This window comes from Ammospiza nelsoni, chromosome 4, assembly GCF_027579445.1.
Source record: "Ammospiza nelsoni isolate bAmmNel1 chromosome 4, bAmmNel1.pri, whole genome shotgun sequence".
Classification (NCBI taxonomy): domain Eukaryota; kingdom Metazoa; phylum Chordata; class Aves; order Passeriformes; family Passerellidae; genus Ammospiza; species Ammospiza nelsoni.
The window spans coordinates 66,963,193-67,216,649 of NC_080636.1; the positions used below are offsets into that span (position 1 = coordinate 66,963,193).

General features: G+C 40.0%; 5 protein-coding genes and 1 long non-coding RNA gene across 31 annotated transcripts; 4 read left to right on the forward strand and 2 right to left on the reverse strand.

Annotated features, from left to right (window-relative positions):
- The first annotated feature begins 415 nt into the window (after positions 1–415).
- On the forward strand, positions 416–6,291 carry LOC132072425 (uncharacterized). Its single transcript, XR_009418313.1, has 2 exons — positions 416–3,318; positions 6,146–6,291. It is a non-coding gene; the product is annotated as an uncharacterized LOC132072425 (long non-coding RNA).
- Positions 4,188–11,515, reverse strand: CISD2 (CDGSH iron sulfur domain 2). The gene is made up of 3 exons (XM_059470733.1): positions 11,413–11,515; positions 5,566–5,777; positions 4,188–4,547 (listed from the first exon to the last, which is right to left on the reverse strand). The coding sequence occupies exons 1-3, from the start codon at positions 11,513–11,515 to the stop codon at positions 4,458–4,460; spliced, it is 405 nt and encodes a 134-aa protein (XP_059326716.1). The 3' UTR covers positions 4,188–4,457.
- Positions 11,516–25,029: 13,514 nt separating this feature from the next.
- On the forward strand, positions 25,030–47,618 carry UBE2D3 (ubiquitin conjugating enzyme E2 D3). Of its 3 annotated transcripts, XM_059471428.1 has the most exons (8): positions 25,971–26,221; positions 39,466–39,529; positions 39,614–39,645; positions 42,083–42,160; positions 42,987–43,092; positions 44,430–44,523; positions 45,028–45,077; positions 46,104–47,618. In XM_059471428.1, coding segments are annotated over exons 2-7 (360 nt in total). In that variant the 5' UTR covers positions 25,971–26,221; positions 39,466–39,528; the 3' UTR covers position 45,077; positions 46,104–47,618. The 3 variants fall into 3 exon arrangements, with proteins under 3 accessions (XP_059327409.1, XP_059327411.1, XP_059327410.1); XM_059471426.1 differs by lacking the exons at positions 25,971–26,221; positions 45,028–45,077 and adding an exon at positions 25,030–25,434; XM_059471427.1 differs by lacking the exons at positions 25,971–26,221; positions 39,466–39,529 and having other exon boundaries at positions 39,596–39,645.
- A 3,958-nt stretch (positions 47,619–51,576) lies between these two features.
- Positions 51,577–115,992, forward strand: MANBA (mannosidase beta). 20 transcript variants are annotated; one of them, XM_059471409.1, is made up of 24 exons: positions 59,924–60,100; positions 69,188–69,282; positions 69,770–69,875; positions 71,777–71,947; positions 74,572–74,695; positions 77,111–77,286; positions 79,899–80,009; positions 85,019–85,170; positions 86,274–86,391; positions 88,498–88,584; positions 89,084–89,251; positions 91,201–91,419; positions 92,648–92,812; positions 94,505–94,649; positions 100,972–101,114; positions 102,832–103,089; positions 105,286–108,091; positions 108,784–108,882; positions 109,005–109,043; positions 110,125–110,211; positions 111,019–111,193; positions 111,915–112,031; positions 112,951–113,141; positions 115,756–115,992. In XM_059471409.1, exons 1-17 carry the CDS (start codon positions 59,924–59,926, stop codon positions 105,508–105,510), a joined length of 2,640 nt encoding a protein of 879 aa, XP_059327392.1. In that variant the 3' UTR covers positions 105,511–108,091; positions 108,784–108,882; positions 109,005–109,043; positions 110,125–110,211; positions 111,019–111,193; positions 111,915–112,031; positions 112,951–113,141; positions 115,756–115,992. The 20 variants fall into 20 exon arrangements, with proteins under 20 accessions (XP_059327404.1, XP_059327408.1, XP_059327406.1 ...); XM_059471414.1 differs by having other exon boundaries at positions 105,286–105,704; XM_059471408.1 differs by having other exon boundaries at positions 105,286–108,882.
- NFKB1 (nuclear factor kappa B subunit 1) lies at positions 110,630–170,103 on the reverse strand. 4 transcript variants are annotated; one of them, XM_059471400.1, is made up of 24 exons: positions 170,065–170,103; positions 156,907–156,959; positions 155,732–155,816; positions 148,534–148,574; positions 146,106–146,204; positions 138,841–138,989; positions 137,170–137,333; positions 136,247–136,405; positions 134,534–134,638; positions 132,608–132,699; positions 131,909–132,047; positions 129,327–129,449; positions 128,297–128,383; positions 127,212–127,409; positions 124,003–124,144; positions 120,773–120,887; positions 118,593–118,794; positions 116,758–116,927; positions 115,816–115,918; positions 114,805–114,929; positions 113,913–113,979; positions 113,434–113,606; positions 113,122–113,299; positions 110,630–111,500 (listed from the first exon to the last, which is right to left on the reverse strand). In XM_059471400.1, exons 2-24 carry the CDS (start codon positions 156,949–156,951, stop codon positions 111,313–111,315), a joined length of 2,949 nt encoding a protein of 982 aa, XP_059327383.1. In that variant the 5' UTR covers positions 156,952–156,959; positions 170,065–170,103; the 3' UTR covers positions 110,630–111,312. The 4 variants fall into 4 exon arrangements, with proteins under 4 accessions (XP_059327383.1, XP_059327385.1, XP_059327382.1 ...); XM_059471402.1 differs by lacking the exon at positions 170,065–170,103 and adding an exon at positions 168,174–168,302 and having other exon boundaries at positions 127,212–127,406; XM_059471399.1 differs by lacking the exon at positions 170,065–170,103 and adding an exon at positions 168,174–168,302.
- Positions 170,104–203,133: 33,030 nt separating this feature from the next.
- On the forward strand, positions 203,134–227,209 carry SLC39A8 (solute carrier family 39 member 8). 2 transcript variants are annotated; one of them, XM_059470253.1, is made up of 8 exons: positions 203,134–203,351; positions 210,140–210,308; positions 214,320–214,489; positions 214,907–215,029; positions 216,070–216,237; positions 222,542–222,749; positions 223,257–223,441; positions 226,103–227,209. In XM_059470253.1, exons 1-8 carry the CDS (start codon positions 203,166–203,168, stop codon positions 226,247–226,249), a joined length of 1,356 nt encoding a protein of 451 aa, XP_059326236.1. In that variant the 5' UTR covers positions 203,134–203,165; the 3' UTR covers positions 226,250–227,209. The 2 variants fall into 2 exon arrangements, with proteins under 2 accessions (XP_059326236.1, XP_059326237.1); XM_059470254.1 differs by lacking the exon at positions 226,103–227,209 and adding an exon at positions 224,739–224,853.
- The last annotated feature ends 26,248 nt before the right edge of the window (positions 227,210–253,457 follow it).

The window sequence follows — 253,457 nt, forward strand, 5'->3', positions numbered from 1 at the left end:
CATGGGCCAGGGTGTGCCCAGGGGACCAAGAGGGCCAAGGGCATCCTGGCCTGTGTCAGCAGTGGTGTGGCCAGCAGGAGCAGTGACTGTCCCCCTGTACTGGGCACTGGTGAGGCCACAGCCCAAGAGCTGTGTCCAGTTCTGGGCCCCTCACCGCAAGGACATTGAGGTGCTGGAGCGTGTCCAGAGAAGGGCAATGGAGCTGGGGAAGGGTCTGGAGCACAGGTCCTGTGAGGAGTGGCTGAGGGAGCTGGGGGTGTTTAGCCTGGAGGAGAGGCAGCTCAGGGGGCACCTGACTGCTCTGCAGTGCCCTGACAGGAGGGGGTAGCCGGGGGGGGCCGGACTCTTCTGGCATGCTGCCAGTGACAGGATGAGATGAAGAGTCTAAGCTTTACTAGGGAAGTTTTAAGTTGGACATTAGGAGGAATTTCTTCACAGAAGAGGTTGTTAAACAGTGGAATGGTTGCCCAGGAAGGTGGAATCATCTTCCCTGAAGTGTTTAAGCAAAGACTGCACATGGCACTGAGAGTCATGGTCTGGTTGACATGGTGGTCATAAGTTGGATTCAGTGATCTCAGAGGTCTTTTCCAACCTCATTGATTCTATTTTGTGACATGCATGTAGTTTTAATAGGAGGTTAAGTAATTGAAAATTGTAATGTTCGTAAAGTTAACTGACAAGGTGAGGAAATACAGTGTGCATCAGTAGCTGTCTATAAAATAGTTCTACTTCAGTAAAACTTAAAGGAGTTCACTTTTTTTGTAAAGCTTTATAAAAAGTAGAATCCTCACAGAGGGATCACTATGCCAAATTTGCAATGTGTTCAATAAGAGAAGTGTGATGTTGGAAGGATTACAGCCCTTTAAATTTGGACACAACCGTAAGTACAAAAGCAAACCTCTGATGAAGAGCTCTTGTTTGTGATAGCCTCTAATACTTCCTTCCCCAGCAAAACAGCATGTCATAAATGGGATTTGCCTGTTCCTGTAACCTCAGTGTGCTCTCAGTTATACATTAGATCACTTCCACAATTCTCAGTGCCTGAATAAGCTATACCAATGAAAACTTCCCATCTTTTTTTGTTAATCTAAGTGAGATTGAATAGATTTTTCTTTCCCTGCCATTTTATGTCCATATTTCTCATGAGACCCCTTTCCCCCAGCTTTTATTAAATCTTCAAAAAGTATCAGGTTGGAGCTATTATAGGGACCTGCAGATCTAAAATTAAAAGCTTTAATGCTTTATAATGTTCCCTCTCCTTATCTTCCAGAAAGAAAACACTTGCATCTTTTCATTAAATGATATGTCAGGATTAAGAACTTAAGAGACTGGGGTTTTTTAGTAAGTATCACAACAGTTTCAGCTGTTTTTGCATAGCAACTAACTTTGAGATTAGATTTCAGTTTTTATCAGAGTACTAGTGAAGCCTGACATTAAAGAACACCTCCTTTTTAACAAAAAGCCTTGAAAATCGTTACTGAATAAGGCATAAATTCAAGCCAATTAAATAATTATGCCATGGTATTCTCTTATTTGCAGGAAATAAAATAAGAGCACAATGTGCAGTAACTGGTAAGCAGAGTCCCGCTGTCATGCAGACATAATCACAGGCATAGTGTGGGGGAAGTCTGAGTGTGCTGTTCCAGAAGGTTCACAAGAACCTCTGCAGCAGAAAGGTCTGACAGCAGAAAGTGTTCCCAGCAGCCAGCATCCAGCAGCTACAGCAGGCAGCATATGGGAAAAGACAGAAATTGTCCATCTGCAAGCAGCGAGTCCAACAGGCCAGGGGATGTGATTATAATCATTGCTTACTCTCTCTTTTTCAGCCAAACTGAGCTTTTTATGGAATTTAAACTGAAGTCTAAAATTAACTGTGAAAGAGTCATGGTGTAATACAGCCACAAAATGGATGATAGTTTCTGTATCTTGATTTTTAAATAAAGAGTGCAAGAGACCAAATTTTTGGTCAATTGCACTTCAATTACATTTGTCTAGTAGTTGCCCCAAGTCAGACACCTTTCTCCAAACCTATTTTACAAGTTTATTTGTATTCTATTATAACCATGTTCAAATTAATTACGAAAAGAAAGGAAAACATTGCTGTTCTTGTAAATAGGTGTCACAAAATGCCGATTTCAATTTCCCCAGATTTTCCATTGACACTGAAGACCTGGTCCTATGACCTCCGTTCCAGTCTTTATTGGTATTTAGGGCAAATTTATTCCTGTGTATGGAGCTTCCAAATTAGATTAGAAAAGTCAGGTAATTAGTTCAGCTTCTCACTTGTTGGTGAGACACAAAACTGTACAGGCACTTCAGCTTTTAGCTATCTATCTCTGACTTCAGATGGAAAAGATTAGTAAATTCTTTGAGATTTTCTATAGGAAGTTCTGTGGACATGAGAGAGTATTACCTTGACAGATTTTGAAATCCAAGGAAATTATGATTTATCTTGCTTGTGATTCTCATTAAATTATCTTGTGGAAATTATAAAATGTGCTTTCTACAGAACTGTGACTTGCTCTTGCAACACTACAAATTTGTTCCATGCCCTTACAAATATAAGCACAGACAAAAAAACTGTCCCTGTTTATCCTATAGCCATGTCTGTAGATTGCTGTTAAACTATCTCATCTAAGAGCAAGTAGGGAGAAAAAAAATAATTCCATCTCTAACACAGCTTGATTAAGTAATGAAGAGGTTAAACCTTACATTGTTCTTCTCTTCAAGGAGTTTTTTGGGAGAAACAAAACCATGTTGCTGTATTACTCACTTTAACCAGGTTTCCCTTAATTTAACAGGTTTGGTTGTGATTTCAGAGGAAACCAATCTGTTTGAATATAGAAGTATCCTGATAAAAGCTGGAAGCACATACAGCCTGTGTCTAATAAGTCTGCTACAGTAGACTGTGGTTTTTAAACCCTGAAAAAATTGTCAGAGACAGGGCTTTACATTTCACAGTAATTTCTTCACCAAACCCAAGAACTGGGGATTGATATTCTATATACATCTATAAGTGAAAACAGTATAAGACACTTACCTTTATATATTTTTCCATGTTATAAATGTTTATATCCTAATACATTTATGGTTTGCTCATCCATTAAGGCAAGACCACCATGAAGCATTTGAACAATAAACATTATACCATGGTTCTGTTCCACACTTTATAAAAGCAGGAATTTAACACACAGTCACATCCTGATCTGCCATCTTTTGCTGCAAAGCAAGAGGTTTTGGAACCTAGAACTACAACTGTCACAAATGGAGGAGGAATGATCTACCTTAACTCTGCTGCTGCTGCAAGAGCCCTTATGGGTGAGAACAGCTTTCTGACTTGCTTTCTGTTTCAGCACTCTGGTGATCAGCTTTGGCAACAGCTCTGGGGCTTCCCACCTAACAAAGGGTCAAATAAAATGCTGTTAAGGAATGGGTGAAAATCTGTCATGGTACCATTGTCTGATGGAGCATGGACCAAATTTTTATTTTTAAACTAATGGATACACTATTTCGTGGGAGAATTAAGCACTTTAGAATAATTAATTAGAAATCCAGCTGTTAGGTAAGTAGTAATTACCTGCATCTGAATTTAAGCCTCAGCACAGCAATGTTCTGACTTGCCTAAATAATAATTCTGAATGAGTAACAAGCCAAGAGAACAGCTCAGCTCTGCATCCTCACTTCTGTCTCTTAACCCATTCATCCCTTGAAAATTCCCAATGCAAAAAGTAGTGACTGTAATGCAAGGGAACTTGCAGGAGACAAATTTGTGTTTCCTTACCACCAAAACAGGGCCCAAAATACAGGGTTAATGGTGGTGGGTGACCTGCTCAATAATTTGGTTTATATACGGCCTGGAACTGCCAGCACTCCACCTGGGATGCTGTGTGAAACTTTCCAGCAGTGTGGGGTTTGTCTGAGCTGGGCTGCTTTGTGTAAGACCAACAAACTGCCCACTTAGACACCATGCAGGCCAGACCTTCAGCTAGCATGACTTAACACTGATCTGCTGCCTGAAAATACATTCACAAAGGACAAAGTTGGTATCTTTTTCTCCCCCACTTAAGTACACTTAAATTTGTTCCTGAAAAGCTGAGTAACACGATTTCTCAGTAGAACAAATTCAACAGAAATGTGCACTTGAAATAGTGACAGTTTTATAATTGTATGTTCATACAAAAAAAGGCTTAGTTGTAGAAAGTCAATTTATTATTGAAATAAACGACTTATTTACAGAGATAGGTACTTTACAGTTTTACAAAGCAGGCAAAATTCTTCTCAGAATAAGGTACCAAAACAGTGACAAATTCATCACTGTCTAAATGCAATTTATTCCAAAAAGAAATCTACAGCAATCATGAAACTAAATCATGCCAGTCACATAACAAAACGCTGTCCCTTGCAACTACAACAGTATAAAATACTTTTTATCAGTCATGATCTAGATTAAGCATCTGCTATACTTCTTTCTTCTTGAGTATTAGTGGACCTACATTATCTCCTGTTAACTCATTGTGCTTGTTGTGGGAGCCATCACAGACAGGGAACTGAAAAATAAAAACCAAAAACAAGGAATTAGCATAATTCTGTACAGCAGTTGCATGGTGATTTCTGTATTTCTTCCTGAGCCCCGAGTGCTCTGATAATGTTGCTGTTTCCTCCTGTGATGTCCTGGTTCAACATCAAACTCCCTGTCTCCTATCAGACACAGGATACTAAGGGCAACAAACACAGTTAATGGGTAACTAAGTTTGGGAGATCCTAAAATAGCTGTTCTTAGACACAGGGTCAGGGACAAAGCCTTTTCCATGAAAGAACAGCAAACAAAACAGACATCACAGCTACAAATGGATTTACTGTACAACTATTAAGAGTGCTCTTAATAGATTTAGTAATTTGCAACTAGACAGTACTTTTTTAAGAGAAGCTGAAATACTTGGCTGAAGTGATTAGTCCAAAGTGAGAATAGCTGAGTTAAGCTTCTTCAGTTCAGGGCAGACTTTATTGTTTTTATTAAAAAAGGAAAGCATTTGGTTCAGGGAAAACAAAACCGGACTGTGGTCAGGACATTCAAAATTGAATCAGGAAATGAAAATTGAGGCAAAATGAAATACACTCGTTTACATCTGGCTGATTTGGGGGATATGGAATATCCCAACCAGTCATCTCACTGCTCTGGACCAGACAGGAATCACCAACACAGGCCTAGCCTAATTTTCATTCTAATATCAACAACTTTCTAAGCATTGTTCTTTGCAAAATAAGAGTAGTTTTCTCTTAATTAGTTGCAATGTATTTTCAAATGGTAAAACAGGTTTGCTTGGTTTTATTCTTACTCACATGTGGTCACTCTCTAAACATTTTTAGAGAAACCCTACTGTGTTTCTTTCAAGTTTCCACAGTTACTTTCTTCATGTAGTCAGGTTTGTGCCATTCTGCAAAGTTCAGGAGCATGTTCCAATTCCAGACAAAGGCAACAGCTCAACACAGAGCAATCCACCACCAAAGCTCTGCCAAAAATATGCAAGTTTCAATCTCTAACCCTAGAGCAGCACAATGTCTTACCGTCTTCGAACGCCAACACCTGCAGTAAGCTTTAGTGAGGCACAGATCTTCAATGTTGATCTCATTCACTACTTTGGGATTTTCCTTCTGGATCTTGAGGTTAATCAAGCTATCCTTCTGCTGTTTCTTCTTGGGGAGGAAGGGACGAACAGCCAGGTAGCCAAGCAGGGCCAGCACGCCCAGGAAGGGCAGTAACCGCAGCCATTCTGAAACTAGAGACAAGGTGGGATTTAGGCTGGCTTTTGGCACCGCCCCAGGATGCTGCAGCAGCTACTTGCACATGGCTTAGGCTGAGGGTATGAAATGGGGCTCAGAAGGGCCCTCAGGGAAAACAAGATTCCATTGGTGAGTCTCAGGGAAAAAAAAAGAAGACATAGATTAAGTCTTAGGATTGACTCCAGCCAAAGTAAAAATCTGACTCCTAGAATTTATTGAATTGAAATTAATTGATGAAATTGAATTTTATCACCCTAGAAGATGATTCAATGGAAGAATATAAAACATACAGAAGATTTATTAAAATGGGCAACACTAAGGTACTGGTAAAACCTTCACCGATCCCTTTGGTTTTATTTTTCAGACCTCTGCTCAGGGATCTGCAATCAGTTTCTACAACACGGAGAAAGGCAGACACCTAAGACCAGGAGGTGAAGTCACAGAAAATTATTTTTACCAAGATAAGGAACTTCTCTCAAGTACAGTTAAAAAATAAAAGTATCCACTGCAGATCTGGCTGCCCTGCTGCTACATCATTATAAATCTTCTAGGCATACTGGTGAGAGAAGGCTTACTGGACTTTTTAAGAAATGCATCACTAATTGGCATTTATGTAAATAAGGTGGATCTACTTTTCCAGCAGAACATACTGTGAAGAACATGCACCCCAGTGCAATTTAAATACCACGGTGCACTAAAGATTGAGAGCGTTTTTCTAAATTTCTGGAGAATAATTAAGCACTCATACAGAAGGGAGTTTAAAAATATTTTAGAAGAGAAAGAAAAAAGTATAACAAGCTGGACCACAAGCAGTTGCATAAGCACTTTTTAAGACAAGACACTAATTTATTGAAGATTAGAATATAGCAAGATTCTGCTCTAAAAATTGTTTTTTGAAAATAAAATGTACAAGAAAGAAAACACAACAGAGCAGGCTAAGTCTGCCAGGTGGGTTGTAGCCCTGAAAAAGTACAATATTCTGTATAGCTTGATTTAATTTGTACTAATAAAACACAAGTTTGCTAATACTTCTCCATTTAGAATCCAATGGATTTTTCTTAAGGATTTGAATTTTCTGGAACCAGATCATGTAATGAAAATAATTTGTGGGATTAATATTTTGTTCTTTGTTGCCTTTGATGTGACAGCCACATTTAGTGCATTTATCTGGCAATGCATCACAGCTGCATAAATGCTAAAGGCACTGCAAGAAGTCTCAGCAGTCATTCCCCAACTGCACCTGCAGCAGTCCCTACAAACCACAACTCACCACATTCACCAGGACTCACTGCAATGCATTAATTTCTGGTGCTCTTTACTTAGTTCCTCCAGTGAGCTGCAAGCCCTAAATAATAATTAACACTGAGATACTTAAATGTTTTCAGCTGCACAGAATCCTGAGTTCCTGGACAGCAGTGCCTGTTTGCCTTCTCTATCATTACTTTTCCAGAACACTCCATCAATTCCATCAGGAATCCAAACACACTTTCCTACCTTACCTGAAGGACTGACTTGGAATGTATTTCAAAAGAGAGGTAAAATATTTGGTCACTGAAAAAAATTCCAAATTTTGTATTTAACCTGACTGTTGACAAAAATGTCGATCTCTACAAAGCTACTCCTCTGAACTCCAAGACAGAACAGCCATTCCAAGAGGCACACCAGGACCAGAGCATCTGTCAAGTGTGTGGTGAATGTAACTGGGCTAAGATTGACACACAAGAAGGACAGGTCTCACACTCTGATACAGCATCAAAATGAGAACAGGGGTCATGTCTCTGAATGGCTCACAGCCAGCTGGGTTCATACAAGTGAAAGAGGAACGTGATAGCTGTAACCTCTGAGAAAGGAAATTAGAAATAAACATGAATAGGATGTACAAGGCTGTTGTTTAGGATGGTTATTATTTAATATTTGTACCAAGATAACTGCTGATAAATAGTTTTGTCCTCACTAGCCAGTAAATTCTGTGCTTCCTTCTAATGTGGGAGTCTCTGGAAAGCCCCCAGTTACATTCATGTGTACACTAACCATAAACTGGCTTGTTATTGCCAAAAGACTGCCTGAAGCTCCTGTGTTTAAACTGAAAAATCAATGTGATCGTGTTCTAAGGCATGGACACAAGACACTGTCAGAGATTTTTAGGCTGGGTGAGCAGGGATGGTAAAAACCCTTCATCCACACTAATGCAATGCCTTCCTATAAGTGTAGACTGCTCTGGTTTTGAAGCCATGCATACCTTTCTGAAGCACATGTAGGGCAATTCACAAGACTTTATTTTCACAGCTGACAACTCAGAATTCAGCCATTACACTGATTCTGGAGATTCTTTATCGGTTCTGCTGCATGGGGACAGGCAGATTTTGGAGACAGAAATGAAGAGTAGTGTATGGAACAGGTCAGTCTTCAGACTTGTGTTAGATAGAGACTAATCCCAAAGATAAGTCCTGGAAAATATCAGAAACCAGAGAATTCCAAGAAGCTGAGGCAATGGATATTTTCAAGGAGAGGTGGTCTTAATTTTTAGTCCAACAGTAACATGTCCAAAAACAAAAAATCAAGGTACAGACCAGCCACTGAGAGGAAAATCAAAGCAGGCATTCCCTCCTTATCTTCCATCAACTACTCCTTTGGTATCTTTGATTTATGTTTCAGCTACTTTTTGTGGAAATAACCCTATGCAGACCCAAAAGCAGCTTCTTACAGTAACAGCTCAACTACAAATCAAAATTTTAACAAGTATTAACTACCAGTCAAAGGGAATATGGGAACTGTGCTTGTATGTCCTCTAAAGTGATGACATTCTTCATGCAAATTCGAAGTACCTACTAATTACATTCTCTTCAGAACTAACAAGCAGATCTATCCTGGTTTTGGTTGTTTGCTATTTTGAGGTGAATCTCTATGCCATTTTAATGACACCTTCCAGGGCAAAAAGCAATGCTGGCATGAGACAACACTGTTCATTTCACTGAACTTGAGAAGACTAACAATGCAATTGCAAGAACCTGGAAGCGGCTTCTGAGCAGCACAGCATGATAATTTAGATATCCACTTTCAAACTCAAGGTCAAACATTCTTTCCTTCCTCCCTCACTGCTTTTACCTTCAGGAGGTATGCACTGGATGTTAACAGTTTTCTTCTTCGAACAAGCAGTTTTTCATTCTGGTTTTATAAGGTTACACCAGATAACAGACACCCACATCTTTAACCAGCACCCTATACAACATCCTATAAAAAAACCAAAATGCTCCATTTACTTTTGTTCTGTTGTTTCTACAACTGATGCACTACAGGAACTGAAATTGCCTACAAGCTAATGAGAGTTTAGAAGCAATAAAAGAGTTAAGACTGCACTGTTGCAAATCTGGATTCTGGCCTGCATTTGCAAACAAGGTCTATGTTATCCAGTGTTTCATAGTGCTGGTCCCTCACTAAGTTCAATAGATGCCACCAAAGGGCAAATATTAATGCACTTTAAATATTTTTAGACCAACGTTACTTCTCACTTTCCAAAAAGGAGCAAAGTATGCCGTTTGCCAAAGAATATACTTTGTAATTACAGTAGCAAACACAAAAGGTCACATTAATTTTCTTTATTGTCTAATAGTCTTTCCTAATGATAATTCACTGCAAAATAACCCCAGGATTGGGAATCCCCTGCTCTTAGAGGCTTTAGGACAGGACAAAGACCACAACAACACAGAAGAGGCAGCACTTGCTCCAGCAATCATTTTCTCAAATGAAACTTAAGACTGACAGCAGCTCTGCGTGCAAGCAAGCACACAGCTCTTCAGTGAGCCATGACGTTTCAATGACTTTCAATAACCTTTATGCCCTAAGAGATGATAATTTTCTACTGTAGGTGCCCAGGATGCAGTGTCCTACAACATCCTTCTCAAAAGTCTCACTGTGTTGCATTTATCCCATGCCATAACTTGAAGCACCTGTAGAGTTTTGCTTTTTTCCCCCCTTTTCATTCCTATTCACCCTGGCAGGAAGAGGTATAAGCATGGTGGCAGATACTAGTCTAGTTTACTATTGAATAAGAATTTTAAATGTAAAAATGTTCTCTCTGTAGCCATCTATTTTTAAATATACCTTTGTCTCCCGTTTTTAGAGTCCATTCAAAAAAATCACTAAGAACTAGAAGCAGTGGATTTTTCAGGTATGCTCATTAAATCCTGCCAGTTCTCAAAAGCAGTTTCTGACTCAGCTCCTTCTTTTACTTTTGTTTAGTATTTTTGGGACTGACATTTCACATGTTTGATCTACACTTAAGAAAGCAGTTATTTGCTTCTTGTCCTCTCTCCAAATTTGAGGAAGTACCTTGAAGTCAGTGGGGTAAACAATGTGACAACAAAACAGTTCTCCCATGCTGATCACACTAGGTAAAAACCCCAAAGCCCTGATTCTGGTCTACAGACCAAACCTTCCAGAGGTTTTTCAGAATAAATCATATTACTACTACACATTATAAGTACAGAAGACTGCACAAATAAAATCCTGTTACAAACACATGTAGTTAGACGAGTGAAGCAGTAAGATAATAAAATATTACTAAGCTTAACAAATTTTAAGTCAAGTTGTGGTTACAAGGGCAATTGGCTTCATTAATAAACTGACAAATACTAGAAACAGCAGAAGTTGCATTGTTCTGTAGTTTGTTCTATCCTCCCTTAAAACCCAACTCTGCAGCAGCTGAATTTCTCTATTTGGTAAATATAATTAACAGCTTTTTCATATGAGAGAGTACTTGTGGAAGAAGAACAGTTAATTTAAAAGAGATCTGCTTGTTTCTGAAGAAGATAATGTGACTTGCAGGTCACAAGCAGCATAAATATGCTGGAAAAAAGAAGTGCTCAAAGCTGGCTTTAAATAAACCGTGCCTGTTCTAAATTTAACATTTTTCCAACACTTTTACAGTCTGGGTGTTAGTGCTGCAAGATATAAGGTTGATTCTGCACTTTGATAACTTTTTCTACTTCTACTTTCTGTGGAGAGCGTTCCTTCCTTCTTGTCACCGGACTAATGCTGTCACTTGACCGTGCCTGAGGGCCCGCGTGTGTCACACGGCCGAGCCTGCCCCCAGAGCCCGGTGTGCGGAGCACGGAGCGCCCACAGAAGCCGCCACCGCTCACTCTTCGTTCTTGTTCACTCTGGCACAGAGTTACAATCAATGAACTGCTGCTTCCACTCCCTCACGCAGAAAATACTTACAACAATTACTACATTTAAAAACTATCCTAACTTTATGTATGTGGCAGGTTCCTAGAAAGAGGTTTTTTTGCTTTAACTCAGTTCAGATGCTGCCTTTGACCTGCGAGGAAGAGGCCGTGCTCCAGGCCTCCGGCTAAATCCCGATCCATCCCGGCGCACGGCCTCTGGCCCAGCGGCCTTGGTTCCCGGAGGAATTTCAGAGGCGAACGTTTCACTCTGTCCCTGCACTTCATCCCGACACCTCCTGCCGGGTCATCCTCCTGCTGCAACAGTTCAGGGTTCGGCGTTCCCCGTTCTGTGCCGCGGGCGGCAGACAGCGAGCGATGCCCGGAACGAGGGGGGAGAGCCAGATCCCAGGCAGGACCGACCGCGCCGCCGGGGCGGGAAGGGGGTCCCGCTGCCCCCGCCTACCTGTGAGGCGGATGAAGCCGCCGACGCTCTCGGGCAGCGGCAGGCGCTTGAGGTACGCGGGCAGCTGGACCTTGACGATGCGGGCCAGAGTCTCCAGCACCATCGCCGCGCGCCGACCCGGGGTGCGCCCGCCGCGCACGCGCCGCGGGGCGGGGCCGCGCACGCGCCCGGCCGGCCGGGCCCGTGCCCCCCGCGCGCCGCCCGGGCCGCGCTGCCCGCCGGCGCCGCTAGGGGGCGCTGCCACGGGACCGGGGATCGGAGCGCTCCCGCCGCCAGGGGGCGCGCGGGCGGGGAAGGGAAGGGAAGGGAAGGGAAGGGAAGGGAAGGGAAGGGAAGGGAAGGGAAGGGAAGGGAAGGGAAGGGAAGGGAAGGGAAGGGAAGGGAAGGGAAGGGAAGGGAAGGGAAGGGAAGGGAAGGGAAGGGAAGGGAAGGGAAGGGAAGGGAAGGGAACATGAGGGACTGTATTTAATAATATGTGGCTTATGCTTACAGGTTTTATGTAATTATCTGTCATTACCCTGCTGCACTCAAGTTGTATTCCATGTTGATGGTCTTATAAATATTGAAGTAAAAAGTTTGAAGGTTTTTCTTCATGTGAATGAGGTAAGATAATGGGAGTGCTGAGAGGTTCAAATTTACAGGAAGAGGCCCATCTGCCTCATGTTTGGCAATAATTTGCACAGAATAAGACCTATCACATGTGTTTGTTTCTTTCTTATTTTGTTTTCACTTAATTTTATTGTTATGTCTAGGAGACTGGACATAGACAATCCTCCCTGTATAGGCGGATGAAAAAGTGGGAAGCATGTAGCCGTTCTGGGTCAGTTTAGACAATCCATCCAGACCTGGAGACTCTAATGTTAATCCCTTGGACATGACAACACCATTTGGTTCAAGGTGCTTTACTACCATAAGTGAATCTATCAAGTGCTAATAGCATATAGCACAAGAGTATGAGCAGGAAAGCTGAAGCAGCACAATCCTACAAGACCTGTCTCCTTCCTTACATGATCCTGACTGAAGCACAGTTCTCTCTCCTCCCTCAGTGTACTGAAATCCCACCATATCTACCCAAATCAACTGTGTGCTTCTCCTGCTGGAAAATACTGGGAGCTAAGTTTAGGATAAATCAAATTTATTTGCACTTCTGGCCTATTACTTTTCTACCTGTGGCCCTACATGAACATTTCCTGATGAATCATCATCTTAAGCTAGTGGGAATATTCCTGTGTTCTCAGAGTATCTAAGTTCCCTACCTCACCTAAATTTATTCACCTAATGACTGTGTCTGATGTCCTAAGATGATTCCTTCTTGTCCAGGCAGATGCCAGCTATTAGACAAGATAATGAAAGAGTAAAACACTTGGTTATTCCTGTAAAAATTATACATCAGATGTCGTGATGTGACCTCCTTTGTGAGACTTTCTGAGGGAAGAATACATAAGGTAAATACTCCAGCCCTAAATCAAGCAACTTCACACTGAGGTTGAGAATCTCTGTCCTGCCCTCCTCCTCTGGATGCTGGGAGCACAGCTGACATTGTGGGGAAGCTCCTGAGCCCTGCTGTGCTGCCTTTGATCAGTGCTGCACTCAGCACACTGCAAGTCCATCTGCACATGTTGCTCTCCCTGTGTCCCTCCTGTTGTGTAGGGATCAGCTGACACGAGTCACACATGGGTTTGGTTTATCAGAGTCTAAAAGTCACAGATTAGGGCAAACCTATAAAGAAAGTGAAACCTGGATGAGATCTTTAACCAAAGCAGAAGTGAAAAGTGTCTTTAGAAACCCAGTTTGAACTGGAGCACAGGAGATGCATGTTCACCCTGCCATTTGGCTGCAGACTTCTGTTAGCTTTAAGGGGAAATGTAAGCTTCAGGCTTGCTCAGCCCTGCAGGAAAGAACAGGCTTTTACAAAGTAATCCATCTTTAGAGACAACATTATGGGTTCAGAACTTAGTCAACATCAGGAGGTTTAACAGGCAGGTGTGACATCTTCCCTCTGTTACACATGTTTAACACCCTATGTGGACATTCTTATTCCAGAGGCAGATTGCTTCTTCAGGATTTTATCACTGTATTTTTCAACTCAAATATCAGATATTGTTTGCTATCTGGAAAATGTTCTCATTTTTTTGTGGGGAGAGTAACATGCAACAATTCATTCTTGTATATTTAGTCTCAGTCTGTGAGCTGTTAAAAAGTAGAGATTGCCTCTGCTTGTGTGTTTCATGCTAAATTTGGCCACTGAAACTCTGGTATTGGGAGGATATGTGGAAGTTGCTGTAATAAAAGAGCAGCACAAAAAGCTCAGACATAGACACTTGAACACGACCTAGGTCACCTGTGTGGAAAGATGAATATTGCTTTTCAGCACTAGGTATCCTCTATCACTGGGATTTTTCATCTAGCAAGAACATTACAGATAAAATGTAGAGGTCTCCATCCATAGGGCTAGCTCAGGTCTTTGACATGGAATTCCCCAAGCATTGCCCAAATGAGAACCAGCCCATGCTTTGATAAGAATGGGAGAAAAGTTAGTGGTGCAGATGATATTTGGCAGAATTTGTTCTTGTCACTATAACATAGCTGCACTGGCTCTGCTCACAGCAGAAATAAGAGATGTCTTCAGCATCCACAAGCTGGTTGGTCCTGGTCCAACAGACTGAGGATAGATGAAAAGAATCTGTTTGTGTTCCTCCTTATGTTACCCTTTGAAAATTGCTCTGTTTCCCTCTGCCCTTAATTCAGCTGTAAAATGAGATAATATTTACTGGTCTGTCTAGAACATGTGAGATTTGCAAAGGAGAAGAACATTTATAAATTCCATACATTTATTTTATTTCACCAAGTACACAACAGTAAGGATAAAAGATGAAAGGTTCTGAGGCAGCAGACACACAGTTCTTACATCAGTAAAACAAGCCTAAGTAGTATTTTGCTCAGTACTCTTTCATGGTAATGAGCTTTTCTATCAAGAGGATGTCTGGTGTTGTTTCAACCATTTTCTTGGAATTGGTATTGCCATTTTCCAAACTGACCACCTGGAATAATGTCTGCAGCAGGCTGAAGTACTACTGGCAACTAAAAGGGCTGGCTTCTGTGATCAGCAAACACAAGTCTCCTAAGAGGAGGAAGCTAGATCTGTCCTTTTGTATTTGAATCATTTCACAATGGGGTGTGATTAGCTGCTGTTCCTGCTGTATGCAAAGATCTCTCTCTCTTCCACTTCCCCAAAAGCAAGCGAAATCATTACACCCCAAAAGAGCTGTAGGAACTGTGGTTCACTTCATGCAATATCTCCATCAGCTAATTATGCAGCACTGTCAACATCCAACTATTAAACACCTGAATCTCAAAAACTAAGCAGACTGCCTTAAAATTGGATATAAGACCACGTAGATACAATTACTTTTCTGTATTTTATGCATAATGACATTGTAAGCAAGTTGCAATTGCACTGCACATAGGTTGGGTTTTTATTTCATATTTTTACATCCAGAGGTTCAGTTGCCCAGAGAAGAAAGCTGAGAGTGTTGTGCTTTCACTTGACTCTGAGACCTGGCACCTTAAGTGGCTTCTGCTGGTGTTTACTGAAAATAGCTACCTGTCCATGGTGGGCAAAGTGTTCAAGAGAAAAATAAGTTAAGGAAACAAATCACATTTATAACAAAATCAGTGGTCTAATCATGTGATACCATAATGTTCATATTATAAAATTACTACTAAATGAGCATGGCATTACTTTCTAATCTAGCTAATGTCCAAGAATTTTACAATGTAACCATTGTGTTTTGAAGGGAGGTACTGTCATAATTGCCTAACTGCAGTGTCCCACTAACAGCATGTATTATTGTTGAATTTTAAAAATCCCTGTAGCTTAGAATGGCACTTATTGTTGGAGATTGTAGGGAATTAATTTTGAAGAGAATGAAAACAAACATGTAAAGAAAAATTGCAAGATTTCTAAGAATTGCATCAGGTTCCAACATGGCAACTTTGTACATGAGAGAACAGAAGAGTAGACACTGTTTTTATTTATTTGAGAAAAATGCCATGCTTTGATCTCTCAGTCGTGGGTTTAACACTTTGATTCCTTTCTCTGATTGCTACTGCTGGGGAGTGGGAAATGTTACCCATGAGTTGGGTATAAAACAAAGTTGAATAAATCCCCTGCTCAAGAAAAAAGAAGTGTATTCAGTGCTAACTTCCCAGATATCCCCAGCCAAAGTTCAGTTACTTTCTATTTAAATTGTATGGGTTTTTCCGAGCTGGAGCTGTCTTTTTATGAAGTGGTTATCACTGGTAGTAGTTTCTACAGCTACTCTAAACCCTGCAAAAATAGCACAAGATGAAACTAAGAATACCCACTCTATTACCCTGAGTTGAAATTGCATTTATTTAAAGCACAGAAAGGAATAAGTTGTATGACACAAAACTGTTGTAAAAAACATCAGCCAAGTAATACTAAAAATGCACAAGAATACTAAAAATGCACAAGAAAGTACACAGTAAATTTAATATTACAATCACTTTTAAATTTTGACCCATTACAAATCACCCAGTTTTTCCATCTGCACTAGGTAGCTGATCCAGAATGTACTGCTCATGAGGATCCAGAATGATCTTATTGTTGGTCACATACAGACTTGCATAGATTTGGAACTTCATTGGCTTCCAGGGAGCTGCTATTTCCCAAGTCTTACTCAAATCAGAATAAGTATCTTTAGGATTCACTAATATGTTCATAAGAGACCAGATATGTTATTGATTTGTAGCAAGTTCTGCCTGGTTTGTTGCAATAAACCAGACTGCAAAATCCCTGATTGTCCCCTGGGAGGAAGCTGCAGTGATGGAAAACAGATACATCCTCCCCTTCACTAAAGGACCTACAGAGGACAAAGCTGACATAATCTGGGAAGTGCACACTGGTAAATGAACAGATGTGAAATAAAACCACTATCAAAACACTGCAAGCTGTGATCATGATGGGAATTGTGGGGACAAGAAGATATAGGTAGATATAGATATAGATATAGATATAGATATAGATATAGATATAGATATAGATATAGATATAGATATAGATATAGATATAGATATAGATATAGATATAGATATAGATGTAGATGTAGATGTAGATGTGTGTGTGTCAGTATATTCTCAGCAGCAGACCACTCACCTTTCCTTTTTAAACTGCATTGATGAGTGAAGATTGTCTATTCTTGACCAGATATCCGAGGATGTATTTTTCCCCTAGTGCTTTGCTCCCTTGGCATAAGAGCTGTCACTGAAAGATATTTCCTTTATTTTGGAAGGCAAAGGTGAGAATGCCACAAGACTAATTCCTGTGACGCCATGTGCATTCTTTGGCACTGGCTAATTATAGCACAGAAAAACTACCAGATCCCTGCTGAGGACAGAGTAGATGATCTCTGCTGTAGGACTGCACTCTGCTCTTGGGTTCTTCCTGTGTCACAATGCCAATGACACTGCAGTGAAAGGGCAGTTTGTCATCCCTTCTCAGACAGCTGTGCAACAGCAGCGCTGAGGAACTTTCTGAACCTGGCTCCCCTTTTCAAGGTTAGCCAGGTCTGGCACTGACAGTAACCCATACTCATTCTCTGTCATCTTACAAGAGTAAAGAGGAGCAAAAGAAAAACCTCAGCCCCCAAACACCATGCCTCTTTAGTTTAGACAAGTGTATGTCCAACAGATGGAGATGAAAGCCAGAAAAAGGTGGCTATCTTGATTCCAAGGCAATGACATGGAACAGTTTTACAGCTGGTAAATAGGATTAATACAGCCTCACTTATGCCTATCTTACTAATGTTTTTTCTTTTCTATTTTTTTCCAGACATTCCCCATCCTCTGGACCATCATTCAGTTATAGCACAGTGCACTTCTAGATCTACACAATTAGCTATTCCCTAGATCTTTAAGTTACTTCATTAACTTTTAAAGATATTGCCAGAAATTTATATAAATTCTGTACTCCAGCACAGTGCACAGAGCTGTAAGATCTGTAAATATTTTTTAATAAGATGCTTTCTCTGCTGAATCAAAGGGGAAAAAAAGTAGCGAAAACAAAATGTAGGATATAAACATATCACCCCCAAATTTACAGAACTTACTTGACAGGAAATGTAATCCTAATGGCTGTGAAAGGTACATGATAATTGAGAGGCATTCATTTGAACAACATGCTAGGAGAGTGCTTTTGGAAACTAGGAAAAGATCCTAGTGTCCCTTTTTATTAGAACAGAAAGGCTTTTATTGAAAGCTAATGTTGTGAGAGTGTCTAGTTAATTTATTAAAACACTTGAGAATGTTTTAAACTGTTTTCCCGAGAGGAATTAAATTATTTTTTGTTAGGGTTTTTGGTTTTTTTTTACTTTTGTGTGAGTTACTTTGACAGTTTCAGGGGCAGAAATGTTTTGATTATTCAGGAAACAAGTATAGTAAAAACCACTGATGCACATAGTCCCTCAAATTGCCTGTCCATCGCGATTTGATACTGTCAAATATACTGAATGATGAATGGGTAAGGGTATAATTTAGTCTCCAAGTACTTGAGTCCTCCATTTCTATTGTAGCAGTGCTTTCCTTATATGGGAGCTAAATGGAGATCATAAAATCATTTACAATAAGCCACCAAGTAGTCAGGAAGGAAATTATCTTTTTTGCTGTTATTTTGAATTTAAATCGCTATGACTGAGAAAATTAGTATCTTGGATTCCACTACCAACTCCTTAAATGAGTATTTTTCAGGGGGTATTTTTTTTACAAGATGATATCCTATTTTTCAAAGCAAAACAAACCAGAATATTTTCAGTCATTATTGTCTTTATAAAAACAGATTCATATTTATTGCTTGGAAAAGTGACAAATCCATGCAGTATTTCTTGACGAACTGAAAAGCATGCTTGACCTTGAAGAATAAAAGTCAGCAGGAGTACAGAAGTCAGGTTGCCTTTGCTTTATGATTTGCAAAATTTTCAGCAACTTGCCAAAACCTGGCCATATTTCATTACTACCACGTCTGTCACAAACCCACCTCCCCAGAAATACTGCCCTAGTCCATCCTCCTAACCATAATGATGAAATAACTGGCTAATTTCAGTATTGGTGACTTAGAGTCATCTACAGTATTTGCCAAATTACAATAGGACATCAAACAAGAACAATATGCCATCCTTCTAAGAGATATATTTGGCTGTAATTACCTGGATATTTGAGGTCTAAGTAAGCTCTTGAATACCCTGTGGTTAACTGGAACATAGCAAAGAAAAGAGCAGGCAAATCTTTAAAGATGAGATTGCTCAAAAAGACAGAAAGAAAGTAAAATGACTCCTCATTCCAATGATACTTGGCTAGTTAAATCCCTTGTCTAAATAAACAGCATATACTCCTGACAGTTCAAAGACAAACCAACCAACCAAAAAACCAGAAGTATTTCTGTGGAGTTTCCTATTTTCCTAAATCATTAAATTAAGTCAATACACCATCAAACAATTAAAACACAGCACTCTACAAGACACTAATAATTTCCCCAGAGAAACACACCATTTTTCTGTATAAAACACAATGACGGGAAAAAAAGAGAGAGAAAGAATTTTCAAGGAAAAATACCTCTAAATGAAGAGTGACAGCAAATCAACCTGCTGCCTCTGCTGAAGTGTAGTGTTTATTTAGTTACAAATATATGAACAATTCACTAGCAGGACTGCCTCAGAAGAAGGAGACATGGCCAGGAGAAGTACTTTGCTGCAGGCCATTTGTGACATCAATGGTACCAGGGCTTCTAGCTCAGTGAGGGTCTCTGCCCCAAGTCTTCTGGAAACACTTCCCTGCTACAAGTCTGCAGGGAAACCTACTGAGATAAAAGATGGTTTCTACTTCAGTGTATGAAGTACACCATCAATGTCCTGATTAGCTCAGGCTAACTCATTCCCTGTACCTCTAGTCAAACAGTGAAAACTGTATTTTGCACATAGCTGGACAGGTGAATGGAAGCTGCACCTCAATCAACAGAGCCTGCTGTGACCCCTGAACAGCCGTGCCCATACCAGGGAGCCAGTGAAACACCTTAACTGGCCTGTTTGAGTAATTACCTTTAAGCATTAACATTTTATCTGAACTAGCAACTTTTAAAGCCCATTAGGCACACTGCTCAAATCCTTTCTTAAACCGAAACACCCCTCAAAGGTTGTGGTTTGCTTAGTACACTTGCATCCTGGAACAAGCACTGGAGTGGCAACCGAATTAGGTCCAAATCTGGCTAGTAATCAATTACATCAAAGTAATAAAAATAGATATATCTTGAAAGCTCTCCAGAGAATCCTTTGATGTCTCCTTTAGTAAACACAATAGGTCAAATTACCTACTGCTGAAAACTGCTGTTAAGAGCTTGGTCATTTTCAGTAACAGTGTAACCCACACAGAACTAGTTTGCAGTCTGAAGGCAGCCTGAGGGGACAAAAAACAGGTATAACAAGGAGAAGCAACCACCTCCAAAGGGATAGGGTAAAGTAGGTCACCATTAAACACCCTTTTGACAAGGTCTGCAACCGATGTACCCTGGCCTCCTGAAACTGATAAAATTCCTGAGTTGCTCCAGAGAGGGGTTTTGCCCACTGAACTCAGCCTGTGTTACCTTATTTTAGCAACAGTGGATAATTGCTTAGCCCTTCACACCCCTCCTATTTTGCCATGTATGTTTATGTTATCTATGTTTATTCAGGCATGTAAAGAATTCATACAAAAGAAGGAAACAGAGGTAGTTAGTAATTGCACGACAACAAAAAATATCAGTTTTCAAATTTGGCATCATAATTACACCACGCACATGCTCATCTGACTTTCATGCCTCAATGTCCATAGAGCTGAATCAGCAAAGAAAATGAACATTCTTGTTGACAAAAACTGCTGGTGACTTGACAGGGATATATTTTTCATCTAGATCAAATGGTAGTTTTGCTGGGGGAAAAAAGAGTGATACTCTGTATGCATACTAATAAATAACCTGTAGTGATTTTTAGAGATTCTCTTGCTTAGGTCTGTAAAAAAAGCATAAAGAATTTTATGTTTTCATATGTTTATTCTTGTAAAATAGCTCTTATTTTCTGGAAGGATTTCAAGAGACGAAAGAGAAGAGAAAAATCTGTAACTGAAAAAAACTGTGTTGTTGCTATGAAGATAAAAAAGTGCCAAACAATGAAGTGCTACACAAAATCCTGAAGACCAGATTTTGTGGGGGACTTAAGTCTATTTATCTTGGTGTAAGTTACTGAAGTGTTCTATGCTCTTGTGAATCCCACATGATTGTGCAAACTATGAAAGCTTAGCAGACATTCAACAAAGCACTCCAGGTTTTCTCTGGGAGTCATATGTAGACTTAATCTCAGTGTTTTGCACTTCTAATTCAAAGGAAATATGGATTAGCTTGGGAATTGCTTCAGTGAAAATGTCAGAGAAGCTGTTGAAGAATTGGCCAAGTTGGAATACCAAAGAAGTTACCTTTTATCTGGTATTTCTTGAAAACTAACTGCTGCCTAACACACTGACCTTGGGCTTCATTCCAGATGTGAAAGGGGGTTGCCTACCTCTTCTTCCTAAGAGAAGGAGACAGAATGGTCACAGATGCAACAGCCAGGGAACTAAGCATGCACCGACAACTGTGACCTAGGACCTTCATCCTCATTGAAGGGGAGGTACCCCAGCTACACAGAAAGGCTTGCTGATCTATGGAATTTGAAACAGATCAAGTGGAACACAATGGCATCCCCAAACCTGTTTTTTTCCACTGTCTTGTCATGGTGCTTGGAAAATACACCCTTTTTGTTGTTGTTTTGTTAAAAAAAAAACAACAATGGAACAATCTTATTTTATCAGCTTTCTCCTGTGATCTTATTCTTTGTGGTATCCACTGAATCAAAAGGGTCCTCAATAAGGTGAGTTTTGCTCAGATTAAAGAAGGATTTGGCTGCAAGCTTGATTTACAGTAATTAAAGGAAAAACAAGTTGGACGGGATGCTGAAGAGAAAATTGAGGCCTGGTAATACATGCAAACAGGGAGAAGCTGTTGTTGTTGTTGTTGTTGATCTTAGTTCTTTGTTTTCCAGCAGCATAAGCTGAAGTGTTCTGAACAGGAACTAATAGTAGTCTATTGGATGGTTTAGATGGAAATCTTGCTTTTGTTGAAGTAATTTTTTTTTTGTCTCCTAAAATGGAAAATCTTTTTGGAAAATATTTGCATCTTGTTTCCCCCTTTCCCCTCAGATATATGAAGCACCCTGTATGGAATGCTGCTTAGTGTCCAGGATGCTTGGTTGCTCCACCTGTTTTGAAGGCAGGTAGAATAGCATTCTCCAAATATAAAACTGGCTGGTCTCAGGCCAGCAGAAGTGAAAAACCAGCACTGATGTACAAGTAACCTATGTTAACCTTTACACTAAAAGGCTGGGCTGCTTTTCCCTCCAGGGCTGAGGGGTAGTGCTGTAACAGCCAAACAAGGCAACCTCCATTCATAGCTGGACCTTCCATTCCTCTGCTGGACCATCAGGAAGCAGCTGAAATGCACTGCTGAATCCAGCCTTTGGAAGCTGTGGATCACTTGGCCACACAGGGCTCTGGAACACCATACTCGAAAAAACAAAATTTAAAGGCAGGGTTCAAGAGAGCTGGTTTGCTCTCAGTATTTTTGTGCAAACTGTTTATTAGCAGGCCACATCTACTGAGATATTTTACATAATAAACCTCTAAAAGTCTAACCTGACTCCACTACTGTGGAGGATTAGACATGGTAATACCTCTCTACAGCCACTTCTGAGGATTAGCTTCAAAAATCAAATTAAAATGAAGCAAACACAAATAGTTCCACAATAAGTTGCAACACCCTTATTCAGTAACCATCATCTGCACCTCTTGCATTTTATATTACTGTATGAGGATTCTATGCAAAAGAATATACATGCTGTGTGTGGTAAAGCTGAAAAACTCTGCATGGGCACTTCACCATATTCAGGTTTTGAGGCCTTGCTTGCCCAAATATTCCTAGTGAAGTAAAAAAATGAATTGGTTTTATTTATTTCCAAATACTGAGGAGAAAATACATGATTTTTACATCACAATTTGAGGAAAAGGAGGTGAGAGTGGAAAGGATAATGTTCTCCAAGAGGAACTGTGTGCTGTGACTTGCAGAACTGGTCACAGAACTGTGACTGCATGTCTTGTTTTTCATTCCTACACAAGCCATAATTTTTTATTATTTTTCTCAAAGGTCAGTATTTAAATGGGCAGATTTGTTTTTCAAAAATGACCAGCAAGTGCAATGAAGTGTTTGCCTAAACAAGTATACTAAACTAAAATTTGCAAATCTGTTTCTGAGCAATGACTATAAACAAGAGCTATCCAATAAATTTTAAATTCTCTTAGGGGTCAAATGCTAATAGACATATTTAAATTAACATGTAACAAAACTTGATTTACCAGATTAACAATTCCAATTGTCTTAAATTAGCAGGGAGAATTACACACTGTCAACAGTATGTTTGGGCTGTTCTTAATTTCTTTCATTATACAGAAAATGTGAATCACAAGTCTGATCAAAAATGTTAATATAAAGTCATATTAGAGGTCATTAATCTCAAATAATAATTACAAAATGTAGAACTGGAATGCTGCCAAGTACCTAAATCTCCTGAGATGACAAACCATAATGAAGCTCAGAAAGTTTGTGAGCAATTTACAAGGCAGAGGATCATGTCTGTGGTACAAAGATAGACACGCTGGTGATTTGGAGCAGTTTAATAGCATCCATAATCCAAAGCTGGAACAGCAAGGTGTTCTTCAGCAATATTCTTGACTATGATGATAAGAATGAAAATCAAATAGTTTGTAATTACACTTCCTGAACATGCTGTTCAGTACAATTAAAAGAATAAGCAGAAAATGAAGACTACATAAGGAAGTTGCTAGGATTGGTTTAGGAGATCATAGCAAGATAACTAGACTTTACAAGTACAATGCATTGTTTACTCTTTCGCTTGTAAATATCAGTGTCAAAAAACTATGGCAGTCCTACTACTGTGCTATTTTTTAAAGTAATAAAAAAACCCCACTGCTCTCCTAATTCACTGCTGCCTATTGTCAAGCTTCATACTGAAAATGTTACATTACAGTAAGCTTTTCTGAATATTCTGCCTTCTCCAGACCAATAATAATTAGTATCCTAGACAGCAAAACAACTAAGACTACAGCACTATAACAAACACAAACGGAGTTCAATTATGGGGACATCCCTCCTGGACAGCAAATGCCATGTTTGTCACTCTGATACATCCCATCATTACAGCAGAGGGGCAGTCAGGCAATCTTTCTCTTCTTGTTTCACCGAAATGGATTAGGAATTTTTCCACACGTAGAGAACTGTGCATAAACCTGCACAATTTATTACTGTGAGAAAAAAACCCACCTGCCTGAGAGTGATCTGTTGGCCCATGCTGCACAAAATAAAAACCTTCCAAGGAGCTGGAAGCGCCACAGATGGTATCGCTGTAAATAAAATAATCATTCCTTATTCTCTAGAACTACCTAAAAGGTTGTCGTGAGGTGGGGGTCAGTCTTCTAGACTGCCTGCTGTGAGGGGATTAGAGGAAATGGCGTTAAGGTGAGACAGGGTAGCTTCAAATTAGATATTAGAATAATTCTTTTCAGGGTTTAGGTGATCAAGCATTGGAATAGGTTACCCGGGAAGGTGGTAGAGCCACCATTCCTGGAGATGCCTAAGAGGTGTCTGTAACTGGCGCTGGATGATATGGTTTGGGGGCAATGCCCTGTGACAGCTCGACTTTATGATTTTAAAGGTCACTTCCAATTCTGATGATTATATGACTCTCTTTGATGCGTCTGGCCCTTGCACTGACATTCCACGTCACCATATTTTCCTTTTGGAGATGTTTTTTCCCCTATACCGAGACACTTGGTTTGGTACCCTCGTGTGTGCCGATACGCCAGTAAAAGGAAGCGCCCGGGCCCGTTACCCTCAGACCAGGCCCGCGCTCTTCCTGGGAAAGAGCAGCGCTTTAGCTTCGTCATTCGCACCGAATGCGGCGAACGCTGCAAACCCCATCTCTCTGGGGCTCCCGCCTTGCTCCGTGCCCAGGCGCTCCCGGCACGGCCGGGTCCGTGGGAGCGCCGTTCCTTCCCAGGCTCCAGGCGGGCCGAGCCCCGCTCCAGCCGTTGGGGCACGGGACGGTGGAGACCCCTCCGCGGCGCTGACAGCCAGCTGACGCGCGGAGGAACACCGCGCCGCCGCGTCAGCAGGCGGGCCTAGATCCGGCCGCTGCCGCCATTTCGCGGGGAGGCGGGCGGGGCGGGACGGGATCCGCCGTCAGCGGTGCGCGCCCGCGGCCGAGCCCCGGGAACCGCCGAGCTCCGGAGCCGCCGCGACCCCCAGGAGCCGCGGGCGGGAAGAGCCGCACAGCGGTCCCGAGGCGCCGGCGCCCGCGGGCGGCCCCAGAACCTTCCTTCCCCTGCCCCGCCCGTTCGCCCTCGGCCCCGCCCCCGGAGCCGTTGGCGGCGGCGTGCCGGGCCCGGCCCCGCCTCCCTCCCTCCCGCGGCGTCCGGGCCTGGCCAGCGGCGGCAGCGCGGGGCTCTCTCGCCCTTCCTCTCTCGCTCTTCCCTGGGCGGGTGACGCCTCTCGGCTCTCCCGGCACTTCGCACCCTCTCCCGGCCGTGACGGGCGGCGGCGGGCGGAGCGCTCCCCCGGCAGCCTCACGGCCCCGCTGCCCGCAGGCAGGCAGGACTTCGGGCGGCCGGCCGGTCGGGCGCCCCCCCGGCTGTTTCCGGAGGAAGGAGAAGAGCAGCTGCCCCCTCCCCCCTCTCCGCCTTCCTCCCCGTTCTCCTCCTCCTCCTTCTCCTCCTCCTCCCTCCCGGCCCCCCGAGCGGAGCGCGGAGTCACCGCGGCGCGTAGACGGGCCCGGCACTCGCACACACACAATGGCGCTGAAACGCATCAACAAGGTGAGTGAGCACCGCGGCTCCTCCTCCTCCACCGTCCCCCCCTCCTCCTTCACCGCTTCGCCCTTCTTTTTATTGTTATTTTTTGGGTGTTTTTTCCTCCCCTTCCCCCATCGCCTTCCTCCCCCCCTCGCCCCTGGAGGAGACGGGCGGGGGGGGAGAGGCGGAGGCTGAAGAGGCCGGGAAGCGGCGGCTCCTTCCGGCGGGGCAGCGGCCCGGCTGGGGCTGCGAGGCCGCTCTCTCCGGGCCTGAGCTCGGCCCCGGCCCCTTCCTGAGGGCGGGGGCCGGGGGGGTGTCGGAGAGAGGCAGCTCCCGGGGCCGCTCGGATGTCAGCTTGGCCCGGGGTCGCTGCCGCTGCCCTTCCGCCGAAGCCGGCCCGGATGGCGCCGGCCCGTGTGTGGCTGCCGAGGGCTTTCGGCGCGATGGAGGCGCTGCCCGGGGCAGCAGCCGGGCCCCCAGGCCGGGTTCTCTCCTCTGCTGTGCAACTTCTCTCCCGCATTGTAAGATGGCGGCGGGTCCGCCTGGCCCGGGCGCTTTCCGGGATCCCTCGCGTTCCGCAATAACGCGGCACGGACACACGGAGCAGCCACCGCGGCGCTGCCCTCGCCCCGCAGTCGCCCCTCTCCGCCGGCCCGGGGCCCTCTGGACACCCGGGAATCCATCGCCCGTCCGGTAATAGCTTCCCCCCGCGCCCGGCGGGAGCGCGCTGCGCGCCGCCGCCTCCCCCCCGTTGCACAATCGGAGCCGGGTGGAGCAACTTCGCGGCGGCTAACTCGGAAAAAATGCCGAGGTGATGAAAGTTTGTTGGTTTGGGTTTTTTTCCTTTTTTTTCTTTATTTTTTTCTCTTTTTTTTTTCTTTATTTGTTTGTTTGTTTGTGGCGGTGGTTGTTTTTTATTAAACCGCTCCCAGAAGGCTCCCGGCGTGAAGTAGCCCCTAAGTAGGTCTCGGTTTTCTCGGCAGGTTTGAGAATTGCTGGGATGTAATGGCAAAACGCGATGGGGAGCGCAGCGGCGTAACCGGGAAGTCGCTGTTGGTCTGTGCTCCTTCTTACGCGAGCTACGTGGAGCATTTACGTGTTTCAAGAGCTCAGAGGAGTTTCTTGGTCATCTCATAGCCTGCCAAGATGGCAGAACGTCAGTGTGTCCTGAAATCGGTGAATTTCAGTGCACAAAACACCTTTTGTAGACACTGTGTAAACTTCATGCCGCCTGTTAGTCTCGCTTTAATTTCACGCAGTGCCTGTGGTCATATTTTCGACAAAAAAAGCGGGTTTTGTAATATTTTTAGTGAATGGATAGTACTGTTTTCCTCTAAAATTTCAATTCCATTCTGGGTAGCTAGCTGAATGGATTGTCTTTGAATTATGGCTGTGCTCTGGCAAGAATTTCAAAACAATTCCTTTTGAATCTGCCATCAAAACTTCTTCCCTGTATTAGTGGATGATATCACTTGAGTTGAAACACAGCTAGGATACTCCCCGGTATGCTTTGTCATCAGCTCATGCTTATGAAACATGTTCAGGCGCTGCAGGTAAGAATTTATTGTCAAATGTAAACCAAGACAAACCCCCACTTATGTAGTAATCTGGTGGTCAGAACCTGGAAACGATTCAGCGTGACTCTTGAACCAGTAAGTCATCTCTGACTTCAGTGTCTTGGCCTGCTGTGTACAGTCTTGTCCTGTATTGGTCTTGACGCTCTGTGGCACTGTGTGGTAGGAAGGCTCTTCCTTTACTCTTACAGGAGTTTAGGATTGGGAAGATAGTTGAGTTAGGGGTTTTTCTTTTTGCCTTTTTCTGGGGTTTTTTTGTGTGTGTGTTTGGTTTTTTTTATCAGCTTAGTCACCCCACACTACGTGATACACTTCAAAATTCACATGGAGTTTTTAGTTTTGATTTTTGTGTTTGCAAGCCTGGAAGGTGAACTTTATTTGTGAAATGAAACCATTCTTTGCACGTTGGTTTCTTTCCTTTACTGCTTTCCAGTACAAATGTTTACAGGGGCTGATGGTGACATAAAAAAACAGCAGGGCCAGTTCTGTAACGAAATGGTTGTGAGTGTAATTTTAATCCTGTCAACCAGTAAGGCCCCGAGAGAACGGCATTGTCACTGATAAGCTGGGATTCCCTGTCTTCCAGCTGTAAGATCACAGATCAGACCTTGGAACTCTCTGCTTCCTTGCAGTAGGTCTTTGGCAGTAGATGAGAACAGGCTAAAGAGAAACTAGGACCTCAGAACGTCGTAATCATCATAGCTGATTTAGTTTGTGTTATTACTTGTCAGGACTAGAATTCATTGTCTCCTGCAGCGGATGACATCCTCAATGTCCCCGTGAAGATATTTTCAGTCTGTTTATTTGGCTCCCTGTTTGTGGGCTTGACATATCAAGTGAAATAACATTCTTCATTCTACTGAGAAAACTAGACTGCGAGACTCTGTTAGTGTGTGTGTATATCTTTAATTTGAAGTCTGTTGCACATTCAGAATGCAACCACTCTTAAGGCATAACTGGCAAGTTCTACTTCTGATTTGAAAACGAAAGTAAATGAGTATTTATGTATTGGGTTGTCTGCTTCTGGAACACCCTGTATAAAGCACTCCCCAAACTGAAGTAGTTGTCAGGTACACAGCCAATCCCAGAAAAATTATTGTTATGCTGGAGTTTGTCATGGCATCAGTGCCATCTGCTCTGGGGGCAGCTTGTGTTCAGTTGGCAAAACTCTGTCCTTGATATGGCTTGCTTTGCAGTTATTTTATGATAACAAGCAAGTTCTTTTACCATAAAATTAAATGCTTTCTTTCCTGAGGATGAAATCCCCCCTCCCCTCCCAGAATTATCAAGAAATTCACAATGATTTATGAGCATGTGTGTAAATGCTTGCTGCATGCTGTGGCACATTGTCTTGGTCTGAAGTGTCAGTGGTGCCTGCTAAAAACACATGCTGTAATTGCTGCAGCATCCTGGAGCTTCCGCTTCGAATGATGATGATCTGGTAGCAGGGAAGCGTTTATGTACGAGTAGGGAATCAGGAATGCATAGAATTTGGAAAATTTGGAAATGGTTCATCATTGGTACACGTCCATTTTATCACTGCTGTGCGCACCCATTAAAGTGAGGTAATGTAAGTGGCCTAAGTGATCTTGATAGGCTAAAAATAGAATTAATACAGGAGATGTATGCATGAAATGTCTCGTCCGTGTAATCCTTAAGAAAGCTTGTGCCTGCTGTGTTTTATGGCCATTTGATTAAGCATAGCGCAAGCCAGCATCATTATATTGGAATAATTTATTAGAAAATCTTAAGTGGAGTTGGCATCCTGGAAGCTAAAGGCTGAAGGTGGCAAAACCATTTATTGCTATTTAAGTACAGATAGGCTTCCATTGACACTGGTGGAGTGGAGACTGAATTAACTTTTTTCCTCAGGCTATAGCCTCCAGCACTGTTCCTAGATGTATAATTAATTGCAGTTCTAACTCCCCTTCTCCAGATGCTCATAGTAAGAAATGCTGCTAACCCTGGAAATACAATATTTTCAGAGATGAGGTTTAATGTGCATCAGTGAGGACTGCATTGAAATCTGCATTAGTTTAACCAAGGTCAAAGAGTTTGAAAGCCTGCTTTTTACTTTATTCAATAATAAAGCTGGTTGGAATCAAGTTTTCTTTTCTGGATGAAACCCACAACACTTCTGTGGGCAGTCTTGGGTTTTGTTTACTGGGCTTTCTCAAAGTTGGAGTTATGTGATGGATGTCATGCTTTGAATGAAGGTGTAGAAATAAGTCTGGATTTGTGTGTTTAGGGGCTCAGGAAGTTAAGATTAGCTAGCTAATGAAGTTCAGTTGATGGAAGCTTAGTTGAAATGCTTTAAACCTTTGTAAATGCTCTCTCTATGTATTGAATTACCTTTTTTACTGTAATTTCACTTAACTATTGTGAATGTCCAGGGCTAGACCAAGGCCCTGCCTTGAGTGTGTAATTCAGCATAACTGTTGCACTCGGTGGTAAGAGGGTCACATTGAGCCAGAAGGCAGTGGTTGGTTTTTAAATCATGATACTGCAGTAATGGAGTTTGGGAGGCCCTAGTATTGAAGAACTTAAATTATTTTTAAAGTCAGAATAAAATACTTAGCATTAGATGAAAGCTGTCATCACTTAAATTCTCTTTAAGATTTAGCTTAAACAAAAAGTGACAGTTCTACTATGAAATTAATATCATTAAAATGGAAATAATGTTTCTTAATTGGGTAGGTTTGGTATTGAAGGCCAGCATTTATTAATAAGGTATTGGGTGTGTTTTAAGAACTGGCCATTTTTTAATGGGAGAGGAAAACCTATGCTTCCTTAGCTGGAAAGTTTGGACTGTGATAACTTAAAGATTGCTCTTGTTAATGAACCCAATGCTTGTGAAACAAGTTCCCAGTCAGCATAGAACTTTAAATGTGTGCATTGGAGTGGGAAGAGAATGGGGATTATCTCACTTAAGTGATTTACAGAACTTCAGAGATCAATATGCCATTAGATGGGTACTTCTTGCATACTTTAAAAAGAGTCCTCCAGTATATCAAGCATTTAGGTGGGATAATGTATACAGAGTAAAAAGGGTGGCCAGCTCTTATGATCTTTATGATCATTCCAGCTTTTAGAGATCTAGTTTAGAAAATAAGTGTGCTTTTGCTGTTATTCCTAGTGTGGGTTTCTTCTACAGAAGGCCTGATGTGGAACTCTACAGAACGAACTCCCTTTGACGTCCTGCCCAGTCTGTAACCAGTTCTGAGGCTTTTCTGTGAGCTCACAAATAGTGGATAAGGGAGTGGAGAAGGATGGAAACAGCTGTAAGCAGCAGCTGTTGGGTACTGAGCAGTGAACTGCCTCTTACCAAAGGCATCTCTCTGTTCCTTGTGGAGCCCAGTTCCAGCCTGGTGTTACACCCTCCCTAGCCGTGGATGTGTTCTCTGCATCCACTGGAGAGGATTGAGGTCTTAACCTTCTCTGAGATATCAAGTGACAGCTGGTAAAGGTGGAGTGGGAAACGGTTGAGCTTTTGTGTCATTTGTATTAGGACATTGATACACCATCCCTTAGAAGTCATTCTGTGGTAAATATGAAGGTTTTGCCACTTTAACTGTCTGCTCTGTGCTCTTGTGTAGGTCCCTCCCCTTTGCATCAGAGCTGGCAGATGGGAACTTGTGGTTTGCACTTCAGCCTTAGGTCTGATCTCTCAGAATAAACTGACTTCTGTTGATGCTTTTAGGCTGAGATGCCATAGCTTATGTTGGAAGGGCTGAGTTACAAGCATTCTTTGCTGTGATTGATTTGATGTAGTAACCTGCTGGTAGAATATGCAGAAAAAAAATTAAGAAATGAAAGCAGCGCTGTGAATGTGTGTATATATAACTGCAGTCAGTAGTGCGTTTTTAAATGTGGTTGCTTTTTGCCAAGTTGGTCTTAAAATCTTAAATTGTGTAGAGTTGCACATGCTTGACAAAGTTCTGTAAACTTCGGAATATAAATTTAATGTCTTAAACTCCAAATTAAAAATGCAGAAGATTTAAAAAAACCCACAACAAAACCAGTTTCTCTTCACTGGTTTTCTATGGGACACAGATCTGAATAAATTTGTGTTGGGGAAGCTTTGCAAAAAAAAAAAAGTTAAAATTACATTCACAAGTTTAAACTGGTGTTTATACCTTTAGCAGCTCTTTGTAAAACACTTGAATGTAGAACAAGATTTAATACTGGAAAATAGAGCATTGCAAGATTCAGGACTGAAAGCTAAATAGATAGGGGGATTGTTACCAACAGTAAACTTCAGTATTAAATTTTTGTGTAAAGGAAGCCTTTGTTCTGAACTCAGCCCTTTGAGACGTGTGATATACTAGACGTCTTCAAGATCTGCAGTTTTTTCCACTGTAATTGTGATAGGTTTTTATTATGGTCTTAAGAAAGCAAGATGAGAGGATTGTAGACTGCTTTGCAAAAGTCACAGCCCAGTAGACAAAGGTGACCAACATTTAAACCTTTCCACAAGCATCTGGACACCAGAGTTGCCAGTTGAACTGAGTGCAGATACTGAAGTGCTTTAGGTCTTTCTGATGGGGAAGGTAAGAAGATTGTATTAAATGTTCAGTTACCTTTATAGTGAGCAGCTTTCTCTGTAACCTGGAGTTAGGTTGGCCAGGTGTTCATCACCTCTTTGAGCTCTTCTGAGTGTCTAATAAATAAGTGCACTGCTCACAGGCAGTACTTCTCAACCTTTGTTGGCCTATTTGAGTAGTAATGCCAAAAAAAAAATCTCTTAAATCAGATAAAATGAAAAAAATGTTTTTCCTTTTAGCCTTACTTATAATTTTTTCTTGCCTTGAATAATATAGATAGGAAGATCTCCTAAATTACTGTTTGCCACATGAGCAAGCCCCCACTTCTACTCCTTTACTTCAGGATGCAGTCTGCTCATAAAGATGCTTTGAAACTTAAAACTTCCCTCATTTATTTTTTAAGATCTTTCTGTACATCACTGTTCTCTGGATAGCTGAGGTGGAACTCAACTGTAAGAGCAGTTGTACTCCAGATAGTTTTGTGTTTTGTTTTGGTAGTGGTTGGTTAGTTGTGTTGCTGTGAGTTGATTTTGTGTGTAACTGTACCTAATCCTATAGACAGGCCTTTAGAATGATTATGAAGGGTAGTGTCAGAAATAGCATAATATGATATAGGATGGGTAATGGACAGTGTAACTAAGGCAGTATAGTCAGTCCCACATAGTTGTGTCCATAGGCTGCACCCCTGTGGTATATTGTAATAACTTTCACATGTATCTTTGTATTCATAAAAAATATGGACCAGTGAAAGTTAAGCCAGTTTTTTAAAAGGAGAGCTGATTTTCAGAGTTTATTAGGTTAATTAATAAATTTCAGAATAACATCTCAAGCTATTGCTAAACAGTGAATTCACCATGCTGATTGCAGACATGGTATTGTTAGAATACTAATTTGATAACTCTGTTACAGCGTCCTCATTTTTTTTAGAATATGGATAATTGTTGTAGCTTTTCAGAAAGCGCAGACTGACTGATGTTGTGCCCCATTGAGGCCGCTTGTCATTTCTACAAAAACTTGTCCTGCACACTGCCAGTCTCCAAACTTGTTTGTGTAGTTTTGGCAAACTCTGGGACTCTTCTGTCCCATGGAGCGCAGGGTGTACAGGTGCCACTTCTGGTTATGTGTCAAACACTGCTCTGAGTTACTGTGCCCTCAACAAGCTGAAGGACAGCATGTAGGGAACCTCTTGCTCAATGCTGCCAAACTCCAGTATCTAAGGAATAATGAGCCAGCGTTGGTCTGAAAATGTCTAGCATGATGCCCAAATTGCATTTCTGAGAGGTAGCCATCAGGAAAGAGTGCCTTACTTCGAGTATAAACTTCTTTGCACCTGCATCAGTTTACATTTGTCGGTACTGAATTTCAGCCTTCCCTTTGTTTCCCAGCCATTCTGTTTCATTTAGCAAGGCGCATCTTGGTGTTTCTTGTGTGGCCTTTGTTTATACCAGTTACCCTCTTCTTTGAGGGCTGCATTGTAGTCCTGGGTTACAGAACCAAAGATTACTGTGGTTCTTGCAGAAAAAACTCCCAAGGGAAGAGCCATGCTAAGTGTCGGTGTCTGATATTCAAAAGCTTGAAGATGGCAGAATTAAAATACTCAACTGTCACCGAATGACTCAGTAGTTAACCAGTGCTTCACTTCAGCCTTGCCCCTTCAATGTACTTGAGCCAATGTGTACAGTCCTCATTCTTCACTGAGCCCAGGAGCGTTTTCATAAGCTCTGCTGTTTTCAGGGTATGGTAATTGTTATAATAACTCAGAATTTGTGTGTTAAGCAGTCAGATTTTCTTCATCTTGAGTAAGGCAGCTTCTGTGGTTTTGGTTACTTTAGGGGAAACAAACTGTACTTTTGGGTTCAAAGCACAGCTACAGGTGTGTAGTTGCCACCTTTTTTAAAGTTTGTTCTGAAAGCCTTTAGGGAATGACCAGGAAAGCAAAGTCTGTAACTGCATTCCTTTTCCATTTGGATCTTTCCAGCTACTCTGCAAAACATTGGAATAGAGAGCCATTTTAGTTGCAGTAACTCTGAAATTTCCCAAAAACCATTGCCTGCATTGTACACCTTCCAGATTCCAGAACAGATGAGAACAGCTGTAGACAATACTCTCATTCACAAAGGCCTTGTGTACTGAAAGGTAGGTTCTTAGGTTCTTTGAAGCGATAGTAGGGAGTCACCTGAGTAGTTTATATCACAGTCCAAGTACACCAAGTGCTTTAATTACAGTGGCACAGCACTCTGGCATTTCCTTCCTTGAGTGTGAGGCTTAAAACATGAATATTTCAATGTTTGTCTTTTCTTATACCATGATGGTATTACTGCTAGACACTGTACAAACAGTATGTGAGGTGTAGGCTGAAAAATCCGGTACCAAGGACTGAAGGGAGAACCATGAAAAATAGAAGCAGAATAACCAAAATAGGGAGAATTACAACTGTTACATTGGTAGGTTTTTTTTTTTTGATTTCTTAAAAACATTTCTGTGCTCATTGTCTTTGCTGTTTTTTGTGCTTGTTTTTCATGTGTTTTCTCTGCATGGTTGTCCTTTTTTAATCAAGAGGAACCTATGTCTTTCTGTATCTTGCACTGCCATTACACGTTGCTTTTATCTATTTATTTTTCACCAGAAGGCCAGCTTGTTTGAAACAGATAATTTTCTGCTGGTTACATTTGTTTTGTGATGTCTATTATGCCATTGCTTTCTTACTCAGCTTAGAAATCCACATTCAGTGTCCTTACAAACTGTTATTTTCTGCTTCCAGGTGTAATTAATTTCCATGCCGAAACGAGTGTTTCAAATGCAGGTGTGTGGGATGAGGCAGTAGTTCTTTGCTGCTTGACACTTCTTAATCTTCAAACAGGCTTAAATGTTCTTCCCCTCCCTTTATAGCTGCTTCCAATCCTTCCTTCTTTTTTAAAGCTGTTTTCAGCTGTGAGCTAATGAGTAAGACTAGTGCAGTGATGAATTTTTGGTTGCCTAGAGTTTGAAATATCCTGTTTGACACATCATTAGACAAGCAGTCAAGTTAATGAATGCTGATTTTTTGATTGGCCTAAGTGTTCATTTTTCTCTTTGTCCTTTTTTGGTTGGATTGGGTTTCTTTGGGTTGGGGGGTGGGGTTTTTTGGGTGTGTGAGCATAGTGGGTTGTTTGGGTTTTTTGTGTTGTGGTTTGTTGATTTATTTTTTCTTAACTTCTGATTTAACTGCATCACCTTTGATGTCCTCCAAGTTATTTTCTGGAAATTTAAGGCAAACCCTTCTAAAATAGCCCCTCTATGCTTTCTTGAGTGCAAACCAGAAAACTGCAGTATGTAATTTTAACAAATACCTGTGTTATGAACCAATATTAAATGTAACTGTGAATTAAGGCCTGTGGAGGACAGTCTTCAGTCATTCTGGTTGGAGTGATCTTCTGTCACTGTGCTTAAGTCAGCTGTTACTATCATTAAAAGGAATGGCTGGCTATTTCCAGCCTAAACTAAAACAATGTAGTAGTGCCACAGGGAGTATGGAGTCTGACAAATGGGAAGAAACTGGTGCAGATGCTGCATTATTTGGTACCTTGCAAAAAGGCAGCTTGCTGGGCACTAGGCTGTCATCTCTTACAGAATTTTCTGGGACCTGGAAACTTCTGTTTTCTTGTTCATGCATATTTGGTTGAGATAGCCTTTGTTAATCTTTAAAGTTTCTTCATTCTTTAAATGGCTTCTGTAATCTTTTAAATAGCTGGTAGAGGGGAGTTGTTTGAGGGATTTTTTTAGCAGCTTTTCTGTCAAAAAAAGAAAGGTACTTCTGGTTTTATTATATAGGATCATAGTCCTGCATTTGCTCTCAAGTGTCAAAGTTTTGAATCCTTACTTGAAGCTTAAGCCATATTTTCTATGTTAGTTGTGATTATATTGCTGCAACACAAGCAGGTTAGTTAGCTTTTTTATGAGCATTTTTTCTTGAAAGTACTGGTTTGTGGGTTTTTTGTTAGCTTTCTGATAAATGTATAGTGAAAGAGAAGGGAGGAGATAAAAAACGGGACTGTTTCGCCAGTGAAACTGAATCTTGCTAGCAGCCTAATGTGAAACTGGCAGAGAACAACGTGCTGAATTTGTGTTAAAACAGATCTGTCTGTTGCAGTGATGGGTGCTGCTGTTTTATTTCTATTGATCCCTGTTTTCCAAAACTCTTGCAGAGTTGTACACATATTGCTCCTTGTCTGTGGTACTTTGCTGTTGTCCTCTAACAGAAGCATTGGTGCTTACTCTTTTAACAGTGTTCTAGCTGTAAAATGCTGAGTGACTAATCATCCTTGAGGAGAAGTAGGAACTATCACACTTTATATTTGGAAACTGGGACACAGAAAGGGTGACATGCTGGAGCTGCACCGGAAACCTCTGGCAGTGACAGAGACTGCTGGTCACGGTTTTAATTCAAGACTAATCTGTCCCGATAGGTGCATGGTGTGACACTCCTCACCAAATTTGGGTTATTGTTTCTGTAGTCTTTCACATTTGCTGCTTGGGAGTTTTGGTTTGGTTTTTCTTTAAAGTACCTCTACAGTGAAAAAGTGTAACAACCGATTCCAGGAAAATGTGGGTTCTGTTTTAAGGATTTTTAAGAAAATTTGGGATGTAGCTTAATAGCCCTTGAGAAAGGGAAAGCATTACTGAAACCATGTTAAAAAAAGAAGCAAAGTTGGAGAAGTAGGTACTAGAGAAGGAATAGGAGAAGCAGAAAGCTCTTATATGTAAAAATACTAGATTCAATATTTTTTTTGTTACAGAATTGTTACTTTTGGTTGCTAAGCTGAGAAAGTAGATTTGTATTTATATTGCTGAGTGGGAAGCTTTTTTTAAAAAAAGCCCCTTCCTTTCCTTGAATAAAATCCTTCACCTGCACTCCAAATCTCACAGCCCACGTGTCTCTGCTTGTTCAGTTTCCAGTTATTCCAGTTTGCTTGTTGTGTTTGGTAGAGTTGTAGCTTTCAGAAGGAGGTGCTTTTTAAAGTTACTCAGAACTCTCCACTCCCTTGTGTAAAAAGCCTCCCCTTTTTATGTAGATGTGAAGTGTCACTCAAGAGAGAGATGAAGTAGGTCTGGTGTTACTGTGAACCAGGGTTTGCTTCATGTTTGCCCAAGTTCTCCACAGCCCTTTGCGCTCTGCTGAAGCAAACAGCTTTACTACAGACTGCTCTGAGCATAGTACCCCAGAGAAGCAAATACAAGAGTGTGTGACACCTCAGCTTCTTCCCCTCCAAATTTAGTGGGTGAATTACTTGCTTTGTGGGTGAAATGCCAATTGGTATATCATTTGTTCCCAGAATTATCTGTATATTGAACTGCTTTGATTAGCACAGTTAGGGTGGTTTTTTTTTTTTTTTACTGAGCTGTTCTAGACCAGACAAAACTTCAGTCCTTTTGTTAATGAAGGTCACTGATACCTTGTTATCTTGAGCAGTTCAAGTAGTTAAAAGGAGTACAGATGTAAGTTTTGAAATGATTGGAGCCTGGAATATTGAAACTCATTTGTTTTAGCTTTTAAATTTTTTTTGTATTTCCAAAGGGTTTTTTTCACAAATGTATCACTGGAACTTACTAAATTTAATTTATGTCTTACATCTGCAATTACTTTTCCTGGTTGAATTATTCATGTTGAATTACTAATTTTCCTGCTGTGGTAAAGTACCTATTTTTATCTTGAGTATACTGAATTCTTGTTTCTCTGAAGATAGTAGTACCTTTTGAAGACCTCTCTAGTCTAATGCACATATCTCTGACAGTCCACTTTATGCTAATCTTGTCTCATCCTTGTCTTCATGCTACTTAATTTTGTAATTTTCATATATGGCGTGAAGAGTCTTCATAGTTCTTAGTCCCTGTGAGAGTTTAAAAAAAAACCTTGAGGATCTAAATGTACTTCTACTATTAAATCCAGTAATAACTGTACAACTGCATTAAAATAATAACATTTGTGTCTTTCTGCTTATTTTTTTGCTACAGCTTACTTCAAGGGACATGATATCTTTTTTCCTCTCAGATTTTTGGAAATGATTGATCACTCTTAGAATTGGAAAATACATTTTGATGAGAAATAAATCTGATTAACAAAACCTGCTGTATTTGTTAAACAGCAAAAAAATGCCCTGAAAATGAAACCTTTCTATCAGAAACTTCTTTTACATTTATTGTTTGCCTTTACCTGAATAACATAAATCTAAGTTAGCAAATTTTTCTGGAGGATAATGAACAACATATGGAACTAAGAAGTGATATTAAATGGCAGAAAGAAGTCTGTGATCAGGCCTCCCAGTAATATTTGGAGAGTGAAGCAAAATGCATTCTAAATGCGTGTACTATGATGATCTGGAAAGAGCTGTTTGCCTTCTACAAACAGCCGCAGTGAAATGTGCTGCACTATTATTAACTTTATTGTGCCATTGCTTATCCAAACTGATACGGTTTCATTTTGTAAAACAGTGTGATGCCAGTGCAAAATGGAAATATTATTAACTGGAAAATTCATCAGAATTAACGTGTGTAGGGAGAGGAAACCTGGGACTAAATTTTCTTGGTGTTTGGAAGGAAGGGGATTGTTTTGGGCTTTGGGTGATGCGATTTTGTTGTTTGGTGTGGAATGGTTGGTTGGTTGTGATTGGGGTTTTTTTTTTAGTGTATGGGCTTGCACATGTTGAAGTGGTGTTATTCTTTCTGTGTTTGCAGGAGCTATCATCTTACCAAAGAACAATGTGTTTTATGTTACAAGAAACATAAATTGGGGTTCTTTCCTCATTTTCTGTTGGCTTATACTTAGTAAATTTTTATGGATTGCAGAATTTGTGAAACTTTAAGGATGTCCATTAGGATCTCCCCAGGCAAGAGTTAGCTGTCTGGTCCAAATATGCATATGTTTCCAGCATAGTAGATATGCCTGGCTTTCTTAAATGTCTGACAAAGTTCTTGGTTGAATGGCATGTATGGACTTCCAGGGGAAAAAAACCAACTTGTGTGAAACTGTTAATGTATGAAAGAGGGGCCGAATAGTTTGCCTTTTCTTAAGATTCTAGATATGTTGACAAGTGCAGATTAATCTGTAAAAGCTCTTGAAGCCCTTTTTAGAGTCAAGGGAGAGCAGGGGAGAAAGAAGGTGGTTGTTATATGCTTTAACTGAAAGTGTAAATTTAATTTTAAGACACTGTCCAAACAAATGAGTTGTGTGCCATTAAAACAATTTAATGGAGAGCTTCTTTGTTTCCTCACAACAGTATTGTTACTGCCCAAGGAATGCTCCATCTGAACTGTCTGTTTCCATTCCTCTGTAGTGGGGGAGGGAGAAAACTATTCCTGCAGTTCAGTAATTTTTAATTTTAAAGGCATAATTGTCTGAAATGCAAAGTTTAAAATAAAAAATACATATATTTTGCCTGATTACAGCACTTGTGAGCCTCTTGAATTTTCCTGTTTCAATCTCTGTGAGGTACATCCCTAATGCAGGTAGTGGGTGAAGTGAAACCAAGTTTCTGTGGGGTTTTTTCTTCTTTTCTTAGTTCTAATGTCAGATGTTACATACAGAGTTTTTCCTGTTTCATGAAGACTTATCAGCTGATTTCTCTGGTTCCACTTCAGGCTTCTCTAGACTTGAATCTTTGTAACTCTCATCAAAAAGTGATTAGATTTTGCCAGTTTAAGGCTTTGTGTCCTGCTTTTTTTTTCAGCAGGAGTGTTTCCACAGTAGTGATATACATGTATTTGGAAAGGCATAGTCACTGTAGTTACAGGTGGTTTTGGTGCTTCTTTGTCTGTTATAAACATTTTTGATACTGATCTAGTGGTTCTTAGAGTTGTTAATTGCACTTTTTTCTGTGTTTGTATATGGAAAAACTGTTGAAGGGTTTTGCTAGACATGAAGTGAGAATTAAGTATTTTCGTTTGTTTTTGTTTTCCTAAAGGAACTTAGTGACTTAGCCCGTGATCCTCCAGCACAGTGTTCAGCAGGTCCTGTTGGAGATGACAGTAAGTGACTTTAAATTTAATGTTTTGTTTGCTGACTCAAAGCATATCATGCCTAGATAATAATGCGGAGTTTTTCTTTTGTAGTGTTTCATTGGCAAGCCACAATTATGGGACCTGTAAGTATTCTGATTCTTGTGATGTAATATTAAATGAGTAGTTTCTACTGAGGAGAAAACTCTGGGGGTTTTGGTTTACTTTTGTTAGCTCCTCTTATCCAAGTTCTAGAGATCTTCATTACAATAAAGGAAAATGAGGGAGGGGAAAAAACCCACCAGTTATTTTGTTGTTGTGGTGTTTTTACAAGGACATGTATTTCAGCTGAAATAATCTCTAGAGCAATGTTATGTATTATTACTAAATATCTGGAAATTTTGTTTGCATTTAACTTTTTCTAAAGTTTTAATCTAGCATGAACTTTGTACCAGGACCTGGTTCTACTGTCAGGAATTAGTTAGGGTCTTTTTGTGTGGATCTTAAAAGGGAATCCATATTTGGTCTGGTGTAATACTGAGATCTTGAATATTGGAAAGAATAGAAGAGGGAATAATCACTGAAATGTGAGATTTTAGTTATGACTGGAGAAGAATGTCAGTGTTGAATATTCAGTAAGCATCTGAAACCTGAATGGGACTTTTTCCTCATTAAGGAAGCCAAATGTTTGCTTTTGTTGAAAACAACCTGGAAGCAGTTCACATCTGGAGTTTTCTGGTTACCTGTATTTAAAAGACAAAACCTGTAACCTGTGAGGACAAGCCTTTGGTGAGGCTACAGAGTAGGCATTAAATATCAGTGATGCTGAATTACCGTGGCTTTATATATAGCTACAAGTGTGTTATTAGGAGGTGGCTATTAGAGGTTCACTGGATTGAAAGATGTTTCTTCATCCCAAAGTACCTGCTCATCATTACCTCAAGAAGATAGAATTGTTCAATAGCTATATTTGTGCTTAAGTAGCAAGGAGTGTTGTGCACTCCACTGGATATGATGATTCTACGTGGCTGGTGTGTGCATGGTCATGAGGTATTAAGCACTGGTTGAATTTAATTTTGGATTATTATTTTTAGTTTTCCCTGGTGGTGTAATAATGTACAGCTCCTTTTTCCCCCCATGTGGTTTTCGTGGTGTCAGAAGGTCTGCGTTCCTGTTTCCAGATTGGGCAGTACCCTGACAGAAGTGTGTCAGTGTGGTGTTAGTAGTTCTAGTGCTGCTGCCTTTAATAACAGACAGGGATTGTGGAACCAATCATCTGATCTTCACCTCTGCAATAGGATATTTTGATCTTCCTGGGTGTATGAGAGTTTGGTTTAACACATTTTAGAGAGGAGTTTCTGTAATTGATAAAATGTATCCCCACAATATGTCCAGTGAAAGGGCTTGTATTTTTTGGCTCCTTAAGGCCTCATATGGTATCTGTTGACCAAATACAAGAGGTTCTATCTTGATCACTAGATTTCATCAGAGATAGCAGAGGGTATAATCTGCATGTTGAGGGTCTGAGTCCCCTGTCTTGTGGTGCAGATTTTCATTCTTTGGTATTTAAGTAATACGTAGTTACTTCCTTACATTGGTGAACTGTTTTTGCAATTAAGATGAGAATTATATTAACAAATAATGTAGAAGTGTACTGTGTATGCCTTAAATTCATTTTCCCTAGCCCTGAGTCCAGAATTAACAGCAAAGTATTCTTCAGGTTCAACAATGATATTTGTTAGCTCTATTTCAGAAATTTAGTTGTAATTTTGAGTTAAAAGCCTTTTGCTTCTTTCTTCTTGTAACTGCTAACTTAATCCCTATTTAGTCACTCCAGTTTGTTCTTCTTCTTACTATCATCTTTTTTACTTCCACATGTTGCTTTACTGCTTATAGTTTAACACCTGAATGAATTATCCCAGTAATTCTTCCCTTGAAGCAGGGAAATGTGAAATACTCTCTCATATTAGATTACAGTTAATTTCTAATACAGAAAGAGAGGAAAAATTCACTTGAATTATGATTATTCTTTTGTCTGTTTGGTTGTGCTGGTGGAATGGGTGAGATTTTTTGTTGGGGTCTTTCTGTTTTGTTTTTTTTTCAAGGAACAGGGGCCTAGCTGTGTACTCACAGGTTTTCTGCAGGGCTGAAGCTAAGGACAGAATTTAGGAGAGAATGGGAGTCTGCAGCCACTCTGAACTTGGGTGGTCACAACAAATAAGCTCCAAACAAAGAACTGGAGGTTTTTTAATCTGATGGGACCCCTACTCTGTTAACATTACTTCTTGGAGCTATCTTAGAAGCATTTGAATGCTTCTGCCCTCTGGTCCTGAGTGGATTGTCAGAGCTGCTGGGTTTTATGATGCGTTAGCTTGGAGAGGTCCACATGGTAAATTATGTGTGTGTGTTCTGTATCACTTAGCTTAGGAAGTAGGAATTGAGTTTTAATTATGTCTCACTTGTATTGGTGGGTTAAACATTTTGGTTTAAACAAATTGGCTCTCCATTTATTTAAAAACAAGATCTTTAGTGATATTTAGTCCTAAAGATGATAATAGGAGAATTATTTGTTTGCTTTGACAGAACGACAGTCCATATCAGGGTGGTGTATTCTTCTTGACAATTCACTTTCCCACAGACTACCCATTCAAACCACCTAAGGTAAGTATTGCCATGTCATTTGTGAAATTAGTGCTTTTTAAAGAACTGAGTAGAGGAAAGAAATTACCAGCCTCTGTATTGTAGTATTGTCAAGTTCTCACTTCTTTTCAGGCATTCTTACCATCTATTAGATGTGTGCATCCCATTCTGATTACCACAGAACTGGGTGTGTTAGCATATTCTTTTTGAGCAAATCCATGTGTGTGAATTCCAAATGTCTTAAAATATTTGGGTTCATTTCTGGTTTTCTGAGTTGATAGGAAAACTTCATCAGCTTTGTGTTACTATAATAGAATTCTTGCCAAGGAGACTGTCAAGTATTATTGTGGCTGTTTGGATTGGTCTGTAGGAATGTGACACCGTGGGTAGGGATTTACTTGCTGCCTAAAATTGAGAGAAGGGGTTATTTGCTAAGAGTTTGGCAGTAATTGCAAAATGTGCTCTTTTTTGGTTGCTTTATCAGCCACTAGCTTTGTCTTCCAATTTTCAGTCAATATGACCCCCTTGGGGTCACTGCAGTGTTGGAAGATCCTTAGCTCTGTGACAGAAGTGTTTCTGTGGTTTAGGCACTGCTCTTGGGTGTCTTCATCAGAGGCAGCTGGGATTAAAACTCATCCTTGCCCTCTCTCTGTTGGAAACAATGTCTGGTAGTGGGAGACTCAGAGCTTGTGGTTTGGGTGCGTTTCCCTGAATTTCATGCAGTTTAACTGCTTAATCCTTTTCTTTTAGAGTAAATGGAATTGACTGAGGGCTTGACTGAGCAAAACAGGTGCAGTTACTGTCATAGACCCAAACACATTCTTCGTTTCTTTGTTTTTTGTTGCAGGTTGCATTTACAACAAGAATCTATCATCCAAATATTAACAGTAATGGCAGCATTTGTCTTGATATTCTAAGATCACAGTGGTCTCCTGCTTTAACTATTTCTAAAGGTAACTTCTGTGAAGGAGAATTTTTTCCATCTTGTGCTGAATACTGTGCTTTTAGCTTTGATTGTGTTAAGTTCTTACCCATCTCTTTGATTTTCCCTTAACTTACCTTCCTCATTCAAGCCTGTGTTTTGCCAGTTTGATGATACTGCATTTTTAATGGATTTTTTTTTTTCTAACACTTTCTCATATGTGGCTGTGTAAGGCCTTGTCTGGCCATTTACTTGCTTCAGTATTTCTAGCAGAGTTTGCCAGCTTGGACCCAAAGGAATTTGCTGGTATTTGGATTGAACTAAGCCTCTGTTGGGGTGTTCAAGCCAAGGCTAAGAAACTGCTTGTTTGGAGCTGCCCATGTACATACGCATATTAAATGAAAGATTAATTTCAAGTCAGTTTTTAATACTGAAATTTGCGTAATTTTTTCATCCTGTCTAGAGTTACATGCATAGTTCTATTGGCATATCTGTGCTAGATGAATAAATCTGTTATTGATACATACTGCTTTCTACCACAGTGCACTGGCATTGCATTGCATTACTTAATGAACTAAGTTTACTGATCATACTTCATGATAAATTGATGTTGTGTTGCAAGAGAAGATTTGTGGCTTTCCTCATTTTACTACAGTAAATAACAGATAATAAATATTTGCATGATGGTTTAATTCTTTTGCCTCAAAGCCACTGGTCACTGTGGCTTCAAAAGATCCCTCAAAGTGCCCTTTTGTCTATAGAACTTGTAATTTCTGTCTGTCCAAACAGTCAGTTTGTTTTTTGAATGTGGATTCCCTACATTTTAATGCTTCACTGTTTTCTTCTAAAGTATCTGTGAGAGTAGAAGATGAAGTCCTCATAGTTGCCTGCAACAGTGTTACTGAGATTTTTACAACATGTGTGTAGTTTTTGTCAGTCCAGACCAGAATATTCTTGCCTGAAGTGCAACAAATAAAAAATTCAGTCTGATTTAAAAACGATAAACTTAAATCTGAGGATTTTCTACTTTTAGTGATAAGAACCATGGATATGCTGTTCATCAGAGTACATAATGTGCTTTTGTGTTGGCTATGTTACATCATAGTGCAGGGCACAACAGCGCTGTTCTCGTGTATGTGCTGACAGCTGTAAGTATGGGGATATAGGAAGCAAATAGTTCTTACAAACCTTTAAGTTAGTCTGGGCTTTTTACTTAAGAGTTATGAATTCATATTGGCTGTTTTTCAGGAAAATACTTCTAGGTTCTGTCCTGTGACAACGTTGTGCTGATGTAAAGATCTGTGCTCCATTGTTTCTGAGATTGCCATTCCTCTTTCACTATTGAGATTGCTTTTTTTTTTTTTTCAGTTCTCTTATCCATTTGTTCACTGTTATGTGATCCAAATCCAGATGACCCACTAGTGCCAGAGATTGCACGTATCTATAAAACAGACAGAGACAAGTAAGTACAGAATTGTGCAAGACTGGTATTTTTACAGACTGTAAGAGTTCATTGTCAGACAGCAGTTGTGTTCAGTGAACCTTTTGTGAAGATCTGTGATGGAGAAAACTTGTGTGTCAAAGTGAGTAGTGCATAATTTAAAAACAAAGGAGCTTGGCATCTTCGAAGTTTATGGGTGAAAGAGACGTATCTTTTTCTCATGTGCATGGAAGTATTTTTTACAGTATATATATTGACTTTTTTTTTGCTTACCATGCATAAATCTAGTTAGATCTTCATAATGCTTTTTGACCAGCTTTTTGTTGTTTTGATGCCTTCATTTGGCAGCAGCTTGGCCTTAAATTTTGGTTCTTCCCTTGAAAATGGCCAGCAGATTTTTTTTCCCCATCTGTGTTGCAACAACTTTATTTTCCTTAGGTTTCCTTATTTTGCACAGATAGAATTGTATGAAGTAGATTTGGGGGGTTTTATATATATTAATGCTAAATATATTTGTCCTATTAGGTACAATAGGTTAGCAAGAGAGTGGACAGAGAAATACGCTATGCTGTAGGGTAAGAATATTTGCAAATTATGGTGCATTTAACAAAATGGAAATCTGTCAGCACTTGGGTGCTGCATGCTCTAAGGCACTGGATTAACTAACAGATAATGGATGCACCATGTTACTGAACGTGGAAATTTAACAGCTTGATCTGTGGTTAGTGTGTAATGTATTGGCTAGTCACTATTTCTCACAGATACTACTCTTGCATGGTCAAAAAAAAAGTTAGTATGAAGTAATTACTGACTTCTGAGCTACGTTGTCAATTTGTTCTGGTAAGTATTTTACCCAGATTTTGTCAGAATTTGGTTCAAAATGATGCCCTGTAGTGAGACCTCATATATAGACATGAGTGAATTCAGACAATCCCGATTTCAATTATCTTTAATCAGCAGTGTCTGTCTTCCACATATAAACTTGGAAATATATGGGAATTATATTCTGCTTGTATAGTTAATAATTAACTTACTGACAAGCATGGAGTTAAGTGTTAACTAATTGTCAGCTCAGTTCCTGTGAAAGGAGTGTACTTTAAATAGTCTTAAAATTTTGAGCAGTATATTTGTAAGAAAAGAATATTCAGTGCAGTGAAATGCTTAGTGTTGTTTTTCTTTAAAATTGGAAATTTGACATTTTGTATCCACTGCGTTATTAACCAAATAATTGTTTCTTATGGCATGGGATAGATACTGTAATCTTAACCTAAGAACAATATGCAAATGAAGTATTTGCCTTTATTCCATCCTAGATAGTCTCTGTTTCTTCTCTTTCAGTAATTTTTTTCATAACAGACTTCTTGCAAATTTGCTTGTCTTGACTTTAAGGCTTTCCTAAAAACTAGAGAATATCTATCCTAATTGGAGTAGGGAGGAAATTGTTCAATTTTTTGAGTTCAGGTATGTCTCGGTACAGAAAGAGACTTCTCACAGTGTAAAGAGAACAGAGAGATGGGATTAAAATCATATTTAATGATAAACTGCTTAGGAAATTGTCATTTTCATGCTGATGTTAATTCAGTTCCTGGTTTTGTCTGCAGGTACAACAGAATATCTCGGGAATGGACTCAGAAGTATGCCATGTGATGCTACCTTAAAGTCAGAATAACCTGCATTATAGCTGGAATAAACTTTAAATTACTGTTCCTTTTTTGATTTTCTTATCCGGCTGCTCCCCTATCAGACCTCATCTTTTTTATTTTTTTGTTTACCTCCTTCCATTCATGCACATGCTCATCTGAGAAGACTTTAGTTCTTCCAGCTTTGGACAATAACTGCTTTTAGAATCTGTAAAGTAGTTACACAAGAACAATTGCCCAAGATTCAGAATTTTTTTTAATGGAGCATGTGTATTATGTGGCCAATGTCTTCATTCTAACTTGGTTATGAGATTAAAAACAAACAAACATTCCTCACTGCTCTAACAGATACTGAAGGTACCACCTGAAGGGGGGAGGGGAGATGGATGTTCAGTTTTCTCCCATCAGAGAAGTAATATTGCTGTAGCAACATCCATCTTGTTCCAAACCTTCCAGTGTTAGAGAACTGAGGTTTTATTATATGCTTTTGCTCATAACTGATGTGTCTGGAGAATTGGTACTGACTCTATAGCATCAGCAGAACAGAAAATGTGATGTATCTTATGCATGTCAATAAAGGAATGACCAGTTCTTGTTTTACAGAGAATGGAAATTGGAAGTCAAACATCCCTTGTATTCCAGAATAGGGTTTAAGAACATTTTTGTAATTCATTTAAATTTTGTTAGGAGGCTTGGAGCTATTAGTTAATCTGTCTTCCAAAACACTGTTTAATATAGCACTGAATAAATGATGCAAGTTGTCAATGGATGAGTGATCAACTAATAGCTCTACTAGTAATTGATTTATTTTCTTCAATAAAGTTGCATAAACCAATGAGTTAGCTGCCTGGATTAATCAATATGGGAAACAAAATCTTTTGTAAAAGCAAAGCTGGTTTTTGTATATACTGTTGGCATTTGCCTCGTTGTTTAACATCAAATAATGATGTAAAGTTCAATAGAGTGACTCTTCTGCCATTTTCAGTTCTAATGCTCAGTCTGTTGCAGGTTGGCACATTGCTCGGCCTGGTGGATGCAGAATTAATAAGCTAACATAGTCGTGTAGCCGTAGTAGGGGGCTGCACTTGGTGCTGGGAGCCCAGCGTTCACGGATGGACTTGGGACCCAGCAGATCTGAAGCGGTGTGTTGTGGAGATACTTCCTGATGCACCTGTGTTTGCTGACTGAGAACCTTTTTCTTCACCTTGTACACTTGACAACTGAAAGATCTTAATGTGGGGGTAATGATGAGGCAAAAAATTATAAAATAAAGTACTGTTTTGATGTGGGAATTGTCATGAGGCTGTGTTGAAGTGACTTTACTATGTGGGATGTTCGTTGCCATTGAAAAGGACTTGTTCAGCCATGCTGCCATTTACATTGATGACTATTTTAATGCAACAGACACTTTCTTCATGTCAGGTGACTAAACGTGAATAAAGACTCATTGCTATTGGATTTTTGTTCTACAAGAAACATTGTCTTGTGCCATTGGTTTATCTTTCAGCAACAAGGGCATTATTAAACATCCGACTCTTTCCTCCCCTCTTCCTTCATATTTTTCCTTGTTTAATCTTTTTGGTCTCCATTCTTAACATCCATGGCTTCATTTTCTCTGGTCTTGTACTATCACTTTATTGTGCATCTGTGACTTCTCACTGGCACCACTTTTGCACTGCTTATAGTTATGTACATTCTGATTCCTTGTCCCCACATGGATGTGGAAAGCTAGATGTAAAATAAATGTTAAACCTTAATTTTTATAAAAATTTGAACATGTAGTTTGGACATGGTTTGTTCTGGTTCTAAATTATGAGAGTGAACTTGAAATGTTCAAGTTCAGTTGACCTGGAATTTAGAAACCTGGATTCTCTTTAGCAATACATGCTTCAATGATTACTTTCTGAAACCTGTTGGTGAAGTTGCCGTTCGTTTCTGCTTTGCTAACCAGCTTACACTGTTTTGCTGGAAAATTGGAATACAGCTGCCAGTAGCATTACAACTGAGGTAAAAGTTGATTTTTTAGGCTTAAAAATGTGCTGGTCTCAATTGTTTTTTATACTTGTGTTAATTTGATGCTTATTACTGTGTCCTGGGAGTCACAGCCACTGAAATTACTTATATGATCAACTAGGAAGATGTTTTGTGAGGTGTAAGACCGCGGGTGTTAGAGAACACAAGGAAGTGTGCATGATGAAGGGTCAGGGAAGAGGAAAAAATAGTAAAATATTTTATGGAAGACGGAAGTCTTGGACCAGTACCTGTTTCTTTTTTGTATCTGTCATGTTCCCAAGGTAATAATTTTTTGTAATTAGCAAGTGTAAACTTTGATGAAAGAATGGGGATGGATTGTAGAGGTTCTAGAAGCATGCTGAAGGTCCAAGGTGGGAAATGGGAGGTGTTTTGTCCTTGAAGCAGACTCAGTCCTCTCAGGTACAGGCTTCTTGTACTAAAATTGCATTTGGGCTTCCTCTTCAAGCAGGGGGCACGGGGAGGAGCTGGTAGACAGGAGCTAATATGGGGGGAAAAAAAGCTTAATTGGTGATTACCTCAGTGAGTACCTACCAAAACCACTGGTAGTCTAAAAACTACATCATGGATCTTGGTTCCTTTGAAACATAGGGAGGGTGCAAAATTTTCCATTTGAACTTCATCTAAAAAGTGAAGGGTTTGGAAATGTGAGTTTTCCTGTTCTGCTGTGGTAAAATATTATTTTCTCACGATAAATGCTGTAATAGCTTCAGTGGGGTCAACTTCATGCTAGAAAATTTGGATTAAACAAAATTATTTCAAAGACTTATTTGAGATCGAGTACAGAGAACAAAAAGTCAAGCCAGGACATATAACAGGGAAAGAAACTACAGTGTTCTTTCTGCAGTATTTTTTTTAAGATTGCCTGCTATGTTTAATTGGGGTTTGAATTTAACAACATGATTTTAATCTCTTTTTTACGTTTCCCTTGGAAAAACCTTGAGTGGTTTTAAGCACAAAGAAGTCTTTTCAGGATGCAGGAAAAACTTGATCTGTGGCATTGGCTAGGGATTTTTGTGGTTTTTGTGTCTTCTGATGCACACAGCATCTGTATTTGTTACAAAATGAATATACACATGTTTTTGCATGCTTGAGTAAAAACATTCTACTCAGTTGCACTGTGCCATAGTTTTATATGAAGATAGCAGATTATAATTTTTTCTGAAAAACCTGGCTTTAAGCAGACCACAGCAACAAGCTTTTGTTGCTGTGGAGGCATAGAACTAAAGTCTAGCAAATGATTAAAAGACAACCATGGATATGCAGATGTACAGTACCAGTCCTGTTAGATTGGATAGTTGTTTATGCAGAAGTTTGCATTAATCAGCAGATAACATGAGGGTTTAAATACAGCCAGAAATGTTCTAAACAACTCCTTTATAATTTTTTTTATGCCCTCTCCTTCAATTTTTCTCTCTAGTAATTTTATTTCAAACTCTTCATTGCTTTAAAAAATAGTGTTATAACAGGCATTATCATCTGAAGCAGATACCTTGGGTCCATCAGATGTGGCTGACGATTCAGAAGTCTTTACTCTGCATATCCTTGGTAAAACTCAGAGCATAATTGGAATTTAGCTGAAGATTTCTTGCTGTGTTTATAGCTGTCCAAAAAAACATTAAGATAGTTGTTTTACTCTGATTTGTTTGTAGTTTCATACATGAAAATGAGACTAATACAGAACTCTTTAGTTAAATTAAACTAATTAGCACTGGAAGAATGGAATGAGATAATAAATGATCAGTAAAAGATCTTAAGGTATGAAGGTTATTTTACTAGAACACAGACTATACTAATTTCTTCAAATGTGAAAAAAAATAAGGTACTGATTGGATTTAGCTGCTTTCTGGTTTTTGGTGTCATTGAATGGATGGTATTTTTCCCCAGCACCTTCAATATAAATATTAAGTAGGTATAAATATGAATCAGATCAACATCAGCAACTGTATATTTTAAAAGGCAGATTGAATTGTGGCTAAAATACTTCATGCGGAAGGCTGAGGGCTTGTATTTTGGCAACAGTGCAGGAAGGACTAATGCAGAGAAAGCATGGGAACACAGGGAAAATGCATAAATACATGATGTCAAGGGAAGATACAGAAGGTAAAGTAAGAGCTGCTTGTATTACTGTGAAGTGAAAAGCGTCTGCTCTCAATTCATGCATTCTAGTATAAAAGCAGCTGGTTTCAAAATAATCTGGAATATGACAGTTGATAAATTACAATTTTAAGTGTCCATCTTTGTCTAACAGAGAATAGTAATTCAGGATAACCTTTACCTGGAAAACCAGTTCAGAGTGCAGACAGAGTTCTTAGAGGTGTGTGTAGCGTAGAACAGTTCCTAAACTGATGTTTGTGAAGGTTAGCTGATGCCTGTAAACTGACTTGGCATTCTTGGTTAATGCAGCAGTAAATTCTGCAGTAACTTTGGTCTGCAGTGCATTTAGCACTCAGTCGTCTGCAGGGATAGTTCAAAGTTGTCAGTGTCTTTTTTTCTGTACTGCAGGGGTTGGTTTAATGTCAACCAGTTGTGGGGGAAGAGTTCAGTAGCTTCCAGATAAGCAGGAGTAAGGGATGTAACTATTTCTAGAGCATCTGTGTGCCTTGAGTAGGTTAGAAGAGGTGACAGGCATAATCTTCACAGTGATAGGTGTCAGAAGTGAGACAGTGAATTTGATAAGACAGCCCTGTGTAAAGTTATACTTGAAAATTTCTCTGGTAAACATCCCTGTTTGCCCAAAATATTTTTTGTTTGGGGTATTTTTGCCTATGCATTAGAAGTATTGGTGAGACTTCAGTATCTCCTTTAAACAGTGAAGGATTTTAATTCATGATGGGACAAAGCTTTATCAGGACACACAGTTGAACAGAATATTTTGGTTTTCAACAGCTTTTAATACTGATCTTTGGTTTCTGGGGTTGTTCCTGTGCTCTGGAAGAGCAGGCTCCTCTCTTTAGATGGTTTCTGCTGAGATGGGTTCCCCTTCAGGAACTTCAAGCAGAAATACTCAAGCTCTGAATACTTAGGAGTCCTAGGTTTGGCAGATCAGGTAATTTTGGCTTTTGCCTAAGCTTCATTAATCTTCACATTAACTGTGCATTGTCCCATCACAGACTTAACCTGGAAAGTAAGAACAGTTGCTTAGAAGATGGTGATACAAGGTTATCCTCATGGGAGGAATGCTAGCTGTAGAGCTGGGCAGCTGGCTTTGCTTCAACTGCTTTGGCAGACCAGGGTTATGGAGACAGAATTTCAAAATGCCTCTAGTTTTATCAGGGATGGAAATCTGACTCAAGTTTAGTCTCAGATATGATCTCATGTTTCATTAGAGGGAATGCAAAAATTAAGCTGTTACTTGTGTTTTGAAGAGCTGCCTAAGAGGTGATGTTCTCTTAGAAAGCATTTGCAGACACTGAGTATGGCAGTTTCACGTATGCTGAGGAGAAGCTGTGCTTGTGTATAAGTTTTTTTTCCCCCTCTGGCCAGGTAAGCCTCAGCACTTCTTATCTTACGGTCTTTGATTCAAGTCAAAAATGAAACTGTTCAGTCATGAGTCATGCAGGGAAGGTGGGGGGGATGGTTTGGTTTAATTTGTTTTGGTTTTGCTTTACTTTGTGGGGTTTTCCAGAGAATGTTCTAGAACAGAACTTTGTACTAAATGTGCAGCTCTAATCCTCTTAAGATCTAAAGGAGGAACTGCAGTTTGGAACCTTACATAGAGAACTTAATGTGAGTCTGTAGTCCCTTCTTCCTGGCAAATTTATGAAGGTAAATAGTGAAGATCTGTCATAGCTCTGGCAAAGATCACTGTTCAGTGTGAAGCTGTTAATTCTTTGGGGAAGGATACTCTTGCTAAAACAGGCTTTGCACATTACTTGCCATAGTGTTAATCCTGCTCTGACAGTGAATGTTGAAAATTAATTCACAGATACCCCAGTAATTGAAGGATCTATTCAATATAACAATTTTTAAATTCTTTTTCCTGTTGAAAGGTTTGGAATGCTTTTGTTGGAGTAAGAGGTCCAGATCTCTTCATAAGGTTCTAGATTTTGTCTACTCAAAACAACATTGAGGAGAGGATCACTGTTAGTGACTGTAGGAGTTCTCAGGTAACAAACCTAGTGGAACATGGCAGTGACATTTTTCTAGAAGGGATTAGTGCTGGCTGAAGAATTGAATAAAGTATTTGGGACTGGTGGTGTTCAGTCTCTGTGTTGGCTAAAGTACTGCACCTCTCAAGCATGTCTGTCTGGTCTAAGCTCAGTAACAAGCTGCCAGAGCACAAGTGCAGATGATGAGTCTAACCAGCATTAAGAGGTAGAACTTTCTTTTGTAAACGAACCGTGATCCCCTGGTTTTATTGGTCGGTGGTACTAACTGCTGTTTTTACAGTTTGAATTGTATTTCATAAGGATATCTCTTAAGTTCTTGTTTACAGCATGATTTATGTTTCCTGAGAATCCATTCAAAATTCACTGAAAGCAGCACTTTAAGGTATCATCCCACAATCACAAGCAACTGAATTAGAGGAGGTAGGTAGATGGTTGCTACTTAAATTAGCTCTTTTTGTCCTCTCCTATCTCGTATGTGCTGCACTTCACACTCAAAGTTACCATTTGGTGCAAAGGATGTGAATTTTCATAGCCTTAACTATTTTTTTTAAACTGAGAAAGAAGTAAAAAAACATTCTTTTTGGCTTAACTATAAATGATATAAGAAAAGCTTTGAAAAAATGCAGGTAACCCTGAATCATATCTTCACACATAATATTCTTTCCAATACTAGTAAAACTGATGTACAAAAACATTCAAAATTTTCAGAGTGGAAACATGAAAAGACAGGTTTGTGGAGAAGCATTGAGCAGTTACCTTGAAATTTTTGGATGCAAAATTTCACTTGAAACAGCTTTTTTCTTTCCCCTTTTTTGTTTAACGTGACTGGTGTGACATCTTAATATCTTAAACATGCATTATGCTGTGCTTTATGAGGGGTGGGAGGGGAGGAGAAAAGGGAGGTGAGAAGTTGCACTTTGCTGTTCAACTGAAGCTACATCTCTAGTTCCCAGTGCAGAGACCAGATTCAGAAATAGGTTATAGTTGACCAATAAGCCCTCCTAGACTAAGAAACTTCCTTAGGTTTTTAAGTACTGTGAATCCAGGTAAAACAAGGACCATGTATGTATTAAGATTAGGAGTCTAGAGTGCAAATGTACAGAGACAGAGTGAAGGGTGAAATCTCAGTGTTGTGAGCCTCAATGAGGTTTTAAAAAGAAGTTCCCATGAAGCATATGCTGACACACACATCATTAATAATTTAGGGTGTGGACAGAGGAGAGGGCAGCCAGCTGTACTTGGTGAGCCAGCTGCAGCACACTGATAAGCTGTTCTCGGAGTTCTGCTAGGCGGAAGTAGCAGTAATAGCTGGTGGTTACAAGATTATGGGTCATTGACGGGAAGCTGCAAGGATAAACAGTGGATCAGCATGTTTGGTAATGAGAGAACACAACAAAAGAGGTCTTGAAAAACCTCCAAGTTGAAGCTACCACCAAGATGTTCACTAAGCAATGAGTGACTTTCTTATGTCAGCATTAAACTGTCCACTGCTAACTGAGAGCTGGAGGTGGCAGGAGAAGCTTAGCTGCACCCTTCTGTCCTCCAAGTAAATCTTCATGTGTCTGACCAGGTATGGAGGACTCCAAAGGGATTATTGTGGAAAAATTGTTACTTGTCAACTTGCTAGGCATAGTGAAATACTTCATTAAACTGGATTTCCTGAAATATGTGTTTAAAATAGTTTTAAGTATCTTTTTGATGTGATTGAAATTCCTCAGGGCATTTCCAGGCCTTTAAAACTATTTCTCAGTATGACCACTGTTGATAAACTGTACTGAAAATATGCTGAGAGAATCAACATAATGGAACCTTTATTGACAGATAAGTACTCAAGATAATTTTGCATCTTGAACCTTCTAAGTGCTTAATAACATTCTGGAGTCATGATAGCTTCCTGTGATGAAGAAACCCTTTCCTGAGAAAGCCATAGCTTTGGAAATGTTTGTTTGCTGAATGCTGTTTATTATGCTAATAGGTAAAAAGTGTCAAAAGCTTAGGTGGCTGTTCACTCTTCAACACACTAATTAAAACTTTAAATACCTTCAGAATATTGTGGCACTTATGTGAAATGTTCTGTTAACATCCAAATGTATGCTGAGTGTTTAATACAAGATTTAATTGAAGTTATATTGCATCTTTTGACCTTTCATTAGATCTATACTAGTTCAGACTAGCTGAAGATCTTTGCTCTTGCTGAAACAATCTGGGAGGAGATTGGTTCCAAGCAGTGATCTCCTGTGGTTTTTAGAACCTCTCTATGGGCTGTTATTACCTTTGTGCTTATCTATAGTCCTTGTGGTGAGAAGAGTTCTTCAATGGAACAGTGACATTTGTAGCAGCAATCAAAAGTATAGGGACTAATTTGAGCACAAGATTATTTGGATCCACTGAGCTGAGAATTTTGCTGTAAACAAAATGTGTGAGTAGTATTTTAGCATGGCCACTCCTTGAAAGGGTCCTTCTCTCACCAAGGACTTAGCTGAAGAGACAAGGTTCTTTTCATATCTCTAAGGCTCTTTTTTAATGTTTCTAGACATAAAACTACTGCCTCCCTTCCCTTCTTCCAGTGCAAATATCAGAATGTTAAAATTCTGACTATTACCAAAACAAGAGATCTAGTCAGACACTGTGAGAGGACACAAAGAAATGGAATGAAGGTGTGTCAGAGAAGTTCCAGTTGGACATTAGGGAAAGATTCTTTACTGAGAGGGTGGTTGGGCACTGGAACAGGCTCCCCTGGGAAAGGGTCACAGCATCAAACCTAACAGAGTTCAAAAAACATGTAGATGTTGCTCTTAGTCATATGGTTTAGTTTTATTCAGTCGTCCAAGGAGATGGGAGTTGGACTTTTGATGATCCTTATGAGTCCTTTCCAATTTGAGATATTCTCTGATCCTTCCAGTACTCTTTGTATACTGCAGTAGTCTTTTCCTTTTTGTTGCCATGAGAATCAAGCACATAATGCTTTTTTTTAACAGATGGGTGTATATATAAAGTAGTATTTGTAGTGCTGTTTGTGCATGAAGTCATTTGGAAAAAAAAATAGAGCCCATATTAAAGTAGGCCTGTTTCATGAATGTGCAAGAGTCAGTTTCTGTAAATGTTACTTCTGAGACATTTGTACCAGTGCAGCAAGTGACACGGCATGCAGCATTACATACAAGGGTTTTCACTGGAATAATTCAGACAAGTGGATATTTTTGCCTGTGTAGCCATGCTCTTGGCTTATGCTGTTGTCTAAACAGGGCTTGAATTGATTCAGTGAGAACTTTGTTGATAAGGAATTCGAAAAATTACAGGTGATGAAATAATCATTAATATTTCAAGAGGGAAAAATAGTGTCTCTCAAGTACCCACAGTATTCAGTAAAGTTATTTTGAATATTCTCTGGTGTTTGCATTAGAGTAATTTTGGTAGAAATAAAGGGATAGGATTTGTCCTAGGGCTGAAGCCAGGAGCATTAGCCACACTGAAGGCCTAAGAAACAGAGGTCCTGACCTGCCCCAGTGGTTGGTTGGAGGCACTTAAGTTAGAAAAAGAAATGAAGCTCCCAGCTGTTTCAGCCACTCCAAATCCATTTACATTTACTCATCCAATTTATCAGCTAGAAACCTTTGTTGATATTCTCTTCATACTCACCTGCACAGAAAACATTCATTAAAACAGTAGGCTGCATGTGCGCTTCATATGTAGTGTGATCTATCTGGTATGCCCTGCTCTCAGCTGGTCAAGTGCCACACACATGGGCTCAGTGAAGCCTCTCAAACTTCCATCATGGGGGAAAGTTTGCTACCTACAGATCCCCATGTGTTGAGTGATTTCATTTTAGGCATTCAGGGATAAGTTGTACATTGTACTGTGGTTACAGATGACTCTAGTTTTAAGCCTCTAAGAAAGGCTAAGCAACCTGTTCCATAATGTCTGCATTTGTGGTACTTCTTTTCTGTAAGTGCCAGAGAATCTGTTTGCTTTAAGTACGTTTTAATGAGAATTGAAGGGGAGCTTGGACAGCACTGTGCAAGACAATGATTTTGCTGCTTATGAAACAAAGGGTAAATAGCAATGATCAGTGTTACATAATTTACACATAGACTAGGATTGATTCAAAATTGTTTATAAAATGAAGAGAATAAAAGCTGTGGGAATGCCACCTTCTAAATAACATGACTTTAGAAATCTGGCCATGCTGGCTTTGAAGATCCTCAGGCTTTTTTGTGCCTGTTCTATGGAAGGTGGTGACCTGTCACCTAAATCTTTGGTTTAAGTGCATCTCAAAGCAAGATGTTTTATATAGAGATACAAATACAGGCTTTTGCCCCAGCATGCCTGATGAAGTTGACGATTGTACTGAAGGCATCACCTGTCTTTCTGCTTCTGAAATTTTAAAGTTATTACATATTTTTCGCTTTTCCCCTTCCATTACAGCATTTGCCTGGAGCAGTAGCTTCCCTTCTACATACTTATTTTTAATTACTTGTGATTGTTAGTGTTGGGTAATTTTGTTTACTAAGGAAATCCCCTTGCAGTGGCCTACAGACTTTGCTGTAATTATGAAAGAAACTCCAGGCCTACCATTTATATTGTCACTTTGTATTTTGCTCATAATAACCTACTACAACATTCTCTTCTAGTGATGTATTAATAATATTCTCATCTAAAAGCAATCTTATTTCCTCATTTTATTTTTAACATCCTTTTGGATGGAGTGCAACATAAGTACAGAATAATGTCCTTTAGAAATCCATGGCTGGAGAACTCCCTGCATCATATTGTCTTTACTCCAGGGCAGAGGGTAACTGTTCTGCACAGTAGTTGTGTTCTGCAGATGCAGTCAGAAAAGAGAGGTCTGGTGTTATGTTGAGGAACTGTGGGGCTTTATTATGAATATTCTGTACTGCCTGAAGGTATTTACACTCATACAAACATTCATACAGTGATATTGCTGCATCTGTAGGAAATTCCCTGAGGTAGATGATCCTTTAGTTCCTTTGCATCTTTGACAAATGGTCTGTGGTGGTGGTGGTGGTATCCTCAGCAGCACACAGTTACCAAAAAAGAGAGCATGCCCTGCCACAGACTGCTGTGAGCACAAGTCCTGTTTGGCTTCAGAGGTGTCTACCTTCACTAGAAGAATGGTACAGGGTGGACAGGTGGGGGCAGTAATACCTTGAAGCACTGCATCCAAATCTGTGAGAACCTTTTTGTTTAAAACCTTTACATGAGCTCATTGAACATGAATTTGAAAGAGAAAATAGCAGCAGCCTGTTGTAATGATAGAGATTGCATAGCATTTGGAAACAAAGGACTTCTGGTTTAACATGGCAGAATTTGGGCAGCTACAGTGGAATTGGCTCTGAATTTATGCTAATAAAGCCAAAGGCATGGTTTTGCCTTCAGCTTTTTGTCTTAGTTGATAAAGAATATCTGCTTGCAGTATCACAAAATAAGAATTGTAATAACCTCCTAAATTTGTGGTATTTCAGAAAGAGGGTTAATATAGTACACAGTAAAAGAAAGTACTTGGGTTTATCTTGTTTTGTGTCTTAAGATTTAAAAAGATTAAACCACAGGCTTTAAAATTCATATCTTGAAACAGCAAAAATGTAATTTGTTTAAAAACACCCTCAAACAAACAAAAAAAAACACCCCTAAAACTGGGACATGAAAATGAGACATGATTTAACTTAATTATAAACCTTGAACAAGGAAACAGCATGTTCTCAGAATACTTAATTACAGCATTGTTTTTAGGTTGAGATTTTTTGGTGTGTGTGTTGCTCCAGTCAGTCTTAAGCAGAAAGAATAAAAGGCAAAGCACGGAAGTACAGTAAACATCTTGAAATGCAGTTTCCTTCTTACTGGGAACCTATCATGTGACTTGCTGGAAAAGATTTACTAAAAAAAAAAAAAAAAAGGTAGTTTCTTTTTTGACAGCTGTAAATCTGCTTCTTGAGAAATTATATCCTGTAAGATCTCTCAAGCAGCACTATAAGGCTTAAATGGTTTTAGTGCTGTATCAGTGAATTTAAGGAAAGAACACAGAAATGTTTGATTGCCCTGAAAACATTACTCATTGACAGATGAGGACAGAAACAGAGTAAGGCTTTATACTATTAATGTATAATTATTTTATAGTTTGGACTCTTAAAGGTGAGAAGATGCTAATTTTGATTGAATTCTACAGCATGCAATGCCAGTTGGGGTAACTCAATCTAGGATGATAGCCTATTTTGGCAATCTCACTAAAAGACAGCTGGGAGTTGAACTGAAATGGGACCAGCATTTCAGTTAGTCAGTAAATTGAATGTGGCTTACTCTGTCTGAAAATTACACACATGGAAACTCTTCTATCAGCTAAGTTTCCGCATGGCCTTCTGCTGCCTAAAAGTGTGGGTCCCAGCTATCCCTTTTTGAAGTTGGCAGCAGATATTTTTTAAGAAAAAAAAAATCAGTTACTGTCTTTCTCTTTTAGTCAGTATTTCTCAGAATTGCACCCCCTCTTGTGCTTCCACAGGTGAAAAAAATTACCTGTGGCTGGATTGTGTACTTTTTATTGAAGGTGAATGGAAGGACTGACATTTTTATATTGCATTGAAACAAAGGGTTGTCAGCTTGAAAGGATTTGCATCAAAAATATATAGGCATGTTGACCATGTTCAGTCATGCCTTAAAGAAAAATTTTAGGGTGGATTCCTACAGATGCTGAAATAGGTGTGTGAAAGCCAGGAGCTAAAACAAAACTCGGGTGTTCCTGTCAGTCTGGGGGGGGCTGGTGTGAAACATTCCCAGTTCATGGAGGTGAGCTAGAAGCTCCTGCACGCCCTGGTGCAGTGGGAACAGAGCATGAAGCACCATGGATGCTACACCGGGAGAGTAGCTAAGGCCTTCTACGGAGCTATTTAAAAACTTGTTAATTCCTGCTTTTAGGCTGTGAATGAAGGGAATTAACCTAGCAAGAGCACACAGGTAAGCTACGGTGTGATTTGAAAACGATACTTCTTGTATGTTCTTTCTTAGGAGCTGATGCTTCTGTCCTTTTGCAGAGGAATTTACTGTATTTTTATACACTAAATCCACAGCCCTGCTTTATGAGGAAACCACAGTACTTGGAGATGTCCATGACGTTTGTTACAGTTTTATATGCCTCTGTAATTTTATGGAAAAAAGGATGTGGAAGTCTGAGGCCATATAAAAGCCTCACGACTCGAGCGAACCAATATTGAGAGAATCCACTGCGGTGTTGCCACAGCTCTTCCTCACCCCTTCCCTGCCTCCCTGCCGTTTTCTAGAGCTCCCAGTGCATTTGCTGCATCTGAGCGATTCGGAACCGTACTAGAGCTCCTGTTATCGTTTGTTATCCCTTGGAGGAAAAAAGAAAACCAACCGGCCTCTTGGCCGCCGTGCCGGGGCAGGGCTGTGCGTTGGGGCCGCCGCAGCCGGGGCGGGAGCGCGGCCCGGCCGTTGTCCCTCGCGCTCGGGGCTCAGCCCCGGGGCAGCGCCGCCCCGGCCGCCCGCAGGCCCCGCGCGCAGCCGCGCTGCACCGCCCTCAGCAGCGCCGCCGTCCTGCCTTCCCTTCCCTTCGCTCCCTTCCTTCCTTGGGAGCACCGCCCCCACTCGCCGCTCCTGGCGGCTGTAGTCATGGGTGCTGCCGCGCTGCTGGTGCTGCTGCTGCCGCTGGCAGTGGCCACGGGCGGCCCGGAGGTGCACAGCCTGCGGGGGAGCTGGCAGCTCCGCAGCGGGAACGGCTCGGTGTCGCTCCCAGCGGAGGTGCCGGGCTGCGTTCACACCGCGCTGCTCTGCCAGGGCCTCATCCAGGTACGGTACCCCGAGAGCCGGGCCCTGGAGCAGCCCTTCCCGCCGAGGGCAGCCCGCCTCGGAGGGGAGAACCCAGCCCTCCGGAACACAGCCCTCTCCCGGCGGCTGCCCGGCCACTGCAGGCTTGCTTGGCATCGCCGGGGCAGCAGCCCGGCTTCCTTTGGTGGCCGCAGTGTGCTCAGTCCCGCATAAGGCCGAGGATACAGATGGAAGCTTTGCAGCATGTGAGATTGTGGTTTTGACACGCAGCCAAGGGGCTGACACCAGATACCCGCAATACCCTCACAGCGTGTAAGTCATGCGTACCTATAGTGGTACCTGAAAAAAATGGAAAGGTAATGCAGTTGATGCAGTAAGTTTAGGGAATTCAGGCCATTAAAAAGCCCTTGTAAAACTTGTAGGGACTATCAGAACAGTTGAGGTCATATACACCCATTCTGCCTAAGGAAAGTATAGTCTGAAACAAGTTAAATTTAAAGGACTAGCTCCTGTTTTAACACTTTGAAGAAGCTTTTCTGCTTCTGTTTATACTTGTCTCTATTAGATTTTTTAATTTATAGAAACACAGCAACCACTTCCTTGGGAAAATTTTCAAAACTATAGTTGCAGATAAGGTGGCGAAGTAATCTGATACTAGCATAAGGTGCCTGTGAGTCAGACCTAACAAGAAACGTGGCACTAACTGCATCATTGTTGAAATAAGATGCCTTTTTAAAAGGAAACAAGGAAAATGAAACATGTACCTGGAACAAAGAAATAAAACACAGTGAAGTTAACAAAGTCATCTATAAAGATGATAAATACAGTTCTATGCTGGAAAATGTACTGTTGTATGGTGTGAGTATATCATATTGCCCCTCCTTTATTGTGGGCCTGATTGTGCAGTTCTTGTGCATCATTTATTTAAAAACCACATTCTGGATGTATGCATTTTGTATTTTTTATTTCTTGGGTTTTATCCTTCAGTTTATTATACTTTGATTAAAGTTAGCGAGGTAAAAGGAGAAAGTGACACCATTTGGGCAGGATAATTTTAGCATTTTCTGTGTTGGCAGAGGTTGGGAATCCCAGCACTAATAATAGATTCCAAAGAGTGTCACTGCCAGATACAGAGCATCAACATTGGAAAAAGAACTGTGCTATGAAGGGATAGGCAGAGCTATGATGATTTGTTGTTTTAACATCTGTGTGCTAAGTGATGTGACATCTTGGACCTTGAGAATTAAGGTTTCAGAAGGGCTCTTTTATAGTTGTCAAATGTGCAGGGGGCAGGGCGACTTTATGTGGAGGATCCATGAAGGGAACTGTGCTGGTTTCTCTGATGCAGAAGTGCTCGAGGTGAACTGGACATTTGGGATGTCATGTTTGGCTGTGCTGGGAGGTGTTCCTGCAAGAAGTGTGAATAATCATCAGGAGAAACTGTGACCAATGCACTGACTCAGGCACACAAGACAGTGATGTAATGAAAGACTCACATTTAATTACTCATACTAAGTACACTTACAAAGTGAGAAGATGTGATTGCTAATTTAAATGCATTGCTGCAAACTGACCTGTAATTTAGCAGTATATTTGGAAATGAGGATCATGAACTCTCATGTGCCTGGGCAGAATCCAAGCCTGCACAGAGGCATGAGAGCTTAGTCAGCCAGCTGAGCAGCAGTGGGTGCTTGGCTAATTAAATCCATGATGGTTGGTCGTGGTCACTTAGAATCACAACTTAGGTTGTGGTTTACTTGAATACAAGTAAGAACTTGCTCCAAACACGTGCTGGTACAGCTGGTGGACTGGAAGCTGTTGCCAAGTTGGTGATGCTGCTGTTGAAGTGCTGAGTTAATCAAAATGGTTCACTAATGTGGTTGCTTGATCTCTGGACTGGACCCAGCTGGTGTCTGGCTAGTTCCAAGCTCAGAATAATGAGGTAGCCTGTTTCTATGTATAGGTGTGTACAGGTAACTCAAGGCCAGCTTAAACCCATTCTTATTTTAGCAAAGCTCATTTTACAGAAAGAAGCATTCATGCAAATTTGCACTTGGATAACTAAATTGTTTTAAAAATCTCATTTTTGTTTAAAAGATAGAATGCAGATCAATGCTTCCCAAAACAGCAGAGCAACCTTAGCAGATTTGAAATCTATTTCAGGTGGTGTTAAATGCTTTGCATTCTACAAAGCAGCAAGCCTGGGTTGTTTGACTCTTGGAGGGAGTCAGTGACATCATTCATTATTGCAGTGTGAGGCTTCATGCTCCAGAGGGGGACTCAGCTGTTTGTCCTGGGGTTTCTTCACTGCAGTGAACGTGACCCAAGGTTTTCAAGTGCAGCTGCCTAAAATCATGTTCCTATATTCCTATTTATATAAAAGCATGCACGCTGCCCTAATTGTAGAGGCATAGAGCACTATTTGTTTCACTTTTTCAGAGTTCATTATCTCTGGAAATCAGCCCTTTTTGGTGTTGTGTCAAGTATAGAAGCAGGAGATTTATTATAGATGCCTAAATACAAGTTTTGGTCTTAGGTATTTTTTTCATTTGCTCTTTTTGCTCTTTGCAATAGAATATAGGATATTTATTCATCTTACAGAAGATGTCACTAGATCAGTAACCCAGCTTGTAATCAAAAGTGGAGATTCATCTGAAAAGCTGTACCAGGAAATAGGAGAACAAAATCATTCTAGATAGCAGGACCCCTATGTTCAGCGACCTGGTGAAATCTACATGCTGTTTTTCTGTGTCACTTGCAAGTGGCAAATCTCACTGCATCCTTTGCTTTTGTACCTGTGAGATTTTCAATGGGTTAGCACCCGGAACAGAAATTCAAAGCAGAATTTGGAAGGGCCTACTCCAGCAATGTAGCTTAGTGGGCCCCTCACAACGAGGGGAAGGAGGGCAGCAGGGGTAAGCTGATGAATATTAAGCCTTCAGAACGTGGCTTAGATTGCAAGACTAGGCTGCAAGCAATTTATTTATCACTGTGTGGTTCATTTCAAATTTAGGTCGACACACAAACTGTTTTTGCACAGGGATGCTCTAGCTGATTGCATGTCTTTAGCCTTACTTTAATCTGCTGTGCAAGCCATACACTTGAATTGAAAAACATCTCTCTGATGCTGAGGGTTCATTACTCATCTCTCTGGATCCCCTTAGCATTTGTTCTAGAGATATCTTTATTCTGGCTCATAAAATATACATTGGACAAACACGTCTTTCTGAATGCACCAAATGCACGTGGCTCAAAAAATGCTCTTGGGGAAGACTCTTGAGTTTCTTACCAAAGTATTATTTTCTTTCATATTCAATCAGTGTAGTTCAAATGCTGGATTAACTATGATAAAAGCTCCAGGGCCAGGAGATTGCATCAGAGTATGTGTTTGGCTGGATTGTTTTAATAGCATTTTATTAAGACACTGTAGCTCTTACTACTATTTACATGTAAAATTAAAAAACACATGAGAAATGCACATGAGAATAGTCACTTGCATAAAGTTAGAGCAAGGCTTTGTTTTGAATGCAGACATTTTACAAACTTGCAGTGAATCTTTTACTAACCCTGCAGCTCCAGGAAAAGATTTGCCAAAACCATTTTGTCTGGAAGTTTTGCTTTCGACCACCATCAGTGTAGTATTTTCTTTCAGGCACTGTTCTGGTGAGCCATATGTACCCACAGGTAAATTGCTTATTGAGTCTGTGTGCTGGAAATAAGCCTCCTCTACCACATACTGTCCAGGTTCTGCACGATGCCATTTCTTGCTGGCAGGTGACTCCTGTAGATTTCCAGTTCTGAGGAACATGGCTGTTGTTGCTGGATTTTCTCATATGACAGCCATTTGCATTTATACATAAGGCTGTTCTGTCTTATTAGTTGTCACTAAGACTTGTATGGAGTATGAGAAGTCTGCAAGTGTGATACTGATATAGGGGCTGGGTAACACTGCATGTTCTGGCCTGTTAGACAAGGGCATACACTTGATAGAGAAGCTAACAGTGTTCTTGTTCATACTTGGATATCAAAACTTACTAGAAGAGACAGAAGTTTATGTACTAATAGCTGGTAGCTCTACATTTCTGGAAAGTGGTGTGGTTTCTGCATTTGTAGAAAATACGCTGTTGTGTATTTTCTGACACTTCATCACAACTTAGATTTTTTTTTTTTTGGAACAAGCCAGGTAACAATTCCATTTGGTATCCCTTGGTTCTGTTCAGGTTAGGTGGCATTCATTGTTGGCATAGTTGATGATTATATTATTTTTCAGTGAAATACAGGTGCTCTGCTGAACTGTGAGAACACGTGTGCAAACATTCAAAACCCTTAGTAAAACTTAGCATAAATATTAAAGAACATTTTTTTTTTTCTTTCAAAAGCTTGTGATTTTAAGAGGCAAGATTTATAGTGGTCTGTTAAATACATCCAAGTATTCAAGTAATATTAAGCAGTGGGTATTACTGTATTAACTCTTTAGTCATATTTGGCCTAGTGGTCTGCTGTGACACATCTTGAACATTGGCAGTGACATTCAGTTTATTGCTTTCTGAGAGCAGCTGCTGAAATGTAGTTACTTTAGGAGGAACTTCCAAACTCACGCTCCGAGAGTACGATCCATTCATCACTGCTGTTAGTTCAGCCTGACTTCAAGCTGTGAAAATTATATAAATGTCCTGACTGCTGTCACTTGTGATGTCAAGGAGCACATGGGTATAGATAAGTAAATATTAACTACTTAGCTTTCATCTGAAGTTGCCCAGAGCAGAATCATTAAACTGAAAATCATGAAACATCACTTAGAAATTTTATTCTGGTAGTTACACCATCAGAATTTTCTTATGGTGTACTTGATAAAATACCACCAGAGTTGATTTATGAGAGAAGAGCATGTAAGGTGACTTCAAATTAGACCATAACAAAAGCAGGGTAAGGCAAAGGAATCTGTTTTTTTTCCTCTTTATTAAATTTGGTTTTACTTCATGCAGATCTTCCACCTGGGTACAGCTGACTCTGGTGTCATTCAGGTGTTTGTGCCATGCCCCTCAGAACTCCTGGGTCCTGGGTGACCAGGAGATGTCCTTTCTTTGAGCCAGGGTATGCCCACTCGCTCGCTCCCTTGGGCTTGGAGCCTCACTTCTCATATTTTCATATCTCATCCATTTCCTGCTTAACAGGAGAAGCTCTTGGCTTATATCGCCGTGGCTTTTCAATATCCCCTGAAAATCATTGCAAGGAGAAGCTTCCATCTGGGCACTGGCAGGTCCTTCACTGTAGTGCTGCCAGTGCCTTTGAAGTCCTGCTGATGTCCTGCTAGCCGACCTGGAAATTGCTTCCTTTTGATGATCTGTAGCAGAGCTTTTAACCTCCTCTTAGGAGGTGATTTCCTGCTTGCTTGCAGCCTTGAGTCTGGGAGCAAGGAACAAACAGGCAGGCAGCTTGAGTACTTCAGATTTTTCCCCCAAATTGCAGGGAGCGGGAAAATGCAAGGCTGTTATGTTTGGTGGGATCTAAAAATAGCTATAGTTGACTCCACCCCTCTATGAATTGCTTCCAGGAACATACTGAGTTGGTGAGCTATTGAATGTGAAGTGTATTTAATAGATGTGCAGCCTATTTCCTACCATCTTTCAATTTCTTCCTGTGCCTTTAAGTGGTTTAAATTTGGTTGTTTTTTTTTTTTTTTTTTTTTTTGCATGCACTTTTCTGAACTAAGCCTTTCATTTTGATGTGAAATGATTTAATGTGGGATGAAATTCTGTTTCAGAGAAATCCAAATAATTTGACTTACATGATTACATCTTCCAGCACTCAGAACAGTTGTATTTAATAATGGAAAAGTCAATAACCTCACAAGTGTATTGGCAAAGTAATTCTGCTTTCTTAGAGGACTTTGTTTTGATCATGCATTTCTCCTGAACCTTGAGAATTGTCTTAAAAGCATTGCTTGAACGTTGCCACAACTGATTTTACAACACTCAACATCTGTCATGGTTAAAATGGCTGACCAGCTATTAGCATTTAACAGCTTTTATGTGATATATGAGCTGTCCTACTGGTTAGGTAGCAATGATATCAGTAAACTGTTAACTTGTTCATGAAGGTACACGGAACTGTGAGCTTTCCATCTAAAAGGGCCTGTGAGTCAGAAGGGCTAATTTGCAGTTCTATGACACCTATTTTAGCAGTCAGTGCATTTCTTGAAGTTTGAAGGCTGTAGACTAGTAAAGAAGAAAGCTCCTTCAGGAAAAAGGATCTGTAGTATATTCTGAGATTTAATCATGTCACTCTGTAAGCTCCTGTAGGAGCCCATTTGGCAATGATTTCTGCCTCTGATAAAATATTCCTGCATTTCTCCTGCTGGACAGCCAGTTTTGTATTTTCCAGAAGTCAGGACTTTGTTCGTTAGCATCTTGGTATCTGTGCTTTTGTGGGAGAAATGGTGCAGGTTTCTTTTGTGCATCTTTGCCGAGGTGCTGATGTTGATTGTTTGACCATTAATCAAATGGCTTTACAGTCTGCTCTTGGTAGTGCATTTGCAACTTTCCTCTCGCTTTTGTTAAATATTTCACACATACAAGTGGCAAATATTGAAATTTCACATGCACATTTTTCCAAGCATAATGTGAAATAAAATAGTATGTAATGTTAAATACGAATATGTATGCATATGTAAATATATATAAGATTGTATATAATGTTAAAGCAAGACCGTTGTTAAAAAATGTGCTTTTTAAAGTACATATTGTGGGGTTTCATGGTCTCTGACATTCTATGCTAGCCTCTCATTATCTCAGTACCATGATCTCAGTGAAGTTTCTTTTGTGAGCCTAAATTTTGCATATTAATATGCATTTCTTTAACTTTTGCATCTCAATGAAAGTCTGAGATATATTCACCAAAAGTAATGGAATAAATGTCTTAAAATTCAGTGATAGTCCTGTAACCTCATGATGACTCAACTTTTAGAGAATACACTGTATTATCAATACAGAAGCCACAGTTTTACTCAGGTGACAAGGCTTTTCCTTTTTGACCCTTCCCTTGTAGTAAGAAATTTGGTAGAGCATGGCATGTAGAAGCAGGGTGACACCTTTCTCTCTGTATAAACTCAAGGAATGATGTTTGTATTCCTGTAGGACTCCAGAAGGGTCTGTGCTGCTGAGGAGAGTCACTTAGATGTTATGATTTTGTTCTGCTATGAAAATAGGTTCATGTGTTTATTATGGAGCCTGACCCTGTTAGTTGTAAAACAAATATGAGGTACAAGACCATTTTTTTTCAGAAGACTTCAAATTCCAAATGTTTTAACTATGCATACCGACTCCTGAAATCGGGAGAAAAATTAAGTTCCAGCAAGTAGGAAAGAAAAAAAAAGCTGGGCAGATTTTCTTCAGTGTGACTGAGAATATCCAGGGTGGGTAGTTAAGTGTGTTGGTGCTGTTAGAACACTCCTGTCAAAGCAAACCCTAACACAGCTCCCCTCTCTCTGAGCTGGGTTGAGTCATGCAGGCCAGAAGAGATTGGCCTTTGTTTGGGGCAGCAGCTCAGCCCTGCAGGGGCTGGGACCGGGTACTGGCACTGTGACAGGGATGGGACACTGCCTGTGTGCTCTGACAGGGGATGGGACACTGCCTGTGTGCTCTGTGACAGGGATGGGACACTGCCTGTGTGCTCTGTGACACAGCATGGGACATTGCCTGTGTGCTCTGTGACAGGGATGGGACACTGCCTGTGTGCTCTGTGACAGGGGATGGGACACTGCCTGTGTGCTCTGTGACAGGGATGGGACACTGCCTGTGTGCTCTGTGACAGGGATGGGACACTGCCTGTGTGCTCTGTGACAGGGATGGGACACTGCCTGTGTGCTCTGTGACAGGGATGGGACACTGCCTGTGTGCTCTGTGACAGGGATGGGACACTGCCTGTGTGCTCTGTGACAGGGATGGGACATTGCCTGTGTGCTCTGTGACAGGGATGGGACACTGCCTGTGTGCTCTGTGACAGGGATGGGACACTGTCTGTGTGCTCTGTGACAGGGGATGGGACACTGCCTGTGTGCTCTGACAGGGGATGGGACATTGCCTGTGTGCTCTGTGACAGGGATGGGACACTGCCTGTGTGCTCTGTGACAGGGATGGGACACTGCCTGTGTGCTCTGTGACACAGCATGGGACACTGCCTGTGTGCTCTGTGACACAGCATGGGACACTGCCTGTGTGCTCTGTGACAGGGATGGGACACTGCCTGTGTGCTCTGTGACACAGCATGGGACACTGCCTGTGTGCTCTGTGACAGGGGATGGGACCTTTTTGCTGCCTTTGTGTGAGGTGTGAGGCTGTGGGGTGTCAGGTCCTTTAAGCTGGGTGAGGGACATGGTGACCCACTGTAAGGTAATAAATACAGCATGAAACCAGAAAGGCTGCGGACGTAGCTCAGACCAACTCTGCTTCTGTTGTTACTAGGTAGTGTGGTTAAAGGGAGGAGGACACCTTTGGTGTAAATGCAATACTATTCTCAAAAGTATTAATTTAGTTTTTTTACCAAAATCAGAATGGTGTTGCTTCTTCTCCTTCTCTTTCTCCACCCCTCTACACACAACAATTTAATTTATCCTTACCACAGCAAGTCCAGCTGACAAGGAACAACTGCATTATTTGCAATAACTTTAAACTAGAGATTTGTTCACTGCTGTCCCTAGAGGCCTAAAATGCTGTTTCTCTGCCTTTTAAAATCCTATTAGTCTTGCTTTCTCCATAATTATGAGGGTGATCATATTTCTTCTCCTCTCATTAAGTCACGGGCTCTCTGGATTTATTGGTTAATTTCCATACCAGTAATTTCTTCTGTAAAAACAAATCCTGCTACTTGTAGTTTGAGTGATTATAGCAGACAGGGTTTTGAGCTATATAAATAAAGTCAAATATTACTAAAGCTTTGCTTTCACAGTAAATTTTAAGGGTGAAAAGGAATATCAGGACTAATTGAGGTCCTGATTTTGCATTTGCAGACTGACTGAAATAAGTGTTCATCTAATGGATATTGTGATGCTTTTAATGTAGTAACACTATAACTAAATAAATAATTTTCTTTTTGTTGGTCTGCTATTAGGATCCATACTACAGATTTAATGATGTGATGTACAGATGGATCTCACTAGATAACTGGACTTACAGCAGGACGTTCAAAACTCCTTTTGACATCAGGTATGCAGTAAAGATATGTCTAAAATAGTTCTGTGCCATCTTTCATGCAGAATTGCAAGTTAATCCATCCACTCAAAATCTGCTTAATACTTTTGTATCTGATAAATTATGCAATCATGTGCAGCTGCAAAGCTGTTGCTACAGAACATTTCAATTGTTGCTTTTTTCTTTTTTTTTAATTGATTGTTAAAATTTACTTATCAATTGTCAGCTGAAAAAAATATAGTACTTAGGCTAATTGAAAGCTATCCCATCTCATATCTGGTGGGTGTGTGAACCTGATGTGTTCTTGAACATGCTGACTTGAGCTACTTCAGCTATCATCTTCGTTTGACTATTTAAAGGTACAGTGTAGCTACACTGAGTCAAAAGTAGCTGAAGCAACTGCTGGTATAATAGTGATACACATTTTTACATTGTCTGTGCCCTGTTTGTTTTTAACTCTAGGTACTCTGACAGTTTTTCACATGTATGTTTTCTTTTGTAGAAAGTGGCAGAAAGTGAATTTGGTTTTTGAGGGAGTAGATACAGTAGCACAGATCCTGCTCAACAATGTCACTCTCGGGAGAACAGACAACATGTTCACCAGATACGTAAGTAATGTGTTTGTTTCTGTTTATTTCTGCTTCTCTGCTTTCTTCAAAGCCCTTTTGTTCTGAGCACTTCCAGTGCATTCACCTACCCATAAAAGTAGGTGCTTGGATGCAGAAACTGTTGACTTGAGGACTGCATGTGTAATCAGGTAAATGTTAGGAAGGGAAGTGTACTTACCTTTTCACTAGCAACTGGGTCATATCTAGAGGTGAATGTGCCTTGTCCTAAATGAGAGGACCAATGCAAGAGGATCAATTCAGCTAATAATATAGTATGTCTTGCTTCTTGGGATCTGTCCCAGCTTCAAGAAAACATAATCTTAAATCTGTTTTATTAGCTGTAAATCTGCTTACTAATTGGTATTAGAATGGTTTACATGTCAATACTGCAATGAAAATGCATGTGCTGTAAAGCCTGTGTATATGTTTCATGCTTTTGGCTTTTAAAGAGGGTGGTTTATTTTGAATATGGTACTTTGGGTAACCTTGTCTTGCGTTTTTGAGCTTTGCTTATGTCAGCATGAGAGTATTCAGTATGGAATGATCTTGAGAGTGGCAAAAACATTCAAACTAATTTTATAGCTTTAAAATACAAAATTATTCTGGTAATAACAAAAGGAACATTTCTTGCTTTTATCTTAATCAAAAAATCTGAAGAGTTAAAGGAAGATTGATAGTGGAATAACTGAATTACAAATGAAATCTGGTGTCTCCATATCTCAGCATTTACCATTCTGGCAAGTTTTATTGCAGAAGCACTGAACTGAGACATAAGGCATTCTGCCACCTGGGTCTATGTAACCTAGGACAAACCACTTAGTTTCTCTTTGTCTTACTTTTACCATCAGTGAAATCAAAAATTTCATACAGTTTTTATGAAATTGTAATTATTTACTGTTTGGAGAGTATCTAAAGGCTTGTCAGTAGCAGGCTCTGAAAGTCAGAAAAGTGGTATTATTTTGTCCATATTTCTGCAACTTCATTTTGTATCAGATTGTAACAATTCATGGAATGGCCTTCACTGTAAAACCAGCATATACTGCATTAAATTGAGTCCGGGGTTACTGTGACCCAGGCTTGTGCCTTGTTCACCTGTTCCACATGGCAACAACATCTTCAGGAAGGACTCTCTGAAGGCTCTGGACTGGGGAATGCTATTTGCTTTCTAATGTCCTGCTGTATGCTACAGGAATAAGTGATTCTAGCTGGATTGCTCCCAAATTAAAGAAAAATAGCCAAGACTTGGCTTTTCACAAATGTGCACTCTGAGGAATAAATGGGTATTAGCCATTGGAACCACATTGTCGTGAGAGCAGAGGATAATTCTGAAATGGAACATTTCTTCTGTTCTCCAGCCACACTGAAGGGGATTTTGTGACCTGGCGAGGAAGCCCCCAAATGCTTCATTTGGTGCTGATGTAGAACGTGTGTCTTACATTTGGGGGATTAGAATGCAACTCATTCCATTTTGGGGAATGAGCTACAGCTTTGCAGCATTCATGGACTAGGCAGGTCAGTGCCTTGTGGTGGTTGAGCTGGCAGCACAGTATGAGCTGGAAGCACTCCTGTATGGAGCAGCTCTCTGAGTTGGAATAAGGTGTCTTTCCAAAGATGCAGATGGGTTCTGGATGAGGAATGAGGGTAAAGATTCTCTTGCTGTCCTTGTCCTTCAAGTACTTCTCTGTGCAAGCAAAGTGCTGCAGCTTGCAATGAGAGCTTGATGTGAAGAAAGCAGTTTGCCCAGAAACATCTTTTCTTTCAAAACCAGAGCACGCTGAGACTGTATTTCAAAAGCTTTTGAATAATATATGTATGGTATTAAAATCCCCATGTAATAGTGATTATAAATCTCATAGATAAATGTCAGCACTGTAATGGTTTTGTTCTGTGTTTTGTCCTAGAGCTTTGATATTAGCAGTGTGATCCAGGAGGTCAATTGCGTTGAGGTCCGTTTCTTGTCAGCTGTTTTGTACGCAGCGGAGCAGAGCAGATGTCACAAAGGACACAGCATCCCCCCGGCGTGCCCTCCACCTGTGCAGAAAGGAGAGTGCCACGTTAATTTCATCAGAAAGGTATGGGCAGAATTGTCTGTCTCTGGCTTCAGGCTGGGAAAGAGGAATGCACCACAAGCTGTCCTTACAGTTGTATTCTGAAACCTGCAATGTTGTTTTATAAGCAGGGCATATTTTTCATTGCAGCTTCCTTCTCCCATCCCCCCTAGAAACCTGTGCTTTTGTATGTTGACAATACAGGAGGTGTGAGAAGGCCAGGCTTCATATCTAAGTCATAAGAATGTTTAAAAGGCTGTTTTCATCAAAGAGTCAGCAAGGAGACTTGCTGCTAAGAGGGCGGGATAGCATTGGGAAATGTGTAGTCATTCCATTTTGATCCACTGGGTGGGTTTAGCAATGTATGCTGACAGTAGAATTCACTGTTGCAAATACCAGTGTGTTATAGCCAAGGCTGTAAAAATCTCATCCAAGTAGCTTTTTGAATGTTTGCTGTTGCTCATGTGCTGTGCTATTTATCCTGGGCAGCTCTGGCATGTCCCAAGAAGTGTTACCTAACAGGGAATCTGTTCTCATCTTATTAGTGTTGTCAAGTGTGACTTATATGTACATATTCAATGGAAACAACAGTGTAATATAAATGAATGAGACTTAGAAACTTTGATTTAAGATATGGCTTCTTTGTGTTAAAACAACTCAGGGCAAACTATCATTTGAGTAGCATCTCATGTATTTCTGATAACTTTGCAGCAGATAGAGGCAACGTCTAGATGATCTTATTTTCTAATTTCTCTTTTTGGGTGTTTTTGCGTATTTGTTTTCTCTTAAATACCTTTCTTGATAATTATTTTCAAACTTTCTAATAAAGTCCTTCTAGAGTGTCCTCAAAAATGACTAGAATTCTGTAAATCTGGTATTTAAACTTGGATATAATTTCCTTTAAAATTTATTAATGTAAACATGGACTCCATGTTGTCCTGGAAAGATCCTTTAGGATTAAGATGCTGTATTTATTTCTGCTTGCTGCTACTTTAATTTTCTTTACATTTTAGAAAATTTAATAGTTCTTCTGAGTCCACTGTGTTTCTCCGAAATCAGTGCAAGGAGAGCGTTGGAAGGAATAGTGCACTTACATAACTGTAGTCTTATTTATAGAGCAAAAGAGACCTGGAATGATTTTATGCCTCACTGAACTATACCTTTAAATTTGCTAGAAAGTACCCTAGTGCTTTTTCCTCAAATGAATTTTTTGATTGTACTTGGAATTCAAAATGTTTCTGGAAATTTCTGGAGCAGTTTCCAAGTATTGGCAACAACAGCAGCTATGTCACATCTAAAACTAAACAAACATACCAGGACATTGCTATAAGCTGGTTGCTTCCCATCTGAAAGTAATGGAGAGCTATTTACACATTTCAGGTGCAGTATTAAGTGCAGTAAACTTATCTAAATCTGAGTAGGAATTTGTGGCAGAACACAAACCTGTCACTGCTAATGTACCCCAGTGATACAGGCATATTGTTCTTGTGACATACTGTTTTTGATAGCAGTCTCTGCAGTGTTTTTAGTGAAACCTGTGAGTGATTAATTTGTTTATTTTTTTAAATGAGAAAATTATTTCCAATTGGACATATTTTCTAAGAATATGTTATCCCTGGTTTTCTGTTTGAAGTAGGTGGAGTGTTTGCTTCCTGGAAGGCTGTTTTGCAGTTTGATAGACAGGGAGGCTGACTGGCAGTGCAAGGGATAGGCCAGGCTTGTGCAATGTGGTTTGCCCAAATTAGTATGCCTTGGATGTAAGTTATTAGTCTCTAAATTTAGAACTGTGTGTCACTGTACAAGACTTTAGGAGATCTATTGTATTTGCTTTGGGGGCTGGGGCTGTGTGAAACTTGGAGGGCAGCTGAATAGATGTTGTCAAGGGATTTGTTAAGTAGAGGTCTGACCAGGTTTGAAAACAGCTAAATGGAAATTAGTGTACGTACTTCTCTGCCTGAGCAGCATTTTATAATTCTGACAGTTATTCTGATGTTAGTACCAGAACTAAGCTACTTCTCAACCGTGTTTTTGTTCCCTTTGTTTTTGTATAAGAGAACTATAAAAAGGGGAGAAACAGTGAACATGACTGAACTACACAAATACTCCAGACATATCCATTTCTTTCCTTGTGTTACTCCGTGGTGTTAAAACTAAAAATAGGAGATAAACTATTTCATGTATGGTTTTTAATTTGATACTTTTCTTCTAGAATACTGTAACATTTCTAATTGTCAGTTTTCTGCTTTTAGGTATACAATTAAATACTGACATTACAAACAAAGATAATTCACAACGGAATTGAGAATAATCTCCTGGATTTTTTTTTGATCTTTACTGTTTGGGGTTTTGTTGGTGTTTTTTTAGCCATGCACTAAGTGTTGTTTTGCTCTTTTGGTAATACAAAATTTCTCCATACTTGGACATTTAATACAAAATTTAATTTTTTGTATAATACAGGTAGTAGCAGCAAAGTTCTGGTTATGAAGTAAGAAAAAATACTGTAGGATCTTCTGGATTTATGGAAACTGGAAAAATTCTTTCAGTGCATGTCAATATTTTATTCCCAGATAGCAAATGTCTATTTCTGGCAGGGCATCAATGTCTATGTGAACAACAGGCATGTGTAACATAATCATTCTGTTTTCCAGGAGCAATGCTCATTTAGTTGGGATTGGGGCCCTTCTTTTCCCACTCAAGGAATCTGGAAAGATGTTAGGATTGAGGCCTATAACCATTATCACCTGATTTATTTTTCTATAACTCCTCTCTTTGGTAAGTCTCTTATTTTGTCTTGTTATTGGTTTCACCTTTAGAATACAAACCATTTTATTGGTAAGCCAAATGAACTGTCAGGAAGGAAATGTTCTATGGGTTTTTATGACTTTGTGTGTAGTTCTTTCCAGAACACACCTTTATTAGGTATTGAAACAGTACTTCAGTACAAACAATAACTGTTAAAAATGTTAGAATTCAGAATCTTTTTTTGCTTAAAATCCTGAATAACTGCAGAAATAAATGTAGTATAATTGAGATTAGCACCTCTTCTTTGATTTTGAAAAATTTCCTTTCTAATGGCATGTGTTTTCACCAAGACTCCCTGTAAATACGTGTCATTTTATTTATTTCATCTCACTTTCATTTCAAACAAAGGCAGAGCTGCTATGGGAATTTGGTTTTGTGTTGGAAGGACAAATGCACAGTGAGCAGAGTTCGAAGAGTGCCGAGTTTTCAGGACACAACATGAAGTCTGAGAGAAAAAAGCAAGTTGTGCTAGGCAAGGATAATTGTTAAAGCTGCAATTGGAAAGGATAACCTCCTGCATTCTTGTACCTAACTTACCAAACCGGTTTCCTCTCTTGCAGTGGTCTCTGATTTTCCTCTCCTTTGTCCTGAAGATCATTGCAGCTGTGCAGAAGTAGTTAATTTTCCCTTGAAACTTTCTGCAAATGGTGATATGCCTGGTTGAGACCACCCACATGCTTTTTTCACTGCCTGTTGACCCAGTGGAGTATAGGCTAGCCCGTGGGTCCTCTGCAGTGGGTTGAATTTTGGCTCTTGGGAATAGATTTGTTGTGTATGAATAAAAGAGGAAGACATCACTCCATGGCTGTTTTTAAAGCATCCTGAAATAGCTGCAGGTCCTAAATAGAGTTGACGTGATTGGAATTTCCATGGAAAGCCCCAGCACAGACTGTGTGTTTTCTGAAATTTAATTACAGTAAAAATCTTTTCTGGTCCCTCCCACATTCCGACAACTCCCCCTTCTGGTAGGTAAAGTCTTGCTCTCTGGGTAAGTGAAGAGAGCAAACCTCTTTCCTTCAGCAGAGAGTGGCTTGGAACCAGAGCAAGAGCTTATTAGTATTCAAACATAATAACGTTTGAAAAAGAAAGAGTAAATGAACAACCTGAATTTAAGCTGCATACGTACTTTTATTGTTCATCAGATTTAGTGTCATAGCCTTTTGACCACTGAGTCTGTGAAAGATTCATTGTTCTTGGTTTCTCTGTCTAGACCCCGCAGTTCAGGCAGTTAGGAGTGGGTTGGAATTTCTATATGCTTTTGTAAGGGAGGAAGAATGCACTGTAATGTCTGACCTTTGTGGGGTGGGTACTTTTAAACCTTTTCCACATTTCAGAGAATTGGTCTTCACTGAGTAATGCTGGGTGTAATATAAACTTGGGAACTCAATCATTGCTCTTCATTCTGTGAAAAACAGTGAAAATCACACCAGGGCTGAATGCAATTCTTTGTTTTTTGGAGTGAGCTCTCTTTCTCTTGTGAAGCAAGGAGAGCTAGACTATATAAATGAAAAGAGAAAGCAAGTTATTAGTAATTTGAGTATACAAAATGTGTCTTAGTTCTAGTTCTCCTTGTTTTCTGTTTTGTTTGCTTTTGCTTTTATGTTAATCTGCAATATTTGAAGTATAGGATTAGCCAGGCTATGTTAGTAGCTAGGCAATTCAACTGTTGAAGTTACTGGGAAATTTACACATAGATCTTGAGTACCCTTGACCCTGCCTCTCCTTATTCAGTAAGGTCTGTAAAAGAGAGGATGCTCTGTGGTAACTTCAGAGAGATCTCAGGGAAGTCATTAACTTGTTTCTTTCACAACACATGGGTGGGAGAACGGACGTAAAGATATAGCCTGTCAAGTCTAGACACAGTGGGCCCAATTCATCCCCAGTGTAGCTCCATTCATTTTGTCCCGTGAGTCTGGGATGAATTCAGCTCGTTTTCTGTTAATACTGTTTTTGTTTCATTGACAAAAGTGATTGTACTGGCTTGTGATTACAATCTTTCCCAAAGAGTGCCATGTTCATATGAGTGCTGACTAAAAGCAAATACAATGTCTATGGGAATTGGTGGGAAAAAATTCCTTCCTAATGAAGTGACTGGTGTCAAGGTCTCTGACTTTTGTACAGAGCTCTGAAAAAAGCCTGGATGGCTTTTGAATTAAAAGAAGAGTTAAAAAATATAAATCATATTGCATTGTTCTGTTCCATTGGACTCGGATGTCAAATACACTAAATAAGCAGATTAACCATGTAAGCTGGTTCAGACACAGCCTGAAAATTGTTAAATTTAATCTTAGTTTTTGAATTTTTTCTTTAATGAAAGATCATGTTAACTAATAGGCATATAAACATAATTCTTAAATTCCCATTTTTTTCTCCCTCTTCTCTTAGTAAAGAGTGCTCAGCAGTGGTGTCTTGAAGTCGAGTCTATTTTTGATGTAGTCAGCTCCAAGCCAATCGCAGGTCTTGTGACTGTGAACATTCCCAAGTTACAAACGCAGCAATCGTTCAGTGTGAAGCTTCAACCTGGAGAAGGCAGCATTGTGCTGCATGTAAACATCAACAAGGTAAAGAGGGGTGTGTGTGGAGAGCTAGTTCAGCTGCAGAATGTTCCCCCTGGTTTCCAGTGACTTTCTGCCTCCATGCCAGTTTTAGGCCTCCTTCCCATTCCTTAGTGTCTTCCTGACTTTTAACAACAGTTCTGTATCCCTTACAGGGTAGGAGAAGAGTTCTTTTCCTTTCTAAAATCTGATGTCTGTGAAGCTATGTAGCTCACTGCCAAAAGGTGATGATGCCTTAGAAAAAGGTCACATAATCACTGGCCACTGTTAAATGACCTTTGTTGAGTTATTTAGGTAAATAACCTTTGGGTACCCTGTGTCACTTCACTTCAACTGACAGCAAGTATCTCACATGCTACTGTTTACTGGACTGATTGGGACCAGAATATACTACAATATATAGGATTCTCCCGGGAGAGAGAGGAAGCATTCCTCAAGCCTCTTAGTAGATATTTATTTACTTTCAGGTAAATAAAAACAAAAGAAATTTTTGTGGAGTAATACCCCTTACATTTGCTTATAGTCCTTTCGATAGGCAAATCTCAGGAGGAATTTTTGACTGGTAGAAGGTGCTCTAATGAGGAGCAAACTCAATTTAAAAATCAGGCTCCAGCCAGTGGGCAGAGTGGGAGCCTTGGCAGGTGCAGCAGGAGCCACACCTGATGAAGTTCTCCACGGGAGCTTCAGTGCTGCAGGACACACATTTGTGGGTGGGTGATGTGCTGTGAGCAGGAATTTGGGGCTTTTGACCATACTGGCAGTTAGTAGCACTAAAGGGTCTGCCCTCAAGCTCTTCTATATTTTACTGGCTCTGCTGTTTTTCTGCACTGCTGTGTAATGCTGCATCTGTTTTGCCTGTTGGACTGCATTGTCTGTGTGTGTTCTTGAGTTCACTTGTCAGCTGTTTGCATGGAGAGAGAGCAAGCAGGGTATTTATGTTTCAGTGTGCACACTCTGTGACTTGTGTGCTTATGTGCTTTGTTTTATTTTGACACAGAAGTACAGAAACATACAGTTTTTTTACTGTTGTCATCTGATATGCAAGTTACATGAGCAATTACCAATACCCAGTTTCATTTAAAGCAACCATGAGTCTCTGCTTAGTCTTTTTAATGGATTACATTAAACAGGCACTGCAAAGTGAAACTTCAAAAATTATTTTTGCCTATTTAGTTGTCCCAGCCTCAGAAGAAATTTGTTAGTATAGTGCAACTGCAAGTCTGGAAGGAAGCACTTCCTTCAGAGCAGAGGCAGCAGTGTTTCATTATTCTTTGTGCACAAAAGGCTTTGCTGCATGAATTCACATCAGCTGATTTTATGAAAAGCCCTGAAATGTATTGATGAGGCTAACAGAGCACTTACTCTGTACACAGACTTGTGTGGTGCATGTTAGATACTGAGACCTCACCAGAAATGTATTTTTACTGAAGAGCTTATTGCAGATTACGTTGTGGAGTCAGTAGGTGTTCGAGTGGTGCATATCGCAGAGATGTGTATCAGCCTTCCTGCGGTTGCCACGCAGAGTGCTGTGCTGCCAACGTGACAGCATTTTGCTTATCAGCTAGTGGCGAGCAGAGGGGTGACATCATCAGTGGCCAATGAGACATCCAGTCGTTCCAGGCAGCTGCGAACACTCCCTTGTTGTCGAGGCTCTCTCTGAGTCTGTGCTTCCGTTTGTATCCATGCAGCACAGAGATCAGAACTTCCTCACCAGCGCTTGTGAGAATTCTCTATCAGAGAAGCTGAAAGATATATTCATGATATATTCGTGGTTGTGTCCAAGTATAGCCACAGCAAAACATATTGCTGGGCTGTTTTCTGGCCTCAATTTATTTGAAAAGATTGAGATACTCCTTTCATGACTAAATTCAGTGCTGATCCCTCCATTGTTTGGTTGCATGCATTATTGCTTTCTTTCCACAATTTTTGTGTTATGCACTTAACTGGCAAATGCTGACAATAGGAATGAGTAGCAGAAGAAGGCTGCTAGAGTGAAGATAAATATTCTGTCATCTTGGAGATTGTATTTCATGTTTGTAAAAATTATGGAGTACTAATGATGTGATTAGGAAACATATAGAGACAAATCAGAAAATTACTGAATTAATGAAAGAATTTGACTTAAAAGCTTGACATAAGTGAAGCAGTCATTATGGTCATATAATACCAGAATCACAGTTGAAAAGTGTTACTGTTGTATATTGAATATTGCATGGGATAGGTAAAAGGATCAATGAGAGGAGGTGTATGATACAGAGCTCAGTGAACAATGGCTGCTGCTGACACAGATATTTGGGGTTTGGAGGAATAGTGTGTCAGTGTACCTCAGCTGAGGAGTGCTAGATGTGTGCCTGCATGTCCAGGTGTGCTCATGGCCTGTTGTGAACACAAAATGAAGTGATAGCCTGGACTTGAGCAGAAGAAATCACACAATCACACTTTTCTCTTTACATGATTTTTACCTCAGAACTGCAGCTGGAGAGAATGTTAGCATGTCTCAGCTGAAGCACAAAACCTCGTTAGGCTTGTGGTAATTCACTCAAAGATACCTGAACCCAGGTGCATTTGATACCTCTTGTTATACCTATTGCTCAGGCTTTTTCCCTTGTGTGTTCAAGAGTGCTGCAGTGGAGGCTTGGTGGCCAAATGGACATGGAAAGCAAACTGGATACAACATGACAACAACTTTCATGATGGAGGCAGGATGCCAGATTGAGAAGTTTTCAAAGGTGAGCCCTAAAGTTTAATTGCATCTGGCATTGCACTGTTGGTGTTAGGACATCTGCTCTGCATAACAAAAAGTTATGCTCAGTCGTAATATGCATGTGAAAATGCTAATGAGAAATGAAGTTTTTTTAATGTCACAATGTGTGGCTACCTCTTTTCTGGTACTCTCACTTTGTGTGGATGCATTTACTTGAGGCTGCAAGATGGTTTACAGTTAACCAGAAACCTCAGAAGAGAAAACGTGTTTACTTCTTAAGTTTTCTAGCTTATGAAAAGAAAACAGCACTTCTAAACTTCATATACCATGCTCTTGGTTTTGTATCATGCACTGAAAAACCCTTTTAGATTTCTGTAACATTATGCAAAGGTTTATTACTGAGATTTTTTTTGCTAATTTCAGTTTGTAAAAATTTATGGGATGGACACATTCCTAAAAACCTAACATGCGATTATTTATTAGAATGTGCTAGATGTGCTTCAGGCTTAAGAAAAGATAAGGTCTTAAATACGACCATAAAAGTAATATTTGGGTGTTTTTGCATAAGGGTTCCCCTAACACACTGGCTGTTTAATTATCTGTTTGGTTTTACTAAGGAGCCTAGAGGAGGTAATTTCCAATTGTCCATTAGAAATAAAAATCTTAGAGATTAGACTGGCCTCCTTATGTCATGAACATGTGTTAACAACCACATAAATGTATGCCTTTATTAGATGTTTCTGGTGTGTACTGCTTTATTAAAAACTAATCTGGTCACCAGGCATCTGAACTGCTATTTGCTGTAACATTTGTTAGTGTGAAAAAAACTTAGGAAAACTAGTAGCTTCTGGTGTTGTATCTTTATAGGACTAGCCCCTAGTTTGATTATGAAGTATTATTATTATAATAATAATAATTTGCTATGATTAGTGTTCTAATTTTGAAACAATTAAAAAACCCACACCAAGTGAACACAGCATGTGTTGCTTGGAAAAACTGGTAGTAGGAAATACAACTATAAACCCTCTAAAAAGGAAAATTCTGTTACTATGTGAAAATTACATGTGATAGGAAAGCTAATAATTTCCATTTGGGTGCTTGTGTCAGAATATTTCATAGAGCTCTGTGGCATGAGATCATGGGGACTTCGCGGTCTACAACAGAAGCCTTTTTTTTTTTTTCCCTTAAGTGGAAAGAGGGGGGAAAAATCCCCAAATGCACCACATAGGGGGCATAGTGAATTAACCAGCATATGAAGCCTTTACAGCTTACAGCGTGAAGTCTGGTCATCCTTCCCATGTTTTGTGAATCTCTGTCTTGGTTTCTGACAGACACACGTGTACACACACACCATCACCCCCAGTCAGAGCTGTATGAGTGGAAAAAGGCTCTGTATGCAGTTTTTTCATGTTGTAGCATAATTTTCTCTCATGTCAGCAGGACTGAACAGCATCATTCATATAGCTTAATAAGAACTTTGAGTAGTTCGGGAGATACAATCAGGGATTAATGTTCCTGAAAGTTGTTTTGTTGTCAGTTCTGTTTTCCATGTTGTACTGACTGTATTCAGGAAGATTAAATTTCCTACTTGCATATCCCCCCCCCCAGAAAAAAAGCAGAGGTGAGGCATTTCACAAGTGGTTTGTGTCCCTATGAGTATCTACTTTACTTTGGACAGGAAAAAACTGAAGCATGAGAACTGTACATGTGAGAAAGCAAAGCTTGATCTTATGTCAGATTTGGCTACTCCAAACTTGAACTACTTTCTGGATTCTGACATGCTAGAGTAGTCTTCAAAACTTTAACCAATCCTTTGGGAATGTTTCTGGGTGGCCTTCCAGTATGTACTTGAAGGAGCTCTATAGAGCTCTAGCCCGCAGTGCTGGGAATCTCTTTGGCTCAGAGAAGTACTTACTCATTCCTGTTCAGAGCACCAGAATAAGAGCCAGCATCTGGGATAGGATGTGGTTTGGTTTTGGCTTGGTTTTCCATTTGAATATTTTGTTCTAGAGTTTGTTTCTCAGGATAATGTGAAACAAAGTCATATCTCACAGTGACATTGGTTTTCTTGATGGAGGGTCCTGTTTGCTATTGATAGGTTGCTTATTTCTTGCCATCCCCACAATTATTACCTCTTTCATTGCCCCATGAAGCATTTTTTTGCTTTTCAGTTCTATTTCCCCATCTTTCTGTGTGCTCATTTCTCCAGCATTGTACTCGGAGGTTTTTGGTTTTTAAGGCTATTTTTGTACTTTTAAAATCTTGGCTTCCGACAGTCTTTCCCTCCATCCCTTTACACACTCTTTTCCCCTCAGGCATTTTAGCATGACTTCCAGAAGTCTTTTCTTTCTGGCTTTGTAGTTTTCACACCACTTTCATGCTGTGTTCTAATTTGTTAGGTTGCTGGGTTGTTCTGTGATCTTAGTTCAGCTCTAGGCATCTTCATCCTTATTACTTTCCCTACTGCTAAATATGGGAATGCCAAATGTGATCCACAGGTCACTTAACTGTGTACAAAGCCTTTGTATGTGCTTTAAAAAGGTAGGTATCTGTTTCATAATTATGCTCAGAACCAGCTGATTGGTCTGTGGTGGCTCGAGAGCTCCTTGTGTGTGCCCCAAGGCTGAGAGAAATGCTCAGCCCTCAGGCAGCAAGCTCTATCAGACAGATTTAAGGGTGGCCAAGGTCTTGGTAGCCAGGAGGGCACGTAACCAAGCTTGCCAGATGCTGGTTGTCTCCCACTGCCCTTCTTTCAACTCCCCAAGGCAGAAGGAAGCTGTATTAGGAACAGGAAGATGTGCTGTTACCAGCTGGGCCCCGGGGGAGCAGTGGAGTTGTGCTGAATCTTGGGGGCCTGGGAATGTCAGCTGAGGCTAAGGAGCTTTTTCTCTTGCTCCTGCTGTCTGGATGGTCCTGGCTGAGTGTTTCAGCCTGTCAGGTTGCTTTGGCCACTTGCATCAGTTCACTTGAGCAGGCATAAAGCAATGTCTGTCATTACTTCTGTTAGTAATATAAATGCTCCATTACAAATGCACTCTGAGACAGTCCCTACCTGCCTGATGACATCCCTTAAGATGACATCCCAAATACTTTGGCAGCTCCAACTGCAAGTCCCATTCCACTTCGTGCTGTAAAAATAGAGCCACAATGGAGACTGAGGAGTTTTTCTCCAAGTAGTTGAATTCAGTGTAGGAAGGTCAGAACTTTTTTACATACTGTAGTTTCTCTCCTGTAGCCTTCAGGAGTTAGAGTAACTGTGAAAATTGCATGAAACTTTGGTTATTGTTTAAATTCAACTTCTCCTGTTAAACTAGGTCTGCAAAAATCTAGGAATGGTTGCTGCTATGATGCAGAGCTGTTTAGGTTGAGCTTAGTGATCTGTCACCTCTGCTAATGCATCTGGTTTGTCACATGCATTGTCTCTGTCCAGGTGTTTGATTAATAATTGTCCAGTTAACTTAGAGGCACCAAAAGGGAATCAAAAAGTGGTGATTTCCTTTTTCCTCCCTACTGCTAGAAATAGTTTTCTGTCTATATGTGTGATTTTTGAAAAGCTGAATGTTTAGAAAATGCAGTCCCGTAGTGGAATTAATAATTTCCCTTTTGAATAACAACCATGTCTGGTGTGTGAAATAGAGAGTTGCATTTTGTATTAAAGACAGGTGTATCATTTGCACTTAACTAGGTTAATTTTAGCCTGGTTTAGTGACATATACTTGCCTCAGCTGAAGCTGAGGGAGAACAGGCTGTACTCTACAAACTGACCTTTTGAAAAGGTAAAGCAAATAGTCATCTGAGAGAGGAGTGGTTGCTATCTTAGGAGTAGTTTAGAAAAAATTTGTTTCCTGCCCTTCTGACTCTAGCCTGTTTTGGCTAAAATTTACTGTGAGCTTTCCTTCCCTTTATTTAATTTTCCAGTTTTCTCCCTATGATAATGAGCAACAGGTGCAATAAAGAAAATGTGTTTTCTTCCTGATTTAAGGAAATTGAACTGGAACAGGGGTACAGGAGAAGATGTTTAAAGTGTCCCTGAAAGAGCTGTTTTCTGGAAGAGTTTGGAGGTGTGCAGGAGCTGATATGGCGGGTGGGGAAAGCGCTGTACAAATAAGGGGTCAGTGCTGTTGCAGTGCATTAACTGCTCCCTCATGGCTGTTTGTGTCAGTGCAGTCAGGATACCCCTCAGAGCAGTATTGTTGCTTGTAGTGAAGTCCTAGAAATCATCTGGAACTATTTCCTGGGAGCTTTAATTCCACCTGCATCAGGAGAAAGGAAGGTTTTCTTGAGTCACAATGCCATGTATTAGGCTGAAAGAGCAGCTGTAAAAGTTTGGCCTCTGCTTCTACTTGAGATGTGCTTTATCTTTAATACTTTACTCACAGTAAGTGTTTATTTAGCTGAACTGGTCACTCTGAGTCGTTATTGCTGATCATGCTGTTCCTACACAGCTGTGATGGCCAGAGGGCCTTTCACTTGCAAAGTGGCATTTGTGTTTGCATGGGTGTTTTTTTCTCTGTAAGTGTTACATCTATTTAAAAAGTGTCATTTCAGAGAAGTAAAAGAAGATCTTGCTTGTACTATGTGGATCTCATTCTAGCTATTCAGGGACAAGACTTAAAACTGAGCTGCTGCAGTCTCCTGGTAGAGAAAATTGCAGATCACATGGTGCTTCTGATCTGGTGGAACCCCTGCATTCCTCTTGCTGGACTTTTGACTGAACTCTAAAAAAACCAAACTTCACCTGTCTCTTACATACATGTCTGCACATGTACTGTTGTTTGCTCATGCTTTCTCTTTCTCTCTCTTAATATGATAGCAACTTTAAAAAGTGAACAGGCTTATTGAAAGAATGCTTTCTAGTACTGTTACAGGGTGTTTTCAGCAAGCAGGAATTTAGAGATAAGTCCGTGTCTTTTGACTCCTTGACGAATTCTGAGCTGTTACTGTTCAGTTGTACATCCCTTTTGTAATGATTTTCTTTATGTAGTTTTAATTCCTTTTTTGTCAGCTTTAAATCTAAGTTTCATGTCTTCACAGGTCTATTTTCGGACAGTAGAACTTATTCAGGAGCCTATTCCTGGCTCACCAGGTCTGAGTTTCTACTTCAGAATCAATGGCCGACCCATTTTTATTAAGGGCTCAAACTGGATTCCAGCAGATTCTTTCCAGGACAGAGTGACCTCTGACACGTAAGCCACATGTGATGTTCTCTAAGGATAAAGGATAATGTTTTCCTCCTCCTGATTCTCTCTACACCCTTTATCAAAGGTTGGCTTTAGTGGGTAAAACTTTCAAGGTAGAACACTAATTGTTGTGGGTGGGTGGGGGAGGCTACAGAATTAGGGTTAATTAACATGAACAGATTTGAGTGATGTTAAAGGCATGTAGGTGCAATTGCTGGTGGGAATGTGTTTGCTTGCAGTTCATAGTTACTGGCCTTTTGGGTATTTTTAGGGATGATCCTCAGGCTGTTTGACCCTGTCTGGACACATCCATTGGTAGTCAGAGGATGTGCACTTCATGTTCTAACCCATGTCATGCAGGGTTATGTAGGTGCATGGCAGCCTCTCCCCTTCTCCTGATCCTCATCTAGGCTACTTGGATTTCAGTGCTCGGCACCACACAGATTCAGGTGGGATGGGGCTGTCCTGTACTTGGTCTAAGCTTTACTCTGGGATACTGGGGAGCCAGCTCAACAGGGCATGCTGCTGCATGCATTCACATGCAGTTTAGAGGCTACCAGTATGATATAAGGAAAAATGAAGCCTAAAACCCTTAAAATGAGATTCCCAGTCTCAATATTTCTCCTCACCCTCTCACTCCCCTATTCTCTCTATGCATTATGGAACTCAGGAAGAGGATATACATTCCTGATTGTGTTTAAAGAGAATTTGAATTCAAGTAATTGACATACAAAGCAAGTAATATCAGAGGAGAAAAGACTAACATGATTAATAAAACATAGTATTTCTAAATTTGGTCCTGCCAAAACTTCTGTAAAAGCACTTACACATGTGTCACTCCATCTATTTTCTAAGTGTTAATACGATCAAGCGATTTTTCTATGCAAAAAATTGCTTTTTGAGAGCTCTGTCCAGACATGCAAGTTTAGAAACCAGAGTATTTTGGTATTTTCTGTTAGAGTTATAAGTCATAGATTGCCTGCTAATGATTTAGATTTGGGTGGTTTTTTTGATAGGGGCATTCATTTCTTCGTTTTTTGAATAACCTTAGAAATTCTTAACTAATAGAACTTCACAAAACTTGTATATCTCCTTTTTGTATTTGACAGACTAAGGCTACTCTTGAAGTCTGCAGCAGATGCTAACATGAATGCCCTTCGGGTTTGGGGAGGAGGAGTATATGAACAAGATGAATTTTACGATATTTGTGATGAAATAGGAATAATGGTAAAAACAATAAACACAGAATAATTATTTAAAAACTGACAAGAACTTGTAAATGAAAATCCACTTCAAATTTAAAAAAAGAGAATTAATACGTAAGTTCTAACCATCTTTCCAAAGGACACTGTAGAGTATCAACATGAGGTCAGATTAACCTGATTTTTTGGTTGATTCATTGGGCTTCTTTAAGTTCTTTGTAATTTTAATGGTTTCTGATTACAGAGACTGAATCTGGAAGTGATATTTTGGAGACTTTATTGTAGAAGGTCACCATTAGGAAGAAGGTGGCTATGCTCATCTCAGTTTTGGAAAAGGATTTTATTTCTTTTAAAAGCATTTTCTTCTTTTTAGCAATAGCTGAAAAGGGTTGGGCAGTTTTGGTTCAAACTTCTCATTTGGTCCAAAGACAAACATGGAAGGCATTATCCAAGGGGCCATTTTGAACAAACTATAATTGAATATAAATGTAGCTGTAAGGTGAACACCTGCTGCAATCACTAATCCTGGATGAGTACCTTTGATTATATGAGCTTTGATTATATAAGCCTGTGTTAATAAGTTTTGATGAAGTAGTGACTAGATGAATGAAGGCCAAGTTGCATCTGGTATTAAAAATCCTGACAAGTGTGTTTGGTCTTAGTCTACACCATAAGAAGCAGGGAAACAGAATTCATACCTTGCTGCTTTCAGATGGGTGTGCTTGCAAAAAAAAAAAAAGTTACATCTATTTTAGTGATCTGAATGAGTGTCCTGATTTTCAAGGCTTCTGAGCACTTACAGTTCTTCAATTTTTAACACTATGCTCCTTAAGTAGGCCACATAGATCTGTGTCTGTACAGTGCTCAGTGCAAGATTTAGATCCTATTTAACAGCCAAAATAGCAAGTAAATGCAGAAAATCAGACTCTTTTTCAGGAGGGGCAGTGGGGGATGCTTTTGGTTTTGTTTCTTCTGATGATCTTGTAAAGGCTTAAAAGTGCATTGGAGTCAAACTGTGCTTAAGGAAAACCAGTGATAGCTCACTGAGAGAAATAGTGAGAAAGTTTCTTTCAATAGAGAGTTTTGACATCAACAGTCACTAAAGGATTATGAGTGATTCTGCAGCAATAGCTTTGCTTTTTCTGTACAGTGTTAGGATTGTAACAATTATTAATGGTTCCATTATCCCCCACTGTCCTATTCTTTATCTTCAGTTTCCTTAGGGAATGTGTGCTGAAAAGAGCCTTGGAAAAGCATATTCTCACTGCAATGAAAATGAAATTCTATGAGGAGCTGGTCTCTGTCTCTCAATATGTAACACAGTGTTAGAAAAGTGGAGTCTCCTACAGACCCCTTTGGGTTAAGGTGCTCCTTCCTAGAGCTCTTTTCCTTAACATTTTAGACAGACTAGAAGGAGCCTCAAGGTTATTAAAAAGGTAATTTAAAAAACAAAACAGTAAACAAGAAATCTTATCCATCTCATTGGGCTTCCATTCCCATTTTTGTAATTCTGCTGCAAGGTACAAATGGAGTTTATTCTTCTTGAATTGAAAGGCTTGCTGTTCTCTAGTAGTATCTACTTGATCTTTCTTTGAAGAGAAAAATCACTGTGTTTTTAGAGCATCTAGCTTGTTTCTGCCCCTCTTACTGGGTAAGATTTGCTGGTTTTTAGATAATTTTTTATGGAGATGTTTTCTTAACAAGTACGCATTAAGGTCTGTTAAGTGTGCTCAGTGCCACATCAGAAGAATTATTGTCTCTTCTCATTAAGTAGTGGGGATTTGGTGTTACACCTGCGAGAATAGTAAATAAATATGAAATTGTTCTGTTCAGCTGCAAATTGCTACATGTTCAATATCTGATTATTCTGTTGAAACTCACAGAATTTCATCTACTGAGCAATATTCCTCTCCTCAATGTAGGCTGTCAGGAGCTGATTCCTAATGGTAAATATTTTGTAACCCTGATATTGAGGATAACCACAGTGGAGTATGCACATAGTTGAGCCCCATGGTCAATGTGATTTGTTTTCTGTCTGAACAAAGGACAGTGCATCCCAATAGCCATATATTTTGCAAGTATGTAAAGTAACTTGCTGACAGTTTTTTTTAATCTTTCCTTTCCCTTGTAGATTTGGCAGGATTTCATGTTCGCGTGTGCACTATATCCAACCAACCAGAATTTTTTAGAATCCGTAAGAGCAGAAGTTACTCATCAGGTATTTTATCCATGTGTCAGAGCTCTATTTCACATTATCTATTTTTCATTGACTGTGTAAGTCAGCTTTCCAAAAATGGTTGGTTTGATGTTTTTGTTAGTGTACCTTTATGCAGCAGACACAAAATGTAACATTGCTAAATCTTATTGAACTCCTCTGACTGCTTGCATGAGTTGTCAGTCAAGAAGACTGCACAGAATTTATCCTGCACACATGGCTGAGTAGAGGCCCATGGTACATACGTGCATAAGACAGATGTATGCCAGCATATTAGAAATTTTCCCTTCTGAAAGTGTATATTACAAAACTTTGAGGCTGGTGGCAAACGGAGGGAATAGTGAACCATGTGGCAAAAAAAGGGAATTGTAGGCTTAGTGTGTGTGATAAAATATACATGTGGACTTGTAATTCAACTAGTAGTAAAGTGATTATTTTAAAAAAGTTAATTGTTAAGATAAATAGTTTTACTTGACTTCTGAAACTGTAAGTTGTATTTCAGGTGCGACGTTTAAAATCTCATCCATCAATTATTCTGTGGAGTGGTAACAATGAAAATGAAGCAGCAATTGCAAGCAACTGGTTCTCCATACCTTATCCTGACATAGGAGTCTATATCAAAGACTATGTGACCCTTTATGTGAAGAACATACGTGAAATAGTTCTTTGTGTAAGTAATCTCAAGAAACTCCAGGAGGATATGGTTTGGAAAAAGGTTTTAATGTTTGAGCAAGCTGGGATTTCCCTTTTTTCTTTTAATCCTTTTAAGAGATGAGGAAGAGCATTTTGAGAAATTGCTCATTCCAAGCTCTTCTAATTAACTCTCTAAACTCAAGAGTTATTCTCCAAATAAAAAAATATTTAAAAAATTACTTGTCTTTAACATTTTATGATGTGTAAAGTAAGACCTGAAAGTGTAGTAGATCTTACTTCTTTTTTCCTTTCTACTTTTCGTATGTCATGAATGCCTTCACTTCTAGTGGACAAAATTCAGCTTGCCCATTAATTAATTAATCTCAATGATCAGGTTTTCTTTATCTAATTTTGTTTAAGAATACTGTGAAAAGCATTCAACAGCCCTCAGATCTTTTAATAGCAGTTGAAAAAAAATCTGTAAAGATGTTCTTTCTTCAGTATGTGACTGAGTATTTTTTGTTCTAAGCAGGTAAAGCAAAAGTGATGCTAAGCATTGAACTCATGCTGTGTAGTCATTGTATTGATTTTGTAAACAAAATATTGGTATTCTACAGTATATGAAGGCAAAGTAAAATATTTTGATATAAAATTTAAATTGCAAGTATGCAGTCCACAAACACCTGGCATCCTTAAGGAAGTCTAGTGTGATTTTGCACAAGTTTTTAAAGTTTTATGTATCCTCTTAGAAGAGGAGATTCTAGATTTCTGTACTGAGCTGTGTGTAAAGGTGTGCTTTGGTGTTTTTGTGATTAGCTACATGAGTTGGGTGGACAGTGTGTGCGCAACAAAGTGAGGTGTTCTGGCTTGGTACTTGTGCAGCATTGCCATTCAAGATGGACCCATTTTTATTTTAAATCTATAGAATAGCTTTCTGAGTGCAAAAAGGACCCATAGAGGGAGATAACTTCAGGTCCTGCATAATACAAGCCAGCTGAGGAAACCTGTAACTACCAGTAGTGGTGGACTTGGTAACTTGAAAAGACTTCTACCTTTGGGCTAAAGACTTTAGGGAATCCAGGATTTCCTACAGTAAATTGTTTCAGTTAATTATTAATTACTCACGCCAAGAAAAAAAGAAAGATGATGTGGGAAACAGGATTGTTTCTTAAAATGGGGCAGATGTCTGAGTGCATTGCTGTGTTCCAGTCAATTGCAGTAACTTGTTACTGGTAACTACACTTGGGCCTCTATCTTACTAGAAGTAGGGTGTTGAATGAATTATACCTGCAAAAGGATTCCTTCAGTACTTTGCAGACTATTGTTAAAAGATTTAATATTCTAAGTCTTCTGAGACTATAAATAAAGGCAGCTCTGAACAATTTGAAATGTAACCCTTCTTGTAATCTCATCTATCTTAGCATGCAGAGCCAGCTAAAATGACAATAACCTGTAATGATACCATGCAAGCATTAAAAGCAGAACACCTTGGATTTGTTAGGACTAAATTAAGGTGACTGTTTAATAAGAAAGGGGAAAATCATAGCCTTGTTCCTGTAAAAACAATGCAAAAGTAATAATTTTCCATAAAGAAGTCATAGTATTCTAATATTAATGTTCCTTGAGTATATATTTCACAAGGCACACTTTAAATAGCCTTCATTAAGAATTTAGAGGCATATAAAGATAGAAAATCTCTTGATGTGAGGAGAGAATCCCTCAGAAGAGCAGAGCAAGCAGAATCATGCCCAGCTGTCCTCCAAGAACATAAGTAAGAAGCTAATTAAGTAAGTAAAGATGATGAATGTTAGGACATAAAAAGGGAAAGTTCCCTAGGTGGTGACTCAGAAATTTGGAAAAAAATATGGTCTCTCTGCCCCCAAGCCTCTCTTTTCAAAAAATAGTCTATGTATTCAGATGGTAAACGTCAATCACTTTGTAAAGGGGTTGTATGTTTGTTTTGTTTTGTTTTTTTTTATATCCCAGGAAGATAAGAGTCGTCCTTTTGTGACATCCAGTCCCACCAATGGCTTGGAGTCAGTCAAAGAAGGCTGGCTCTCCCGGAATCCTTACGACACCCATTATGGTGACACACACTTCTATGACTACAGCCATGACTGCTGGAACTGGACCATGTATCCTAAAACTCGTTTTGCTTCAGAGTATGGATTTCAGTCCTGGCCTTCCTTCAGTACCATTGAAAAGGTAAGGCTGGGCTTCCACACCTTGCTGTCCCCTTTGCTCTCATTTAGTGAGAGATATGAGTCTTCTCCCAAAAAACTTCTGCATCCAAACCACAGTAATGTGTTGTTAGGCATGGTATGGCATAAGTGGGATAGAGGTGTGTGCCTGGGGAGGATGGGGATGGAGCCATTCTGTTTCCCTCCTCGGTGTTCAATATACTTACCTTGATGTTGCAAGAGGGACTTGGTTTGGATGAGAGACTACTATGAAACTGTTATTTCTGGTAGTAATTCTATTTAATGTATAGAGGAGAGGAGAGATATGACAAAAGGTGAATTGTGCTGGATTTTAAAATGTTTTGATTTCTATGTATTTACCAGTTTCTTAAATAATCTGTTTCTTAATGTATTGCATGTAAGAGGATTTGGTTTTGTCTCCATTAAATTTAGATATTGTATGTTCTGTCTTATTTATCAAAGTGGAGCAGAGACATACCATGATGTTTGTCCATTTGTCCAGGGAGAGATGTTGATATTCATGCATGCAAGCAAAAGGAGTTCATAATGTTTCTTTCAATTTGCTGGGCAAAGCCTATTAACTGAAGCATTATCAGAACATTCATCTATATGAATAACAATAAAAATTATTCAATCCAGCCTAAAAAGAAACAAATTTAGATAAGATTGTTTAGAGAGAGTAATTACAATGAAAACTTGGCAATAATAACTTAATGAGTTATGCTTGTTGTTGTCTGTAGTTGAAAAAAGCTGGTTTATGATAATTTGTTATCAGAGGCAAGTTTTGAAAATGTATAGACGTATTATTAGAATTTATACCCCTACTGACTTACATAACTTTTATACCTCAATGTGTTTGACTAGATTACATTCTTCCATATTAATGTAGGGTGTTTCTGATTTACTATGAATGCAAGCAAAACTCTGAGGTCCCTTGGCCAACCCAAACCTTAGGACAGTTAAGTTAAATGCCACTGAGCCAAAAGTTGCTCTTCTGAGTTGAATGGCAATGTGTGATTTCATTTATTTGTACAAGGAGTGTAAGCAAAGGGTGTTAGTGATTAAAAATCTTTGCATGACTGCATGAGGCACTGTAGAAATATACTACCAGTGATAAGGTTTTGGATGATATCAGTGGGCTGTAATGGATATCCTTTCCTCAATATCCTGGCTGTCATTAAATGTATAGTCTACCTTTTCATACAGATACCTTATTTTTGTGTTTTTTAAAGGTTTCCTCCCCTGAGGACTGGTCCTACACAAGCAATTTTTCTCTCCATCGGCAGCACCATGAAGGTGGCAATATTCAGATGCTTCAAGAGATTGGGCGTCATTTCAAACTTCCCCAGTGCCCAGATCCTGTAAAGCAGTTCAAGGATATGATTTACCTCACTCAGGTAATAGTGATTTTTCTGTAGAAGTAGCTGTCAGTACTTGTTCCATTAAATTCTGTCAGCTGTTCGAGCTGGGCCTGGTCCCTTCAGGAGTGTTCCATCATACAGAAAGTTTCCATTCTGAAGAACTGGAGAGTCCAGTTTGGTTTGGAGCTAGCTTGTCTCTCTTTAATTGTAGAGAGACTCCAGTTCCCATGATAGAAGGGCTGAAATAATCAGGGAGTTACCCAGAAACTGGGAGAAAGTCTGTCTGAATGTATGTGCTGCCTTGGTCCTTCTCCCCAGCTGGGCTCACATAGCTGGGGAGGATGCAGGGATGTGCTGGGCTTCCATGGTACAAGATTATTCCCAGTGCTGCATGTTACTCCCTGTTCCAGGGTGGGGATGTTTTGCTCTTCATGTGGCCCTTGTAGGCTCACTGCTTTGATTCTTCCCACATGGAAAACATAAGCTTTGGAAGCAGTATTTTTTCCAAAGAATGTAGTTCTCTATTAACCAGAGAATTTTATTTTGTTATGGACTCAAATATTGATATTTTAGTAAATGTATTTTGAGTTTTTTTCAAATCAGAAGCATGTATTTTGCTTTTCATTCATAGTAATTCAACATCATGCTTGCTTCTTTATTCTGTGCAATTTTTAAAAGATGCTAAGTAACTTTCTAATGCTGTTATGCAAATTGAAAGTGCTGTTAATTTTTGGTGTGTTTCCAGAATTTTAGAAACACTCGTGATAGAAGTAACTGCACACTCACTAAGTTTCTAATGTTTGAGAGCTGCTGTCAGCAGGTTTTATATAAAAGCAAAATTGCTTGAGCATTTCTGGCACTCTTGACAAGGGAAAAAGGATAGATGATGCTGTGAAATTGAAACCAGGGGTAAAGCTTTCACCATGAGATCCGGACTCAAAAAAGCTGGGAGAGTTTCTGTAAGGCTAAGTCTGTCAAGGCCTTATTAACAGGTGAAACAATTTAATACCAAAATAAGGATAGCAAAAAGGATAAAGAAAGCAAACTTGCTCTAGCGGTTAACTAGAAGTAATATCTTTACCTTTAAGGCTTTAACTTTATTTTAATAATTTCTTTATATTTCCCCAGCCTAATAATAAACTGTGTGAAGAACATATCAATCTGTTTAGCACCCATTGAGAACTTGGCCAATGAAAAATTCTGAAAAGTGGTTTTTAGATGTCATGAAGAAGGAGAAAAGGAGTGGGAGTGCAACTGTAAAAAGGTTGCTTTTCTGATGCACAGTTTTGACTGTATAGTGAGACTGTGAGTTGAGAATGTAGGGATTTAGACACAAAGGTAATGTATACTGAAGGAAATGCAGCTTAACATCATTTTGCAACTCGGGAGGGGGCTATTTAAATTAATGTTTAAAAAAATACTTATTTTAAATTTCATTTTAATTTCCTTGTCTTTGATTTGCCTTTCAAAGACCATTCTCACTGTATGGAAGTATCCCACATGAGATTCTTGAAGGTAACTGCTTGCAAAGCTGTTGGGAGCTGCTAGGAATAGATCTCTTTTCAGCAGAGTTCCTGCAGTGCAGGTGGATATCCTCAGGGCTCAAGTTTAAAGTTATGTGCTGTTGCTGTGAAGTCTCTGTTGTGTATCAATATATTCACACATGTTTTGAAAAAAAAAGTAAAATCCAATATGCCAAAAATAATTTTTATCTCTTTGTTGACCAAGGTGATGCAGGCTCAGTGTATAAAGACAGAAACTGAATTCTATCGTTTTAGTCAAAGTGAAATAATCAATGGAGAAGGACACACCATGGGAGCTCTGTACTGGCAACTCAATGACATTTGGCAGGCACCTTCGTGGGCTTCCTTGGGTAAGTTTTGTGACAGTCTGGTGAAAAGCACCAGCTACCAGTTGTGTTTTCCTCATCTGGAAATATCAGAATAGGAAATACAGCTCTGCTCTGTCTCTTGGGCACTTTGAACATATTTTTGTCCATCCTTTAGAAATGTATTACAGATGGGATTTATGATGTAAAAATGGAACATCTGGATTTCTTCTCTAGTCAGCTGGGGGAGAGATGGATATCTCCAAATGTGATTCATTGTCCTTAACTGTCTCAGAACTGGGGTGAATTATCTTCTCCATGATGAATTTGATTTTCATAGAACTTCATAAGATATTGCTCACCCAGCGTAGCTTCTGAGGAGCTTTTTATAGGAGATCCCTGGCTGAGATTTGATGTCTAACTTAGTGTCAGGTGAGGTGAATCACTCCTCATGACTAAATTATTCTGTTAATATGCTGTTCACACATATTTTTTTTCCTCTTAGAACACAAAACTAATCAGACATAAAAAGATATAAATCACTTAGACAGTAAGAAGTAGGGGAGGAATGAGGCAAGTGTGGCATGAGGGAAGTGGCTGTGTTTTATGTTCCAAACATTTTGTCTAGGAGTTGTTTTGAAATGGAGAACCTGTCCTGTGGTAGCTGTATAGGATTTGGATGGATTCTCTTTCAACTTTAGTTATTTCTCACATATTTTGGTTTTGAAAATTTTTATTTGAGCATTTCATGTGTAAAAAAATACGAACAAACTAGAAAAAGATAAGAAAAATATAAGACTGTCTATGGACAGTCTTGATGTGCCCTTGGAATAAAATGCCATTTGACCTGGTTTTGGGAAAAAATTAGCCCACACCATCCTCCCTCTCTTTTTCTGGGAGATGTTTGTCCCTCTCCCTTTCTGTTCTTTTTATTTTTTTCTTTTTTTGATTAGTCCAAATAAAATAGCTGCAACAACAAAGCAAAAACCAGTAGAAGAAAGAGGCTAATTTATTTAAATGATAAGGCAGTGGTCCAGCTATGATGCTCATCTTTCTGGACTTTCTAGACTTGTATTAGGAAATGGAATATCACAATGTTCACTTTTATGATTCTAGCAATAAGTGATGCTCATAGGTTTTAAGTGCCTCAAGAGAAAAAGATGCTTGGAAAAGTGTCCCTTTGTCAAGACAGGTGTATTGATAGATGTAATGGTTGTGGAGACCATAAATGTCTTTTTGAGTACAGAAATGACATCACTGTAGAATATTTATCAAATACTTGAATTATTCATATGTTGTTGAAGTTTAGAAGAAAGAAGCTCAGCAGAGATACAGCTGTCCTTTTGTTTTGTTGTATTCCCTCAGTGAGATGGGGAAAGGTTTAATATTCATTTAATTAGGCAGTGTGGTAGAGGGATTTTGAAATGCTAATGGCTGAAATTATGCAAGACTTGGGAGAAATTAGTTTTATTTGCACTTCAAAAACACGTTTCTGCATCTTGTTAGGTGGCACAGTAGTATCACCAATGAATACTTTTATTTAAATCTGTTGCTTTGCAGAAAGTCATGGTGGGGTTTACATAATTTCCGGTACAAAGCAGAAATGTTTGCACGTGGTGGGGAAGGAAGAAGGTAGCAAATGTTTCTCCTTTTAACTTTTACCTGTAAGATGTTTGCTTGGGTTGAATGAAAACACAGCACAGCGCTTGTGTCACAGTGCTTCTGGCTTCAGCTCAGAAGTAAAAAGCTTTGATCACAACGGGGTTCTGACTGTTAGCACCTAGCTGCGAAGCTGGCTGTGCCATGTTGGGTGCTTCAGCATCTCTGCAGTGTGTTTTGGTGGAGTGCTGTGACACTCCCAGACAAGCGTCACCGTGAGGTACCCAACTCAGTAGTCTTGAGATTCCCTTGAGCAGGTAACTGGCTTTTATTGCAGGTTCAATATTTAGAGCCCCTGGTGAGCCCTGGTACAGACTGTTCTGAAGAATAATTGATCTGAATTCATGAGGCTGAGGTGAGGAAAGAACTAGCAGCATGTTTCTCAGGATGCATTTAATGGTGTGAAGTGATTAATTTAAAATCATTTCAGGGAGATCTGTTTATTTGCACTCCTGCCATCAGTTTAGAAGGCTTCAGGGAAGATTCAGAAAAAAGGGTATTGTGGTCTCATGACAAACCTGATTCTGAATCCCTGTCTGAAGTTTAATACCACAGAGTGCAATTCCCTTGTTATTGTCAAGAAAAATTGAGGAACTTGGATTTCTGTAAGAATTTCTTTAAATGTGGGAGGAGGAGAAAACCACCCCAGGGCTATTTTAAAGAACTTTTGACTGTTGCCTTTGGGCATGCATGTCTGTAATAGGAAAGTTTAAACCCAGAGGTTTCTCATGATAACTTCCTGACCTCCAGACTTTTTTACATCCATTTTTGGGTGTGTGTTCATGGTGTATTTGATATGCAACTTGCCTGTTTTTAAAGAAAGGAATGTAGTTCTGGTTCTATGGAAATCAAGACAACAGAAGAACTGAAAAATACGGGCTTTTAAATTAGCTTCAGTTTTCCTTGCTGTCTGAAGTTACTTTGACAAATGTAATATTAAGATCCTGTTGCTGGAAAAGTTGTCTTTGGAAAACACTTCCTGTGTGAAACTGCTGCAGCAGTTGAGTTTTGGTTTTTTAAAATGGCTCTAGTTTTTTTGGAAAGGGAAGTACCAATATTCAAAGCTGATTTGAATTAAGAAAACTAATGATGTTTTCAAACATTCCAAAACAATGGGTGTTGAAGTGGTAGAGTGGGTTTTGAAATGGTGCAAACTTTAAAGTGTGTGGTTTGTTTGATTTTGTTTCTTGGCTGGGGATTTTGTTTGCTTGGGTTTTCCTGTGGAAGTCTGATGCCATGTTGACTCTGAGTGTGTTGTCTTCACTGTAAAGGTTTTTGAGGATCTCTGCTGCCTTGGTAGCAAACCTCCTCTCTTTCCCTCTGCAGTGTGGCTGTGTAATCCAGCTGGAAATCAAGGCACAGCAGAGGTTGAGAAGGACCCATTCAAAAAGAAACAGGATTTTCTATTACACTAAGTAGCAGAAACTGGTCTACATTAATTGCATTTTCCATTTCCATATATAAGACAGCTGAAGCCTAGATTTTCAATATGTGAATTAAGCTCAGGAAAAAATTCAAGTCAACAGGCACTGAAACCTCAGACCATGCTGGGTAACTTGTCTAAGCTTGTGGTGGGCTTTGCCTGGATTCTGCAGTTAGCAACATCTGTTGCACTGGCAATTTAATTAATTGACAATTGAAATTCCAGTAAGTCTTGTAGCAGTCCTGAGGGCTTTAGAGATTTCAACCCCTCCCAGACTCTCCCTGCCCATTTCTCATACAAGGCCCATAGCTTTTGTTTGTTGGATCAGATACTGCCCCCTTGTTTACTCTGTTTCAGATAATCCATCCCCAGTCTGAATCTCCCATCTTCTCAAGTTTAATGACTGAAGAGTAATTTGTTAGCACCCCCAATTTTGGTACTTTTATTCTTTAAACCACCAGTGTTTTCTGTCAGGAAGTGTCCTTGGAGTGCCAGAACATGCCTTTGTTCATATCACCAGGGGATCAGACCCAGCCAGCGCAGGTTTTTGAAAGGCAGGTCCTGTTTGACCAACCCGATCTCCTTCTATGGCAAGCTGATGCAGTTGGTGGATGAGGAGAGGCTGTGGTGTTGTCTGCCTAGACTTTAGTAAAGCCCGAATGCCATTTCCCACAACATTCTCCTGGAGAAACTGGCTGCTCATGATATGGATGGCTGCACCGTTCACCATGAAAACAAACTGGCTGGAAGGCCAGGCCAGGTGCGGTGGTGAGTGGATTCACACCCAGATGACTGCAGGTCGCTACTGGGATTTCCCAGGGCTCAGTACTGGGGCCAGCTCTGCTTAATGTCTTTATCAAGGATCTGACCAAAGGGTTCAAGTGTTCCCTCAGCCAGTTTGCAGTCAACACCTAGTTGGGTGGGAGTGGCAGTAAGGCTCTGCAGGAAGATCTGGACAGGGTGGATCAGTGGGCTGAGGCCAGTTGAATGAGGTTCAACAAGGCTAGGTGCCAAGTCCTGCACAAGTCACAGCAGCCCCAGGCAGTGCCACAGGCAGGGACAGAGTGCCTGGGGAGCTGCCCAGTGGGAAAGGACCCGGGGGTGCTGGTGACAGCAGCTGAACATGGGCCAGGGTGTGCCCAGGGGACCAAGAAGGCCAAGGGCATCCTGGCCTGTGTCTGCTGCCAGGAAGAGTAGGGAAGGGATTTGTCCCCCTGTACTCAGCACTGTTGAGGCTGCGCCTCAAATTCTGTGTTCAGCCCTGAGCCCCTCACTACAAGAATGGCATTGAGGTGCTGGACCTTCCAGAGAAGGGCAATGGAGCAGGGGAAGGGTCTGGAGCAGAAGGCTTGTGGAAAGTAGCTGAGAGAGCTGGGGGTGTTTAGCCTGGAGGAAAGGAGGCTGGGACACACACACACACCCCCACACAGCCCTTATTGATTTCTCCAGCTACCTGAATTGAGGTCATAGCAAGGTGGGGGTCAGCCCCTTTTCTTCATTAACAAATGACAGGATAAGAGGAAATGGCATCAAGCTGTGCCAGTGCAGGTTTAAATTCGATCGTAGGAAAAAATTCTTCACTGAAGGTGTTGTCAAACATTGGAGCAGGCTGCCCAGGGAAGTGGTGGAATCACCATCCCTAGAGGTATTTTACAAGATATACAGGTATGGCATGGGAACTTAGGGACGTGGTTCAGTGGTGCACTTGGCAGGTGAACAGTTGAATTTGATCCTAGAGATCATTTCCATCATAAATAGTTCTATAGTTCTATACTGAGAAGCACCAATATACTGAGTATGTTCAGTTTATTGACTGTCTGCTTTGAAGAAATGCAGCTGCTTCTCCTGAAGTTTTCCTCCAGCTTATCTCTCCGGTTTGCTTCAGTGCAATTAACTTGAATGCCAGTGGTGTCTTTGCTGGCAACAGACTGATCTCATAGCATAGTTCAATCTTGTGTGGGTTTTCCAGGCAGATATGAGCTTCTCTTGTTGTTTTCCAAGCTAGCTGGCTGTGAACTTGCTGAGAACAAGGTGATGTGTAAGGTGCTAAACTGGAGCTAATGCACTTATTCTTCACAAAGTTCATTCATGTTTATGTGGAGTGCAGACAAAGCCTGTTCAAGTCCCCCTGGGAAAGCCACAGCAACCCTTTTAAGACTATGCTAGATAAGTCTTTAATTAGGAGATGTTTGAATGGACTAAGAGCTTTGCACAAGAACCAAAACTAAGAGAGTGATTACTAAGATTTACAACAAACACATCTCACTGAAAATATTCTTCATACATCATAAAGCATACATCAGCTTTAAACTTGTTGTATAAACACCCAGAAACAAGAATGAAACCTGTATCTAACTTTTCTTTCCTTGTGAGATGGTGCAGCTGACTTGCTGCTTCTTTTTCATGCCATTTCAGTGACTGGATAATGGTTGAGCAAGGACAAACTTAAAATGCAGATAGTGGGTACTAGATGGAATGTTAATAGAGGAAGAAATGGATGCAACTTCTCTTTCAAAATGGTTACATGACAGTGTTGCAAAGCAAGAAAACAAAAGTGCTTTTTTTGGAGAGGATGCAGAGTTTGATGGTTTTTCCAGTTTAATGACAGATTTTCAAAGTATTAAAAGTAATGAGATACAGCTTTCCATAAAAGAAGCAGTGTGAACTGTTTGTCATGTGCCTGTCATGAATACTAACTTCCATGGAGGAGGTGGTGTCTCTAGATCCTGGCAAATTTGTTTTGCCAAGCTCACAGTTGTCTTTGGTTTGGGAACTTATTTTTGTCTTTATTGTTACTGATGTCCTCTAAGGAAGAACTGAAAGGAGGACTGAAAAAAGGGAAGAGAACACTTTGTATAAGTACCTTGTCTCTTTTTATTGTAGTGATAGTCTGTGGCAATGCCAGTGTGTTTGTCTGGATTCTCAACAGCACAGATGCTCCAGCTGCTTGGTTTATGTGGGATATGCTGTGTCAGCCTTGTCACTCGTGTTCAAGGCTTCCTTTAAGTGAATGACAGTGTAGCAGTGATAGGACAGAGACAGAGAAAAATGTAAACTTTTGGGAAGGCTCAAAGCTTGAAAGAGCATCAGATCTTTTCCAGGGCAGAGCCTTGCCTGGAAGGAAGCAAGAGTACCTTCAGTCATTCTTTGCACTTGATAGAGATGAATAAGGATGGAGGGGGATGTTGCATTGCCAATAGCAGGACCAGAAAGCACATACAGGGAGTGTGTGACAAGGCAATCTTGGATTCAGTTTCAATCTTTATTCTTTTTAACCATTTTTAGAGTATGGTGGTAAGTGGAAACTGCTCCATTATTTTGCCCAGAACTTCTTTGCACCACTGCTGCCTGTGGCCTATGAAGACAAAGGGATGTTGCACATTTATGGTGTCTCAGATCTTCATGAGGATCACAAGGTGACTTTGAGGGTAAGTGGCACCTACCTCACCACTCTTGTGTGCCTCCTGCAGAAATGTGAGAAGCTGAAACAAGCAGGTCCTTGTACAGACAAGCTTCAGAAAGGCCATGCTCAAACACTGTGAGATGCAACTCTAGTCTTTAATCTTAGGGGCAACACTATTCTTCATTAAAGTAGTGTGTAGTGCTTCACAGAAGAAGGAATTGCTTTGCTTATAGCCTATAGGTATGAGGCTGAAATGAACTATTCTGTTGAAATCTTAAAGGGATTGATGGTTAAATAGAACAAAGTGTGAAAAATGGTACCTCACTACTTAACAAAACTCTTCCCTGGTGTTAGAACTGGATAACCTGATCAAGTAGAGGGGAATAAAGGGATTGTACCATTGCTTACCAGTACTCAAACTATACAGCTTTGGGAAAAAGGACTGGATTATCTTCTGAAATATGAACAGCACATCTTTAATTGGAAGGTCACCTATGCATGGCACCACTTTGCAATTGATGCCTTAACTGTTCTCTGATAATGCTATAGAAACTGATAGGACTTTTAAGTCACTATTTGGACTGCTGTGTTTTCTTGTAGACAGCAGTCTTCCTTTTCAGCTTGTTACATTTTGTTGCTATTAATCATATGGCAGCCAGACCCCAGATGAATTTAGGGACCATTTTCCACTATGAGATACAGCTCCTGACATAAAATATATCCCATGTGAAAACAGTGTGAAGGATGGAAAAACAGACCTTGAGACCTGGAATGACTCACTAGTAGTATGAGTGTGTCAGCTCCTAGATCATTGCTCTGTCTGGTGGGCTTCCATGAATTTTCAGATTTATAAGGTTGCTTGTATGGAGTAAATTATGCTACAGAATATGGTTGTAGTTTCTGGATAGTCAGTTCTTGGAGTAGGACTGCACTTAGTGTAATTGTTCATTTCTGGTCTGAGTTATTCTAACAGACATAAATTCAGATTTTCTGATAGCACCAGAGAAGTGTTGGCAGTAGAATAGTTCTGATGAATACTGTGTATTGCACTTCAAGAAGATTTGGAACTCTTGAAAGGAGTTAAGATCTATTCCTGACTGCACACTCCTGTTAAGGCTAAAACTAACCAAAAATTTATGAAACAGAATGTTTTAATTCTCATTAAGTACTTAATTTCCAAATTATGCCCTTTTAAAAAGGGTATATTCATAATGCATGGAAGATGTTTGGGAATGTATTTTGCTATATTAATATACCCTTCATGATCCTTTTTAAGATGATGGAGCTTGCTTCTGTTTAAGAGTGATTAAGCAGAAATTCTAGTATACCCAGTTGGGTTACATCATATAATGCTGAGTAATCTCATAAAAATCCTCTGAGTTTTTTTTTAATTCAGGAAGGGAGGAAAAAGAGTCAACAAATTAGTCACTCAATAATTCCATTTCCAGCACTTCCTTGGTAGGAATTGGCAATCTCTTCCTCTCAAGGAGCCTGGAGAAAAGAAAAAAGTCTTGCAGATCAAGAGCAGCTCCAGACTGTTTGAAATGGACTTCTTGTTAGGATTTTAGAATGATCTTATTTATATGCTATATTTATTGTGTGGTTTCTTGCTAGGTGGAAATCAGCTGGTGCTGTCAGAAAAACATCTATTGTAATGAGCAATCTGAAATCTAGGATGCTGCATTGTTTTCAGAAATGTAGCCTTTCTTCTAAGCTTTGTGCTCTCTCAATGTGCTTGATAGGTCACAGTGCACGCCTGGAGCTCTTTGGAGCCCGTGTGCACCCTTGCCAAAGAAGGTGTGACTGTTAAAGCACAGAGTGCTGTCCCCATCTACAAGGAGCCCATCTGTGACCTTCTGGGAAGATGCAGAAATTGTACCAGGGAAAGCTGTGTGATTACTTTCTGTCTGGTGGGAGAAGATGGGCTCCAGAGTCCTAGGAACCATTACTTCCTTTCATCACTCAAGGATGCTGTGGGATTAGAGAAGACCCAGCTTAGTGTAAGCATCAATCATGCTAAATTACTGTATTTGGTTTTGCTAATCCTACTGGTTTGGGTTGTTTGTTGGCTGTGCAGTGTCTGATTCCACTGAATGTTCTTTCTCCTTGGTTGTTGCTATTCTGGCTTCCAGGTTGAGTTCAAAACCAGATTTTTTTCTGGTGTCACTATATGTGTATCTGAATAAGACTGCTGGGGGGGTTGTTTGTTTGTTCATGATTTTTTTGTCTGAGCTTTGTTCTGTTTTAAAGAATGAAATCTCCCTTTCATTTGTTTAGATTGTCCTCCCCCTTGCAGCATTGCTCCTTTCTTTCTTTTTGTCCCTAGACAGCAATTAGCATCATGACAAGTATTCTGGCTTGCAGACAGCACTGTATGTCAGGATGAGGTGATCCTAGTTCTGTTGAGTATGGAGTGCATTATTGTCAGCAGTATTTCCTCTGGAGGTGCTCACACTTTCACATCAGTGGAACATTGCTAACACACAAAATTGCAGTATTGCATGCTCCTTTCCTCCTCTTTCAAATCCCTACCCTCCAGTAAGGGTTCTGATTTGCATAATAGTGATTATTCTTAATAGCTGGCAAGTGTGTCAGTCTCCTAAATAGGCAAAAAACCCATTAGTGTTGTATAACATTGTCATTTAGTCAATTTGCTCCTTTTTCCTAGATTTCTTCTGCTCCTAGCAAGCTTGCTGTATATATAGAGAGCTTGCATGCCCTGTGTGTGTGTGTGCACATGTTTTATTAAACCTCACTTCTTAGCATATACAGCTTATTGGAAAATTCCTAATCATCAGATGTGCGGGATGGGGACCTTTGTGTTCTCACATTTGGCTTTGAAACTGCAGCTTTGCTCTTTAGTGCTAAACTGAACAAGGAGGGAATAGAGGTCTAATCTCTTTGAATCTGGACCAGCATAATTGCTTTACAAAAAGAAAATGGGACAGATTTTCTCTTCTTATCTCTTTCACAACAGCACAGCCTGCCTCCTGAGTGTACAAAGAAAAGAAATCAGCCTGTTTTAATTTTTTTTTTTATCTGGTGGTACAGTCTACAGTCTGAGTCATGCTGTGGGGAGGTTTTTTGTTTATTTTGGTTTGGGTTTTTGGTTTATGGATGATATCAATAAGAAAAGTTCTGCAACTGGAGCATTTTTGGAAAATTTCATTCCTTTATCTTGTAACGGTGTTGTCTTTGCAATACTAACTAATAAGGATAGCTAGCAAGGATAAATGCAAAGTGGTCATTTTAAGAAATGCAGCTGTGATTAAAAAAATGACTGTTGGGAGAAGCTGGTATGTCTATACTTAGTTACTAATTAACTAACTAGGCTTTCAAGTACATTGCTAATCCAAGAGCTACAGTTCCTAGCATTGCTTTTAAAAAGCATCAAAAGCATTAGTATTACTTCAAGAAACAAAATGTGTAGAGGATGTGTGCTTTTTCTTAAAAATGAATAGCATTGCTTTTCTTGTAAGCAGAATATGATGCTTGTACTGACTATAATTTGTCTTCTTTTTATAGATGGTTAACTGGTATTTGAAAGCTATGTAGCATAATCTTTCATTGTGGTGAATGGGGAGTGCTGCATGAGAATGCATCCTGGCTGGGATTTAAGGTCTCTCTGAGATTTAAGTGCTGATGGAACTTAATACAAAACATTATACCTTGACCTTACATTTTACATTTTTTTTGTAATATATAACTAAATTAACTATGAGGGCTTTACTGCCATGATGCATTAAGATGAGATGTCTTTCTGTCTTACTGGGATTTTTACCATCTTTGTCTTTTGTGTATTTCTATTCTGTTTATAATTGAAAGGCAAGCTCTTTCAGCAGATGTGAACTGGTAAGTTGAGTGAAGTGTTGGTGAAAGGACAAATCTCTTTCACTGCAGTAAGTACAGGATACCAGTACTATGTAGAACTCAGATTACCATTTACTCAGTTATTCTCATAAGAAGATGGCAAAGTGATAATACTTCTTGGCATTTTTCCAGTCTGTAGTATTCTGTAGGAAGGCTCTAGTAACATTTGCAGTTTTTACATGATTCTTAGATATGAAGAATACTACTTTTGATGAGATGTGATTGTTCAGCCTACTGGTATGCAGGTCTTTCCCAGTTTGGGTGTAACTGGAGTCTTCTTTGACATGTATTTTTTTAATAATACATATTTTTTATTTCTCTTTCAGGCCTCTGTGTCCCAACAAGATGGCATTTATATATTTGTTCTTCAGACCACTGCAATTGCTCCTTTTGTTACTTTGGATGTAGGGAGTATAAAAGGCAGATTTAGTGATAATGGTTTCCTTATGACTGAAAAGAAGAAAACAGTTGTCTTTTATCCTTGGGAACCTACTAGTGTTGAAGAGCTAAAAAGTTCACTAATCTTGACCTCTCTACTGGATGTTGTCTGAGAATACTTCATTTCATTCTAGATAAAGAGTGAAACAGGAGGAGAAATAAAAATTAGAAGAATTTCATTGAAATTTCATTTCTCTGAAGTGACATGCACTTTGAACTGGCTAAAGAATATACTGTGTCTTCTTATCTTGTGAATTGTAACTGCTGGTTCATTGTAAAGATACCAACAGCCAAGCTTACATATAATGTATGTGGTGTATTGAAAACACATCCATATTTTTTTCTAGTTTCACTATGCTGCAAGTGGAAATTCAGTTTAGGATACCAGTAAGGTGTATGCTGAGAGCAAGGGAGAAGGATAGGGAGTGAAGCTGGGACTGCCTCCAGCCACTCCATGGGCAGGTTGCTAAACATTTGGCTTGTCTGTCAGCCTTGGTTTGGAATGCAGCTGGGGTCTTGCTGGTGTTCCACAAGGATCCTCTGTCCACCCAAGCAAATATTAATTTTCTTGCAAAGCAGAATCAGCATGGCAGTAGGTGGAGTTTGAAGGAGCTCTGCCACTGATGTCCATCGCTGTTGTAAAAGCAGCACGTGGGCATTGCTCACTGGTGGTGGGGGGTTCTGGGGTACGTGTGGGGGCAGCAGCTGTGTGTTCCACTGGAGAACTCAGACTCAGTTTGAGTTGTGATCACAGTTTTAATGAGCATGTTGATACTTTGGTGTTAACCAAAGCTGACATACTCCTGAGCGAGAGGAAAAACTTAGAGATGAAAGGGAAATGATTAATGAGAGTTTCTTACAGATGCTTTATTGGGTCACCAAAACAACTAACTGCAGTTGCATCTGCTTCAAAACAAGTCCTAGTTAAAAGAAAACATGAAAACAATCAAAATATGGATGTGTATGTGCCAATGTTAATAGATTTTGTAAAATAGATAGGGAAAATGACAGTCATGAGTAAAACTTAACAAATGCGGGCGTTGACAAAGGAAATGAAAAGCTGTTCTGAGAGGCATCATGGGCCAACAATACCAGAAAAATCCTTCAGTTTTTTTGGTGTCCTGGAATCAAGGTGGAATCAAAGCAGCAGTAAAGTCAACATAAGATAAGAAAGAACAAATGTAGAGAAAATATGATTCATATATACTGCTGCAGTGTATTAGGAAGAGGGCAAGTCTGTTGATGTCTTTCTTTTACATTGATGGAGAAATGTCTCTTCCAGCAACATCTAGATAGAATTTCAAAATGGCACTTAACAGTGTTAAATAAATAAAACTTTGGAGGAATCACTTGTTTAGAGACAATCAAGAGGCCTATCTGGAGGTCAGTGATATTTGTTCATCTCAGCAAATGAGTGAAGTTTAAGATATGTAGAAAAACTTTTGGATTGCTAGAAGCAAAACCCATTCATTAATTATTAATTTGGATAACTGTGACCTCATCTAGCCTGTCACAATTTTTAGGCAAAATCTTGAAAGGAAATGATGTGGTACATGATCAATAAACGATGAAGTGGCTATGCAAATAAAGTCTACCAGCATAGTTAAACATAACAGCATTCTATTATTTTTTCCCTGTTGCTTTCTGCAGTTACCAGATTGACATAGCAAGGTTTGGGATATTTTAAAAATTACTGCTGTTTTTGAAGGTCAGGAGCTCCCTAAGTAGTAGGTCCATTCTTTCTCAATGAAAATCTTTAATTCAGCACTAGGTGCCATTGTGAAAGATTAGCAATTGCTTAAGCCAAATGCTTGAACTCAAAACAGAATTTAAAGGGGAAGGTTGACTTCCATTATTGTTTTAATATCCTTAATATGTTCTTTTGGTTTCCTGGTGTTGTAGTAGGTGTGTGTTTATAGAAGCTGTTCTCTCACCGTGCAGCAGAGGCTGTAAGGTGTACTTTGGTTAACCATTGTTCCTTTGGCAGTGCCATCCTGTGCTGTATTGGTTACATTGTTCTGCCTTTGTCTCAGATCTGGGCAGAGATAGGAAGGCAGCACTGGTAGCCTGTACTCCTGTCAACACATCCATCTTGCCAGCTGGGTGTTGTTACAGCTGCAGCCGCTGTAACCTGTATTGCCAGTTCTGTCTGATGGGGGTTTGGCAGCCGGAGCCTTAGGACAGCATTTGGTAGCTGTGATGCTTGTCCTCAGTGTCATTACATTATTGGTGGCAGCAGCAGAGGGGACTGGCCCTGTCAGTGTTCCTTCAGGGTACTTCCTTGCAATGTCTTGTTAAGGACCAGGGAATTCTCTTGTGCTCATGGCCTTTGTTTGCTCCTGGGCCCCTCTGGGCTGTTCTCCACTGATGGCAAAAGCAGCAGCCAGAGTGCCCCACAGCCATGACAAATGCCCTTCCAGAACAGAACTTGAGAGCAGGTTTAGGAAGAACACTGTATGGTTTTGGCTAATCTGTTGTCCTAAAAGCATTCTCTGGCTGGGATTTAGCTGTGAACACATGCTGGGCTCACAGAGGCCGTTTTGAGCTTTGGAGGGCAGCTGTTTGTACTTCCTGCCACACAAGGAAGACTTATTTTGCTCCAGTTTACTGGAGCGTGTCCTTGGAAGCTTTTTCAAGTTCTGCATTTTCTCCGGGAAAAGAAGCATGCAAATGTATCTAAAAATTGCTCTCTAAGTAAGTGTTCATAGTTAGTCTTTCTTGTTACCTGCTGTTTGCATACCTTGTGATCTGGACAAATATTCTGCCTTGAAGCACATCTTTCTCAGTACTTTTTACTTCTGTTAGTTAGTTCCCTTTTGGTTTTGGAGATGTGTAGCAGAGACCTTTTCATTAACTTGAACCAGTGTCAGGAGCAGAGAGATGGGCCAGTGAGTTTCTTATTTTCAGTACAGGAGAGCTGGGGTTTGAAGCTTACAAGCCAGTCTTTTTATTGTCAGAATCATTGTTTTCTTTCTTACCCACTTAGGATACCAGGAATTCATGGTTTGAAGTTTTTAGGACAGGTTTCAGTCCAAGAGTTGTGTTTACATAACCTTGCTTTCCAGTCAGATATTACAAGGTAGCAAAACAAAACCCCCAAATTAATTCAATTAGTGTGGAAAACCAAAACTTAAATGAAAAAAGGCCATCTCTGTAAGAAGTAGTCAGTCAGCAGAGACCTGTAATACCTGAACTAGTGCTCTTCTGCATTGTGCCTATGGCAAGGGTGATTGGATGGCTAAAAAATTCTATAGTAGTTTGATTTAAATGAGGCCATGGAAAAACATACTCCAGCCTGGGTCTAAGTGGGATATCAGGCTGCTTCATAATGCTGAAAGGAGGAAATCAACTCCTTGGTAATTAACTTGTGTTGTCTTTTCCTGTAGGAGTCTTTTGGAGCCAGCAAAAGTTTGGACTAACCATTGGCCTCTAGAACTGCCTTATTTCAAGGCATGATCACCCAGAAACACCAGAAGCTGTGGATGGTGAGTGAGTATTGACCATAAACTAGCAAATGGGCACCAGCATTCCTGTCACTTTACTTGGGGGAAGCAAGAAGAGTGGCTCTTTTTTCTTAAATGTGTGAAAAAAGCGTTTTACTTTCCAGGCAAGGGAGAAAAGACAGTTCATACACCACTACATGTAGGTAAGATTCTTATCCTCCTGCAGTCCATAGAATCTCAGAGTGCTGCCTAGGTCTTCCAGTGATTTCCAAGTTTGTACATACATGCCAAGATGATGCCAGGAAACATACAACTGTAGCAGCTAATCTAAAATCAAGGGCAGTTGAACTTTCTGAATCATTCATTTCATATCAAATGCAGAGAACATCTGAAGAGATCTCTTGTTACAACTTTTGCTGCTTTCAACAATTTTCTGTTTATTACTGCAGCAGAGTAGCAGAATAACAGAGCAAGCTCTATTCCACTGCACATACAGATTAAGTTTGGAGGTTTCTCTCTTTAAGCCAGGTGTAAACAGATGTGCTCAGCAACAATTTTCTATCTCTAAAAAAAGGGGGAAAAACCAAAAAAGATTAAAGTCTTTTTTATTAAATACAATGAAACTGAGAAGCTGCCAGGCTGCCATTTAAAGCACTTCCATACATAGGGCCTAGGGGACCTGCTGTGCATGATCGCTAACCTGATAAACAGCTATTATGCAACATCTGGTCACAAAGTGCTTTAAGGAAATACAGATCCAGGTGTCTCCTGGTGGTTTAAAAGCTGAGCTGGTCAGAACTAAAGCTAAAAGTTGTGCATAACAGCCAGGGTGCCCTAGTGACCTGCAGCATTGTAGAAACCTCAGTAAAAATCTCTGCCAGCCCCCTGAGCTGTGCTGGAAATTCTTTGGAAGCAGAAGGTGTGTTTTACTTGAACAGCAGCTCTCCTGGGGCCCAAAAAGCCCCTCCACTCCTGGAAATAGAAGAACTTTTGCCTGTTTCTATTAGAGCTGGAATACAAAGAGAACACTGGAGAAGTACATTAATTGAACAAAAATCTATATGCCTTAGACACTGCCTGGATGATTATACATACAAGAACTGAAAGAACGAATGAATGGCACTTTTAATCTTCTTCTCTGGAAGTAATTAACATTCTCAGTAATTCAGCCGGATTATAAAATAAATTCACAAGTTTTTTTCGTTACTCATCATTTAATTGATTACAGCAGCTACCACTCTAAACATAACCATTTTCAAGGTTTATTTTGATTCATTTTCTCAGGAGTGACACCCAGGTTACTGAATACTGAGCTGAGCCAAGAACCACCCTGTCAATGCTCCTTCTTTGTGCCAAAAAAGTTGGCTAGAGGTAAGTGACAGTGGTACAGGACACTCACCATCTCAGAATTGATGTCAGACAAGAAGAAACACTGCTCATGAGCACAGTTACTACAGGAGATTCTAGATAGCCCAAAGGAGAGCTGTCTCATCAGAAATTTGCTGAAACACTAAATAGTTGGTTTCAGTGTAAATGATTCTCTGCTGCCATAATAAGAACTAAAAGAAGAGGCCTTAATCTCAAAGTACAGATGCTCAGCAGTAGCTGATGGTCCTGCTCTCCCTCCATGAAAGACACTTCAGGCTTAAGACAGGTGGCTTGCAACCTTTCATTTTAGTGCTTGGAAATCAGCATGATCTTGTATCGATGCCTAAAATAGAGATGCTAAATCTTCAATACCTCTACTTGAAAAGTAATGTAAGAATCACAGCAGGCACAGACAGGAGCATTAATTTTGGGGTTTTATTATAAAAGTAAAATAAAAATAAGCATTTAAAAAGCACGCTTTTCCAAAAAGGAACAGATATAAAAAAAACTATTTACAAGTAGGAAAATGCCAAACTTGAAAAATTTTTGAATAAGAGGCACCAAAGTTAAGTTTAAATACATTATTTGAAATATACAAGATTCTTTTAGGATTCTCTTTTTTTGCTAAGTTGTCTCTGTTGTGATTAATGATTTTTCTTTGCCAGCTATTTTATAAGCTGTTTGCATGCAACTGTGCTGCAAAAATTATGAAGAGAGCAGCTAGAAACTGTATCCTCTGATTGCTCCTGTGCTTAACCTCTTTAGTAAATTTGTATTATGCATTAACAACTTCTTTTTCATCTGTAAAAGAAAATCCTCACAGACCAGGGAAGTTCAGTAAGTCTTTGACGACATCCAGACCTGTGTATTAATGCAGCAGTGGAGCCCTGGTTGTTGTAAATGGCTTGTAAATGAACACAATTAAATGTACTTGAGGAAGGAAGCAGTGGCTAGGAGTCACATGCTGCAGTTGCCATTTGTTCAGGTGAGATTCTTCCAGTGTACTTTTGGTTGTGAGTTCCCTTCCCTCTGGCCAGGATGACACTGATGTAATTTGAAATGTCCCATTTCTTCCTGTAACTGCATCTTGCCAACTGAAGATTACTAGTCAGCTATGTAATTGCTTTGCCCTGAGCTTTGATGTCCACAGCCCAGGGCCATTTTGCCAAGTGTTAGTGAGGACTTGCTGCTCAGAGAGTCTGAGTAGGTGAAGCTCAGCTTGCGGAAGGAGGTCTCCACACCACTGTCACACACACTTTCAGGGTCTTGGAATCTGCTATTGTAGAGCTCACCTGACGGACAGAGAAAAGGGAAACATCATTTGTGTGGCTTGAGCAAGGTTGCTTTGAGGCATATAAAGGCATATAAGGCATATAAAGCAACAGGGTCAAGCTCTTCAATAGGAAAATAGGTCTAACATGAGGTATTGTAATAGGAAAAGCTGTACTGACTGTTTCCAGGCCACTAAAGCATGTGATCTGATGTACTACTGGCAGAGATCAGCTTGCAGTTGGAGGTTGGATGGGATGAGAAGCCTGGTGCTCTACTGACATTAATGCTGTCACTGCAGTTGGGTCAGCACTCTGCCCAACTGTGGTGATGACAGGGCAAAAGGTTTTCTGGTTCTCAGAGTCACACTCTGTGCAAGTGTGCAACTCCAGGATGAGGCTCCTAAAACTTCTAATTCATGTTATTTCAACTTACAGATTTCTTTTTGAGAGCTTTCATCTAGTAAGTGACCCCAAAATAGGAACAAGTCAGTAGCATTCATCACCTGGGCAGGATCCACAGAAGGAGTGCCTGACTGTAAGCTGGAACTGAAGGTACGATGTGGGATCAGTGTGGCTAAAACAGTGCTGGTACCTTAAGAGTTCAGTCTTGTTCTTCTAAGCAAACATCTTAAACTGTGAGATGCCCTCTATGTTGCAGAGGGAGCAGAACCCCTCTTACCCTTCAAGATGAATCTAAAGGGGCAGTATGTGTACAAGCACATTTTTGGGTGGGTGTGAAGGTTTATTCCATGACTGACCAAACGGTTTTCCATAGAGAATAAATTGGCAATGTTAGATTGGAATGGAGTGACTGTGGTGTTTCTTTTTTCTTACTAGAAATACCTACAATGTTTTTACACAGGTTGTAAGTTTCCGCATTTGGCTACAGGCAGCACTAGCAGTGTTTGAACAGGAAAAAACAAACAGTTTTGTTACTAAACCTGGCCAGGCAATGACTGAACAGCCCTGATAGCAAACTTCTCACAATCTCTCTTAGAAGAGTTCCCTTCCCAAAACCACTGTAGAACCTCTGTCATTGAAGGTGCTCAGAACTCAACTGGACATACCATGGGCAACCTCTTGTCATGTTCCACTGGCCCTGCTCTGAGCAGATAGTTGGCCAGCAGGACTCCTTGAGGTCCTGTGTAACCTAAGCCATCCCCAGTTTCTTTGCCTACAGAACACTGGGCCATTTTGGAGTGCTACACATTGTGGAAGGAGAAATTTAATACTGAAGTCTTGCCAAAAAGTTTAGGAGCCCAAAACTTTTTTGTTTATCCAGCTGTGGGGTGGGTGGTGGGGGGAAGTCAAAAGCACAGATAATTGCCTATATTCCCAGTACATCCAAGGCATTACCATTAGCAAATGGCAGGTGTCTGGTTTTAGCAAAGGGCAGCAGTAGAATGAATGCTGTCATGCAGGCATGCTGATTCAAGTGATTAATTTTTCCTCTCTTTTCTATGTCTAGCAGATATCTATGATGACAGGAGTCACACTGCAGTAAAATATTTCTGGAACCAGTAAGCAGGTGAAGCAGTGTGTGCAAGAAGGTGTGCAATCCTAACAGTCCTGGATAGAGTGGAGAGGGAAAACTGAAAAAAATCTTAAATAAAGCTGCTCATATTTTTGCTGTCAGTTTTACCTGTCTCTCCATTTGCAAAGGTGAGTGGTGATGATAATGGAAGAGATTTTGCTGTGCTGTCCTCCAGGGGAGGCGGTCTGTGTGAGATGGACAGTGCTTCCTGAATTATTTCTATGGCTTCTGTGTGATCCATCTGTCTCAAAGCAGCGATCAGCTCTTGAACTGTACCACCAGACACCTGAAAGAGCAGACATCGGACACTCAGCATGATCCAGGCTGGCTAAAACTGCAGGGCTGCACTGTCTCACTGTGCAGGAGAACAAGGCTCTCTACGTGTATCAATGTTCTTTATAACCTGTTACAGCACATTACCTCATAGTTATCCAGCAGGGTCTTCGATGGGGAAGGGCTCAACCTGAAGGCATTATTAAGTATGCCAAGACCCAGTTTTTGTGCTAGGGTGGACCAGTTTTTGGTTGGATCAGGCAATTCCAATAGTTTGTAAAGCTGCATCTTGGAATTCTCATTCAGCTCTCTCAAATGTCCTGGGGAACAGAGAAATACGTTAGTTTATTATTTATACAAAACATGCACCAGTTCATTTTTAAGCAGAAACAAAGCCAAACTGAGAGTTCAATCTCAGCATTTACAAATGTATTGCTGCAATACTGCAAATGTACTCCTTGTCCTTGACACATCTTAAGGGGATCATGCTCATTGCATGAGTGAGGGGGTGGGAGGGCACATCATCTCTCTCAGCAGCTCAGTTACAAGCAGGGCAATGTCTTCTGCCACTACTCTTTCAGTACTCAGTTACTAGAGGGATATTGTCAAGTCTTTATAGGTGTTACCTTGTGTGAGTAAGTCCTCCAAAACCTCTGCTGACTCGTAGGGTTTGCCATTTAATATGTCATACACCTAACAGAATACAATAAAGTCAGTATTTAGCAGAAATCTGGTTAGTGTCCATTAAGTCTCAGCAGTCTTCTATAAAATTCCATCTGTAAATGAGCATTCTTTTTCTCTCCCAGGCTCACTATGACTAAGGATACTGTACAAAAACCTGTGCTAAACTTTAGGGAGAAATCTTGAGAAGTTAATCTCCCTTTATTTTAAGCTGGGTCATCTGGCAACTATTTTCAAGACACAGAGGAAGTCTTGGCAGTAAATAAATGGCAGTAGCAGAGACTAGGCAAGGAGCAGCTGCCTGCTGCTGCAACCAGTCATTTAAAACTGGGTTAGATTTTCACCTAAGCTTGGTACCGCTCCCCAGCTCCAGATGAGCAGAGATGCTGACTGCTTATCCTTTACATTCACACCAAGCCACATGCACAATAATCAGCTCAGTCACTGTTGGGGTAGAACACAGAAGTGCATTTTCCCACCTCACACAGGCTGCAGTTCTGAAGAACACTCAGCAAAGAAACCCCTTGGAAATGGGCCTTCAATCACAAGCTGCCCACCCAGGTAAATACTTTCCCACACTGAAGACTCTAGAGCAACTGCTTCAAGAACTGCCTGGTCATTTCTGTTCAGCAGCCTTAGTTCAGTGGAGCTTTCTTCCAATGCTGTTTCATCAGGGGAGTTTTATGGCTGAATTAGCCTAATTTTTGATGGCAAATTCATCGAATTAATTGCAATAATTTTGGATGCAATGAAAGGAGCTGGCTGAGAGAGCTGAACTATCCTTTATAATTAGAAAAAAAAACAACAAAAAGCTAAAAGAGAAAACAGACCACATACCTCAGACGTGGCTGCCATATCCAGTGGTGTTGTTCCAGGCACAATCCCTTCATCATCATCATCATCATCTTTCACAGAGTCTAGATCAAACAATGGCTCAAAGTTCTCAATGTGAGGATTGGCACCTGAAAAACAAGGAGGGGGTGTGGGAAAAGGGGTTCAAGTTGCTTCTCAATAATATTTAAAATACGTTTTCTATGTACTGAATGGCAAATCAGCTAATTTACTCCAGGTGAATGATACTTTATATTAAGCTAGCAAGTGGCTCTTTTTTTCAGTTACATTTAAATGCTGTCACATCTCTGTACAATGCTACTCTCCATTATAAAGAGGGAAAAAAACTGATAAGCTGAGCCTTAGGGCCCAGAGAAAGAGCTCTGGTTGTATCAGCTGACTCCCAGTCCCACGTTGCCTCACACAGCACAGCATGTATGTGATGAAGGGATGGTGTGGTGCTGCTTTTTAGTGTCAGAGAAAGTGAGGGTGTTTTTTAAAAGACCAAGCAGGCAGTCTCAGCAATGGGAGGCTTGGGTTTCTGTTTCAAAGGAGAAAAACTAGGTTTAAGTACAATTGACAAAATGTTCCAGTAAATACTCCAACCTAATTCTTCCCAAGTGACAGCAGTAGGAGACACTACAAGCTCATGCTTCAGTGATGGTAATTTTTTTTGGCTTTTTCTTTCTAAAGCAGTCCAACACTTATCCCAGATACATAAAAAGATCTCTTCTCTGCTTCTTCAGCTATAAAAGCTACAAAAGATACTCAAGAAACTTCCCGAAGTCCTCTCGAGAATTTTTTGGACCGACATAGTTTGCCTTTCCAGCCATTAGATGGTGCTGAAGAGTGATTAGTACAGCACCTCAGAGCAGGACTTTCTGAGGAAATTCAGACCTTCTTGCTTTAACACCTGACTTCCTCCACACATTTAAACAAATTCATTCTGCTTTGCAGCCTTTTAACTTGAATTGTCACTGTGAAAGAGAAGTCTCCAGCAAAGATCTATTTCCATACCTGCTGCTTTGAGAACTGCTGCCAATTTTGTGGAGCCCCTTCCAGCTGCGATGTGAAGTGGAGTTGTCCCATCATATGTAGTGCTGTCCACATCTGCATCACCCTAAGATTTTGTTGAATGGCAAAAAAGAGAAAAAATCTGTACAATACAGCTGCAGAGGCTCATGTCAGCATTAACACTGCTACTGTGCAAGTAAGCACCATTCTGTGTGTGGTAGCATAAAAACTCTTAACTGTTGCCTGAAAAGAAGGAGTTAGAAAGGAACCACAACTGTCTACATGCATAGAGTGGTAGTGTGCTCCAGTGTTAGAGCAGGAGGCACAGGGTATATCTCCAAATAGGTCAGGTAGATAAAAGCCACTTTGCATCCCCTGTAAAACTTCTGCCTTCTGCTTGCCCATGGCCTTTGGGGTGGGAGTGGTGTGCAGAGAATCCTGCCCTCCTGCTGCTCATCAGAACAGCCAGGCTGGTGGCACATCCATGCCTGAGCACAGAGGAAAGCTACACAGCCAGCTGGGGGGGGTGTGTAGAATCAAGATACCAGGATCAAGGTGTTATGATAAGATAAATATTCACAGATTACACAACTACATCTCTCTGCACAACTCTATACCTGTTCTACTTCAGACAGAAGAAGGGATGAACTTGTTCATGGTAACTTCAGTGCCTGCCAGCCTTACTCAGTGCAAATTATACATGGCATATGCAGTCAGGTTAGCATCACAAACTCTAAATTCCTCAGCTTGGGCAAAAGCTTCACCAGCAGTGCTGAACAAAACAGTAACATTATCAGTAACTTTGCCACTATAGCAGTTCAAGTAATCTGGTCAATAAACAGGACCCTCCCCCCTTACTTCTGTCATTCTGAAGCATTCTGGGATTGTCAACAGCTTTTAAACATATAATTGAAAAGACCTGGAAGAAAGAAATTCTGCCTTTACCTCAAGCAAAAGGCAGCCTGCCAAGGGGATGTTCTCTTGTTCAACAGCCAAATGCAATGCAGTTCGTCCAGATTTTTGTTCCTGAGCATTGACGTTAACTCCAGCAGCAATCAGCTGTTTGAGGCAGGACATGCTATTTGCCATCACCACCATGTGAATTGCACTGAGACCTACACAAAACAAAACCCATCCCTCATCTGCATTAATATTGCAAAATTCAGAAATGTCAGAGTAATGAGTTTCAAAGTGAGAAAACTGTAAAATGACTTACTGTACTTATCTGAGCAGAAGTAACATATTTTGCCTGCTTATACACTAAAAGATGACCGAATCATAGAATTTTTAGGGTTGGAAAGGACTTCAAAGATCATGTAGTTCCACCCCACTCCTGCTGTGGGCAGGGACACCCTCCACCAGACCAAGCTGCTCAAAGACCCATCCCGGCCTTGAACCTACTTTCAGGCATGAGGCATCCACAACTTCTCTGGGCAACCTGTTCTAGTGTCTCACCATCCTCACAGTTCCATCCTCACAGTGAGGCATTTCTGTCTTAGATCTAATCTAAACCCACCCTCTGTCATCTTAAAGCCACTTTCCCTTGTGCCATCCCTACGCATCCTCATAAAACACCTCTCTCCAGCTTTTAGGTACTGGAAGGTGCTGTAAGGTCTCCTTGGAGCCTTTTCTTCTCCATTCTCAGCTCTCCCAGCCTGTCTGCAGAGGAGAGGTGTTACAGACCTGTGAACATCTTCATGCCCTCCTCTGGCCCTGCTCCAACAAGCCCATGTCCTTATTTATGTTGGGGACCCCAGACCCTAAGGAAGTACTCCAGGTGGAGGCTCAGGATGAAGTTGATGGTGTTAATAAATACGTTCTTTGTGCATAAATTGGAACTTGGAGAGTCAAAACCATGGAAGGAAAAAAAAAATCAGATTACAAGGTGGAACAGAAGGCAGGAACTACAGAGCTCACCTAGAGCATCTTTTTGCCTCAAGAGAATAGCCTTAAAAAGAAAATCTGCATCTTGGTGTCAAACAAGTAGGTACCCCACATTGGCCCCGTCTGCCACTGAACATCTCTTCTAGAAAATGGTTTGGAGAGTAACTGGTATATTTTAGTATCATCCTCCTGTAAGGTCACAGTGACCTGACACCTCAAGAATACCTGCACCAGAAAGATAATAATAAAGCCTTTTTTTAAAAACCCAACCAACACCCAACCAAAAAAACCTCTCTTCCTGAAGAACTGAACACAGTTTTTTGAATTCATGACAACAATTTTAGGTCAGACATTTTACAATCTATTAGATCAGGAGTACTGGATTGAAGTCCCCTGAACACTGAAAAATGGGAGAACTGTCTCTTTGTGGTTATTTTACAGGCTCTAATTCTGGATGGTAACAAAGTTCCAGATATGAAACTCAATACTAGTGCAGAAACTATTTCTAAGGGGATTTCATTCACTGGGCAGGAGGAAACATTTTTTTCCGGGGGGATTTTTTAAAAAAACCAAGGGTGGCATAAGGAACAAGATGGAACACAAGTGCTTGAGGTTCTGTGATATTGAAGAGAATGTACAGGGACAAAAATCAAATCCATGCTGTGTCATGTGACCATTACCAATCTTCCTGTTCTGTATAACCAGAAAACTGACTCGCCTGTGTTCTCTCATCTGTGCCTGCAGGCATATTAAACCCAAGGGCAGCATATGCAAAATGGGGAAAGATGTTATTTTCAGGGTCTGTATCTACCTATGTAGCAGCACAGTGTTGGCAGGAATTGTGGTGTGTTTGTCTAGTAGGGAAGGGTATAACATAAGCCGTTATCTTTCCATACCTTCAGCATTGGGGAGATTGACCATGGGAGATACCTTCTCGTGCCTGAGGAGCAGACTCAAAATCTTGTCATCTCCTTCAGTAGCAGCTAAATGTAAGACAGAATTGCCATGGCGATCCAGAAGGCTGACATCTGCTCCAGCCTTCAGCAAGTCTTCCACCACCTTTGCCTGCTTTGTGATTACTGCCAGGTGCAGGGGGGTCTGCAAGTGACAGAAGGAAGCCATAAGAAGATAAACAAAGCTATATCACTTGTACAGAAATCTCTGAAACCCATAAAAGCTCCTAGTGTGAGAAGATTGTACACATATGCAAGATTTTAGTTGGCTTTGGAGTGGTGTAGCTTCTTTTCTACTGAATACTACAAATAGGGTTTCTACGTACTGGAAATAAAAGCTGCCATGCCAATGCCAGCCGCTGGACTTTGGGAGGAACAAAGATGCTGCCTGCTCTATAAGCCAGGGCACTGACCTGGCTATTTGAGCATTGCAGTGAAAGGCACCTGGGAAATGAGATCATCCCTGTGCCCCCCCACACACTGCAAGCCTGCTTCTATGGCTGCCCCATCACCAAGTTCATGCCACAGTGGGAGCACACGTGCTTTCCAGGCCCTACTCAAATCCTTTAGTAATGAACCATGCTTTCATTTTGCTCCTGAATCAGAGATTTGCAGCCATGGGCATAGGAGTTCCTTATGGCTGCACAGAATAGAAGAACATCCTGCAGGTTCTGTGCACTTGTCAAACTGCAGAACAATTGTGCATTTATGCCATGTGTGTTGAACTAGCTGATCCCATTTGCACATTCCCCATTTCTGTGCACCTGCAGCACTGAGCAGTGCTCAGGCTGAGAGGTTTTGGGACCTTCCAGAGGTTGGTTGCATACTGCATTCTTGTCAGTTCTGAGCAGCATCACACTGAACATACATATGCATGTATTTAAACAGTAAGCATTCTAATGAGGTCTGGAAAATGGTAATTCCAATATTAAAATAATTTAAAAATTGAGTAAGATTCCATATCTAGATTACCTTGACAGAGGACTTCAAAAATAAAGACTAATTCCAGCTCTGCACAATAAGCTTGTGTTTGTCAATACATCTGTCAACACATTTGCAATTAATTACTGCATCTGTAAGGTATATGTCACTTTCAGAATATCTGCAGAGAAGGGAAATTCTAGCCCAAGCCTACATTCTCTTCTGTCAATGGCTTGAGTTTGAGTTTGAGTTGAAGGAAGGGAGAGCTGCAGAGGTTCTGTATTTATCAGGGATCAGGTCAGGGATTTATTTATGGTGTAGAGCCCAGCTTTGCTTCCTGTTTCTGTTAAGCACAGGACACAGAATTCAATTCAGAATCTTCTGCTTACTTTCAGCAGCCTCCACATTTCAAACTTACTTTGTAAGAACATAAAAATGTGAAGGAAACCAAGTCAAAATAAACCTCCTGGGACTACCTATACGGAATTAAAACCTGCCTTTACTGTTCACAGCGAAGCAAATGACACAAGTGTCAGAGTGCTGCTCAATGGCATGCACAATCTCTTTATAAGAGATTCTTTTCCAGGCAAGTTCCCACAGCTCTTTTCAGAACTTGAATTACAATGCAAACGGGCCAGACTATAGCTGACGAGACAGAACTGTGCCTGCCAGTTCTTTTCCTCCTAGGTTAAAGACAAGAGGATGGGCTTTTCTCAGTTACTGCAGAAATGAAAGGGAAATCTTGGTGCTCATGTGATGGGCACAAATACAATCTGGGCTGTAGGAATGGCAGAGGTTATTATGGCTTCCACATGTGCCTACAGATAACTGATGATGCAGGAACTGACTCATGATCCCAAATTAAGCAGTGTCAGAAAGGTCAGAGGAGTCCAGAGCTGGCACACTGTAATCCACACCTCTGGTTTAGTGACAGAGAAGCCAGATAGTAAAGCCATGAACTGAAGAATTTACTCTTTTTGGCCTGTTCCACAGTTAGCCCATGGAGACATTTCTGTTACCATCAAGAGAATTATGGACTCAACCAGTGACAACATGCTCTCTTTCCTCCTCAACCTTCCAGTATATTCTTCTTTCTAAACTTGTTTGCATCAGTCTGATCTCTTCCCACCGACAGCAAGTTGTGCAGTTTCTTTTTTACTGGCTAAACAATCAGCAACACTTATACCCCCACAACTGCTCACCTGATAGAGGTCATTTCTCATGTTAATGATGTCATTGTAATTCAAACGGGGCATCACTTCCAAGAGGTTTTTCACCAGCTCAGTGTGAAGGTGGATAATTGCTAAATGAAGGACACTGAAACAAAAACAAAAAACAGATTAACAAATTTACACTGTTTTCAAACTTATTACAAAAGTTTCAAGGCTTTGCTGTAGATCTGAATGCATTCTGATATAAACACTTGACTATTAGAGATAATGATTCCAACACTACGTATCAAGACCTAAAATGAATCCCAACACAAACAAAAAGGTCAGGAGGTAACTGTTTTACCCCTCGATCACCAAAGCAAACTCAGGATGGCTTTTGCTGGCCCTCAGCATTTCTTAACTACTAGGCTAATATACAAAATGTGTGGCACAAAAGAATTATTTCAGAAATCCTCAGATTCTCTGCTGGTTTACTGTTTTTTTCATATTTTGAATTATGCAGCAGATAAACACTTTTTACTGTGAAAACCTTCCTGCAGAATTTCCACAAGCCTTTCTGCTACCAAAGCAGATTTTCCCTTACGGGTTTCCCCAGATCTGTGGGTTTTTCTTTATTTCGTTTTCAAACAGAAAAATGACTAAGGACTCAGGCCCAGTGACTAACAACCACAGGATTTGCAACAGTGGCCAGAGGCATCATGCCAAATAAGCACCTGTTTTGAGACATGAGTGACTGCACAGCAAGTCACTTTACTTCTACTGGGTTAATGCAATGGCCCTTCCTGTGCTCTTCTCCAAAGGCAGGTCCCTCACAACCAGTGAGGGCTGGACAAGCTACATGGCACCAGGAAAAAGCAGGTTATGAATCCATGACTCCTGGCCATTTGCCTTGCTACCTTAGGACTTCATTTGAAAATCATGCCCTTTGTTTTGGAACATACCCTGCCAAGCCCTTCACTGGCACACCTTCTAGACTCATCTTTGAGCAAGTTGCTGCTGACACAAAATATCAGCACAGGACATGTGGTGTGTCTGTTATGCCACTGCAGAAACACCTGAACAGTCTCAGATTTACACTTTTGTCAGAAAAATAAAAAAGAAGTTCCATGCCATTCAGGGCAAGGAGTCATCCAGAAATTGAGACAGAGAGCAGTCAAAACCAGAAGATATTTTTTAAAATAGGAAAAGAAATTTAAATTTTTCCTTTAAAACAGGAAAAGAAATTTACAAACCAAACTCATCCTTAAAGGGCATTTTTTGCTGATTCTATATACTGCTGCTGGAAGTATCATGGCACCTTCCCTCCTTCAGCTCCCCTGTGATCTACAAACAGTCTCACCATTACTGGAAAAGTGCTGTTCCTCTGCTCTGACAGATGCTTTTCATCCTGCTCTGTATCATGCTGATATTTTATTTCCAAATCTCCAAACACATTTGTTCTTCTACTTTTGTTCTCATTTCAGCAGCAAATATTTTAATTTTACCCTACCATTATATGTGATGCTGCTGACTAGACCATAAAAGGTCAGTTCCATTTCTTAAATATTCCTGCATGAAAAGATGCATTTGAGCACCACTGCAGAGCCATCAGATATCTACAGAGCAATGGTACTGGTATAAATGCAGTCACAGCCAGTGTTACTGAGTGTCCACTGTAAATATACACTAATCACAGATTTCTGGGTTCTGTCTCAAGGCCATAAATTGTTGACAGCCAAGTTTTCTGAAAGGCTTAATCAAAAACTTTCTAGTTGCCATATAATTTTAATTATTAAAGTGCAAACCAGGGCAATTTATTAATTAATTTTGACCTTTTTCTTCTCCCCCAAGAGAGCTGGAAGACAATCACCAAAGCTTTGCTTTATCAAAAAGTTGTGAAGTAATACAGATATGTATTATGCTCACAGAATAAATCCATCTCAGGAGAAAGGCAATGTGAACTTGAGCCTCACATACTTGCAGGTATTTCTTGATTCAGCAAGAAAACAACTATTTATTATAATTCTAAAAAGTATTTTAACTTAGTTAAAATGCCCTGCAAGTCCAAATTGGAGGAGCACCTTTTTGGTATTTAAATGCAGGGCCTACTTGCTCAATACTCCTCTAAGTCCCCCCTTTTTTTTCTTAAACACAGAAGCTGTACTGTCCATAGCACTTGTAGATTTTGTTGCTAGGTCCCACCTCCTTCATATTCCTGCTTATCTCAAAGCAGACATTAGGTTTCCAGTTGGAAAGCAAAGCTTGTAAAGTAGCCCTCTCTGATTGTGCAGTCCTCTCTCTGTAATCTGAAGCCTATTTTCACTGAAAATGGAGTGAAAGTGGTAGCCTTTCTCAGAGTAATTGAACAGTGGGATACAGGTCTCAGTCACTTGAAATTTTCCTTCTAGCTAGACACCTTGAGCCTTATCTGGCTTCTACTGTTCAAAACACTACAATTTAAGGACATGTAGGTGATTGCACAGGGCCTGCCAGCTGAAAAGTAAGGATGTGATAGTGTCACTTGCTTATGCAAGAGATTATCTTTGCATTTGTTCAGAGCCCTTTTGCTGAATTTCATTTTAAATAACTACCGATCATTAGTTCCTCACAGTGCTTCACTCTGAGTTCCACAGAACCTTCATGGCTGTTAAGTAACAAAGCGAATTTCCAGTCCAGTTCACATTATTAAAAGACTTATCTGCAAATATTAGCAGCTGAGTCTGCCACAAGCATCTGTGCAATCCCTTGGAAGACAACAGTACAGTACAGACATAAGCAAGAGCAAAATAATGTCCTCTGGAAAGAACTTCATGTCAGTAGGAGAAATGCAGCATGGACCCTCCAGCTATTGTTTCTCCTGGTGCATCTCTTACTTGAAGCATCCTATGAAGACTTAGGGACTTGCGTGGAATAAAAAGCAGGGCCCTCTCCTTCAGCACCAAGCTGAGGATCCCCATACGCTGCAAGCACAGCAATTCATGCTCAGTCAAGATTTTAAGTAAAAAAGGGCAAAGAAACTCAAACTCACAGCATGCTCAACATACCCTCAATGACCAGATTATTTTCTGATAGGTACTGATCAATGACATTTATGGTGTACATGACTTCTTTGCAAATGAAACAAAAGCGTCTAAATCACAGCTGTACCTCTCCCAAAGAGCAGAAAGGAGAAGTGGCGTCATCAGTGATGGGCACCCATGAGGGACAGAACAAATTGACTGCACCATTCTGCCCCCAAACCCATTGGTTTCAACCCAGCAAGTGCAGTGGGGTCAACTCACTTGTCCCCGTTGTCATCCTGGACAGCGGTGAGATGGCGCTGAGCCGCCAGCAGCATCTTCACGTCTCCGGTTACGGCGTAATCGAAGAGAGTGTTGCAGTGGCGCCTGGCAAGCTGCAGGGCCTTCTCCAGGAACAGGGCATCTGCAACACAAAGTTTCCTCTTCATCAGCTCACTTCTTTTCCTTGGAACACCACCTACTTTTGACAGGCACTTGTGCTGTCACAGAAATACAGCACCAAGCATTATTCACTGCTTCACCGAGATGGTTGCTAATTACTTCTGAGAGGTAAGGACAGAGAGAACAAATGCCTGGGAAGCAAAACTAGGTGCATGCTGAACTTTCAGGCAGCAGGAACCCTGAGAACAGTCAAATCTGGAAGCTCCCTCTGGTTTGACTGGCACTGAATTAACAGCACCGATATACAGTTGTGTGAAATTAGACAAAAGGAGCAGAAATTGGATCTGGAACTTGCAGGTCTGAGTCATTTTTCCTTGAGGAAGCTGAGGCACGGGAAGCCTAAGTGACCCATCAAACAATGCAGAGAAGCTCAGAGAAAAGCTATGGAATAAATGCAGGGCTTTGCACTCCTTCTCCAACTCAAATCATGCAGTCTAGCCTGCACAGCAGTAACACAGAGAGTGTGTTCTTCTGTTTAAGACATTTCACTTTTTGCAATGGTTAGTACTTGTTTTTTGATTTTAGAATCATAAAATGGACAGCCCCCACTGAGATTTCAAAAAGAGAAGTTGTCATGGTGGGGAGGCAAAAGGGAGAAATGGGAGAAAAGAAACTAATTTGCGGATAAAAGCAACTCTAGCTGCTCTGTCAATACTTCTGTGGTTCTGTATCAGCAAGAAACTAGTGAAAATGAAACAGATGAGCTCTGAAACTACAGCGTCATTCTGAGAGACAGTATCATCTGAAACCAGCCGATATTTTAAACAGTTTCATTTTTCCATAAAACCTTATAAGGCTGGGAATTACAAAGTGCAAACAAGTACAACAGACTGTGTGTCATTTAAAGCACACATGGGGAGACAATAGCCAGGATTTCCAGCTACACAAAACCAGGCATTTAACCGGGTCAGAAGCGTGTCCCTGATAAACAGGAACACATCACTGCTGTAAGGCAAAGACTTACTCAGCTGTCCATGGTGCTTATTTTTCTGGCCAGTACATCCCTGTGGCTCCTGCACTATTTGCCTGGGCTGATGGATTTATATTTGCTATTTACTTCTTAACACTAAATGTATTATATTCAGGATACATATTCAGGTTAAAGGGCGTTAAGCAGTTCAGTCTTTTCTCATTATACGTATTTTCAAAGATCAAAGAACTGCATGTTCAAATTCCCTGGTTTTCCATATTAAACACACAGGAAAGATAGCCTTCAAAATATTATATGTATCTTTTAGTCTAATAACCAAATAATCTAGCCTGCAGTAGCTATTTTATGGAGCCTGTTCTTCTGCACCAATTCTTTGTATAATCTGGAGCTAGAAATTACCTCCTTTCATTCCATTACAATGGATTAAAAAAAAGGTCAGCTTCCTGCCTACAATCTCAATTGTTTGGAAAACAAGTAAACAATTCAGATCCCTCCCTCATGACAGCTAAATGTACATTGCTGCTACTTCTTATCAGCACAAGATTTTGTTCTCTGAACCAGTCACGGGACTTATCACAACCAAAACTACAAACAGCAGGTTGCTTCAGCACCATCTGTTCTCAGACCACAAGAAGCTCCACCTTGGAGGTGTTTACAACTACAGCCCATCTCCTGTGCCACTTTGGATTCTCAAGGCACAAGTTTCTAGTGCTGTTAATAGCAAGTGTCAGTCAGGGCTGACACACACAAGGTAATGTGCTCCCTCCCTGATCCAGGGAATAACAAAAGTGGTCTAGATCATATTGCACTTGGTAAAAACCAGAACCAAGAAATTCCTTTGTGCTGAATTCTTACCAATACCATGTCTCTCTAGTCCAACTACTATTTTTTTTTAATGCTAAGCATGATTACTCAAATCCTTCAAAAATGTCCATCAACTGTTCAAAAAAAAAAAAAACAACAAAACAATCCAGGAAATGCACATCTTGCTGTCTGGGAAAGGGTGATTTGCAGTCTTTATATATTTTAGAACTCTGCAGCTAAACCAGTTCTGATGACTACCCTTCCCTTCCTCCTCCTTTCATTTTGTTGCCTGAAATAAAAAGACAAACCCCCTTACAACAATATTAAAATGGTAAGATAAAAAAGCAGTTCTTTATTAGAAGCTTCCAGGTGTGTGCATAGTTATGGGCTATGGGCACACCCAGGAACAGATTTCTACAGTTTTTGTAAGTTTAACAAATTATCCTATCTAACAAACATTGTCCAATTAGGAGAGCAGTTGCTTAGGAAGTTTTTCCCCCAGGTACTGCACCAGTGGAGTTGGTCCAGGGCTTCTTTACCCCACTTCTTTTATGTCTTCTAAGATTCTGATTGGAAAACAAAATGTTCTTTCTGTAGGCCCTCTACTTGAAAATAAGACTAATCAGTATTTCAGAAGTGTGTTAGAAGGTTAGCTTATTCCTCTAAAATCTAAGAGAAAGGGTAGGAAAAACACCAGGAACTGTAAAACCACATATTAATGGTCTACAAAGCTAAAAATATATGAAAAATACATAAAAAGCAAAAATTTTTAGGCATTAGTTTGATGTATAACACTTTGCTACTGCAGTTATTTCACTGTGTACTTGCCAAATGTAAACAGGTACTTTTACATTTTAAATTCAAACCAATAATGCTACTTTGCACACAGTTCAACAGTGTTGCAGGGAAGACCTACTGCAAGTCGCTAACATCCATTAACTCATCCACTAAAGTCTCTCAAATATCAAAAGCCAAATATCAACTGCTGAGTTATGTTCCCTGTGCCTTCACTGCTTGCAGCTTCCTTCCTCACACAAGTTTATTCAAAGGCAGTGTTAACATGTCCAGCAGGCAAAGCTGTCTCATCTCCTTGCATGACCAGCAGAAGCTTAAGTGTCCAGTGGCAATAGAAAGGTGGAAGGTTATCTACAGAACTAGGTATAGGGATGGACCTTAGATCTTGGGGAATTTTCATGTTCTGAGAACAGACATTTTTGGAGTTTCCAAACCTTTAATGCTTGCTTTGCAGTACTTCAGTTTGATTTACCCTAAACAGATTTATTTGCTCACTTACCCTGCCACCTGCAATCTGCTTCGCTCACTTCAGTCTTACAGGAAAAACCAGAATCCTCCTTTTTCTCATGAACAGCAGATGTTCTGCACTCAGTGCTCTCCACAGCTTCCATCTTCACATCACATTTCATGCCCCATTGGTCATTTTGTTTATCACAGCTCTTTCTGTCTTGTTCAGCTGTGCAATTTGATAGACCTTCTAACAAAAAGTAGAATAATTAATGTTCAGTACCATTGCTTTTTTTAATAAAAATGGTAAAACTCAACTAGACAAAACCAAACCCTTAAAAATGAATACAAAAATTTACTTCAATCTTCACTTTACTTCAATCTTTACTTCAATCTAAAACTTACCACTAAACTCATGAATAATGATATTCCAGATGCCAATACACATGGACAGACACAGTGATGTGACTGCCCTAAAGTGATGTTAAGTCTTTGACAGCCTCTACTTTAGAAATAAACTTTTATATATTACAACAGATTTACCTCTCTTTTCATGGTACAAGACTGTGAGTACTGAAGTACTCACACAAAATCCAGTGGAATTATTCAGACATATTTTTTTTTCTAACAGCAAATTCATACCCGAGACTCTGGAAGTATCTACAGAGTAATCAACATATACATCTGAAATTACCTTCCTATTTTAGGAAGCCAAGAGTATCCTTATTATTAACTTAATCTTTTCTATCTATTTCTCTGGGATACACAGTAATACCAGACTGTGGCAACACAGGAAGATACATTTTCTGTGGTCTAGTCCTTGGGTCATTTGTAATTAGCACATTCAAGCAAGCAAGAGGGCTGCTGCTTGAAACAATACACCGAATACAGAAGCACGTGGAGGGGTTTTGGTCACTGCTTCTCAGAACTGCACAGTAAAAAGAAACTACACTTGGAGAGGAAAAAAGAGAAGCAGGGCAGTATGAGCTACACAAACCCCTCTGCTGTCAGAGGTTTGAGAAGAGGCCCTCTCCAGCACACTTTGCTAGACCTGCCTGACACTTTGGATCATACTGTAGAAAAAAATACAGGTCAAACTCAATTCAACTGTTGGAAAAAAGGCATTTATGCTGTTACCATGTTTCATGCCAGCATTGGACTTTGTTGCGCCAGGGAAATGCATCCCTCCAAAAGCAGAGTATCCATATGAAGGAAAACTGAACCCTAGAGAATGTAGAAAGATTAAGAATCAATAGAATTACATCCTAAAAATGATTACATCCATCAAAAAGAACAATGAACCTAAAGAACTGAATTTTTGTTTTCTTTGTACTTTCTGCTTTATTCCATGCAAATTTTAATTTTCCAGGCTAAAGATGAGCTTTCCCCTACCCCTTCAAAAATCTAAAGAAATTCTAGGTGGTTTGCTAGTGACACTGTCTACCCCAACATCTACAACACCACACAAATGTAGTATTGCTATGTCTTTCCTCTGAAACGCAACGGAGACATCACAAGCTGCCTCTGTGCTTTTGAATCTTTGTGATTACAACATATTTGTATTCTGGTGTTATGCTACACATGTGCTGCCAGCAACACATGTAGCAATTTGAAAAATGCTGCTCTATTCCCTGCTCTAAAAAAAGGGTTGTGGTTCAGGTGACATTTGCTGACCTATAAATTTTTAATGCTCAGCTGCAAGAACTAAAGCAATGCTCTCACAATCCTGCATATGAGACATACTCTGACTTCAACAGATAAAGCACAGTAGAAAATTTACTAAAGAGCATCTCCAATTTTTTAACAGTTCTTTGCACTGAATTAATTTGCCGAATTCCAATTGAGGTCCAAGAAACAGTTCAAAACCTGTTTAAGTTTAGACACCCACAATGATAGTGAACTGATCTGTCTCATGAATTTCAGCACCTCCAAGGCCCTAGGACGCCACAAAGCTCCCAAAGTGGGAAGGCAAACAGGATGATGAAGTGTTTGGAATAAGGAGATGCTTGACTGAACTGAGTAACAGTGAAGACAATAAACGCAACAGAGTCAGGTCTAATACGCCTAGGAGACAAAATCCTCTTTACATCTTAAAAATCAGCATAAACATCTGTCCTGCTCTCAAAGGAGAGCCCTTTTCCCTCTTTGCCCAAAACTGCTGCCTTACCAGAGCCAGCACCACCACCTGCCCCTCCATACATGCCACCACCTCCAGTGCCACTGCCACCACCATAGCCATCGGAGAAGTTGGGCATGAGCTTCTGCCGTTTCCTTTGCACTTCTTCTTTATCTGGGATGGAAGGAACAGAGAGAACAGGGAGTCAGTCCTGCTGGTGGCAGGCACAGCACAGACAGGGTGTGCATACAGAAAGCATCACTACAGTTACTAGGACTAAGGACAATGCAGAGTGTGGTAGAAGAGTCAACCTTCCTCAAGCTCCAAACAGCACAAAATCTTTGTACATACTGGAGCAGAGAGAATTCTTCTGAGAACAAGCCAGTGCCAAGTCCACAGTCAGACCAGCAGCACAGCTTGGGCCTGGCTTGGTCTCTTCAGCCACGTCACTGCCTTGTGCTCAGACTCGGGGGACACATATGGGGATGTCTTGAGAGGCTCAGAGCTTCCTTCAAAAGTGTCTCATGTACTGAGAGCCCTGGAGATCAGTGGCCCCAAAATTCTTCAGTGTCTAAGCCAAGTCATGAATCAGCAAGTGCTCCAAACACCAAATTTGTTGAAGAAAATTTGCCTTTGGGGAATATAAGCACAGGCTCTTCTTCCAAGCAAATCTGCTTCAGAAATGGAGCCTTATCAGAGGATCACAAGGCACTTTTGAGTTTCAACAGTGCAGAGTACCTGCAGTGCCTTTTCAACTTTTGTTTAAGGGATGGCAAGAAATGGTGAAAACTCTGCTTGCTTGAAATAATTTACTTAAAATACCGTAACAAAGACAAAGACAACTTATTTTCAGGCAGGGACATATTACTGTCAAACCATGCTGAGCAGCAGGAGAAAAGAAAAGCCTAAACTTATTTTATAGTGTAAATACAAAATAAGACTTAGTACCTCTGGAAAACAAACCACAAAGTTTAAAAGGACTATCCCAGTGACTGGGGAAAGTGAAAATGTCATGACAAGAGCTATAAAAATAGGGATGCAAACATTACATGGGTTAAAATCCAGTAGAAATGTTGAGAAAAGAACAAAATATCATTTGCTCATTAAACCATCTAGTAGTTTTCAACAGCCATATGACAAAAAGAAATTTCATGCACAGTTATGGCATGAAATGCATGACACCAGTCAGTGCATCAGATGAGACAGCTGAACACATGAGCCAGTACACTGACAAAGCCACGTGCATTGTTTCCAGGTACACATGATGTGTAAGTATGTATGCATGCACACATCAGGCATACTCACACTGACGGGAAGAGAAAACCCTAGAGAGCAATCTAGTCAGAGAAACACAAAAAAATCAACATACATGGGTCTAAGTTTGTGGGAACATTTGCAACAAGGGTTATATAAATGGTTCCTAAATGGTAATTTCTTGATGAGGCTGTATAGGGGATCTGAAAATGCACACAATGTTGAATTAATTTTACTCAATTAAGAGGCACATAAAAGAGGTTTGCTTCAAGTCTGGCAATTTTGCTCTGCAGCTGAACACTTCACTTCCCTTAACACTTGTGCAAGAGGTTCCTGAAATCATTACCAAGAAGAAATCCTCTGGCAACTCTGGAAGCTTTTGTGAATTCATGCTTTGTGCTACTTTATTCTGTGAGTTGTGAAGTAGACTCACTTGGATCACCACCATGCCTGCTTCAGCTGTCCTGAGTCTCTCACCACTAATGCACATTTATTTTAGACACTCTGACAGGGAATTTATTTCAACACAGCTCTACTTTAGGCACAGAAAACATTCAAGGTTAGAATTCAGTAGTGTAACCTGCAGGCAGGTAAACTCCTAAGCAGGAAGATAATCTTAATACAATGAAACACCAATTATGACTTGGGCCTCAAGGCATTTCCATATAATCAACATTATTGGTATTTAAAAGCTTGACTGCCATTGTCATTCCCATCAAACACTTGAAATACAGACTTCAAAGAGCACAGATCTACTGATTAAACTTCTTTTAACTACTAATTTAGGAAGCAGATCCAATACCAATTCTTCTACTTCTTCTAAGCAACTAAAATTTTAAACAAGAGATTGAAATAGCATTTTCCCTGCTTGCACAAGAAATGTCTAGGGCTTACTAAACTAGTACAGGCAACTGGACAATACAGAAACATCAGTGACATTGGCATGATGGCAAAGGGTGAGAACTACAAAATATGTGCCTTTTCCACCAGACACCAAACAGGTTGTGGTTTCAGGTTTCATCTGAGAGTACTGACAGTAAAATCTCTTCAGGTATTATTTGGCAGAAACTCAGAGGAAGAGTGCCATCTACTGTATGGACAGGCATGAGTGCATACAGGGAATCTGCAAGGAACAAGCCTCACTCGGAAAATATGCACGGATTTACTGCCTACCAGTCCTACACCACCACCTACAAAACACATTATAAACCTACCACACTGCATATTGACTCTGTCCAAAACAAGGAGGCAAATACATTTTCTAAAAATAACAGCTAAAACCAAAAATTCCTCACCCAACCAGTTCCATCTTATTAAAAGCATTCCTAGGGACCCTACAGTTTCCATTCCCAATCTGTAGAACGGGTTTAATGAGTTACCTTTGATTTCTGGATAGTAGAGAAAAGGCTTTGGTTCGCTTGTTTCTAGATCAGATTTCCTACGCAGTTGTACAAATACAGATGCTGGCTTTGTGATATTGACATCTCGGTATTTGGGTGTTTTGAACACAATAGCAAACTGTGAAGGAAACAAAGACAAGCATATCTGTCACACAGCATGGCTTTTGACAACTTGGCTTTTGCATTTGCACTATTTTGAAGGCGTTGGTTTAGGGCTCAGGAGGCAAAAGCTCAGAGCAAAGGGCTGTTACAACAATACAATTCCATTTTAGGTTTCAGTTTCACTTCTGAGATTGACTCCTAAAGCCTTTTGGGAAAGACAGAACTGCCATGCTAAGTGCTGCCACATCCCGTATGTCAGTACTACACTGTTTGTCCCCTCATCCTTTAGCATCTCTTCTGTGGCTTTCTCAGCGTGTTCACAGGAGTTCTCAGAGCTGTTTATAGGTCTTATCCCATTTTACAGGGGGTGCATGTTAAAGCAATGGGCCTTTCTCCTAATATCCTTGCACTGTAGTCTCAGTCATCTAACAGATGTCTTTTTGTTAGAAAGCAATGACTCAAAGAGGAGGTCAGTATGGGATACAGATGCTTTTACATAATTTACAAACTATAATATAATCCTAGCTTACAGAGGTAGGAGAATCATTAACAAAGGACAAATGCTCTGTTACTTACCTGTCTATGTACATCTGTAGGAGAGAAATCTCCAAAGCCTTCCCACATACCACCATTCTCATCCTCTTCATAGAAACGTATCTGAATATCATCTGCAAAGAATGAAAGTAACACTCTGGGATGTTTGTGCATTTGTTTAACCTTTGGCTATGGTTATTTCAGATAAGTATCAAAATGCTTACTTCTTGGATGAAAATACTACACAATACATCAATTATCTTTATCTGTTTTATGAAAACAGCAGAAAAAACACATTTTTAACATCAAATTTACATCAGCCTAATCCTAATGACTTCACTCTAGTTGCTATTTACTGAGCTGTAAAAAGAGAACTAGGTTCACATCATCTTCCTATTCTAGGGTTATAAAACATTCCAGAGGAGCCTTATTTGGAACAAACATGCAAGGAGGGGAGAACTTGAAGCATGAAATGTAGAAACCACCCTCTCTCCTCCAACAGTTTCAGTTCAAAAAACTGTAGCAAAACCTGAAGTGCCACAGTTCAAGTTCCGCTTGCTGCTGGCAGAGTGCCACGGTGGAGCTGCAGCTCAGAGACTGGGGAGGTGTGAGCCAGCAGCGGGGCAGCAGGGATCCTTCACCCTCCAACAGCACAGGCCAGAAACACGGCATTTGGCTTCTGCTCCTCTGAACAACTCTTCTTTCATTCTCTTTCTATTTATTTATTTATGTTTTTAGGAAAAGCATCTCACCAGTAAATTCCTTCCACAGCACTCCCATGAGAAAAAGCTAGAAAAAGCCTATTGTCTCTTAGGGTGACTGATGCAGGACAGGCTTCTGCAGCAGACAGACTGCTTCCCCTGCAGGTGCCCCACCTGCTAGTCTCAAGTCTGTGAACCACCACTTCCAGTCCCGCTGTCCTGCATGCTCAAGTTCCTTCAGGCAGGAGGTTTCTGAAGGCAGTGAGGTCAGGGGAAACCCCAGTCTGGCTGAGGGGAAACCCCACCTCAGGGCTTCCACTGAGTCAGACATTTATTTATTTATTTTGTGCGTAAGAGTTGCGTTTTATCTCAGTCCTCCCGATGGCAGAGGGTAGATGCACTATTAAAGGAAAAGAGTTCTTTCAAAGTCCCTAAAAGCCCCCAAAGCTTTCCCTCTTCCCTAAATGGTTAGAAGGGCATTTAGAAGAAAGAGAGATGGAAAACGACAGCTTGCACCAATGCAAAATGTCAAAGTGGTTTTAACAACATGAGCAGGGACTGTTTCCAAGTAGATGAGAAGAAGGCACCCACTCTACCATATAATCTACACCAGGGTGTCCCAAGTACTACTTCTAGCTGAAAAATACAAAGGATCTCCCTCACTCCCATATTTTTTTCTTTTTTACTTAGCCCAAATATAACAAACCACGTTTAACCATTATCTTCCAATAAAAACCAAAGTGTCCTAATCCATACTGCTGAATTCTCACAGTCTCACATGAGCAGAGACTGAAAATGAACCTGTCAGAAGTATCTGTTTACACTGAGTAACCTCTACCATAAGTGTGTACATAAAAATGAAGTTATTAGTAGCAGTACTGAACACATACAGTTCCCATCCATGAGAATACTCACTCTTCACAATCAGGAACTTAATAATAAATCAGGACCTTTAGAATAATTCAGAGCAGGTGTGAGTTAATGGAGTTGAACATCACCCAGCACCCACCACCCCTCAAAATTCCAGAACACATGCAAGGGCAGAAACTTGAGAAGAACAGAGATGATCATCAAGAAAAACTGAATTTGCTTTGCAATAGACTTTTTTGATTTATTAAATCTCTGGACTGCTGCGTTGACTTCCAGAAAGGCTGAGTGCTTACAAATCCCGCTGCACTATTGGAGTGGGACAACACTGAAGAGAGCACAGGAGGCTTGTGCTCCAGATGCGCACCCTGGTGTGCCTCACAATACTCATGACTCTTACCTTTCTGAACTTTGTCACAGAGCAGGTAAATCTCTTCCCCTCCTGTCACACACCCTGCTGTTCTGTCCATTCTTACAATTTTTAGGTTGGAGGCATTGGGAGCTTCTATTGAAAGGGAAGATGAAAAAAACCTGCTTACTTTTGTAACAGATTTAGACTTCAAAAAACACAACCAAGCACAACACACAGAAATGCAATAGAAAGACAAGCTTCCAATACAACCTACCTGAATTTGTCTGTGTTTTTTTAAATATGAATAAATCAAGGGCTTTCCATATGAAAGACAATCTCGTATCTCCTAAGCTTTGACTGAACTGTGAACTACAAAATAAGGTTCCAGCCACTGCAGCACAATTACTGCACTAGCAAGGTAACCCAGCAGTGACCTGCATCCAGCACCCTGCAGTAGTACTCATTTTCTGACAGCAGGGCCGTACAAGAGAATGCAACTTTTTCCTCCCTGCTTTCTGACAGAGTGACACTCCTGAGAGCTGCTTCTTGCTATCTACAGTGCTTTGCTTGACACTGTGGCTTACTCGAAAGCATGCCAGTTTTTGGCCAGTGTACTGGACAGTGATAAAAAAGCCCACCTCCACAGATCCTAGTAGAGGCATCTACAAACAACTATTGGTCCTCAAGACAGAAATATCATCTGATAAGTGAAAGCAGTTGTGACAGGCAAGTTATGCTACCACAGGTTATGTCTGTTCTGTGAAGACTTGAATGGTGCCAATGAAGTAGCAAAAAAAACCCCAAACAAAACCCAAGAAAGATCTTCTGAAATTAGCAATCAAGAATTCACCTTGGGAGATCAGAAACTAGTAACTGACATCTGTGTGGCAACTTACAACAGCAGAAACATGCATACAAAATGTCACCTTTGTTTATCTCCTTAGTTTAGGACAAGATTTTTGACCTACATTGCCCAATTAACAGCAAGGCACAGACTATAGCAGAAGAGTTGCATTTAGTACATTTTGATCTAGACTTTGTCCTTAAAAAGCAATAATATAGACATGACTGATGCACAAAGGAAAAAAAAGGTACTTTTCCTGAGTCATTACAGAATTACTATCAAGAACATGGGATGCCACAGCCTCAGGAAGGAAAATTCAGGCAGCAGAAAGGGTTCAAGTAAGATGAGTCACTATAATTTAACAGCATAGGGGAAAACATGAAGTGAAAAAATTCTCTTAGAAAAAAGACAAATAGAGGAATGCTCTAAAAATACTGACAGATCTAAAGGAAATGGTTGCACTACCTTTTAAAATATGGACAAGCAGATGGTCTGCAAAACTGAAAGGTGTCAAATTCTCAACAAAGATAGAAGCAAAGTGATTTTTTCCCTCACATCTCGTGTAATAACGCTTTGTCACAGAAAGCAACTGAAAACTCTGTAAAATTCAAGCCCTTCTTATGGATATAAAAAGAACTTACAAAATCCTCATAATAAAAGTGGCAGGATTAAACATGCTAACAGCAAAATAAAATCTTCCTCTATAGCTTGCATCACTGTCTATTAAAACCAGCATGACACTGTATGTACATCGACAGACATGGGGCTAATTATCCATGGGCTACTTACTTGTTTTTCATCAAATACCAGGCAGGCAGGGCTGGATGAGTCTATGTACAGCAATATCTACCTGTCATTTCTGTGTGTACAAGAGCCTGCCCCTGATTAAAGAAGTGATTAAAGCCAAATATACTTACTGCTGTCATATATTGCATCGGATATGACGGGATCCAGCTTGCGCGTGAAGCTGCCGTTGCTGTCGGGAAGGAAGGCCGTGAACATGAGCCGCACCACGCTGAGATCCATCTCCTTGGTCTGCTGGATGGCTGCCTGGCGGATGATTTCTCTCTCCCGTTCTGGAATTCACAGACAGAGGAATTAACACAAAGGGTAGGGCATCCTTAACAAAACAGAGAGAAGAAACAAACCTCCAAAGGCATGGATAGGGAGGAAATGTCTTCCTTTACGTTTAGCATCCATTGGGTTTTCCCTTTCTAAGTAGCGTGGAGCAGCTATTCAAATTGTACTGCGTTCATCTGGCAGTTTGTGCTTCAGATCTTACTTAAGTTATATAATTAAAAGCCAGAAAATTACTACTTTCTGCTCTCAGTTTATAAAGGTTGTGAAAAGGGAGGAGGCCACCCCTAAGGACACCTGAATTCCTGGTGTTAAGAGTGATGGAAAGACAGCTGGCCCCTCTATGCAGTGCCTGAAAGCAATGCAGACCACAGGTTTTACAGCAATATGGGTGAAATGCAGCGGAATGAAACAGTGCTCTCAAAAGGAGGTCCCTAAGTTAATTAAGGATATCATGTCTTGCTACAATAATGCAAAATTACTCTATTTAAGAGCTTCTTCAACAGAATAGCAATGGAATACAGGTGCAGAGGTTGATACAGGCAGCTGTGGAAGGAAGTTTCTCCATTCTCATGCATGCATTGACAGCAGACTCCTTTCAGATTCCCTAAAACACAGCAACAATGCACCACCTCTTAAAAGCACATAGACATTGGCTGTTGTCCTACACAAGGTCTTTTTCCAGCTAGGAATCTGTGTTTTCAGAAGCTCAGCCTGTTTTTAATAAAACACCAATTAAAACCAGGCCATCATTGTCACATACCAGTTAGCTGCCTGTCTTCACAGCCTTCTGCCTGAAGATAGCTGAGTTCTGGATGCACCAGGAGTCCTGGGTTGTATCCCTTCTTGCAAGCATCTATCATGCGTGTTTCCAGAGTTTCAAACACTTTCTTCTTCGTGACATGAAGTATTCCAAGATTTGCAAACCTGCCAAATTTTGATTGGGGAATGCTTTAGGCCAGACTTATAGGCAGCCTTTCTCTTACCAGAGGCAATTACACAACCCAAGTCTACAGAAGGACTCTACAGGTTTACTTAGACCCTATTAGTGTTTGAGGGAGAATTTTCCATCCAGAAAAATTCAGTCGAGATGACAAAACATGTAAAATGCGCACCATTCTATGACAGCGATCATGTGGGTGCACTTTCCTATGGCATAAACAGTAATCTGTCAGGTTTCAGACTTCCACTGGGAAAGCAACTTACAAAATGTTGGAAAATCTGGTAGTCACACTTTGTTTGCTGTGTCTTGGCAATGACATTAATATGTCATTCTGTGTGTCTGTTAAGCAGAGCAACTGCTCAGAGTATGCTCCATCTGTTGAAAATGGTTTGGAGAGCAAGCTAAGAAGCTGAAAACAGTGCGGTATTTTACAAATAAAATGTTTTAAGGAAGGCTCTGGTCATTCTGCAAGATAGTTTGGGTATCTATTTGAATAAAAATATCCAAAATACAAGGTGTGCTTTTGTAAAAATCTGCTGGCATATTGAAAAATCAATTAGATTTGCAAGTTTGAAAACAAGACAATAACTCAATTTTCATGGGGGTCAAGTGAGGACAGGAAAGCTGGTTCTAAACATCTGATGAAAAACAAGACAGGTTAGAAAATGAGCCAAACTTTTCAAGATGAAAAGGAGCATTTGAAATAAAGCTATTTAAATTGTTGTGCACGGTAAAGTCAGTGCACTGGGCTTGGACATCAAAAGTTACAGTTTAAAAGAATCTCTCTCTCCCAACCTTCTCAGCTTTTTAAACTTCATCATCTTCACCAACAAAGACATTCTTGAGATCACAGAACTAAAACTCACAGCCAGCATGAAACCTGATCTAAGCCTCAAAACACGGTTGGGAGCTTCAGCTCCATTTACTGATATAAACAATTATTCTTTCAAATTAAACAAGAACAGGCCAACTGCAATTTCACTATAATCTTTCTGCTTTAAACTTTACAATTTTGACTTATGCAGTATTTTCATGTTTATACCCATCCTGCATTAATTTCAAATTTACTAATCCTATTTTCTTAATGCTTTCCATCACATTTCTATTGACAGGTTTCAATAGAAGTAAAATATTGATCAAAGAGGTGACAAAATGACACTAATTTTAGTCTCTTCTCTGATCAAACTTCCTTGCATTTTAAAGAATGGACATACAACACAAATTTAGACTGCACACTAAGAGATAAAAACTATAAAAATTCTAAGTAAAAAATTATTTACTTAAATAAATTTAGCTTGCTTAGGGAAAATTCTACAAAGGTGAACAAAAACCCCATTGAATTTTCTTTTTTTATGATATAAAAAAAACCAGAGATCAGAGCATGGAGACGAGTGCTCCCCAGAGCTGCCTCTTAGGAGTATTTCTGTAATGCTTTTTAGAGTCCTGATGCTCCCCCAGAGCTGAGGTTTGCAGAGGAGCTCCCAGACTTACCCCACAACCATGTCCTTGGGTCCTGCGAGAACCGTGCACACTCCATCTTCACAGAATTTACCCACCAGGCTGTGAGCGTGCAAGTGGACATATTTCCCGTTAGTTACTAACTGGACAATTACTTTTGCAGGTCCAACATAATTGCAGATCTGTAATTAAATATGAAGAAAGTGGGATGGTTTGCTTACTGTTTTTTTTAAATGAAACAAGTGATGATTCCAGGTGAGCATTTTCTGTCAGTTAAGTACAATCAAGTTTACATGGGAGAAATGTGTATGCATTTCCTCATGAAATACAAATGGCAAACTAACTGTACCAGATCATCACTTTCTTTTCCAATTGAACTTGATATGCAAATGGCAGAAGTACTGACCAAAAAAGTTAAAGGAAAGACTCATCTGTTTCTTAAAACATGAATCTCACTTTTACATTCTGGCCATTTAGTCCACACTGCTCTCCTTAAGTTTCAATCAGTACATTGAATTCACAATAAATATTGTTACCCATTCAGAAGCATATAGAAAATTAAACTAAAAACCCTGCACTGTTTTGCCCAATTCAGAAAGACTTTGAAAATTACTTTTAAACATTATGATTGTTAGAAAACATTTTGGCCGCATTACAATATTGGACTCCTCAGGTAGATTTTACACTGAATAAATTCTATATTAACAGGCATTTTGTTAGCTCATGTACTTCATCAAGACGTATTACTCAGTCCAGTAAATATCTCCCTTAAGTGTACACAAGGATATGCAATAAATTCCCACCTAGGATTTTGCTGGACTAGAACTATGATAAACTGTGTGCTTTCTTTCATATACCCAACTCTGAAAGCCTACAAAGCTTTTTTTTCCCCTTTGCACAGTTTCTAATCACCATACATTTTAAAGAGCTTTTAATAAAAAACAATGCCTCAAAAACACATCTAAAATTACTAATAACATATCATACTGGTAAGTTATTTGCTTTACATATATTATTTAGAACTTTATTTTCTTTCCTCACTCCAAGGCAGTAATACTCCAAGGCTGTTGTGGGTTATGCACCACTTTCAAATTATGCTGAACATAAAATTACCCCACTTTTTAAAAAGCAAACATTACCTTCCCTTCCAATTCACTTAATTAACCCTTTTATCAATGTTGGGCTTTTCCCCCTCCTCCTCTAATTTTTCTTCTAATTTGCCTTAGGCCAAGTTCTTTGTATTATAGCAGCATATAGATCTAATCAACCAAGGCATTAAAGGATCACGATAAACATTAAAGTGATGAATCAGTGATGAACTGAATATTTAAGGTTATATTGTTGATAAAATGCTGCTAGCGAGGGATTGCCTCGATTTCACCACATTACTGAGTCCTGCTAGCTTCCTTCACTCCAGTTAACCCCTCTCTTGAACCCATTCCATCACAGCTGAAACACTTTGCATATGTACAGTGCGTGCCCTCCCTGCCTTCCTATTCACTGCTGAAAGCAAAAAAAAAAATCCCAGCTATGAAAAAGTAGTTCCAGGAGGAGCAGGTGTGCAAAAGCCCTCTCATTACCCACTCCTGCTAGTTAACTGTATAATGCTGCAGTAATGTGCATTTTACAAGTGGCAGTTTCTAAAATACAAGACAGAGGGCTGATGCTTCCCTCCTGTTTCCACACTGAAATCTGGACTGAAACAGTACAGAGATGCAGGACAATCACTGCTGGACTATTTCTGTCATTTACCAGCAGGGAGAAAATATTTATGTACCTTTCACAAAGTCATCTGAAAATAAAAACCACGGCATTCAGTGTTACAGTATGTCACCACCACTGCTACAATTAACTGTTCAAAAAGGTAGCTTTAAAATAATTCTTTTCATTTTACTTCTCACTCAATAAGTCTTTCCCTACTACAAAGCTCCCAGCACATCTGCAGTGCTATATTCACTATGAATAACATCGATGCTCTGGTGTCACATCAGAAAAGTTCAAGACAATCCTCCATCAGCTGTAGAAACCACAGTGAAACTGGAGGCAGGACTGCTGCACACAAGGACTTTCCAGCCCCTGAAAGCTCAGCACAGAACTGCAGTGGTAACCAGATTGCAATCTGCCCTGTTACTCAGCTCAGCATGATCTTTGCAGTCTCTCCCTCCCAGGGGAAAAACAAAAGGGCTCCTAAAACGTAATACCTTATGTAGGTCATAAGGCAAGAAAGGACTATTTTTGTCATCCAGTCTGATGTCCAATGCTGCAAAGGGGACATAATGTCTCTGAACATCTCCTAACTTTATTTCTTATAGACAGACTTTCCTGCTTGATTTTGAGTCACTTGGGGTAAACTTGGTGCCCAGGAAAATAGTCTGAGTGGTTAAATATCCTTATGTACCATAAATTAAGTCTGAAATAACTTTTCAATGTCCTTGAATCATGCCACAATTTCAGAATAATTTTAAATCAATTCTGGCACTAAGGTATAAAAGTAACTACCAGGTTTGCACTTATGAAACACTGTCAAAGGCCTGAAAAGGTAGAAGGTATGTTACAATGCTGAAGAGGGATTATGGTTTTGACACAAAAACAGACTCAGCATGAGGGGGAGATAGCATGTGGATGCTGTATGGCTCAAAATCAGAGCTGTGATCCAGAAAACAGCTATTGAACTTAAAACTAAAGGTGAGGGGAAAAAATAAAAGGAGGAGTTCCTGGGTAGAGTATAGCTGTAATACTTGATTACATCCTGTATCTGAAGCAGCATTCAATTGATCTGATAAAGTTAAAAGGCTGCAGGCTTACATTTATCAGCTCTTTCTGTTTGAGAGATTTGTCTGAAAGATTAAAAGGATCCTGTGAACTTGAAATTGAGTCAGTTTCAAAACAAGAGTAGAAAGTTTTTTTCAGTTATTTCATGTCCTCCGTCAATCCAGATCCCAGCCAATTTTTATAGGTTCCAAGACTTTACAACTTTATAAGAACATTTTCATACTTCAAAGATGTTTTTTTCCAGTTACTTTTACAAGCAAGAAATGAAACTAATTGGTCAACAACAGGAGCAAATGATGGAAAAAGCCACATTAAACCTACAACACCAGCATTACAAAAGCACCTATTTCTCCTTCCAATCCCTTTGTTGAACAACTGCAGCTCCAGCCCTGCCTGTCCCTCAGAGTGTCACTACTGCTGTCCTAGGCACGTAGCCTTGTACAAGAAGTGTTCCAAAGATGAGGAATCACTCACTCTTTATGAACAGCTTGTTTTTACAGAGCAGTATCTCTCTTTTTTCAGTTGCTAATTAAACACAAAATATTCAGATGTGGTACAAATCATGTAGGCAGCTGAGTACTTATTTAAAAGGCTTAAGAAAAAGCCATGTAGAGTAATTTAAACCAATGGGAGCTGAAGATCTGATCCTCTAACTCTGAGGTCACTCTAATGGCAAAAATACGGAGCTCCTAAAGTGATTCAGTGCCTCATATTTAGCTAAATCAGCCTTACCAGTAAAAAGCTCAAATCTCACTGAATTTGATTCAGTAGCTTTTTAAGAGGGGTAAAGATTTATACCAAAGACTCTGCTTATTCTTGTCTCATGTTTTTTCCTTATTTCAGTTGTTGGGTGATTTTTTGGACTTGTAATCAGCAGTATATATCACTTTACATTTAATTCCTACTGGGGACAGGGGCAAAAGCAAATAAATATGCTCCTTTTATCACCAAGGCTCATCAGCAAAGTAGTTTTCCATAAATTCTCCTCCTGAACTCGAAGTAAATGTGCTGAAATCCCAGATTTCAAGAACTCTTATCTCCAGACTGAGGTATAATTTTGAATAGCCCCAGGACAGACTGGCTGGGCAGTTCTGTTGGTGTGCCTGGGTCCAGGGCTGCCTAACTGGTGTGCAGCTCCAGTTCACAAGCCAAAGTGCTCTGTGCCCAAACTCTAGTGCAGAGAGATGGTGCTCTTTAGCTCAGGCACACCTCTGAACTCCGGGCTGGAGCTCATTTACATCCAGCTCACAAAGAACACTGAACTACAGACTGCAGCCACCCACGTAGATTTGCCCCCGAGGAGATGAAAATTCAGGACATTTCCCTCACTCTGCTGTTTTCAGCAAGTTCTTGTCACACCTAAAAGTGGAACAAGCACTTCAGTGTAAATCATGGATCTGGCCACACTAACAGCAGCATGCAAGATCAGGGCACACATGATGAACGTGGAAGGACAGTGGAAATTTTCTGCATGAGTTTTCTGACATTTTTTCAAATATATGAAACCCAAGCAAATTATAAATAAAAATACTTTAGATAGTTAAGTATGCTGGTGATAATATTAGACTTTGCTGCCTTATCCTTTCTTTTTATACTACTGATTGCTTTTTCCTCTGGATAAAATAGTAATGATTAATAAGCAGTTCATGAATAAGCTTTGGTTTCAACCGTTCTAGACAGTAGAATTTTCCAGTGCTGTGTTACTTACACTAAGTGAGTGAAAATGAAATTTAAATGAAGAATTTTAAGTTGCAATCATGAAACATAACTTCATTGTAACATCTTTATTATCTACAACTTGTCTGCTCTCCATAATAACACACAAAGTTATATAGAATCCTCTGAATATGCAAGATGTTTTCTACATATTAGGATTACTCTTAGCAAAGACAGGGCTAAGCAAAGGAACGTAAGTCTACAAATCATTAAGATAAATGAATCCCAGTTTTGATATTATGGGATCTAGATTTTGATATTATGGAATCTACTGTTATCTAGACTCCATTAGTCAGGACTGTTCCATTAAACAAGAGGTTTTACTCCAATTCCACCTTGCTGACCAGTGCAAATTTGTTTCAAGTGTAAAGACTGGCATTGCAGAACTGCTACATTAACTCCTGACCTACACCATCTACTAATATACTGTACAGGGAGAGGTTAAACATGCAATTAAATACCAAAACACCTTGCTTAGAGACATAGCAAAGTCTTCAAAACTCCAGCCTTTATGTGAGAGATATGTCTTGATGTGTTCCAGCTTAGTTACGAGTTAGTGACAGTGCAGGGAGGAAAAAAAAAAGGGTGAAATTGAACAGTCCACATTATGCAAGAGGTCACATCCCATAAATGTGTTTTCATTTTGGCCTCCAATCCATGATCCTATGAAAACAGAGCAGGGAGACTGCAATGGTTTTTTGCCCACAGAGGATGTCTATTTTCAGGACATCCATGGTAGGTACTAGTAATTTTGAGAGAGTTGGCCAAACTCTCACAAAGTAGATCCCAATGTGAGCTGCACTGACCACACCAAGGCCAAGGTTTAAAGATCTGTCACAAAACCTCCTTTTTTTACAGTACAGCCAAAGCTCATGCTACTGTCCTTTCACTGCACTGTGATCAACTACTGTCGGTTTTATAGTGCACTGTGATCAACTACTGTCGGTTTTATAGTGAAAACATTGGCATGAGAGTAAAAAAAAACCACCAAAAAATAAAAATAAAATTTATAAAACCAAACCAAAATAAAAAAACCCAAATGCAACGAAAAAATTGCAATTTTCAATTGTGCTCTGCTCATTTAAGACAAAGTAAGTACATTCTGACAAAACACAGAAAAGACTTACAGGAAAAGGTGTGAAACACTTCTGTCTTTCCTGGCACCACTTGAATCAAGAACAGGCACTAACAAGCCATGGCCTTGAGGAATTTACTTGTGTTCCCTTGCCAGCCTCTCCCAGCAGGTGTTGCCATGTGGGGATTTGTACTGGGGAAAAAAACCCAGATGCACACAGTGGGATGGGAAGGAAGGGAAGGGATCTGTGTGTGTGTGTAAGCTATAGATGAAATTAAAAAGTGATGATCAATGAAATTAGAAGGTTTGATGGAAAGCCAAAGAACATTCTGCTTTCTAGTTTACTCAAGGAGAAATTCCATTTCCCATTTAACTCCTTGTCATGCTATTGTGTGACCTACCAGACGTTTATAAAGTATCACTTGTATTATTATCATTGCAGATTGGATCAGAATCCAAAGATCTGGCTCAACTGAAGTAAATTATTTTATATCTGAACATTCCAGTGAAATTACATTCATTGGTTCATCATTACTGTCAAAATAGGAAAGAAAAAAGCAAGTAGATCATTTGCCTGGGCTAGTAATTTTTCCTAAGAGTTTTGCAAGGCTATATGAAATCAGCTTTCCCAGCTTCTTCTCAATTCACAAAACTATCAGCCTAGGCTACCTCAGCCAGTGCTGATTATTTTCCATGATGTTATGCTTACACTGGTTCATTAGGAGATGCAACTGTTCCAAACTCCAGCCTTTCCCACGAACTGCAGACAAACTACACACACACACTGAGGAGAACAACCAGGAGTGGCACACACCAAGGCAGAGGTTTATTGCTTACCACTCTTCCCTCCCCTTCTTTCCCCATAAAGGCATAAGAGAGCACCAGGATTAGAATATATTAAGAAATAACACCAGGATTAGAATACATTAACCCTGCTCCTCATGAGAATTTGTAGTGCATCAGTTCAAATATGTAATGTACTAAGAAGACCAAGGCTTGCTTTTAAGTTAAAAATACTGAAAAGACACAAGTGTAGGTTTTCCACACTTCCACAGGAAAAAAATTTGCCTGCAAGAAACATAGGCAAATACAATCCTCCAGTCCCAGAATGATTAATCACTTTTCTAATCTTCATACTAAGCCTCCATAGAACATTTCTTTGATTAACATATTTTAATTTTTCTTTTCCAGAGGGAAAAAAACAAACCCACAAAAAAGTTCAGTGAACACCTGAACATAACATTGTTCCTATTAAAATCAGAGGTTCTACGTTACTTTAAAGGAATTAAGTTCCTAAGAAAGGAGTACTCTAGAGATATTGAATAAGGAGTAACATGAACAGGAAAAAAAGGAAAACTTGGTATATAGCATCCTAGAGTGAAATGGAATAACTAAACAGACTCATGCTTTGCAATGGAAATGGAGCAACGGAGCAGCTCAAGCCTTGCTAAAACTGTACCTTAAGGAAGAGCTCCATTAGTCTGCACAATGGCAGTGAGGTAGTAGGTGCAGATAACTTACTGTTCAACTGCTGGCAGATAAAAACAATGCCAAAACAAACCCACACATCTTAGGGCAACTTTATTTTCAAAATCAAATGTGAACGTCGGGATTGAAATGTAGTCTGTCTTGAGCAACTTCATACAAATGTATGTTGCTATGCAATAAGGCTCTATACACATACATATGATGACACTGGCATTGACTTTGCAGCATTAATGTTTTATGTCCTTACTTTGACCTGAGGGTATGATTTTTTGTTCTTTTCACTAGAAGCACCAGGAAGTCCACCGTGCGAAGGCCCTTCACACACGTATCGGAAACGAAATCCCCTCTGTGGAACGAAGGAAAAGAAACTTGAAAGCTGTACAGAAACAGAGCCAAAAGAGAAACAGCACACACAGAGATGAACACACCCACAAACAAGGCTTGCCCAAATGGAAAAGTTACAATTGTTAATTCATGAAATGCTGGTTAACAAAGCATCGCTGAACTGCAGCCCTAGAGAACCTCTTCTATTTTCACTTTAACGCTCAGCAGCAAACTCATATTTTTCTTTTGGTTAAGTGAAGATATTTTGAAACAGAGAACTATTTATACTCTTAAAATAGGATAAAAATTCACATGTAGAGAATGCAAGAGCAGATACTCTCTCCCAAGACTGCTGCTAAGTAGACAAAATCGAAACAAATAATAAGGAAGCCCAAGTACCATAAATGAAAGTACAGGGATGAAACAGAAACACTTCCTCCTTCTGGGAAAAACATATGAAAGCCGTATCTCTGAGTGAAATCCAGAAACAGCACGAAAGCTTCAGGGGACTCTGGCTGTTTTTCATCTCAGCTACAGATGTCTATAAATAGATATCTGAATATACTTTAGAGAACTGCAGGATATTGAAAACCAGTCAAGAACACAGCTCTCCATCAACTCCATTGTTGAATATCCCCTTTATTTTACATGGCAATCAATAAACCGTGAAAGATGCAACTCTTAAGTGAAGGTGTCTGGTAACTAACTCTACTTAACAATATATTTCATGTGGTCCTCAATTTTGCTTTCAGATCTACTCTCCAAGCCTACAAGTTCTGGCAAAATTTCCATCTTATATAGGGGTCCCAGTGTCCAAATAGCACCAGTTAATGTTGTAGCCTTTTCCAAGAACCATTCAGCTTCTTTCTAGTAGTAGACCACTCTGAATTCAAAGTCTGTATTAGCTGAAAGTGAACAACATGCCTTAAAATTACTCCATAAGCAGAAGCTTCAGTACCTATCTCACTAAATCTAAGAACTTGTTTACCAAGCAAACGTAAACTTTTATGACTTTTATTCAGACCTAACCAATTGTCTTTCTACGGTGAACTGAGTGACCCAGAGTTCTGTGTGTTGATGAAGTTGATCAAAAGGCAAAGCAACCTCTGTGAAAGGCAGATCACCCTCTGCAGTCAGGACCCATCACTCTGCTGATGGATCACCCTCACCACCCTGCTATAAGCCCCTGCCCAGCTTCCCACATGGGTGCCCCACGAGAGGAGCCCCTTGCTGACAAGTCACACGTGGGAACAAAGGCTTCTCCTTATGGACTGTGCGCTGCAGGCATGGCCTGATTTGGGATGAACTCAAAACAATGAGGAAGATGCAGCATATTCTTCCAAGAGTTCACAGTACACTGCTGTTCCACTCAGTGCTGTGATGAAGAGCCCTATATCCTGGAGGGATGCTCCAGCACAAAAATGTCTTTGGTGTGTGATTGAAACCAGTGTTCTCCACTGCCTCCTGCCAGGAAGAATGGATTGCAATATGCTTCTGCAGAAGACCAAGAGGAGGATGGGACAGCTTTTAGCCACTGTATTCCCCTGTTTACTGAACGGCTCTATAAGGGAGGATTTTGGTGAATTCACTGGGACAGACAGAAAAGGCACCTCCATACTATAACAGCTTCAGGAGGAATCCTTGCAATTGCTGGTGCCACCAGCCAAAGGGGAACTATACCCAGGCACACTTCAGGGCAATCTTTACCCAGCAATTATTTGCACATCAGTTGCATGAAAACTAACCAGTCCATTGAAATGATTTCTCTGCAGTTAGAGGAGCACAGGTCACTGTTTGCTACCTAACAGAAAAAAAAGTTTCATTGGAGTACTTATCTTCATTTTTCTTTGATTATTCAAAACAGACAACCATAACAAAAATAATCTCAAAGGACAACTGCATTTCTTTACAACAACAAAACACAAGTCAGAAGTTCCTGTAACTTGGGAATTAAATGTTTTTATTTTTAACTTCTTGTATTTCAAAAACTATGAAACAAATCCTAAAAATCTTCTGTGTTTGATCCACTAGTTTATGTTTCCAAATAGTGGGGTACTGAAACAGCCACTTCTAAGATGAAGAATCTATACTTAGCAAGGCATATTTTTAAAACACTTAGGATTGGTTTTTTGTATTATGACACTTCCAGAAAGAGATAAAGAACACAGAACAAAACAGGAAATGCTTTAACTACAAAAGTAAGAGTTAAAACTCCTCATTTCAAGTGCCACATTTGTTCTGAGAGCTCAGACTTTTCTGTGCTCTCTTTTACTTAAGTCATAAGTTTATTCAAAGCTGAATGTAGTAATATAGCTACCTTGGACATTTTCAAAATGTAGTCTTGTTCTTACCTGTTTTGGCTGTTCTATGATTTGAAGATACGGTCCATCTGCTAAAATAAAAGAAAGAAAGAAAAGTATTAATAGAAATTATATTTCCATTGCTATAATGAATATATAGGTTGTAGGGGTAAGATACTGTCCTTGAATTACTTGAGATAAAAATTTTGAAAACGTCTAAGTCTCTTCAGAACTTAAATTTCAATAAATTATTTAATTGTGTGTCAGTCTGTTACTCCCAACTAAAGATCAGTAGTATAAGAAGAGGAAGATTAAGTAAAAAAAGTTAATTTTACTCAGAGAGCCTAAATGGACAACTGATCACTCAGTTAAAACTTGCAATGGTGAATAAGAACAGGATCGTTCCCTTGCCACTGACAGCAGCCTGGCTTCTTGAGCTAAGGTTAACTTCTGTATTTAAACCCCTGGGGCTCTAGAGACTACACTCACCAGCTTTTGGCCCTAGGGCTTCCTACACAATAGGGGCTTTTGAAAGTCAGGAGACAGCCAATGGGAAGCTCTGAGGCATGGGAATACAGGAGGAATTCAAGCTGTCTCAACATGCCCCAAACAGTCAGAACTGCTTTAAAAAAAATCCTGGAATTGAGAAGACTAAACAATTTACATTCTTTTAATAATTTCAGATACACTTTTAAATAGAGTGTTCTGCTGGGCCTCTAAAAACACTGTCCTACTAAAATTCTATTTATGTCTTTTAAAGAAGGCTTCATTAAACAACTTTCATTCTCATACAGAGGTTAACTTCATACTATAAACCTCATGCAAAATTCACCAGTTTATATAGCTTTTGAGTAGGCCCTAAATCCAATGAGAATTCAGTGCCACCAGAGTTAAGCACTCATCACCTGATCAATGATCAACTCTGATAATTTAGATTATTTACATCAAGAAGGAAAGTTCTCTGCGTGGATGGCTGTGAAACCCCTCTTAAAATGCAAGCCACTGATGAGTCTGAAAACAACAGTTCCAAGAGCTATGATTACTTTCCTCTCTCTTGCTAAGCAGTCAAAATGATTTGTATTTCAATGCTAAAATATCTGTTTTCAAAGCAGACCCCAAATGACAGCTTCACTGGGAATAACTAAGTAATATTTTTCCAGCCATATTCCTGTTGGATTTCTGTATTATCAGTTCTACTCTGTTAAAGGTATTAATGCCAAGGAGTCAATCACAGATCTTTACTGAACAAGCTTCTCTCAACATGAAAGTTTGAAAAAATACACAATAGATTAAATTAGTATTCTGCTACCGCAGTTAGCTGACTCAGCAACTGAACTAACTTCATGTCAAAGTTATATTGCAAATATTAGCAGTCACAACAAATGCACATTTAAAGATAAATTCATTCTCAAGTGCATCAATTGTACTTTTCTTTGAAAAAGTAAACGGTGCTTCCTGAAGTCATGAAAAACAATTGCCTCAAGACCACATACACATAATCCTGCATTACAAAGCAGGAAAAACAGTTTGGACTTCAGGGACTTTAAAAGATGCAGAGTAATATTTAGCTTTGGCCTTGTGTTTCAATTTTTGTCTGTAACAGATAGAGTCAAGATGAGCTGAGTTAGGTTTAAGCAATGTATCAGCACTTAAATTTAAAACCTCTTTTCACAGCCCTCTAACTCTCTTCATGCTTTAGGCATCCGTAAAGTTATATTTTAACAATCCAAAAGCCATATATATTTTCCGGGCATTGGCAGAAATAATGCACCTAAAATACAACAGTGTGTAGTTCAACTTTCAACCAAGCCTCCAGGACATGATCTGCCAAGTAATTGTTCTTTGGCTCTTCTCCTCTTACGAACTTATTTTCAAGACATACCTGTTGGGTTAGCACAAAATACTATTGCTTTCTCTCAAACATTAGCCAGAAAAGAAGTGTCTTTATCCAATGGCTAAATGGCTGCAGAAGTCCCCCAGGACACATCACACCCAAGTGACAGCTTTTCCTCAGAAAAGGAAATTTAAACTCCTAAGAGAGGCATATACACTATCTTGGCACATCGGAAAACTAAAGAAAAATGCTTCATACCACTGAAATGGTTTTCCTTGTGAAAACTCAGGAAAATTGAAAACTTAGGACTGTGGTTATTCTGACCTCTTGGAAAAAATGGTTTTAAAAAGCATACAAATATGCTGATAAAAAAATCATGTTTTATATACCAGCACTAGAAAAGTGCAAAAAAGATGCAGTGTAAATGTACAAAGCCAAATTAGATGTCTGTTATCATTAAGCCACATTATACAAATAACATAGCAATGTACTTAAAACAGTTCTGTGAGGTCTTATTTTAACTTTTGGGTTCCATGACTAAAGATTTTCCTTTTTTTGTTAACAGTGGCTAAGTAATTCTCTGGTATAGCATCTGAACCAGACACAAATAACAGTACAGAGAAGGCATTCTAATGCAAAGCACCTCATAATATCTGAAATGCTACTTTAAAAAAAACCAGCAATGTTCAAGAAAAGATCCATGCATAAATGGCATATTGTTTTGATTATAAAAAGGATTTTATTAGTGAAAGGTCTCATATAGCTGTTTTCACTGAACTCTGAATACTTTCCAGAGGCACATTACACAGCCTAACATTGGCTATGTGTGATTCCTTCTTCTGTCATCCTTTCCCACGGGGAAAAGAAAACACATTTAGTGTTTTGCATACAGCAGTTTTTAATATTTTGTTTCTATCAGTAGACCTGTCTTTGTCTCAGCAGATAAAGAGCAGGAACCTGAGGATGAACACCTTGTAAGGGGAACTAAAAATGATGAGATTTGTGGTGATCCTTTGCTCCAGCCTGGAACGTGCTTGCTTTAAGTTCTTGTTTAAGGAGCAACCCCCTTTTAAATGCTGAACAGCCACAAGAAGGAACATTACTTAATGCATAGCTTGTGTTCTACTTTTGCCCTACAGAGAGGCTGAAGGACACGATCATGGAGCTGGCGCTAACACAGGCAGGGCTCTCACGGCTGCCAAGAGCCAGGTTTTGACAGGAGTGTCCCTGGTGCTTTGCCTGGCACTGCTGCAGCTGGGAGGCCAAGAACCACAACATGCAGTCCTCCAGCCTGGAGGGGTTTTGCCACATCCTGGCCAGGCTTCAGGGCTGCTTTTTCTGTCTTCTTGCCTCGCTTGCCACAGAGCGATTCGCATCCCACTCCGCTCTGAGTCACAGTCCCACTTCCCCACGTCTTCTCAACTGCCAAGTTTCTTCATTTTCCTTCCTGCCTGAGTCAGAGGCCCTCCTGCCCCTTGACACTCCCACCACTTGCATTCTTTCTTCCTCTTGACAGGCCTCACCCTACACACACACTTCCAAAGGAGCACCCATCCTAGGCTCTCCCTTGATTCCTTCTTCCCACCATAGCAAACTCAAGGAAAAAGAGGTCTCTGAGGTTGGTGGGATATCTCTGCAGGCCTGGCAACTCTCTTAGACTAGTGGGATCCTGTGTCTAACAGCTTTCTGAGTACCTAAAACCATTCAATGTAACCTGCAACAACCTGTGAACAAGCATCATCCCTCACATCCTCTCTGCTGGTGGGCCACCAGAACAGGCATCTCACCCTTGTAATTGCTGTTTTCTCTGTGGATGTGAATGGATATGCTCATAGCCTGTAGGTATGGATTGTTAAGTCCCACATAAACTCTCTTGTGTCCATCCTGGCAGTGGTACCTTGCTGCTAAAAGCTCAGACTGGAGACCTAGTGCCTTATCCTTCCTGAAGGCCTCTTGTAGCATTTACATGTCCTACCCCTGAGGGATTCCCTTGCACAGGTATACTCTCTTGAATCCCAACTCTTCAGTGTTCAAAGCATGATGTTTAAAGCAAATGGCACATGAAACTTTGTTTAACATCTTCCCTTGGTTCACTCTTCCAAACACGACCACAGGGGTTCTAGGAAAACACCAGAAACTGTATGGAAGTCTGCCCAAGCTCCTGAGGACTACGGCCACTACTGTGGAACAGGGAAAATGAACACTCATCTCATTTTTGGTGGTGGTCTAGTTTCCTTGAACCTCTAACATTATCTCTCTTTAAAAAAATATGAAAGAAAAATATAAATGCCTTCTTTTTCCCTCTAAAACCTCATTTTTCACAGCAAGTGTCACAGAGAGTTGGACAAAGGAGGTTAAAGAAACAGCAGAAAATTAATTTTAGCAGCCTCCAGGCAATACTGCTCAGCTCCTAATGACTCTGCTTCAACTTCAAAGTTTTAAAAACACACCACCTTAATGCCAAGAGCTAGTTAGACCAGAGCCTCTCAAAGCCAGAACAACTACACAATTCCCAAACCCACCTCTAACTGGGGCATGTTACATGGCTGTAGATGGCCTTGGATCATCACGAGGGAGTACAGAACATCCAAAATTACAAACCCCTTAGCTCAGAAATGAGCTCTGCCCATTTCCTCTTCAATGCCCATTTCCTCTCCTTCCTATCCAAAGGCATCTCTGTTTCTCCACTACACAGTGGACGTGCCACTGCTGTGCATCTGCTTTTAGTCTATGTGAATACATGCTGTGCTTAATGCTCCCTCCATCCCCAATGCCACTAAGGATCAGTGCCTAACCTACCCAATCAAAGGCAGGATACCTCCCAGCAAGCCAAAGAAGAGGTTGGTTTCACGAGGTACTGCCTTTTCTGCTGGTAAAACTTGATCCACATAATTACTGTAACTTTAGAGCCAAAGTAACAAAAAACCCTAATTTTTATTCAAAACAGACATACGAGAGAGGAAAAGAAGCAAAGACACTCGAGCATTGACAATGATGTTGAGAAAATCAGTGCCCCACCATCTCAAAGGTTTCCTACTATTACTGTAAACATTAATGTGGCAGCAGAACATCTATCACCAGAAAGTCCCCAAATTCCCCAGCTGCTTGTTGATTCAGCCCTGCTGGCATGACACAGCAATCCACGGTTACACATTAAACCTGTCTCCCATGTAATGGGTCTGACATTGGCCTTTATGGATGCACAGACTGAAAGATATAGGCACCATAGCCAGATCATGAGGAACAATTCCTGCCTTTTTCTTCTTCCTGCCTTAATCATCCATCTGTCCTTGAGAAAAATCCTTTTATTTCACTCTCTCCATATCTCAATTGGAAGTACTTCTGGAAAACCCCACATGACTTTTTAAACTGACTTTGCTGAGTAGAAAGAAATCACTAGTCCCTGCCTGAAAACCACTAAAGTAGACTATAAAAATTATTATATTATCTTTTAACTGAAGGGCCAGTCCACAGTAACAATACAGCATATTTTCAAGAAGGGGAGGAAATAAACATTATTGGGATACTGTTCAAGAAACAAACAAACCAACTGTAGCATCATGAGAAGCAGCTGAAATGATCAACCCTTTCTGAATTTTTTTTCATTAACTTTTTGTTTGCGGTAACATGAAATCCATGATCTGTTACTGAATCCCATTTTGTGCACAAGGAACTTGCCACCTATACTGCAGCAGTAGACAAGAGCAGTTGAACTTATAAATAAAAAAGCTTTTTTTAAGCAATTTTTCAAATTAAGGACAAAGCCATACTTAGCCCAGTAAGAGTTTTCTGTGGCTGCAGAACTCAGTGAATCCTTGACTCCCTGACATGTTTTTGAAAACAGCTGTTTTCTACTTTAGATTATAGTTATCTGAAAATTAGCTTTATATATCTGATAATTTGTATGGAATGAGTCTGCCATGAAGAATACAGAGTAAGCTCAAAAGGTACAGGTAAAAGAGCTCATTACAGGGAAATTTCAACAACCTTATTTGTTCAAAAGAAGCTGAGAGAAAAAATCCCTTGGTCTATAATGCACAAGCCCTTTAATACAACACAGATGAACCTTACTGAATAATCTTATCTGCCTTAATAAAAATACACTGTAAACAAATGATTGCAACATTCATTTGCTGGATGTTTTTCCCTATTTGTCACGAGCTTTGCTCATGAGAACATTTTCTCTTGAAACAAAATTATCTTTTGATCCTTTCTTTCTACTACTCTTTTAAGAAAACACTAAAACAGTTAGCCTGGTTTAATTTTTATTCTATAAGCAGCCTTTATTGTTACTTTAGGATGGAATTTTATCTGTGAAAGAAAACGTTAAATGCTTGTATCATTCTCCCCTTAACACCTTCACTGCTGTGAAGTGTATCAAACACTGCAATCAGAAATGATTTGCACTTTCAACCAAAGAGAGTAATTTGCAATACATGAGGCACCAGCTACATCCTAATACAACAGTCAAACAGATAAGAGAAAGTTATGATGGTAAAAGACTTGAACGGCTATACTAGAGCTGTATTTTGAGAAAAAATTCCTAATTTTAAATTAAAATTTATTTCCTTCTTCCTTTTGTATCAATTGTTCTAATAGACTAAGCAGGAGAAAAGAGTTTTCCAAATTCATGCAAGAAGTAATATTCATAAAGAACTTTAATAAGCAAAACCAGACCAAGGCTGATCAAGCAGCTGATACTAACTGAGCTATAAAAAACTTGCAATTGTTCTTACTGTTCTGGAAGCATACTGTAAGAGCTGCTTATCAGACCTTTGCAGAATACTATTTGCTTATTTTCAGTGGTTTTTGCAAAATTTGTCTGAGCTTTCAAACTAGTGTTATTGTTCAGGAAATTGTCAGGTGCTTCTAATACCACACTGCCACTTCACAGGAAACAGAGAAGTCACTGTGAGGGAAAAACACATTTGAATGGTACAGGAAGTTAATATTCTCTGCATTTTATTATTGAAAAACAAGCACCTTAAGAACTTCTACAACTAATGCAACAGCATTCAAAAGGAAAAGAAGCACATGGTGCAGTCTGCAAATTGGCAATAGCAACATGCAACTTGTTGAAGGTTCAAATTCAGAAAAAAGCCTCAACAAATAAATTTATAAAATTGGGTCACTCAAAGCTTTTTGGTCACTGTCCTGGTTTCACCTGGGAAACTGCTGAAACTTTCAGTGTCTGTACAAGCCATAAGAAAATCCGATTTCTCTCACTGCTGAAAGTTTCGCGAGGGGAAGAAAGATGCAAAAAGACGTTATAAAAAAACTAATTGACAACTTGCAATCTACTAGTATGACACAGAAGTTGGTAAACAAAAAAGGCTCTGAAAAGAACTCCTCAAAAGAAAACAAACAGGGAGAATCAGCACGACAATGGCACCATCAAATATTAAGGGTTCCTACCTGTTCGTAGTGGTAAGTCTGCAGTGATGTAATTGGTACTGTTAAATAAAGCATTCATTCCCATGAACTGATCCACTGCAAACATCTATATTGAAAGAAAATACTCTTCATTATTACATATATACACAGTTGCATAAAACATCTTTCAGCAAAGCATTTTAAAGTTCTTTGCAAATATTGAGACTGCAAACACCTTGCTGAATTACACAAATATTTTATAGCAATTTTATTTTTGCTGGCAACAGCACTGCAAGCAGAGCTGACAGCACTGACCCAAGTTTCACAAGAATCACGAGACCACACCAACCTCAGCACAGTTTCTAAGCACCCATTTTGCTTACCTGCACTAACAACTATAAATCCTAAAGAGCTTATGCAGTAAATTCCGAAAATCTTGCCCAAGGCCTTGCTAAGAACCTGTGAGTTTTCATTTCCATTTCTCTGATTAAACCCCACCAGACTACAGTCATTATGTAAATATATTGACAAGCTCTAATGCAAGTGTGTTTTTGTTGGTTTTTTTTTAACTCTGATATGTCTTAACTTACTGTAATTGTTGTCAGGTATAAATCTATCTTTTTCCAAAGTTAAGCAAGCATAAAGGAGAAAACAGTTGCTTTTTGAAAATTAAGGTGAATAGAAATGACCTGTTCTTCACTTAAACTTTTCACCCACACACCTTCCTCACAGTTCAAGTAATTTATGGAATGATCTAAGAAGATCAGGAAGAGCTCCTGAAGAGCTAGGCCTGTGGATCTGTGTGAGTGAAGGAACATTTTAGTGATCACTGTCAATGCCAACATCACAAAAATTTAAACAAAAGGGCCTTTTAGGACATAAGGGATTTTATTTTCAGAAATACTCCAATGTCGACCACAGAAGAAATTCCAGAGCAAGTGTCACAGGCATGCAGGGCATAAAAATAAGTTTTTTTTTTCAATTGCTCAATTCAGCAGGCCTAGATTTCCTTTGCATTTCAGCCATTTTAACTAGTGAAGGCACTTTACAGGTCACATAAAAACCACCTTAGGGAAAAAAGCCCTGATTTCTGCCAATGCAGAATGATTTTCCATGTCCACATAAAGTCTAGGAAATGACAAGACAATAGGAGAGAAGGCCTAAACAGACAGCTAGGAGAGGATACAGGGATACTGAAAACACAAAAATTCACTTACTTGGGGATCATTTACTCCCATAATATAGGAATCTTCTGCTGCCATTTTAAGTCCTGAAACACAAAAAACATGATTAGAACTCCCATTTTTTTTTTCCCAATGTAGAGCAATAGAGAAGCCTGGAAAGCATTCAGAGTTGAATGTCCAATCTCTGACACTTTTTATTTTACTCATAAAATTAATGATTTCTAAAATACTTCTAAAATTCCTCATTATTTGGAAGAGGCAATGTAAGGACAAGATAGGCTACAGCTAGGATATTCCATGCCTATTGCCAAGAAATTAAAAATTACAGTCAAAGTCCAGAAGTCAAAATTTCTTAATATCAGGAACTGGTTCTGTCTTTGCTCTGACTATTCTGCCATTAGACTTTAGGCAACATCATTACCATAGAAATAGCAGAACTCTTCATTTGTACACAATAAAATTAACATTATGAGCATTCATGAATGAACTCTAACAGTTTTCTTATGAAGTATTACTAAATGCAAATAAAGATGCCCAAGAAAGAACATATAGTATAAAAAAAAAAAATAAAACCAGGATTCTATTATTGACTAATTTTGGACACCTTTATTTCCAGGGTTTCACAAGTGCTTAGCGCACACAATAACTCTGTGCTGTCAATGACAATGCACAGCATCCATCACAACTTTCTCACAGGTCTACATGTGAATTCTGTACACTGGAAAAGTTTAGCTTGGTTTGTTTTACTGGGACCAGTAGTGGGCCAGTAGCAGAACCTGTGAATTTTCTGAGGAATTTATTAGGTCTGTTAGAGGATATTACTATTAGTGTTACTTCCTTTCATGTAGATGTTACTAAAAGAATTTACAATTTCACCTATGCTGAGCTCACTAAATAAGGCTCTCCAAGGGAGTATCTGAAAATAACAGTAGGGCTATTTCAAGAGAGTCATGTCTGCATTCAACAGGCACTAAATAAGGTTAATAACTAACAGAAGACAGAAACAGGTCACTGGCCCTCATATTCCACCACAGTGAACACGAGCCATGTTTTCCAGCAAAGAGAACTGTGAAAACTACTGCACTACCAAAGAGAGGTGCAAGAGATCAGTAAGTCATCAAAGAAAAACTGAGTCACCATGTACCACCTACAGGAACTAGAAAGGCAATTGTCAAAAGGAAAATTGGAATACTTGGGTACTTCACCTTGATGGAGGCTCAACTCTGCTTGTTAACAATCTCCAAAGACAAGTCACCCCACAAAGTAGAAAATGTAAATAAAAATAAAATGGAGAACTAGGAGACACTTAATGCACAGATGACTTCAATGAAAAAGATGTTTATGTGGGTACAACTGCTTTTCAGACTAGAAAATAAAGTACCCACCTGACTGTAAATCGATTTTAGAAATATTTACAGGGCAATATTTATTCATAGTTTTTCTTCAAATATCAAATAACTGATCATAATATTTCAGTCAAAAATTAATAACAGATATAACAAGCAGCCAATGTCACCCATGCTGTACTTCATCACCTAATACAACAAGATTTCAGCAAGATAAAAAAACACCAGTCAATCGCATTAGCTCATAGGCACATTCCACAAAGCATTATTTTCATCAACCTTTCGCCATTGTTATTATTCAACTTTATGGAAAAAATCAACATAAAAAGTGTGATAAACCCTTCAGGATACAACGAAATTTACTAAGATGTTTTTATTTGCCTTCTGTTCCATAGAAAAATATAAATAACATTATCACCAACTGACAAGTTACTTAAATCACTGAAATAACTTGTAAGATATTTTGTAAAACACTTCTTATTGAAAGGTGTAGCTATTACAGAAAACATTCTGAAGACCTCAATAGCCAGCTTTTTCTTACAAAGTGTCAGAAAATACCCACCCTCTTGTTACACCCTGATTAGGTAACTGAGTGCAAATGCCAAATTTCTTTGGCATAAATAGAATAAAAATTAGTCCTAAAAATCTTGTTTTGTGATGTCCCATATTTAAATACTTAAAATTTCATCAGTCATATATGCAAAATTGTGTTCCAAAATCTTGAAGTTACCAGATGACATGGTAAACATGCTTGTTCAGAAAAATAAAATATTCTGAGGAGCTAACATGAATGGCATCTGCCCACTTGCCTGTTCACTATATACTTTGCCAAACTTTCAAACTTTCAAACAAAGCATCTCACAGTTTCTTCTGCAAGCCACAGGATAAATATAATAGTAGGCTCTATTTTCTTTGCCCTATTCTAGCTCCTCAGGCTGCACCTCTCTCCCTCCAGCAGAACTCTGGGGGCAGTGTCCTCACACCTGCCACACTTCTGGTCACACCTACACTTCTACAATACATGACTTTCCAAAAGTGGAAAAACAGCGCAGAGGCATTACTTCTGAAAATTTTCACTTAGAGTATTTTGATGTAAAAATTAGAACTCATTTAGGAAAAAAAAAACCCTACATCCATCTGAATCAGTCCTTCAGTTTCACCTTTTAAAAACAGTAATTTCTGGCTTTTTGGCTGATGCAGTGAACATAGTGACACCAAAACAACAGCCTTTAAAGATGTTCCCCCTGCAGTGCTATGTTCAGCTCTTGGCTATTCAGCACCAGGAACACAGGGACCTACTGGAGTAAGTCCAGAGGAGGCCATGAAGATGCTCAGAGTGCTGGAGCACCTCTCCTGCAGACAGGCTGGGAGAGCTGGGCTGTTCAGCCTGGAGAAGAAAAGGCTTCAGGAAAACCTTAAAGCACCTTCCAGTACTTGAGGAGGGCCTCCAGGAAAGCTGGAGAGGGACTTTTCACAAGGACAGGATGAGGGGGAATGACTTTAAACTGACAGAGGGTGGGATTAGATTGGATATAAGGAAGAAATCCTCCACTGTGAGGGTGGCCCAGACAAGCTGTGGCTGCCCTATGCCCAGAAGTGTCAGGTTGGATGGGGCTTGGAGCAATTTGGAAAATTTATGGTAGCAGAAGGTGTCTCCACCCAGGGAATTTGGGGGGGTTGGGACTAGATGATCTTTGAGGTCCCTTCCAACCCAAACTACTTCATTATTCCATGAACATGACCCTTGGAAGCAGCAAGGTAACTACTGACATAGCACCCAGTGAGCTGTAGTAGGTAGGTACTAATGAATGCCTAACCAGGTACTAAACACAACCCCTCTCACATCATAAGTGCAGATGCCTCTTAACTTGAGATCTTTCACGTTCAGATCAGCTCCACTGATTGAGGGAGGGGTTACAGACATTTCTCTGGCCTGAATGTTAAGCCAGTTTATTATGAACAGATTATAATTTAGATGTGCAAACATACACCTTTGTGTATGTAAACTCACGCTTAATTGCCTTATCAGGGCTTAGACAAAGATTAACCCAGCTGTTTAAAATAACCCTTCCACATGAGTGAAAACACTATGAAACACTGAAAACATTCTAAATGACAGTTTCACTATGTTTTGTCCTCTCCAAAGCCAAACAGATAGCAAAAGTGTTCTGGGAGCTCTACCTTCAAATAACCACTTGTGTCCTTAGGACTTATTAAGTTCACAAATCCATACACTTCCTCTTACATGAAAATTGATGCAAATCCACAAAGTCACATGATCAAAACCCCAAAAAGACACAGAAAAATAGATCCTAGCACTACCTGTGTGACCTCTAATTGGCCTCTTCCCTTACTGCTCCGGTTTCTAAGCACCCTTCCCATTTGCATCAGGTGGTAAGATTAGCATCTACCTCGAGCAGCTTTGCTCATTCTCTCATTACATGAGCTGTATTATGGGTAAGAGATTGCCACCTCTCTCATTTGAAGATGACTGGAACAAAGCTGCTTTGTGGAAGTTCATGTTATTATAGATGCCTGCTTCCTGCATATTCCTCCAATTCCTACAAATTGTACTGCAAACTAGAATCTACAATAAAAAATACCCCAACACCTGCAGACCACAATTAACCACAGCAGTCTCCACCCTGGAGGTTGTCTAAAGTTTTTCAGATAATGGGGCACAGGAAGCTAGACATTTCAATTCACAGTATTTATAAGTGTGAAAATTCAAAGGTCAGTGAAGAAACTTCATTTAGCTCCTAGTGCAACAGGAAAACATAAAATCCAGCTAAACTTGCCCAAACCCACACAATTACACCTTCTGAGAATAAGTGTGGAATGTGTGTACATGTGCATACATATTCCTTCCCCTTCACAGCAGGTCAACTGCCATTGTGAAAACGGTTTAAATAGAAAGAAAAAGAGAAAAAACCTAGGAAGTCATGTATACACATACAGGAGATGACTCTGTTGCACCAAACAACCAAGCAAACCTAATGGCAGGTACTTTGCACCACTGCTCCTCCTTAATAACCAAATGATACAAGGTACAAGTGGCACAGCTGGAAGAACATGATTTATTGTATTCCAAGTATTTGTTCTAAAGCTTCAAAAGGAGCAGCCATTTAGAATGAAAACAACATAATTAATGTAGGAATGCTGTAATCCATGAACAAGAATTCTCATTTCTCTTATCTCAATCATTTGATTTCAGAGCTCTTCCCTGTTATTCTCCCACATTCACTGTGTCTGTTTACCTTTTAAAAACCAAATTTCCCTATTCAACTGTTTTCAGCCCCCCTGATTTTTCAAGGGTACAGATCCTTCCCTTTACTTCTCTTCAACTTTCAGCCTGAATTTTAAGCATGAGGTGAACCCTTCTTCTTTTTGACACCAGCATCCAGTCCAATCCCTAAAAACTTGGAATGTGACTTCTCCCTTTCTACAGACAAACATGATCTTTATCACCCACTTCATTGCACTTGAGAACTGAAATTAGTGTGATGGATGTTCTTCCACAAGGAAATTTATTTAAACCATCTCTTAGTTCATTACATGTTTCACATCATCCTGTCCTCACCTTTCAAGGCTGGGATTCAGAATGCAAGCCTCACAATAGGAAACTCAACTACTACACCTCAACCGGCTTGATAAACTGAAAGAACAATTTTTCCAGAAAGTTTTCTAGCAGTGTGCTTTTTCTCTTTAGCCTGGCTTTCACTGGAATTCACCTGTTAAAAATAAACTTCTTTAACAGGACACTGAATGAAATGAATTAAATTCAGTGTGGTTATGCTCTTAGCCTGTTTATTTTGCTTACTAAAAATAGAGAGGAATAAGGATGAAAATGAAGCAAAGATGTGTCTCTTTCATATATTGTAAGTATATTTTTACTACATCAGGGCTATGAAGTGTGGTGGATGATCTCATTATAGAGAACTGTATTTTTAGGAACAGCACCAAGTTTTCAGAATTCCTGTACCAACTGTGAAGTACTGAGGTAGAAACAGTAAGTGCTGTATTGTACAGACAGGACAATGAGTTTAACCTGCTGTTGCTTCCTTATCTTTAGGCAGCAACTATCCATCCTTGAGCCTCAGTCTTCCATCCTTTGCAAAACATAATCTGTATCTGTATAGGAACAATTGTTTCAGAGATTTGCATTTCCCAAACAGAGATGCTGGGAAAGGGTATTGTGCAATAGACTCTCTGGGTTGCTGGGTCAGGGCTGGCAGCAGGACAAGAGCTGCTGAGATGATTTTGGCTGGAGGCCAGAGCAGGATCTGCTCTGACAAAGCAGAGACAGGATCCACGCTGTTCACTTTCAACCTTTCACCACTGCAGTCCCCTCGAAGCCAGGATGCTGCCACCCCTTTCCCTGCACAGCCTTTTCACCTCGCTTCTGGCCACCTCTGCACTTCAACCAGCACTTCCTTTCCCTTGGAACCCAGTTATTCAGCTCCAGAGCACAAAACTCTGAAGTCAAAGTAAGAGATGAGAAAGAGCTAATATATTCTGTATTATACAAAGCAAACAGAACCCAAATATTAAGGGAACATCATGCATACTTTCACCCACAATATTGGCATAGATGTTTTCAGGACAAACATTAAAGAAAAATACGTTCAAAAACACAAGAAATTGTTGTTAACTTGCTCATGTTGACAAAGCCACATCTATTATGTTATTTTGAAGGGATTAAAGTCAGTAATGAAATAGATTTGAAATTTGCCTTCAAATGTCAAAATGTTTACTACTATTTCTTCTCCCAGCTGGGACTTCAATACCTGGGGGGTGTAGGGAGCTATTTTAAGGAAACAACACTCAATTTTCACAAAAGTGGCATAAGGAAGTTGTATTTTTCACATTCCTTCTGGTACTTCAAAGATGTGTAATCTCTCAACAAAGATTTGAGTGCAATTTCTCATATACAAGTGCAATGTTTGTTCAGAGAGACATTTTGATCAAAGATTCTAATTTCCTCTGCAGAGTTTTTGTCATCCACACACTGTTGCAGCTGCAATAACACTACATAACCCTAAATGACACTGTTTGTTTTTCTAATATAACAACCCAAATTGCCTCCTCTTGTGACTAATTAAGCCTGCTTATTATTTCCTGTTGGGTGGGACCTGGCAGTTGGGTTTATGTATTTTAGAATTTTTTTAATTGCTGAAGTTAAAATTTTCAAGTATTTCCAGTCATGAGCAGATGCCTTACTTGAAAACAGTATAAAAAGTACAGAATATTTTGGAAATTAAATAAATCACAAGTACTTGAGATTTCACAAGTGTGGTGCTCTAAATCAGAATTGTTGGGTGCATAATTATTTTATGAAACCTAGAACCAAATTTATTATAGCATGTATCAACTAAATCTGAAGAAAAAAAAAAAATCACAGTGTAAGAAAAATTCCTTGTCAAAGAGTAACTGGACTACCTAAAAGATATTCTATTAGCTATGTTTGCAAACAGAATTTTTGTTTTATTCCTTTCCCAAGTATCAAAGTAGTGAATTAATATGTCAAGAGGAAATACTAAAATGCCATAAACATACAAACTGTTTTTCCATTATATTGTTGGAATAAAGTTAGAATGTTTTTGTTAAAACACATTCAAAGCAACTTAAACCAAAGGGATAAACAGTATTCATATATATGGCAAACATATTCTGGTACATGTATAATGCTAAGTAGATGTAAAAATGCTGAGGGTTCAACACAGAAAAACAGCTGTAGTAACCACATTGTACTTTAGCCATGTGGGGTGCTAATGTTACTTGAACTCCTGAATATGATGTTAAAATGCTGTTACTTTTTCCCCCAGATTAAAATCAATCACTGAATGTTCTTTGCAAATACCTCTAGCTCCTCTAAAAGCTGTTCATCAAAGTCAAATTTTAACTTAAGAAGCCATACACACCCATTTAATAAGCCTGAAGTGTAATGAATCATTAATATTCGGCTGCAAACCTGTCCCTGTATTTTTTTTTCCCCTTCTGGCAGGGGCAGAGGGGGCACGGGAAGAACAGTGTTTCTGAGAAGCCAAGCACACGTAACCCCCAGCTGCAGAAGTTCATCTCACACAAGGTTTGCTGTCTCACCAGGTACAGTCACACGGGCTCTGGGCTCCCACTGAAGACACAGTCCCTCGCTTAATAAGCAGAAAATAGCCAGGGCTGTTTCCACTGCAATCACAAAGGTGAACTAAGGGATTCTCAGTGTCCTTTTGGTTCTGAACAGCCACTGCAATCGTAATGTGTCAGAATCAACTGCTTAAACAGCACCAGTAAGGGGAACCAAACAGGTAGAGCTGAGTCCAGCACAATCACAGTCATACCCGGCTTACAAATTACAGATGCAGAGTGGGTAACTAATGTTTAGTTTTTTGCTTTTTCCAAAGAAACTGCAAAACTCCTGCAGTCCCAGTGTTGTACAGTAACCAATGACACAACAAAACTCACTTGGATTAAACTAATAAGACCAAAAACCCACCTGCTTCCTTTGTTTATACTTTATTTGCGTGCTAAAATCTGCCCGAGTCTAAGCGGATGGAAACACGACCTCTAGAAGAAACAAAAAAATAAAGCCAAACCCAAGCAAAAAAAAAAAAAAAAACCCAAACAAACCCAAACCACACAACTCAGTCCTACTTTGCTCTTGATCTGCTGACAGTTTGCTTGGAGGACACAATGAAACACGGGAGTATTTCAGTTGAGTATTTTAAATGAAGGGGGAAAAAAGTGTATCTACCTGCCCCTGCTTTTCAGAAGAACACAGGAGTTGAAAGGGGGAAATAATGCTTGGAGCAGAAGCTTCCTCCCTGCACATGATCTGTCAGCTCCACCTAAGTGCTAAACAAAGGATTTTACCTTGAGACCATAATAACTTGAAACAACTTTTAAGGCCTTACTTTTGAAACTGTCAACGGTGCTTCATCAAAATACATGTTCAAATGAAAGCACTGAAGAAGATTCACCGAATTATTTCTATGCTCAAAGTTAGATGCAAACTTAGTGCCTGACTGACCTAAGGGCACTGTTAATGACAACCATAATTACGATCTTATCAACACAGAACTTCATAAAAGGTTCACAGCTTATTTAAAGGACATCAAATTACAACTTCCACTTCTAAAATACCTGTCAGAGCTAAAAGTGACCAAACCCTGGAATTGCTGTTTTCATTACCTGCCTGAAACATTATCTTCTCTTTGTTTTATAATAGCTGTGTTATTTTGTCAGAGAACCAAAAGAAAGCTATCAGTATGTTGAAAGAAAGGATTTTTAACTATCTGTAGAGTTTTCATTAGTTGCTTACATAAACAAGTAACAACTTTCTTTATGACTGACACTTTTGAACTTAGAGTTGGCAAACACACACAACACTGAAAGGTGAAAGTATTTTAGCAAGCACAGTTTGAAGCAATCTATGAAAACACGGGAGAATTAACCAACATCTCTGAATTTTCTCAGGTGAATTTTCTCAGCACTAGCTATATCAAAAAGCCAACTGTAAGTCAGTAAAAGATATATTGTCTTTCACTGTATCTTTGCAACTTCAAAAATGAACATCTACTTTGCGTTACAAGCACCTTCTATAGTAAAGACTCACAGGCCTTCAAACTTAGTTCCTGTCCTTCCAGAGTCAGAAATATGCACAATAATATGAATTGCTAACTGAACATATTTCTGGAGTTTGCACGTGTTCATTGAGAAAGTGGCATGGGAAGGTTTTGGAAAAGGCAGCAATGAAAAGGAAACTCAAAAATCTATTAATTAATAAATTTATGTCAATAATATTTATTTGTAAGTATCTATTATTGAAGTCACATAATGCCACCTCAAAGAAAAAGTAAATTAAATTTATCATTGAATTTTTGGAAGTAAAATTTTAAATAAACTTACATTTATTATTTAAATTAATTTTCAAAAGTAAAATACACAGTAACAGAGAAACAACCAGAACTGCTATTTTTCAACAAATGAAGCAGGATATCTTCAAATGTGCACATAAATGAAACACCACTCTCTCTCCCTCTTACTCCTTTTCTCTGTCCCAGCACTTATATCCAGCAAACTCTTCTGATTTAAAAATAAATACTACAAAAACATTACCAAGGTGTTGCCGGAACAAAGTGAATACAGATAGGAAGTTAATCTGTTACAACACTGCTTTTTAAAAGCATACAACACAATGCAAAGTGATATAAAGCTGTTCTGTTTTATAATCTTAACTCAAAATGTATTCATATCTTGCACGAGAAACTGATGACTCTGCCACTGACTGACATTTCTTTCTTTATAAAGGGGACAAAGGATGGAATGAAAAAAAGCTTTTTCCCTTCTGTTTCGTATTTCAAATTAAGTTCTTTAACATATCTTGCACAGATTTCAGCCCTGAGATTCCCTGAAATCTCCGCACTGTGGCACATCCTGACAACAGTATTTCAGCGTAACTGTTAGCTAAATCCTCGGGCCAGGGAAAATTACGGAACAGAGCATCTGTTTCTGGATAGTTGCAGGCTACTTTTTTCTCTTTCATTTTCTTATAAACTGTAGTAATTTCTGTAGATTACAAAACATTGCAGACAGGATGCTGTCTTAGAATGACGTCTTGGTTAACGCTTTCCTAGAACGGGCAGCTACTTTCTTTCATGAAAGAACAGAAATGCTTTGACTGAAATACTACTTCAAAAGTTGATACCGCACAGTACATAGCAGAGAGACTCCAGAGGTCAATAAAATCGAAGTGCTCTATTTTCAACCCTGTTCCGTGAGCTTGACAGCGCTGGTGGCAGCACCCTGCAGCACTTAAGGCACAAGGCGATAGAGTAAAGAATTCATCCACTTTTCTCTGTGAACAGAGTAAGTGAAAAGAGGACTTCTGAAGCACAAAGCATGCCAAATGTAATCAGCACTTTAAAACCCTTTAAAAAAATCATTATAACAATAATCTGTATTTCCTTTAAAACGTTATTCTTAAGCAAAGATTTTGAGCATTTTAAGACAGGAAGTTGAAATGCAGCAGATGATCCCTTGCATCCAAAGTCTTGTTCCCCAAATGCTCACAGGCACTGAGATTTACTTATTTTGAAAATACGCAGCAGTACACACATGATGATAATGGCCCAAGAGCACATACCTCATGTCACAGAAACAATACTCCGATTCACATTCACGGAAAATAAGTCAATAGCGCTCCTTCACCAAAGTTACCATCAAAGCAGAAAGCACCAATATATGAAAAAAAAAATGTGAAGATGAGAAGTTCGATATTCTTGGGTTTCAAGGTCAAATGTAACCGAGAAATCAGTGCAATAATACTCCCCGTCGCGACGAGAACTTTTCGGTTTCACCACCTGCAACTAAATTACCTTTAAACCCTCACTATTTCGTACCTTTTAACACACTCTGCGGCACTCTCGGGCCGCAGCCAAGGCCAGGTCACCCGGAGCTGCCGGTACCAGCCCGCGTTTTCGTGGTGACCACCCGCACTGCCGGCCCCGGCCGCGTCCCGGGCTCAGCACGTACGTGTGTCACCTTCGAAACCAAAAGCGACAAAAGCAGCACCTCCTTTGCCTACGAGCACCCGCTGTGCGAGCGCCACAGGCTGGGCTTGCAAATTTCGTTCACTTTGCTGTCAGGGACACCCTTTCCCTGGCCAGGAAGACCCCGGTAACACAGCAGCAGCACAGCCGGCATCCCGCCCGCTCCCCGGGCTGGCTGCAGGCGACAGCCGCGGCAATCCCTGCCGGCGCCGAGGGCACAGGCGCGGGGCTGGAGCGGGCACAGCCTCCCGCGGCACACCGGAGCTCCGGGGGTGCCCAGCCCAGCGAAATGCCGGCTCCCGCCCCGCTTGTGCGGGACAGAGGGAGCGCAGCCAGGCGGTGAGGACGCGGAGACAGGGGAGAAAGAAGGCAGCGAGCGGCGGGCCAGGGGCCGCCTGGGGCTCACCGGGGCAGAGCTGGCGGCGCCTCCTCCTCGTCGCGCTGTGCCGCCGGCGGTCCCTCAGCGCCGCGCCATGTAACACAGCGTGCCGCCCGCCTCCCGGCTCCGCGCGGACTTTCCCCCTCCTTCCCTCCCGCCCGCCCCACCGGCGAGGGCACCCGCCCGCCACCGGCCTGCGCAGCCTCCGCCCCTGCCCCCGGCCCGCCGCACTTCCTGGCTGGAAATTCCCGCTGACGCTCCGGCAGCGCCGAGGGCCGCGCGGGCGGGGCCGGGCGGCAGCGGCGGCAGCCGGGGCTGGAGGAGGCGCGGCCGCGGCGGAGAAGGAGCCGGGGAGCTCCTGCCGCCAAGCCAGCCGCTGGCCACGGAATCCCTGAGCCTGGGACAGGCCCTCCCGCCCGGGGAAACCGCGTAAACACGCGGGTCCTTTCATCCCAGGGCAGGCACCGCCGCCGCAGGGATAATCCCGTCCTTGCCCACGTCCCTTGGCCCACGGCGGCATTCGCTGCACCTCTGTGGAGACGGGCCCGACCCGGTGGCTGCCAGAGTTTGCTTGACCTCTAAAAATAAAGTTTGGAAGGGGAGGGAGAGACTCTGCATAGAGTGAATTTAACCCACCTGATGCAGTGCCTGGCACTTTCACAGGCACTTCATTAAAGGAAATTTACCAATTCTTACCGCCCGATGCCTGACAACGTCACTGGGCAGGGGGTACAGGATGCACAGCACCATTTTTGTGTAGATTTACAGTTTCTGACAGAGCAGGCTCACGGGAAACTTGACTTCTGTTGAACAGTGCCAGCCATCAATAATATGATTTTTAATACCAGAATCCAGGTTTGCAGCATAGTAATCAAGTCTCTCGGACACATTTAACCAAGGCTGAATAAGTCAGCTAGTGCCACACTTAAATGCTATGTAAAACAAGTTAAAATATCTTTATGCTGAATCCTAAACGTCTGGTTTGCTAAGGGTGTCTCAGATGAGCATCCAGCATAGCTCACCGAATGCGTGTTTGCACAGAAAGTCAGCTGCATACCTCTGGGGAGTTTTGTTATGCTAAGGACACATGACATGGGACTTCATGAATGAGACAAAGAAAAATCATAATTTAAAAGAAGGATTTAAAACTCCCCAACCATATAAAGGAACGAAGGAATGTGACTGTTGCTACTTTTTTTTGTTTTGTTTTTTTTTGTGTTGAAGCAAGGAATTGTAACCTAGAGCATAAATATGCTCAAAAGGAATAGAGTAAAATCATAAGCCACCTGTTGACTGGAACGAAATGAAATGACCCTACTCCCTTTTACCATGAAGGGAGTAGGTTCAGATGTTACATTTTGTGCCACATCTCTGGGTTGGAGCAGAGAGACACTATTTAAAATGAGTGCTGAGAGTGCAAAAGAGAGCTCAGGATTTTCTCTGCTTTCTTGAGAAATGACATTTCCTACATGTTACACATAAATATGTATGAAGAGAGAGTAATTTCCTTTTTTTGGATTGCCACTCATGCTCTGTGATGCAATTCTAAAAATGCACTCCCCCATTCTCTTCCCGGTATAAACTGGGAGTTGAGAATGACTCAGCATTTCCTAGTAAAACGTGTTTTCCTTATTTTATGGGGATATTCCTGAACATTTAAGACCCAATATTATTTTTTTAATGGAAGAAAAGGCACTGAATTAATAGGACAAGTGAGGCAAGAATTGTGTCCCAAAGCCCTTGAAGGAGGAAGTCTAGATGGATTTTAAGTACAAAGAAGTTTCAAAATAAGATTCATTTGAAAGGAAAGGTGCCATGTCATAGCTAATCAAAGGTGTGCTCATAGGGCAAAACCTGTATGAACAAGTACCAGGAAATCTGACGAGGTGGATAAGTTCCAAAACTTAAGGAGACTTACCTGGTGGATTTATTTTAAAAGGACATGTATTCAAGCACTCAGGCTCAGCTTTCCCTGTGAAATCTTAAGCAGCTTCCACAAAGATCTAGGTTTTACAATAAAATCCTCTTCTCAATTACGTTTAAAGCATAAATTTGCCTTTTTTAGAGCCTAATACTGTAACTTAAATGTCAATTCTACTGACACCCACAGTAGTGCCAGGCTGTAAGCCCACACTTTGGTAAAATTATCTTCACAGGACACTCTAGATAAATGTACTGCTTTTTAGCACAGGATTTCCACTTGAAGAGCCAAAAAATTCCATTCCAACCACCAAGGAAATCAGGCAGATAATACAGGCTCAGTGGTTTGCAGTGATGGAGTGCTGCCTATTTCCTGAATAACACTGGTTTCCACTATTGCCATCACATTACTGCAGTGCCTGGACAATGCCAGCCCAGAGATGAAGAGCAGGTGATCACACCTGAACCCAAAGGAGCAAATGCCTGCTCTTGAGCTGAGGGGAGCTGTGTGAAATGGTTGTAGCTGTGTCTCTGGTGGCTGGGCAGGTGCTCTGAGGGAAAGGCTTTCCAGCTGTACACTTAACCAGGCTGTTTCACCTCAGTCAGGTGGGGTGCATGTAAGTTTCCTGATATGCAGATGCAATTTAGAAGCTGAGTCTCTTCTCTGCTAGGTTTGCTCTGGAAATACAGATATACAGTTCTCTTTCCACAGTCAGAAATCTTTGCCCTCAGTATTTTTTAATCCTGTAACTAATGATAGATAAACATCTAAGACAAGCAGAGATTTTTAAAATAATCAATCTTTAATTGATATGCCTGGATTGGAAAAATTCATGAAAGTTTCTTACATTATTTGTCTTCTGTTTCTGACGTATGTATTGAAATCAGGATAGGCTCTTTTCATTCCCTTTGATGTAGCAGGTTTGAGGCTAAAGCAGGAAAAGATAAGGGAAAGTCTAAAATAGCTACTGAGAGACACTTCCTTTTAAAGCTTTCAACTGCCCATCTTCATTGCCAAATCTATTTCTGGTCAATCCATTATTTCTTTCTCATCCAGATAATCCAGAAGTTCTAAATAAAAAACTGATTTGCTTTACGTAGTGGCCAATGATCATCTTAGCACACTCCAGTCTCCTAGAGGTTGTCAGTGTTTAGCCAATATTTGCTGTTGGCATTGCCATTGTCTCCTATAGCTTGAATCCACCACTATCACAGGAAGATAATATGTTAAAAAAAAAAAAAAAGTTGTATTTTTAAGATGGTGTCATCATTCTGAAAATGTATATGAAGCCCTAATGAAGTTGGCAATAGAAACTATTTTTTAAAAAACATTCTAAATAGCCAAAGTATATGTGCAAAGCCAACCATTTGAACTGCAGCTAGCAGCATGCAGAGTTCAATGGCGCTGCTGAATCCCCAGGTTGCAGCATTCATGAGAAGTACTTTCTATCATCTCAGTCATTTTTTGTGGATGATGAACTGGCCTCAATTCATCACATATTTCATCAGATTTAGATGGAAACAGCAACAACCCTGCAAGGCTCTGAACAGTGTGGTGACTCCTGTAATTACACAGGCCACATCTCAAATGCACCCCTTGCTTGCTTTCTCCAGAGCCACAAATCAGACATGGGATCTCATGTTACCCCTACTGTGGTTCAGGTGTGTAACTTTGCTGAAAGACTAAATTTCTGGGGTTTTGGGTAAGACTGCTAGAGCTGAACCAGAAGTTTTCAGTAGCAAATAACTGTTGGGGGGCAGGTGCAGGGGAGTTAACTTAGTAGACTTAAATAAGAGAACCATGAAGCTGTTGACAGGGCTGATGGGTATAATTAACAGAGAAAAGGGAACCTTTGGAGAGAGCTAAAAGTAAACAAGAAAAGGAACACTGCTCAACATTTACTTATAGCTGTTATGCAGTATAGGGTATCACTTCCTAAAAGACATTGAAAGAACCAAACAGAGAAGGAAATTTGATGTATATAAATTTTGGAATGGTTAGCCTAGCCTTCCCTCAGTTTGTCTGTGTAATGCTAGGCCTTCTTCCTTCTTTTCTTTTACTCTGGCAGATAGTAAGGAGTGTTTCACCCCAATCCTCTCAATTACACCAAAAGTGGTGGTTTATAGATCCTTTGTGAACTTGCTGCTCTCAATGGGGCTACCCAGACCACTGTGAGAAGTTGTGAGCTGACCAGCTCATCAGAGCCTTGGAGCTGCTTCACCCAGAACATTCTGTTCCTAAAATGTGGCCTAGGCTGGTCCTACTTAGCAGCCCAGGTTTAGTGGCTGAGCAGGATAACACTGTACAACAGTAAGGACATGTACTGACAAAATAGAAATGGTTGTTTTTGTAGAAACCATTCAGAGAGCCATTAGAGTAGCACTGCAGCAATGTGGAGTTCATGCAGCTTAGAGCCCAAAGCAAACTGCTCCAGCAAGTGCTGTTATAGCCAAGAGTGAGCTGTCTGGTAATAAATCTAATGAACTGCCAGTCAGTTCTCCAGAATTTGGGCTAATTCAGGTTGTGAGTGATTCACTCATCTGCCACTTGGCTATATAACACCTTGGCCAGCCACTGAAGCTAGAGGGATGGGATTTTGCCATTTGAGTTCAGTGGCAGCAGGTTCTTACCAGTCCACTGCATGCACTCCCTTCTCTTCCCACCTCCATATGTTATGATTAATATCCTGTGCTCTAGTCAGTATTTAATATATCAGATGATTGGGTCCTCTTCATAGTATTTTGCATATCTGAATGATACATACTTTTAACTTCTATCTGATTACCTCCATCAGAACCCAGTTCAGGGACCCAGTTGTTTTCCCAAGGGACATATGTTCTTCCCATTACACAACTGTGGCTTTAGATCCTCACCAATGTTTCACCCAGTTAACTAATGCAAACAAAAGCAGCTGCTTGTTGTCTTTGTCACTTTCTTTTGTCACTTTCATTAAATATGTGCTCAGTTCAATTTATGAGGTCATTTTGGGTCAGGTGAACTGAGGAGGACCAATGTTAATACAGTATAGAAAGTGGAATTTAGCTAACTTGATTTATATTGCTGCTGTTTTATTGCTGCAGCTCCAGGAAAATTCCAGATAGCTAAGCACTGTACAAATATATAGGGAAGGGATTTCTTCTGCCACAGAAATTTCAACATCTAAATATATAATGGGAAACAGATTATGAAAACTGAAAGTGATGTTCACTACTGTTTGAACTCATGCAGTGATTAATTTAAGTCCTCTACTCAATTGTTGGTATAACTAAGTTCTGATTTCCCAAGCTGTTTCTGTTTCAAGTTTTAAGCTTTTACAGCAACTAATGATATTCTTCTTGAAAGTCCAGTCCTAGAATATCTGGATATGGCTAGTTTTTTTCTCAGGTTTTGATGAAAACTTAAACCTTATGTTTAAGAAAGTTGAAAGTGTCAACGTTCAAAAGGTATTTTTAAAACTGATGTGATTCTCTTTAGGCAAATCCTGTGGGCTTAGAGAACTTTATAATTTTGTAATGATGGGGGATTAGCTACAGTGAGTGGTGAACTGAGACAAATCACTAGTGTAATGGATCAAGCCTTCCAAAAAATACAAGATTATAAAAGGATTATTTGGAGGGCACTAAAAAAAATATTGTATCCTAGACAATCTCTGTCAAATAGATCTGATTTCTCAAAAGTTCGTGTTTTTTTAACCTTTGTTCCAAAACTATGAGTGTTTGAAATTTTTTTTTAGCAAAGTATTCTAGACTTAAAGCTGCAACACTCAAAACAATACAGGCACTACCTACGGATGTGATAAGATGCAAGAGGCTGATGAAAAGCAAGACAGTATGCAGTGTAATGACAGAAAGAGCCCTGAGATAGAGCAGGGTGTCAGGAGTAGAGAGGGACCTCAATCTGTTTTTTACTCTACACAAGAAGTAGGTGGAGGAAGCAGGGTGTTCTCCTTATTCTAGTTTCTTTCTCAGTTCCCTTTGTGATTTGCTGTTTGGAAGCGGAAGCCTGGCTGATAGCGGGACAGTCTTTGATTCCTTCCCTGGTGAAAGAGCACGGTACAGAAGCTTGTAAGCTATAGATAAAGATCCCAGCACCAAAGCTAGGAGTGGTCTGACCATGTGATCCTGCTCTTGTTCCCAAGCCCATTGTCTCGGATGTTGCCATGCTTCCATGGCCTGCCTTGCTTTCAGGGCTAAGGAACCAAACACAATGCTTCAAACATTCAGCACATGAACTTGTATGGGCTCAGGGTCTCTGCCCTGATGAGACCTGACCTGAAAGTGCATGTGACTTTTCTCACCTGAGGGCAGGGAAATGGAATTGCAAAGTCTTCAAATGTTGCTGTTTACCTAGACGTCCAAATAAGAATATGAGACTACGGTTTAAGCCCTTGGGTGTATTTACAACAGCTCTTCCCAGCTTTTAGCATTGTGCTGCCAACAATTGGCTGCACCCAAGACACTCCCTTTGATAGCATAGTGAGAACTGTGCTGCTTGTGTTCAGATCAACAGCACACTCTTGTTGACCTACCTGGGTGTAGGGCTGGCGGCTGAGGGAGGATCCCTGCCTTCTCTACAGACTTGGAAAGCGTTCTGACAGTGGGCTCACCTGGCTGCAAGGAGTAAGGCAGCTGCAAAACTGTAGTATTTTCTTGGAGCAGCATTTAGCTTTGCAAGGTATGTGTTGCTCTGCAAGAAAGTAAAGGTGTGTGTCATGGTGACTTTATGAGTGCTTCTCGGTAGGTCCAGCTGGGTCTGCTGGAATTCTGACAGTGCTCTAGGCAGGTTAGAATGATGTTCTTGTAACAAAAATGCTGTTCTTGCTCAAAGGATAGGGAACAAAAGCCCAAAGAAGTGAAGATTGAAAAGATGAATGGTAGGATGAATTTGAAACACAGAGATTCATTTTCCTCACAGATTTTATCACTACATAGGTTAATATGTCCACCCTATCTTGATTTCTGTGTGCCACCCTCAGACAGTTCACTTGGCTCTGAGGCTCACTGTGTACTGTCCCATCCCATGAGAATGCTTGGAGGCAGTGGTTGTGCCATTAGAAGAAAGTAATTTGTCACTGCATGATACTACAGGACCTGCCTGACTAGAAAGGTAAAGCAGTTACACTAGTAAAGTACTTGCTCTTTTCCAAACAATTACTCCTGTTGACTTCATTTGCAGATGTGAGTGGTTTTAGTACTTCTGTAATCAGACTTCACTGTCTTAAGCACCTAGAAAACGAGGAACACTGACTACCTGTAAATAGTTTGGATTGTGTGATGTGACAAGGAACTCTAGCACAGAAGAAGAGACCTTACAGCTCCCTTGGTCAGGATTAAGGATCTCATGCTGTCTCTTCCAGCAGTTACCTCTTTGTTTGTTATAATCCTCCCAGCTTTTGCCAGGAAATTAACGAAGGCCCTGTAGAAAGCAGTCTTTTTAAAGTGCAGTTCTTCTCTAGAGCAGCCCTATCCTAACAATTCAGCTTGATACAGGTGCCCTGGAGTAGCAACTTTCACACAGAGGAAAGCAGTTTTTCTAAATTTATAAAGGGAAAAGAATCTCCTCTTAATAAGAAGTTCCCATCGATGGTTTAGTGGGGCTAGAAGAATAATCAGTCCAATTCATAATATGAAGACAAACTTGTGGTTAGAGAAGAAGTCTCAGAATGGGGCTCTCTACGTTATCTTTGGGTGTAACTTCAGGGAAGAGCAATGTGACCACTTATGCTAAAGGCTGGAGGGAGAGGGAAGAGCTAAAGTAAAGGTAATAGCCAGTGACCAATTCCTATTTAGTATTGCATGCAACCCTGAAAATATTTCCATTTTGCAAACAAATCTCCAGATCCTGATTTTGCTCACTTGGAGGAGCAGAGCCTTATTTTGATTCCCCACTGGCATGCAGTAGTGTGATTCTTCTGGTTGTATGAAACACTCATGGTGAGTAGCTGCCTCAGGTCAGGCTCCTGATCTGCCAATAGTTTCACTAAGCTGTGCCTTTAAGAAGAGCAGCTTTAAAACCTTGAAACCAGTCTTACCTAAACTTGAAAGTGGAAGAGACAGGGCCAGTTTTAATCAAAGTATGTATGACTCATCTTTCAAACTTTATCAATGTTTTCTGTGACAAAGTCACATCAGCAGCATCTCTAGCTGAAAAAAAAACAGTGTCCCTGAAAATTGAACTATCGATTTCCTTTCTAGAACATGCTGTGCTTAAGAACAGCACAAGTTGAAGCAAAACTGTTTAGCAGGAAGGTAAATCTGAAAACTGGACTACCAAGCTATAAACTCTTGATGCCTTTTATCACAATGAACTGTAAAAAATTACAATATGACCTGAAACTGTCAGACACTATTGCATCTCAGGCATTTATTAGGTCTTTGATGTTACTGAAATTGAAGAATTCTCCTCCTCCTCACCCCTTTTAGAACAGAAATATTTCTGAAGTCGTTGATGATCTCTCCCCACTATATGAGGTATACTCACGTTTCCTTACTTGTCATAAAGAACTGTATAATCATGAAATAGTCAAGCAGAACTGCAAATGAGGATGCTGTTATCTCGAACTCTCAGGAGCCTCCTGGTTTTCTGAGGATTCCTGCCGTGTTTCTCAGACTGTGATTCATGTCTTTAACTGAACAGGTCAGAGATTCCAGTAGAGAAGCCATGCAGTGCATGCCCAAACCTGTTACAGTTCTTTAACCAGGGGCCAAAACCAACCACAAGTGTTTCTGTTTCGTCACCTGACCCCTTAACAGAAAAAACAGCTATTGCATTTTATTATGCTTGTTGTTGAGTTCATCTAATAGCTATGCAAAGTGCCTCTTTTTCCATGTGTATATCAAAGCCTTATCAACATGAAAACAACACTAAAAAATAAGTTCTGACTCCTTTTAACTCCTGCATGTACTTCTGTGCCAGGACTGTTATAAGGGCCTGAACTAGACTGTGTAGAAAGTGTGTCATCAACAGAATACTTTGCCAGATTATCATAGGCCATTTCTAGAAAGGAAAGCCTGCATTGATTTTGAGTTTTAATCTTTTTTACTTTGATTTGCATGGAAATGCTTGAAAGATGCATTAGAGAACCCACACAATGGAAATAAAATGAGTGGCACAATACATAAAAGTAACATCTCATTAGCAGAGACCACCCAAAACGTAGTCCTGCCCTGAAATCTGTAGAAGAAGCAGACATACTATGCTTTTAAGATCAACCTTTAAAGGCATTCAGCAATTTGAACAATTTCCAAAATTTCCAAATTTGGTAATAGTCACATCAGACATTTATTTGTTAGGTAAGTATTTCTGAGCTGTGAACAGCAGCTCTGGAATCTCCAGACTTGCTGAAGTAGATCTGAAAAAACCTAGGCAGCATGTCAGACTTCCTACATCTAAACTTGTTTAACAGAGACCAGAGGGAAAAAATAGAGAGGGAAATTCTGAGTAAGTGGAGTCAATATTCATCAGTGTCTGTCTTGGCCATACAAAAAAGGAGACAAACTTGACACAGAACAAATAAAAAAAAATCCCCACTGGATTTCCACCTAATCCATGGCGTTAAACAGACACCTGGGTGCCGTACTATGCCTGTCACTGCATGAAGGTTTTCCATGGAAGAACTACATGTCAAAGAATCCTAGTACCAGCAGAAGGTCATCAAGCTAAGGAAATTACTATTAAACTAATACCTTTGTAAATATTTAGTAGATTAGGAGTAAGCAGACTGGGGATATCAGCAAAGGCATACTGGAACTCAAATCACCTAGTGAAGATCCATCTCATCACCTGGTAGGAGGCTACTTCAGTCATATGACAGAAAGCCTGAAGAGCTGTAACAGGACTCAAAAATTTGTGTTCTCCAGCAGTTACACTGTGTGGTATATGAGGAGGACAGTAATAATAGAAAATATCTGGGTTTTTTTTCTCATTATATGTGGAATGTCTCACAAGATTAACAACGGGGTGAGACTGGATAAAGGTTCTTTGGTTTATGGGCTGTGACCTTTTTTCTTTTTTTCCTTTCTGTCTTTTTTTTTTCCTGGAGAACTAATAAATGCCTTTTTCTTTTCCGAGAAAAAGTGTGCTGTGATGAGAAATCTTTTTCAGAGCCGTTCTGTTTCTGAAGAACTCGTGTACTTTGTGATTCTGTGGGAAGGAATGTGTTTAAGCTCCTGAGGGATTTAGGGCTATGTGCCGTGGAGAGAACACTAAATTGTGAGCCTGGCTCCTAGAAGACAACATCTGTACCCTGTGAGGGGTTTTAGGTTGTGTCTCAATGGGATTCACCACAAGAAAGAATGACAAGCACAGCCAGCTTGTGTCCAAGGAAATCCTCTGCACAGAAAATGAGCAGAGCAGTTGAACTAAGTGAGCCTGAAGGACATTTAGTGATAGCAGGAGCAATGTGAGGCAGACTGAGGTGATAGTCTGCTTGTCAGACTCTGAGAGTCTGGAAAGGACTGTGTTATGAGTTGTTTCTAGGATCAAAGGCAGGGGTCTTGTTTCCAGCTATATGGACAGACTTTTGAAAAATTCTAAGAGGAACTGATTCTTGTGGTAAAATGGGTCACAGTGACACAGGGCATCAAAATTAGACTCTGATGTAGAAAACCAGAAAGCAGAACTTCCATATGGGATTTTCTGAAGTGTGCCCGGTACTATATGTAGTGCTGATCAGATTTGCAGAGCCAGCTTCCATATCCAGCTGAGAAAACAACGTCAGAAGGAAAGTTTGAAAGGCTTTGGTCATGTGAAAATGTAGTGTTATAGCAAGTACATACCCTACAATGCATAAAGATCCTTGTCCTTCAGTTGCTTCAATAGAGGACCTGCCCAAACTCTTCCTTCCCACAGAAATAGAAGCTGACAGATTTTGTTCCTTCAGTTGGCATGGGGTCAGGACACCAAAGGATGTGATCCATCATCCACAAATTGGGCAGTGCATCACAGTTGTACCATTGTGCTTCTTTATGAAGCTTATACTCCTAAAGCCTTACTTTGGGAAGATGAAGGCAACAGAGCTATTCCTTTAAAACTCTTACAACTAAATTCACATCTTCACTGATTTGTAAAAAAATCTGTGTATTCTTTTCAAATGGACATAATATTGTTGAGACCTAAAATTACTCCATAACTTTAGTTACTTTTTACAGAACATGAAATTCTATAGGCTTATGAGAGCTGCAGTTCACTGATTTGATTTGTGTGTCATTTGTTGTAAAGTTTCTACAGTTTCTAGAGGATTCATTACAATTTGATGCAAACCATATAAACTCTGCCAGTATGGATACACCATTGTTGCTTGATTTATGGCAAGGGCAGGTTGTTTTTATTTACTGCATTGCTTTTTCTTGTGTTTTAATATAAAACTAGTTTTAACTGCAAAATAGTCCCCAAAACACTTCCCTCAGGATTAGTTCCAATTCTTAATAAATCAATGGTGTCTTCGTAACAGACACTAATACCAAGCCTAACTAACACTTAAAAAGCATCTTCAAATATTTAGACAAGAGCACAGTGTGTATGTGTGGGAGAAAGGGAAGCAGTTCACTGGTGTAGAATTAGAGGTTCATGTAGCTGGGCCGCAGCTTTCAACATTTCTGTGCCTTGACCTCATACTCTGTTTGTCAGGGAAGAACCAACTCAAAAGGTGATTGCAAGGTTATATCTAATAATGTTAGTATTTGGGTTTTTTTATTTATTGTAGAGTTGAGGAACATAAATCAGAAGAAAAAAAAAAGAGAGAGAGAGCTATGGACAATCAATACTTCCTTCAGCCCAAATTCTAATACATTTCACTGAAAAAGGCATGGGAATACATAGAGGTAGAGCAAGGAAAATAGAACAATGTATGATTGCTCATTCAGTGAACAGTGGCTTGGAGTGGGGGCAATAAAAATGATGGTATCATATAGAAAAACGTAGTTATAGTGTATTTGGATAAAGTACAAGGGTTGGTACATAAAATAAGGATATGCACACTACCCAAATACTGACATCCTTGTGGCTGCTCCTGATACCACAACCATAATGTTCTTTATAGAACTACATGTAAAAAAGTGCACTTTACCTATGTTAAACTCATTAAGTGAAATATAAAGGATTTGATATAAGTTTAGTTAGTTCTTACTAGCTCCAACCTTGTGGCAGCCAGTGTAAACCTGGGTGACTCAGCAGAGAATCAACCTCCTATTTCTAGTGTCCTTATCACTAATCTGGGCTTCTCACTGTTTTTATCCTGAATGTGGAATCACAATCCATAAAAGTGACTTCAGAGGTTTTAAGCAATTTTTTGGGTAAAAAAAAGCCTATTTTAGCCCTTGCTACTTGGCAAATATTTAAAAAAAAAAAATACAGTTAGATGATTTAAAGGAAAACTGTACAGTTTTCCTTTAAACTGCATTCATTATTTTGATGTCTAAAAGCTATTGCTTTTAGACATCAAAATAATGAAATTTTGTATAACTATCAAAAATACAACCATAAGTTATGTCCTGAAAAGATTATAACACATCTTCCCTCCAACATGCCCTCTTTGACCAGGAACCTGATTTAATTTGGGAAGGGGAAGAGGAATCTTTGGAAATGAGCACATTTTGCATCCTAGAATTTTGACAATCAGAGGGGGAACAATGTGGTTGTGTTTTTTTTTTTTTAAATTTTTTTTTTTTTTTTTTTTTGTTTTTTTTGTTTTGGGTTTTGATTCTGACTGTCCTCCCACGACCTGTTTCACAAAAAGGAAGAAAGGGTTTCTTTTAGCAGCCAGAAATGTTTGCGGGGGGAGGGGAACCAGCAAAATAAATAACTGTATAGCTACTGCCACCTACAGTCTTTCTGAAAAATGGCTTCAGGAAAAATAGCATGAGGGCTCCAAAAAGCTTGAAAAGGGATCATGATCAGCTCTGCAGTAGCTGTCCCTGATCTTCCTGACTCTGGGGGAGCAAAAGGTTGAAGCAAGAGACGAACCAGAAGTACTCCTAATAGATCATGAAAGAAAACTTGCTAAGAGTGGGAATTTAAAGCTGTGCTCTTTGTTCAAGTGCCCTCTTGCTGTCAGTAAAAGACAGGGTTTTTTCTTCTCCCCCTGCTCCATTATCTTCCACAGGATGACAGCTAGATTTCAAAGGACTTATTTACTCTTTAAAAAGGGCAGAAAGTAGCATATCTTTTGGGAAACTCACTCATCTTTATGGAGAAGAAAATACTGAAAACCACGCAGACCAGCTACATTTTTTATTTTCCCCCTCACCCTCATCTTTAACCAGCCAAAGAGGTGCAGATGTATTCAGGTGTTTGCATCACCCTGTACTGGAAGTAACACGTGGTCTTTGACTTATGTTTCATTGGCAATCTGATACCAAATGTAACTTCTTGCAAAACCCTTTTATTGAACATGTATTTAACAGTCTGAGAGGGTTTTTTCAAGCTTTAGGCTACAGTAGTAGGATGCTTAATTTCATTTAATAGCAACATATAAAAAGTATAGGCTAGATTTCTATTAATTATAGGAGCTCCAGCTTCACCTTTTTTATAAGTTTATTGTCACACTATAGCTCTCATTTCAGTTTCTTAAAGATAGCAATCAATCAAATCCAACTCGCATCGGCCTAATTCGTCTTTCAGGTTTGAATTTGTCACTGGGTTTGGCCAATGATTACTTGTATATATATATTCTTTGCAAAATGAAGAAAGCCTTACACATAATCTGAGCATACACATTGGAAATCAAAAGTAAATCAACAGGACAATGTTGGTAGCACTACTGTGGCCATCATCTAGAAACACATGCTGCAGGTTTGTGACTGCAGGTTTGGGGATGGAAGAAATTAAAGCCATGAGCAATACTGGTAGTAACAGGTGAGGCTGAATGTCTTGTGGCTCTGGATTTGTTAGGAAGTCAGAAACTTAGAAAGTGTTGTATTAGTTTTGGGGTGGTGCAGGAATGGATCCAACCCATGTGTCTATCCTCCTTTTATGATAATGAAATAATTGTTGTGGTTACATAGAGAAACACAAGGATGATTCTTTGAGGCTAATGTGCTACAGTAGGATTTGGATAGTTCAGCTCCTTCCTCTGGGGCAGTCTGTGTGACCTGGAGTATACAGCCCAAGGCCAAAAAAAGGGCTTAGACATGGTTCCTGGTAGAGTTTAAGGAGTATGAGACACTTGAATTTCATTGCAGATTTGTTCTTTAATCTATGTCCAATTATATAACCTGAGATAAAATTGGTATTTCTCTCCCATGCTGCAGAATTGCTGCAGAATTGCCTTTTTTAATTGTGTGAGCTTTTCATTTAGAACTGTTTTTCACTAATATGTGAAGAGACCAGTAGTTGTCCCATCTGAATGGACAGTAAGTAAGATAAAAGCAGAACAATCTGTAGGACTAGTGATAGTAACCACACCCAGACACTGTAGAGAGTTAAGAGCTTTCTGTTCTCTGCTTGAACATATTTATTTCACTGACAAGGAGTGAAGGGGGAATGAGACTGACATGCTTTTCTTGGAAAGGAAGGCATTACTGTTAAAAACGTGTTACAGCTTTTGATGGTGTCTTAAGTGTTTAAGATCTCTGTGTTTCTATCAACTGACAAATGATTTCTAGAAGACAATGAAGCCAGGAATGCTTTTTGAATCCTTATGATGCCAAATGAATGAAAAATAATTTTAGGAGGCTGGATTTTGGTGTTTCATACTGTGCATAAGTCAGTGCACAGTACGCTTTATTGCATCAGTTGTATCTAAAAAAAAAAGTCTTGCCCTCGCCATATCACTTTGTTTTCTCTGCTGAGTGAAAAGTCAAATAGCTCTTACAGAAAGCTTAAATCTCGGTTAAGTTTTTTTTTTAAACAACCATTAAAGCCCTGCTTATTTTTAATGCTGTCTTCAGTGCTAGAAAGCTTCTGTGATTGGTGGCAAGGCAGAGTGTGACTTGTTCCTGTAGCACTCTCTCAGACCTGCATCACTGAGACCTGCGCATGGCAATGCCACATTGTTCCCTTTCCTCTGTAGATCATCACCGTGTCCTTTGAGTGGCAGTAGCTCCTGCCAAAATTGACAAATACAGTGTGATTTAATGACTTCATATTTTGACATTTGAGAAGAATCAAACAGAATCAGACTTTCAATAGCACTGCATTTTATACTCTTCATTAGACATATATCTTCATTAGACATTTCAGGTAGAACTGTTAGACACCTGGAAATGGCACCTGCCACACCTTCCCTGTTACTGATACAGCAAATATTTCACACTCAGACTCCATTGTCTTTAATTTTAATGTATTATAATTGTAATGAAGAAAAGGAGGTTCAGGAGAGACCTTATCACTTTACAACTTTCTGAAAGGAGGTTGTAGCCTCTTCTCCCAGGCAACCAGTGACAGGATGAGAGGAAATGGCCTCCCACTGTGCCAGAGGAGGTTCAAGTTGGACATCAGGAAGAAATATTTCCACTGAAAAGGTGGTCAGGCATTGGAGCAGGCATGTCCAGAGAGGTGGTAGAATCCCTGTCCCTGGAGGTGTGCTAGAAGTCACTAGACATGGCACTTTGTGCTGTGGTCTGGTTGACAGGGTGGGGATTGTTCAAAGGTTGGACTCCATGATTGTGAGGGTTTTTTCCAACTTTAATGATTCTGTGATAATAGGTTGCAGGCTAGCAACCTTTTGCAGAGGAATATGCACTAATGCCATTCCCAGATCTACATCATAAAAGAGGATTCTACTAAAAAGAAATTTTACTCCTTCAGCCCAGATGAGTTACTTAGGAAAGAAAGTATGAGGTATTTCCCCTCTTTTAGTGTGCTTCAAAACCTGAATTTGCTGTAAACCAGTGAAACTGTTGTAGCTTCACCATGATTAGTCACATTGACTTAGATCAGCTACAGAAGTCATACAGAGTCTTCTCTCAGTGGCAAAGTTTTATGCAGACACCTGGGCTAATGTCAGATCCTTGATGACCATTTCATGCACCAATTGGCCAGAGCACTTAAACCAGGGCAGGGCTGTGGGCTTACATTGAGGGCTTCCTTGATTTTCTTCATGTTCATTTTTAGGAGATAAATAACAGCATATAATTACTATAAGTTTGATACAACAGGAGCTTTGTACTTCTTAAAGAAACTCCAGAAATGTTGAACTTTTACCATAAATAGGAATCTTCCAGAAGGGACCTTGCATTCATTTAGGAGACTCATTGTAGTCCACGGGCTTTTCTTTCACAAAAGTTTTCTTGTATGTTCAGAAAACACATGACACATAAAACAAATCTTTCCATCTCAGGAGGGTGATTTAAAAAAAAAAGGTCAAACATCATGACAAAAGTAGAAATTCACAGCAGGACTTCAGCTCATATCCGATTTGTTTTATTTCCTGGGTGAGTGAAAGCCAAACACTTGAGGCATCCACTCACTCTCTTCAAGCTTTCACAGTAGTAAGTATTACCTGCAAACATTTCAGTAATGTCACAGTTCCAAGTGGATACTGGGAAGTGAGCAAGTAGTGTCACTAAGTTGTTAGTGGTGTTCTCTCTTTGCAAAGGAGTGTTAGCACAGTGCTTGGATACGGGACTCCTCTCTGAACTGCAGTCACCTGAATGTCTCCCAACTGAATGGCTGCAAGTGATTGTATTTCTTAGGATTGTGTGTATAATGGATAAAAAAGACATTTTGGAAGTGTTCCTCTGGTATTGTGGAGTGATACAGGACTTCTTGGTAGTTAGAGCTGGACACAAGTAAAGTAAACCAAAAGTGGTGCTGATTTATTTTCACAGGCTCTGTAAACTGCAGTAGCTCACGTTGCTGTTTTGTGAGCAGCTCAGCACTCTGCATAAGGGTAGGGTGTTTGGGGGCAAGATAAAGAGCTGGGCCAGGGACTGCTGCTGTTATCTCATTGTGCCTCCTTATCAGCCAGAGCCCTCTGTGCCTGCTCACGATTGCTGTCGGTGGCTCTAAACACTGAGACCAGAATCTGGAGTCTGTATGGGATGACTCAGGCAAGAGTGTGCTGATGTCAGGGTTTTTTTTTACATTGCAAGTGCAGCTGTGACTCAAATGTGATTTTTGGGGTAGGGGCTGGCCTTGCTCTGTCCAGCTTTTAGCACAGTGGCATTGTAGTCTGGGGTTTATATTTTGCTATCAGAGGACAGCTCTGAGCAACCTGGTCTAGTTGAAGGTGTCTCCACCCATGGCAGAGGGGTTGGAGAAAGATAAGCTTTAAGGACCCTCCCAACCCATACCATTCCATGCTTCTATGATGAATCTCTTATAGTTGGTAAAAAGAAAAAGACATGGGCATGCTGCCATGAGATGTGGAAGGTAAAACACTTTCAGTCAGTAAAACAATGGTAAAACAAAAATAGCCTAAGTACACCCTCAGCAGAAATGATAATTATCCAAAGTATTTCCTATCTCCTAAGTATTTTCCTTATTTCCAGCAAGTATATAAAAGTGTCTTTCACCTGAAATTTGTTAAAATTCCCCCAAAAAACTTTGCTGTTTACTGTTTCAGCTGTTAGAGGAGCCAGCTGAGTGCCTCAATGTGGTAAAAGCACAATGAGGTAAAAGCACTTGCACCAGTGTGGTAAAAACAATTGAGGATGTTGCTAGGGTTACTGTAAGGGAGTGGTAAACATGTTTTTGAGTGGTCTCTGCAACACCTAACACATCTTGGAACACATGGCATTACCACAATTAAAACATTAATCTTCAACCTTGTTTTTAAAGCATTACATCTAACTTTAAGGACAATCAAGATATTTGATTCTGAATTCTCATTGTAAGTTAGTTACTTGAATAATACTTTCTCTGCAATATCTATTGAATATCTATTCAAGAATCCCAAGTAATAAACTCTGAACCACAGTGATGACCATCAAAGGTTGGTGAGGTTTTTTTTGTAACAACTGAATTTTAAAATCTAGTCTGTCTAGATGCAGCATATGTTCTGCAGATGTCTTTGCTTAACTGGTTAATAAAGTAGGAAGATTAAAAAAAAATTAAAATTTGCTAACATAGAGACTGGCTTAGCTGAAGTGAAGATCTTCCATGTTTTTAGATAAAGCAGTTTATTGAAAACTGGCTTGCAAACAAAAAGCAAACTATTTCACTTACAGAAAGAAGAAGAAATTAGATATCTATGGCTGATTTGATTCAATTGTACTGTGCTTTGTAGGAAGCAGAAAGTAACACTACTGGTATTAAAAAAAATGCCAAAATTCCCAGAGGGGTGGAAAAGGTGTGATGAATAAACAACAACAGAAATAGTATTGCTCATAGCAGTGATATTTTCAGAGTAGATTGCGTAGAGTTGGATTTGCTCCCAATTATGTTTGTAAACATCAGTGAAACTTCAGAAGTTGCTAAATACAGGTGTGCATATTTTTGCTATTAAGGGCAGAGGTCTTATGGTCCAGTTTTCAATAGGTCTTAAAAATTGCATGCTTTGTTATGCTTCTACTACAATCACATCAAAATAATCTTATAAATGAATTGATTGCATTTTTTATTACTTATGTTGTGCATTCACTTTCAGTCTTTCTTTAAGTTCAAGGTGAACAAGAGAGACCCCTGCTTGCCAAGAAGTGCCTTCCCAATTCACATTTCAGAAAACTTCTGTTGAAGGCCACTGTTGGACAAGACAACTACTTCGGTCATCAAACAGACTCACATTTGAACAGGTTGAAGAACTCTAGTGGAGGAAGGGGTTTTTCTGATTCTTCCTAGTCAAACCATTAGTTTCACAAGCAGGCATAATTTAGTGCTGCTTGTACCTTTCAGAGCATTCAGAAAGAAAATGGGAATGAAGAGACACTGGTCATTCAAATGCATGCCCAGGTAAAAATTATATAATATAGTAGCACAAAATCTTTCCCCATGACCTCTTGTGTTCTCATCTCTGCTGATTTATTGGATTGTGAGGGTTCATTTTTCTTAAGGGTCTTTTACTAAAAACATTATTTGTTTGCATGTCAATCAACAAACTCTAAATACTTAGTGGATTCTCAGTCTAAACTTCTGAACTATCTCACAGCTATTTGGTTGCATTTCCCAGCTGGGATGACACAACAAAATAGTCCAGTTAGTTGAGAAAATAATTTTGCTGTTTACTGTTTCAGCTGTTAAAGGAGACAGCTGTGTGCCTCACAGCACATTAGGTGGCTTTGTTACTGAATTTCCCGTTCATTTTCAAAACTAGGTCAGCTTAGATGCATCTGAAACTTGAAGTTTTTAAAAGGCTTGAGGGAGAGTATTGGTGGTAGCAGAAAAAGAGAGATACTGGTCAAGACCTCTCTTACTTCGGCTGCTACTTCACTGATGCTGCTTTCTAGGTTTAAGAACATGCATTTCTTTCGTTCCCCAGTTTAAAGACTGGAAAGCTTTCTGGTCCTTTATAGCAGGACTAGAGGAAAATCAGACATTGGGATCCAGTATTTTGAATCTAGGGCAATGGCTTTAATCCTTGAACTGGGAGAGACAGGCAATAAAGAAGCCAGGCCTCTAAGCTGTCTGGGAATGGTGACCTTCTTCAGTGAAGCAGTGAAATTGTTTGGAAAGCCTCTTACCAGTAATTGCAGCTTTTTTGTTGACTGCACAAAAGAACTGGTTCGTTCTGTCTGTTCTCTTGAGTCTTTACTGGTACTTAGCAGTTGATCTGATAATATTTACTTTTAAGTAGCCATTCTGTAGTTAAGGGCAATATTGCTTGCAATATCTAGATATTGGGAAGAGGGAAAAAAAAGTTTTATTGTGTTTGCAGACAAGTCCATTGTGACCCTATGATATAAACTCAGCAGCACAGGCTGACCCTTCAGGGTAGGGAGAGAGTGCTGAGGTATGAAGTATATGGATTTCTCTCTCTTGCTGTAAATATAGAGAAGAAAGAGCTGAAACCCAACTTGGTGATTTGGTCCCTGCTGCCTGCTTTCCTACAGATTTTGAAGTTAGTTGCCTACTCTGTCAACAGCATGACATACAGAAAAGTACTGTTCTGTATGTCTATATAACATGTTGTTCTAGCTAATTGTCATAGTCACTTACAAAAACGCCTGAAAATATCCCCCCCACAAGAATGGCAGTGCTCTGCAGCTAAATTTCCACCAATGTTTAATTTGAGTGCAGTTCTGTAGTGACAGAATGGCTGATGACGGAATAAGAATGAACTGCTAAATTCTTATATAAGCCTGCAATGCTATATACCACAGTAGGTATCTCTACTTGAAAATCCAGAAGCCAAAACTCAGGTCCAGTTACTTTAACCTAGAAGGAATGATTTCTAAGCTTAAGTATTCCTAAAATGTGTCTGAAAGTTTTTATGTTTACACACTCTTTAAAGTATCTCCTTCTTGATTGAGTGATTGAGACATAATTGTGTCATAGGTGAGGCGGTTGTGACTTGGAACCCACATGCACAAGTCCTGGCATATCTTTACTGGCTTCTGGAATGAGGAGCATAGTTTAAGGACACCTGAGAAATTGTAGACTGAGTCACCTTGGCTTGTCAGTTTGGTGTCAGTGCCCTCAGCAGGAGCTGGAGGACTGAAACAGCAGCAGGAGAGAGGAGCTGATGAGGGTATGAATTAGAAACCCTGTTTAAGTTTGAAAAGGTTGCAGAAGAGGTGCTAGGAGGAGATGGGCTGAAAAAAAAGGGTGCTGGGAACTAGACTCGAGGAACCACATCAAGCTGTCTAATTTCTCAAGGAAATCCTCACAACAAAACTGAAAAGCCTGATTTATAATGTGGAAATAATTTTCTTCTCCCCCAGAGTTGCTGTTCATGCAGAGAAGGCCACAACAGGGACAAGGCCTGTTTTCAGTTGTGCAAATAAATAAAAAAGTTTCAAATTGTCCTTTTAACAGCATGATTCTTATAAAACATCCAGCACAGTCAGATTATATCACTAAAACAAATATACAGTCAGGCATAAAGCCAGAGGATCAGTTACAGTCTGGTTTATCAAGAACAACAGTTCTTGTTTTGGAGCAGAGGGAACCAAAATACTCTAGCACTTGGAGACATGGTAATTAATGGCTCCTTAATAAGTACTTGGTGAAAGGCTGATGTACTGGGTGTTCCCTGTAAGTGACTGAAAGACACATTGTTGGTGTGGCAGAAACTCAGATCTGGGTTTGCAGCAGAATTCTTTCATTAGGTCCTTGGTTTCTTAGCAAATATGATTGCCTTTGTGCCTCTACTTTAATGCTAGCATTCATGTGTGTCCTTAACTGCATTTGATATGGGATAAAATGGTAATGAAAAGGCCTTGTCTACCCTGCCAGTCCCTTCCCAAAGGGTTTTAGACGTACATATTTTTTCATTAACACATTGGCATGAGTAATTCTTTTGCATGGTGTCCATATGCTTTTAGAGTCTGGGTTGGGATGAACTTCTTAAAGTGAGTCCTGTAGACTGCACTAAAAATAAACTAATGTTCCACTCACATTTGAAGGCTTTCAGATCCTGGATTCTAATGTAACTTTGTAGTATGGTTACAGTCTAATTAAGGATAGCTTCTGTGGGTTAGAAAGTGTGCTGTGTCTAAATGAGATGTATTAGCTCTTTGCCCAGCAAGTGCTGAGTAACACTTTTCAGTGTATTTAAACCCCCCCCCCCAATCTATATCTGTTTGGTATCTATACTGTAAAAAAAAAAAGAACAACTTTTCCAGAATGTACTTCATCTTTTCATTGTGAGGACAGACTTCATTAATTTCCATAACAAATTTTAAGTTTTATGAATGATCCCATCAGTGTTTGACAAACTCTGTCTTGAAAATACATCGAATATACATTGGTAAAAGGCATCAGTGATTGTTACAAGTTGTGACTTTAATTTGTGTAGCTAAGGACAAATATTTCAAATCCTACCAAATTGTCTGTGTTTACCCTGATTTCTTTTACAGTTCTGTCTTGTATGTAGTTCTGTGCCTTTTAAGTAACTGAGGAGTGACATACTCAGGTTGTACAAGTCAAGAAGTCCCATGTTTATAATGTTCTAAACCTCATGTTGTTTTAACATTTGTGCAAACTACATATACAATTTTGGAAGAAATGTAGCTATGTTGATCTATACGAATTAGAAGGACCAAATTGTTCTGCTTTGATAAACCTTAGAGTTTTCAAGTAAGTGCAAATAATCTAGTGTGGTTCCAGCCTAAGAGGTATAAAATGCTTTTCTTGACAGCAGTGTGCCATGTCATTACAACACCCATTTTCTATGGTAAAACCCCACCCAAAAAGACTAAACTGCAGCTTGAGGTAGGATGATAGCTTTATGATATTTTTAAAGCAAATTTTTAAATACACTTTGATGGATTATCAATCTCTGGTTTGGTAGGTTACATGCATAGGTCTCCTGGCAATGTAACTGTTTAGTGTAAGATAAATAAGCAGGAATAGTATAATTCCAGGGGAAGGTGGTGTGCTGAAAGTAGATGAACTTGGCTGAGATGACATGAAGTAATTTCTGATTACCTCTTTCCCTGATTATGGTAACCATGCTTTGAGCATCACTGCTAATGTGTAATTAAGAACATTAGTTTAGTAAGCTGAGGTACAACAATCCTTTCTTTCTAAAGTTTACCTGAGACTTACTAATTGAAGGCTGCTCTTGTGCTGATGTTTTGGAAATGTGTGATCAGGGAGAGGGAGGGAAAAGGGAAAGTAACTTGCCCTTCTGCTCTGCGTGCTGCTTGCAGAGGAATTCTTGGCATTTAAACACAATGATCTGAAAACAAGCTCTGTGCAAGTAGAAGGTCTTTAGCAGATTAAAGGGAGTCCTACCTGTTGGTACAGCACTAAAGGGTCACAGTTATTAAACAGTGGAAGGAGAACAGCCCTTGCAATTCCAGAAGAAAGTGGAGGGGATGGTATCTGATGTTGGAGAATGGAGAAGCTAGACTTCATTTGGAAGAAAAACAGTAGGTGTACTGCTTCAAACCAGATCTGAAGCTGCAGCTAAAGCTGACAGCATGATTTGAGCACCTCGAATAATTTAGTGTGTGATGAGCTGGAAGATGATGAAGAGCTAAGGGACAGCCTCTAAATTTTCTGGTAAATATTTCTCTATGCCTTATTACAAAGTATTTTTTCTTGGTGTTCTAGTATCTGAAAAATTGCCTGCAACTGCTGGCATTCAGCACAGTTTAGAGCAGTCTTTGGCTGTTCAAGGACAGAAGGGATTTAACACCTTTGTATCCTCTGTATCTTTCCATGCTTTCCATGAGCTTGGCTTTCTGATTTCCAGCCAAGTCTTCCTGTGTGATAACTGCCTGCTTGCTGGGCATGCTGCCAAATGCCAGCACCTGTCGGAGCAGGACACACTGCAGGGACACGACCCCCGCTGTTGATCCACAGGGTGCTGGGATTCAGGGGTGGGGGCAGGCCAAGAGGACAGCTGTGAATCTCCTCCTCTTGGCAGGAGCTGAGCCATGTATGCTCTGGGTTTGCTGAAACAGGACTAAAAGGTAAATGTCCTAAAGAAGCAAGTCAATGCTTTAATCATATAGATGAAAATAAAAATGCAGTGTAGTCATGAGCTTTTACTGCATGAAAAGAATTTGTACAATGTTATAGGAAGCAAGTATTTTTTTAAGGTAACACCACGCTGACTTTCTCAGGATAACCTCAGTTCCCTGCTCAGCAGCACTCTTGATTATCCCATCTCCCGCTGAGATTTGTCTCTCAGGTTCCTCTCCATCCTTTTGTCTTCTAGCAGCCCTCTGTGACTGCTCTGCTCTCCAGATCCATGCCTGCTTGCTGTGTTTGGGCATCTGTGAGAAATGATGGAACTGATTTAGGACTTACACAGCAGCTCTGTTGCTTTGTTATCTAAACAATTTTATTCCCCTTTACAAACTTCAAAGGAGAGAGTGAGTACCCTATCCTTGTCCAGTCCTTTCCCTGTGAGATAAGCTACAAAATCCTCTTCATAAGATAGGATAGGCTCTTCATAAAATAGGAAGAGGAGTTTTTTTTTTTTTTGTTTTAGTAATGCAAGAACTTAGTTCTGTTCAGTATTAAACATAGTAGTAGTTAGTCATATTAAATTAAAATAACGTGAATTTTGAAGTTTCAATTCAAGAATATGAAATGGCTTTAAACCAGAACAATTGTTCATTTTTAAGAGTTAAGATGACTAAGTATTTGTGGTAGCTTTCTGATGGAAGTTTATTTTGGAAAAATCATTTGAGAGTGTTTCAGCTGTTTAACACAATCTTTCTTGAGTGTTGACAGTTGTTTTCACATACTGGAGTATGGGAATGACTTCACAGGAAACATTAAGTTATTTATTCCTTGAATCTTGCAGCAGGAGATGAAGATATTTCTCCTTCAGTGTGGCATTATGATCACCCTCTATCTGCTTCCAGTTGCTGTAATAGGATGTTATGCTTGCCAGGTATTTCATAAATCAAATCCTATTGCTTCAATAAAAGACCAGAAGGGAACTTGTGTATATGTACAGCCTTTTTCTGGCAACATAAGTCACTGTTTAATGTGGATTAGGGCAGGTGTCAGTCATTTAATTTTTCCGTTATTTTGAAAAAGAATAAAAACAGGAAAGCAACTTTCAGTTTAGAGTCCACTTGCCAGAAAACTTCATGCTAAAGTATGGAGAAGGAGCTGGAGACAAGTGACTCAGGAACAGTTGCCCTAGAATAGCCTCTTTAATGTCCTATCCTTTGGCTTTTATCAAAGGGGGTGGTGTAAGGCTCTCGGAACCACCTATTGCTCCAGCTGCATCTTCCTCCACCCCTTGTACTCCCAGGACAAGGAGGTTTTGTTCAAATTTCAAACACTCTCATATTACCAAGTCAAGTGAAGGACACAGAGGGGAGAGGTTTGCTTTATAAACAGTAAGAAAATAGTGTGTCTGAGAAGATAGAAGCATTGAGAAATGTTTGAGTACATAGTCACAATATGTATTGGCTGACACTGTGACAGAACCTCTTCTCCATAAATAAAGGTATGTATACTCAACACTGAATTACTTATTTTATTGGTGTTATTTTCAGTAAACCATATGGCTGTAGGAAAATCCATTTTGAATTTATGCTGTGCATTTCATAACTAAAATATAAAGCAAGCATTAGTATTCATCACAACAAAAATTTTAAACATTTCTGTAAAATCAACCCCTAGAATGCCATAAAATACTCACAGGATGCAGCATGTGTGATGTTGCATGGCACTTCAAAGGTTTAGGTCTTAGAAATTCCTAAAATGTCACACTTTCTAAAGTGTTGCTGTGCAAAAACTGTGTGTGTTGCTGGGTCTTGAGTGCTGTAGTATGGGATATTTTAGCAATGCTGTTCAAAGTGCTGGAAGATATAGCAATACACAGAAATTAATTTGTTCATAATAATGTTCTCTAGGCATCAGAGCAGAGTAAGGTAGTACCTGCTGCTGAGCTTACTAGGCCTGAGCTGTAATAACCTGCACTGGGCACTGCAAGAATAAATTGGCTGGTTCTTCTCTCTTAAACACTTCAGTTTCTGACAGCTTCTGATGTTATCAGTCTGTGTGAGATGGCTTCAGATTTCTCCAACACTGTGTAGGTGGTTAAGCCAGGACTTGGGATCGTTATGTTTCTTACTGTCATATGTATGTTGGCAATGTCTAAAGCATGAAAATATTAAAGTGCAGGAGCACATTTGCTATCCTTTATTTAATGGTGGATTCTTCTGCCAATATAGTTACAGATTCAGCACTCCCTTCCTGGCCCCTCCCTCCCCGAATAGTTACTCCCCTTCCTATTCCTTCTGGACTGTACTACAAAAAGATCATGTTTAAATGCTCTACCTCATCTGATCTTTGGAAGCAAACTTGTCTGATCTCCTGGCAGTTGCCACTTGACCTGATGGCAGATATTTCACTGATGACAGATATTTCAGTGGCATTGCATCTTTGCCACACATAAAATAATTTGCCTATCCTTTATCTTATAGGTGTTTGTGATTAATGCTTTTCTTACTGAAGAGATCAGCTAAGAGTTTGGATCCTTTAGGGAGGATCATCTCTTTCCACAGTTCAGTAATGTGTTGCTGGAAATAGAAACGCTTCTCCCATGTTGTTTTGAGCAAATGTTTAACTTTGCTTCTTCACTCCCAAACAGTACAATTACAGCATTTCCTTAAATACTGTTATTTTCTGTGTCCTGAAGTGTATTTACTTTAAAAAAATAAAACAAATGTTGGTAAAATGCTTAACATGTCTCTCAAATTTGGAGCTAACCCCTTCTGCTTCTCTTGTTTAGGCATTTAATCCTACTCTTATACACAGCCTTGCTCTTATTGAAATGTTTGCAGTAGAATTGCTCTGTAGAGCATCAGGGGGTGATGTACATTAGGAGTTAAAAAAGTGGATTCCATGCACTTGTTTGCATTTAAGTCACTGAACTACAGTATTTGTAAATTTGCCAGTGAGGACAAACTCCTGCAGAGTTTCCTTCACTCAGAGGTTTTGGGAAGATGAGCTTGTCAAATTCAATGTTCTTGAGATTCTTAAATGGATATCACACTTGAGGTGCTTAGTGCTATTAAACTATTGCTTTCTTGCTCTTTAGGAAGGACTGAACTGTGACTATTTACAGGGATTAGATGGTGAATCTTTCTTTCCTAAGGGATCATAATTAACCACCAGAAACTATGCTAGGAATCTCAACAACTCATGGTGTTGAGCACTAGACTGATAATTGCTTACTTATGAAACTTTCTCACAGGTTGTGGTGTGCTCTTCTGTTCTGTGGTGGTCTGCCCTCACCCCCAAAATGAACCATTTCTAGGGCAGTTGCTCAAGGCCACTTTTTCAATTGGTTCCCTTACAATTATACGCATTTTCTCACAAAGCTTTTTAGTTCTGCTAAAAATAAGAATTACTTTTGAATAACATTATAATCTATTCATGTTGGTATACTTTGACAGCTATACAAATGGATATAGACAGGTCACTTCTTCATCTGTAGCAATTATTTAATATTATTTTAATATTTTATAATTATTTTAATTGTTTTATATTATCTGTTTCTACAGCTGAGGTTCGAAAATAGTGTCCACAGAATAGCTTCACAAGCTCACAAAAAAACGGGAATGAGCTGACCTGAACTCTTTTATGTTTCTTTTCTCCTTTGAAGGTTTGCTTGAGGGAACTCCTTTTGTTGGCCAAGCAAATAGAGACTGAGAGTCTTAATTTTTGACATAAATTGCGATTCTACTTCATCCTCTGTTGTCCTTTGCCAGAGAGATTCTACTCTGATTTATACTCGAAGAGCACAAATGGACACAAATGACTTAATTGTAGGGTATTTACTCTTGAAAGACCTTATAAAGTGTTAATTGTGTAAATCCTCTACAGCATTAAAAGGTTAGGATGTTTAGAATCCAGTGTGAGAATTGAGCTGTAAAGTAATTGAACACTTCTACAAGCAGCTTCCTTACTTAATGGTATTGAACTAGTACTCTGATTTTTTTTGTTTTGGTGATCTTTTTCATGGGATCTGCAGTTGTGAATCTGTAACTTTTAAAATCTGTAACTTATTCAGGGGGTATTCTTTGTCAAATGTTTGTACTGTGTTATCCTTTAGACAATTTAACACTTTCCACACCTTTCCACAATTGGTAGTAAATAAACATTGGAAGGTTGGGGTGGTCTTTTGTTTATTTAGAGTTTCTTCCTCACTTTTTAAATTACTTTTTGAGGTTTCAGTCACATACTTCTATGTTTGAGTTGTGGTAAACAAAGATGGTTTAGAGGTTGTTTTTAGTACTCTGACCTGATGACATGTTAAGGTACCACTTCCAAAACTTTTTTTTAGCATATCTTTTTAACCATAGAACCTTTTTGTTTCTGTAAACTCACAACTCCTCTAATATCAGTGCTCTGCTGTATTCATGACTCCAACCTTGGCCTTCTGTACACATTGTGTAAAAAGACTACTCAGCAGAGCTGGCTGTACTCCTGCCTCAGCAGGTTTTAATCATGTTAGGCCTAAAAGAGAATACAAGCTTTTAAAGCCAAAACAGTTGAATATGATAATCTGCTGTCACTTACAAATGGTTTTCCTCAACAAATCCCACTCCCAAAAATACCTGAAAGCATACACACACTCACACTGTAAAATACAACTCCATCATTAAATAAAACTGAAATGTGAGTGCCATGCCAATTATGAATGGCATTAGAAATTTACATAAACAGCAAGAACTCAAATCTGAAAATTGTCTAGCTAGACATTCATTAAACACCTGCTTCTCAGGCATAACTATTCCATTAACATTTTGTAACTTTGTGTACCAGTGAGAGAAGGTTCAGGCGTTTATACTTCATTTTGCTCATGCTGTTGCAGACAAATCAGTTGAATAACACTGAAATGCCACTGTGCATATACACAACTTTACTGCTAAGTGAGAATGCCCAGGGAATATATGAATTTTGCATATCCTCTCATACTTTGCTCAACAGTGTGACATATCTTGGAAAACAGGGCACTGTGGGAAGATGAAATGGCTGAAATATTCTACTTGCTATGGAGTTTGTTGGGGACAGAAAGGAAAAACCAGAGAATGAGCATTGATGAACAGCTGATTGCTAGAAGTATTGCTTCCTTCTGCAGGTGAGCAAGCCTCACAGAGGGGCTCTTGTCCCCATAAATTCTACTGACCTGTAGAATATGCTGCTACCTAAGTTGAATTTATTTATTGATTTACAATGTAACCAAAATAAGTATTTTTCTGGTACTTCAGCTCTAATTGCTGAAGGAAGACCTAGTGTCAGGGTTACCCTTCTGGCAGGGCTTGTTTCACTCCATGATTTTTAGCACATAAGCATTGTCTCAAATAAATTCCTGAAGTTGGATGTATCCATGACCTTTGTGAAAGCGTACAGAACATCAAAACAATAACAGCTTTCTGTTTTACTGAATTGTGTATATTTTACTTTAAGGGACAAGCACTCTGAAAATCCTTGACATACATAAGTTATTAATAGCTTTCATATTCCTAAGATAACTTCTGGAACATTTGCAGATGCATTTGCAGATGATAATACTGAATATAATCTTATTTTCTTCTTTCTTTACTAGACCCATCAGAACCTAGGGTTCAAGTGCTGAGTGTAGCCTACAGGTGTCCTTGTACCTCTGTCTGCATATGTTAAAGAATTTCCTATAAATTGCTTAGTGGTAGAATATGCTAAACACCTCTCTTAGTTGTGTTTATTTATGCACAGTCATGTTTTGTGAAATGGTGCTCCATTGTGATGATGTTGCTGGTCTTGCAGCAGAATTATATATCTTTGAAGTCAAGTTAACTTTGATTATTTGTAGATACCTGCAGTTAGGTAAAAAAGTAAACTCAGGATGGAGTTAAAATGGAAATGTTTTCTGTGTTCAAGTAATAGCTCCAAAATGACGGAACTAATACTTGATTAAAAGCCCTGTCTCAAATTTAGGTACTTTGCCATTTGTGGGCTATTATTTGTATAGGTTAAAGCACAACAGTTTAGGTATATCCTGAATTGAAAGTTGGCATGGTGACAGTACTTAAGAATTCATGCAGGCTTGGAGCAGTATCTGCTAATTACAACTTTTAAAATGTCAGTGTTAATTGTGTAGAAGAGAAGTGACTGAAGAGCCTGATGCTCTATGCTAACCACTGCATCCCAAAATAGGAAGGTTTGAGCTGCAATTGTGGTTTTCCTTTGAAGTAAAATATCTTGTACCTTGTAGCCCCTTTTCTGCCCCCTCCTTTTAGTGTTTATTGAAAACTTAAGTTGGGTTCAATGCACAATTGCCAATCCCAGGGACTGGTATAGCACCTATTTTGTAGATGTGCTAAGCGTACAGACATGAACTCAGAGCTCTGTGTTCATGTTTTCAGTAAGAATTTGCTATCCCAAGCATGTTTAGCAGCTGTATTTCCAAGAAACAAAGGGAGGGACTGATGTATTGAAGGCCACTTGTCTAGAAAAGTGTCTCAAACAATTGTTTTCTGCCTGATCCTGTGATGGGAGCTGGAAAGGCTGCTCTGGCCCCTCCCCAGAAATTCTACTTACTCTTTCATCCTACTGGATTATGAGGGAAAAGCCTAGAGGAGTCCTGCAGCTGGTTTGCTGTCTCACAGAGGTCACCTTGATCCCTGCAGAGCGCAGCCTGTGAAAGCCAACGCTGGCATGTTGTGTCTCAGGCGTCCTGCTGCCCCCACTGTGCTTATCTCATCCAACTAATATTGACAAATGGCTGCTTCTCCTTTATTCTGGGGCAACCCTTGCTCTTCAGATACATACAATTCAGTGCAGATATGTCAAAAGAACCTGAGCTTGTAGCTTCCTGTCACGTACCGACCGTCCCCTGGGGTCCTCTGGTGTATTTAAAGGTCATCAGCAGGTAAGAGGTCATTGCTAGACATGTTCCTACAAAACATGTATTGTTTCATCAGTGGTTTTGAGGCTTTCAAGTTGTTAAAGCTAATTTTAGAACAATAGAAAATTTACATTTAAAAGTGTTGTTTGCAAGACTTGGGGACACTAGGCTGAAAGGTTTCACTTTGAATTAGTAAATGTAAAAATTCTTTTCTATTATGGTATGGGTTAAAATAAGGTTTGAAAAAGAACTTCAAGCTGTTGAACTTCCCTTTTCCTCCAAGATGAAGTTTAACTGATAAAAATGTGTAGTGTCTTTTTGCTTTTTTTCACTCCCATAATCTCAGAAGATCTGTATTTTTTTCCAAAAGATGACTCTTTGGTAAAGATTATCTGAGCAATGCGAGGCAAAATGAGCAGTATTCATCTTCATGGTGAATACTGCTATATTTTAAAGACAGTTTATTACTTCCTAGCTCTCTGCACACCTATCTAGGGGGCTTTGAGTCATGACCCACAGCTGCTATAGGCTGGTTCAGCTCTCCAGGCACTATCTCACTTCATGCCATCCAAAGCTGTAGCCCAACAGCTTCTGGCTTTGGGAGTGAGATGCCTGTTTACCAGCTGAAAATTAGAGATGGCCCTAGGCTAAAACTTCAGACTCCAAACATCTTTAAGGCTTTGACTGTAGCAACAGGGTCTAAACAATCTTGACCCTATGCTAACAAGATGAGTACAGATAATATTTTCAAAGTGTCAGTGGAATTTTACAAGCTTAGTTTTCTAATGAGCAGCCATGAACTGAAGATAGTTTCATCTGCATATCTCTATTAAAGACAATTCTTATCCTTGTGGTTGAAGATCCTTAAATATCTCTAAAAGTGAAAATGTAAACAGTGAAGAATTTAAGGTAGTTATTACAGAGGTTTTGTTTTTAAAGATTTTAAAAAAACAATAATTAGTCTTAAGGAGCAAATGTATCATATTTCTTATCAGAAACAGTGTATTTTACAGTTTTACAGAGAGAGCTAATGAACTGGCTAGTGTAGGTTGTAGAACAAGTAACACCTCTTGCTAGTTGAAATCTTGCATAATGTTAACCTCTTGTGGGAGCCAAGCTTGCCATGGTAGTGAACAGCACCAAAATGATACCAATGATACCCATAGTGCAGCCTAAGAAAGGAAGCAGGTTATGATTGATTTACCAAAGCAATGCCAAGGTACATGACCTCTCATTCCTCAAGGTCCATATAGTGCCTCACACACTTGTAATTGACTAATTAATGATTTGAATTACAGAGTCAAACTATTTTGTGGAAGTTGAGATCCCACTTTTTCCTTTGAAAGTGGTACAGTACGAGGTATTTTGTGCCTCAAAGTGAAGATCCCTTCTAATTCTCTAGCTTCAGAAACTTTTCTACTATGATCTACAAGAATGCCTTTCTAGTGCCAGTCCATGTACCCAAGCTTTCAAAAATGAGTCAAGACCTGCAGATCAATGAGATTCAGGCTTTTATAGGTTAAGAATTTTAAGCCAAATAGTGTTTTGCGTTTGGCTTTGGTGGTTTTGATTATTCACAGTACACTTAGACTGTTTCTAGAGCTCTGATCTCAGAATTCCCTTCTGGAGTTTAGAAGAGCAAATAACTGAGGAGAACTGCAAGATTCCTGAGCTGGCAATATTGGAATATCTATCTTAGCATACTGTTCATCTGTAATTCATGACTGGGAGTGTTTGAAAGTTCAAGTTTAGTGGCTGTGAGACCTTGAGTCTCTCTGATCAAGTTAAAAATGAACAAATGGAACTTCTGGGAATTTACTCACCCCGGTGAAGAGAATTATTTTGAGAAAATACGTGAAAAAGGATTTCAGTCTTATCTGCCTGGGTACTTCCCCCAAAATATCCATTGCTATATGCCATTTCATTCAAGGGTATTTAGTTACAGGATGTAAGTTTTAAATCCTATTTAAATATTCAATTCAAATAAGAGTTGAATGAAAAAAGGTGAAAATGTACAAAGGATGGGCGTGTCTATTTTACCTGCCAACAGACAGCAGGTAAATAATATGATTTCTATTTTCAAATAGATTTTTTCAGTAGTTTGAATGACAACAAACAGGGTTTTTCTAACTTTGTGGTAAGTAAATAACAAGTATGATTACAAATCATGCTAGCTTTGATGTAATTAGCTACAGCTTCAGTGAATTTCTTACAAGAAACCCACCTCAGAGAGGTTTTGGCCCTGTATAAGATTGGGGAAGCTGATTAATTCGTCATCTTGCTACTGCCAGTCACCATCTGTTGCACTGGCACTTTGTGGTGGTTTAAATGAAACAGCAACAGCCCACAGGTGCAAAGAAAAGCAGGAACCAAACAATAGTGAATCAGGACCGTGAAGTACTGCTGGGCAATACCTGGCTTGCAGTTGTACAAACACATTGTTCCTTCAGTTTTAGAAGGAGAATTTGGCTCTGTTAGTGTTTACCTAAGATTTATCAGACTTGACACAACAAAGATCTGACTTTTTGATTAGGTCTGTACATCACAAAAATGTACACAAAAGCTGGAGTTATTCTTCAAGTGCTGTGCATACAGTTTGAAAGGTACATGACCTCTTGTATTACTGTTAGTGTGCCCTTCTAGTTCTTGCAGACTTTCTCAGTGACAGACGGTTTAGAAACTTCATATTTATTTTAAACTAGAGCTGTATGAATGCATCACTCCTCGAGGAAAAAAATTGGCTGTGTCTCAGAAATAAAGCAGAATTTTCATTCTGACACGGATTGCCAACAGAGAAGAAATCTTAATGGAATTATCCAGGAATTCCTTGAACTTTTCAGCATTATGCCAATATAGGCCTTAGAATGAATGCTAATATGAGTTTAATTATACTAATTTAAATGATCTTTTATATTTCTGCTGAAAAACTCCTAAAACAAAAAATTTTGAGATAAACTCTTTGGCTTTGCACAACAGAACACTGAAAACTCTTGATGCAACCTCTTTTGATTTACCTCTTACAGCCAGGTTGCAGTTACTTCCATTTTATCTGCTGGTCATAAGTCACTTTTGAAATCTAGAATTTTAAAATTTCGGAATGAATGCAATAATCAACTGTTACTAGAACTGTAACAGCTGTTTAGGGAGACACTGAAGAAGAAACTATAGGAGGTGCCAGTTTTGCTAATAACATAGCTGCTGCCCAATGAATGTTGTACTTCCCTTAGCAGCGGGAGAATGTTGTGTTGATTTCCCTGGAAGAGAGCCAAAATGCACATACAAATAGAGAAGTGGGTAGGGTGGAGCATCTTCAGCCTTGGCTGGTGGTAGAACCAGTACAGATAGGGACATTTGGAACAACACCTAGCTGAGTTGTGCCAGGGCTGTTTCAGCTGCCACCAACAAAGTGAGATGGAAGTGGGAAAGTATATCAGTGATTCAGGCCTAAATTCAGAAACAGTGACATGTTTTTCAGTATTAGAATTAATATTGTTGTAGCTCTCTAGATTTTCTTCCCCCCTGCTCAGTCGTAGGGGGGAAAATGCTGCTGGCATTTTTTTTCCCAGCTAGATGCTTTGTGCATTGTGACATGGCAGTTTTTAATGAAGGATTTATCTAAATCAGTTCTGCTGCTCATGAAGTATCTTTTTTAACCATGCCTCCTTCATGGTGCTGTTACCTGGACTACTTGGCACACACAGTACAAAATTCTGGTTTCAGAAAATTTGGAATCTGCAACTGTGCATCAGCTCATGTAATTCAGCATAGTTCTACAGTGATCTAAAGGAGAATATTTATAAAAAAAACACCAAACTCTTTGAAAACAGGCTGTCTCTGTCCACTACGTGGATATGTAAGAAATTTTGTAAAATGCAGTTACAGGATAACTTAACAGAACATATCTTTGCTGAGCTGGGGCTGCTGTCCGGTAGCATTGGCATTTTTAACTAAACCCCTTGAGCAACAGCCCCCAGGAATACACCTGTGACCAGTCACAATTTTCTCTGTTTGTGAAAAGGTGTGCATGAAATCACATGCTTTTTTGTGCATTAATCCCACCTAGAAAAGTAGACTAGACAGAAATCTATGTCTCAGCCTGTGTGAGGGAGGGGGCCTGTGAGAAGCAGGTTTCCTAACTGGCTGCCAGCCGAAGGACTCATTCCAAGGTCCAGGAGCCTGGGCTCAGGAGATAGTGCCGGTGAGGTGTGTACAGCACCTGTGTGCCTGCCTGGGCCTGGACCTTGGCCTGCGTTATCCCTTCTGCCATGCAGGGTCAGGGCGGCTGGGTGAGGGGCAGACGGGCAAGCTGGGGCTGGGGCTGGGAACGGCAGCGGGGGGCATGACCCTGCTGCTTGCGTGACTCTTGGTCCCTGGGCCGAGGCCGCTGGCAACCGGGTGTTTTGCATCCTCCGCAGCTGCCCGCGCGTGGGCCGATCTCGGAGGGCCCCGCGCCACCTTCTGTGGTGACACAGGGTGGCGGGGGGCCCGCGGCTGCCCTCAGCCCCCGGGCGGCGGGGCTCAGCGAGAGCTCGGTCAGCGGCCTGGCCCGACGGCGCGGCGAGCACCGAGCGACGGTCCCGCGCCCGGCCGGGAGCTCCGCGGCGCCGCCGCCCGCCCCGCGTCCCCAGTACGCCCCCCGGGGAGGGGCCGAGCGGGCGGGCCCCGCTCCCGCCCCGCCGAGCCCGTGGGCAGGGGCCAGGGCGGCGCGGCGGGGCTGCGCCATCCGCCACAGTCGCCGCGTCCCGCCGGGATGGACAGGCAGCCCGGAATTGGCCCGGGGCCGGACAGCTCGACGAGCTTCGCCGACGATGTGCTGCGCGTCTTCGGGGCCAACCACAGCCTGTCGGCGGGGCAGCTCTCGGCGCTGCTGCAGCGCCTGGGCGCCGCGCCCTCCCTGGGCTCGGCGCTGCCGCTCGCCCACCTGCACCACAACCAGGTACCGGCACCGCCACCGCGGCCGCGGCCGGGCTGGAAACGTCCCGGAGCCAGCGCGCCGGGCCGGCTGGGCAGCTCCGTAGTGTCTAAGTCTCGCCGCCCTCGTGTTTCCTCACGGTGAAGCCGGGAGGGAAGGAGGGAGGGAAGGCGGGAAGGAGCAGAGATGTCTGCTGGGTTCTGGGCTCGGTTGCGGGCAGAGGTGCCGGCGCGCCGGCGAGAGTAGCGGGAGAAGCTGCCGTGCCTCAGGGAGCTGCTGCCGCTCGGGCTGCCCCGGGACTGGCGCTCCCTCCTCGTAGCTGGGCTCTCAGACTTTCTCTTTTCGCGGTTAAATAGCATCTGTCCAACAGCACGGAGTGTGTGAGAACAGCTAGTGTTTCCCTCCGAGAGCTGAATAAGCAAATCTTCAGGAGCTGTTGAAATACGGTTGTCATGAGGCAGCAAAAACTCGATTATACAAACAGGTCTGCTTGTGTAAAGAAACTTTTTCAGACATTTTCGCATCTTTTATCTAAGTTGAGTGCCAAGTGTACCTGTCGATTAATCTACCAAAAGCTTTTTAAACAGATATTTAATTTACTGTCTGGATATCACTGGAATATTACTTCTCTTTAAAATATTTGTGCTCTGTTTAATGTCACCATCAGAAACTCAGATCTGTCTGGTGCTTTAAAATCTGTGTAATTTCACTTACCTGGACCATCCTGGGCTGAATTTGTTTCCTTGAAAGGAATTTTTGAGTTTTCCATATGCTCAGAAATCAGAGGCACAAAGTCACAAAAATGAAAGCCAAATGACTGTTTTCTCTGGTTTGATTCCATTCCTTAAGAAACAGATGAGGGATGGCTCTAGAGACCTTGAGAATTGTTTTTTAACGTGGAGTTAAAAGCTCTTCTGCTTTTTCTGTGAAGGAGACAAACCTCGAATAAGCTCTCTTTGTTTTAGAAAGGTTTAATTGGGACTTAATTGCCCTGAAGTCAATGTAGTATTCAGTATAAGCATAGCAATGTTTGCAGGAGTCGCTGCTTTCAAATCTCACAACCTGGTCACTGTTCCAACTCAGTGTGTTACAAATATAAACATTCTCAGCCACACATGCTAAGTACAAGTTAGCAGTGTTGAGTATGGCTATGAAAAGCAGCTTTCTTTAAAAGTCCATAGAAATGAGTAGATTCTTCAGTCCTTCAGGTTTTCTGTCTGCAAAAGCACGTAGCTCTCGTATACAGGCTACAGAAGGGAAAAAAAAGTAATGCTCTTTCTTATTGCTATGAATGCATGTCCCTCATAAGTAACTTGAAGTTTAACTGAAACAATTCTTTTTACAGGCGTGTTCTAATTATGTTCATGTTGAATTATATCTAGGGTATCATAGTGAAATGATTTTTGAAATAAAAACCACTTTTTTGCTGAGTTCCTTGCATTCTTTCTTAAAATCAGCCTTATGGCTGCTCCATCAGCTTGAGCCATTAAAGCAAATGCATTTTGATCCCTCATGGATGTCAGGTATATCCATGACTTTGGGCAGGTGGCATATGCAAATGCAGACTCCCACCACTTAAATCCTGTTTTTAAACACCATGAGTCTTTGTGCTTACAAGCTGATAATTCAGGATCTGCTGGTTATGACAGAAGACATGAAGTGGCCTAATACAAGTTTGGGTGTTGGAAGGCATCAGAGGCCTAAGCTCTACTGATTCTCAACAGAGGAAAGTGAATACCTCTGGAGAGTGATCCTGGTCTTCCTCGAGGCATCTGAATCCATTCAGGCTGCCTAAGTGCCTGACTGTAGGAGGGCAGAAGGTTTATCTTAGGCTTCCAGTTCTTAACTTCTGTGTCCAGACCTAGTGGGATGACTCCCAGGCTTTTCTTCGAATCAAGATAACATACCCCTGCTCTTCAGAGAATCCCTCATCCCAAGCCTAAAGGAATTTTTGGTGGAGAGCTGGTTTGTAAGGGACAGGTGATACAGCACTTGGCAGGAAGGAGCAGTTTCTGTAATTTTATCCCAGTATTAGTGTTTAGTTTTAATGTCTCATTCACAACTGTTTTGGTAAGCCTGTTAATCTCATGAAGAGATCCATGAGAAGCTCATCCATTTTCTTAAAGATTGAAAGTCTGGGTGTGTAAGCAAAAAGAAGATTGATTGGTTGCTTGCTTGATTGATTTCTGTTTTCTTTTGATACCAGGTTGACTTGAAAACAAAAGAGAGAATTAAAAAAATTATTTAATTTGTTGGTGATAGTGTTTGTGTGTATACTTGTGTAGGTGTTTGTGGTAACTTGTGTCCTATGATGTCTGTAAAGATGCTAATTTTTTAATGTAGAAGAAAAAAACTGGATTTTTTGAGCATCCTTTTTGAATTTTGGATTTAACTGTCACCAATTTCTTCTGCTTTTGGTCTCATCATGCACTTTTATAATTATTTTTATTTTGTGTTAATATTTTCTTTGCTCTTCAATTTTTCTGTTATCACCTTTTCTTAATATGTAAGCTAAGACTCCTTGTCAGACAAATAAGTGGTAATTGAGCAAGCACAAATACTGAGCAGTGCTGGTTTTTTTTCAGTTTTTACTGTGGAATTGCCACACATTTTAGTCATACTAATAGGGGTTAAATTAGCAATTGCAGTCTAATAGATGGTTTGTTATTTGCTCTGTATTTTACATTATTAGCAAATGTAAAAACCATTAAACCATACTTGATCTTCTATCACTGAATTCATTGTAGTATGGCAGCCATACACGTGTGTGCCAAAGGACTAAATGACATGCTCAAAATTTTTGGTCAAAAAATGCCTGAAAGGTAAATGGGTATATTGGAAAGAAGGCTTGTTAATGTCAGCTTTTTTAATGCTTTGATGTAATTGGTAAGTACTAAAATCATGCTCCTATTTCCTTCTTTGCCTTTCATAAATCTGTATTTATGCCAGTCTAGATGGTATACCTGAGTACTGTGTTTTAATGTAGTGCATTTTATTTTTTAAACAAAACATTTTGACAAAATTTAATTTATTTTTAAAATTAATATTTGTAATCAGATATAATTACCTTTTATCTCAGGATGAGTTAAAATCAAGTAAGTTTTGTAGCTAGACTAGAACCAGACTAGTATGTTCTTTGATTTGAGGATTTTTTGGGATAGTTTTTCACTAGTTACAACTTGTCCTTTTGAAAGAATGGAGACAAGAGTGACAGAGTTGGGGTCTTCATCAAACACCATGACCTGATGTTGCCTGGCCAGTGAGATGCTAAATAGGCTTAGCTATTGTACCCATTAAGTGTCTTATTTCTACAATATTTTCGGTACATTTCAGTATTCAGTATTTCTACAATACTTTCAGTAAATTTCAGTTCTCAGCTCCCAGCCTTGCCCATGTTGTAGGGTGTGTGAAATCCCTAAAGCACACGAGTGCATTTGAGCAGCTCCATCTGACTCTGTCTCATGGAGTGCTGCTTATTGAAGGGATGATCGTGGGCATCATCCAGTTTTTACCTGTCCTAAGTGACACAAAGGTGTTACCACATCAGCAGTAGACACTTTCATTTCTTGCAAGTAAGTTGAGGAAGGCAGATCTGTATGTACCTATTTTGCCTTACACAGACTAAGATAAAAAAAATTAGGCAGGGAAAAGAAGCCTTGTTAAATAGGCATTCACTGCATTTATTGTTTGCTTTCCTACTGTGGGACCCACTGCTCAGCCCTAGGGTGGGCTGGGCTGCCATTTAATCTGGCAACATCTAGAAATTGCAGTGCAGGATGCTGCTCAGTATTTTAGTGCTTCACATGTGGAATGCTACAGATAAAAGAGGTAGAGCAATGATAAGAACACAGCAGAAGATCACAGAAGAGACTGATGCCTTTAAAAGGTAGTTACTACTGTAGCATTTTTTTGTTAGTTTCTCCAGTTAGAGGAATCCCACATTGTTTGATCATTTTTTGGGAGAGGCTTACTAGGGTAAAAGTAAACATCTGTTTGAATAACCTAGTTGATTAATTTTTTCTAAGTCTCAGTATTCTGTAACTGTGTGAAATCTATGATTAAGCTCCTCCCCAGTTTTCATTAAAGCATTTTTAAAGTTACTTTTTAACAGTTCAGGGATGATCAGTTTTGTTATGTATTTTTTGCAATTGTTTACTAAACACTCGGTGACAGTCGCATTACAGGAAATCCTCTCACCTTATTACCACGATAAGGTCTTGCTGCACAGCAGGGGACAGACACAACAGCAGGTTTGGTGAGTCAGGACATCATTTTCAGTCCCCTGGTCCATGAGGCTAAATTTTCTCTCTGATGAGATGGTCCATCAGTCTTACAAAGTAAATATCTTATGTTTTTACAGCAATGTGGCTGTGTTAATGTGTTTACTTATCCTGAAAAGATAAATGCAGAGTTTTGCAGTGTGCAAAACATGGCTTGCTCCAGTCCAAGGCTTCCAAAAGGTTCAGTCTTTTAATTAATTCTTTAATTGTGTTGGTGAACTCATGCGAGCTTGCTTTATAGCTCTTGGATGTATGTAGGAGTTTACCGAGAGTATGAGGTGACTTATAACAATGAATCATTTATAGGAATCATTATCCTCTGGGTTTGTCCCTGATCAAAATAATAATAGTAATTAAATACAATGCTGTTTCTCAATTTCACATGGAAGAGCTCTTCTATGATGGTATTTCTCACCTCCATGTTTGTGTGTAGGCAAGGTTATAATTGTCAGATGTATTAATTTATGCTGTGTCTCATTTAGTTTCTCTCCATTATCTGTTTTCCTACCCACAACAACGTTTGGATTTTTGTGAATTAATGTTAATACCAATGTATTGGTATTTTAAAATGCTAATAGTCTATTCTGTATCTTAGGAATTACATAGTTAAAGGTGATTTCTTTCAGAGATAGTTATGGTGCAAATTCTCAGCTCTTACTGGCTCAGTTTTCTAACCACAGATGTCCAGAAATGGCTCCATGAGCTGTTAAATAAGCACTGTACAGGAACTATTCTATAGACCACAACTATCCTCCCTTTGTTTTGCTGTGGGCATATTAGCCATATATTTTGTATTATTCCAAAATGCAGAGTTACCAGTAAAATGATTAGACACATAGCCAGTTTAGAAAGCTCCAGTGTTTGTGCATTGGCCTGTTAAAGACTGTATCTTCAGTGATCATTTCTTTGTTCGCTTTATTCACTTTCATGTAGCTTAAAAGGAGCAACAGATTTTAAAGCAAAAATCCATCTTCTTTTATAAGCTGTATTTATTTTTTGTGTGATATTTCTTTGACATTAGCATTGACATTGAAAGATGAAATTATATGCACTTTGCTTCTGTATATTTGAGTCTTTGGGGTCTCATGGCCTTAACAAAATTTGCACTTAGGTTTAAGTTCAAGCATGTGCCTGAGTACTCTGCTAGACTGGCAGAGTTAAAGAGGAAGGACAGAAATATCCTGGATGTAATTCAGCTGAAATCATTTGAATTGGCCTGCATGTTCTCTTCATCCAAGCAAATCAAAGAGAGTCACATTCTGGTGATGAGTGCATGCCTTTCACCTTTTGGACAAAAATGACAAAAATATTTATTAACAGGAGCGGAAGCAGTTCTGATGAAATAAATGACTTGCAATCTCTCTGGCTTATCTCTAGGAGTTAATTGCCTTATAAATAATAATGTTGAATTATTGGAGATGTGCTGTGTAATCTGAAGGTTGCAAAAACTGAGAAGAGCAGGGAGTGACCATTTGTGTTTATTTTGCTAAGGCTTCCAGTGCTCTCTGCTTGCAATCATACTGAGATTTGCTACAGGGAGAGTTATGCTGGAATTCATGTCTCAAATAGAATAAAACATTTGATTTCTTTGGTCTTGAGACAACCCTGTTATGTGTTTGTTGTGCAGCAATAACTGCACAAAACTATTGTTTACACCCAGAAAAAGAATGCTTTCCCTTATCATTGTAGGAAGTAAAGAATGTAAATGAACAGAAAGTGTTAGAAGAAAGATTTCAGCAGTTTGGAACATTTCACATAAAACCAATTTTTTTCTGTAGATGTATCTTTTATGATACTTTGTGGTTTGTATTTTATCTTTTTGGTTGAAAATGACAAACAGAGGAACCAGCCTTGCCTTGCCCCTGGCCTGGTTTAGCACTGCCGAGTACATTTATTGTTGACCCATCAGACACTGTTATGTCCTGTGCTAAAGGCAAAGTGAAGATCCCAAGCAGGAGTTTATCTCGTGGTTTTACAAGACAATGTTTGCCCTCAAGAGTTACTGCTGTAAGAGGAATGAAAAATGTTTGGCTTTAGACCATTTTTAAGGAGTTAATTTGGGGAGATAAATAAGTGTTGTTGTAAAGTACAAGTGGTCGCTTGCATAAATAAGCTGTCACTGAATTACCAGTCCTTTTCTGGCATACTCTGTTACTGAGATTTTAACTGTATCTAGTCTGCTCTTAAATTTAATTATTTTGTAATTACATTGGCTTTTAAGTACTTTGAAGCTTTTTTTCCAAATATATTATGAGGTTTAACTGTCTGAGTTCTCAGAGCAGAGATCTCCAATTGTCTCCTAAATAAGGGGTTTATTGATTTGTGATTTATCTAACTTAAAGTACTTTGAATCATTTCTGCTTCACATCAAGCAATCACAGTATTTTCATGCACAATGTACATTGTGTAGACTTTCCTGAAAATGCATTACAGTACTTCCATGTTGTAATTCTTGGATTTCTCACTGTATGTCTTTTTTTTTTTTTTGTTTGCATTAATGTGTTAAGTTGTCAAAATCCCTTTTAATTTCAGTGCTTGACTAGTCAAGAAATCTTTTCTTTGCATGGGATACCGAACAACAGTTACATATCAAATTCCAGCTTCTCTACAATATGTCCTGCAGTTTTGCAACAGCTAATTTTTCACCCATGTGACCATCAGGAAAGCTTTGTGGACACATCTAAACCACATTCTTTGCAAGGTTGGTTACTATTACTTACATTAATGCTGGGACTGGAATGGGGTTTTCTTAGAGGAACAGTAAGCATTTATCTATAAATAACAGGAGTGTCTTGTTTGGGAAGATATGGTTCCAAAGTGGGAACATAAACTGCTGGTTTAGGTCAGTAGACTATCCAAACAAAATTGGTATCTCTAGACAGTGATCTATTTAAAATGCTGTAAGAAATGTGAAGGAACTGACTAGAAAGTTATGGAATATTTTGCTCACATAAGGAAGAGTCTTTCTGACTTGTTTTTTTTGGATAATGGTTTGTGCCTTGAAACATAAGGACTTGTACTTATAGCTGGTTAATAGAAGAAAAGATGAGTGTACAGAAGGGAAGTTTGTGCAGGTGGTTTGCAATGGGAAATTGAACTTGGTGGAATCTGCCTGTATGGAGACAGGTAGAATTAGAATTACTTGTGCTACATTTGAGTGGAGTTATTTGCAGGGGGACTGTCAGGTAAGCCAGTGACTGGTTTACTGAGGGAAAATACTCATATTCTTTCCAAATTCTGACTCCTGCTTTCATGTCATCTTCTGTGATGACCCCTCAGGAGGAAGATTGTTACATGGTTAAGTAGCCCTAATCTTCTCCCTTCCTCTTTTTCTCACTCTTATTTCTGTATTTATTGTGCACAGAACTGTACAGTGCAGTAAAAAGCATTGGACAGGGAATATTTATCTGATTAAAGAAATCACTTATTGCACTTAAAAGGATCAGATATAATTTGAGTCAGTATTCCAAATGAACTTACTGTTCCAAGGGAATCAACTGAATTAATGTTAAAAGTTAGGATGTTGGATTAATAGTGCCTAATGTCATTATTCATAAGAAGAGATACAGAAGTGCTTTTTGTGACTTTTGAAGTACTAGTATTAAAAACATTCTGATTAATATAGGTGATTATAAAACATAGCTGTGCTTTGTTGTGTCAATGAAAGATTGGAATTCTGATTGAGCAATCACTGAAACCATGGCACCAGTTTAGCATGACTGCTCTAGATTGCTTGTATCATATGCAGACACGTATTACCAAGAAGACCATTAGATCTGTATTGGAGAGTACGATCTGTTCTCTTTTCTCTTTTTCTTTTAGTTTGGGAGGGGGTGCTGGTTGAATAGGTTGAACATGGAATCCTTGACCTACAGTTAACCTCCTAAGCTACTTAAACCATCCCTCTTGCTTTTCTTTTATCTGGCCAACTCAGAAGCAATGTCCAGCTCAGAAGCAATGTCCAATAGCCAGATAAGCAAGGCAGCCTTCTCCCTGCCCCTCCCTTGGCTGCAGCACAAGAAATCTGCAGGCCCATGGTTAGGGCATTTTAAACCACTGTGACACATGGTGGTCCCTGTTTAAACAGAGATTCCTAGAAAGGCCCAGTGCCCAATGCAGCTGTTGATTTATACACCCCCACCCCATCACAAAGTGAATCTGTCAGTAGCATTGAGCCCAGATGATTTCAACTACTGCCCATGGAACAAAATCCTTCATGCCTGCTTCCAGCTGTGCCTATGTGAATTTTCCCCCCAGGGACCACCACTCTCTTGATAATAAAGTATATTCCAAAATACTAATGGACAAGACATGCAGAAGAAACCAGTCCAATGAGCTTTAGGAGCAGCTACTCTGAATAAAAAATAAGTGATGTCAAAGCAGAGTAGAAGTTGGAAGGCAACAGTTTTTAATGTCTTTTGTCCTAGGATTTGTAAAACTATCTGATCTTTGGGCACACTCAGCTCCTCCCCTTGCTTGCTTCTTTGAAAGATAATAGGGAGGTGTATAGAGAAGTATCAAACAGCTGAAACTGCCCAGTGGCATTCCTCATGTCCAAGACAAACACCTTCTGTGTCCTCTGCCTGACTTCTTCAGAAAGGTATTCATGCACTTACTTCCTCTTCATCCCCAGACAAGGTTAATGAAGAGCCTGAGCTGCCTGTTGTTACAAGGAACAGTGCTGGGCAGCAGTGTTCTAAGGAGGGGATCGTACTTGCACTCCTGCAGTTTTATTTTTTGGATTTCTTGTGCCTTTGGGTATCTTGGTTGTCTCTTTATTGGGGCTACAGTTTAAAGACAGAAAGAATAATAGCAGTTAGCAAAAACTGGCTGAGCCATCCATCTCAGGGAAAGAATTAGCACTGCATCTGACTGCCCTGCTCTGGTACATAAAGTCAGACTACCCAGCTTTCTGAGATGTATGGACTCATGAAAAGACTAGTGTGGATGGAGTCCTAGTGAATAAAATCATTTTAAGGCACATAATATTGTGAAATACAGTCCTTAATGCAGGAACTTTGCCAACAGTGGTTGTCTTGGAATTTCTTCAGCTCAGTTAAAAATGTACATTTTTGCACAGAATATGGGTAGATATGCATGCACAAAACTAAAATACTCCTGTACATCTGTAGTAATCCCAAATTTATACAGTGTTTTCTGACTCATGATAACACTGGAAACCCATTTATTATAAATTTGATTTCAAAAATATAGTTACAATCTTAATTGTAAGTTAGTTTAATAAAAATTAATCTATGTAGCTTATGAATCTACCCATATCTAGTTGTTTTTCCCTCTCTCTGTGTGGCTCTCTTAAAATTGGCATTGATACATCTGCAAATGCTTTGAATGTTTGTAATGCTTTCTGTTCTTGACATGATCTGAAATTCATTTTATAAAAGCATTGTGACACTGTACGGAGTAGAGCATCCCAGTTGCAGGTGAGGAATTTAGCTTAGTGTTTGCCAGTTGTGTTCCAGGAAATAATATCAGACCATAGTCTGATCTGTTGGTTTCTGCTATGCAGAGAGGAATTTGTGGTGACTTTCCTACATACATACAAATTTATAATGATGCAAATTTCTGGATTATATGAAACTGTTCTCATCTACGCAACACTGTGTTGGCATTGATTATTTTTTGTGGTTAATTTTTAAAGACAAACTCTCTGTCTGTTTGGAGTACTTTGTAATTCTGTGGCATTACTTGGGCCAACCTTGTAGACCTCTTCAGCACAACTTTTAAAGTTTTTCTCTTTGCTCATAGGGGTTTGAGATGTCACTAGGGAAAAAAAGTTCCTTATAGAGGCACAACTTTGTGAGTGCCTACGAGCAGCAACAACCCCACCACACCTCTCCAACCTATAATTCAGGCTCCAGAATAATTATGGTGTGGATTTGTGCAAGTCCTGGTGCCTGAACACTAAATATCTGAGATTATGCTTATGTTGAGGGAAATAAAATTATGCTGAACCCTGCTGCATTTACTGATTCTTAGGAAAGGCTTTTGCCATTGCATACCTAAATCACATATGCTTATTTTTAAACATAGAACCTCTTTTTTTAATGTACTTTCATTTCTCTATTATAATTATCTGAACTATCAGATATTTCTCACCTCACCTGTTGAAAAACAGTGATGGGCAGCATTTTCAGCCAGCAAAATTTCTTTGAATGACAGGAGGAGGGAGGAGGGTTATGAACTGAGATATCACCTCAGGGTGATTTGAAGGAGTCATCCTTTATCAGGAAGGATTTTTATATCTGGTACAGCCAAGACAACTGGAGTTGTCATGGAGTTTCTTAGAAGTAAATGTCAATTGGATCTGACTCAGGGACTAGTAAGAAGTTTTGTCTTTTCTCTGTGCTATAGCTGCTTCAACTATTGGCCTAAACCTTAACTTTTATTCTTCATTGACTGTAGAGAGACCTCATTTACAGTACCAGCAGTTAGGCCAGCCCATATATTCTACTAGCATGGTTTCCATTTTAAATATGGTTGTCCCAGAAAATGTTTTCAGATATTTCCTATCTGCAGGTATGCATCTTAACTACCTATGGATTTTAAGAATTTCATATTTGTGAGTTTTAATTTCAACCAAGGAAAGACTCTTTTACTAGTTCTGTGCCAATTTAGCAATTAGAGAAATCACAAGCAGACTGAAGTGGGTGTTATACTAAAATATTTTGTATTTCTCTTTTTTTATCCACAGTTTGGGGATTTGGGCTCCTGGCTGTGTCTATCATTAACTTGGCATCACTTCTGGGATTGATTTTAACTCCTTTCTTAAAGAAGTCATATTTTCCCAAGGTTTTAACTTACTTTGTGGGCTTGGCCATTGGTACTCTCTTTTCTAATGCAATTTTCCAGCTCATTCCAGAGGTAAGCAAGGGGAATAATTATTTGATAATAATAACGTTATATATAATTATTATATATTATTATATTATTTGATAATATAATGATACAAATCATTACAGGTTTACATACTAGTTTCTAAAGATCTATGTCTTGTTCATTGGGAAGGACCAAGGGCTATTCTGCCTCTAAACAAAAAGAGAAATACACTGGATAAACTTGTAGTGAACTTTAATAGGCTACACTGTTAACATATTGTCCAAATTTAAAAAATGTAATGATATCAGAATCTTTTACAATTTCTGCTCATGGAAACCGATGGTTGGTGTAGAGACAGTTTTTATAATAGAGGGGTATCTGTGTAGTGTGATGTTTGTTTGTTTTTCTGGAAAAAGACTAAGATTACAGACTAATTTGCATTGCTTTTTTATTCCCTATTAGGCATTTGGCTTTGACCCAAAAGTAGATAACTATGTTGAGAAAGCTGTTGCTGTGTTTGGTGGATTCTACATTCTCTTCTTTGTAGAAAGAATTCTTAAAGTGATACTAAAGCTCTATAACAAGGTAATGAAACCTATCACTAAGTGAATGACCCTTGCCTTAAAGTACCTGTCATACTTTGTGAGATACTTGCTAGATGCATAAAATGTGGGTTTTTTCCTATTTTATCTGAGGAATTAAGCCTTACTGTGTGTTCTGATATATCCATTTAAAACCCATATGAATAGGGCAAGAAATCTCACTTTTTTGAGGGAGTTACAGGCAGCTCTGGGAATGGAATCCAGATGTGAGTGTGGTCTGCTCTCTTTGGTATATACTCCGCAGCCAGGTTGGTGCTGTGGTAGCTGAATGCATCAGAAAAACATGGAAATATATAAGAGGTGGAGAGAATGAAGTCTGCCCATGGATCTCCTCCTTGGGCAGGGGAAATCAGTGTGACAAATACACCTTCTTGGTCATCTGCAAAGTGCATCTGCACTGATAGGGCTGACTCTGGTGTTCAGTAACCTCAGCTCTGTGTTTCCCCAAGCCCTGGTACACAGACCGGCTCAGTGAGCAGTGCAGTTGTCTCCTCTTGCCCAGGGCTCTGCTTTCTACCCCTGTGTCACAGTACTTGGCTTCTGTGTGCTCACTTGAGTGGTGCTGGTACTGAAAAGTGTTGCTGATACTGAAAATTATGATGATCAACTGTCCCTTGTTTGCAATAGCTAGAAATAGAAAAAATGAATTTGTTTTTCTTTAATTATGTAAACAGACAAAGGCTAATGAGCTCTATTTGACAAGCAACCATGAATAACCAGCAAAAGGTGATCACTTTTGGTCAGGTTGGCTTGGGAGGTTCTACATAAAGGAATAGAAATGAAGAGTCTCCCATGTTGTCTGATTAGCTAACAGTAAGAGATAAGTTAGGAACTTAGATATGTTTGGAGTTAATTAAAAAATTAAATGTTCACTGCTGCACATTTCAGCAAACACTTGGTGTGGAAAGCAAGACAGCATGAATATCCCCTGATCTCCCACCTTTTCCTTTTTGTCTTTGTTTTCTTACATTGCTATTTTACTTTTGTTTTAATTAGCTACCTACTTGTTTATTTTTCACCTAGACTGGCCACAACTACTTTGAAAATGGAGAAGAGAATCATTCTCAGGATAAGCCTAACTCACCCAAACCACCATCATCTAGCAATGGGGGCACATGTTATGCAAATTCAGCTGTCATAGAGAGCAATGGAAATCTTGGTTTTGACAGCATCAGTGTGATCTCAGCACAGGTATGAAAATTATGTCTATTTATTTATTTTTTCCCTGCCAATTATATAAGCATGTCTAAGGGAAGAGTTAATAAGATTTTTTTTTACTTTTGTCAAGTTTTGTCAAGCCTATAATATGGAAAAAAATACAAGGGCAAGCTTTGGGGCAAGATTGAAAAAGCTGAATGACACACTCAATTTGTATCCAACAGAAAGGGCTATGTTATATCAGTGCTGCAATGGGCTCGACAGAGAGATGTATCTAATTAGATTTGAACTTGTATTTAATCTGGCTAATTTTGGTTTTGTTGTTACTGTTTTGCTTAAAGAACAGTGGTGTGTTTTACTGTTGTGATAACGTTGATCATACAAAATGATCTGTATTTTGTTCCTGAATACATAAAGCTATTAAGTGTGAGAGCCTGGCTCTACCAATCAATGATTATAGAGAAAAACTAGTACAGTAACTTTCAGGCTGTATATTGTGAGCACTGCTTGTGGTAACACAGTGTATTTGGATACTGTGGGAATCACAGAGGTGATATGTTGAGAGAGAAGCCACTCCTCCTGGTTTAAGTATTATTGTCTTTCAGATTTGTTCTCTGTGTTTCTTTGTGTTTGTTTTCATACTGCAAAGGCAGCTTCCTTCTGTCTGAGAAGAATATGGAAGTAGGAAGCGGAAGTTTTGTGCTTCTTTAGTCTTATTCCATCTGTAGAGAGGAGCAGTATTGTGCAAGGAGAACAAGTACTGTGCCTTATTAAAAAAAACAAAGAAAAAAACATAGTAAAAAATTTTTAGATGTCTTAAGGCAGACTTTTTCCACAGAAGAGATTTTTGGTTTGCGAGTTAAGCATTTTTAATAAGTATTTTTATTAGCCAGTTAAGTAAGTTGTGGGGAACAGAGAGGAGCAAGCAGGAGAGTAAGCCAGAAGCAGTCTTAACAACCAGGAGAAAATCTGGGAGTTCTGCATTGACACTGCAGGCTCACAGAGCATTTGATGCACATGGTTTAAAACACCAAAATTATACTTGTCCTTACCCTAGAAATGTCATAAAGTGTGGTGGATTCTGAGCATCTTAAAAACTAGAAGAAACATGCTTAATTATTAAAATTACATGGGCACCATGAGGGAATTAGTATTATGAGTGTCCCTAAGCTTTATTTCGTAGATTTATAAAACAAATAAAAGAAGTCTCCACTCTCTGCAGAGACAGAAACAGTGCAGCCAGCAGGACTGGGGAAGTGATGATTCCCCAGTGGCACTGCTAAGGCTGCACCTTGAATCCTGTGTTCAGTTTCAAATCTCTCACTACAAGAAAGACCTTGAGGTGCAGGAGTGTCTCCAAAGTAGGGCAACAAAGCTGGTGAAAGAGTTGGAGCATGAGCCCTATGAGGAGCAGCTGAGGGAGCTGGGGTTGTTTAGCCTGAAGTAAAGGGGCTTGGGGGAGACCTTATCACTCTCTACAATTGTCTGAAAGGAGATTGTGCCACTTGGGGGTTGGTGTCTTCTTTCCAATATTAAGTGACAGAACAAGAGGAAACAGCCTCAGGTTGTGCCAGGGGAGGTTTAGACTGGATATTAGGAAAGTGTTCTTCATGGAAAGGGTTGTGAAGCCCAGGAACAGATTGCCATTGCCCGGGGAAGTGGTGGAATTGGCATCTCTGGAGGTGTTTAAAAGGTGCTTAGAGGTGTTCCTTAGGGATATGGATTAGTGGTGGACTTCGTTAATTAGGGTAATGGTTGGACTCGATGGCCTTAGAAATACAACCTAATGGTTCTGTGATATTGTGTAGCAACAAAAAAGCCATCATTGCTCCTGTCCTCCAGTGAGGTTCAAAGGGCCAGGTCAGGGGAGGGCCAATGTGGCCAAGGTGCTTTAGGGCAGTTAGGGTAATGACAGGAGGGTAGGGATGCATTCAATTTTACAAGAATGTACTATTTAAGGCAAAACCATTTGGCATAAGCTAATGTGGACCCAAGAGAATTTTAATATGTCCTCATAATCAACAGCTTGTTAAAGAGGGCAAATACAGAGTAGTCAGAAATAAAAATGAAGGCTTTAAAGAGGGAATTTGAAGCCTGATTGTGCTAAGGTGTGGTAACTGTTTTCGGCCATGGGGATCCAGCTATATTCTCTCCTTTGATGCCAGAAGAAATTGACTGTCAGAGTAAATGTTTAATTAGTCACCTACTTTCTGTTTTCACTTGCAGCAGTAAGTACAACCTTGGAAACCTTTGTGCTCTACTCAAAGTTTGTATCTACTATGTGTTGAAATATGGCTTGACAACAGAAACTTTGAAAGAAAGTTATTTCAGAGACAAATTGCTGAAACATCTGTGTTCTGAGTGCACATGGTTAGAATTGTGTAACAAAACTTTACAGTGCCTTTATTTATTGCCTGGTGGCAGGATTCCTTCTTGGTCCTGTGGGCTCTTCCAGAGGACCTGTCTGGCTCCTGTCTGAGGGACTCAGACATGCATTGGAAATAGCAATAGTGATCTGAGATATCGTAAAATAGTAATCTGAGATATTTTAAGATGAAATAAGAATGTCTCTGTATAATTTCTTAAGTTTGGGAATGAAGGAGAGGCCATTACTTTTTAAAAAGCCCCCTGTGTTTAGAAGACTATAAATACCAAGAATGTCTTTGGTTTACCATAAACTGTGGAGATATGAATGATGTAGAACTGCACTAGTAATTGATAAAAATTAAACCTGATTGATAGTCCAGCTGGGTATTACAGAGGTCCTTAGCTGGCATCTCTTTTAATGTATGCTAAACTACCATGACAAAATGGAAATAGTCCAGAGGAGACAGACATTGCTAATTTTTTGCTTTGGAATCCTCTGTGTTTGTAGGGTATTTTGTCGGTAGCCTGCTTTATCTTAAAACATGAAGAATATGTATTACTTGTTCATCTACTTCTGCTGGATACATAATCCAGTAGACTTCAGAATGTAATTCCAGAAAGGCAATTTCACTGTACTTTATATAAATTAGAGAAGTTGTCAAGACATTATTTGAAATGGATTACATGAAGTAATTACAATACTTCAGAGTAGCACAGTAAATGTAAATAATATAAATGGCAGATAGCCATATATATATATATACCAAAGGTGCCTCAGAAACCGAATCCTTGTTTATAAACTACAGTTGTATCTGCATTTTGGAAGTTTGAATCAATAAAGTAATTTTTAGAAGTAAATCAGTATTGGTACCCTACATTAATTGCAATTCATTTAAATTTTCTTTTTGGTGGAAAAAATGGGTGAATTATTTAAAAAGAAAATTTGTGCATTAGTTCAAACTCCCTTTCTTCAGTGAAGCTAGAAACATGTGCAAGGAAGATGATGTGCTTTAGGCAGAAATCAGGATGATCTACAAAACAATGCTTCCTCCAGTTTGTAGTCTACTTGAAGGATGGTCACCAGGGAACAAAAAAATTAGAGAACAGATCTTTACCTCAGGAAGTTGGATGAATTGGTGGAAGAGCTTTGCTAATTGTATTTGGGTTTTCTTATACTCATGTATTTTGGATGGCTTACTTTGTTATACTTCTTACTTAAAGTGATGTTCAGCTTGTCTTCATGGATTAAGAGAGAGATCTATTACTTGTAAGTGATCCTATCTCAAACAGAAATAGTACAAGTACAAATTAATAATCTCAAAAAAATGATTGGCTCTGCTTGTGTTAGAGGAAATGTTGAGAGGAAAAAACTAAAGGTAAGTGTGTAATACAAATCTAAACCCTATGTGTTGGAAGAGCAGGGAAACTCCAGACTTTCTGATACCATTGCTCATTTTTGCATCATAAAAGTGTAATTTCAGAACTTCCTGTAGACTGAATAGGGGCTGCTTTGTGGTTGTCTTGGCACTACTCAGCCAAGGCTTTATTATCTATGAGTTCCAGGCAGTGCAATAGGCACCTGACTCAGAAATTCCTGACCTGAACTTTTGTCCTGTCCCAGGGCAGCTCTTAAATACAAGAATGTAATCCGATAAGAGGCCTGTGAGCAAATGAAGCGGTAGACCTGATTTTGCAAGGACTTATTGATCATTTTATTTCCTTGCAGTTAAAAAATCAGTTTGCCTGGTAGCATTTGCATATGGCAAAACTAAACCAGTTTGCAATGTTGTTTTTAATAACTGAAGAAAATTTATTGGAATACTCTTTGGTCTTTTCCTAAGGAGAAGGAGATGGTCCTCTCTATCCTTCTACTTCAAGAAATAGAGATGTGTATGGTTCAGGGGAGAGCAGTAGAAATTGCCTGCCTTAACTTAAACAATGCTTTAGACAGTGTCTCTCACAGCATCCTCACAGGCAAATTCAGGAAGTTTGGAATGGATGAGTGAACAATGGGGTTTATTGAGAACTGGCAGATCTCAGTGGGTCAGGGTGTCATTGGAGGCCTGTCACTGGTGGTGTCCCCCAGGGCTCAGTACTGGGCCCTTTATTGTTTAACCTATTCATCATGTACTTGGTGAACTTGCCTCCTGAGCAGTTCACTGATGACACAAATCTGTGAGGACTGGTCAATACCCCTTCAGAAGGGCCTCAACAGGTTGGAGAGATGGGCAGAGCAGAACCGCCTGAAATCCAGCAAAGGCAAATGCAGGGTCCTGCACCTGGGAAGGAATAACCCCAGGTACCAGCACAGGCTGGGGGCTGACCTGCTGGAAGCAGCTCTGCAGAGAAAGACCTGGGTGTCCTGGTGTGTCCATGAGCCTGGTGGTGTCCTTGTGGCCAAGAAGGCCAATGGCATCCTGGGGTGCATTGGGAAGAGCATTGCCAGCTGGTTGAGGGATGTGATCCTGCCCCTCTGCCCAGCCCTGGTGAGGCACATCTGCAGTGCTGTGTCCAGTTCTGGGCTCCTCAGCACAAGAGGGACATGGAGCTCCTGAAGTGGGTCCAGCAGAGGCCACAAGGGCAATGAGGGGGCTGGAGCATCTCTCAGAAGGAAAGGCTGAGGGAGCTGGCTCTGTTCAGCCTCGAGAAGAGACAGAGAAGGCAATCCATCAATGTCTGTGAGTATCTGAAGGGAGGGTGTGAAGGGGGTGCAGCCAGGCTCTGCTCAGTGATGCCCAGCAATAGGACAAGAGACAACAGGCAGAAACTGATGCACAGAAAGTTCCACCTGAACATGAGGAAGAACTTCTTTACTGTGCAGGTGACTGAGCACTGGAACAGATTGCTCAGAGAGGCTGTGGAGTCCTTCTCATTAGAGACATCCAAGAACTGCTTGGTTGCAATACTGTGCCGTGTGCTTGAGGAGGGTTGTTGGACCAGATGAGCCACTGTGGTCTCTTGCAACCTTAACTAATCTGTGATTTTGTCCTCTGTGTGTCTGTAAGCACACATACGTATATATTACTGCTGATATATTCCAGTAAGTAAGCACTAGTTAATGCTCTATAAGCATTTTTTTAATGGGGGAAATACTATAATGCTTTCAAATATTCTCTGTGTGTATAGAAATTCATCAAATGGGTGACCAAGGATTTTTAGGGGAGCTTAGTTTGTGCTTGCAGTTAAAATGGCAATTCCTTCTATGTGTGTTCAAGTTTTTCATTATTTCATGGCACCACATGTATATATTACTTCCACTTCTGAGGAGAATTAGTGAGATCCCTGGAGGGTATGTGCACTGCAGTTTTATATTAGCCTGTTGATTTCATGCTCTGAGCCTTTAATTGTGCAGTCAAAATTAGCCACCACTGTTTTTATTAAACATTCACTTTGTAGAAATTAATTTGAGTAGCTGGACTTGACTACCATTGCCCAAAATTAGAAATAAACTTTATGTAATGTCTGAATATGTCTATACTGTAGACACATTCTACAGTATAGACACATCATATATATCATGTAGATAGAATCCTGTTATTGTGGTAGTTGAGTATGTCTCTGAGACCATGATGTGGTGCCAGTTGTTTTAAATACAGATGTTACCAGCCACTGAGATCAGATCCTTCTGACTGTACATGCTTATGTAGAGGTGGCAGAGGAGGCTTGGGGCCATCTTTATCTGACAGAGACTCCAGAGAGACATTCAGACCACTGTGACCTGTCTCAGCTGAAGGGCATCCAGGTGACACTTCACAGTCAGAAGGGAGATTGAGTCCTGTACATCACCTTGTTGAAACAGAAAACATTTGGTGCTTCTGCTGTGCCATTTGCTTCTTGGACTAAGCAGTTTGGTCTCTATATGCAGCAGTGCTTGAGTTTATACTTGGCATTCCTTTAAAGAGAGAAGTGTGATTCATTGACTTCTTTATTCAGTGCTTTGTGTAATTGTTTTATTCTATTTTTTTTTCAGGAAGGAGCCACCCAAAGCGGCTTATGCAAGTGTCTCAAGGGGCGTCCACTGTCAAAGATTGGGACCATTGCTTGGATGGTGACACTGAGTGATGCCGTACATAACTTCATAGATGGCTTGGCTATTGGGGCTTCTTTCACTTTGTCTCTGCTTCAGGGGCTCAGTACCTCCATAGCCATCTTGTGTGAAGAGTTTCCTCATGAACTGGGTAAGAAACTTCATTGCACATGTTGTTTGCTGTGGAAATCCCTGTTGTAGGTGGTTGTGTTGGCGTAAAGTTGGCAGTGGTTGAAAGAAAGTTTAGACAAATTAATAGAAAAAATATTCATCAAAAAGTTACCAAGCACCAAAACACACATCTGGCACAGGAAGTTCCCAAGTGCAGGTGGGTGGAAGCTGGGAGCATATATTGGACAGGTATTAATTATCCTGTTTATATATGGTGCATACAGTGTTGTGTTAATTAATTTAAAACCCAAAAGTCATCATAGGTAGCGGTGTGTTCCTATGCTCTTAGCTCAGTCTTGCATCACTATTTATTTAGAATATTTCAATTTTCTTAGTATTGAAGGGAAATCCTCATCACCTATTTGAATGGAGAAAAACAACAAGGGTTATAATGTGTATACAAATAATGTCTTCAGACTTCTTTTGACATCAGAATAACCACAATGTCATTTTCTGAATATGATTTTCTCTTTTTTTATTCTTTTAGGGGATTTTGTCATCTTGCTTAATGCAGGAATGAGTACTCGGCAGGCTCTGTTTTTCAATTTCCTATCTGCATGTTCTTGTTACATTGGGTTGGCCTTTGGAATATTAGTAGGAAACAACTTTGCTCCTAACATCATCTTTGCTATAGCTGGTGGAATGTTCCTGTACATCTCTCTGGCAGATATGGTGAGATATAATTTCATTTTCAGTTATTTATTTCTCTGCAAAAAAAACGTGTAATCCACTAAGTCTCCCCAGCAGAATTCAGTATTTTCTCCTTCTCATGCCAGTGACTAATAATAATAATAATAATAATAGTAGAATATAATCACTTAAACCCTTAATGGAGGTGCGTAGATAATTATTGTTACTGATAGGTAAGGCTTCATAAAGCCTCACCTATCCATAACAAGTTATGTTTATTCATGAAACACTAAAGCCTTGCACTTCATCATATGATTATTGAAAAGGGGTTTTAGACAGAGACAAGCCTTTCATGAATTTGGCCTGATTTAATCAGAGTGAAAAGGGTATAAAGGCTTTGTTTCAGCATTTTAAAGTGTCACATTATTTCACCTCATTATTTTAAAAGGTTTGTTTATCTATTTAAACCATATTGTGAAGGAAAAGCAAGAAAAGTAAACAGAATAAAGTAAATATTAAGTTTTGAGTTGAATGAAAGGTGTTGTTTCATTATCACAGTGATAATGAAAAACTTGATTTAAATTCTGTCCTGATTTAAACTAAAGAGTGCCAGCCTCATTTTCCTGGTTCAGACAAAAAAATTTTGCTGAGCTCTATTCAAATAGTCTGTCTACCATTTATTTTTCAGAGTGTGCTAGAAGATTAAGGAAAAGAAATTGTGCTAAAATCCAGATCATATTTAGACATTGGATTCACAGGCACTTAGCAATATTCCATAATTTCCTCTTATAATGATGTTTTGTCTCAAAATGAGAGAGATCTTTCAAGAGTTGTAAGTTTTATTATGTTTAAGTCAGTGTTGTAAGAACAGATGCAATGGATGAAAAGGTGTTTACATCTGCCACATGAGAATCCATTTGAGTGCAGAACTGGAAGAGTGAGGCCCAAATCTGAAAATATTTGAGACCCCCAGTTTGGTTCCATGTGCATTTAGGAACTGTCATATATTTATAGTGACTATTTCATTAAATACTGTTATAGTTTAGGTAATAGTATAGGATTTAATATGTTGTTAGAGTTATAAACAATGTAAGTAGTTTATTTCATAAGCTTGCAGTACCTTAATTGCTAATGCTTTTTGTTTAGCTTCACTCATATAATGAATAGTAATGCACTGAACTCTGATGTGTAAAATTTGTGGCATAAATTTATAGTGATTCAAGTTTGTCATTAAATCCATCAAAGTAGGTAACATTCTTTTCTTTGTATCTGTTGTTCTGTTCTTTCTGTTCCTCTCTTTCTGTCTCTCTCCTGTACCCTCCTCTCTTTCTTTTTTTAGGTTTTTGGATTGTATCAGTTACCTATCTGAATTTTTCTTCCCCCTGTAAAGTCTGAAATAGGGTATTGAAGTGCTCTGTACAGAGATCTGGCTTTCTACTTTCTTACGATTTTCACACCCTTCTGGTTTGCTTGTCCAGAAGCAGGTAGGATTAACTGGAATGTCATGCCTTCCTCCTTTTCTTTTTGCTGTTCTTTTTTCTGCCAGTATTCGCATAGTCCAACCTCTGCCAATAGGATCGCTGAGTGGGGAGGCTGTGGGCAGGTGGGAATGTATGCTGAGGTGTGTGCACAAATGAGCCTTTCTGTATGGCATGAAGTTAGTCTGGTTTTGCCCTGTTGTGCAAGAGTGTGACGCAGCTCTGGAGCCATTTCTGGGAAACTTTGGGCTCTTCCCACTAACCTTAGTCTGTTCTTCAAGAATTGCAGTACCTTCAATGGCTGTTTTTGTATTGTGAGATCAAATAAAGATACAGATTTGAAGTTACCCAGCCTGAAGGCTTCCTGACTAGGGCTGAAATAAACTCTCTTCATTGTATTCTGGTTATACTATTCTCAGCAGAACAGGACAATACTTTAGGCTTATTTCTCAAAGCCACTGTAGCTGACTTTACCTGCAGCTAACACATATCCTGAGTTATCCCATGCAGGGAACTTCATACCGGCGCTCTTCTGCCAACACCTCCACTGGCTCCAGAGGCAGTATCTTTGTTTCTGCAGTTAGCAGCGGATCAGTCACCCTTTGTTCTTGTGTTAAGCATTAAGATGTATATTATGGAATGAAGAATCCCTTCATGGCACTGTAATGTCTTATTGCATCTGTTACCACCAGTTTCACACCAGTAGTCTTCCTCTTCTTCCTTGCTTGACCTGGCAAGCCCATCAGACCTTCCACATGTGAAAGGTTTCTGATTTCTGAGGGGTTGCCTGTGTTTTCATCTTCACTTCATTTTCCTTTAGATGAAGCAGAAGGATCCTAATCTTCTGTTTCCCAAACAAGGATTTCTCTTTATAGCAGTGAAGGAAGAAACAAAACATTTAGCAATACAAGGGCAGCTGCTCTTAGCAACACATGGAGACCAGCAATTGGAACCTAGGAGGCTGCTAGAATCAAAAAGGGAAAATTTGCATGAGACACAGCCAGATGAAGCCACAGTAGAGAGGAACAAAACCGTTTCATCTTACCATCCTTGGTGGAGTGGTTTTTCAGGGTAATGAGGGTGATGTTTTCCTGTGACTGCCTTCACCCCCTGTTAGTTCTAATATTCAGTCTAAAGTAGCAATGTGGTTCACTTCTTAATGCCTTAAATTAAGCATGCTACCACGAGATGGCAATACTTAGCTAAAAATATCCTATTTTTTCAGTTCCCAGAGATGAACGATATGCTGCGGGAGAAAGTGACGGGACGAAAGACGGATCTGACGTTCTTCCTCATTCAGAATGCTGGTTTGCTCACCGGGTTTACTGCTATCCTGCTGATCACCTTGTATGCAGAAAATATCAAGCTGTGAGGACGGCATCAGGAGTGGAGACATCAAGCAAATTGCAAATGGAAGACACTTGAAATCCATACAGGGACGTTCATTTCATCTACTTGGTTTTGAAACAGTGGCAAGGCCCATCCTGTCCCTCTTGCCCCAAATACAGGAAATTCTTCTTTAGGACTTGCAGTTGAACCAAATAGTAGGAGCTGTCAGCTTCTGTGTGATGCCAAAAAAATTATGCTAATATTTTTATTTCTACTTAAAATTATCAGACATATCTGAACTGTCATAGAGGAAGGGTGTTACTTGGCCAGTAGAATTATGCAATACATGCTGCTACATGCAACTCCAGACCAACTGAAAGCTGAGGTCTACAAGGAAGATGTATATTTAAAAGAAAATAATACAGTTTCATATAGTTTTTTAACTGTGATGAAGGCAAGCAGTTTCAAAACTGGTTAATTTTTATGACTTTTATTGCAGGATTTGTCTGTGTAACATCTTCATTCCCCACCAAAAAAAAAAGAAAAAAAAAAATCAAACCATTTCAGAGTAGGTACTAATGAAGCTAAGATTTTTAATTACTAATTAACACTGGAAGGAGAGATACCAGTTCCTGCTTTTGATCTTTTCTCTTTATAAATGCACTAGGGAATTGTTGATTTATTTGGAGAACCACTTTTTTTTTTAATTAGAGGGAACATGTGTTAAATTTATGACTGTTTATCAACTCCATAATATTTTAGAAACATTGAGTACTTTAAAAATGTTCAAGTTTTGTGTATTCTATGAAAATAATAAATTTTTATACTTAAGTTTCCCATATAACCCCTTTGAAATCAGTTCTTTAGTCTTACAAAGGAGAATTTAGGAAAAAAACCTGCTAAAATCAACATTCCAGTATGCTTTCTTCATAATTTGAATGATTTCTTTGTGTGCAGTTGGATGGAATGAAATGATAATAAAATATACAAATTCTTACCACAATCTGTTGCGTGTGGATTTTCTAAAATCATGCTTACATATATACATATATATATGTGTTCTTCTGAAATAAACAATTCATCTACTCATTACTAATCTGTTGTAAGATGAGCAGAAGGAAATTCATTTAAAAATACATTTCATTTCAATCACCACTTTGCTTTGAAGGAATTGTTGTTATTCTCCAGTAAATTACTTTTTTCATTGATTTTTAAGCAAGTTTTACAGCTTCAAAGGACATACTGTTTTTGATGTATTTCCTTGCTGTAGGAAGGTACAACTATTTTATTTTTAATCCTTTATTAGCATACTTTTTTTCTACCAGGCAAAGTATTTACTTTAGTACTTTATTTGAATCTCATCTGTAATTGCCTTAGGAAAAAATAACTTCTCTAAGTGTCTGGTTAATAAAAGCTTTAAGGCAAACTGCACAGGAGTTGTAAGTAATACTTTACTTTAAAATATCTTGTAAGTATTAAAATGTAAATATAGTAGCCAATGATACTTGCTGTATGGAAAAAACATTCATTATTGATTTTGTGCTAAGTTTTTGTGAAGAAGAGTCCACCGTGTCTTTCCTTTAATTCTTTCTTTGTTGATTTCTTGGATATAAGCTGTTTGTAAATGACAAATGACATTTCTTGTGTGTGACAATGATGTGTTATAGTAACTATGAATGTTCTTAGACTTCCTAAAATAATGTGACCATTCCTAGTTCATCAGATTATTTAAATAATATGCCTGAATTGTACTTTTCACCTTTATATCCAAATATTTGCAAAGGAGACTTGATTTTTGCTTATTCCCTAAGGAGGAAAAACTGAGACAAGCAAATCATTGGAATAACCTACTTTTTAGATCACAGAACAGACTAGAGATGGAGCAAAGTCTGATTTTGAGCATAATGCTTTAGTCACAAACCAAATTGCCTTTTCTGCTAGTGGGATATTCAGCACATAAGAAAGCTTTTTGATTTCTGTATGGACCTGTTTGTCTGTACATTTTTACTATGATCCTCGTCCAGTACATATAAAACACATCTATTCCAATTCTAGGACTCCCAGTGCTTTCCAGGATTTGCAGAGCAGGACACTGGCTTGGATTTCCTTCTGCAGGCTGTTACTCTATGGATTGGTAGGTGCCAGCAAATAATTTCATATATGCATACATACCAAATGCCTATTGTAGTTCTTGACTCTTATTTTACTGTATTACCCCATCCTTTGCAGGAATGCTGTAGGTACCTTAACAGCTCTTACACTTGGTGCACAAGTTATCTCTCTACAATCTGAGAAGAGACTCATCTCCTTATTTTGCAGTTCAACTCAAAATATACAGGTGTGTCAAGCTGACAGATGTTGCTGGAATGAAGACTAGAGAGAAACCCATAAATCTACCGGCAGTAGATGTAATGTACCTGTCAAAGGCAAGGTTGCATTCTATTTTGGGGGTTTAATCCATACTATACTTGTTTTGTACCCAATATATGGTTTCCTTTTTTTTTTCCCCTTATTACAGTACTTTTGAAGAAGATAATGTAATTACATGTGTTGTGGTTGATATTATGATCATAATGCTTTGTTCTAATTTAAATACCCTCCACAGTTCCTGCATCTTCTTCCATTTAAAAGTTAAGTTCTACAGTAAGGATTGAAGTACAAATAGGAGATACAGAATGTCACAGGAAGTGAACTGCAAGGAAGATGTAGCTTGAATTTATGCAGTAATGCAATTCTCCATAATACAGCTGCTCTGGGTGAAAGCACTGTAAAGGATTCATAGGATTCAAATTTGATTTCCTCTAGAGAAATAATAGTTCCTGAGTCTGAGGACAAAAACTGTAAACATTCTCCCTTGACCACCTCCATGGATGGTTGTTCATTTCCTACTGGCTTTCTGGCTTTCTTTGGTCCTTTAAATCACAATCAGACCCACAAAGTTGCCAAAATTAGCCTCGTGGTGTTTTGTGGAGTTTTTCTTGGAAATCCCTGAGTTATTAAGATGAAAAAAATAATAAGTAGTAATCCTGTTCAATAAAAGCATTTATTAGCTATTATACCAGATATTTTCTTATGTAGAACAGTAGTGATATAGACAATCAAAGACAAGAAGAAAATGTATTTATCACAGAATCACAGAAATTCTAGGTTGGAAGAGACCTTTAAGATCATCGAGTCCAACTATATCCAGCTAGCCTTAGTCACTTGGAGAAACAGCAGCAGTTGTCTCTGGCTGGGCTGGTTCTTGAGAAGATGATGTGCAGCAGGCATTCCTCTAGTGCTGAAGAGTGAAAAAAACAATCTAATTAGAAGAAACATGAAACAAGATTATATGAGTCAAGCAGATTTAGTTAGCTAGAGAATACAAAATGGCTTTGATGGCATTGGCCTAAAGGATATATAAACTGCACTAAAATGCACTTTTCCAGTTCATGGGTAAAAGCTAATAAAGTGCTTGTCTAACAGTAAATACAACAATAAAAAACTGACTGGAGAAAGGTAAATAATTTCCAAGCTGTTTCTACAAGACAAAAAAAAAAAAAAACTATTGCTGTGTCACTGATTTGTAATTTTTTATGTTCTTGCAATGACTTGCAAATGAAAACTTATTTTAGAACATTTTTGTTTGAGAGACTCCTATTGGTATGTGATGTTAAGAAGAATTTGAAATTATTTCTCAGGTTTTCATGTACTGAAATTGGTTAGGTCTAGTAAAGTTTATCACAGTCTCTCTTTACCTCACTTATTTTTAATAACTTCTATTCTACAGGAAGCTCTTGACTATTTTAATAAGCTATTAGTAAAATAATGTAGATGCCCTTTTGCTCGAGAAAATCTTAGTAATGATTTCAAAGAAGTATGTGTTCATTAGAAGTAAGTTATGATGTGATTTTAAAACTCCTTTTACAAACAGCAGACCCATGTGCAAAAAAACTCTTCAGTCATGATGAATGGTGATGTATTAAAGAACATATTTCTCTGTGGCAGCAGAGGAATTGTCTTCTTTCAGTAGAGTTTTATTAACTTTAGGTATATTAGAGAAACCAAAGACACAACTTTTATGAATTGGCAAGGAAATAGATGAGGTTCCCTGACCTTTTTTTATTTTTCAAAAAATAAATCCATAGAAATTACTCCTTTTCTAATTATTATTTTTATTGCTCTTCCAGTCATAGCAAATCCTATGATTCCTTGTATTACCATAAAGAAAAATCACATGGCAGCTTAAATGAATGACTTCCTTTGATAACAACAAAGGGCCTTGTTCACTGAAGTATTTGTAAAAGATTTCTTCTATACTTCAGGGAGAATTTTGGGTATGGAGGCAGCATAGAGTGATTCCTCTATATGATCACACACACAATATTTTATGTTTGAACTGCCTTCTGCCAAGATGTTTTTGTGAGCTTAGGAACCTACATGGTGCAGTTGGGCTTGCAGCGTGTGACTTCTTCCTTGAGGGGCGGAATGGGCTGTCCATGCCACAGCATGAAGGGCTGTGTTGGGAGAGATCTGTACAAGCCTGGGTAAACCCAGCAGTGTGTGCTCATTTTCACAGTGTGTGCAGGAAGAAGGACAGCCATGCTGATAAGGCAGTCAGTCCTAATAAGAAAGCTCTACTCTGTCATGAAATTACAGTAGCTGTTGGTGACACAGTGATGGTGTACTTCCATGAAGTGGTAAAGTATATATTTGCATGGGGAATTCTAGGCACAGGATTTTCTGTCTTAAATGTATATTTACAACTAAAAACTTGTTCTCTTATGACTATGTTCTAACACCTTTGGGATAAAAACTGCCATAGACCAACATCCTCACTCTTCAGTTTTGCATGTTCATCTTTTTTTTATTTCTAATCATAGAATGCAGCTACAAGGTAGTATGAAACTATTGTCTTTGCAGGGTGCTCCATGACAGGAAGGAATGATGACTCTGACTCTATGTTCTCAGAAGGCTAAATTATTATTTTATGATATTATATTATATTAAAGAATACTAAACTATATATACTAAAGAACACAGGAAGGATACTTACAGAAGTTTAAAAAGATAATAATGGAAACTCGTGACTTTCTTCAGAGTCCCAACACAGCTTGGCCCCAATTGGCCATTGACTCGAAACAACTCACAGCAGAAACCAATGAAACAACCACCTGTTGGTAAACAATTTCCAAACACATTCCAAAGGAGCAAAACACAGGAGAAGCAAATCGGATAATTATTGTTTTCCTTTTTATCTGAGGCTTCTCAGTTTCCTAGGAGAAAAATCCTGGGCGAAGGGATTTTTCCAGAAAATGTGAATGCCACATAAAACAATTCCACAAAAGAGTAAAAATGGATGATATAAGGATCTTTTGCTGCACTGAAAGTAAAGCTTGTGACTTTTGAAAAGCTAACAATGGTCACAGCAAGCAGAACTTGCATTTTGCATTTCATGTGAAAAATGATAACCCTTGGTGATGCCTTAAGTTTTAGCTTTCATATTTTTCAGATTCTGCCTTGGTGTGTAACTCTGAACTTTCATATAAAGGGTTAGTGAGTTCTTTTCAAGTTTAGTTAGACAAAACAATCCTTTTCCAGCCTGAGAACCAAGGACACTGTTGCAGCTTTGGGCCCAGAAGTGTACACAAGGGCAAGTTAAGGAGAACAATCTGGGAGGATGGGACTTCATGACCTGTAATTGGACAATTAACCCCTATATGTAAATGGCCCAAAACATATAAAAGTGTGAAAATCATGACTGGTCATCCATCTTGTGTCCATCTTGGGTAGAGCCATGGCCGGGCTCTTGTACTGCCTGAGGTGGATAATTTAAAGGCCTTTTAATAAGCACCTACTTTTTTTCTTTCACTCTGTCTAGCCTGGGCTCCAGGTAGCCTCTCTAGGCATCATTGTCACTTGGAACACCATAATGTTATTCTGGTTCCATGTGCTCTCTGCAACACTTTACATGTCATCAGTTCTTTAAGACTTTTTGATCACTTGCTGCTGGGTTGCAGCCTCCCTTCTTGACTAACATCCTGTTTCCTTGTCTAATTAGCCATGCTGTGGAGAAAGCCCATAGAGTAGGACACAACAGAGAGGTTCAGTCTATTTATAAGGCAGATCTCAGCAGTGCACCTTCAGAGTACTTCTTAGCTGTCAACTCAGTGGGTGTCCAGATACATCATGATGCTGTGTTGGGATGTCACCCTCGTCAGTAACATCCTTTCTCCACCCTCCCATCTTCTGTGTCTCCACTCTTATTTCCTCTGGAAAGAAAGTGGCTTCCTAGCAAGGGTAGATGTGTAACTGCTTGCTTCAGGCAACCAGGGACTGTGATATCCTCTCCAGAGTGTATTTGCCTTGTGATTTAGACACAAACATAGGTACAAACATAGTTATAGAGCAATAATTGGAGCTGTAACCACATTTGACTGGTAATTACTTGTGCTGTGTGGGTGTGAAATACCTGCAGAGTTCCAGCCTAGAGGGCTTAGGAAACATTATTCTTCTGTATTTTCAAAGTGAAACTACATCCCAGTTTGTGGTTTACAAGAAACTTGAAAATACTGGTATTGGTAGAAAAAATTGATCCATAACTACATGGTAGAAGGCACTCTGTGAGCCACAATTTCTGCTTTGTCCCCAGCTGTATCTACTCTATTGGTCTCCTGAACAACCAAACCTAAGATTAGTATATCTGTACCAGCAGGTAAGAGCAGGAGAGCTTGGTTAGATTGCTGGTAAGGGATGGAATGGTGTGTGTGAGGAAGGAAATTTCTTGGTCTTTCTCCCTTTGAAGGAGAAGGGAGGCAGGGAGTATATAATGACATAGCTGATACCAGAAATGCAAGTCAGGGTGATCATAATTTGAGGACACAATTAGTAGTATAATTGCACCACAGTAGCCATAATTATTGTAATTACTTTTATTTACATTAATTGAATTCTACACTTAATGCTGCAATTAGTGTCATGGACACACTGTGATTTCTAGCTTGTGAAGTGAAAGATGGTTCAAAGAGAGCTTTCCCCTTGTGTGGTGAACAGTAACTTCCTTTTTAAAGTTATAAAATGTTGTAGTTTTATACTTTAAACAAGAATAATCAGGTTTTTTAAAAAAACTCTGTAAAGGATGGGAACATATGGAAGGCATTAGCTCCTCTGTGCACTGTTCAGTCTTCACTGAGGGCAAAGGAGGGAGAAGTCTGCTCAGCTGATCATCTGAGAATCCCTGTATATACAGGAATTATAATGTGGCTCCTGGCAATAACAGGCTCAAGCCAGAGTCTGAAAGGTGAAGTCCCCAGCACTGGGTGCAAGGGTGGGAAGAAGATGAAATGTCAATATGGGAAGGGAATGGCACAGCACCTACTACTTCTGCTGCTGTGAGGGGAGTTGAGGAGGAGGTACTTAGGGACATGGTTCAATGGTGAACCTGGCAGTGTGAGGTGAATAGTTGGACTTGAAAACCTTAGAGGTCTTTTCCTTGTGAGGTCTTTTCCATGCTAAATGATCCTATGTCTGAAAACGAGGCTGCCAGCTCTTGAGAAACCAAATAATGAAGAGAAGGAAAAGCTTGGGTCTGGCAGTGTGCTTCTGAGAGGAGGGAAGTACTCCTTAAGAAGAGTCAGCTGGAGGATTTAGGAGCAGGAATACTGAGAAGGCAGGGCTTGGGAATTATGTCATGGGAAAACTGCTGGTGCTTTATATAAACTGGAAAAGGGCAAGCAGAATATGTAGGTGACTACAGCTTGTCATGTCTACCCTCTGATTTCTGGTAGCCCCACATGCATTTGAAGCACATGTATACAGAATTGAAAGACAGTAGCATAAAAGATCCCCTATTGTGTGGGAAATACTTGGGTTGGGCACATGAAAGACTTACCACGTGGTAATATATTATCAGCAAGGTGAGGTGAGTCCCTGCATCTGTGCTGTAGTGTGGGCTGCAGATGGGGCCAGCATGCTGACAGAGGAGGCTCCCAGTGCTGTGGAAGGCAGCACAGGCCAGGCCATGCCCCAGCCCAGGTGGTGCATGAAGCCATTAGCTGTGGTAATTGACTTCACAACTTCTCTAGCAGGGTTGAGTGAGGCTTTTTGCAGGGCCAGGAAACAACCTGCTGTAAAACTTAAAAAAGGTTGATGAAGATGCACCACAAATGGATTAAAGAAGGACTCTTAAGGTTGTTTGAAATAGAACAGATGGTTCCTCCTGGGTTTTACTGGCATCTTACTGCTGCTCATGCTTCTGTTGGGATTAAATTTGAGCCAAAGAGAGACTTTGCTACCTGAAGGCTTTTGAGAAAGCAGAACACCTGGCTTTGAAAAGAAAGTGACTGGAATCTGCATCACAATAGAAGACCTTGGAGAGGAGGTTGAACTGCCTTGGACTTCTGTGTAGATTTGAGCTGAGGAGGAGATAAGAAGATAGTATTGCTGGAAACCATGAGGTAGGAAACATGGAGAGCCTCTGCCACTGTGGTTGGTGTGGAGCTGTGTTGTTCTTGTTTGCCTTTTTGAACCTGTATTGGGTGCTGCTGCTTTTCTGAAATGCTGAAAATGCTGGCTGGAGAGCTGTGTGTGAAAAACCCAAGGGAAGCACAAGGCAAAGGGACTAGTGGCAAGTTTCTCCAGGAGCAAGTAAATTAGAGTAGTAGCTGCTGCACGTAGTGCTTCCAAGGGAATCCTGAAACAAAGCCTTATACAACATTGCTCTGAGCTGTTGCACAAAGAGCTGGAAGTTACATGATTTCTGTGGGGTATAATTTGTGAACACCATAAAAATGATAACTGAGAAAGTAGCTGCAGGTCATCTGTGTTTCTCCATGTCCACATGTTCAGCTGAGTCCAAGATGAGGCTGAGTACCTGAATCCTAATGTCTTGCCCTGCTTGGCATGGTTGTGCTGATGGCAGAGGGTTGCTCAGCAGGGTAGGCAGGGTGTAACACAACATGCCTGCCACTGCAGCTGCATCAGGAATGGGGTAAGTGAAATAGTGGGCTTGATATGCTCCTCTGTCTGGGCTAATTAAAAGCAGTGTGTTTTACAGCTGTGTAATTTGCTATCTTTGTTCTTTTTTGGGGCTTGTTATTTTTAAGAGTGTGTGAACTGTGATTTCTGAGAACAGTTAATGAGTTTTTGGTGTGGGTTTTTTTTTGTGGGTGTGGGGTTTTTTTTTAATTTTATTTTTTTTCCAATGCTGCAGAGGGATCTAGACAGGCTGATCAGCTGCCAGTGACAGAAAGGACATAGTCTCAAGCTATGCTAGAGGAGGCTCAGGCTGGACATCAGAAGGAATTCCTTCACAGAAAGGGCTGTGAAACATTAGAATGGACTGCCCAGGAAGATGGTGGAGTCACCATCCCTGGAGATGTTGATGAAATGACTGGATGTGGCACTTACTGCTATGGTGTAGGTGACATGGTGGTGATTGGTCAAGAGTTGGACTTGATCTTGCAGGTCTTTTCCACCTGAAGGTTTCTGTGGTTCTCTCATGAGGGTGATAACCTTAGAGTTGCTGAGATTTTACTATGGGGAATGAAACCACTGGAGTCCAGGGACATTCAAGGGTGCCTGCTAGCTTAAACAGTTGAAACCCTTTTAAATGTTAGTGTGTTTGCTTAACTTTAATGGATATGAATGTAATTTCCTGGAGAAAGGTTTAGGGAAAAACTTTTATCACTTCCTCACTGTTGGCTGGGAGGGGGGAAGCAGGAAATCACTGAAAAGTAATTAACAAAAAGAATGAATAGCAAAGAAGATACTGTATTTAAGACAGGAGAAGCAAGGACTCTTGATAGCTCTCTGCTTGTGTTTTTGGTCTGTTAGCTGAAAATCTCCTGCCATTCCACTTCAGGAATGGTATGAGCAAAATTCCTAAATAGGTATGTTATGGTGGCTATAATGCAGAAAATAACATGTAATGTTTAAATTTAGTGATTTCAAATGTTTTCTGTTTTCACTTCTGGAAAACAAGACATCAAAGAGAAGTAAGACTGGGACTTGCTGACACTGTGGATAAAGAAGCATTCAGCTTGGTTTGCAGTGATTCTTTAGTGAAAGCCTGGGGAACATGGTACAGAGGTGCCCAAGTTTCCTGGGTCTGCAGCAGCATGTGCTTATAACAAGGCTGACTGTATTCATATGGTAATGCAACCACTATGTGGTTAAATGGGGTATAAGTCAATAAAAACTTGGCTACAATAGTCCCCAAATCACACTGGTGACTCCTTGGCATGTGATCCCACTGCACATTTGCTGACTTTCAGACAAAGGTTTACAAGTTGGGTCTGAGTTTAGGCGCTGCTGTGGTTTTGTGTAGAACACTTAAGTCTGTTGTCTCCCTTAATTTTCTCTGCCTCCCTGAAATGGGAATGATGGAATAATGGTCCATCCTGTGTATCAGTTTAGAGCATTGCAAACTGTTAATATTTATAAAACACTTAGAAAATGGATAGTCATCTTGGGTGAGATCAAGCTGCCACTCTGCTATTGCCACAGAAATAAAAGCATGTCAGTGTCAACTTGCCTCAGAGCTGCTTTTGACCCTTTTGACAATGCTGAGGTCAGTTCCTGGGATGGCAATTTCACAGTCATAAGAGTGGCAGGAGACCTACTTGCTATCTGTTCTCCAAAAAACACACAAATCAGGCCAAAGTGCTTCAAACCTTGGAGGCAAAACACTGCTTTGCTTCTGTCTCCTTGGCAGGCAAGTTTCAGGGAAGCTGCTACAGTTATTAAAAAAGAGACAAAATTTTCAGCCCTCTGTGTACAGACGTGAGAATGGCGAAACAATGTGTGTTATGCTGGAAGCCAACAGGAAGAAGAGGTAATATAAAGGATATGGAATACTCTCATAGTTCTGCCCTTCTGTGTTTCTACAGGTTGGTATCAAAACCCTGTCTCAAACCTGACCTCTTATGGCTCTCCCTCAGGCAGGAATTGCCCCCCACAGATACAGTAGAGTTCTGAAAGTCAGAACCTCATGTTTGTTTCTTTGGTGAGTAGTTGCAGCCAGATCCTGGTTCTTTTACCCAGGAGTAGGATTTAGCATGGCCAACTGCTGCTATTAACATTTATTTGTCTGGCAAACTCATGAAAGGGTCTCTTCTCTATTTCAGACACTGAGATCCAAGATGACAAGGTGGCATCTATCTAGTCATGAAAGTAAACTGCTTAGGGGTAGTGTAGACTGAATTTTTAAACTCTTTTTATTCTTTCAAAGAAGAGATAAAGAACACGGAACCTCTCTTAACCTGGATAGACAAATGCAGGAGTCCTAACTGGCTTTGCAAATCTGGAAGGATGTCCTGTATATCTAGGTCCAAGTGCAGATTAATGATTTGGTTCATATCATGGTCAAGGTAAATGAGCTAATATTCCTTTTTAGCAAGACCATATCTTTCACAGCTGAATACAGCCAAGTAAAAATCTCCTTTCATCAAAAATACACAGACTTAACTTGAAGGCTGGGATCAATATCATTCCTGTAAGACTTTTAAGATTACATAGGGTATATCCTTTATGGCACTTTGTTTGCTTCCTTGAACACTTTCCATTGAGTAGATGAGACCTTGGTTGTGCCCTTTCTAGTTAAGAAAGTTGGAAGGCACTCCAAGAGCAGCTCTTGGTGCCTGCAGACTGGGATAACGAGACTGGCCAGGCCCTGGCAGCACAACCTGCCTGCGTGGGCTGCGGGTCAGAGCAGCTTCCAAGTGCTGAGCCAAGGCACCAAGGGCTAGAGGGGGATTGCAGGTGTGGGGAAACGAGTGCTGAGTCACACAGCAGTGGACAGGCAGGAATGGCTGAGCTGTGGAATAAACCAGAAAGCTCAGATCCCAGCAAAGATGTGTGCACTGGGATATTTGTGATGAAGGACGTGAACAGGCAGTCTGGACTGAAATAAAGCAGATGTCATTGCACCATACTGCTCCCAGCTGAGAGCTCTGAGCTGTTTAAAGCCTACAGCAGGTGATTTTGGGGACAGCAAGCTGGAGTTCGGAGTCTGGAAGCTTAAAGCAGAGCTGGATTTGATTGCCGGTTTGCTGGTGCTTGCTTAGGTTGTTTTCTGGGTAAGAAATGACAAAACTCTGCCCTGTCTTAGCAACAGGGTGCAACTGTGATTTCCTACAGAAGGGGCTGAGGATATGTTCAAACTCAGCACTATTACATAAATGTTGTACTAAAGCCTGAAAAAATAAATACTGCAACCTCCCTTTCTTTTTCGTATTACAAAAGTCTTCCAGAGCTGTACTGAACATTTGCAAAATAAATAGGAGAAAAGGCAAATGGAATGGCAAGTCTCTTGTTGAAGATATATGTACTGTAACTTTACATGTAGATATCCTTGTGTGTCTGATGTCACTTGCCCCTTTGGTAAAACAAATTGGGGGTTTTGACTATTTATTAGCCTGTTCCCTTAGAGGGAACTGCTTGATCTCAGTGTTGGTGAAAAAAGTTTTGGTTAAATCACCAGTGCCAAAGTTTGGTTAAATCACCATTCTTACCCTGTTTACTCCTAAAATTGGATGACATACTTTTAGCCTGAAATTAAGATAAAAATCTTCATCCATCATAGGAGCATTTGTGTCAGGAAATAGTACTGCAAGTGCTGTGAGTTCTTTGTGCCATCTGAAGCTGTCAAAGTTCTTGTTTGTAGTATGGGAAGAGAAACTACTGGAGCATCTTGAAGATTTCTTCTATTTGAGGTGTCTTTCCTAAAGCTGCTTCTGGACAGGATCACACACACATTCTTCACAAAAATCAAGGGTTTTTTTTTTAAGACAAGTCCTGACTTATTGTTCCCTTTGACCTAGTAATAAGAAGAAAAGAAAGGAAATGTAAATTTTATTTATAATGGCAAACTCAGAAATAGGACTTTCAGTATGGTTTTGAAAAACTTGAATGGATTCTATAAAGGCAAAAATTCCTTGCTCATGAGAGATCCTTTAGCTCAGTAATGTAAGAAATAATGAACAATATAGGGAATTTATTTTTCCTCCCACAGTTGGCCATTAAGTTGTAGTTTCCAAGGAATGTCAAGAGGAAAAGAGCTATTATCAACTGTGAGTGAAGCCTTTCTGATCTGGGTGACTGATACAGCAGCTGGAGAAACTTGTTTCCTAGCCTCAAATTCCATTTTCTTTGCAATTTTCTCATCTTTGTTGAGAACAAAAAATAATGCTTGTCTCTGTTACAGATCAGTTGCTGCTTTTGTAATAGCTGTAGTGTTTTTATTGCCTTTAGTGCTGCTGGCAACTCAGTTAATGATTCTGTGGGAGAATTGCCATGAAATACCTGGTTCACATCTGTAATGTTTGTGCATCTTGGATTCTGTATGAGGTGTTTTTTCTCACAGAAAAGTAACATTGGTTATGAAACTGCATAATATGGGCTGAGGGGAGAGAGAGGTCCTCACCTGGCTTAAATCCACCTTGAGCTCAAAGCAGCTCTGAGGTTTTGTGCAGGATCCCTCCTATAAATACTGCCTGTGTTGCAGAAGACTATCGCTCTCAATTGCATCACCCCAATTCTTGGTGAAGTCACAAACAGAAAAAGACATTCATTATCTTGCCATGTGTGATGAGTTCCTGTTAATACCTTCTTGAAAAATACCCTTTGGAAATCACTGAAAATGGATTAGCTGTTAAAATTTGCACCCACCTTACAGAGTTTTGACAGGGAATTTGCCAGCAATTCAAACCATGGCTAGACATGTTTTATGCAAAATACTTTTGTATTTGGTAGACTGCAGATATTTAGTTGCATGCATACTGCACAGTTTGTTATGAAGACCTGAGTCTGGTGTTGCTCATGTTCCCTGGAAACCCCCCTGTGTCACTTCCTTGGAGCTTGGCTTTAGGGCTGTATTAGTTGATGAGGGAAAAATGATGGTGTTAAAAGTGTTTTTGCTAAAGAACTACCTTCAGTGGAGTCTTATAGGTCCCTACCTGCCTTGTGTTGGTCAATTCCATTCTTGTCATATGACATAAAAAGATCTCTGTGCTGGGAAGAAAAGCTTAAAATCTGTTGCAAATCTGAAGTGGTTTTCTTACAGTTAAATGAGAGGTCACAGTTGGAGGCTGAAACAAAGTCACATCCCTTTGAAGTGATGAATAAACAGCAGCAAAGGATGAAATCTGACAATGCCTGAATCTTACTGACCTGTAAAAGACACATTGTTAGCTACTGGAGAAAAGGTTGGGTTTGGTGGGATTTTTTTATAATGTATTTCTTCTCTCATCCTTTTCTCCAACCCCCATCCTGCCATGAGCTGTAAGTTTTTCATGATAACAAGCATTTTGTATTTTTTGTGCTTAATCGGAGCCAAATAATTTCGTGCAACACTTTGAAAATTTAGGAGAAATACCGAATTGGACTTTGAGCTCAAGTCTATCAATAAATGAAAAAAGCCAGCTCAAAAAAGTAAAGATCTTACTAGCAGTGACTATTACTGCTGTGAATAATTTAAAGTTTTTGTGCAACTGCATTTATTTCTCCTTTTCTAATCCCTGAATCATCATGTACAGTATAGAAATAGAGGCTTTTATATGTCAGGGCTCTACAATAAATTATGGGGAAATCCAGCAACTAGAAAAAAGAAATTATGTATGTGTGGGCAAACTTTAATTTTGTCTAAAGAATATAACTTTCTGCTTTTTAATTTCTGGTGCAAATACAGCAAATGTGCAATTAAGCCTTCTAGCAGATCTGTAGGACTGGTTTTGTAATCCTTCCTTGGAACACAATAAATACAAACAGTAATCACAGGTTTAATGAGTGTAATCTATCATAAAATACCTAGCAAAACACTATATGCAGTATTACCTTCTGATTCATGCTTCAAATATTCCAGCTGTATTAAAGGAGTGCAGCAATTGCTGAGCACCCACCGAGGCAGGAAGGAGAGAACTGCCTTTTAAATAAGTAAACAGCCTGTATCTGTATGAAAAACAAGAAAACTTATTCAAAATTCGTTTTGCACTCATGGCGGTGAGTGGAAACACCTTGCTGATTGCAGGTGCTTTCCCTGATGCTGCACTAAGCCTAATTTATCTAAAACCTTCTTGAGAGATCACACTGAATACCCAACAGGATATTGAGAAGAGACTGACAAATTATGAACTGTGGGACCCAATATTTGTCTTAACTGCATCTCCATGGGAGTTCTTATCTCTGTCTTTGTTCTCTTATTCACTTCAGGTTTCTCACATGTGCATTTACCTTCCAAGAAACCATGTGGAATACCCAGTTTGCACGAAGTCAGAAACTGAAGGGAGAGTTACTGCAGAACCAGTTTTACAGGCTGTGGTTCCACGCTGCCATTACCCTTACTCCTCCCTGGAACACACCAGGGAGCAAGCTGAAAACTCCAGCTCTGGGAATCTTTTGGGGAAGCTATTGAAACTGGATAACACTCAAATAGATTTAAACTGAAATTTCTGGCCAGAGTTACTCCAACTCGAAGCTCGCAAACTTGGAATTGGGAAGCTTTGTCAGCCTTGGAGTAAATCCAACCTGGCACTATTTGTGACTTCAGGCAGAACTTGCTGACCTTTAGGTTACCTCAAGTCGATGCTGCTTAGCTTCTCACACCCCTGGAATGTTAGGAGACATTGTTGCTTGAAAAGCAGATAGTTGAAAAGATAGTGTAAATGTGATTCTCAGGGGATTAACACCTTTCTGGTAGGACAGTGCATAAATTTAATTGGATTTCTCATGTCTTCCTGAGCATACAGAATAGTATGCTATAGGGGAAGTATCTTGCCTTGGTAGAAAGCTGAATTTTGTGTATAAACACGTTCTGCAGACCCAGTTGCTGTGCCTTTTCTATGGGAAATGACACCTATTTTAAACCCAAGTGTTGCAACAGCTGCAGGCTGTCTCTTTGGCTTTCCTGTGGTTTGCATTGGTGAAATCCACTATGGAATCAACTAAAGGAACTGACTATTGAAAAAGCTTATGAGAATTTCTCTTCAGCTGACTTGCAGTGCAGTGTTGTTTCCAAGGGATCTGCCAGTCTGACATCAGAATTAAATAGAATATCACACCTCATGGACTAACCATCTGATTCATTGTGACAGTTTTTTTCTCTAATGTTTGAAGTTGTAATTAGGGGAGGAACATGTGGGAGAGAGAATAAAAGTCAAGAGATAAAATAAGAAATTGGATTACAAAGGCAAGGAAAGAACCTTGTAATTTATTACTCTTAAGAGAAATATGGAACAATTGCTCTTAAAAGCAATGCTAACTGTGCAAATAGTTGCATGTCCTGATTAAGTGACCCCAAACCATCTTAATTAATTGCATTTAAATCTGGTGTGGTATACAAGCTTTTTTCATATGCTTGCAGAAATTTGGCCAACTAAATAATAAATGCAAGGAGGAATGCATTTCATGATTTTAGTGGATAAAGACTCCAGGATGAATGTGTGCCGTGTGTGTGCCGTGTGTGCAGTACCAAGCTGAAACTGGAGAAAGGGCTGAGAGTATCAGCACTCTGAGCCTGCACATGCTGTGCATTGATCTCAATATTCTTGAGTTGGTCACAATTAGAAGAGATTTTAAGGTATCATCTGTTGCAAGTTAGTTTGTGTTTTGTACTGAGAGGGCGTTAGTGCTTGTTACAGACAGATGAATTTTTGGAATAATTTGGCTCACTGAAGAGCAGTGAATTCAGCTTCATTAGTGGCATTTTCAGTCACAGGTAGTTTTTAAACACCAAAGTGAAGCCATACTCTGCAAAAATATTTTGAGTTGTTGAAGACTAGTTCACTACCAGCTATGGATTTACTTCCTTTACAGCTATTAGATGGAGAAGTTCTGTTGTACAGATCGGAGTGAAGAGGTGATGGACAACTTCTGGCAGGCAATTGTCTTCCATCTTTTATGGAAGCTTTACAAGAAGGCTGTTGAACAAACTAATATGTTTTTTATGGCAGCAGTGGTCTCTGTGTGGCTCCTATCAGAGACATTTAGACCTTTTGACCACCACAGGAATGGATTCAGTGGCTGCCTCACTATGCCTGCCTGGGCCTGGCATGACTTAGACCCTGTGGTGACAGAATCTCTTTAAACTGTAACTATGAAGTACCTCTCAATCCACCTCTCCAATTTCTAAGTGGTCTGAGCACAATAATTTATCAGGTAGAGCATCTTTCTTGATAAGAAAGTTTGGCATGGGGACTCTGTCTTAACAGGTCCTTGTTAAAAGCCAGATATAACTTGAGGCATCCCATAACTTGTGCTTGGCTGTGTGGGGAGGGCTGGGGAGGAGAGTCACCCCAGACAGGCCCTGGGATGGATGTGGACAGCAATGAGCAAACCTGCTGAACCCCTTCCAGGTGACATGCCATTGGGGAATTAGCTATTTTCTCACAGTCCTGGGGCCGCCCATGGGAGTTTAGTTACAAACTGTTGTTTCAAAAGAAGCACTGTCTTCTACTGGATGGCCATACTTTTTGAGAGGATACTAAATGCTGTGGCTCATGTTGCTTGGAGTAGATTGTGGAATAAGGCTTATTCTGTGACAATCTTGCAGCAGAGCTGTGCAGATAGCAGGGTCCTGGTCTGCAGTCTAGTGGAATAGTTCTCTTTTCTGTGGCCTTAGTGCAATAAGTTCACATGGAAGTGGAGATCCTGGAAAAGAAAATTGCCTGGGAGCTGCCTTGTCCTGTCCCCTTCCCACTGTGCCTACTATTATTTCTCCCAGCTGTTTCCTATTCTTTTCCAGTAGCTTCTGCTGTCACTAGCACAAGCTTTGAAAACCATAAGGGGAGAGGGGAAAATTTGTTTGCTCGAGAACTCAACATTGTTCTTAATACCTGGGAGCTACTAAGAGCAGTGGGATTTAACATGATTAAAGGCCGTTCAATCCAATGTGCCTACCAAGCAGGCAGAAGACACATTCTGTGACACCTGTGCTTGCACCATCATGTGGTCTCCTCCAAATTCAGACTAGTCTAGACCTCTGAAACACAACCAGAAAATTCCCTGACTCTGAGAGGGTGGCTCTGCAACAACTTTTGATTTACAGCACGTTGGCTGTTGCTCAGTAATCATTCTGTGTGGGTTTTACTGCTTGGCAAATGAAAGATCACTTGTTCCTCAGCTGCTGCTGGGTAAGAGCTGGCACAGATCAAGTGCCATGGTTTTGGCTGAGGGGCTGTGAATCTAAAAGAGAGAGAGCTTGCACTCTGGTCTGCAGGCTGTAATCTCGAACAATATTCAAGCATATTCATGCAATACAGGCATTTTTCTGTTTTCCAGACAAATTTTGAATAAAATTTGTAATCAGTTATTTTTCCAACATGGAGAGTTTGACATTGCTCCTAATGGGACATAAGGTATGCTTGATTTTAAACCTGCTGTGATCTTACTTCTTGCTATGAGGTGAAAGAAAATAAGACAACTACTAGTAAAACTAAACACATATTGAAAATGGACTTAAGCCTCTAACTAATGAAACTTGTAATATATTTTGAGAGTTTGCACCTACGTTTGCAGACATAGCCAGTGTTCTGGTTAATGTAAATAAATGCAGTGCTCTCATGTTACCTTTTCCTGAAGGCAGCTGTGTGAATACAGAGATAACACCCCCCTTCTCCCTTGTACACTGCTTTGGGCACTGGCAGTCACCATCTGGAAGCACAGCTCTGTCCAGTGGAGCTGATCCCAGCAGTAACCCTTGCCTGCTGTAAATGACTGCGTTCATCCAGCACTTACGTCACTTGCAGGATGACGCTGAGACTTTTGTCACTTGCTTAGGTAAAAAAGCCACCTCTAAACCAGATAAAATCAGGTAGGACCATGCCCTTATGAGCTTGTCCCTATGCTGAAATGCATAATTGCCAGTGTAATTAGGCAGATGCCTCTAACATGTCATCTTCATTTAAAAAAATAAAAGAGAGCAATACCTTCCTGTTTGTATACAGCAGTACAATTAACTAGCCACATTTTTATGCCTGTCTGCACAACTACAAATGAATATTCCAGGTGTAAGATGGGGACAATTGGTATTAAGGCTCCAGGTAAACACTTCCATGTGTGCACTGGCTGGTGCTTGGCAGACTCTTTCAAAAGAAAAAGCATGTTTGCGATACTCCATTGCTGTAACACAGGAATGACAAATGTAACATCAGGTTTGAAATGAAAAAGCAGAGCTTGCAGGTATGCCAAAACTAATCTAGCTGGAAAAGCTCAATAAAAAACAAAAAAAATTAAGAGTTTTGGGATGAGATAGTTCAATATTTGTACATGAAAAAAGGTACTTTTGTGCAAATACATATTGCATAATTTAAAAAAACCCCTTTTGTCAAAGGGTGCTAATATGGGTATGAATCACATCAACTCTTACTGAAAGCACTTTTACACAAGCAGTGCAGCATTTTTGTGCACAGGTACCCAGATTCTCTGTTGTAAAGAGGGTAAGTTTTACTAATCTGTCCAAAGTCCTACTGGGCATTTTGTTGGCCTCTTGGCAAAGCAGGCACAATTTAGAGATGTAGACAAAGACAGTGGATTTCTTCAATGCCTCCCTATTGCAACAAATTACACAAACCAAATGCATAATGGATTATTTGGAAGGTGAGTCAACTTCTTGGGTATGTTATCTTTAAGCATGATCATGAAATACCCCAAATGATAGTAAAGCTCTAATAGCAGTGGTAAGGGAGGAAAATGACAGGGTTTTTTTCATAAAGGACAAATATTTGGAGCTGTCCTTTATTCTTGAGGTGAAAACAATACAATGTTTCATTTTTTTTCAGTGGAGGAAGAGGGATTTAGATGAAGTACATCAAAACAAAAAGAGCATCTGTCAACCACAGCTACGGGTTTTTTACCCTACAGTAAATATTCCTTTTCCAAACTTGTGTAGCTCTAAGGGAGAGGTGGCATGAGTACAGCCTCATGAGGTCCTGTAATGCTGAGGAACAGGTAGGAAGGGCTGAGTGTGAGTGCATTGCTCAACAAATGCATGAAGTCAGAAGAAACAAAAGCCTTAATGCTTAACTGGTACTCCTTGTAACTTGTAATTAATTAATTTACTTCACTGCAATAATTTTCTGATTCTGTTTTCTTCTGGGCCATGACCCATAAAATTAAATGGCAAAGGAATTCCAACGTAGGCATATTCTGACCAATAAAGCATCCAGTACAATGGGAGGTAGCATTGCAAATCTGCACTTACTTTCAATGGGATCTGCTGGTGCTGTTGTGCTAAGCCTTTCCTTTGGCTTCCCTGGAGTTGCTTTGATTATTGTTGGGACATGAGTAGCTGATCCATTCTTTCCCAAGGGTGGAGCAGGGCATCCTGGCGCCCTCTGTGAATCACTGCCAGGCAGTGCTGGTTTCCTTTGGCTGATTCAGCAGGGGCAGGAGGAGAGCTCAAGCTCCTGCTGTTTTCAAGGTGCCTCTCCCAGCACTGACACCTGGTAACAAAGCCACTTGCTACTCCTGACCTTCCAGTGAGTTTCAAAACAGCACCTGGATGTTTGCATTTGGTACCAGGGCTTTAGCATTCATTTGTTCCTTTCTTCTTTCATTCTTTCTTCCTTTCTTTCTAATTTTATTTTAGTCTACAAATGCTGTTTCCCCTCTCTTCGAGAAATCAGGCTGAAAAATCATGTACATCATAAATAATCCTGTGGTGGAATTTAAACAAGATTTGGAATTCCTTCGTTATGGTTGTTTTTGTGTACATCTGCTTCCAGACTAAAATGAGAGCAGAGTAGAGCAGCCTCTGTTACTGAGATAAGTGGCTTTTTTCTCTTTTTCCTTCTGATAGCTGGGGATGAGCATTCTGTGAGGTGGGGTGAATAACCATAGGCTGATCCCATGCTCACTCTGAAGAATAGACAGGAACATAAGAACTGTGATGCAGATAGGTATAAACATTCATTAGAGATGAATTTCTTTTTCCCCAAGTCCAGTGGCTGAGGCATGTCCTGAGGTATGTTTAGAATGTGTAATTCCTACTATGTTTGCATGTCAAATATGCTTTCAAATTGATGGATTCCTGGAATCAGCTGTATTTTTAGCAACACTTGCAGTGACTAATTTATATGTATTTGCTTTCCATCAAGCCTGCCTTTTGGGCTCACTCTTCTGTATTTTGAAGTTATAGGTGATAGGCATGTCAAGTTAATACTTTCTGTATCTTTAGATTTATTCTGGTGTTATTCTTTCTTACTTGACTTTCTGATTTTAAGAGTAGCAAACCCTTCCCAGTCTTTCCCAACTGCCCATCATGGAAGTCACTTGCACATGAAAGACATGGAAAAGAACAACAGATTTTTAAGACTCTGTATGTGGATTTTCAACCATGTTGTCCAAGTAGGAAGCAATTTTTTTTCCTATTAATAACAATGTGTTTTTATCTTTATCCTCCATCATTTTCTTACTTCAGTGTAAGGTTTTTGTTGGTGTTTTAGCAAGAATTGCAGATTCAGCAGACTGTCTCTGGATTGATCTACTTAACGTGATTGCAAAGTATTTCTTCCAGGTTACTCATCCTAGCTCCTGGAGAATGTATTGTTCACTCATAATAGAAACAAAAATGCACCTGATTTCAGAATGTGAACTCAGCCTGGCATTTTGTTGCCCTGTCACTTCAGCCCTGGGGCTTGTCAGGATCCGTGTGACTTGGTTTAGCAACACACCACAGCCCAGTGTTGGTCAGGAGTTAGATGAGCTTGTTGGGTCTCTGGAATCAGCACTCCCAGGCTGCCCCACACAGCCTAGAAGCTCTGCCGCTGTTTATGGGGTGGTGAGTTCAATGTGTGTCAGCCACACTCTGCAGGTGGGACCTGGACAAGCAGGTGATTCTTCATTTAGCATTGGAGGCAGCCTTTGTGAGCACTTTGCACAGGAGCTGCAGCTGAGGGGGCTCTCCATCCCCAGCCTGACAGGAAGCTGAAGCTATGCTGCAATGCCAATTAAGAAGTGGGCTGTCAGCAAGAATGCCATTGATCAGAACCAATTTGCCAAAATTACTAAAGAATGTTGAGCAGATATATTATCTGGATGAATACTGGGACTAACAAGGAATTTATCAGCTGAAATGTTAATCATAAATTATGCTTTCACATCTAGTGTTGGGACTGACAAGTGCAGTTATATCTGCTGAATTAAGCCCTCTCCATTTCTCTATAATTTAAGTATTTTTGGAGATTTAGTTTACTGCCCTTAAGACAGGGAGAACTTCTTGAGTCATCCATTGCTTGCTCCCACTGCTGAAGTACTCCACTTCCTCATGCTTGGAAAAGTTGGTGCTTTAAAACCCCCAAACTTTCAAACTCCTTCCTCCCTCCTCTACTCCCAAGCTCCTTCCTGAATCTTGCATATGTCTGAGTTATCCTGATACAGCATGGCCTTCAAAAGCTCAGGCTCCTCAGGTGGGGCAAGGCTCTGCTGGTTTTACTAAAATCCAGTTGTGTGAATGTAGGAAAGAGAAAGCAAAGGGTTCCTCTAACAAAATGATTTTTTATAAAATAATTTCCCAGCACAGCTGCTGATGTTCCTCTGTTAATTCACATTTTGCAGTGAACACAATGAGAAGCTGTTTCATCTAATGCAAGGTACTAATTTAAAGCCCTCTCTCCTTAGGTTGTGGATATTTGGAAAAAAATAATTTACAGGGGTCCTCTAGAGGACTGCATCCCAAAGTATCTTATGAAATTTCAGTTTAAAAATTATGAACAAACAGTCTAAGCTAATGTTTTTTTGTCTGCCCATAGAGATTAACACCAGGCTGAGTTGTTACAACATGTTAATCACTGGCAAGGGTAGTTTCAAAATGAATAGCTTTTAAGCCTCATTTATTTAAATATCTTAAACCATCTGAAGAGTGCTCTCCCCATGACTAGCTTCCCCTGCTGCTTCTCAGAAATACCTTATATTTGCTAGATGCCTTTCACAGTGAGAAATTAAACTCCAGGAGGCTTGCAGTGGATGTAGATAATACGAATTCATTCAGCCATCCAGCCAGGAGACCACCATTGTCCTGGGTGGGATCAGGCACAGCATCACCAGCCGGGTGAGAGATGGGATTGTCCCCCTCTGCTCTGCACTGGAGCAGCCTCAGTTCAAATATTGAGGGCAGTTTTGGGTGTCACAATATAAAAAAGATATTAAACTATTACAGAGCATCCAAAGAAGGGCCGTGAGCACGGTGCAGCTTCTGGAGGCGAAGCCATATGAGGAGTGGCTGAGGTCATTTGGTCTCCTCAGCCTGGAGAAGACTGAGGGGAGACTTCCTTGTGGTCTTCAACATCCTCATGAGGGGAAATGGAGAGGCAGACACTGATCTGTTCTCTGTGGTCCTCAGTGACAGGACACATGAGAGTTCTGTCAGGGGAGGTTTAGGTTGGGTATCAGGAAAAGGTTCTTCACCCAGATGGTGTTTGGGCACTGGAACAGCTCCCCAAGGAAATGGTCACAGCACCAACCCGACAGAGTTCCAGAAGTGTTTGGACAATGCTCTCAGGCACAGGGTGTGATTCTTGGGGATGGTGCTGTGCTGGGCCAGGAGCTGGACTTGATCCTTGTGGGTCCCTTCCAAGTCAGCTTATTCTGTGATCCTTGCAACACAGCCAGCTGTTGCGCTGAAAAGGTGCCACACATTTCAGCAACTAGTAAACAATTAAAGGTAGAATAATCCTAAAATGAAGCTTTTAACTTTTGGTTCAAGCTTCCTGGTGTTCTCTGTCCTTGGCAAGACATCTAGCATATGCTGTAACCTTGCAGATACAGGCTCTCTATCTGAGTAGCTTTATGCTTTTTAGAAGTTTGAAACAGCTGCTTACTGAAGAGACCTGGGAGGGCCAAATTTCCAAATGACTGTAGGCCTGATGATAGTCAGCTTCTGAGACATGAGCTTGTGGGTGTTGCATCCCTAATTCCATACAAGTGGGTGTTTAGTCCTTCCTCCCAGCAATACAGCTGGAGTTCAATGCCTCAGAGGGCTGGAATTGCTGCTGTGATGCCAAAGCACTCAAGTTGGAGGGTAGAGGTGGCTCCACGTGCAGTGCTGGGATTTGGGGTGAATCTCTGAGCCTCAGTCCTTGTGAGAGGGCCACTCCCAGGGACAAAGCACCTGTGGCAGGGTGGTGACAGCCACCACATACTGGCTGTGGCCCCCCTGAAAAACATCCAGGTGGCATCTTGCAATCCCAGAATAGACTTAAGCTCCATGTAGTAGCTGCTGTGCTCAGATAGCACACCTTGCTGCCCAAATCTCAGCTGGGGCTTGAACAGCTGCAGCAGCATCCTTCAATTTCCTCCGCATTTCTTTAAAAGTGAGAGTAAGTGTTGCTATATAGTCCTAGCAGGTAGTCACCACATTTGAAATTGGCATAATTATTTAATGCTCTAATTTAGAACTTGATTTCATTCATTCAGGGTTGAAAGCCTCCATTTGATCATTTTTCTTCCATGCTTTGCACATCATATTGCTACACAATCTTTTGTTTTCACTGCTGGTTATCTAGCTGGGTTGGAACCCATCCCCTCTGCTACACTGAGCCATAATGATTAATCAGAAACCCATATCTACTGAGAAAATCAAATAGATTTAAAATGGCACTTTCAATCTGTCGCAGAAGTGAGGGCTATTACACTCTGGTTGCTGGAGAATTTAATGTAGTGTGTGTCACTGCAATCAGCTGAGCACATCAGCTGATAAGATTGTGGGTTTCATCCTGAAGAGGTTGTGAACTGTCAAATAATGAAGATAAAGTATGGGAATTATGCCATTCCTGCTATTATGCTCCTTGTCTGTGCCCCATCATGTCTTTCCTTTGCTGTTGCATCCATCATGTTGTGCTGGTAATGCTCAGGTTCACCAAGAGGGTCTCAGAACCTGAAATACTCCTAGCAGGCCTGTTTGTGTGGCTCTGTGCTGGGTGGGCTGGATTCTTTGCTGTGTGAGGCACAGCTGTACTGTCTTGAGGCTTGTCTTGAACCCTGAGGGAAAAGGGGAAAAAGGCTGCTAAAAAAATGAGACAGAAAAGAGTGGGCCTGATGTGCCTGGATGTCACAGTTCTAATGGTGTCTGTAGAAAATGAATGCTTTCTCTCCTAAATTTTTGTTGCATTGAATTTCTTCAGTAATGACTCTTTGTTAGGAGGTGAGGCCTCACATGACTGTTAAGAATTTGAAGCATCACATGACTGGAGCACCTCTTATGAGGAAAGGCTGAGTGAAGGGACTGTAACAGGGAGATTTTCTGCCTTTTCTGTGGCTGTTAAGGATGAGCTCTTCAAGTTCAACCTCTTCAATCTCGCCTGCCTTCAGTTCCTTTGAAAACACCCCTTTCCGTGATTGATGGTTAACAGTGCTGCCTCTGCATCTAAAATCAGCAACAATTTGATCTTGCAAAAGTCCCCTGGGGGCTGCTTCAGTGGCTGTGTAAGAGTGAGCTTGAGCACTGGCACATTGCTTCTGTGTGTGCTGCAGACCTGGCATGGTCCATCCTGAGGCCTTTCAGAGCCTTCTCTCCCCACTGCTCCTCTTGTTCTGTCAGCACTGGAACACAGAAGCCATTCCTGTAATTGGGAATGTGTGTGTGCAGCTGGGCTGTCAGCAAGGAATAGATGTGGGCAAGTGGCTGAGGGAGCATGAATGAATGATTGAGCAGAGGCAAATGCAATAAAAGCTGTGGGTGGAAAGAGAAGGCTTGGAATCAGCTCACCCACCACTTTAATGTGTTCTTTACAATGAGGTATACAAGTGAGAAGAGAATGGAGGGGTCTTTACTCCCCCAGCTGTTGGATTACAATGTGGTTTTGTCTTGGACAAATTTTTGCTTCTATGCTCCCTTTAGGAATTGGAAAAATGCCCTGGTTGCCAGTGTTCTTAAAAATGTACTTAAATTTTCTGAATAAGTAAACTGCAGCTTCTGTGGTGAGTGCAGGGAGTCTTGCTTAACTTAATGCTCCATGGAAAGCTGTTAGATAAGGAGAGCTTGGCTGTGTGAGACTGGGCAAGCAACTGACTATGGGATTTTCTGATATCCTAAAACTCAAAGTGTTTAGCAAATAGATTAGGTCAGTGAAGCAAAACAGACATGAGGATGTTTCATTAGTCTCTTCAGTTTGGTGCTATCTGTGACTTATTCATGGGGAGGAAAAAAAAAAGTGTGTTTCCCACCATTGAGCAGGTTTCTCTCTGGGCTATGTTGTTGTTCAGCTGTAGCTGGCTTGCAGAAGTTTAAGGAAGAACAAAAAAGGAAATTTCTGTGTGGTTGCAGAAGGGTTGGCTGGCATGCCATGGGGAAAAAGCATGTCCTTTTTGGCCTCCTGGGAAGGAAACCAAGCAGAAGGGAGACGTAAGAAGAGTGTGGGTGGATATCTCAGCTTTTCTCCCTCAGGACTTGTAGCAGGCTGAGACGGGAGGGGACGGAGGGAGGAGGGAATGGAGGAAGGGGCTCAGCTGCTCCCACAGACACAGTGAGTGCTCCAGCAAGGTTGGGCAGGAGAGAAACAAACATTATTGCTGTGTGACTTCCTTTGAACTAGGGGACTTAGATGCCTTCCTGTAGTGCATAACTTGTTCCAGCCCTATCTAATCTCGTTCACTTTGATTTTGGTTTATGTTAATTTGGCATTCTGTGGAAAATGGAGTGATATTTCAAATGCCTTCTGTCAGCTGCCTTTTAATACAGTTGTCTTGAGCTCTTCATTGGGGTTACTCTGTAAGTGAACTAAACCAGTCTGCCCCGAGGCAAAACAGTTTATTTTCACCCTGTTGTTGGTGTCCCAGAATATGCCCACATTCTCACACATGCAATTCAAGCCACGTGCTTCCTCAGGAACTCTGCTACCATTTTTTTCCAGTATTTTGCTGTAACATAAAGGGGCTGTTGAAATTAGCTTGGAGAAGTGGAACTTGCTGTAATAATGCAGAATTTGTTAGAACTTTGCTTTGGCTTCAGTTGAACAGTGATCAGAGAGGCTGTGCAGGTTAATTTTCTGCTTTTATTCAGCAGCATAATAATAATAAAAAAAAATCTAAATTATGAGTTTTCCAAGGCAAAATTGTGTTTTACAGCACTGGACTGTAGGAAGTAATTCTGTTTCAAGCACCAGCAGAAGTGTAACTTTCTCAAAGACTCTTTTGGGAAGCTAAGGCATGCTCTGGGGAGCTGATTTTGTTAGTATCCTGATCTCAGCTTAATTTTGAAAGCAGTAAGCGTTTTTATTCTGAAATGCCTCCAGTGTGCAATTCTGTTTATTTTGCAAGGCATACAATTAGGCACAAATCTGACA

What these genes read in the sequence shown, in the direction of transcription:
- UBE2D3 (XM_059471426.1), top strand. Translation starts at nt 25,411, where the DNA reads ATGGCGCTGAAACGCATCAACAAG. An exon ending in AAGCCACAATTATGGGACCT is followed by an intron (nt 39,646 to 42,082) that starts GTAAGTATTCTG and finishes TTGCTTTGACAG; the next exon opens with AACGACAGTCCATATCAGGG. An exon ending in ACCCATTCAAACCACCTAAG is followed by an intron (nt 42,161 to 42,986) that starts GTAAGTATTGCC and finishes TTTTTGTTGCAG; the next exon opens with GTTGCATTTACAACAAGAAT.
- MANBA (XM_059471408.1), top strand. Translation starts at nt 59,924, where the DNA reads ATGGGTGCTGCCGCGCTGCTGGTGCTGCTGCTGCCGCTGGCAGTGGCC. An exon ending in ACGTTAATTTCATCAGAAAG is followed by an intron (nt 71,948 to 74,571) that starts GTATGGGCAGAA and finishes TCTGTTTTCCAG; the next exon opens with GAGCAATGCTCATTTAGTTG. An exon ending in ATCACAAGGTGACTTTGAGG is followed by an intron (nt 101,115 to 102,831) that starts GTAAGTGGCACC and finishes TGTGCTTGATAG; the next exon opens with GTCACAGTGCACGCCTGGAG.
- NFKB1 (XM_059471400.1), bottom strand. Translation starts at nt 156,951, where the DNA reads ATGGCAGCAGAAGATTCCTATATTATGGGAGTAAATGATCCCCAA. An exon ending in TGGGAGTAAATGATCCCCAA is followed by an intron (nt 155,817 to 156,906) that starts GTAAGTGAATTT and finishes CTTTCAATATAG; the next exon opens with ATGTTTGCAGTGGATCAGTT. An exon ending in CGATGCAATATATGACAGCA is followed by an intron (nt 134,639 to 136,246) that starts GTAAGTATATTT and finishes CCCTTTCAATAG; the next exon opens with AAGCTCCCAATGCCTCCAAC.
- SLC39A8 (XM_059470253.1), top strand. Translation starts at nt 203,166, where the DNA reads ATGGACAGGCAGCCCGGAATTGGCCCGGGGCCGGACAGCTCGACGAGC. An exon ending in TTTTCCAGCTCATTCCAGAG is followed by an intron (nt 214,490 to 214,906) that starts GTAAGCAAGGGG and finishes ATTCCCTATTAG; the next exon opens with GCATTTGGCTTTGACCCAAA. An exon ending in AGAGTTTCCTCATGAACTGG is followed by an intron (nt 222,750 to 223,256) that starts GTAAGAAACTTC and finishes TTATTCTTTTAG; the next exon opens with GGGATTTTGTCATCTTGCTT.
- CISD2 (XM_059470733.1), bottom strand. Translation starts at nt 11,515, where the DNA reads ATGGTGCTGGAGACTCTGGCCCGCATCGTCAAGGTCCAGCTGCCCGCG. An exon ending in CGGCTTCATCCGCCTCACAG is followed by an intron (nt 5,778 to 11,412) that starts GTAGGCGGGGGC and finishes CCTTGTCTCTAG; the next exon opens with TTTCAGAATGGCTGCGGTTA. An exon ending in GGTGTTGGCGTTCGAAGACG is followed by an intron (nt 4,548 to 5,565) that starts GTAAGACATTGT and finishes TTTATTTTTCAG; the next exon opens with TTCCCTGTCTGTGATGGCTC.